General features: G+C 40.2%; 2 protein-coding genes across 3 annotated transcripts; both read right to left on the reverse strand.

The window, feature by feature from the left end:
• Positions 1 to 85,754: 85,754 nt before the first annotated feature.
• On the reverse strand, positions 85,755 to 180,563 carry LOC137156871 (chloride channel protein C-like). Its single transcript, XM_067553877.1, has 16 exons — positions 180,316 to 180,563; positions 177,261 to 177,390; positions 174,740 to 174,820; positions 173,607 to 173,782; positions 168,807 to 168,899; positions 165,547 to 165,790; positions 159,247 to 159,441; positions 152,483 to 152,580; positions 148,482 to 148,585; positions 147,806 to 147,977; positions 144,758 to 144,929; positions 124,783 to 124,949; positions 108,387 to 108,566; positions 92,988 to 93,084; positions 92,361 to 92,456; positions 85,755 to 85,985 (listed from the first exon to the last, which is right to left on the reverse strand). Exons 1-16 carry the CDS (start codon positions 180,561 to 180,563, stop codon positions 85,755 to 85,757), a joined length of 2,484 nt encoding a protein of 827 aa, XP_067409978.1.
• Positions 180,564 to 201,611: 21,048 nt separating this feature from the next.
• UBE2V2 (ubiquitin conjugating enzyme E2 V2) lies at positions 201,612 to 240,188 on the reverse strand. Of its 2 annotated transcripts, none has more exons than XM_067553794.1 (4): positions 240,076 to 240,188; positions 223,794 to 223,939; positions 214,608 to 214,733; positions 201,612 to 202,481 (listed from the first exon to the last, which is right to left on the reverse strand). In XM_067553794.1, exons 1-4 carry the CDS (start codon positions 240,089 to 240,091, stop codon positions 202,335 to 202,337), a joined length of 435 nt encoding a protein of 144 aa, XP_067409895.1. In that variant the 5' UTR covers positions 240,092 to 240,188; the 3' UTR covers positions 201,612 to 202,334. The 2 variants fall into 2 exon arrangements, with proteins under 2 accessions (XP_067409895.1, XP_067409896.1); XM_067553795.1 differs by having other exon boundaries at positions 214,595 to 214,733.
• Positions 240,189 to 243,793: the final 3,605 nt, after the last annotated feature.

Raw genomic sequence — 243,793 nt, forward strand, 5'->3', positions numbered from 1 at the left:
CAATATTAAATTGTACTAGGATTACCTTAAATAGTTTTTCAGTGAGGATTTAATACTGTAAACCCCATTAAAATCAGTATGACAAAAGCGTGGTTTTAGTGTCACACAGAAGCTAAAGTCACTAAATCTCTAAGAGTGAGTAGTGTGATTTGTTTGAGTTGATTATATACATTCTCATAGCAGTGAGAAATTCCTTTGGGCACAAATGTGTTTTTTGTTTTGATTGAATTTTTCCTTAAGCAAAAAGGAGTGGGACCTATTCTTAAGGTGTGTGAGACTTTGTAGGTCTGGTTTTACAATACAACTTTTTGTCTTCGGGGAGACTTATTAAACACTGAAAGAAAAGTCACACGCTGAATGAATGACGCCACCCTAAGATTGATTCCCAAGGGAAAAAAAAAAAAAGACTCAGTGCTGCATTAGAATCATTAAGGTGACCGACAACACCTTTTAGCAGGTGATAGTGTACAAGACCTTGGCAGGTTGCATAATAACATAAACCTTACGATCTAATTATTCACCCCTAATATGAAGGGCAGGGTTCCATGGGAAATACATATCCAGAGCAGGGCTGGGAAATAGCCTCAACAAATAGATTTCACAATACAAAGGGAAGAACAGTGTCAAGATTCTAACATGGGAAAGTTCACTGATGAAGCAGTTTAACATAGTTTGAACTGGAGTCCTATACATTACTAAAATTCTGTGAGTCTAATTCTGAATAATAAATTCACATGCCTTATAAAAGAAAGAGGTTTAAGCACTGAATTTGCTATCTTGAATCCCTTGTTGTAACCATTAATATTATCTTCATTTGTGGAAGGAGGGTGATTTTTAATTTTAAATTTAAAAAAACAGTGAAATCTCTTTCATGGAAATATGTGCAGTTGGAATTAAAAATAACACATTGCTGACCCCTGGACAACAGTGAGACTTACAAGGGCTGGAGCAATATCTCCTGTTCAATCCAATGAGAAATGCCACAGGAGTCATCATGAGATCTTGTTCTAAGCTAATGCTCATATTTAATGGCCAATTCTTTATGTCTTACCTCCTAGACTTTAGCATTTTACATGTACCAAAACCATACAGAAAATATTTAATATATAAGGGGACAAATTTCCAAAGAAGCCTCTAAAACTGCATGCATAATATTTGCAAGTGCATTCATTCTCGTTCATTCAAAGCCCCATATTTGTTTGCAAAAAAACCAACTGTGCATGCAAAATGAGTAACTGTTGCATAATTATCCACCTGCTCATGCAAATACAGATTTTTGTGCAAGTGCATTTTTACATGTGCACTTCAAAATGTGGCAAATTTGAGTATGGTCTGTAGTAGCTAACTGAGCTACTGCAGTCTACTGGGAAAGTAGATATTAGAACAAGTTGTAAAATAATCTCTTCCAAAAAGCCATTAAAAACAAAACGACAAACCCTGAGCCTGATCCTCAGTTGATATAAATTGGTGTAGCCTGATTGATTTCACAGCTGAAGATCCAGCTTCCTGTGTGCAAAGTTTCATTGCCAAGAGGAATTCTACAGTGAAACTACAAATTACTAAAAAATAGGGTTCAAAGAACAAACAATGGTATTGCTACAGATTGATGGATATACCAGGCCAAACATTCAGCTGGTGGAAATAATACCTAGGTCTTATTTAGAAATTTTTATTGGTAGATCTCAAAGTCCTTTACAGCAGTATCACTATCCCCATTTTACATATGGCAAAACGGAGGCACAGGGAGGTGAAGTGACTTAACCAAGGTCCCCCAGCAAGCCACTGGCAGTGCTGGGTATAGAATCCAGGTATGTTCAAGCCCAACCAAGTGCTCTATTCACTGGGCATACATAGCTCCATTGATGGAGAGACTCCACTGTACACTAGTTAAGGATCTGGTCCTTTTATTATTAAAAGCAGTAATTAAATGCATACATCCTACCAATTGCTGCACCCATTTTTGTAGTCTTTTAATTTTTCAAGAATGTGTGTATGTGAGATATAGTCACTCAAAACACTCTTTAAAAACTTACTCTGTATAATAAACTATGACTTTTTTATAATAATGGTCTTAATCTCTGTAGTAACCACTTGTCAAATATAGGGAAACCCCCAAACTTTCAGCTCTATTGTATAATTTATACAATATGTTCAACATTTTCCCACATACTAAATGTGGGAATCCCATAGAACCAATCCAAGGTCTAAGGCTTATTTTTTATGAATCATGTTTGCTTGCATCCCAGCTCTACCACACCCACAACTAGAGTACTACTCCTAGAAGCCAAAGAGTTTCTGCAATCAGCACTGAAAGGAAGTGCAGTGTGAAAAAGCAATATTTACAGTAAAAACTGAGAGACAAAGTATGCTAATCTTATCTCAGAGGTTGTCAGGGAAGCACTCCTAAGATAGAAGTGCTCTAGGCCTATTGAAAGGTAACTTTGGAACACAATGATGCTTCAGTAAAAAGGAACAGATCAATGAATACAATGATATATTCTCATTCAAAAATTTGGTTCCTGCTATGACAAAATCTTTTTCTTAACCCTTAGCTAGGTTCTGTTTGTCTAAGATGCTATTCATTAGAGCTGGTTGGGAAAAAAAAAGAGGCTCTTTCATTGTACCTGTTACTTAATTTGCACAGTCTATTGCAACAAAGGAAGAGTGCCATGTTAGAACATGTACAGAGAAATCCCATTGTCTTGTCTTTAGAAAAGACATATAAGATTCTTCAGATAAAGTTCACACACATTTAGCCTCCTTGGCTAGCAGTTTACTGGCTGTCTGGCAGTAGTTTTCCTATGAGAAAAAAACCAAAGTGCTCCATTACCTGCTTCTAAGTTGATGGTTTTATTTAGCACACCAAAACTGATTAGTAGGCTCTGATTTATGTTTTCAGCACAGGAGATCTAACAAGAAGGATGAGTATATTCTTAAGTCAGGTGTACTTACTATATGTTTATACTTCTTTCTCTAAGTCTATAAAATCTTTAGGTGCCATTATTTAAGGCCTTCACAGGAGTATAAATGTATAGTAAAAAAATCATTTGAATAACAATGAGAACATGTCAAGGTTATTTTTCTGTCATACCTAGTAAACCGTCTTATATATTGTTCCAAGCAAGAGAAACCTATCCCTAACTTTTGAAACTAGAGGGCAAGGGTTTATCCACATTGATTTTAATTAAATCATTAGGAATCGTACATCTAATCCTCTGTGAACACTCTACTTTGAAAAGGAAAAAAGGGGTGGAACGGCTCCAATGCATTCATAAAATATGGCTTTTACAGTGTTCCTACTCTACAAGGCTGTATTTGAAACTAGGAATTGCAAGTGCGCTGCTGGCTCGGTGTGACTCTAGGGGTCTTCCCACATGAAGCCACTGCAGCCTCAGAGACCTAGTGGGAATTAGTGCTTAGAGCGTGGAACTAGAGTTGAGCTTCCTGAATTTGGTTCTTTGTGTGACATCAAACAAGTCAATTAAGTGGTGTAAAACAGGCACAATAAAATTTCCCACATCAAAGCAGTGTTGTTAAGCTTACTTAATTCATGTTTATATACTCGAATATAAATATTATAACATAAATGGGGGTTGGTCATAGATTCCAGTAGAGTTGGCAGACATAGTGCCTTAGCAATCAATCAACATTATTACTGTGCCTCCCTGAACGACAAACTAAGTATCTCAGCATACACAAAAGTTACAAAATTGTTTCCCAGGTCACAGATTCATAGGTTACAAGGCCAGAAGGGATCATTGTGATCATCTAGTCTGATCTCCCATATAGAACTTCCTTGGAAAAAATTCCTAAAGCATATCTCTTAGAAAAACAGCCATTCTTGATTTAAAAATTGCCAGGGCTGAAGAATCTACCACAACCTTTAGTAAATCATTTCAATGGCTAATTACCCTCACTGTTAAAATTTATGCCTTATTTCCCAACTGAATTTGTCTAGCTTCAACTTCCAGCCATTGGATTGTACTATACTTTTCACTGCTGAACTGAAGAGCCCATTATCAAATATTTGTTCCCCATGTAGGTACTTATATACTATAATACTATAAGTCACCCCTTAACCTTCTCTTTGTTTAGCTAAATAGATTGAGTTCCGTGAGTCTATCACTATAAGGCTTGTTTTCTAATCCTTTACTCATTCTCTTGGCTCTTCTCAGAACTATCTCCAATTTATCAACATCCTTCTTGAATTGTGGACACCAGAACTGAGCTCAGTATTTCAGCAGCAGCTGCACCAGTGCCAAATATGGAGGCAAAATAGCATCTCTACTCCTACTCAAGATTCTGTCCTTTAGGTATCCAAAAATCACATTAGCACTTTTGGCCATAGCATCACACTGGGACCTCATCTTCAGCAGATTACCATCCATGACCCACAAATCTTTCTTTAGAGTCACTGCTTCCCATAGATAGAGCCCCACATCTTGTAAGTATGTTCCTTTGGTCCTAGGTGTATAAATTTACATTTAGCTGTATTAAAATGCATATTGTTTTCTTGCACCCAGCACACCAAGAGATCCATATCTTTCTGTGTCAGTTACCTGGCTTCTTCATTATTTACCACTCCCCAGTTTTGTGTCATCTGCAAACTTTATCAGTGATCATTTTATGTTTTCTTCCAGGTCATTGATAAAATTGTTAAATATCATAGGGCCAAGAACTGACCTTTGGAGAATGCCAGTAGAAACACACCCTGCCCAATGATGATTTCTCATTTACAATTATATTTTGAGACCCAGAATGGGCCAGCCCTTAGATGAGCACCCTGCTGCAACATGCTGGGGTATTCCACAATATATGCATAACCCAAATGCCCGATGACAGCTCTTTTTGTCAGCAGAGAGAAGGAGATGGATTCACTCAACTTGTACCAGTTCAGGGTCTGGTAGGCCAACTGGGGCCAAGGAAAACAGAGGAGTTCTGGATAACAGTGTGATGTCTTTCTTAAGCTGCTCCATTAGCTTGTCATCAATTCTAATGCAAAGATCAATTAAAGCTTCCAGTCGTCTTTGATAGAGTCATTGATCCCCTACCTAAAGTGGTGTCACTGCACAACCTCATTCCAGTGGATATCTGCGATCAGACATAAAAATTCAGCTGCATACTTAGCGATGGTCTGGGGACCACGGTGGAGAGCAACTTCAAAGTTCTTGAAGTTTTCAAGGAGAGGGCAGGACTCCTCCAAGAGTGAGGACACCCAATTCAGAAAGAAAGAAAGAAAGAAAGAAAGATGACTACAATAAAAGCATAAATTTGAAGTCAATGGAGCTATGCTAACTTATGGCAGCTGAAAATCTGTACCATTATTTTGAAATCCAACAATTATACATTACTTACCCATAAGTATGTAAAAATGCATTATAAAAAAGTCAATTTTCAAAAAAGTCATAAAATTCAGCAGTGTCCCAATTATTTATTTAAATTGGGGTAGTGTTGAATTTATATATTTTATATGTATATAACCCTTCTGCCAGGCAGCATCAAGGGCTGGGTTCAATATCTAGGGGTTCCTCTTAACAATATAAAACAGAAGCGGCTCTAGTCCCCATCCAGTAATCTGAGAAAATTTAACAGCATCCCTGAGCACCTCTAAAAGGTAATACTTCCGTACTTGCAAGCACTGAGTCTGTGTATAACAAAAGAAGATTTTTACTAAAAGGGAAAGGGAAATCGACATTAATTTGGGAAAATACTACAACCACACTGAAAAGCATGTAACCATAAACAAACACCCACCCCACTGTAGGTTGGGCAGTGTCCTTTGCCTCAGTTTCCCTCCTTGCCATGTGAAAGTCCAACAAACAAATGTCCCTTTAACATGCCACTCCTTTTTCATTCCGCCACACCCCACTCATAGTTGGTTATCTTTAGTCAGTGAAGACCCAGAGTTCAGAAGTGCATTCACATGGATCCACCTCCCATCCCGAAAGGGGAAGAGTGACGTCAAGCAATGCTAATACTAATGCTAATGCTAATGCCGTGGCCCTCCCCCACTCATTTTCGGGGGACCCCTACCCCCTGCTTAGCAAGTGAGTTTCAATTTAGATTGAAACCCTCAATCAGAGCATGCTAAGTACAATTGTGCTGCCCTTTACTTACACAGTGAGGATAACAACATTTCATTACCTCTGCATTCAAATTTAAAAATTTGATTAAAGCTAATGTTAAAATGATCGAATACAGAGTTTAAAGAAAGAGTTTTATACATCTGGGTATAAAGCATAGGTTTAAAAGTCATAGAATACAAAGAGTACATAATCTGCAATATCCCAAATTAAGGGTAATATAGCAATACAGTTGAAATATTAGCATCCAAATATTCAGGTACATCACTCATACAAAAATTATACTAAGAGCAGTTTTTGGAAAGCAAATATATTAACCAGCCAAAATTGATCACTTTGCAAAGCAGGTCTATATCTGCCAAACACATGGGTAAAATAGTTGTGTCTATGCAAATATGGTCTCCTCGAAGCTTGTCTCTTTCACCAACAGAAGTTGGTCCAATAAATGATATTACCTCATCCACCTTGTCTCTCTCTTTACACCCCCCATTTACCCATATGTTTTGTAAATACACTTCCTGTGGCATATAACTCATTTCCAGTGCTCTGATGGAAGACAGCTATGTTTTTGAACTCTTAAATCTGTGTACATAAGAATAGAAGAATGGCCATACTAGGTTAGACTAGCCCAGTCCATCTAGCCCAGTCTCCTGTCTTCCATCAGTGGCCAATGCCTGGTGCTTTAGAGGGGATGAACAGAACAGGTAATCATCGAGTGATCAATGTAAGATGATGCAATTGGTTGTAGACCATCCCTATCATCAAAGGACTTTAGAAACATCCAGAGATGTTCTCACAGTGCACTCCTTATCTTCTCTATTTCCTTGCCTTTCTTTAGTATTATGAGCTTTGAACCCTGACAGTGTATTAATCACCTGATAGGAATACCACAGATTGCAGAGATCTGCTGGGAAATAGATTGTTGAATGACTTCACACTGGTCAGAAGTTCATAACGTCTATGATTTATTGACTGCAGTGAGTTTCTCATTGCTTTTGGGAATTTAAACTACTTCAACTGCTCTGAGTGATGAGACGTGGAAGGAGAGTCAGTGCAAGGCCACAGCAATGTCTATGAAGCCCAAGTTTGGAAAAAGACTTGTTCAGAGTGCACTGAGAAATGATGCGTTTAGTCTTCAAGTAAAGATGAGAAGCGGACTCTTCAGCTGCTTCAACATTTCTTCCTGGGGGTGCCATAAAGCACTACATATATCAGAAGAATAAAAGACCCTTTGCTTTCCCTAGGCCAAATCCTGAAGCTCTTCTTCAGTTTTTATTCAGTCCTTACACAGGCAAACTAGCATAACAGCCACATACTTCTGTGTAGGAAAAGTGAGAGAGCCACACATGTTTATGACCTTGTGTGTCTGGATCTAGAAGAAAAATATCAGGCCCTGGGTAAAGATCTCAAGATTTGAGCCCTGAAAATGACTTGAGAGACTGACAGTGGGAAAGCCCAAAGGCTCACTATGGAGCAAAGGATAGAGTTTGTGTAGTTTGGCGAACATACTTCACAATTACCAACTCACTTTTAAAGCAATTTTTGTTGTTAATATTTTCTCCATCATAGAGCTTTGTTCTTTACAGTTAAACGTTTTTCAGCCTTGTCACTTCAAAATTCTAAAGATGTCATTAGTATTTTCTCCCTTTTTCGTGCATGATTAGAAGTAGTGTTTATTCATAGAAAACTATTGCATATGATTTTACCTACATAACCTTTTGCAGTCTCTAAATAAACCTCACAAAATCACACTGCCTTCAGAATAGAAACTGACCCAAAGCATCTTTAAAAGACTGTTTTCACTCATACGTGTTATAAAAAAGGGATACAAATATTAATGACTGTCCGTAGGTTTCAAGTGATTATTAAAAAAAAGTCCAGATCCCCAGAAAGATTTTCATTTTTAAAAGCTAATATATTCCTTGAGTTCCAGAGGGGTAGCCGTGTTAGGCTGTTTTTAGCAAACAGCGAGAGTTCTGTGGCACCTTAAAAACGAACAAATGTATTTGAGCATAAGCTTTTGTGGGCAGAAACTCACTTCGTCAGATGTCGAAATAAATTTCTTGTTATTGCATAGAAGTTTGAGCATACAAAAAAACCCAAAGGACTGATTCTCTACTGCCTTGCAGCTTGTTTTGTCATTCGCAAAGTAGGTATCAAATATTACTATTCCTGTTAGGCACAAGTGTAAATCACTAGACAAAGTACATGGTAGTGGAGAATCAGGCCATCTGTATCCAATCCACACTGATAGTAAACAAAATCAGTGAGTCAAATCATTATCTTTTCATAACCATCATTATACAGCTATAAGCCTCATCAAATTAGGGACATAGCAAAAAGATCTATCACTTAATTGTCATGAGAAGAGAAACCATACAGGGAAGGAAGGCACTGGTGCTGAATGGGAACCATCATCCAGGTAAGAAATTCTTCCTGATATTATTCCCCTCCTAACCCTGATGTCTCTGCCCTCCATTTTAGGAAGCTATGCTGTCCCCATAGCTTGCTACCATAATCTGCCATTATACCCACCTCCCTGATGATCAGTTGGCAAGAGCAAAGGGGCCAAATGCCAAGTTTTACCAAAAAAAAAAAAAAATCAGAACACCTGGGACAGGGCTTAAAAAGGGGACTACCCCTGCCAAAACGAGATGTATGGTCACCCTAATTTTTGAGTGAATGGCAAAGAAGAAAGACAGAAAACCTCAAAATGAACTGGGAAGAAATACTGATTTTTCAAATCTTTCTCGAGGGACAGTTACGTGACATTTTTCTAATTGTTTCCTTTAAATGTGTCCAGTAAATGCCTCTTGTGTCCAGTAAATGCCTCTTTCAACCTAAGTACTTGTTGGCATGTTAATCAAAAGCAGACCTTCCCACCAAGTGCAGTCATCCTGACTGAAAAAAAGTCCCATCTTTTCCTTTGCCTTCTTTTCCTAGAGCTTTGTTATTGCTCTCTAAGGATTTACTTAAAAACTCTACAGAGAGTAAGAGTGTAAGTCCAGAAGGGACCACCAGATCATCTAGTCTGGCCTCCTGGATACCACAGCCCAGTCAGCCTCGCACACTAAACCCAACAACCAATATTAGACCAAAGTATTACAGCCCACAGGAGACTAGACTATTATGTGCCACAGCCAGAGAATAGAAGGGACTGAGGTGCAGCAGTGCCTGGGGCCCCTGAAATGGCAGGGAAATGATTAACTCCAGAGCAGGGTTGGAATGAGGCCAGAGTGAGCAAGGCTGGAGCAGGACTAGGAACAGGGCAAAGGCAGGCTAAGGCTTGTGGAGTCTGTTGCCACTATCAGGCAGGGGAGTGTTCCAACATTGCCCTAAAGTGATGTTGAGCAGATCAAGCTTCTGTTCCTCCTATGAGGCTTATACCCCTGCCCTGAGAGTCACCAGACTGGTTCCTGGCTTCTGGATTGGCTGAACCTAGCACAGTAATGACTCATCAATGCATGTGGCTTAATCAGGCTCTAGTTCAGGGATGACTCATCACCTTACAACATATGGTGATCAGTTAGACCCTGAGCATGTGGGCAAGAACCAGCCAGCCAAGACAGTCTGACAGAAAAAATGCTGGGTGCCCCCTCAGATCACCCTCCACCCCATCCAATGTCCCATCTCCAGCTATGGCCATCCTTGATGCTTCAGAGGAAGCAGCTAAAAAAGCCAGACCATTTGGCAAGGAATGGAGAATCCTGCCTGACTGCCACCCCTGGCTAGCTGGAGCCTTGGAGCATGAGCTTGGGGAATTTAGGACATAAACTGGAAGTCAGCTCCAGGGCTGTTGAGCCCTACCCCTCACCATCATAAACTATCCGATCATACAATTGGACTCATACATTTGTCCAGCTCTCTTAAAACTAATTAAGTTGGTTGCCCCCACAATTCCTATTGGATGGCTGTTCCAGGTCCTCATCCCTCCAAAAATGTCTTCTAATTTCCAGCCTGAATTTGTTCGTGGCCAGTTTATATCCATTTGGTTGTCTGCCAACACTGTCTTTTAGCTTATATAGCTCTTCACCCCCCTGATATTTAATTGTCCCCCAATGTATTTATAAGGAGCAATCATATCCCTTCTCAGCCTTCTTTTTCCTAAACTAAACAAGCCAAGCTCTTCCCATCTCCTCTCATAAGGCAGGTCCTCCATTCCCCTGATCATCCTAATAGCTCTTCTCTGCACCTGTTGCAGTTTACATTCACCTTTCTTGAACATGGGTGACCAGAATTGTACACAATATTCCAGATGAGAGCTTAAAATGTTTTCAGCAATTCAAAATCCAATTGGGACGGAAGTAACAATGGTTTCCTTTCAGCCTGTCTGTTATTCTTTACAAGTATGGTGTGGCCTTTGCAATTCACTGATCAACGGAATTGAGAGCTTGAGATTCAGTAAATGCTACTGATGATGAGCTATTTCAGTAATTGGGCTCTGTTATGTATTATCACCAGAGAAGACAAGAGGTGATCATCAGAAAGATAATTATCCCATGATCTCATTAATTTGTTCTGTCACAGGCTCATTCAAAATACTTTTGAAGTTGCATGGACATCAATATAATCAATGAAATGTATTAGCTGCTACGTATGAACTAGCATTTAGACCTTGTCTGACTATCATTTTCAATCAGGCTGTAGCCTGGCATCTCTTCCCAATATCTGCAATCTGCAAGGGCTTTGCAGTTTCTCTTTATTTCTTGTTCATTAGCAAAGAACATCTGGATTTAGATACCAAGGGGCAGATCCTCAGCTGGTGTAAATTGTCATAACTCCATTAACTCTACTGTGCTATGACAGATTTCCACTGGCTGAGGATCTGTCCCCAAGTCAGCAGATGTGAGCAAAGGATACAGTTAGGTTACAGCGTGTACTGCAGCAATAGTGATTCAGTCACTGACACACCCAGCTCATTTGAGAATTCCCAACCACAGCCTACAAGTAAGTGGGAGTTTTTACATCTTGAGTCATCACACATGGTTTTCTTCTTTCACTCTCTCCCTTTTTTGGTCATCTCAGTGCATAGCAACAGCCCTAGCGGTTGAAAGCTGCACTGATCATAGTCATGTGGTCCATGCTGAGAGACACATGAAGGATATCAACATCAATTGCATTGAAAGGGGTCTCTAACATACTCTTCTATAATTAACCCATGGTACAAAAACCCAAATAGGGCCATTTGAATCAAGAAATAATTTGTCATTAAATATTCAACTAAATATTTAATAGATTTAAAGACAGATTAATATAAACCTAAACAACCACTAGGTAAGAACAACACCCCATTACTCTAAAGAGTTCCTTAATATTACATTCTTCTGACTTAAGCCTAGCTCAGTAATAGCCTATTGCTACTGATGTGCAGGATGTCTGGATATGCCAAGGGGAAACCCAGGCATGTTAAGCCCCTAGAAACTGAGGTCATGCTGAATTGACTGAGATTTAGATTTCAATGTGGGTGCCTAAAGTCAGGCACTCAAATCCATAGTTAGACACCTCAATAAGGAGCTTGGTTTTTGAGGGGAAGCTTTCAATAAGTGTTGATGATGCTCAGTATTTCTGAAAACCAGGCCACTTATTTAGGTGCCGAAATATGGATCTAAATGCCTAACTTTAGACGCCCACGTCTGAAAACATTGGCCTCAGTGCTTGAGCGTCTGGACATACTCACAAGTAGGAGGAACAAAATGAATTTTAAACATTTTAAAATATGTTATTGGCAATAATTGGCTATAAAAAGGATATGCTGCACAGTGAAAACTACTACAATAAAAATGATAAACTCAAAGGCAACATCCCAGCCAATGGCCAGGGCCATTCTTAAAGACAAAACAACACACTTTTTTACCACCTTGTCTCAGGCAAACAAAATGATAGTGTTAGTTTTGTGATGGAGGAGATAAGTATTGCAAAACTTCACCTGGTGAAGCAATTCATGGAGTACCACTGATAATGAAGAGGTATCAGGACTTTCTTTTACTCCCCGCTCCATCCTTTCTTCAGAAGCAACATAATGCCATACAAGTCTAAAAGGCCCCAGTGCAGCAAAGCACATAAGCACATGTGTAACTTTAAGCATGTGAGCAGTGGGTGAAGAAATGAAATAGGTGAAGAAAAGAAAGAGGGAGAGAGAAGAAAAGTGTCCCTTAAAAATTGGGCTTGAAAAGATTGCCTAAAAAACGAGGCTCATTAACAGCTCATTTTGCCATTGACTTCAGTGGGGCCAGGATTTCATTCTACTTGTTTTGCCAAATACAAATACTCCTTTGCTGGTGTAAGTGGTTTCGCAGGGTGTCAGCCATAGAAGACAGATGCAAATAGGCTCCAGTATGCCCACCTAAAACACTAGAATGTAACTAGAGCCTCCAAACCCCACGCTGGCAAGGGACTCACGCCTCTTAGCAGCAACAGTGAGTAAAGATTACATTGTGATGCATCAACCCCATCTCCCCTGCTGCTGTGGAAGCACTGGTGTCCTCTGGAAATGTTACTTATTTCCTCAGCAGCCCTCAAGGCCTGTGGTGGGTCGGCTCCACTGATCAGCTGGAGATTTTGTTTAGAAGGCTTCTTCATGCTGTTTATGTTGCTGTCAAGCCCAGCTCACCACAGACCTAACACTGCCACCTCATTGTTTACATACCTCCATTCCAAGACATTCCCATTCTCATCTACTAAGGCTGCTCAGTGTGTGAGAGAGCAGTTTCTCTCGCTCCATTTTTTTTTAATAAGGTTTGTTAATTACAGTGCTGTAAGATATGCATTGAAATTCCACCCAAAGAGATCTCTTGCTGTCAATGTTTAATTATGCCCGCATTCCTATGTAAATAGAGTTTTAGCCAAAATAGAGCTCTCCTTTTATGGAAGATAAGGGCAGGACAGAGCATCTTTACAAGAGAAGGAAGCCTTGGGAGTTTCTGTGCTTTTGACAAGAGTACCTTTTTTAATGCAAAAAAAATGTATAAACTGGAGCGGGTCTGCTAAACACAGATCAGTCTTCAGAGTAGCTGTTACGCTTTGTGCTGTGCATCTTCCTCATCTGATGGGAAGTTTTATAAGACATATTTAAAATGCCAGCGGATATTTATCATGCATATTTAGCTTGTGTCGCTAAGACTAAACGGTCTTTTCATATTTTCCATGAAAAAAAAGGCAGTCTAGAGAACATCCCTTTTTAAAGGATCCACAGCTGAGGAGAGATTTCTCCAGGATAACCACTGCTTTTCCCCCCAAGCTGAGTATCATGCATTTTACCAGAATCTTCACTATTCAGTTACTGTATGTAAAAACATCTGCAGAAACACTATGTTGTGTCTCAGTTTAGCCACGGGACAAATATATATTAAAAAACTATAATAATCCTTATATACATCTTCAAATATTGAAAGCTCACAAACTCACATTAATCTCCGGTCTTCTTGGTGCTGGTGATATATCCCTTCACATAAGAATTCTAGCCCACAATACCTTTGGATTTGGAGAAATTGTGCCAAGCTATTTGTGACTGTCCCTCACAGATGTGGACCTCAACACAGTTATCCATATCTTTTTAACTTACAAGCTAAATTACTGTAAAGGGTTGTACAGACCTGATGCAGAATGTTGTGACCCCATCTATTGAGTACACTCGGTCACTAAGGCTAAAATCCCGAGACCGCACCTATCGTGAATAGCCACACTGAATCCTGGGAAGGTACGTAAGGGGCATGCAGGTGGAATCCTGTAGTACAGCTGAAAAACTATTCCACAGATGGGAGATAGTAAAGTTAAGCACATCTGTAAGTGTTTGCAGGATCAGGGCCTATGTGAGGATAGGGTTTCAGCTATTGCACAGGTCAAACTCTCATTGAGTTCACGAGGAGTTAGAACTGGAGGACTGGACTCTGCATCAGTTGATGTGAGCAGTCATCACTTTATATGAAACTAACATCTTGCTGCACTTGAAACCTATAATCATGCCAGCAAAATACATCCAAGATCTCATTGCAGAGTACAAAAATCCTGAACCTGGGATTCAGCAAAGCTGTTACTCATTGGTAATACATTAATTTGAATTATTAGAGACACATTTGGGAACTCACCATAATTTCTAGCCATATGTTTTGATTTCTTTAGTCCAGTTCAGGGTTGAGGTTATGGAAATGAGAGTTAGAATCATTTTTGCTGTGCAACCTTATAACAGCACATATTTAAGTGTACAGAATGGACAAAATTCTGCTCTTAGCTGCAACACTGCAACCTCAGAGCACAATCTGGCAGGATAGCTATTGCCAGTTTTGCTTACAGATCCCCTAGATGCCCTAGAAACTGACCCCAGTTGGATAGTTTCAATGAAGCCTTTGTAATTCATTACTTTCAATGCTGAGTACCATCCAGGTGGTGTAATATTTGTCTAGGTATTTTGACCTAAGGTTAACAGTAGAGTGCTTTTGTTTAGAATTCTTTGTGTGAAATTGATTTTATGTTTATATGTAATTTTTTTTTTACACTTTTTTAATAGTGAGTCATGGAGTATGTTAACTAACACACATGGGGGCTATGAGGAACATCTCACAACTGTTGTTATCAAAGTTAGGGCATGTCTGCTGTACTGCCCTGCAGTTTGGACTAAGGAGGTGTGAATAACAGTGCTATGTTGTAATTTCCCTGTGTGGACACTCTGGGCACAAACTTAAAAGTCCTGATTCCACACACACAGGAGTTACAGTGCAGCACTCTGGTGTGCACTGCTATTCACACACCCCTCCCCCCCCAGGCCAAACTGCATGGCAGTAGAGACATGCTCTAACTTTGATAGCTACAGTTGTGAGATGTTCCTCACAGTCCCCATCTGTGTTACTTAACATATCCCATGACTCTCTATTAAAAAGAGCAAAAACAAAATTCACATATAAACTTTAAATCAATTTCATTCAGAGAACTCTAAATAAATGCACTCTGCTGTGCTCATTAAAACAAAAGGCATTTTATTTGGTTGCAAATGATTTGATAAACAAAAGATCTTATCGACTGTGATACTGACATGCCCTAATGAATTTGTACTGTTTTTGGTTGTATTACTGGATCATTTTACAAAAAAGCTGAAGACACAGAAGCATGGTGTTTCTTCTACCGGCCCACATAAGAAATCCTGTAGAAGGAGGCCAGAAAATGTGAGGCTTTCAAAACAGGGCTTTGAAAAAGAACCCAGAAAAAAGTTTAAAGAAAAGTATTTTGTTCTGGATTTTTAGAGTTGAATTATTGTCATTGACTTTAAAACCTATATTGCTGGTTCCTAAAACTGATTGTGCCTCTTTGGTTTTTTATTTCATTGCTAGTATGATACATGGGTCTATGATTTACTGGCAAGAGGTAGGAACTGCTCAGCTTTGAAGACAAATTAAAGGTCATAGATTAGCGATGATGTAGGAGTACATTCTCCTATTAATATGTGCATGATTTTCCCTTTAAAGCTAATGGGAGTAATACAAGAGCTTCAAGAGCAGTTATACCTCATATATTATTGTTACAGTGTTGACCCACAGACTATGCAGAAGGAAATTTTATTCAGGGATCCCACATTAACAAAGAATTAAAAGGAACAGAGACTTAGCCAGTCACAAGAAATGAGTATGCTCTCCACCACAGAAATGAAGATGTTGAGATGGTCAACTGGTTGAACACACCATGGTAGAAAACAAAATGAGGTTGTGAGGAACCAAATGCAGGTTGCTGCAATTGAAGACAAGTGAGGGAGGTTAGGCTATGTTGGTATGGACATGTCCACTGGAGACTTGAGAGTTATATTGGTAGGATGGCCCTTGCAATGATCTTGTATGGAAGACAACCACTGGGAGACCAAAGAAAGACTTAGTACTTGGACCAATTATCAGCAAATCTTAGAAAGGCCAATTTGCATGGCAGCCAAGCATCCGTCATGACTTTTGGAAAAAGGCTATAAAAGTTGCCAGCACTGAATAGGGAAGTGGCAAGAATGAAGAAGAAGATTGAGAGAGTCAAATCTTAGAAAATATCTACAGTTTCTTCGCATAGTAATTCTTTAGTATTAGCAGTATGATATCTGTTGTAGGTTTAAATCTCATACCAAGTGCTGAGTAACATGTCTTGGAACTTAAAGCACAATACATTGTTATATACACATCAATTATTCCATTTTTTCATTGGCAGATGCCAAGTTAAGGATTCCTTAGCAACCTGACAGTTATACTTTGAAAAGGTTTCTGGTTTGCCTTGAGGTCTCCTTTGCTGGAAAATCTAAATGTTATCATCACCACAAAGCAATGAATGGAGCTGGCTCAGGGCATAGTGGTAAAACAGAGCATAATCACAGAAATTAGCCACATTCAGAAGGAGCCACAAGAGTGTGATACAGTGGGTGCTAATGCATGATGGAGTTGATATGCCACCACTCCACTCAATAGGCTTCTTCTTCTGGCTGATTGACAGAGCAGTATTAATACTGGCCAGGAAGCCAAGTCACTTGCCCAACTTCCTAATGAGAGAATGGGTTTAGAAATAGAAGGGGGACTTCATTGCAGACAAAGACATGGTGCACACAGGTGAGCAGTTGGGGGATCCTTCACATGTTGGCTTTCAACCGCGTGCCAGGGATTGTGAAAAAGGACACATGTTCAGATGTCCTGATCTTTACTTTAAAAATTACAGACTGCAGAGGGTCTCCTTTCACCGGAACACAGTTAGGATTGTTTCACTGTTTACCTCGTTATCCCCCACATTTCTTTTATCCACCTGTTGTTGTCCTGTGCTTGATTATAAATTGAAAATAGCCCCCAAGCCACAGCCTGTGATTTTTAAACCGAAGTGTTTGAATAAGGCCCATCAGTACAGGAAGGATATAGGGGTGCCATAATTCCCCAGCTGCCTACCATCTCTTCCTGTGCAGCCCCAGGAGTAGCTCTGGTGTGAGCTGTGGGAGCGCTAAACAGTTGCTGCCCCTTCCTTGTTTCAGCTGCTGAGCAGCTTTCCTGCTAGCTGCCTGCTGCATCACAAGGAACAGAGAAGCGAGTCCTTCTGGCTGTTTTATTTCTTGCTTCCCTGCTGGGTTATAGGAGCCCCAGGAGGAACAGGGTCGGACTATGATTAGTTCTGTCTGAATCTGGCGGCGCACAAGCAAAAGCTAGCTCCCCTCCTCCACAAAGCCACCCACAAGTCCAGGATAGCTGTGCACAGGAAATGGGACTACATAAGGAAAAGCTGAGAAGCAATAGCCAGTTATAGCTCCCTGATTCTCTGCTCCAGTCCTAATGCTGTTTAAGGCAGCCTGATTGACGGCACTGCTCTTAACTTCAGAGATCCTGTTATAGTCCCCAAGGAGCCATACACTGGTTCCCCACCTGCAACATGCTTCCTGTGGCAAGGGCTGCAGGCATAGGAGTGGGATATGCTGGCACTACACATATTTGGGACTTTCCCATACTAGAGAAATTCCCAGCAGTGGTTTCTGGGGTGACTTCCACTCCCTTGGCACTGCCTGAAATAGTATGTTGAGCTCTTAGGCTATAGAGGTTGGCCACCATTGTTCTAAACGTATTCCTTGAGTACCCCTGAATGCTTCTTTACAGTCCAGGCCACATCGCTAAACTATCAAACCTGTCAGTGTGCGACACAAAACATCAACTACCTGCTAGAGAAGCAAAATATGTGTCCCTAAGTGTCAGTTTATAATGTCTTTTAAGTATAAAACCGCTTTCTAAGGAAGTTTTCTCACTTAAAATCAAATAAGCCATTCTTGCATTCTTTAATTGAATGGAGATGGAGGCTACTACAGATTGCAAATCGGTTTTATTTGATTTACATGGTGAGAAACTTCATGAAAACAGGTTTTATACTTAAAAATATTATAATCTGTCAGTCATGGCACACCACTCACTAACTGCAGGTGTTTCACATTTTGGTCAGGTGCAGAGTCTGCTGGGGAGGATGACAGGGAGGTGGTGAAGACTGAAGAAAATGTTTACTTGGACTTTGTAGGCAGCACCATTGGGTGAGGAAATAAGACAGGGAAGTGCTCTCTCTGCCCAGGCTACCCTCACCTTCAATTCATACAGCTCCACACATTTAATACCAACTGCCCACCCCCTCACAACAGAAACTTAATGCAGGCTTCCCCTTCTCTCCCCAGTAAATGCAGTGGTCTCTTCCCACCCCAATTAAAGAAGGCTACACTCTTTCTCCAAATTAATGCTGGCAGGGCATCCTGGTGCCTTACAAGGACTGCTGAGCACCCGTACTGTCTTCCCGGCACTCAGGGATGTCCAGTTATTTCCACACACACAACTGTTGCTTCTGCTCCGGCTCTTGTGGCAATGGCGCTGGGACCACGGTTCTGCTCCCCAGCCTACAGGGAGCAGAGGCCTGAGAAGCAAGGTTGGCAGAAGACCAGGGGATAACAGACGTTTTCACATGGGGTGGGGAGAAGATGCAGGAGGCAGAGTGGAACAATGCCATTTTCACAAGCAGGTGACAGACATGAGTGAATACATAGATTGAAAATGTAATTTTCAAATTTTGTAAAATTGCAGGATTTATCCAATCTGTGGTGCGAGCGCCAACAGTCATGAAATTCCACAATGAATGAATGAGCTTTGGGCAGAAAATTAAGTGGGAAGTACAAATAGACTGCAAAGCACCCTCTCCTCAGCCTATGCTCCCCAAATGATGCTTCCCAACCACAAGATCTGGATAAACCCATTGACACAGTCACAGAACCACCAAAACCATTGACAAGATCACAGAACCACCAAAAGGACATTTTGCAAAACTTTTTGCTTAGGTCTAACAACAGGGCACATCTCCTCAGAGAAGTGGCAACCTGCTAAAATAGGAGAGAAAATCCAAAGGGACTAATTCCAGATCAAACACCCATTAATGTCCAAGGAAGATTCCATTTAGAGCCAGGGTTCTCAAACTGGGGTCGTGACCTCTATGGGGGTGGAGGCGTTGCAAGCTGTCAGCCCCCAGGCATGCCGGTAATGATGGCATGGCATGGCGGGGGGTCATCACAGCCTGAAATATTTTCAAAGGGGGTCCCAGCAAAAAAAGTTTAAGAACCCCTGAGTAGAGTTCTGGACCAAGATTCTGGAACAAGCCAAACAGGATAGCAACCACGGTTGCCATCTTTCTAATTGCTAGTAACCGGACCCCCCCAAATCCCCGCCCTACCTTACCTTTTCCCAAGGCTACACTCCTGCTCCGCCTCTTCCCCCAAGACCCTGCCCCATTCTCCACCTCTTCCTCCGAGGCCCTGCCCTCATCGCTCACTCCTCTCCTTCTCTCCCCTGCTGGATTGTCTCCACCTCTCTTCTCCCACATCCTCTGCTCCAGGGCTGGGATGGGTGCTGCTGCAGCCTGACAAAGAGCCTGCCTGCAGGTAGGAGGTGGCCCTGGCTGAGCAGAGGCTGGCATGAGTTAGTGACCCAGCATCTCCACCCACCCCGTGGTAACCAGACTTTTGGTATTCGGTCAGTACTTTTGACCAGACACTGCCAGGTTCCCTTTTTGTCCAGACTTTCCAGTCGAAAACCAGGCACCTGGCAACCCTAAATGACACCTGGACACAGAAGCCAAAAACCGGACTGTACGTGGCAACCCTAATAGCAACTGAAGAATCTGTCCCTCATATTATACTGCATACTGAAACATGAGAGCTAATCTAAGTATACACATCCAATCAGGATGGACATGTTGATTAAAGATACTACGTCTTTACCTTGATACAGAGTATATCAAGGATCTCAATAACTTAGGACACACAACTCAGGACTGGCAAAAACAGGACAGAAATGGAGTCGTGGGAGTTGTACTTTTCCATCTGAAATCAGAATTGGGCTTCATATGTGATTCAGCAACATGGATTGAGAAAAACATCCAAATATTGAGAGGGTAGCTTCCTTCAACACCCATTTGATGGCTACATTTTAAGGTGAGGGCCAAATTTGGGTCCCTTAACTTAACTAGATCCTTAACTAATAATCTCTAATTACATAGTCCATGTTACCAAACACCAGTAGTGGATCTCCATGACAAGACCTCTTTAGCTGTCTTACAGGCCACTGAAGGAGTAAAATGACCTTTTTCTTTTTTTAAATGGGAAATTATGAAATCATGCTGAATAGACTTATAATTTTTAAGTGTTTTGAAAAGGAAAGCCTACTGCTATTGAAAATTCTGATATCATAATAGTGGAATGCCACATATTCATTACTCAAGCTTTTCCATACCACAGTATGTGTCATGCTATCCTCCAGCTGATCATCTTTCTTAACCTTCTGCTGTTTCCATGGCATCATGAAGAGATTGCTATATAACGATAGTTACTTTTCCCCATCTTATAAAAAGTATCACCCAAACCTTGCTGATTTAGGATTAGTTCATGGCTGGTTCCTTGCATGGGTTCTCAGGGGAAGGTTCAAGGAGTTCCTGCTCTCTCAAATGCACTGCCTATAGTTTTCTTTGCAGGTGGACTGCTCCCTACTAGTGCCTCATGGGAAGAAAGACAACCCAAAGAGGACAGGAAAGGTCAGAAAGGAGGTGGGGTGATGGCTTCCCCCATGTTGTACTAGCCAGCAAAGTTGGCTGACCAAAGAAGGGAGCATTCACTGCTTCCTACTAGGTATGCTCCCCCTGCACACGAGATAGCTTTACAAGGTTTGATGGCTCCTTGAAGAGCAATGCATTCTTTGCTCCTACTAACAGTGCAACGTTGCACCACCTCCAATACAAGCCTCCAATCTGCCACATATTGTTAACCAGGTAAATGGCTGAGCTAACTGCTATGGCCATTTTCACAGCATTACTGAATACCAAAGATAGACATCGTTGTACGTACTACATGCATGTGCTCTTGATTACATAGAGGTATATTCTCCTCCTTGTGCTTTCTCAGAACAATTGTGAATGATGATATGAGGTTCCAGGTTGTTTCAATAGGGGTGAAAACTCTAATCCCTGGGGAAGAGAGGAAAGCTCCAAGTAGTCTAGTTTCACCAAAAATAAGACTTAGAAAAAGATACCAGAAGCATATCAATCTTGCTTCCAACAGCTGACTGGGGGGCTTCTGGCCAAATGATTTTGTTGTTTATTTGTTAGTTTATTTTCACTATATTGTCAGAAAGGGTGAGTGTCTAGAAGAGCTCATAGACTCTTAGGTCAGAAGGGACCATTATGATCATCTAGTCTGGATAAATTCGTCAACTTTGGTGGCTCCACTTTCACCAAGTGAAATTCATGTCACACACTTATTTTCAGAAATTGAAAGATACAATTTGCATTTCTTCAGATCTTGAAACATCAGCTGTGTGGCAGAGTATGCTTTGAGATATACACATCTCACTTTCCAGAATCCAGCCCTGTGCATATAACAGCATATCTTGTGTACTGTTTCCATTTTGCAAGAAAACTCCAGGAACATATGCCTTCCATATTGTATGTCAGAACAGAGGTGTCATAAAACTGCCAAAGCCGCATGTGGCGCTTTTTGACTTGTAAGAAGAAAATTTGGTGTTAATGGATATTATGTGCATTACAGCTTCTGTGCTTGGCAATCTGTTCTCTTATCCTACAATCTCTGCCTTTGAAATAGAATTAAAATGCAGAAATATAGTCTAAGAAAAGACTGAAACAGAGTGTAGAACCTGAAAGTGGAAAACTCCTGCCATCCTTTGAATGTGTCAGACTCTAAAAAGAAAATGGAAACTTTCCATTAGCTTTCCATTTATTGAAGACAAATAAGAAAAAAGACAGAGGATATTAATGACCTCTGAGACAATTGGTAATTGGATAAAATAAGTAAAGCAACAAATACAATTCAGGAAGGTTCAAAGAGACAATTACTTTTCTGAACGTTATTGACTACGCTGGACTCCTGACTTGATTTTGATAATGAGAAATTCCAATAATCAAAGAGCCTTTAGCTCTTATTTTCTGACCATTAAAAATCAATCCTATATTGACAAAGTGTTCTGTTGGGTAGAAGCAATTACCAGATGTTGGAGGGATTACAAACAGATTACATAGGCTTTAAACACACATATTTCCTTGTCAGTATGGCAACTCAGTTTAAAATGTAATTTTTATTCCAAGTGCTTTCTCATTTCTGTTGGGATTTGAGCTGAAGGTTTCAACTCTTTCAAATACGTCCCAGTTTTTACAGCTTCCTCTTCTTTTTTAAGGTGGGTGAGGAAGGAAGAAAGAGTGGTGTGGGGAACAGCACTTGCTTTCCCTTCGTGTTTCTCTTAGTGCACAACATACTGCTCATCGCATTAAAGCTGGGCGAGCTCTTAAGAAGCTTGAAGGAATGCAAGAAGCAGCTAGGGGAAACATGCAGGGGAGATCCATACCTAGCATTGGAGATTCTTCTTATAACATCCAGGGTATTTTTCTTTATTTGGTATAGTTGCTTTAGAAAGTTTGGCCCCAGTTTCCTGGAGTGTTAGGGTTGCTCCAGTGACAGAAAGAAGCCCAAATACCACTTTAGGATCCCACCCATGTAGTAGAATCCTTCAGTGGAGTAGAGCAGCCATAGTTGCTTCTCAGCCACTTCCCAGCTCCCAGTGTAAAAGGGAAAAGTGGGCAACATAGTGGTAAAACCCCCTGAATTGTGCCTACCTTTTTGTCTACTGAATTGTCTACCCTTCAACCCCCAACAGTGCCACCAATGGCAGAGTGGTAGCAATTGGGAATTACAGATCTAAAAAATGGTAGGGCAGATAAAGCTTCACACTCTCTCCCCCTTCTTCCTCTTCAAGAATATAATCATCAAGATTGTATATGAGAAGGATGCTGTGCAAATTAGAGAATGGGATTTGTTGCTTGGCTGTTTGAACTCACTATCTGAGCTATTTGAAAAATGGGGCTTTTTGACTTTTCAAAGATGTTCATATTTTTCAAAAGTTTGACTTTTCATCAAAAAACTGAAAAACTCAAAAATTGGGAAAAAATGCCAGTTCAGTTGCACACCAAAATTTTTTCAGTTTATGGCTGTTTAGGTGTTGGAGTTTTGCCTTTCTGACAAAAAACATTGAAAATTTCCAAGGAAAGCAAATACTTTCTGCAAAAATTTTTTGTTTGGTTGAAAACCCTATTTTCTGTTAAAAGAAGTTTCAATGGAAAATTTTCAAAGAACCCTATTTGCTATTCTATTCTGAAAGCTAACGGAGGTGGCTAAAAGTAAAATGACCACCACAATTTTCCCACACATTAGATTTTCACACACTGAAAATGGATTTCTTTTAAGAGCTGACTAACAAGGCAAGTTACTGTGCATTCTGAATTGCCAAACGTTTAGTTTTCTGTGTAGTCAGTAATGGTGTCATACATACTCACGAAACAAGTCTGAAATGTTCCTGTAAGTTTCCAGTCCATTAAGAGAAGACAAAGGGTAGTGCTATTTCTGCCTTACAGTATAATTTCATTTTGAGAAGCATTAATGTCAGAACTGTCATTCGTTCACATTCAGTTCAGCAGTATGTTAGGTTTTAGTATGTCTAGTGGTTTAACTCAGTGATTTGCATTGTTAAAAGCAAGACCTGGATGAAGAGAAGACCATGTAACCCTGTGACAGTGGATCGTAACAGAAATGAAGGATTTGTTCCCTTCCTATTTGGTATGGGTGCTGCTGGGCACAGTTTTCCCACAGTTTTGCCCCCACTCCCCTGCCATATGTGAGTCACATAAGCCATCTCTGATGTGAAATACATCATCAAAGCAACACTAGGGACAGAACTGGAAAAGAAGTATCAAATAATATTGTAGCCAATTGACATTGGATGGAGATCCAAGCAGATGGAATATAAGTTACCTGAGCTGGAATGGGCCAGGACACTGACACCCCTTCTCTAACGACTCAGAGAGCGTAGTAGTCAGGGCCATATAAATATATTAGGCAGATTAGATATATATAGAGAGAGATACTTTTATGAGAAGCTGATTGAGATCTTGCATGACCACAGATGGTTGGAATCTTGGTTTGAATCAAACCAAACCAATGGTGTCATTAAGAAATATAGATCTGTTGTTTCGGTGAATCTGGCTTTATTCAGCCACCAGAACTGCAGAGCCCTGCTCTCTGCAAAATTTTGTAATACCCCTTCTGACAATTCAGTCCTATATACAGGACTGAGTGAAAACTGACTTTTGCTTCATATTGATCGCATTCATGTTCCCAGAAGTCACTGGATCATTCAGCAGGCTCTCCAGAAACATGAAGCCCATGAGTAAATCCACTCTCATTATCTCTTCTCAAACATCACATTCATCCTTTATCAGTGAAAAAAAAGAAACAAAACATCAACAAATCAAGCCCCATTACCTCTTAGAGCAGATTACATGGGAATTCAAGTGTCCTTGTAAAATTCACAGAATCCTAAGTTCACAGGAACAGCAGCAGAAGAGGAAAACTGCTCCACATCCTGCAGACAGGAAATGAAAGGTATCAGAGAGAGAAGAATGTGCTGTGTGGTGCGAAAACTCTATTTTGATCCCTGATGCTGAACATCTGCCACATTTTTGTGTGGAATCACCCAACTGAATGGGAGAATATAGCATCTTCAGGCTCAAACGAAGGCTATTCCAGACTCAAGCTGTCTAAACTGGCAGCTGTGGGAACACCCATAGGAAGCATGGGACCCTGTAAGAAAGTGTGGGAGTACATCCTGTGGGGACAGATAAAAAGTCAGAGCAGGGCTATGGGAACCTCTTCAGAACAAGCATGCAAATATAGTTTCACAAATCAAAGTCCCAACGGTTTGTTTAGGGATTTTTGTTATTTTTTGCTTTTATTCGGCTTTAACTGAATTCCTATAAATGTATCTCAGTAAAAGATGAATGCAATCAAAACCACAAAGCATTTCTCAATTCTTCTCTTCACTGTGAGTTCAACTGACCACACAAAATGCCCATACCTTTCTTTTTTTCCACACTTCAGGATCGAGGAATTGGCACAGGGCACAGACCATTGGCACATCAATTCTGATATCCTATTTTCAGGCAGGGCCAGTTCAAGTCATGTTAGAGCAGAGGTGCCCACATGTTTTCATAGTGTGAAACACACCTTAATAGAGGGATTGCCGATGGGGGTTGGTAGGTGGAGGAGTGGTGACCATGAGACAATCACACAATTATCCCGGTAGCAACTACAGCAATTGCTTACATGGAAAAGTAACATGGGGAAAGGATTTCATATATTTTAGTTGTCTTTAAAATGATTTAGGAGATAGAAACAAGTAGAAGGAGCCAGTATCATGCAAACTGCCCATTCTCCACCCACTCTCCACAGAATGCCAGCAAATGCTCCCTGAGCTCTTCTGCTGTAAAGAAAGGCACACGCCCCCTCAATGTATCTAGTTTTATACTATTATGCATTGGGGAAGTTTCTTCCTTATCTCAGTTATATACCTGAAATATGAGGCTTGGTGGGCCTTAGGACACCATGGTTCAATTTCCTCCTCCACCACAGAATTCCTGTGTGACTTTGGGCAAGTCACTTAGCTTCTCTGTGCCTCAGTTCTACATCTGTAAAATAGGGATGACAGTATCAGATCTCTGCCTCACCAACGTGCTGTGAGGACAAATACATTACAAATATTGTGAAGTACTTTGAGATCTACTGATGAAAAGTGCTAAAAGCTAAGTCCTATTATCAGTATAATGTTATCCTATCCAATGTAATTGCAGATAATGTTTTTAGTTATTATAAGTGTCTGATAGTTTTTTGAGTCTATTTGCTGGCTATCTATTTTTGAACTAATATCCTATGGAAATAGGCCCCATATGTTAATTTTATATTGGGTCAATTATTATTTCTTTATATTTTTGAGTGTCTTATTGTATTACAGAGGGAAAGGGTAGATAGGAGTTCTCAATAGGTCCTCTCTCAACTATCAGATATAGCACCTCTCTTATATCATCTCTTGTGGTCAAAATGAAGCCATATCATCATAAATGTAATATACATATATAATATTTTCCTTGTTATCCTTTATCCCCTTTTAAATGTACCTAACACATTATATACTTTATATACTTTTTTATACTTTATACATTATATACAGACATGCATTCAGCTGCCCATGATGACTCCTAGATCCTAGAAAAGGTTCAGAGAAGGGCCACGAGAATGATTAAGGATTGGAAAACATGCCTTATGGTGATAGACACAAGGAGCTTGGTTTATTTAGCTTACCAAAGGAAAGGTTATGGGGTGACTTGTTCACAATTTAAAAGTATCTACATGGGGAATAATAATTAGACAGTGGGCTCATCAATCTAGCAGAAAGGGGTATAATACGAGCAAAAGGCTGGAAGTTGAAGTTAGGCAAATTCAGACTGGAAATAAAGTGCACATTTTTAACACTGATGGTAACTAATCCCTAGAACAATTTACCAAGAGCTGTGGTGGATTCATCACTGGCAATTTTTAAATCAAGACAATGTTTTTTTAAAAGATGTTTTCTTAGTTCAAACAGGAATTAATTCCTGGTGTGTTTGATACAGGCGGTCAAACCAGGTGATCACAGTGCTCTCTTCTGGCCTTATGCTCTAAGAATCCCTGAATCTTTTTTCCCCAGAGGTATTACTAATTCAGAACCTCTTCACATGAAAGAGTAATTTAAAGTAACTGTTCAATGTGCATTACCATGTCCTTCTGATGTTACTCTCTCTTCAAAAGAAAAATACACCATGAGTATCATAGTAGTTTAAAGAAGCAAGCTTTCTACAAGTTATAATGCAGTGTGGAGAATTAGTGACGATCTCTAAAAGCATCTTTTGATTCCCCAAATGCTCATGGGAAATATTCTGAAGGCATAAATAGTATGCAGATGTTGGAGAATGCATTTTAGAATTCTGCTGAACATATTACCCTACTGGGAGGCTGCTTTTAATCTCCAGGGACATTCCTTAGAGAGCTCAGCTGATTGTCTTATATTGAAACAACGTGTCCAAGATACATTCCAACTGAATGAAAATAGAACAGGGGTACTCTGACCAAATATAAATCAGAAGGCTAAAGGGCAGTTTATCTTCCTTCTTTCTACCCTTCCTTTTCGCCCCCAAAAAATAGTTCCCCAAGAGAAACAGAGCACAGGGTAAGCAACTGCCAAACATGATGACTCAGGCACTAGGCATTGTCCCCAAGTGCTTCCCAGATGGCTGCTGGAATGGAAGTTCACAGCTTTCAGCACTACAGACCTCACTTTGTTAACTTCAGTGCCACATTACTTCTGATCTCCTGTCAAGTCCTTACAACATCATTGTGCCCCAGAGAATTATGATTTTGACCTTATAATAAATAATGCCATGGGCAAATAAAAAAAAGGTAAGAGAGAAGTCAGAGCCAAGCTAAGAGAGAGTGGAGAGGGCTAAAGCTAAAACAAACACATTGCTTAAAAGATTATCTTATGTCCAATGAAAAAACTACTAACATATATTTAAAGGGACAAGGTGATGTTCCAAAAGATGATCCAAGAACTGAAATTACTTGGCAGAGTAATATATGAATACATGGTCTGAAAACAAATGTGCTCTGCAGAGTTTATTGGTTTGTTTCTTTTTATAACATCCTTTTTCTTTCAGTTTGGTTTATGTTCCCAAAAGTTTGACAATCCCCGGGATGCACATCTGGACATGGGCAAATCTGCTGGGAATGGCATACAGTATATGCTTCTCTCGTACTGTATGTTTACACTCAACACTGGAAAAGTCCTCTGTTAAAAAAACAGATAATTTTTCCCCCATGTAGGCAAACTCAGGAAAAGCCATGTAGAGGTCTGCAGATCATGCACTAAGAATTAAGCCATCACAACTGTAAACAAAACATATCATGGGAAATGTGAACTAGCTCTTCCTCACACACACACGAAGATACAAACCCAGCTGTAGGGGATAAAACAGGAGGGATAACAAATTGAGAAGAAACAGGTCCAGAGTATTTTTTTTCTTTTAGGATTCATCAGCAGTTTTATCCATAGTGGTTACATAGTGGTGAAAAATATCTATTTCAGCTGTCTTAAAGTGGAGAGGAACAGTTCAAGAGAAATGGGTGTAACTGCTTGTTTTTATGGTTCTATTACGTTTCAAAGGCATACCATGCCACATAACAATACATTAGAATCTGGCTCTGATCCTTCCCTGATTTACATTAGTGCAAATTAGTAGTAATTCCACTCAAATCAATGGAGTCACCCTGACATTAAACTGTGTCAGAGGAAAATCAGACTTTTTTGCCTCCAAATCCACAGTTAAGAGTCACAAAATGATGAAAACTACCACCAAAGCAGCCAACCCAGTTCCCTTTTTTCCTCCATTTCTCTGTTGTTCAGTAGATAACTACTGGTGACAAAGGTAGGACTTAAGAAAAGGAGATCACACTGAGTTCAAGGTTTTGTGATCATCATGAACCATTGCAGTATTTGTTAATCTAGCTTGAGTTTGGGAACCTATTTCTATCATTTGAAACTTTGTTTTTCTAGGATGACTCAGGTTTTTTTTAATTGTTCCCACTTAAGGCAGGCCTATCCTATGTGTTAGTTATAGAAACACCCTTACCATATAGGTGGCATATATATTATATAAAAAGGAAGAATATCTATATTTTGCATTAAATTTTTTCCTCCTTCCCCCTCCCCTACCTGCTCCTTTTTCCCCCCACAGCCACTCTCTCTTTATGCTTTTCCACTAGAACTGCTCTGAGCTCCATATTTCACTTTATTTTCCACAGATTGTTTTCTTTCTTTCTCTCTTCCCTCCACCCGCTGGTCCATTTTTTACTCTCTCTTCAGAACACAAACTAAATGACATCCAAGTCCAAGTCAAAATTCTGACCCCATGATGTCTAAGTGGGATCAAATTTAAGCAAAACAAGTTTGCTCATCCCTACTACTTACTATAGTAAGATAGGATTTATCATAGTACCTCAGACCATTGGTATAGCAAGTCTGCTGTCTTGCCCCCAGTTTTGGCCAATACAAACGCTTTAGAGAAGGTGAATTTCCACTTCTGCCCACTAGTATACACCAAGCTTGTTCTGCCTTGCTGTAGGAAAGGGGTGAAAATTACTTTCTGATGCCTGTGACAGTCCACTCATGCTCTACAGCAGTGTTTCTCAACAACCAATCAATGGACCAGCACTGGTCTCTGAGATCTCCCTGACACAGTAGAGAAGCCAGTCCCTGGGATCAAAAACGTTGAGAAACACTGATTTGGTTATCTTTATTTTAGCATGTGGTCATAAAATGATCCGGTAATTATACTGCAGCTATGGCTTGTTAATGGTACCAAGTCACGCTTTCCAATTTCCCCTCAACTTGTGGTGTGGAAATTCCATCCCTCTGGCAGTAAATGCTAGTCTAGGGGGTCAGAAGCAGAAGATCCTGTATATATGTATATGCCCTTTAGATGGTTAATTTAGCCTAAGTATAATAAAATAAATATATACATAATTCTAGGCACTTAGATACCACTTTTCATTCAGAAGTCCCAAAGTGCTTTTGTTCTGTGCTATCTAGATACTTATATGGCCTTCGTCACTATAGTCTCTAATCAGCTCCCAGTCACTAATGAAGTTGATCCTCACAATACTAATGGAGATGATCCTCACAACACAGTAAGGAAAGGATTATCCCCATTTCACAAGGGAAACATAACTCAGTCACATGGGAAACTGACAAAGGTAGATTAAGTGACTTGCCCAAGGTTATACAGTAAATCTGTAGCCAAGCTGGGAACCGAGCTCAGGTCTTCTGTATCATAGTCCAGGGCCCTATCAACTAGACAATCCATCCTCCTTGACCTGGGTAGAGAAAGGTAATTCTCTTTCATCGCGAATTTCATTATTTGGTTTCATTCCAGTTCATAATCCAACATTTTGAAATTCACCTTGAGCAGGGATGGAGGGAGGATGGAGCCACAGTGCTGGGGCAGTCCATCTGGCAGGCAGTCCTGGAGCCGCCACCACCACTGAGAGCCGTTTGGTCTGTTGTAATAACTGGGCTTACAAATTTGCCTTAATTGAGAGCTCAGCTGTAAGGAATAAGTGAAAGTTCATGGAATATCACAATAACCTATAATAACAAATGTTAATGGGAAAATGTTCAGAAGCAAGACAGACAGACTGAATTAGTATAAACGAAAAGGCCTGCTGATATAAATTCAAAGACTGTGTTAAGATTATTACTGGTAAATAAGAGAAGCAGAGAACCAGAAATAAATGAACCAAAATTGGTATGCTAGAAGTTTAGGCCTAATTAGTGGACAAAATAATGAAGGTGTGGGCTCCTCCACCCATCAGCCCTTTTTGGGGTCCTTAAAGAAAGAGACTGGGGGAGAAAAACTGGCTACTGGAACAAGCTTCACTCTCATGGCTGCCACCCCCACCATTTCCTGGGATCTCAGGCCTTAATCATCCTGATTCTGAATATGCTGGACAGACCATGCCAGAGAGAGGAACCAGCAAGACACCATCAGCACACCATGAGAACTTTTCTTCCACCACCTCCCCCCCATGTGTCCTTTTCCTTTTCTACCTTAGTTCTTCACTTTCCTATCCCTTTCCTTTTTCTCTTTGTCTAATCAGAGTTTGGCTTAGCTAGCCAGGACTGCATATTTTGCAACACTGCTGTGAGTCTGGATCAGACAAGCAATTAACAGCAACATCCTAAACAGTATATATTTGCCAGGTCTCAGAGTGGTTGATAGGATGGTGTCTGTTCCTGTGTTTTTCCAGCATCGAGGCTTCACTCCTCCCCATTACCAAGGGGAAGCAACCCAGGGCTTCTCGCCCCTGAGTGGGGTCCAGCTTCCCCAGCTTCTCACACACACCCCCCATGCCCCACCTGGAGCCAGACTCCATCCACCCCCGGCTTCCACCCAGTCCTTGCTGCCGAGCTCCAGCTGCTCGTGGCTTCTCCCCTCCCCAGCTCTGCAAGCCAGGCTCCATCGGCCCACAGCTTCCCTGGTCCTGGCTCAGCTCGCAGCCAGGAGGAGGGCTCCAACGGCTGGCGGCTTCCCCAATCCCAGCTCACAGCTGGGAGGCAAGTTTCAGTCACCTGGGCTTGCAGCTGGCCAGGCTTCTCGCCCCACTCCGGGAACCAGCTGCCCCGTGCTTGGGCTTTCTTGTCAACTTCACCGCTCCACCACGGACGTAAAGGGACGCAGTGTCTACACTGACGCTGCATCACTTGCCAACAAAAACCCTACACCTCTTGTCGAGGTGGTTTTATTTTGTTGAAAAAACAGGGCAGTTTTGTTGGGGGGGAAGAGGGGGTGATTGCAGTGTGTACATCAGCAGTGTTTTGTCGACAAAAGCTGACTTTGGTTGAAAAACTCTCTAGCGTAGACCAGGCCTAAAAGGGATAGGGAACTCTATCCTGGGAAGCAGTGTCTCTGAAAAAGATTTTGGGGAGTATGATGGCTAATCTGCTGAAGATGAGCTCCCATTGTGATGCTGTGACCAAAAGGCAAAATGCAATCCTTGGATGCTGTGACAGAGTGGAGGGAGCGAACATCTATTGAGTTGCGATAACTGCTTGTGTCCATCCACAGCTAACGGCCCCTCTCCCAGCCCCAGGGGAGGAACTACTGACCTGGGGGGTTCAAATAATTACAGGGGACAACAAATGAAAAACAGGGACAGCCGTGAGGTTACAGGGATCAGAACAAAATCAGGGATCCAGAAGAGATCTCACCGAGTAAAGAACCCCAGACAGCACCCACTTTTCCTCAAAGGTGTCTAGGGAGCCAGCAGACATGGCCCAAAGGAACTCTGCCCAGATACATGAACAAAGGGAGGAATAGAAACAGGCCCCACAGTCACAGAGCATCTCCCCATGCAGGAAGCAAACAGATGAGCCCACATTCTGCTCACTCAGATGTCAATTAGTTCCCCTTGAGAAAACTGACAGAGGTAATTAGACAATCAGGCTGGTTGGCTGGATGGGATAAAGAGCCAATTAGCTCCTCAGTCCAAGGCTGATAAGGAGGCAGGAAGGAAGTTCCAGGTGGGAGAGAGAAAGAGGGTTAGAGTGAGTCCAGTTATACAGCGGTCTTAAAGGAGAAAGACTTCTGTTCCCCTTGGGTCCTAGGGAGAGGGCTAAAAAACCACTACTGGGGCTGTAAATAGACTGTTGTGGAAATGGTGGAGGGAACTTAAAATAAAAGGGTATAGTGAAGGCCCAGCAACTGGTGTCCATTCAGTTTCTACAGGGAAGAAGGTGGGAGAGAAGCCACTCCCCATAACAGGTACATAACCAAGGAAATCTTGTGTTGGAGTAAAGAGGTTATTTTACCTTTGTATTTGGCACTGGTGTGACTGCTGTGTAATACTGTGTCCATTTATGAGTCTGCAGTTCAAGAAGGATGTTGATAAACTGGAGAGGATTCAGAGAACAGCCATAAGAATGACTGAAGGATTAGAAAACATACCTTACAGTGATAGACTCAAATAGCTCAATCTATTTATTTTAACAAAGAGAAGGTTAAGGGGTGATTTGATTACAGTCTATAGGTACCTACATGGGGAACAAATATTTAATAATGGGCTCTTCATTCTAGCAAAAAAAAGTATAATGGTAGCCAATATCTGGAAGTTAAACTAGAGAAATGCAGATTGGAAATAAGGTGCAAATTTTAACAGTGTGGGTAATTAACCATTGGACCAATTTACAAAAGGTCATCCTAGATTTTTCCATCACTGACCATTTTTAAATCAAGATTGGATGTTTTTCTAAAATATTTGCTCTAGGGATTATTTTGGGGGTGTTCTATGGCTTGTGCTGTACAGGAGATCAGACTAGATGATCACAATGGTCCCTCTGGCCTAGAAATCTATGAATCTACAAATGTGTAATACTACCTAAGAAACTGTCAAACAAGGGGTTTCTTCCTTCTGAGATGACAAGACATTCCCATATTAGGGATTTTGTCATAAACATACAATTATACCTATCCCATCTCCCTCCCCCTCCCTCCCCCTTGGGAAAAAAAAGTGACATGGTTTTTTACACTGGCTATCTGGACACCCTACTTCCTTTTAAAATATTTTCTGCAGCTAAAAGGAAAAAGTTGTTAAAATAAAAGCTTTATTTAATACTTGCATGCAGTATAGTTGTAGCCGTGTCGGTCCCAGGATATTTGAGGAACAAGGTGGGTGAAATAATATCTTTTATTGGACCAACTTCTATTGGTGAGAGAGACAAGTTTTCAAGCCACTTCTTCAGGTCAGAGAGTACCTTTCCCAGACCTAAAGAACAGCTCCATGTGGCTTGAAAGCTTCTCTCCCTTAAACAGAAGCTGGTCGGTCCAATGAAGGATATTACTTTACCTACCTTGTCTCTTTTTATTTAATAATTTATATTTTAGATGCTTTAACAATCTTTCCTCCTCTTCTGTATCTTTAGAAAGTTCGAAAGGATTTTTCATGGCGTATAAGCAGGCTGAGGTCCCTGTATACCAAAGCCTTCTCTAAAACTGTTTAATGTTGGAAAGTGACTGAGTTATATTAACACCTTTGGGACCACATACTGTAGCTAAATTAATACATGTACCCAGCCTCAGGGCAGTCCACATAATATACTGTTCTATTCCTCAGCAGAGTGCCAGATGAGCTCCTGAGGAGCTGCGCAGGCAAGCTCATTCCAACCCGGTCTCATTTCCAGAGGAAAGTTATGAAAACTGACCCATCTCTGCAGATAGTTTCCATTTCCACCAGTTGGAAAATTCCAGAGAGAACCTGTTCAGTCAGAATTTGTCTGACTAGCTCTACTTCCTCCCTTTACCAGCCACATTTATTCATGCTAAAGGCTTTCCTCCATGCTCCAAAGTGCTATAGTAAGATGAGTAAAGTATCATTATCCCCATTTTGGGAAACTGAAACCCAGAGAAGCTACATGGCTTGCCCGTGGTTAAACAGTGAAGCAGTAGCAGCATTGAAAATACTTCCTAGGTCTCCTGACTCCTAGCCCTCTCCACAATCCACCAGACTGTAGCTGCTTCCCAGTAATATATATCTATATGGTTAGGTTTGCTGTGAATGTCTCAATATCATGAACGCCCATCTAGGGGGTGTGTGTGTGTGTGTGTGTGTGTGTGTGTGTGTAAAATGGGGTGGAGGCTGGAAAAGAAAAGGCCAGAATTATATTCAGAGGTTTCCATCCTGGGCTGGCAAAAACAATGCGCTATGCTGAGACAAGGTGTTATTGTTTGCCTTTAAGTGCACCCTCCCTTTTAAGTCTTTTCTTTCTTAATAAAGTATCTGAGGTCATACTATTGTCAGTAGAGCTTGGCAAGTGCTCAGCATCTGTCACCGTGGCAGCAGGAGTGTGCCTGGTGCCAGTCCCCGTTGTCACGACAGCTGCAGCAGTGTAAGGAGAAGGGCCTTGCAGGATGCAGGACAATACTGGGAAGGAAAAGGAGGGAATCCTCGACCTTGGGCCAGGACCTGGTGGCAGACTATTGAACCCTGCGTGTCTCGACAACCCACAAGGAGTAAAAATTCTTGGAAGCTGCAAAGGTTGCAAGTGAAAACAAAAGATTCTATCGTGTAGGAAATAGAACAAAATGCCGAGCAATTTGTTTTATTTTCAGAGATAAAACAAGCAGAGAGCATTCTACTAGGGTCAGGAGCACTTTGTGTCCTTCGTCTTGAACTGACAGCAGAGAAGTGGATGGAAAAGCAGGCATGGATTTGATTGCAGGTGGCAAATTGCTCCACAAAGAAATGGCTTTTTTAAACCATAAATTGTAGCTTTAGGGGAAGAATTTCTATATAAAAAAAGAACAATTAAGTCTTTTATCAGAATCTACACAAATAACCTTTGTCTACATAAAATTCTGATGCTGTAACGTGATAGAGCAACCACCTTTGAACCAGCTGAGCTACCAGCTAGAAGCAAATGACCCAGAACTACTTAGCTTTGCCAAGTGGATGGCTACTGCAGTCCAGGCTGAAATAAAAATCACCTGTTTTCTTACACCCCTTTGATTTCATTACTTGAGCCTTGTCTACATGGAGCTTTTTCTTAAAATCTCCCACTGCTCCAATATTACCAGTAAGGGCAGTAACAGAAATGCTAATGTAGACTGCAGCAGGAGTTTTGTCACTAGATCATCTAGACCTGTCTGAGCTGGAACAAGTATGAAATGTTAAGGAGAAAATGCAGTGTAGACAAATTTTCCATTGACTTAAACAGAGCAGGATCAAGCCCCTGGGATCAACTTTATCCTTAATGTAACTCTTTTGAATTCAATGAGCTTAGAAAGAAATGAATTTGATCCATATTTTAAGTGAAATTAAGTCAGTAGCGCCTCAATCATGCTAGAAACTAATATGTATTTAGGCCTGACCCAGCAAATTCTTACTCACGAGTGTATAGTCCTTACTCACATGGATAGTGAGAGCAAGGTCTGCTCCAATTTGGGACCACAGCAGCAGGAGCTAAGTATGTTGTCATTTGCCTGTATTCCCTGGAATAGACTTACCAATTTAATAAATTGCCTACACTGTAGACAATTTTTTTTCTTTACCTTTGTTTGTTTCAATGCGGTTCAAGAAAATGGTCTGGATTATAAATTGCCTGGCTATTTCTTTCTCTGCACTGCATAACCTTTCACTTTTTGACTACTGGTTATGACTGCAATAATAAATAATAATAAAATAATAATTAATAGATCTTTTATATAGTGCCCTTCATTCCAAACAATCCCAAAGTACTTTCTTAACTATATGCAGTAGGAATCATTTTAATCACCTTGTGGGTGTTCCTTTAGGACAGGAAGTGGAGGAATATATCATATCCAAGTGAAACTATAAATGGAATTTTGGGTAGACAGAATCCAAAAGGGAATTTGGCTATAACACCAAGCTTAACACCTTTACCATTTTGAAAAAGTTCTTTGGAATTTGTAACGATCTCAAGTGGCCAGAACCACAATTTTATGTCTTATCCAATTGAAAGGCACCTCCAGCAACACATGACCACTGATGGTGGAGATCTGGAGGGTGCCATACGCTGAATCCCTAACATCACATCTGAGATTTTTTTTGGAGGCTTCCCATAGAAAGCCTGATTGTGCTGACAGTATCTAACAAAATCATTGGCCAACGTGATATTACCACAATCTGTTTTTAGTACTTTTTTATGCTAAACCCTTTCTCTAAGTAAAAAAATTAAACTCCTTTGAAAAGTGAAGGTTTTTTTCATTTGCTTACTCTGGTTTTGGGGTCACAAAGCTCTAAATCGCTGTCTCCATTACTAATAGAGGCAGGGCAAAGGAGTTGGGTGCTTTTGTGACACAAGAGACTCACTTTTCAATAGAAGGTTCTGAACATTTAATTTTTTTGTCAACAACTTGGGCTGTGTAATTCTTTGAGCAGATAGCACAACCTGCAGGTTTTTTTTTAAATTTTACAGCCACCAGCCTCCTATGAAGTTTTCTTTCCCCCCATCTTCCCTTTTCTGCTACTCATCCTCCACCCCTTGGCCCCACTGACAAAAGATTCTCTTATCTTTAAAGCAGAGATGTGAATAGTAACAGACTAAGACTGCCTGAACCTTCATTCACCTTTTACCAGGTCCTTCATCTTGGACTCAGGCCTTCCCTTTTTTTCATAACTGTCTGATACAGCTTGTGTATAATCTGAAGGGAGGACAGCTGGGCAAGGAGTTCCCCCTACTTTCTACAGTACTGTATAGTCAGTCTTCAGGAATGACTAACAGCCCAGTTTCTACAGTCAGGAAATGAGAGGGGCAATCACAGTATTCTCTGATTGCAGAGGCTGTGATCTCCTGAGCTATTTCCAACACTGAGTAGGGTGGCCTTCAGGTAGACTGTCCCTCTCTGATTATGATATTCCTATCTGGAATGTTACAGGACATCCAAAGCTCGGAGACACATTCCTGATGGAGCTCAAAAACACAGAAAAATGACATTGATGAGGGAATAAACAGAATTCAGTCTAGAGCCAGTCTACTGTAGGACATAGGACAGCAAATGATAAAAGGTTAAAAATGAAACAGGGTGGAAGGTCCACTCCCCCCAAAAAATGATCTGGTCATCTCTACAATCTACATCACAGACAGAGCACAGGGAAAGACAGGGATAATTTTATTCAGTTCTAATATAGAATAGGTACAGTGGAATTGTAAATGACTTAGGGAATGTCTGTGTGGCATGTGTTTTTCCAGCCATGCCAGCAGCAAAGGGATTCACATGGCACACACAAATCTGCCTTCTCAGTCCCTTGTATCCTCTTGAATCTCATTTATACATGTGGTATAGTCTAGTTTATACCTTCCTGGTAATAAAACAGAAACAATTCATTTTTCTGGCTGCTCATAAAATTTTCTACAAATTTATTCTAGAGAAGAAAAGGAAGGAGTGGGGGAATGAATGTGGCATTGGCTTTGTGACCATGGTTTTTATTTCCATAAACCTTAGAGCACAAGAATGCATGAGATATTTACACAAATCTTTCCACAATTCCTGTGGCCTTTGGGAGCATTGCATTTGCATGACTTCACCTCTGTGGCTGGGTTGTGCTTTCTCAGCAACATTGCCTGCAACAGAGAGCAATCCTGGCCATTCCTAGTGGTTCTCCCTCTCATATCCAGTCTCAACATTGCACATCTGACACAAACTACCAGGAGTTCTGTTCTGCTGGCTGCTCAAATTCCCAGAGGTGGTATGGAGTGTGTCCTATAGTTCTTCCCAGTTATTTCTTTTGGAGGTGCAAAAGTTGAAAATTTGTTTCAAGCAAGAAGACAAGCTGCTTGTTCATACATACGTTCATAAAAGCATATCATTAGGGGAAAAATGATGCTTTTAAAGTTTACCAAAATGACATGAGGATATACTTGCCAAAAACATAATGAAAAATGGAACAGTCTTGTCAAATTATGCATCAGCAACTCACATTACCCAGTTATGTCCCATGTTCTTGCAGCTCAGATTGATGTGGATGAAGAACATGATGGAAGCAGCATATCCAAGTGGATAGACCATTGTTCTGGGACTCAAGAGATCTGGGTCCTATTCCTAGGCCAAATTTTGGCCAAGCTCTGTGCTTGTTTCTCCACCTGTAAAATGGGGCTAATGATGCTTACCATCCTTTAAGTGCTTTGAAATCTATGGATGCTATGAAAGAGCTGGGCTTTGTTATCCCCTGAATGAGTATTTTAAGTCACTCAGCAGGTACTCTGCTTGCCAGTAAAGGAACTAAAGTTATAATTTCCAAAAGTGAATAAAGAGTCTTTCACATTCTTCCTATTATTCCAGTTGTAATCTTTTGGCTGTTTTACCCGAGTATGGAAGCCTTGAATTATTCAGTACCAGTTTGGAACATCTTTTCCAAGTAGATACAAAGAGCGCACTTAACCATTGTGAAAGGTTAAGATGGCAATTGTGCACTCTACAGTACAGCCAACTTTCTTGAAGTTGTGTTAAAAAAATACTGCATGTCTCTTATCCACTCTGAATATGCCAGTGCAAGATCCAGCCCAGAGGCAGGAGTGATAGCAGATTAATTTGCAGGAATTAAAAACTTGGTATCACAACCATGTGGCTTAGAAAATCTGTGTCATCTCTCTAGTACAATGTTTTTACCCACCATTAGGACTCAATTCTGCTCCTGTTTTAGTCAATGAGTTTTTCTATTTACATCAGGCCTTTACTTTGTTTTTCTTTATTATAAATAATCTTAAACTATTTGTTGTCCAAAGGATATTTTAAACCATTATTTTCCAGGGGAAAAGCAGACAGTGGCGTGCTCAGAAGGGAACAGGAAGTTATATTATGGTTCAGCCTGAGACACTCTGGTGACTCTTAAAAAGTGTTGAAATTACAGGATTTATGGCATACGAAGTGTTGAAATACCATATTACTGCAATACTTGGTACAATATACACTTGTAATTTCAACACTTTTTAGGTCTTTCATAAACACCAAACTTGACCAGAATGAACGTAACTATGAACATTAGGACGTTCTATCAAAATGTACTAGACAATAGTGCAGAATGGGGACCCCATTTATTTCCTAGTGTATGGAATAATACAGGACATGGACCACTCATGGTCCCACTTTACTCTGCTACCCACAAGTTAGGTTGTCATTCTCAAAGCAAGTTTTATTTTGTTCAAATTGATATGATTCAACAGGAATGGCTGGAACAATAAAAGTGAAGGAGGAATGGCACATTTTGGTCACAGATTTTTTAATAAATACACTCTAATAGGAATAGGACAAATTGTTCATTGAATCAGAGAAAGAAGAGATGTAAAAGATTTGCCAAGTCATCTAGTCTATCCCCCTAACAATACAGAAAAGCAGAATAAGTGTTATGTCCAAACAGGCTTTGCATCCTCAAAAGGAGTACTTGTTCATATACCTGTGTGATTGTGTGCCTCACTTGTACACTGTGCTGTTGTAGTTGTCTTGGTCCCAGGATATTAGCGAGACAAGGTGGGTGAGGTCATATCTTTTATTGGACCAGCTTCTGTTGGTGAGAGAGCCAAACTTTCGAGCTTACGCGGAGTTCTTCTTCAAGTCACACACACATTTCTGTCTGCACACACAGCTCCTTGGAGGTACAACCAATGTGTGTGCAATGTTATGGGAACAGAGCACCCATTACATCCTTCTTTGACATTTTGGCTCTTACAAATTACCTTTTGAAGACACTGGTTTCTTATTTTGCATTAGTGCTTTTGTTCTATGAAATAAATGTATGGGGTTTCTTGCACCTGCCTCTAAAGTATCTGGCACTGGCCACTGGACTAGATGGACTGGACTAGATGGACCATTGATCTGATCAAATTTGGTAATTCCTATGTCCCCTTATTTTATAAATTATCTCTTTAATTGGTGTCACATACATAGCAGAATTGCTATAACCAAGTGGTATTCATGGCAAAGCCACCGGCAAGTGCTTGTTTCATCCTATGCCAAGGATGCTCCAAAGACAAATCATTACTCAACCCAGCTCCAAAACATGACACCATTGATTCCAATGGTGACTACTAAAATCCAAATGGTAAATATAAGGAGAAAAAGTTGTCATTTTTTAAACTACCATTTAAAAGCATAATGGAGTTAACCATTTAAAAACACACCATAGCATTATTCCAAAGCTCTGTTTATGATAATCAGTGACAAGAAATACAGGGTTTATGTGGGATTTACATAGGGTATAAAATGTGTGCTGGCTCTCTTCCTGAGGCTGGAGTTCACCTACTATGCTTAGCTCAGGCTGTTGTATTTGCAAGATTGGAAGGAGACTAGTTTTCATTTTGGGGAGCTGAGCTGCCCAGCAGTAGCTTTATGGCCCCAGTCCTGCAAGCTGCTCCATGAGTGGCTCTCAGCATTCTGTCACAACTAGACAGGAGGATTATGCCACTGTTCGCTAATTCCACCACCTGAACAAACCTAGAAAAACCGACAGGGTAAAATTCAGCTATATGCTGAGAACCCACACAAGGTCTATGCATCACTTAGCGATTAAGTGGGACTTAAACCATCCATAGGCCTCGTGGGGACTCTGCCCAGGGTTGAATTTCAGCTATTATATATAAGCTTTAAGACCCTTCAACAACTAAGCCAGACACTGTGAAATAAGGCTGGATATGGTATCGGCGTTTTAGTAATATATTTTCTTAATGCCTTTGCCTATTTGCTAATTTAGTACTTTGGGGAAAGTGAGGGTGGGAAAGTAAGCATGTGTTGGGGCTGTAAATACATAAATACCTAGCCACACACATACATGCTGGCTTGGTTTGCATCAGTCAAAGCTGGAATAACAGCAACATCAGCAGTTTTAGTGTAATATACAAATAAAGCTTATTTATTTTCAGAGAACATAGTTTCTTAGGATAGTGAATTGCTTACTTGGGAAAGCAGGATAAATTATAATAAGCTCTCCTCTCTATAGCTTCTTACAGAAACTTTTTTTTTTTTTTTTTTTGGACTGTTACAGCATGCTGCATCTTAGGAAGAAGGTACTGACAATAGGATTTATTTGTAGCTAGAGCCAAAATATATGTTGCCTTAGATGGGAAGCAGTATTAACCCAGAGAACCACACAGACTAGGTATAGTGATACTGGACCTGGTGTCAGCTTTTAGCATGGTGAATTACCAGATGGGGGTGAGCTGGATCAGAAATGTGCTGTGTAACAAGATTTCACTGTCACGCTAGCAGTTGATAGTGTAGCTGCAACACCAAACATTAAATAAATAAATTCCATACGTAACAAGGCACAGCAAAACTTTTCAGGAAAGCGCCTTGGAGCTCCATAGCCTGCCTCTATAAATCTCCATTAAATCAATTTGAGTGGGGTGAGTGTTAGAGACAGAGCTGCCAGAAATAGCTCTTTTCCTGCAAGATGTAGAAAAGATTACAACTGAAATTGAGGCAGCAGGGGGGAGGGGGAGGAAAAGGAGTTGAGCTGGAGGAGGCAGGGGAGCTGTGAAAGGCATCTCATAAAAGTCCCATTTGTTGGAAGGCTGGAGGAAGTGGAGGCAGCTTTGGCACACGTGTCCATGGTGCTAAATTAACTGTTAACACAAATAATCAAAGTGCAAGGCCCATCAAGCCGCTGGCGCCAGCAAAATGAGGGAGCGGCCAGGTCAACCCTGCTTCAAGAGCCAGCCAGCTAGCAGGTGGAGACCAACCAGGGACTTGACAGGATGGAAGTGCTTACAGAACACATTGACCCACTGACAGAGGAAAACACCACTGCACTCCCACTTTCCAGCTATTGTGTGCACAGAGCGTTTGGTGTGTATTTTTTTTTTCAGTAAGTCACTTCAGTCAAGCGCTTGAACACTACAGGATAAGTTATAGTACGACTAAGCCCTTATTTGGCAGTGGTGGTGGCGAAACAGCTGAGCAAAACAAGGAAGAACGTTATCAAAGGTTGTGAAAGATCCAGTCAATCCGACAGCTGCCCTTTGGAAGAACAAATGCTTTGCAGAAATAGGATCTGCAAAACAATACACGCTGGGGCTCAAGGGCCTGTCTACCTGTTCCTTTCAATGCCTTTCTGGAAAGAAAAAAGGCTCCATCCTGCACTAGATATGCAGCACACATTGTTGTGTGTCTTGGAAAAGGAGTAACCACGGTGCCTGTTTGCCAAGACACACTAATGCTTGCAGAGCAGATATAGAGACTGTACGGCATATTGTTGAATGGAAGCCCACGTTCACTGTGAAGCACATACTCACTTTAGTAGTCCCAGTGAGTGAGATTACTCATGTGAGTAAGTGGAGAAGAACTGGTGCTACAGAGAATTTGGATACAGGGAAGTTCAATGGAAGTCTCTAATGATCTCACTGCATTGTAATGAGAAAATAGCAATTATTCCAGCTATAGCCATTCTCCGTTTGCAGTGAAGCTGTTCTGTGAAAAGAGGGTCCCACTGCCTGAAAAATTAATAATCTTGTGCCAGATTTTCTGGTACACTCTGGCTGTTTACTCCATTCCATGACACAGAGCAGCTGTAAACCCAGTTTAACTGGCCAGTTAAACCAGGTTAAGATTTACTTTGTATCATGGGAGAAGGGCAAATCAACCAGAATGCACTGGTAAATCTGTCCCCTAAATTATGATGATCGTCTTTTCCTTTCCCAGGCAACTAGAATACTGTTCGCTCATACTAATAAGCATTTATACCCAAACAAAAATGCTAAAATGGAGTTAAGTTTGAGAGTACGTGTCAATAATTTAAAGTAAATTACATAAAATACATCCCAAAATTAAGCATTATAAACTGAAGAAAATCACAGTTAAAATTAAACTTAAAAGAAATCCAGACATGTTAAAGTCTGGAAACACAGTTAGGGCACCCAAAAATCCTTAACTCTACCCAGTGGCAATGCTAGGAGGGGGAAAATTGAAAAAAAATTAATGTATCTTTAAAAATCTATTTAATCTAATCTTTGTCGACAAACACTAGAATGCCTTATAAAATTCTATGGTTTGGATATGATGTCACCACAGGACAGAGTTAAAGTTTCTGCTGAAGGATAAGCTGTCAGTTAAGAAGAATCATCAAGGAAATTACTGTTAATTATAAAAATTAAAATTAAAATGTATCACATACACAAGATTTCAGTGAGTTTTTAACTGTTTGGAAAGTTTGAAGAGTTTGTGACAAGGTGGAGTTTGTTTGAGTGTCCTAAGTGTCCATTTCCATACCTGAACTCATTTGGATTTCTTTTCAATTTAACTGTGAATTTTTTGGGTTTATAATACCTTGTTCTGCAATTATTACAACATCCTGTAATGAATATACCCTAAATTACTGATATTTTATAGGGAGGCAGGGTGTTAAAAATATCTTGCCCGCTATCACATAGCAAGTTTGTGGCAGAGCCAAAGATAGAGCATTGCTCCACCAGGTCCCAGTCCGTTGTCTTAAATACAAGAAAACATCCTGTCTCTTTCTTGTAATCCTTTGCCTCATTCATTGTCCATCCTGTACACTGAATGAGGTTGGGGTCCTGTAGGAAAAATAGCATGTGATCATGAACTTAAAAAGCATATCATAATCCATACCCAATAGATCTGCAGCACAGACCTCTACCACATGAGCTAAAGGAGTACCTGGTAGGAAAGTATGCTGTTATCCTTTATGTGGCTAAGCCACTAGAGGGGTCCATGACACACACATTTTGTCAGTGACTTACACAACTATTTGCTAGACAGCAGAGTAATGTGGGCAATCAGGAATCTGTTTCTGGAGAGGAGGGTAATATAGTGGTTACACACAGCACATCCAAGCACGTAGACTGGCACATTCATTTTGAAAGGCAGTATGACCAAGTGGACAAAACCTGCTACATTAGAGACCTGGGTGATATTTCCAGATCTTAGAGAGGTGAAACCTCTCATGTACCTTATTTGTCAAAGGGGCAAATGATACTTTCCTGCCTGTTGATGTAAGGGTATGAGGCCTTTCTCAAACAAGACTGTGAAGTGCTCAGAATAAACCCAGTCAGTGGAAGAATTGTAATTAAAACTCATGGTCTCCTACTGGCCCCCAACCAGCTGCACATTTTCCTAAATGAAAGGGGTGAGGAGTAGTTTCTGTAGCTATGTCCCCCTGTCTGGAGCTCTAATTCTATGCCTGGCATGCAGAGAGTCAGTGAGGGGTTGAGTTGGCATCAAGAACGTTCTGTGAAGCTGCAGCATGTTCACTGTAGGTGAATGACCAAAGCATGCTCGATTTTATTAACAACCCTCTACCAAGCCCTATAGTGATTTTCAGATGCTCAAGTCAGCCAAATCTGGGCGAATTTTCATAGGGACAGGAAAAGGCACCTCTCACCCTACCAAATTTAAAGCTCCTGCTTAAACCATGTGGGTGCTAGAGATCTTCACGGGAACAGTTGAGGGAGTAAAATTAACATTGGCCAAAACTACTTATTACTACCACTAGCCTCATGTTTCGTAATGGCATCATCAATTTCACAAAAACTTTCCAAACAAATTCAGCTGAAGTAGAGAGCAAGTATGAAATATTTCTACCTGAACAGTTAAAGTTTGGCAACGTTATTGACTTTTATTTAGATACTGGTGGTAACCAAATATCATCCCAATAGTAGAAACCCCCATCTTCCAATACACAAATATCACACAAATCCTGATATCAGTTTGTTTGCCCATGCCTAGTGAGAACCAATCTGTCTATAATAACAGCATTAATAAAAACTATGACAGATATACTGATTTCCTGCAATACCACAGACAAATCTTACTGAATTAATTTAAACCTCATTAAATTAAGTTTAAGTATCGTAGGTGTTCATTGTATTAAAAATGCAAATGTTTATGTGTTATTGTGGGATTGTGAGTAACGTCTCCTCACTAGAGATATGATTAAGAAATGCCCTGGGAAGTGTTATGAGCTCCAAAGAACTATCTGAAACAATGTAAACTTTTAAAGTTAAGCGAGTTTCCCAGGAAATTTCTAGGAGAGAAGAGTATGCAAATGCACCCCTCTCTGGTTTTGCAAGAATTCAGCCTTTTGAAGCTTCGGCTTTAAGAGGGGACCTTTGTCTGCTGATCACCAATTACATGAGGACAAGAGCAGAGGTCCATGCTGTATAAAGGAGTCACTTACACATTCATGGGTGTGCTGGTTCAGAGCCAAGGTGGTGTGAACCTGTAACCACAGAAAAACCCCAGTGTGGGGTTTGAAGGACTGACTCCTACCAGAGCTCTTGTTGGAGTTGGGGGTGATCTCTGGTAAGCTTATTAACATGCGCTTAGGTTCTTTTATTGTTTTTAATATGTTTTCTCTGTAATGCTTTCACCTTAAGAATCAATGTGCTTGCCTAGAAAGAACTGTGTGATAACGGGCAATTACATTGTTTATAGCCTCTGAGGAAGGAATGCAAAGCAGGCCTGCTGAGGCAGTCTGATTTGCTGGGGAATTTACAGTGCAGTCTGGGAACTGTACAGCCTGGAAATATCCCAGTCAGGAGGGAGAGAGACACGTATGAGACCCTAAGAGTTGCACCCCAAAGCATCACATTGGCATAGTCAGCAGGATTACACACAGCCTGCCATTTTAGCTGAGGTTTACACTTTAAGCTAGAGTGAAATAGTTTTAAGTGATTATCAAGTGAAAAGGCTGGGGACAGTCAAAGAAGTGTTGCAGTTTTATTATTTTCTGTTTATTTCAGGTACAAGGAAATAAAACAAAGGAAAGCGTTAGGTAAATAGAACAGCAGCAAGGGCAAGATGAGCAAAGAAACACATGCCAAATGAACCAGAAAGCAGTTACAAGAATTGTGCTCAGATCGCTGCAAATTCTATACTGGAAAAAGGCCAGATGAGTTAAAAAATCTTCTCATGGAATATGACAAGATCCACAGAGGGCAGCTGGCTTCCCAGGATACATCTGAGGTTCCAGAGTCCACAGTAAAGAGAGGAGACAGACTCTCCAGCTTACAATTGAGAACAGAATGGATGCAGCTGGAAAGACAGAGACTGCAGCAGGAAATTCTTTGAATCCAACATGAACAGGAAGAGAATGAAAAGCAACGTCAACATGAAATCAAGATGTGGAGACTAAGGGTAGAAAATCCTCAAGCAATAGTCAATCCTACCCAAGGAACATCCAGCTGGGTTAAGTTGTGCCTTGCATACGAAGAAGCTGACTGTATTGAAGAATACCTTGCCATTTTTTAAATGCTGTGTGAGGTACATAAAGATCCAGAGGACAAGAAAGTGCCCATATTGGTTGCAAAGCTGTCTGATAAAGCATTGAATTCAATGAAATGTCAGCTAAACAGGCTTTGAAATATGATGAGTTTAAAAAGGCTGCTTTGCAAAGGTGTCAAATTACTCCTGAAGTGTATAGAGTAAAAATGTAGAGGTCTCAGAATGAATGACGAGATGAATCAATAAAAATATATGTATAAATTGTATGATTTGATAAGAAAATGGGCCAAGGGGAAGGAGACAGAGAATTATGAGCAGTTGTTCAATCTTTTCGCTCAGGAACAGTCCCTGAGCATATGTTCTGAAGAGATCAAACATGCTATATGGAATAAACCCGGGGATTCTGTCCTTAAAGAATGCCTATGTGCAAGCTAGGATACCCAGTGAGCACAAAACCCAAACGGAGAGACAGAAGCCTGTTGTAAAGCCTGTTTTACCCCGGGGAAAAAAGGAGGTGGTTGAAAGCCCAGGTACTCACCTACCCAGAATCAACCCCCTCTTAGCAATCACACTCACAGACCTCCTGTACAGGAGAACAGTCTAAGTATGTGTCACCTGTGAGACTCCCCTGAGCACATGAGAATAATTGCCCTAAACTAAAAAAATCCAAGCCCCCATTCCATCCAACCCAGGTGAATGCATCTATGTGGAAGGGGCCCCTGTTTAATTTTGTGAGGTCTGACCCAGTGGACATGGACATGGAATTTATTAAAGTTGCCAAGGTGAATGGCAAAGAATGCCTAGGGTGGAGAGATAATGGTACCAGATTTCTCTGATCAGGGAAAACATTGTTAAAGAGACTGACATGTTACCTGGCCAGGAAGCAGAACTCCTGGCACTGGGAAAATATAAAATTCCTGTGTCCTTGGCTATGGCACATAAGGAGTGAGAAAATTTAGATGGTACCTTAAAAGTTGAGGCACTGGTTTGTATTTCAGGGGAAATGATGGTCAGAAATGACAATTTATCTATGACTAAGACTGTTAATATTGTAACCTGTAGTAAAAAGGAATATTGTTCTGTAATCTCAGAAGGAAAAGGGAAAGATACAAAAACTGTTGGAGGGGTGGGGGTGATGGGAGGTGACAATACTTCTAGCTCCAGCTCCACAGAAGAAAGCTAAGTGCTTTCAGGTGTGGGAGGGCTCATTACAAACTCCTGATTAACCCTCAGGGCTACTGGAGAGGAATTAACCCCTGTAACTGAAGAAGCTGTCCCAGTTGTCAACTGCCAGCATTTTGCAGATGAACAAAGAGCAGACCCTACTCTAACTAGCACACAGAGATATATCCTAGCAGGAACCCCAATGAGGAGAAACAGGGAAAGGTTTTTTCAAGAGGAAGGAAAGTTGTACATGGAAGCTCCCAAGAGGAAGGACAAAAGCCCTGGGAAACCTTACAAGCAACTAGTTGTTGCTACTAAGCAACATGGGGAGTAAATATTGTTAGCCCAAGACTGCCTTTTTGCTGTTCACAAGGAGCACAGAGAACCTATGACAGGTTAAAAAAGGGTTTTTACTGACCAGGGATACAGAATGATGTGAGAGAATATTGCAGATCCTGTGATTTATGTCAGAAGGGAAAGGCCTGCAAGACCCCCAAAAGTTCCTCTAAACCCCTAGTCTATGATAGAGGATTTTGATAATCAATCAAGAAGATCTTATCAGAAAAGCCGGTTCTGGCTTGTCCAGATTTTGACAAAATATTTGAATTCTGCACAGATGCATCAGACATTGGTTTAGATGCTGTACTAATGCAGTCAGGGAAAAGAAACAAAAACCAGCCCATTGTTTCCTTAAGCAAAAAACAGACACCCACTGAACAAAATTATTCTGTCAGAGAAAAATAACATTATGCCATAACATGGGTAATCAGGCAGCTCAGCCCCTAGCTCTTTAGCGAGAAATTCAGGGTCCTGCCTGTCCACTCTACATTGGTTTGGTTCCACAAAACCAAGGTCTCCAGTTCCAAACTGCTCTGATGGAGAGGATACGACATGGTAATTGTACATCTAAGGAGGAAAGAAAACATGGTGGCAGATGCCCTGTCCAGGAAAATGTGTTCTGAACCTGCTGCGCTGCCTACAGATGGGCCAGCGGCTAATCATCATGCAGTTTCGCAAGGGAGAGCAGGTTTGACCTCCAATGCCAGTTGACATACTGTTGTCGTGATATATGCCCAAAAGGTGGCATGTACTAGATCACTGGAAAACTAATAACTCACTGATCATTAATATTCTTGTATATACAGTAAACCCACAAGGGATTTACAGATACGAGTTGGAAATATGTTCTTAAAATATATTTGGCAAGCAGTGCCTAAGCCAGGCCGGATCCACTCGAAGGAATGGGGTTCCATCTGCTTTAATATGTTTCCAATGTAAATTAAGCAATGTGGGACCAAAGACAAAGAAAAGTTCATTTACATGCCAGGTACACAAAGCCATCAGGAGAGCAAGTGGGGAAAGCTACCCCTTAACAGTCTCGATGGAGGATGGAGACTGCACCCTCAAGAAGCCTTGCTGTCTCTTGAAGCAGAGTCAGTGAACTTTGGGAAGATATAAGGAGCAAGAAAAGGCCATTTTGGTATCCTTTATCTAAAGAGACAAAGATACTGAGCACTTTGAGTCTCAGTGTGCATTCTTTGTGCAAAGTCCTGTTCTGAAACCCTGGTCAGTCATGCTGGAAAAGAAACTTGGTGAGAAATCTTCTTTGAATAAGAGACTCCTGTGTGTTAAATCAGGTTTATGTCTTAGAAGTGTATTTTTACTTTTGTTTGCTTGTAATCCTTTCCATCTTTATTCCTTATACTTGGAGTCACTTAAACCTATGTCTTTTCATTGAATACATCTGTTTTACTTTTCAGTTCTGTGCTTTGATTAAAATAGAGTGTTTTAACGCCACCTGAGGTAATAAGCTGCTGAGTGCTGTCTGAGGTAGCAGTGAACTTAATAACTTCTGTAAGTATTCAGTGAGGGGACTGGGCACTGCTTGTAGGGCAGACAGTTTGGGAGAAATTCGGGACTGGGAGTTGTTGGGGTCACCCTGCCAGGAGTAACCGAGGCTGACAGAAGCCAGGGTGAGACTATTGTGCTGAGAGCCTGCTGCTGGTATCAGGGCCCTGAACCCAGGCTGCACACCACAGAGACACCCAGGATTACAGGACAGGGTAGCAGCCTTACTGGTCCGGGCTGACGCCCAACACATCACAACATGTCTCCACCCAAGAGAGGGGACAGCTGGGGAATTGGGAGGCCATGTCTACACCACAGAGCTTACAGCGGCACAGCTGTAGGATCACTTGTGTAGCCACTCTATGCTGATGGGCGAGCGCACTCCCATCAGTATAATAAAACCACCTCCATGACTGTCCACTCCAGCACGTCTGTCAGTGTAAATTATGTCACTCAGTCCAGGCGACGCCTGTAATCCACCCAAATGAAAGATGGAAGCTACGTCGATGAGAGAACGTCTTCCATCGACAGAGAGTTGTGAAGACATCCCGGGGAAAGGAAGGGAGGGGGAATGGCAACTGGGGCTAGGGGGATTGTTAGTGGATTATAGATTGTTGCAATAAATCAGAAAGACACTGAATTTATGGCTTATTACAGCAATCTATTACCCAGTCACAAACAGCCCCCCAGCTGCTGTCCCCCCATGACTGGAGAGATATTAACAGGCCACTTCACCTTAAATGGTCCCTTGAAATATGTGTTAACTACTTATATTAAACTATCTGTTCCACCACGTGCTTAGCTGTGACACTCTGAGTACCTTTCCCAGAAGAAAAAGAAGCTCTGTGTAAGCTCGAAAGCTTGTCTCTCTCACCAACAGGAGTTAGTCCAATAAATGATGCTATCTCACCCACCTTATGTCTCTAATATCCTGGGACCAACATGGCTACAACACCACGGCATACATCCTCTAACATAGCACACATGAGCATGAACCTCATTACCTAAGGTGCAAAATGTAAAACTCACTTCTTCAACTCAGATTTCCCACAAAAAAAGCGGAAATAAAACCCCACTAACAACAAGGAGAGGGAGGAAGAGAAACAGAGGTTTTTATCAGTGTAACTTCAAGGGGCATGTCTGCACAGATGCAGCTGCACTGCTGTAGCACTTTAATAACGACACTCTAAGCTAACTGGAGAGAGCTCTGTCATCGGTGTAGTTAATCCGCCTCCCCGCGAGTCGGTAGCTATGTCAGCGGGAGAAGCTCTCCCACCGTCATAGCATTGTCATAGCGAGGGTTAGGTTGGCATAACTATGTCACTCAGGGGTGTGAACTGTTTATTTTTTGTTTATCTTGCACCCTGTTGGTAAACCTTATCACTTTAAAATGTCTCAATTATTGCTAAAGTTTAGAGACAACATGCTGCATTAAAGGTAAAAAAAATACAACTTTTAAAAACTACATCCTGGTATATAATATATATATTTAAATATATATATTTAAAAGGCCATAATACATTCAAATACATTCAAATGCATATTGGATTATTCCCAATTAGGAATCTCATCAGTGAGAGCCTGCACCATCTGGGGCTATTTCCATATACAGCTGATTTTGGCTCCATTTTTATCTAAGCTTCATAGTCCCAAAAATATATTCCCAACCTCATCACCAGTGCCTAACTTCCCAATGCTCACATAGCAAGCAAGGGATTCCTTTGATGCCTGTCTAGTTTTGAGGTAACACTGGCATTGAGAAAAACCTGTCATTCAATAATGTTTCTAATCATTTGTACTGATTACATAACATTTCAATCTTGTATCTCTTTTTCTTCTTCCTGTAAGTGTATGCTTTAAAATCAAAACAAACATTTAATAAAAGAAAAAGTAAGAAAGAAAGAAAGAAAGAAAGAAAGAAAGAAAAAGAAAATCAGTCTTGTACTTTATGCTTGTTTAGGGTTGGAAGGGGTCTTTCTTTTTTAATTTGTTTTTTGTAGTTTTGCATCCAAGATTATTTTCCCCCTCCAAAAATAGCCTGTTATCATGAGTCCAAGAAACTATAACCAAAAATCTCTCAATGTTCTAAAAGGGAAACGGCACCCTTTATCTTATCTGTTCTACACATATTTTTAATTCTGTGTCTGACATCATCACTGGCAAAATCTTCAGAGTTAACAGAAAGCTAACAAGTTAAGTGCAGTAATGAGCTTCAAAAAGCAAGTTTACAGATTCTCTCTGTTTCCAGATGTTAATATGGGGAAGTCTGAAAATTCTAAAGTTTTATCTGATACTTTTCAGAATAGTAACTTCTAGTTTATCCACTTCCTGGTGCTTTATTGTGTTTGTTAGCTTTGGAGACAGAATATGAGTATTCCACACTAAAACAGCCAGACTTACTTTGCAGAGACTTTGGAACACAAATTTAGTTCAAACCAAAGTAACTGATTTCAAATTATTTTAATCTTGAGGTACATTATTGATTAAAATAAATCATTAAACATCCCCACCACCACTCTCATCCTCTGGGATTGCAGGTTTACATTTTTCAATTCAGCGCTTCTATTCAAAGGAAACTCAAGGGAGATTCCAGCATGTATTTTAAGGAGCTTTGTACATTATAGCATTGCCAGAAAGAACGGAACAGCAACAGAAGATCTGGCTGTGCCAGTGCTACTAAAAAGACTACAGTCCCTCTTGTTAATTACCTTTTCAGTTTTAAATTAGTTTTAGTGTTCTTTCTTTGAAGTCTGATATTTAGAAATAATTGTTTCCACTAGAAAAAAATGTAAGTCTATTTTTATAATTTTCAGTGCCTTGAGCCAGATTCAAATGGAGCTCAACAGGATTTACACTGATTTAACTAAGAGAAGAATATGGCCCATTATGCACAGGGATACTCTGATCATCAGATCTGTTTTTCTTTGCATATGTTAACTCGCACAGAAGCACAGTTGAAATGGTTTTTAACATGTCTGTATTTATACAACAGGAGCCAAATGCAGAAGACTTTAAGTGCACTTATAACCTTCAAAACTTTTGGCCAGAATTTTCAAACCCGAGTGTCTGTTAGACATCTAAATCCGTATTTAAAGACATAAGTAAGTGCTCTGATTATCAGAGGTGCTAGTATCACAATGGTTTAACTCATGCTCCCCATTTGTGCTGCAACACCACCCTGGATGCTCCTTTCAGTGTTAGGCAAAGTAGAAGCACTGTATAATAGCTTGGAGAGACAGACATAACAACAGCCACAAGATTAGTGTGTATAGCGATAAAGTGGCAATTGTTGAGTTCCTCCTCTTCTTCCCCTTGAAACAAAACTGCAATTCTCTTTCTTTCTTTTTTTTTTTCTTTTAAATTATTCTCCCTCCCTCCTGGATTATTTTCAGGGGATGCAAGAGCCACTTACAGGTTTGTGAGTGCTCCCATTGTACAGCTGCAAGATTTTTGTGGGGAAAGGATCAAATGGGAGAGAGCTGCTTAGTGGTTGGAGGAAAATACCCATAAGATCCACTGGGGAGCAAGGGTAAGAACCATTTGGGGGTGGTTGCTGGTAGCATCAGCACGAGAGATACCTGTTAACTCTGCCCTTCCAGGCCATTGTACAAGCACTCCTGCTCTGTCTAAGCACTGTAACCTTCCCTGAACATTACCTGGGGTTGTTTTGTTAGATCTGGGATTAGTCATGCCACATATTTGATATTAGACTCTCTCTAGTTTTTGTAAAATATTTGATCCCTTGGGGATTGTGATGCTGGATCAACTAATGATTCACACAATGGCATTAATGTCATTCATGGATGAAACCACATTTCCTTCTCTACAGGGTGAGGACTGGATGCTAACACTGTGGCTAGCAGTGGGAAAGGAATTGGGTCAGAAACAAGAATTGAAATGTGCTGGCCAAAAACAGCAGGATGCTTAAATAAAAATCCATGATTTCTGATCATTTTGGGGGCAGGAAAGTTAACACAGGAGACCTCATCAAAAAAACAGACAATAATAAATCAGCACCCAACTGAGCAATTTAAAACCCCCCTTTGTGAAAACAATTATTAAAAATAAGTTGGCAAAACAGTTGGACCTTTCCATAGCAATATATCATGAATTCACAGAAATGGAAGCCATAGATTTAGCAAAGGGTGCTTTGTAGAGTATACATTCAGTTGCCCTATTGTCTAAAACTATGTATCCCACAATACTGTCTAAGGGCTGGGGCAATATAGTTTAGAGGCACAGGCAAGGGATTTCTTTTTTTTACTTCCACACTGTTGCTAACTGGTTGCTTGCATATGAATCCCTCAAGCCCACCTGCAATTCAGAAAAGATGTTCTTAAAACCCGAGTATCAAAAATGTATTAGGTTGAAAGTAGGACCTGGAATTTTTTTCTTAATGCACAAGCAAATCTTGCACAAATACCTTATACATCGATTGCTGTGGGTTCTTGCACTGATAGTTATTGGGAATACGATAATATATAACAACGTACAAGTATTTAGGAAATAATCATTCAAGAGCGGGATTAATTGGAGAAGGCTGAGGATGGCATGGAGCAGTAGCCTGTATCTAAAACAAAAACAAATAAATAAACTAGACATGAGAAAAATCTCTAACTAGGCATTTAAATGATCTACCTTGGATAGCTAGGGTACCATCACTAGAGGTGCTTATGAGCAAGATAGCTAAATAAGCAAGGAACATTTCTAGAAAAAGTTTCTGCTCCATGCATGAGACTGATCTAGATGACCCAGAGGATCTTTCCAATTCTGTGATGGCTGAAAGAAAGGAGAAATTTTTCCTATTCCTCCCAGGCAGAGAAAAACACTAGGATTTAGTCATTTAGATATGTCTACTAACTAAGGTGCACTTTTCAGCAGTCTTGAAGATGTCCATTCAATGTAACTGACAGAGAGAGAATATACTGCCAGCTGATTAAACAAAACAGAACAATTTACAGGACATTGAACTGAATTTCGATATATGCATAATACACAGATTTCCAGCACTAGCTTCATTTTTTGTGGGCACCATTTAAGGATTCAATCTTAGAGGCAGTGACTCATCTGAACAGTAATTTCCCACTGGAGTCCCTTTTGTACCCACAAATCAAGTGCTTAAATACTGTACCGGTATAATTTTTGCCCTCGATTAGCTGTTAAAAAATGCTGGTGCAACTAATTGCCCATGAAAAATTATGCCCCAAATAGAAGGCCAGGTCAAAGGCCTTTTAAAAATCAAATCCTATACGGTTCAACTGTGCTTAGCTGCTACATGGGTGTATTACGTGAGGGTGCCTGAGGAGTCTTCCAATATAAGCCACACATCACTCCAAACACAGGGCTGAGCTAATAGGTACCTTACACTTATAGACAGACCAGGATAGGCAGGCAGGCCGATTTTATACAAGGCAGAAGGAGAAGGAGATGGATGAAGAGGCCAGGTATAAAACAAGTAATAGGCAGGCAGCCCTTACTCAGCTTACCCCTTCTATTCACTGCTCTGAAATGTGGAAGAATCTTAGGAAGAAATAAGACACATGGCTGTGGGTAAAGTGGGGGAGGAATTAGAAGCTGTAATTCAATCTAATATTTGAGGCTTGGCAAGTGTACCTAGGGGATTTCATGAAAACCCCCGAATCTTTTTCATTTTGGAGCAATTAACCAGATCTCAGCATCACTGGCTCCAGTGAGCCGCTTAGCTCTCTGTTTTATTACCCATTTCCTTTCTCGCTTGCCAGCACTAGCTCCCATCGTTGCACTTGGGGGCGGGGGAGAACCCATGCTGTTACAGTGCCACAAAGGGGCCACCACAAACAAGTGCCAGGCAGTGCATTTCAGAGCGAACGCAGAGCACACATAAAATGAGGCTCACATTTGGATTAAAATGCTGTTGTGCTCAGTCATTTATGTGTGGCATAATTAAAAACATCCAGCTGTAATTTAATAGTTCCCACCAAGCACAGACATAAAGTCTAGCAATTTTTCCCTCTGCATATTTAACCCTTAGAAAGAGAGAGAGGGGAAGAGGAGACTGGGGCTAGGAAGTTGGAGGGAGAGAGAGAGAGAGAACATTCTTTTGAACTAATTATTTTTCTTCCTTTGTGCTACCCTGTCTTGTTTTGGTTTTTTAATTTCCCTGATCTTTTGGCTTCTACAAAGAGAAGGCAAATACCTTTTGGAGACTGATATAAATAGGAATCACATTTAAATGGCATTGCTTTAGCCCAACAGCAGCACGGCTGGATAAGGAATCTTCAGTTTGTACAGTCCAACATCTGTGGCTAAATAGATAGATTCATGTACTGTGAAGCTGCCAGATTTTTTCAGCATTAAAAATTAACTGCTAAAAAAGGACTTACTATATATGAACTAGATTTTGCCACCATTACTCACACAGGGTAGTGCCTGACTACTTAGAAAGTCCCTGTCAAATCAAAGGCACCACTCACAGATTAAGATACTGCTTAGGGTGAGTAGGGGAAGAATTGTCCAGTGCTTAGGGCACTAGCTGAGACCTAGGACACTATCCTAGGTTCAAATCCCTGCTCTGCCACAGATTTCCTGTGTGACCTTGAGCAAGTCACTTAAGGCCAGATGTTTTAAGGTATTTAGGTGCCTGAAGATGCAGATAGGAGCCTAGTGGGATTTTCAAAAGCACCACAATGGGAATTAGGCATCTAGGCACCCACTAGATACCTATCTGCATCTTTAGGTACCAAAATACTTTTTAAAATCTGTCCTTTAGCCTCTCTGGGTATGTCTACACTGGAGCTGGGAGGTGTGATTCCTAGCATGGGTAGTCAGACTCACTCTATTTCAGCTTCAGCTAGCACACTAAAAATAGCAGTGTGGACACTGCAGCTTTGTCTAGCTGCCCAGGTCTAAGCCCACCCAACTCCCTAAATCCAAGCTTGGGTGACTAGGATTGACTTCAATTGAAGACTGCCTGCGTGAGGAATGGAGAATCAGGCCCCATATTCCAGAGAGGGAAAAACTGAAGAGACATTTTATATATATTTAAAGAATAAAATAAAGTAACTTATTGTCATGGTCAGTTGGGACCTGATCATTCCGTAGTTGTATGTATTACTCCCCCGCCAGCAGGATTACCTGCCAGCATAGGAACCTGCAGAAAATATTTCCTTTCACTACTTGCTGAGCGTCAATGTTGCGCATATTGTTGCCTGATGGTGCCCATCCCCTTTTTTTCACAGTCCCACCATAAAGCACTTATAAATGCATGAAAGACAGAGCCAAGAAAATAATGATTTTTTGAATTTTTAAATGAATTCATCCTGCCCAAGTCCATGCCACCACTTTTGCGTTTGCTTCTCACATATATTTGAACAGTCAAGTTTTACTGGTGTGAACGTTTATAGAAAGTGCTTGAATAGTCACAGAAACTGAATTTCACATTCACACATACAGTTATTTGTGCCAGAAGTGCTGTGTGTTCATCCAATCAGGGAACAGAAATAATATCATATAACTTATCTGACCAATCGCAATTAACCACCATAGCTCACAGAGTGAGTAGTCAGTACTCACAGTGAGTTGTTTGTGTTTAATCCAGAGTTAAAATATTGCAAAATACAATTGTTAAAATATTGTGAATAATGAAAAAATTAGAGAAGATTGTGATCTGCTCTTAGCTCTTTGGCAAAGAAAAAAGAGGCTAAATTTGTCAGCTTTATTATGAATTAATTCCTCAGCTCCACATCTAGATGACCATGACAATGGGTATGTCTTCTCAAGCTGGAAATCACACTTTCCAGCTCTGGTGTGTAGACATGCTAAATAGCCATGCTGTCAGTGTTTCTTTTGTCCTCTGTAGTAGCAGTGTACAATATATTCAGTGTATTCAAATTACCCTAAGGGTGGTAAGGGAGGGAGCTTTGTAATGGGGAGTAGGTAAATAAGTTCCAAACAAAAACCTACTAGCTGCATCTCAGGACTACATAAGTGTTGCTTTTGATTGCCATTTTATTACTGCACTTGAATGGATTGTGGAGAGGATGACATCCTAAAACAGGAGATTGAGGTCCCCTTGCCTGGTGAAATTGTGGTTATGTTCCAACTAACAATCCTAACCATGATTTCTTTTATGTAAATAAAAATCAAAGTATGTCTTGTACTGTAACCATTTCTGACAATGTCATTATAAAAGAGCGCTGTGCCACAAACCTCCATGCAAATGAAAACAATCCTTTCTCCCATAGAATCAGGAAAAGCAGTAGAGGGTGATGATGAAATGAAGCTGGAACAGGGTGATATGGTCCACCAGCACTTCATGAGATCTGTTATCTATGTAACAACACTTACCAGTGTGACAAAGGGAACTTCATTATGGCCTAAATGTTGTGAAATCACAGCAGAGGACCAGCTAGCAGTGTTCACCAACAGTATTTCTATTAATTAATTAACTATTATTATTATTACCGTTTTAAACAGTGGTGTGTCCTCCATGTTTTACCTCAGAATGCGGACTGATGAAAAGGAGCAACTTGACTGATAACAAAAGGTTCCAATCTGCCACTCCTGGTGATGCTGTATCAGAATGTGTTTACATCATAAAAAATTTCCTAGGGAAAAAAAGATAGAAAAAGCTGTAAGAATTGTAGAGTGAACAGATACCTTGCTTTAGTGGTTCAGGCCTGGTGTTCTAACCAATTCAACCAGATCAGGGTTTTGCCTTGTAATAAATTGCCTAGCGAGGTTGTGGAATCTCCGTCATTGGAGGTTTTTAAGAGCAGATTAGACAAACACCTCTCAGGGATGGTCTGGATAATACTTAATCCTGCCTTGAGTGCAGGGGACTGGACTAGAAGACCTCTCAAGGTCCCTTCCCATCCTACACTTCTATGATTCTATGGTTCAGTAGCATGGATGAGATGGCACGCTGACATCTTCGTCCCACCTCTGCTCTGCCCCACCCCACCTGCCACCCCCTCTCATCTCTTTGATCTATACATTCCCATGCCTTCCTTCCCATATACTGCTGAACTGGACCTGATGTGCCAACTCTGCACTGAACTCTGCTATGTTATAGCATCAAAGGATGGTGCTTGATCTGCATGAAGAATTGCAGGGTGGGGCTGGCGAACCACAAGTGGGGTATTTCCTAGTCATATATCCCTAGTGATATGTGCTCCTCCACCCCAACCAGTCTACCTTCCAAATCTCAGTGGCATCTACTCCATCCTACTTTCCTCCCCATCCCAATGAGCCCCAAACAAACATGACTCCAGTCTGCAAAAACCTTCCTGAGTACTGAATTATCTTATGACAATCATCCTAAGTTGTCACAGCATTCCTGCATTTTCTCTTCTGTGACAAAGGGACTCAGGTGTTTGGCTTCATAATTCTGGTTACCCTACACAGGAGAGGCCGAAGCCACTCTCAGCAGGAAACAATAGGATGGTCATGTGACCCATTATGTTTAGTAACCCAGCGTGGCCTGGAGGAATGAGTGCAAGGTTCGGAGACAAGGTGGGTGAGGTGATATCTTTATTGGACCAACTTATGTGGGTGAAAGAGACTCACTTTCAAGCTCACAAAGAGCTTCTTCAGGTTTGGGAAAAATACTCAGAGCACCACAGCTAAATACAAGATGGAACAGATTGTTAAGCATAAAGAGTTAACACATGTTGCAGGAGACCATTCAAGTCAGACAAAGGAGGGTTAGTGGGTTACAGACTCTTGTAGTGAGTCATAAATCCACTGTCTTTATTGAGTTCTAACCAAGTTATAAATTTGAGCTTCCCGGGCAGCTAGCTAGTCTTTTGAAAGTGTTGTGCAGGTTTCCTTTGAGGATGAGGACTGAGACATCAGAAATAGAGTGATTGTGTTTGTTTGCCTATGAGTGAGAGGGTGTTGTCTTTTATAATTTTTCTGCGTGAGTTCAATCAGGAGTGTAGTGATTGTCTGTTTTCTTCCACATAGTTGTAAGTGGGGAATTTTAGTGCACTGGGTCATGTGTTGTGATAGGCATGTGTAGGACCCAGGGAATCTTGAAAGGTGTGTTGGGGATATAAATATTTACCCACTCCCCCCATGTAGAGGTGTTGTGAAGATCCATCAATTAATATCTGTTCAGTGCATTGGATTATATCTAGTGCTATAAAAATGCCAACTATCATTATTATTATTGTTAAAAATAGAAACAAGCAATCATGTCCTCACTATACATATTACATAACCATATCACATTCTTACAATGTAAAAATAGGAAACAGTTAGCATGTGAGAAATGTCAGAGGACTAAACTTAGCCTAACGATATCAATAACAACACTCCATTATATAGTACCTCTCATGCTGCAAAACCCCAAAAAAGCTTCATAAAATACACCACCGTCGAAATGCAGCCACTTCTGGATTGGAGAATAGCAGACAGCTGGCTCACATCTCTCTGCACAACACTTGCCGGAGATTGGATTATGGTCAGAGAACACTGGAACAAACCACTACTTTTATGAAAACCAACATGGGATCTTTAATGTCCACAGAAAGTAGACAGGAACTTGGAGTTCAGCCCTGCAAACAGGACTAAGCATACTCCTAAATATGTAAGAAGTGCCAGTAAAGTCCACTGGCAAACTCAGGGTAGTAAGTATTCCACTTGGTAGTTAGGAACCTGATTCTCACTTACGCTAAAGATGTTTTTATCCCCCACTGGCAGTTTGAAGTGGTTTTAGTGTAAATGAGAATCAGTGGGTGTAATTGCAGTTTTCACCCACTTTGAGGCCTCTTCACATTGCCATAATGGGGCGAAGAGGCCTAAGTATGAATGAGAATCAAGGCCTCGGTGTTTATAGGACCAAGCCCTAGGTTTTTAAGATTCCCTTACGATTTAGCAATGTGTTTTGCATGCTAGTCAGAATTCACTTTGTTGTGAACTGCATCAAATGAGTAATGTTTAGAATCACTGCTGAAATTAGCACATCCCAGTGATTAAAACCCAGGCAACAAAAATAAACACATCAGCAGGATATGCTGCACAATACTGCTTTGGGACTTTTTTTATGACTTTCTTCAATGTCAAATATTGTGTAAGAAAAATGTTGCTCAAAGTGAACCATCTGTGTTTGGTTTATTTTTGAGTGCATTACAATCAGCTTAAGCCTAAAATCAGTAAACTTGGTTGTGCTTGTAGGGCACTAATTGTTGTAGTAAAAAGTGGCTTATGCAGCAATAAGTTTTGTTTTACTGCATTTATTAGCATCTTCTTGTTATTACACTGGGCTATTCCATGAAGTACTGCAGTGCTATGTGCTCGGCTGTGTGGAAAACTTTTATCCCTTTCCATGAAAAGTTTCAAGATATTAAAACATTTTCCCTGCCTGAATCAGGAAAAAAAGTCAAAATCCTGAAAACTTTTATGAACCAAAATTCCCCCAAAAAATTTGGTTCAGGTCAATTGAAACATTTCATTTAGCTTTTGACCTATTATTAATGTTTTTAAACTATAAATAATTTAAATTTTTCCAAAAAAAAAAAAAAAAAAAAGTCATTTTGAACTGGAAAATGGAGTGGTTCATTTAAAAATTGCTGAAACAAAAGATTTTCACAGTTCACAGTTTTTATTTTTCAAAATTTTAAGTTTCACTTTCAACAAATCAGCATTTTCCAGCACAAAAATGTTTGATTATAAATTTCCCAATTTGCCTTACTTATGTACAGATGAAGTGGAGGTCAGTGCCACAGTACCAAGCCACATTAGCAATCTCTCATAGAGCCCATGGGATACAGGAGGACATTTTTCCTCACATTCACAAGGGATCACTCCTGCCATCACACTGTACATGCAACTTCTTAATATCTGATATCATAGTATCTGGCCTGACTATGTTGAGGTTCTTGATTCACATTGCAAGGGTGATACAACCACTTCCTCCTCACCAGCCCTCCATCCCAAGCAGCCTGTTTCTCACACTTTCTCCAGCACTCCAGGCAGTGCATTTCTAGGGATTATAGTGCTTCTCGAGTGGTTAAAGTCATTCAACCTTTGGCGTTGGGCCTTATAACTCCAACCAAGCCATGCTGTAATTGCCCAGAAATGCACCACTCATATTGTTAAAGTACAAACTAACATGATGTTATTGACATGTCTGCTTCTTGAGTTGGTTACCTGCTTTTTCTTTGTGACCCCACAAGCAAGTGTGTGAGCATGCATATTCAGCAACCATTGTCATGGGCAGTTCTTAATTTGTAATGGAGGAGGTGCCAGTGCTCCAGGAATTAGGTGCCAGGGCTCAAGCAATTTTTATACATTCAGAACTGATGCAGCAAGCCCAGAATTGCCATGGCTATGAACTACCAAGCCTAGAGGTGCCAGGGCTGAGCCCTGGCACAAATTAAGCACGTGTCATGGGTCTGCTGCCCAGACACTGTATTCATTGTACTAATGCTGGCCTTGCTCATGCCACTGAATGGAAATGTGATGTGTTGCTTATCTGGATGTTGGCAGTGAAGCATGAACGTTTAATATCTCAGAAGGGATGAACTCATCATGTTTCATCAGGTACTCTTGGATTCCAAATGATCACTTATTTTACTTTACAGCTTTTATGAATTTCCTTTAGTAAGAAAGAATGAATAAGTGAGATCAAAACAGCAGTTTGCTTATTATGGCTAAGGGACATTCATCATATCATGTTGGTCTTTCTTTTTCATTTTTCTCAGGCTTTTTAATATTACAAGAAGTAACATTAATGGACCCTGAGGGGATGGATGGTAATCACAACAAAGGTCCTTAAGATGTTAAAAATTAAAAAAAAATAGCTCTGAGATCTGCTCAGAAATTACTAGAAATTGGTCCAACTAAGTCTGGGAAAGTTCAAATTTGACTCCATAATACAGTGTTGTTTGGATGCAGGAGTAGTGAAACAGCTGCAGTGATGCTCTGAAGCCTGGGTCTTATTGAGCATGCATAGAGCTCCATGGGAAGACAGGGCTGCAAACTTGGATTGTTCGTGAGCATAATTACTTCCATAACTAGAACATGGACTGAATCCTGAGATAATTACTCAAAGAAATTTCCATGGAATTTAGTTGTGAAGGCTAAAGATTTCCCCCAAATATCTGATAGAATTGTAATAGTTATGGTAAGTTATAAAACATCCCCAAAGATGGAGTAACTATTCTCTGGAATTACTCTGTTTTTATCAGTGATTCTGGTCTGATTTTTATCTTTTTCATTTTATTTTATTTCATGCTGATCAGTTGTAACACATCAACTTTATCTCATTGGGAATTCCTTTATAATAGGAGTTATACGTTGAAAACTTTGTTAAGTATTTATTAAGATACCACAAACACTCGTTGTTAGCACAAACACATTCCTTGCCTTCATTTGAGGGATTTGCTTTCTTTTCATTTTCCCTTTCTGAGCCGGAGAGACTTGCTTTCTGGAGCCAGCAATGCCTTTTCATTGCCCAGTTCTACTTCCTTTTTGATCAGCAGTCCCCAAAATGCAAAGCTGCTCTGTTTAGAAGTTGCACTTTAGGGACTGGGAGTTCAAAATAACAGAATTCTCTCATTTTGGCATAGAGCACATTTCAGTTTGGAAGTTTTCAGCCAGAGTCTGATGTCATGTACAGCAGTGTACATGTGTACATCCAAAGTAAGAACACGGAGCAAACAGTGGCCCGGATCCTTAAAAAGTGCTATGGCATTGCTCCGCTCAGCATTGCAACAGCCAACCCATTGGTAGCCTGCCACCCAGTGGAATTTTCAGCCCTGAACTAGATGCCCAGGCTCCCAGTACAACACATGGGGAGCATCAGGCACCTAAGGAAGGGTTTTCAGAAGCCAGCAGCTGAGCGGGGAGAGGCCCAAACTCGCCAGGATTGAAATGCCAAAGAGAGAGGTGGGAAGAGGAGATGGCCTTAGGTAATAAGCGGCTGATCTGGTGCACCTGACTGACAGGCCAGAGGTAGGCACCTGCCTCCACGTGGGGTCTTCAGATGTGAACACCCACCTGGAGTTAGGCACCGAAGGCTAATCAGACAGGTAGGTATCCCATGCAGCCCGAGCAGCTGAAACACTCTCTCTCACTCCCTCCCTCTCTCTCTTTCTGTCTCCTGCTCTCAACTCAACACACCTTTCACACACACCCTACCTTCCTCTGTGCTCCCAGCTGTCTTTTGTACAGGTGCTGTGCTGCCCCTCCACCTGTCGGTGGCTCCTGCTGCAGCCTCTGACAGGTGCTCAGAGCATGCCTGTGGGCTTGAGCCTTGCTGGTGAGATAGGTGTTCCCCGCCTACTTTCAGAATCCTGCTTCAGGCCTTCAGAGCTTTCATTTGAGTTAGGGCTCCAAAGCAGCTGTGGGCCAGCATCAGCACTCAGGTAGCTTTAGAAGTGCTGACCACTGGAAATTTAGGGCTGAAGAGGTGATGCAGCGGTGATTCTGTAACTGCTAGAATAGGAGCTTTAACCTTTAAGGAAAATTGACAAAGCTTAGCTGTTGTATTTAAACTTGATCAAACATATTTGGCATAGAGCATATTTAAACTTGATAGAAGAGTAGGTAGGTCTGCGACAGAGGAAAGGATTATTGTCCCCACCATAGTCATTTCCATCAGAATCTAATGCTTACTTTTTTAAAAAATGTTTAGTCCTTATGGTTGAAATAAAACACTTCTGATTGTGAACCAAGTACCAAACCATCCAAATGGTAACCAGTGCACTGTTTGAATCTGCAGGGAGAAAACCTGAAACAATAGCTAGTGCAATCCTTCCTATTTATCTAAGTGAAGTATTAATTGAAAAGGCTGTCTCCGGACATTTTAAATGCCCACACTGTTAACTTTATTTCACAGAGAGCAGAGGGGAGACATACGCCTGTCTTCAAATCCTAGAAAGTGCAAAGCTAATGTAAATATTAATAAAAACATAGCTTGTTTGCATACTTATTTGCATAGTGATATATATTTTCCTCCCTTATTCCTCCCTTGCAAAAACTGCATATCCACTATTGAGAGAATATTTTGGCTTTCGCTCTCCTACTCTACTACCTGTTCTCTAATACATAATATAAAAATATCCAGTCTTTAAACTGAGATTTTTGTACATCAATTTTCAATGAAGAATGAAAGATTACACCTAGTTTATAGCCCCAGAAAATAAGTGGTTATTAAAAAGTGTATCTTCACAAACATTGATACATGATAAATATCTAAGATTTTTGTCTCCAACTAATGAGCTACGAAACATGTATGTATTGAGAGATATTGACACAAGCAGAAATACTGCAGGTTACCCATTAGATTTTTTTTTCCTACAAGTTTTGTATGTTTTCTTGGTAGTTATGGTAGGATAAATCAATCATGAAATTTTTCAAGCACAGCTAGCCTTATGTACCCATAAATCCCATAGAAGGAGAGGAGTGGACAGCTGATCTGTATAAAGGGCTTTTAAATTACACAATTGATTTTTCCTGGAAAAAGTTTCAACTAAATGTTTTGATGCTATTATTGATTTCTGAGCCTGCTTTTTAATTAACTGGTTTCATGGGAAGAAGAAACAATGATGGACTAGATGAGTGGTTATCAAACTGGTTTGTTACAATGTAAAACGTTCATCAAAGCTTCATGCAGTGCAAGCTAGTACTATCTGTGGCCTAGTCCAGGGATCTTTTAGGTCTTCCAGCGATATTTTCTGACCAAACAAATTTTTAAAAAGCCAAGCACTGCCAATAAAAATAGGTGCCCTGTTGTTAATGTAATGATATTTTTACTTGCAGTTTATTACTCAGCCATGAGAAGTCTCTGCATGAATACCATACCCAGACTGGGTATGGTAAACAAGGGAGACAAAGCTAGAAATCAAGCTGTAGAATCATAGAATCATAGAATCATAGAATATTAGAGTTGGAAGGGACCTCAGGAGGTCATCTAGTCCACCCCCTGCTCAAAGCAGGATTACCTCTGCTATATCATCCCAACCAGGGCTTTGTCAAGCAGCTTAAAAACCTCTAAGGATGGAGTAGGTAACCCATTCCTGTTAGTAAAAAACTTTTTTAATGTCCAACCTAGACCTCCCTCCCTGCAACTTGAGACCGTTGCTCCTTGTTCTGTCATCTTAGCCCCATCCTCCCTAGAACCCCCTTTCAGGTAGTTAAAGCTATCAAATCCCCCTACTCTTCTCTTTTGCAGACTAAACAAGCCCACTCAGCCTCTCCCATAAGTCCTGTGCTCCAGCCCCCTAATCATTTTTGTTGCCCTCCGCTGGACTCTCTCCAACTTGTCCACATCCTTTTTGTATTGGGGGGCCCAAAACGATATTCTAAATGCGGCCTCACCAATGCCGAATAGAGGGGAATAATCACTTCCCGTGACCTGCTAGCAATGCCCCTCCTAATGCAGCCCAATATGCCATTGGCCTTCTTGACAACCAGGGCACACTGCTGACTCATATCCAGCTTTTTATCCACTGTTACCCCCAGATCCTTTTCTGCAGAGCTGCTGCCCAGCTCGTCGGTCCCCAGTCTATAGCTGTGCATGGGATTCTTTCTTCCTAAGTGGAGGACTCTGCACTTTTCTTTGTTGAACCTCATTAGATTTCTTTTGGCCCAATCCTCCAGTTTGTTTAGGTCACTCTGTATCCTATCCCTACCTTGCAGGGTATCTACCACTCCCCCCAGCTTAGTGTGCAATCTACCCCATCCTCCAGATCATTAATAAAGATGTTGAACAAAACCGGCCCCAGGACCGACCCCTGGGGAACTCCGCTTGTGACCGGTTGCCAGCTAGACATGGAGCCATTGATCACTACATGGACATGGAGCCATTGATCATCCACATTGTGTGGAAGCCTATTTATTTGCGTGTGTGGCTGTTTTCATTATCACTTCCTATTTAAGAAAAACTGACAACTAATATCAGGACAACTGCTAAATATTAATCTAATGTGCATATAAAATGTCCACATTAATATCAGTGCTAGGCCTCTGAGCATGTGTAGCACAAACCAGATGCTTCCGGAAGCCTGAGCAAGTTCAGACTAAGATGGGTACTTTTGCGGTTAAAACAAGTGCTGTGACTTCTTTCCAACCAGCCTGGATCCTGAAAGTTATGTAAACATTAAAGGTCTCTGCACAGATCAAATTCCAAATGTTTTAACAGTTAAAACATTTCACATAAAAATGGTCTTGTTTTCACTGAAATCAATACAACTTTTAATTTAAGCATGGGATTATCACAACAAAAAAATTAAAAATTGCTCAAATTTTAAACATTTTACATTTTTGCCAATATTTAACCTGCCTCCAATAATGAGAACATATTTGAGAGAGGGGAAAGGCTACAAAACATTAATGGCCCAGAGAAATGAGTGACAAGTTCCTTCTTTCTTAGAGCTCTCTTTTGCAGTACAAACAATCTGTCCATAGATTTGTAAACTTTAAAACCCCTGAGAGTCCATTATGATCATCTAATTTGACCTCCTGCAACTCAGGTAATAACTTCTGGCTGAATTAGAGCATATATTTTTAGAAAGACAGCCATCTTAATTTAAAGACTTCAAATGATGAAAAATCTACCACTTCGTTAATTTTGTCCAATTGTTAATTAACTTCACTTAAAAATATGCACCTTATTTCCTGTTTGAATTTGTCTAGATTCAACTTTGCATTACATCTTGTAACATCTTCATCTGCAAGATTAAAGAACCCTCTGGTATCAGATATCTTCTCCTCATGTAGGTATTTATGCAGGATGATCAAGTCACCTCTTAACCTTCGCTTGGTCAACCAAAATAAATTGAGTTTCTTAAGTCTCTCAGTGTGGTCATGTTGGAGAAAAGGCAGAGGAGGTTGATGAGAACTGGAGCAGAAGAAACAGAGAGAGTAAAGAGAGCAGTGGTGATGCCATTGCTGATTTCTCTCACTGAGGCGACTCCCACCTCAGTGTCCCATTCTGCAATGAGAGGTGGCACACACCCAAATCCTGCAGCAGCATCAATAAGTCCTCCAGGTATCAAAGCCAAAAACGACATCATGGGTATGGCTGTTTTATTAACAACGATTCAGCTTGATCACAGAAAAGTAGTCTGTTGCTTGTGTCGGCAGAAGATTAGCAAAAGTCCTGAGTCTAAATCAAAGCCATAAGGATACCTCCATTTTATTATTAGCTATTGTTATTATTAATCATTTATAGGGTACTGTAAATGTACGCTGCACTTTTTCATAACAAAGTAAGGCACAATCCTTGTGCTGAAGAGCTGCTTTAGCCAAACAGCTGCAAAACAGACAAACTGCTGCATTCAAGGAACACCAGCATGGAACTCAAACTTTTAAAGAGCAGAAGCATGCCAGAGCCCAGCCTTCAATCTTATTTTCATATATATATAAACACACACACACACACCCCTCATGTATGCATAGAGAGGACATCTCCCAGTTGATTCTGTCAGGGTAAAGAGGGCATCTCTCAGCCAGCAGTGCAACAGCACAAGCCACAGATTAGATGTACCCTTTTGGTCCCATGCCTCAACTGAGACAGACACCTCAGTAGATTCTTCCTGGGGATCTGAAGAAAAGTGGGATTTCCCTTGTCAGCCCCCTGATTAATGGAGGGTGGAACCAGCCTGATCATCACCCAAAATTATTGGGAGAGGAGGCCCCTAGAATAAAACCAAATTCAAGGAGACCTGTTGGGTGGAAAGGGGGCCAGTGAAAAGGGTGATCCTGGTTTAAGATTTTGGATCAAGACCTGGAGAAGGAACTCAGTGCTTTTAGCTGACCTCCTCATACCAAGAGAGCCATGGGCCAAATCATGGAGGTCTCACTTAAATCTCCTATGGACGTTAGTAGTGCTTTTGCCTGAGGAAGGGTTGAGTAAAAGCTAGAGGACTTTTTCTACATGCGCAGGAGGAAGATGTACTTACGTTTATAAGAACTGGGAATTGCAAAATTCCTGAGTGGTGGAGGATATCAGGAACTGCAAGACAAAGGAAAAGCAATGAAAAAACACACACTTTTCCATTCTAAATGGAATCCTCTCACACCTATTCTTAATAGCAAATACAAAACACCTTTACTTTTTGTAGAGGCCATGCACCAATAATTAATTTAAAACCAAAGTTGGAAAGATTCATCTGGGATCTGTGCTGATTTATTTCTTTGACTTTTTATTTATCAAAAAAGCTCATTCACAAATAAACCCAAACCAAGTCCATGAACTCAGTTCAACAGGAGGGCAGGATGTAAGACTGAAAGATCATCAGATGTTAGTCCCCGTGATCCAGGTGGCCTTGAGCTCCTGACCTGCTTCAGAACGTTCATGCTACCAACAGTGACCAAAATAGAATTAATAGCCCTGCAATGTTAATAGTGGTCCAGACCATTTTACATAAAGAAATGGTAAAGGTCAGAAAATATTTCCCATTGCATTTAAACAAAAGAAGTTGCCATGAGAAATTGTAGGTGTATTGAGAAGACAGAGGACGCTAGACAGCATATTGCTGTCTTCAAAATCTCTATATTGGATAATATATTAATATAAGGTAATGGACATGTAAGGTAAGTAATAAAAATTTATAAATGGAGCTCCTGAAAAAGTATTTTAAGACAAATATCTTATCTGCAGAGCACAATGATAGTACCGCTAATAAGAAGAGTTGAATTCTGCTATACTTCAGCATGTGTTATTCCCATGAATGACAATGGGGAGCTAAGTGCATATATCGAGAGAATAGTCACTATAATAAATAAAATGCTGACACAATTGTTCTGTTTTCTAGCTATTTTTCACTCGAGATATTACATTTTAAAGTTTATGAGATTATCTTAAATTGCCTGGATTCTTTCTTGGATATATAGCAGATTTTTAGGACTGTAAAAATACAAAACCAAGGAAATTAAATTCTGAACACAAACAATGCATGCCAAGATTGTAAGAGTGATATAAAAGATAATGGTTTTACAGCAATACTTTTTAGTATTGCCATAACTATGTCCCCATTTTCTTTCTAGGTATATACCTTTTTCTACAAAACCATGCAAGTTCTGCTGACACAGCAATGGGTGCTTTGTTATGGGCAATATGTGACCCTTAATCAATAACTTTTGCCAGGCTAAAATTCAATATAAGAGGAATTTATTTTCAGTCGCTGCATTGCTGGGTCTAAAATTATGTACACTGACTTTTTAGGACAAAGGCTATTGAAATTACGCCTCAGATTCTTGTTACCTTCACCTAAAAGCAGAACTGCTTGCTCTAGTTAGTACAGATTTTTGTTTATGCAGTTAGGATTCAGGGCTTTCCATTAGCATCAATGCAAGTTGCACTTGCACATTATTAGAAAATTTACCTTCAGGGTTTTATAAGATTCACTTTTTAAGACAGAGGAAAGCCAAAACAAATAAAGAGTATTTGATTAAATCCCCAACCTTTTAGATTATATAATTGCTCAGTGTTTTCTCACAGGCCTTTTTTAATTAAATGTGGGTTGGGGAGAAATAGGTCAAAGAACTGGTAATCTGACAAATCTCTCTCTCCTTTTGGTCACTAGCTCAAAATCAAGCACAGATCAGTACTGAATGACTGAAAGTCATTATGTTCATATCTTTCAATGACTGTTCAAAAGTCAGTATTAGTTGTCCAAGCATGTAATGCATTCACTACTATCATGTGTTCAAAAGTAATTAGCTAGTTACTATGGGATAGGTGTTTCAGATATCCAAAAGTGACTGGGTGAAATAAATGGATGTAAGTTGTGTTCTGCATGGATACACCAGTTTTCGCAAATAATATTGCTGTACTACACTACATTAAACTGCTGCAAGGACAAACAGGGCAACCAACCACTTCATGCAATCAATGTCCATGCAGCAATGTCCTTGATGATAACCCAGTCAGACCAAAGCTGACTCACAGAAGTAGTCTTTACTCATGTGAGTTGTCCCAATGGAGTCACGGACTCTAAATGACTACAGGGTCTTTGTGTGAATGGGAAGATACCCACTCCCAATGAAACTGACAGGGCAAGGATGTTTCTTTCAGCCTTCAGTGGAAGTAAAGGGACAGTGGAGAAATATAAACTGGGCTCTGTAGGACTCTTCCAGCCCCACTGCTACAGAGTTACCGTCATTACCATCGAGAGGCCTCACAAATTAGTTGACGGCCTCTACCCAGTTCTTAGAGGGTAAAGGTCATCATGAAAGTGTCAGCACAACAAGCCTTAAATTTGTTGCAAGGTGAAATTTCACCATTGTCCTCAGATAAACTACTGTATGCCACAGAAACAGCACTTTTTCACCTGTGCCCTGCCTGTTGTTCATCTGACAGCCAGAAATATTGAGAATAGAATGTACAAAATGTTCTGTGTTTGATTTTTCACCAGAGGTGAGAACAGGTATTAAAAAGGAATCATTTATTTGGTGTTGGTATCTATGTATGATTATGGTAGCCACGTTGGCTAATTTGTACAAATGCACTGAGCTCTACAGTTATCTTGACCTCCCGCCTCCTTCGCCTCCCCCATTTGTTTGTTTTGTCACCTTTTGCATATTGTCTAGATACTAGATCATAAGCTTTCTCAGGCATGGACTGCCTTTGTGTTATTTGTTCAATCAATTATTCCAATTACCATTCTCTATCCCCTAGTGAGTCATTTTTCCTCACTAATTTAGGCCCAGTTCCAGTAAAGCCCTTCAGTACATGCGTAAGTCCACCCCTATTTAGCAAAGCAGGTAAGAACGTGCCTTAATGAGAAACAGGAGAACAAAATGTTTATGAAATGTTTAAAATTTCAAAACGCTTAAAATTAATAAAGTACAGAAAACTAACATTCAGAGCTACATGCTAAAATCATTTCTAAAAAAGTTTGCACCTGCCTTTTCATCCACAAAATCTTGCATTTTGCATTTAAATAGTTATTTGTGCATGCAAATACCAATATGCATGTTCAGTTACCTGATTTTTTAGCACAAATGAGGATGTACGTATTGTTGGCTTGTTTTGGGGAGGGAGGTGGAGGTTATGTAACTCCAGTTTTTGAACATGTGGCCTTGTGAGTCTGAAATGTGACCCTTAAATCACTCTGAGCCTAGGTAATTTAGGTGTCTCAAAAAAGTTCTCTTATGATCATCAGTGGTGTGTACTACTTATGCACAATGGGGTGGACTAAGAACAAATGGAGTTTCATCTTTAACTCAAGCATTCCTACATTTATGGGATCAGAGCAAAGTCAACACACTGAAGTTACTTTAATAATTGATGATGTTACTTACCACTGGCCTGAAAGTATTTATGATTTTTTGCCCTTCTCTAGTGACTTTCATCTTAGAATACTTGTCTTATCATACTCCACATATCATTTCATGGCAACAACAAAACATGGAATCAGCAAATACTGTAAGCCGTCGCTCTCTGTCTGCAAACAGATGTGTGCCAACTACAGTGTGTAAGATAATGAAACACTTCACGTATTATTGATAAAGTATATGAGCTGTTAAAAAGGAACCTCACAATCTTATAGCCAAACACCTGGCAGAGTTCAAATGAATTCTGCGGCTTTGGTAAAAGCTCATTCTTCTTCACTTATTTAATGTCTGCTCAGAGGAATTTTGCATGTATAATAAAAAGGCTTTACAATGTAGCGTCCTGGGAAGGGAATCCTCCTCATCTCCCTAAAAATGAAAAACAGGAACCCCTCAATCTTTTCGCCAAATTAAACCCAACTTTTTTTCAAAGTTTAAATAGTTTGGTAAACTCACCCTCACCATTTTTAACCCTGAACTTCCTGATACCAAATATGGAATTAACAGAATGACACAAAAAAGGCTATGCTTGAGATATTTCATGTTCTTCCAGAAGTGGGAAGTACTGGTAATCTTGAAAGCCAGCTTGTTCTCACGATTCTTCCAGACTAATCTTCTGATGAGCATCCCAACTCCTTACTGAACCCAAATTCATAACCTTTCAAGACCTGCCCAGCATCATTTTTACAGGTTTCCTTCTTTAACTTTAAACAAGTACTACAATGTTTTCTCTTATATGCTGTATAGGCCTGATCTTTCAAGGAGCCAAACACATTCAAACTCGCATTGACTTCAGTTGGTCTGGCAATTGCTCAGCACAGTTCTTGTTTGCTAAATCCATATTAAAACATGAAAAGCACTTTTCAAACAAAATGTTTCAAATCCTTAGTATATTTTTCTGTAGCTGGAGAGAGGCAACATCAACAGCCCAGCAATCTTGAATGACGCTACAGTTGCAAAGCTATGTCTGGACCCACGCACTGCAGGAAAAATCATTTTGGGGATCTAAACTCTGCTGATACTACAGTCACTCACAATTTTATCTGCTGAATCCTCTTTTCACAGGCTGCTGGTTTTAGGACACAACCTGGTACAGCAAGTGTCCTGTCAAGCTAGGCTAATAACAAAACCTCTTGGCAATGAGATGATCAAAATTCTTTTGTATGGATCCTTTGTGATCTAACAATAACTAAGAATTGCATCAGAAAAACGTGATGAACTCAGTGCTCCAGTGCAATTACTTGACCTACATGGCCAGTACACTGTTGGGGGTTGTTTAGAAGCCTACTAAGAGACTGAAAACTCAGAGCAGACAAGGATCCAGTCCAAAACAAGCAAGTCATACAAGAGGCACTGGATGACTCAAGGCTTGATAAAGACTTACAGACCCTTTCACATCTAGGCACTGATTCAGATCTGTAATAACGAAGATATTCCCATCTGACAAATGTTCAGTGGCCTATACAAAATGAAATAATGGTTTCTGTGCAGTTGATCATTGGACAGATGTTTACATTATGGCTGGAACTCGGTGGCAGTCTCATCAGAGGAGCCAAGCAATTTCTGCAGGTTAATACTCCAAAGATAAGAGGAGAAAGTTTCCAAGTTGTAAGCTAACCCCCACCTTTCATTTATGGGGGTCAGGCCGGGTCATAGCTAAGGCATATTGTTGGGAAAGCTTGCACTACTGATACCCATTTTGTGTGCAAATAAAGGATTCCAGCCAATACAGCATGTCACACAAATGCTAAATTCATTAATTAGATGCGTGCTTGCATTCATTTATTTTAAGCTATGTAAAACTTTTTTTTAAATGACTTTTTCTCTGTTTATATTCCTGCCATTCTTGAGTAATTTTATTTTGCATGACTGGGTTAGAAGTATGGATAACCCAAAGTCTCAGTGTCCCTAGCAGCCTTGAGAGGCAATCTGCACCTATGGATTAACTGCTCTTGAATATTTTCTCCAGTATAATCTACACAGCCATCCACATACCAGTGTGCTTTGGAGGATTTTGTTACTGAATACCATGCAACCAATGCATCTGTTGTTCTGAAGAGAAGACTGCAAGGAGGAAAAGAAGAAGAACATCCTTCAAAAGGGCAGCACAGAGCTTTGCTATTGCAATTTAATATCAAAGTGATTTGCTTCAATGAGTTCATGGGTTCTCTCATATATATATATATATATATATGAGGTCCCATTTGAAGTGCCTTTCACTAAAGTGCCTTATTCACTTACATTAAATACACACAAAGTTTTAGTCACCAACATCTTTGCAATATCTAATCTATCAATTTGCCTTTGATATTTATAATGCAACCACCATTGTAGTAACTATGTGCCGATGTAACGCAAATGGCCGATGGAAACATCTCTTTGGTTTAGCCTTGCTGCTCAGTGCTTAGAAGTGTTTAGAGGATTCTTCATAGAAATGAAATAACAACTTGCTGCTTCAGGAAAATAGCATAAAGGTAAACAAGCTCTTTCAACAGTGATTTTAAAAGAAAAAAAATGTTTGAAGAGTTAAGCAATGAGAGACTTTGAGACTCATACCCCGGGATGTTTAGCCCTTTTTGATTCGTCTTTTAGCCTTCCTTTTTCGCTTGGCACAAAACCACTGAAAATGGTCCAAAAACTATAAACTTCTACTGAGGTCATTTTTGCAATACTGTGGTGCTACAGTTCTGTTCAAACACGGCAGGCTGTGTGTGACTCACTCAGTTCATTAGTAAGACCTGTCTACCCTGTGAACATATTGGAAAGAGTGGCATCTAGTGGTTCCTATTAGCAGCCGATTTGCAAGTGTCAAATCGAAACTTTTGTTAATGAAAAGGTTATAGAGGTGAAATAAAACAGAAGATAAAGGGACAATTATAACGTGGCTCTTCGAAAAACAAACTATAAATTAAGAATAATAATGCTGAAGAGAAAGCTTAGCCAGAAAATTTCACTTGTTTGTGTGGGCAATTGCTTTTGTTAGGCTTTTTCATCTAGCTAAACTACGAGCCAGAATTGCTTTGCCGGAGGCAGCAAACCTTACGCTGAAGCAGGTGGGTGTATCCTGATGAGCTGATTTTCAGGGTGAGACTCACTGTGCAGGAATGAGATGTGGCATGTCAGAAACAATCAGACAGGAAGGAATTTGCCATGGATAAAGAAGAATATGACTGGAGAACGATCATCAAGTTCTGTCAGCTTACAAAGTTTTTACTAAATGTTCTCTCTGTGTTGATTGGCATTTTCACTCTTGATGTGGTATGATCAAAAAGGGGGCATAGATAAGAATGGGACATAATTTCAGCCCGCATAAGGAGATTGCTGTATTGAAGGAAAACTGCTGCAAAATCTGCAGACGTATCTCTACCACTACAATGATCAACACCCACCACAACTCACCATTCAAGATCTATGGATTCAACATGTACCTATCACAACATGTGGTATACCTCATCCAGTGCACTAAATGCCCCAACAACAACTATGTGGGTGAAACCAGACAATCACTAATCTCTCTAATGAACTCACACAAGAAAATGATAGAAGACAAAAACACCATATCACTTGTCAGTAAACACTTTTCACAAAGTGATCGCTCTAGATCTGACCTTTCAATCCTCATCATCAAAGGAAACCTGCACAACACTTTCAAAAGACAAATCTGGGAGCTTAACTTCATAACTCTGCTAGACACTAAAACTCATGGACTGAATACAGATACTGGCTTTATGGCCTACTACAATAACTTGTAACCCATAACCGCCCCTCCTTTTTTGTCCTATGACTGCAAAGGTGTTAACAGGTCACTCCACCTTGAACGGTCTTTTAGAATATCTGCAAACTACCTATGCAAAACAATCTGTGCTACCTTGTATTTAGCTGTGATGCTCGGAGTACCTTTGGAAGAAGAGCTCTGTGTAGCTCAAAAGCTTGTTTCACTCACCAACAGAAGTTGGTCCAATAAAAGTTATTATCTCACCCACCTTGTCTCTCAAAGGCAAATACACAGATACAAATGTAACAAATGCCTTTTCTAAATTGGAATCTGAATTGGTGCATAAAAATCCATGTATGAGGGTTGCCAAAATCTAGTTATTTAGTTAATGTATGGACAGTCCTTTGAATAGGTAAAGCCCCATGTAATTACTAAAAAAAATAAGAACCATAAATAGACCCTTTGCAGTGTGGTGATGCTCATATTATAAATATAATTAGAGAAGAAAAGTGAAAGATATGCTATCTAGAGTAATAGCTTACATTTATTTAACAACTTTGCAGAGCGTTTTTGATTGAATTGTATGCAGAAAGAAGAATCATTTCATCTACCACTGAAATGCAGCCACCTCAAGGCGATCATAGTTTAACAGGACACAGCAATGTGACAAAAGTTTAGAATAGAATATGAAGGGTACTGTGTTCGGCTGAAACTGCAAGAAAAATTAGGTTGCACAATGTAACTAACTCAACTGGAACTTAGCCAGGATGCAGGCTTCAAAGTCCTTACTTACACAAAAAAATATGACTTTCAGTGACCTCAAGTGGTTCTGACTTCAGTGTCCAAGCCTGATTGAAAGATAGCACCGCCAACAACACAGTTCTCCCTAGCATCTCACTGGGGCATGTGTCCAATGATGAGTCTGAGGGAAGACTCCCATCAGTGAATCACCAACACCACTTCCTGTGGCCTGGGTTTTCCATGCAAGTCTCCCATGCAGTTTCCTGGCTTCTGGAATTATATTGCTTATCGTGTGAAGTGTGATGAAACCACAGCCCCCCTCAGACTACGTCTGTACACATTCTCCTTCCTCCAGCTTTTTCGTCTGGAAATTCATTGCTCATATTTTTCATGAAATTTTTCTCACAAAAAACATCTGATACAATTATTCATACAATGAATCAGGGTTGCTAGTAATTGTATGTACAAGAAGTGTTTTTTCATCTGCTGTGTTCATCTAGATGCTGTGATGTCAAGAAAAGGCTCCCCATCAAGTTTTGTCAATGGCTGCTGAAAACCATCAGTTAATGCTCCCCCACCCCATCAAAACTTCAAGTCGGGTGAACCCAACCCTGAAATACTTTCCTCATGAAGAACTCCCATTAAAATCAATGGGACTGGGAAAGGGTTCCTACTCCTAGTGGTAGACCAAAAGAATATTCAGTGTCTTGTGCCATCTCAACCAAGCAGTCTATACTCTTATCTGCTGCAGAGCACTTGAGGAACAAACATAATTCACTCCTATATGAGTACAGAGGGGACATGACAGTAGGGGATCGAGATTCTGTATTCAGCGAGATTCTTAGTTTTGCACTCTTTGAAGCAGGCCTCAACTACAATGAAACAACTCCAAACCCCAAAACTCAAAACACAAAATCTATAGCTAAGTTAATATTGCAAATGGGGGTGAGCGGGAGGGGAACAATAAACAACAACTAAACCACCACAACTCTCTACAGAGAATTTTCACACTGGAAAGCTACTGCAAGTCACTAAAATGTGCAAAACAAAAACTACGGTGGCATCTCAATATATTCAGGATCATGTATCATGATTCCACTCCTATGTACCTTGTTGAATAATATGCACCAGTTCAGAGTGAGTGGGCATAAAAACTGCCTTTCTGATTTAGTAGTCTTTTATACCCACTGTGAACAGGTGTAAATGGTTACACACAAAGGCAGGGCCATGAGAAATCAGAGCATTGATCTTAAATTAGAAATGGAAATGGGGATACACAAAGCACAGCACAAGCCTGGAGAACAATCACTGCACAACTAGTGTCAGAGAAGAAGGATGGTTAGAGGACTAGCCGAGGCTAGGGAGACCAGGGTTCAATTCCACCTCTGCCACAAACATCCTGTGTGACCCTGGGCAAGTCATTAAGTTTCTCTGTGCCTCATTTGCCCATCTGTAAAATGGGGATAATAGCACTTCCCTACCTCATAGGGGAAAAATACATTAAAGATACTACAGTGATGGGGGCCATCTAAGTACCATAGAGAGATTGAAACAGTGAGTCATTTTCTCTGCCAATGCCCAGGCTACGAGGGAGCATGAAAAAGACATTTCCTGAAATTAGCCCAAACAATAAAATAATTTCCATTAAAAAGTAATGAGGAAGATGCTAACTCCACCAAGGATGGAGAAATAAATGCAAAAGAATGTAAAGAAGACCATAATATGGGCAGGAAATGACACAATGAGATTCAACTTGTAAAAATGGAGCTAATTCACATGCGAAACCCAGATATCCAATGGGAGATAGAAATCTGAAATGCTCAAAGAGACTTAAGGGTGGACAGTAAATCCAATATGATCTCACAGGGCAATACGTCAACCAAAAATGCCATTTCAAGTCCATACCCTATCCTTGCCGGGGATAGATGGCAGTCCCTCTGTATGGAGTTTGGGGAAGATCTCACCTGGAAAAACACATTCAGTTCAGGACATCTGAAAGGAATAGAAAAAGGAGTGAGGTCAGGGCAAACTATCAAAACAGACCATGGAATTGACAGAAGTCCTTTATGAAGAAAACAAAAGAGCTAAAGGTCTCCAGCTCAGTTCCGAAGCAACTAAAAGGAGATATAACCCCCTAAGGCTGTAAATGGGGGAGCCCTGTAGTCTATTTTCCAGAGCAGATATCCTACAGGTGTAATCAGAAACAACCAATGGGCCTGCTCTCGCCTGTGGCATTTCTCCTTCAAAGCTGTCCCTTCCACTCCTTCCTTCCTTCTTCCAGTTCCCAACTTGGGATGCTCTTCCTTCTTTCCCTCAATCCTGCTCTTTCTTCTCTCCCACCCAAATTACTGGGAGGTTCCCTGTGCTCTCTCTTTTCCTCATTCACTATAGGATTCCCCCTTACTCTCTCGACTCCCAGCATTGTCACCACCACCAAGGAAGCTAGTGCTTCTCCCCTCCTCTCTACCAGCAGCACCACTACACACTGCATGGCTTTCCTATCCCACACTGGGTGGGGGACTGAGCTGAAGCAGCCCCTTTCCTCAGCCTTTTGCCTAAAGAAAGCAACAGAGGGGAGGAGTCAACAGCAGCTGCAAAATGAGGTTCTATGACTGTTCAGCATCTCTCAGAGGAGCAGCCTCTGCTGTCCAGAGGAAAGAACTGCAACCAGCAAAAAAAATTCTAGATTAGGACAGGGACTTGAACCTCTCACCCACATCACAGCTGAATTCCCTGACTGCTGGACTATGCGGTCCGTCTCTCCCTGGCCCAAGGAATGTTTGTTTATACAAAGTGGAACATTTCCAAGAGGCGGACTTGAGAAAGGGACTCCATAGCTTGGTGATTAGGACATTCACATGGGATGTGAGAAAGCTGGCTTTAAATCCTCGCTCCAAATCAAGCACAGCAGGGATTTGTACCTAGATCTTCCATATCCCAGACGTATGCCGTAACCCCTGGGCTACTGGCTATTTTGGGCACTCTCATGCCAGTGTGGAGCTGAGACACCCTACCCGAGTTCATTGACCCAAGTATGTTCCCACAAAATGTTTCAGTTTGATGAATCAGCACTTTCAGCACTTTCTGATGAAAAGATGGTTTGATGCAAAATTCCAGACCAGCTCTAGCCAGAATGTCAAACACACTTTTTTCCAAAAAATCAATGTTCTTTTTGCTGTTTGTAGTCCTGCAGGCTCCTTTCTCACTGGCCAGTATTTTAAACAGGGACAAGTATCATTATTTCTCATAGGAGAAGTAAGTAATGCGAGGTGGGCAGAGAAACTTATCCTCATTCTCATCTGGAAAGAATGGGGTAACCAACTGAACAGGGCAGCCATGAATATGTAATACCCATTTAACAGCAGAAGTGTTCAGTCATAAATTCCCCATCTGCAAGTAGCTAACACTGGAATGAAGTCACACAGATCAACAGAACAAAAGGAAAAAAAAATCTTCTGGGGAAAGAGATACTTTTGAAGCATCAGATCGTGTGTCTACTTCCCCACTGCCTCCTCAACCTCCAGTTATAAACCAGATGATTTTGGTTGTTAGGAGAAGTTTGAAAACAGTATCATACCAAAACAAAATCAGTCATTAAAATATAACAATAAGTGAAGCTATGCAAAGTTAATAAAGGGTTTAAATTACCTTTGCCCTCTTTCAAATATGACCTTAAACATAGTTATATCATACTAGAGGGCTTATTCATAATGGCGATAATGCTGCGTTTGGCTGCCCACAATCCCTCAGTGTTGAGTGGCAGTATTCTCAGGGCTAGCCAGATGGCTTGAACATTATATTTAACCATGCTCCTCGTAACTGAGATGATTTGATGCACACTAGTACCGTGGCTTCCTGTGTTAAGCAACATCACTCCTCCACACATCCATTGTGAGGCTGTTGTAGCCAGAATGCTTAAGAAGATCAGGACAAACAAACCCAAGCCTGCCAAAATTCATAGACCTTGACAACCACTCCAGAGCAAGTTTGACATCTTCGAGGAAGCTGTTGTGTGCCTGCTTGCCCTGCCCAGAATTCTCCGTGAAATCGATGTGGCATGAAGAATGGACTGCAGCTGATGTCAGTAACCAGATTCTTATAACTGATCCACCCACCCATGTACCTGGCTTCCCCACGCCATCAATTTTGAATGGGCCACGCTCAAGGTGTAGCCAGCTTTCACACCTGGAACCAGCAAGAGGATCCCACATGCAGCTGTGGCCAAGGACAGATGGACGGTGTCTCTCATCAGTGATGACTGCCCTCTGACCAGGTTTGATGGTGGTCTGTGGGTTCTGCATTTCATTGATGAGGCTGCCACAGATTAGCTTGGCGAGCTCCACATCCAATATGAAGATTCATAATGTGGACTGCATTTTAATAGATAAATTGTCTTATGGCTCACCTCTCCGCTTAGTCAGTGTCAAATGAATTACTTCGCCACCACATAACTGCCTTGCGGCAACAACAGCAATTGCTTACATGGAAAAGTAATATTAGGAACATATTTAATGCATTTAGAGCTTCTTTTAATGCCGTTTAGCAGCTAGCAACAAGGCGGAGGAGCCAGCACCATGTGACCAGCTAGCTGTCTGTGACTGGGACAGCTAGTGCCGCATTTTGAGAATCACTGGTATAAGATAATCTCCATAAAGTTATGTTTTTAGGGATTGACATCTTTCAGAGTTCCCAGTGAATATAGTAATATGACGCAAAAATAATCTAAGTAGATATAAAGTACAATGAGGTCATCAAAACATGGCACTATTGGTAATTATTGAGAGAACCAATACGAAAATCAGTTTAGGGAAAAGAAAGTTCCAGTGGGATACCTTGTACATAGTTATAGATTTTCCTTAGAAAGATTTTCTTGCTACAAAAAAAAATCAAAAATCGTTTATCTTCATTTGGGTGGATTTTGTGTTACTTTAGGAAAGTGCTGTAAATAATTACCATAACTGTAATCAGACTACCCACTCAAGAACAGGAGAAGATTAGGCACTGTAAATAAAGATTAAGTAAATTTTGAAATCTATTTTATGAGGTTAGTCTATCCATTGTAATGGCTGTAATAAATAGAACTTTTTGTTGGCTTTTGCATAGTTGACTTTTAGATATAATTACTATTATAATAATGAACCCATTTAGAAACCAAGGAAATTAAAAAAAGATTTTGCATTATGATGAGTTACACTTTACGCACTAAACAGCTAATTCCAAGGTACCTACTGGATAAGAGTAGTGTGACAGGAACACTAACGTGATGAATAGTGGAATAAGGACCTAAGTACATGTGGGTCATATGACCCACATAAGGTATATAATAAAGTGGTATAATATTCTCCCATGAGACATGTGGCAGAAAGTGACTTCCCTCAATAATGGCCCATTTTAAGATTTTGTGCGTGTGTATACGGATTTGTAATAGCTACTCATTTCACCTATATTAGGTTACGTTTACACTGATGGCAGCAAAATCGCCACCGCTAGATCGATCTTTCAGGATCGATTGAGCGGTCAGTGAGACCCGCTCAATCGATCAGGAAGTCGACTGAGTAAGTCCACCCCCTCAAGTAGCATAGCGCTGAGTCGACAGGCTCAGCGCAGTGTGAACAGCGCGCAGAAGGGAAGCTGAGCAGTCGACGTCAGTTATGCAAACTACTCTGTGTAGTTTGCATAACTCCCGTCAACTGCCGCCGAATCGCGCGGTTGGTGTGAGCCAGCCCTCTGACACAATGTTGCTAAAAAGAAGCCTTTTTTCCAAACCAAAGGGGGCATTTTGCCTCAATATACCTTATTTTGGATCTTTCTGTCCCCAATCTGGACAAAACAAAGGCCATATCACTTGCTAAATGGATTTCATTTTGGGGTACAAATAAATGGTGGGAAACAACCATCATAAAGGTGGAGTCAGTGGGAAGATGTATGACTGTACACACAGACCAAAAATAATGGCCAAGGACTTGAAGTGGACCATCCGTGGAGGACCTCTCCCCCTCCTTCACAGGGATTTGTGTTGGCAAATTGTGAAAATCCATAATTTAAATACTCCTGCAAAACTATAAGACAATTTATCTCTGTTTCTCAAACCAATATGCCCAAGTATCAAAAGATTCACCTCTCAACATAACAACACTCAACAACAAAGAAGAGTAGTGGGCATTATCCCTTGGAAAAACACATTTTACTGAAGAGCCTGGTTTGTTTGCCACTGTCATTCATTAGAAAACTGTTGGATGTGGGGATCGTAAGCCAATGTGTTGATGAAGTATCACGAAGAGTAGATGGCAGAATGCCATTTCTTTTCATCATTTTGTACATATTGTGTCATGAGTGTTGTCAGAGTCTCTTAAAGTGTTACACCTTTGACTGTGGGGCCCATAATACATCTCTTCCTTTGAGTCATATTTTCATGTCTCTTGGGAAATATTGAAAGGAATTCTATTTGTGGTCTGTTCATGGAAATCTTACCGTTGTATCCTGTATGATTTTGCAGTTTTAGGCCCCATCCGTTGGTGATATTGGGAATAACATGAGGCGGAATGCAATCCCCATGATACATGATAACAGGGCATTTAGATGATGTATGGTAAATCGGATGAGTGCTTCCTGAGAGATATCACATTGTCATGATGGCATTGTTTTATCAATGCTATGAGATAAATAATTATAATTTAGCATTAATACTTTGTATGTATGTAGCACTTGTCATATGTAGCTCACAGAGCCCTTTACAAAGGTGGAGCACCATTATTCTCTCCATTTTTCAGATGGAGTAACTGAGGCACAGGATATTAAGTGACTTGCTCAAGGTCATGTAATGAGGCAGGGCCGGGATTTGACTCCATGAATCTGACTCCCTGAGTCTAAGATTTATGTTCTGTTCAGTAGAACACAGCTAAAGAAAATAGTTGATACGTGATACTAAGATAATTAGCCTGAGATGTAATTAGTGGAAAGATGAAGGAGCCTTACACTGCATGGGTGGGCACATGGCTGAATACTAGTAGCATAGCATTGTTTGTACACTCAAGGAATCAAGGAGCTCATTTAACAGCTGGAGCACTGGGCCCTGAACCAAGAGCATATGTTTACAGCAAGCATACTCCATATATAGGATTAGCTATTGGTTACCAGAGGGAGGGGATTCAAAGCCAAATTCACAACACCAGCTTTTTAGGTGAATTCGCAAGAGGATTCCAGATTAGATCTATTGGCCTGCTGGTGCTCAGAGATGCACAAATTTTAGAAGGCTCCAGATTCCATCCCCACATCCATAAAGGAGGTGAAGTCAATGTCAGTAATGAGAGTTACCCAGCCAATATGCTAATTGTTATAATATTATTGGCTTGAAAGGAGTATAGTTAAAAGCCCACCTGTTCCCCACTGCCTACCAGCTAGATGATCCACAAGACATTCTTAGTTCTTTATCTCTCTTGTACCTAATTGTGGCTTTGGACTACAACCTCTTTACATTTGATTCTCTGTCCTTTGTCTTTTATATTTCATAAGCTTTAATGCATCCTGTACCCTCTGCAGTGCTAAAAAACATTACTAAATGACGAGATTTACCACAAGGAAGTCCCATAAATCTCTGATGAATAGGAGGCTAAAAAAGTGGCATAATTCAAATACCAGAAATCTACTTTCAGAAAATCTGGCAACTTTTTTTATAACCAGTAAACAATTACTAATTTTCCTTGGTACGCATTATAACATTAATCATGGTGGACTCTTGGTACAAAAGTGTGGTTTTAATATGCCTGACTGTGTGAAATCCTTTATTATTTAGCAGAACAAAAATAACAATAAATTATGATGTCAGAGAGGAAATCTACCAGTCTCTTATCCAAAAGATTTGTCACATTCATTTTTCAATGTTTAATGATGTTTCCATGGACGCATAGCATGTTTGAAACCAAAAATCCCAAAGAATGGGACCTTGTATACTATGTTCTGGGTGCCTGGTTTCCAAATATGCTATAATGTAAATAATAACTACATCCAAACTTTACCAAACTGTTTGCAATGTTGAGTGAATTTACCCCATGTCTCTGATTTTCGTAGAGTCATAGATTAAAATGCCAGAAGGGACAATTGTGATCTAATCTGTGTGTGACAGTCACTACATATTAAATTACACCAGGTGGGTGTACAGAAAGAGAGACTGTTCTAAGAGCTGCAAACATGAAAGGAAATGTAATCGAGAGCATATGTACTCAAACTTTGCACCGCTGTGGGCCACATTAGCAGTTTGCCCTGGGGTCCCAGGACTGGGCCTTGCCTGGCATACTCATTGAGGCTAAGATTTTAAAATACATCTCGAGCAATTATGATGCCCAATTCCCATTCATTTTAATTGGGTGTCCAACTCCCTCAGGTGGTGTTTAAAATCTCAACCTAAATGTACATGCTTTTAAAATAAAAAAGAAAAGTGCGTACAGTACATTTTTAAAAAGCTTCTAAGTCCCTTGAAAGCCTAGGTCCTATTTTTAAAAGTGATTTAGACACTTAGGAGCCTGAGCTCCAATCTGCCCTCAAAGTTTTATTGGCATAACTATGTAGGTAAATGGTGTGGTTTTTTTACTGACATAAATGTGTCAGTAAAAGCCCTAGTGTAGATACAGTTATACTGATAAGTTGTTTTATATTGGTATAAGTTATTTTGCTTCACCTAACCAGAATAAGTTGTGCCAGTATAAGCACTTTTATACCAGTATAATTACATCTGTGCTAAGGCATTTTTGCATCTTAATATGTGTGACGGTGTGCTTGCCCCGCACTGGCCAGGAAAGGGTTAAAAGGGCCTAGGCAGTTGCTGCGTGGCAGCCAATCAGGGGCCCAGGAGTCCAGGATATAAGGAGTGACAAAGCAGAGCAAGGACAGTGCCTCCCAGGAGCTCAAAGGGGAAAGATTGGTAGTATACTGGACAGAGCAGTGGCTGGCTGCTGGGAATCAGTGGTGCCAAAGGCCCTGATGCAATGGCGGAGAAGGTACTGGGGCTGTGGGGAAGCGGCCCAGCGAAAGCTATGGAAGAGTTGGGGGAGACACAGTGAAAGGCTGCTGCATCTAGTACTGGGCGGGCCCGGGTCTCTCCCCCCGCCCCTGATTGCCATAGCACTGGTGGCAGGACTGCAGTGGCCATCAAGGGAAGTGGCCTAGAACGGACTGCAGAATCCCTCAGAAGAGGGGAGCACAGACTGTGACTCAAGCGGAGGCCGAGTCGCGAGAGCGAGGGTTGAACAGAGACAGACACAAGACACTGCAGAAAGAAGCATCTGCCCAGCTAAGGGCTGATTCCCCAGATATCCAGGAGGTACCACAGTGGGGAGTCACACCATGCTACACTATGCCAGTGTAGTTATAGTTATACAACTTTATGTGTTGACAAAGCCTAAGTTTCAATGAAAGTCAGCACAACTTAGGCTGCTAAGTGACTATATCACTTCTGAAAATAAATGCTTTTGAATATTTTACCCTCAACCTTCATATCCGCTTGTACTTCTGTCTTTAGTGGTAGATGAATAGAAAATTCCTGATTTAGTTCACAAGCCTTAAAAATCTACAAGGGAGCTACTGATCGGCTCCATTTCAGGACCCATGTAGGATAGATACCTTTTGAGCTTCCCTGCTTCAAAGGAATCTAACAACAGTCACATCCATTTTTCCCCCCTCTACCTAAGAAGAATGCAGGCTTATAAAAAAATTGAAGTGACAAAGTTTAAGAAACAAAACATTCACAGTTCTGTTCTCTTTTCCTATTCTAGGAGGTGTTCATCTGAGTCAAGTTTTTGTGATGCCATCTGGCACTCCAGCCTCTCCTCCAGCTGGAAAGACATCAGATCTTTCCTGGTTATTATCCCAACAACTCGGTTCTGTAAGTCAACAACTGTCAGGTGGCGAAGCCCCAAGGTCCGAAAGATGATGTATGTGCGTTGCAGAGAGAAATGAGCCTGAACTGATACCGCTGATTTGTTTATGTACGGCTCCTGCAAGACAAAGAGAGAGAGAAGGTGGAGAGTGGAGAAAATAAGTGTGTAGCCGTTCCTGTTACAGCAGCTGCCTGAACTGGTGGGTAAGATTACTGCACTTTTTTTATTTCAATTTTATACCCAAATCAGTATAAAGTACACAGTAATGAACCCTTTCTTTTCTGCCAAAAGATCAGGTTCACATTAAGATGTTATGACTGGAATATACCCAAATCTCACAGGCTGGACAGCTAAGCTGAGCTCCATTGATATTGTCTGAATTCCTGTTTGGAAATAGTAAATGACACAGTATTTATTAAGTCTAAGAGATGTTTAATACTGCTCTCTCATTATACAACCCATTTATGACGTCCTGTAATATTCTTCTTCAGTTAATGTTAGTAAAAATCAGCAATCAGAAATATATACTGCATGGGAGAGAACAAAAAGAAGTACTGTGAGGTCTGCTGTGAAATACTCTGTGAGGTGCTCAGTGCTGATCATTGAATCCTACCTTAGACATAAATGTTTCTAGACATGATGACAGTTAAAGCCAATTTGATTGGTTACCCAAGCAAATATTGTCATTTTAAGTAGGTGTTCACCAAGTTTCTACATTTTACCTATCCATACAGAATCCTACTCATAAGTTGGGTCAAATTCTGTCCTCAAGTGCATATGGGTGCTTCCCACTGAAGTGCCTGGGAAATCAAAGCTCTCCACACCCATCTGAGAATAAAGTGTCTTCCTAGTCTCTCCAGAAATATTTTTGGGTATGGGGTATATTGGAACCAGAGGGGAGAGAGCACTCCGATTTCTTTTTTTTTTTAAAAAGGAATAATGAAGGGGCAAGGTCCACTCAGAAAGTGCCAGGAGGTACAAATTGGACCTTACTGCAACAGAGAAGCCTTCAGCAGGATTCATTCCTGTAGGTCAGCTTGAGTTCTGACCAGGAGCTCTTATAGGAGCCTGCCATCAAAACCCATCTAGAGGCTGCTGCTGTTAATCAATGCATCTCTCACTCCCCCTCACCCCAGCCATTTCTGACCTCTAGGCCACCTGGCAAAGTGAGGTAATAGCCATTTTTGTCCTTTACAAACTCCTCCATAGTAGACTTTCCACCAACAGAGATTGTGCATTGGTTTAGGTCTAATTTAAGATTGGATTTGGCCCAATAAGGCCTAAACAGAAACACTATAATTATGTTCTCAAGCACCTTCTGCAGGCATTTTTCTCCCCTGTCAGCCCTGCTTTTGTGGCTATTTGCCAGAGTTTCTTTTTCTGGTATTCTGAAGCAGATTTCCGTGTTTCCTATTGTCAAATTTTTGACATCCCTTGATGCAAAACTGACTAAACTGGTATGAAGCAGACAAGATGTGGCATAAAAAATGCAAAAACACCTGGTAGTAGGTGAAATCAGCAAGTGTTTGAAAGCATTTGAGATTAGAGCTCCATGACTACCGCAGTGTTCAGTTTGTTGGGAATTTCAAAAAGTTGGGGGGAAAGTTGTTCAATGTAAAACAATGTTAATTTCAACAACAATCAAAACATATTGTTTCAGTTTCAACTTTTTTTTAAAGCATTTTGCAATTTTTAAAAAACATTAAAGGAAATTTTGAAAAAGTTATTTCAGATAACTAGCAACATTTCATTTAAAAAATGTCAAAGTAAAATGCTTCCTTTTTTTCAGAATTTTGAAGTTTGGGGTTTGTTTTTTAATTAATAATTCAGTGAAACTGAAACAAATTCATGAAATGTTTTGGTGCCCCTGAATCTGCATTTTTTGCAAAAGAAAAAAGCTTTGGCCAAAAAATTTTGCCCAGCTCTAGTTGCAGCCTGTTTATCCTCATAGATGAAGTATCTTCCTTAAATCATCAAACAAATATGCACACTTTCCCCTGAAGGACTATTTTAGGGTTATCAACTTTTGTAGTAAAAATTTCCAATTCAGCTGTTGATTCAGGAAAAAAGAACGGCAAATCTGTTGAAAAATGGAAGTCTTAAATATCCTTCTTGCCAAGTTGAGTCTTCAGATGTACTTCATATTAAATGTTTTCCATTCTCCATTTCATCCATAGAGAGAATAATTATACTGTGGTTGAATAATAATATACTCCTTAGTTTTCCTTTCAGTCTGGTCCGCAGTCGCACCACCTCAAGCTGTAATCCAGTCAAATCTCACAAACTAAATAGGGCCAATATTGGTTGCTATTTGGATGTGAGACTAGCATGGAAAACCCAGAGGCTGCAGAAAATTAAATTCAATATCACCAAAAATCCCAAGCAAAATCTTGGACATAATATTTTCGTTGACTGTCGGTCTAATCAGCTGTAGGCAAATTGCTAACTGATTAATCCCCATTGAAGAAATGAACAACTATTTTTACCTTCACGTTTCTCTAACATTTTGAAGAGCAAATAACTAAACATGTAAAAACAAACATGACATTATTTAAATATTTCAGAAGCAGAAAGCCCACAAAAGAACCAGTGAGTTTGCTGGAACACCAGTGAATGAAGAGAGCAATTAAATAAGATAAGGACACTGAGATACTACAGGGTTTCTTTGTATCAGTCTTCACTGCTAAGAATGCCAGGAAATACCTACCAGATTTGTTCTTTTCTAGTAACAAAAATGAGGTATTCTTAGAGATTGAGGTGTCAGAAGTAATAGTGCTGGAGCAAAGTGATCATTTAAAAAGCAACAAGTCAGCAGACCCACATTGTTCTGAAAGACCTTAAGTATGAAGTTAAAACAATATGCAAGCACATAAAAAAACAGCCATTCTTCCAGGGAACTGGAGGGTAGCAAATCCTGTACCTACATTTAAAAAGAGGTTCTACAGATGGTCTAGTAAAACCAGTAAGCTTTATATCAAATGATAATTAATAACAGAATATCAAGAACAGCTGGAAGATCATGATATGATGAGTCTAAAAAGGATAGTTTCTGCAAAGGAAAATTCTCTTTCAGAATTCTTAGAATGTGTCAGTAAAGTAATGGATAAAGGAGAACCAGTTGACGTAATTTATTTAGATTTCCAACTGACCTTTCACAAGGTCCCACACAAGAGGCTACTAAAGAAGCTAAGTAGGCATGGGGTAAGAATTAAACTACTGTCATGAATCAAAAGGATGCACTCCTGGAAAAATCAGAAAGAAAGCAAAGACTAGGATTAAATGCTCAATTTTCTTCATGGCAAAAGGTTAATAGCAGAGCTCCTCAAGGTTCTGTATTAGGTCCCTTGGTTAATATATTTATTAATCATCTGGAAAGGGAGGGAAGATGTTAGGTAACAAAATAATAATTTACATTAGTTAGGACCAAAAAGGACTGTGAGGAATTACAGAGACACCTGAACAAGCTGGGTATGGGCAAACGATGGCAACTGAAATTCAATGAAGATAAATGCAAAGTAATGTATATTAGAGCAAATAAAATTAAATTATACATACATATTACAGGTAGTAAATTAACTGTATCAATTCAAAAAAAGGACTTGGGCTTCCCTGTAGACAGCTCGATGAAGACATCTGCTTAATATGCAGCTGTGGTTTTTAAAAAAAAATGTTAGAATGCTTAAGGAATGGGCTAAGGAATAATACAAAAAATATTATAATGCTTTTATATAAATCAGTGGTACGGCCTCATCTGGACTATGTGCAATGCTGGTCAACCTGTCTCAAAAGAATACTGCAAAACTAAAGGGATGGATCTGGTCAAAGAAGAACAGTGAAATGATCAAGGGCCTGGAGAAACTCTCAAATGAAAAGAAATTAAAAAGACAGATTGTTTTGTTATACTTTCTCGGGACACCCAAAAATATAGGTTACCATTCCCTTACCTCAGCAATAGAGAGATTTGCTGGTGCTAAACTGGGTGAAACTCCCTATTAGCCCAGTCTGCTAGCCATCCCAGACAAACTTCTCAGAACTTTGACAGCCCTTGCTTTGCTTTGCAGGTAATACTTCATGTACTCCAGTTTCCAAGCCCCCAGATGAGCATCCAGCCCCTATCACTGGACACTCACAAAAATTACCAAGTGCATAGATTCAAAGGCCAGAAGAGACTATTGTGATCATCTAGTCTGACCTCCTGGCCACAGAACTTCGCAAAAAAAGTTCGCTATCTCCAAAGAAACAGTGTACACACCAGCTTGTTTGATTCAACTAATTCACATTTTGCTTAAAATTACTGCACAGATCTACTCATAAAACAAAGAAGTTTATTAACAAAGATAGAGATTTAAGTGATATAAAGCAAGGCTAATGGAAACAGAATTAGTTACAAATGAAACAAATGTATAACACAGTTCTAAGAGATTAAACATAACTTTAGCAAGCTATGATCCTTTGGCTAAGGCAGTGTTCTTACCTTCAGAGTTTTTCTCTAGAGCTTGCTGGTTTTCAATCAAATCTGGATTCAGATTTTCATGATTTCCCCTACTCCCTACTAGGAGTCTTCTCAGTAAAGGGTAACAAAATATCCTTTTGCTTCTCCTTATATTTCCCAAATTTCATAGGGAGTTTATTTACAGAGAAAGGGTAAGCCCCTGAGGTTCAGATTCCAGTGTCTTCCCATGCTGAGTTCACCACCTGCCTCCTGTCAACCTGGCTTTTCCTGTTGACTTCCACGCAAATACATCTCCCATCTCCCACCAGGCTCAATTTACGTTAGAGACAGGGAGATAACTACCTTCCCTCCTATCTAGGAAAAACCTGTTTCTTCTTTTGTCCGGTTACAGACTTTAAAGTATAATATCAACGAGTATCCATAATTCCTTATATAGTCTTAATACATATATTTCACAATGATATTAATGACCATAGTGTTACCGGCTTTTATCCGATACCTCTTTATAGATAAATACATGTAGTGAGTTTGTCAGGCCTGTTAAGAGTTGCTTTTACATGATAATGAACCCTTTGCCCGTTGACATTCAGGGGCTCTTAAAGTCACTTGTTTACTTTGGAAATGAGAAAAAGGGGAGACAGGATAAGATAATGAAAGGTATCAAGAAGGTAGATCGGGAACTTGTGTTCTCCCAGTCCTATAGTACAAAAACAAGGGAACATTTAATGACAGAAAGAAAAGAGATTCAAAACCAATAAAAGGAAATATGTTCGCACCCAACGTGTGATTAAACTGTGGAACTCACTGTCAGAGGAAGTCACTGAGGCCAAGAATTTAAGAATCAAAAAGAGATGAGACATTTATATGGACACCAAGACCAATATCAGAGTTATCATAATTAATAACAAAATTTAGAAGGGCTATTAAACCTCATGTTTCAGAGTTTAAAACGATCTCTAGCTATTAGAGATAAGGATGAGATGCATATAAGGAGCAGATTATCCCAGAAGGGTAGCAAGGTTTTTACACCTTCCTCTGAAGCACTTGTTTCTGGCCAATGTCAGAGACAGGATACCAGCCTAGATGGCCTCGGGTCTCACCCAGTATAGCTATTCCTGTGTTCATTAGGATCACTCCAGTGAACTCAAGCAGAGTTCATAATATTTTTCTTTAACTAAAAACCCGCCTAGTCAGTCCCAACTCTGGATTTCCCGGAGTGCCACATTTTATTTTTGTTTACTCTGTGTATTGTAAACTCACTGAGACCAAGACAGACTTTATTTATTTAATTTTCTTAAGGCCTTGTGTAACCTATGCCTTCTTGATGTGGCACTCTGTCCCCCTCTAGTGGCACATAGCCCAGCTAGCGATTGATGAGTCTGTTACAGCCTTACTTGAGTGGTATGTAGCTTTTAGCTCATGCAGTAACAGTTCACACATTAAGCATCAGAGGTCTCAAGTTCAGTCCTGCTCACCCGTCACCATTACACTTGTACGGCACACCAAAAACTATAATTTGCTTGGGCCCAGTATTCTGATACAGTATTTAGGAAATAAACATGGAAATGTCACAGCAGGGAGGAAAAAAGGAGAGGAGAAAGAAATTTAGCTTTATTTATACATTAATATACAGACACTGCACCATTACTGAGAGTGAAAACTCTAGAGCATTGCTTTATGTTTGCTTTATAGTGCTATAGGAGCCAAATAACGACAGTTAAATGATCTATTCCATTAACGTGGTATCATTTTGTCAATCTGGAATGTATTTAATCAAAAGCCCCCTTGAAATAGACTCCTTTGTTGTATTTTCTTGTTGGCTCATTTTATCAACATCTGTTATGTTTATACAATATGAATTAAAACTTTGGAATGCTCTTTGTACTGAGCTACTTTTGTTGAGAGTGTAACGTCCCAGGATTGGCAGTGTTTATGTAAATCAGTGCGGCTGACACAGCCATCATAAACAAATGAGAAAATATAACAAACACATTGTTCATGAAGGAAATGTTTGTTTTTAGAGTTGGCTTCACTCTTACCAGATTGATGAAGAGTTGCTGATACCGAGGATCTGTACTGTAGCGATTCAGCAGCACGGTCATCTGGGGAGGATCAGGCAACTTCTCCACGGTTATCTGGAATAAGCAAGATTCTATTTCTCTTCCCAAACCTTTCTAATTTGACTCTAAAACATCTACATCTACTAATTTATTTTTACCAATCTTGTATTTCAGATTTTTTAAATCCTTTCTTCATTGTGATAAATTAACATACTTAGCTCCTCTATTGTTCTTTTCACTGTCATCATGCTTTATCAACATTAGTTAAACCTCATCATTTGCAAAGGTGAGTACGCTCACAAAGCTAAGTATTATCATCCCCATTTTACAGACAGGAAACTGAGAGAGAGAGGATTGGAGTAGCTGATTTAAGGCCAGTATCAGAGTCAAGATTAGTACACAAAAATTCCTCCCAGAATTCAGGCTGCTCCAGCAGCTCCTGTAACTTACTACAGTTTTATCTGGCTGTTTATGGACTGCCCTTTTATTTAGTTTATCATTTTAGTACTTATTTAACAACTGATTAATCATTATTTTAACTCCTATCCCTGGACATATCAAATATGCATCAATTAACAAAAGGGAGAAATAACGGAAAGTGATTACCTTCTGGTAAAGAAGAAGAGGACAGTAGGAAAGAGAATCATGGTTTGTCTCTGTTTCAAAGATGAGTTCATGTTCCAGCAGCATACATAGTTCTAACCTAGTTTGAACAAGGAATACATTCACCATCAAAGCCACATAAAAAAATAGGTCTGAAATAATGGATTATGATCTCCAGAAACCAGTGCCTGATGATCCTAAAATATACAGATATGATGAGTTTAATATTAGTGGGCAATACATTATTTATACAAAGCAAGTTTTGCTTTCCTAGATTTCCAGCAAAAATGTTCTGTGTGTCTTCTGGTTTCAGTTTGGTTAACTGGGTGCAGAGCTCCTCCAAACCCACATTTTTTTTAAAATGGATTTATCCCCTCTATTTTTTTATTTTTGATCTGAATTAATGTGATTGGCAAGAACTGCTTGTGCACTCTGTCTAGTTTGTTACAATCAAGTCATAATTGCAGTTAAAAGGGGGGTGGGTCAGGTTTGTCATCTTTGTTTGTATCGATTTTTTCAGTTCCACCTTAAGTAAAGTAATGTTCACATTAAAGCATGAGACCCGTGTTTGCAAAATTCTTTGAGATTTATTATGTTTTAATAAGAGGTGAAATCCTGGCCCCCCAATTACTTCAGTGGGACCAGGATTTCACCCAAGATCTGTGTGACACACACATCTTTGCAGTTTGATTCAAATTCAAATGGCCATCTTTATCCATTTATGTAAAATTTGTGGCCACTGAGATCCACATGAGACCCAGGGAACAGCTGTCACACAACCTTTAATTAGCAGTTTAGGGGGGAAGGGATTGAGATACAAGGTGACTTTTTGAATGGGGAATGAAGAATTAGGGTCAAAAGTCCAGTTCACAAATTATTGTTCTATCTCTCATCAAGGTTCTCAGAGTTCAGAGTCTAATGGGAGTGTAATATGCTCCCATACAGAGGGTTCAAAATGGAAACCCAACCTCAGATCCCTCACTTCCGGACAGAAAACAATAGGAATGTTATCACTGCTCTCTTGTGAATCTTCTGGATGACACAAGATGAGGCAGTGACTGGATTCCAGAGGGAGAAACATCCAGCCTTCCTAAGCCAGAAGATGTCCTAGCAAGTCCCCTGGCTGATATAAGGGAAGGCTATAACAGACTCCAGTGGGAGGTACATCCATCTCGCCCCAGCCAGGAGGGTCACAGCAACACATGTTTGGTGCAAGTGATGGCAACTAATGGAGGGGAACCCACTTAGAGGGCGAAATGATGACAAAAATTTCCAGCATACATACCAGTGCATGGTTCAATGTGTACAACTGTAGATGACAGGAGAATTTTAATTAAAGGGGGACTATTGGGAAATTATCAAAAATATTTCATGAATCTGAAAATGAATAATATATATACAATATAGTGTTTTTCCCTCTGATAACCAGGACTTTTTATAAACTGGGGGGGAAATGCATGTTGCCCACAGTGGCTAGGGACGTGACCAACTCACCAGTTTTGGTTACCTGGAAGTAAGTTAAAAAGGGATTAATGCTGTAGATGAATATATAGTAACTATAGATTTGCTGATCCAGTTTTACTTTGATTAGAGCTGTTCTGGGTGCACTGAAGGTAATCTCCAGGAGAGCATGTTTTTTCAGTTTTGTATCATGACGTAATATTTTGGGGGTATATCAAGAACTTAAAATATTGCAAAAGAAAAAAAATCTTATTTCATTCAAGTCTGAAAGAATATATGCATTGACAAAGAACACATTAGAATCACTTTCCTGCACATTTTCTCAATTAGCTACAGTATAATTTATTTCTTCTCTTTTATTCAGTGTTTTGTACAACTTTTCATCAACCTTTCTGAAATTTGAAAAAAGATATTTTGCCCTTCATCCAGGGCTCTCAAAATGCTTTAGAATTATTAAGCATTCCTGTAACTGGGAGATATATATGCCCTTTTCACCGATGTGGTACAAAGAGATTAAATGACTTGCCCAAGGTCACAGAGGAAATCAGTGGCAGAGCCAGGAAGCAATCCCAGGAGCTCTGAGTCCCAGTCAGCTGCTCCAGCTATTAAATACACTTTCCCCTCCCAAGAAAAATCAGTAAATAAATAAACATAGTTCATAATAACTATTATAACAAAATTATTCACTCCACATCCCCCCAACCTTTTTGGCATTGACATTTTTAAAAATCACTTTTACATTATTAATGAGAGCAAAGCACTGAGGCAGCCCACAGTCTGTACATAACTACTACAGGTATAACTCTTGAGAGACAGTTGTTTCTAAAGAGCAGCCAAGTACTCTTCCTCACGGCAGGATGGCAGGTATCACTCCTGACATGCTCACTACAGCAGGGAACATGGACAAGATGTAAATCTAGTAGTGGAGAAAGTCTTGCCTTTAATGTATTATGCCCTCTGCTTGCAAAGATTGCCTGCTCACTGTTATACTTATTGGTTCACGTTATGTAACATTTTTCACAAGCCTCCAATCCCATTAAGTAACTGTGAACTATTCACTTGCAACTCCTATCGGATCATTTCATTCACCACTGAAATGCAGCCACTTTCAAGGAGCAAAACTGCATGCCTTATCTTTGGGCCAGAAGTATATTTGTGGCTTTAAATAACACATTTCTATACAAACTAAAGATGAGCCCCAAGTGCAAAGTTCTAACCCATATTGGTACTTCTCTGAAGTCTGGATGGGTTCAGATCCAGAATATGGTTTAGGCCTGTCCATGATACAAACCGTTTTCTTTTCCACTTTAACCATGTCTGCCTGGAGGAAAAAGCAGGCTACATTTACCATGAGCTTAAAGAGCAGAAACGTTTGCTCATCACCAGTGGTTTATTGGCTGGTTTTGGCAACTTGCAATTTGCTCAACACTGTTCTTAACTAAACTCAATGTGGAGTCACTTGGCAGAGCTTTGGGAAGTGAGAGAAATTTGGCTAGTCAAAAAAGGCACACAGAAACACAATGAAGGAAATTGTTGGAACATTTCTGATAAGAAGCCAATCCTATTAAAACCTGCCATATTCAAGAGAAAAATGAGTATACCTTATTTCATTTGGACCTCCAGAAGTCATGCTTTGGAGGCATAACAACATCACTCTTTGATATTACATACAACATCCTTCCTATCACATCATCAAACCTTAGAAAGAGCAGACCAAACAAGTTTCTTGCACTATTTTTTGGGCTTACCAGGAAGTGCTAGGATTCAAACTTGGACTCAGCAATTGTTCGTTTATGCTTTGTTTACTTAAGAAGGAAGAAAACCCTTAAATAATTAATCTCATTTCAAAGATACCCTGGCAAAGGCACTGTTGTAGTTTTATATACTATATCTGTTACAAAACATGCATCATGAGGACACACATAATTAAGATAACACTTTATTATCACAATATCCATGTATCACATTCAGCATGATACTCAGGAATTAAAAGTATCTGACAGCTTAGAATGTCAACCTTTTTTTTGGTCAGAAAACCCCATTTATCAGTGGAAACTGCAAATTCCGTGCATGGGGCGAGTGACAATAAGAAAAGCAAAAGCTCAAAAATAGTTACAAATACAAAGACAGTGGATTAAATAATCATATCTCTGGCAAAACCATTCAGGGCATGACTGTTTCACAATGAATGCAAAGGATGGCCATGAATTTTACTGAGAAAATTAGAGAACCTTAAGTATTTGTTTCAGTTTGTTTACTGAAGTTTGAAACCCATTTTTTCAGCATTAATCCACCAAAGATACCTGCACTGCTTCTTGCATGTGTATTTTGCTTCTCAATTTTATTGTCTACATGTGGATTGATATGGACTGGGAACAAACGTGCTGTGTATGGAGCAGTGCACAATGAAAGAACTTAATTATAATTATCCCTCCATGTGCAAAAAGAACTGTTTCTCTGTTGCATCTTCATTAAGGCATCTGAAGTCCAGTGATAAATCTTGATTTCAACAGGCTTTGGACCATGCTCTAAATCCTAGATATGCTTTGTAAAGCAAAGGCGATAAGTTTCAAAATGAAATGATACAGAAGCCTCTTCATGGTCTCTAATAATCCTGATTCTGCAGGGTACTGATTGCCTCATCCAATGCACCAGCAGGCAGATCCTTAGCTAGCGTGGCCAGGGTCCAAGCATAATTTTTTCAGGCCTAATACAAACTTGTAACACAGGTCCCTTCCCACAATCCCTCATCCTATACTTACAATCTCATGAGCCATGAACATTTTTTTCCTTATGGTAATAGGGGTTGCAGCCTGGGCCGGGCCCCCCAGGGCCTCCGGGCCTCGTAAAGTGTACCCTTTTTCCCAACCCATGTGAGGACCCTGAGGGTGGCCAAGCCTCCAGGATTGTTCTGGGGTCTCCAGGAATTAAAGATTAATCTTTAATTAAAGATTACATCATGGGATGAATCCTCCAGGAATACGTCCAATCAAAATTGGCTAACCTATCCTCAGCTGCTGTAACTTATCAAAGCTTCATTGAAATCAATGGCGTTATGACAGTTTACTGCAGCTGAAGATCTGCCACCATATACATTCAACTTTTTACAGAAGTCAACAGGAATTGTGGGCGCTGAGCACCCTACAGGAAGCCCCCAGCAGGACTGGATCATGACTGTAAAACTAGAGCACTTGTTCTAACACTCACCATAATGTGGCCTTCACAAGATATTACAATGGGAGAGACTTTATGTATAAAACTATAAGAGGGATAACCTATTTGAGGCAAACAGGCCTACTTCCCTGGATTATTTATATGCTTTGCATTAACATAGTTCCTGTTAAAGTAGAAAAGATGATTTTCAAGTGTTTCTTTAAATTGTGCAAAATGTGACATTTTGGTAAAAAGGGAAAACGATGTATTTAATTTGGAGAGGATTAGAGAGGGGATGAGGATTGAATCCCTTGGTGCAGGGCACAGCTACAGAGCTCAGAATCTTCATTTATGACAGGAAAAGTCTCAGAATGGTTAGAGGGTCAGTTTAGGTTAAGCAACCAAAATTGCCAGTGTTTATCCATACCACTTGAGCCTGCAAACTTGGGCTAGAAACTTGTGAGACCAGTCTTTCATGATATTTTGGCACTCCCACTTCCAAAGTGATGGTCTTGTGGTTGATGCACTGGACTGGGCTCCTCCAGTTCTGGGATCCAGTCCTGTCTATGCCATAAACTTCTCATGTGACCTTGGGTAAGAAATTTAATCTCAGTGCCTCCATTTCCCATTCTGTAAAATGAGGATAGTTTTTCCCATCTCAACGGCATGTTATGAGGTCAAATATTTAAAGGTTGTGAAGTTCTCAGATACATATTTATTAGGATCCCGTCAATTTAGCAACTGAATGAGTAGACAGATAGTCCTAGTCTCAATGTGAAAACGCAGAGGTCACTTCAAAAATGAAAAACAAATTGCAAACTTAATATTTCTGAATCTTCAAAGGATGCATTTGGTTTGATTCTAGAAATGGACAAAAGCCCAGAATTGGATTTGTATTTGTTCCCCCCAATCTGGTTTGCTACCATCCACATTTTCAATTTCAGAAGAACCCATCACTCATTTAAACTACAGGACAAAACATGTGATCAGTCTTTCCATACACACACACACCAGTTTTCTCCATGCCCATATTTTATTTTGACATTTAACAACAGTCTGCACTTACTTAAAAGCCACCCACATGCTGCAGTGTGGCTGTATACATTTTTAGTTTGGCTTTTTGAGTTAAGCGCATACACCCTGTAGCACTCTGGCTTTTGCTCCAAAAGGCTGTGTAGCAGACTCTTGCAACATCTGCACAATTATTTGGGTAATGAAACAGGCCCACTAATTTTGAAAGTATTAAATAATGTTGTTCTTTGTAAGAAATTTCACACTTAAGATCCAAAATAAAAATGTGTGTCAAACTCCAAAACCTTCTTCCATCTGTTCTGTTCATTACCCATGAGCTACAGTGTCCTTGGATTCTGACAATATATGATGAGGACTGGAATGTCAAAGGACTTCCTTGAAAGTTTTGGATTCAATTTATTTTAACGGGCAACCCAAATCAGCAATAGGTTGCTCTCAGTGAGTTGTTCTAATTTAAGTGTCCAGTTACTGTATACTGTATCATTTTGGTGGGTTGGGTTTTTTTAAATCTCACATTTAAACTAACTGGGCCAGCTTTTCAAACTCAGGAGTCTGTGTCATTGTACAAGCAAACAACATGACCTCAGATCCCACATTTGTACACAAATAAATGCAAAAGCACCTTTATATGCAGTCAACTACCCAATTGCACACACAAAATAAGTTTTCATGTATGTAATGTGCAGTTTTTTTGTTGGCTCAACTTAAATTCAGCATTTTAAAGTGTAGTCCACATTATCTACCTCATTTGTGTCACTAATCAGAGCTGGAAGGATCACCAGTATGAAGAAAGAATGGTGGAAAGACCATGCGTGAGCTTCTAGAAGAAAAGGAAATATTTATGCAATACATTTATCTCCCCATATATTGCATGAACTTTGCATCCTTCTGTATCTATTAGAATAACTTTGCATTCTTGGGATCTAAACTTAGTATCCTCTCAACAAAGTGCCAGAAGGAAAAGGCTCTTCAACTTGCAAAATGACAAATTATTTCAGAGGGTGCCAGCAGAGAGATACGAAGGTAAATCTTTCCAGTTACACTCAAGAATTACTTCACACATTAAGTGTTTTGGGAATCATGAATGTTAAGATCTTACACCTTCCATTCACTCCGAAGCTGTTGTACTGCATTGTTTTTTCCAAACGCAAGTGCTTCTCTGAATACAAAAAACAGGGACAATGGCTTATTAAAAGGGTATATGAGAGACAGTGTGTGTGCCTGTCTGTCGGGAAGGATATCATATTATCCCCCATTTGGTGAAGTGGATGGAAGTAAAGTAGAAGAAACTGTTCCCTGTTATGGATGCGTTCAGGTCATAGAAGCATTTCTATGCTTCTATGACTTGAACACATCCGTAACGTTTCACAGTGCCATATCCCATTCCCAGCAGCACATATCAGCATTCTGTGTCTTTTCTGTTGAAATGTTTGCCACAAAACATTCTTAACTCACAATAGTTTTTGTTCACTTTGCTGACCAGAGACAAATCATACCTAATAAACTGCCATGAAATATATATATATATATATATATATACACACACAGTACTTTGGATCAATTATTTCCCTGTTAAAGGATGTTACTGTGTAATACAGCTTTAAGTTTTCAACTTTGTCATATTTTCTAAACTATGATCTCTTCAATTTACTTTGTTATGTGACATTCCCCTTTAGTGGAGTGAAAGCATGCATTAGCTAAACAATGTGGTTTGGATTTAGTGTTCCCATGCATCATCATGAAAATGTTTGTCTCAGCAATAGTGTCATTATTGTTACTTGGAACAGCTGCTCTACCATCTCTTTACATTGTGGAAAACAAAGCAACCCCTTTCCTTACTAGTTTACAAGCAGGGAATTTAAAACAAGACTATCCAATAGAGGGTTATGAGTATGTAGTGTTCTGTACCTGGTTTCCTCCTAACACAAAGGAAGCCGAATGTCCAGCATAGCAACGAATAATAATGTTGCAAATATAGATACATTTTGGCTCCCTCTGTAGGTAGCACTTTTTCCTCTCAGATAGACAGTTATCAGAAGTTCTTCAAGTCCCACACTAAAGCTTGCACTCCTATCTGGTGCAGAACTGGACTTTTAAGGTCTCCTCTGAATGAGAAGTCAAACAGAATTTTCTAGTGGCTGTTCAGTTAAATTAAATATCTCAATGCACATCCTGCAATTAATAAGAGATAACCCTGGGTATCCTGGTCAACATTACCCATGTAGCTAAAATAAGAACTAACATCCTCCAGTGCTGTGTAGGAGCTTGTCCTGAGAGCATAACAGTAGCTCTGTTTGTCAATGTGGTAACTACTGGTATCCTTTTCTCCAAGGGCCCAAACTTTCAACCTTCATTCAGAAAAGCGGTCTTACTCATACAAATAATACCAGAGTTTTATTGAAAGTTCTGACATGAATAAAAACTATTCACATGATTAGGGTACCAGTAAGGAGGATCAAATCCTAATTCAGCTTTTACACCAAGATTTTCAAAAGCCATTAAAGGTTTTGGGTGTCTCTCTCATGTTTGGGTACCCAGAAGTTTCACTTTAAAGGAGCCTGACTTTCAAACAATCCCAAGCACCAACTCTGAAAAAAACAGACCCCTGTAAGATATCTCAAGATGGGCACCCATGATTTGAGGCATTTAGAGTCATCAGCCACTTTTGAAATCTTAACTTCAGTTTGCATCTTTTCAATTAGAGGAAAGGTAAAAATGAACTAAGGTTCCTAAGTGACTGTGGAACCAAAGACCCATTTTCCAAAGGAACTTAGATTCCCAACTTAGTTTGGAAAATGGGACTTGGGCACCTAAATCACTCTGATACTTTTGAAGATTTTACCTGAAAGTTTTTAAGCTGAGGTAGTTTGATCTGAGGGAAGCAATTACACAGGACACAGTCACTCCTGGTTCCATGTAGCATATCCAAAACTGTGTTAAAATAGCTGCAACCAAAGTGAAACTGATACTTTTTTGGCTTTGTCACGGTCATTTTGGATGTAATATTTTTTTTTAATTTTTTGTCTGAAGTATAATAATTTCCATCAATAAAAAATGCTGATGTCTCAGTGAACATCATGGATGGGAGGAGACAGGGTTTCCTAGGTGAAAAAAGTACACACACACAAAATGTGGGCAAGATGCCAGAAGTTTCCCACACAGTGCGTAACTGGCAATAAGCCAGGATTTGACCAGTTTCTCATTAGATATGACATATTTTGTACAGTCCTGCTTAGACTCTACGACATTGTGGTTTCTGTGTAATTACCTTCTCCTGATCAAACTAAATCAACCTAAAAAAATTCCTTCAATTAAAATGGGGAATAATGGATAACAGGTGTGAAGGTAATGATGCAAAGGCAAAAATAGAGAAATATGCCCGTCCCTTCCAGCAGAGAAACTGTGTGACACACAAACCTTTCAGGATTAGGCATAAGGAAAATGGCCTGTTTTGTGTATACCCATACCCAAATAGGCTATTCAATGGCCACTTTGTAGCCAGTAGTATCTCAATGATACAGCTGTAGCACGGGGTACTCAGTGCCCTGTTTGAGCACCGTTTAAAGCTGCAGCAATTAGGACAGGGTAGGCAGAACTCAGGCTATGAAAAATCCTTCCTGCACCCCTCAGCTTCACTCATCAAAAAGAAAGTGGAGGAAACAGATTCTGCCACGAGAAGCCATCCAGCCACCTGTTTTTCCTCGATGAATGAGGATCTGACTGAAGAAATACCCATTTCTTCACTTTCATAGACAATGAGGAATTTAGTCTTCAGAGGCTACTCCTGGTTTTGGAGGAAACACTGTGTGAAAGGTACTATTCCCTCACAGCTCAAAGAGGAAGGGAGAGCAAGATGGAGAGGACTGCTTGCATGGGTGTGGAGAGGGCAAGTGTCTTGGGACGCACAAATGTTAGACATGCTAGGTACCATGAAGGATGGTGCCCACATGAGGGATGTAAGTGTCTGGTGGAGGAGGAGACCATGTCTGAGTGGTTCATGTGTCTGACAGAGAAGTGCATGTGGAAGGAACTTCTAAGAAGGAAGTAGTCATGTATCATAGTGACAGCACATTTTTCAGGGAAGTAGGCATGAAGGAGATGAATATGCACGGGATAGTAGGTCCCTCAAGAAGGTCACCTTTTGTCTCTACTATGGGGCAGTAGAGGAGGGAGAACTGCAAATTGCAGACAATAAGATCCATCAGTTTCCCTCCAACAATATTCCAGCTGTGCCCAGAGCCAGAGGAAGGAAACCAGCTACCAGCAGCCTTCCTTCAGACTCATCTCCAGTGTATTCTGCTTTTACTGTGGTTTATATTGTATGGTGAGGTGTGGTGCAGTGCAAAGTCATCTGTCAAGTAACAACCTCTAAGTGTCTCCATTACACTACATGAGGCTTACAATGAGGGCACGCTACCTACGTCCCACAGGTGTTGGGTGAAATAGTTCTACTTTACACTTTGGGTCTCATAAAAGTGAACTCAGAACCCCAGCAACTCCTACTCCCCCAGGAGGACCTGGAGACAGCCACAGCAGCTGAGACAGTGGGAGCACCTCCCAAGCAGCTTCTGCTGAAAGGACTCCTATTGATCACCAGCAAGGGTTTACAAATGCACCTTGTTTCACCTGCTGAACTCCCCAGGGGAGGGTAGCAGCAGTGCCTTTGGCCTCCCTCAAGGGCAAATCCCACCTTGGACACACTTACTTCCATAGGAGCACGGCAATGCAATTCACAACCCTTTGAACCCATGGGGGTGACTGACTTATACAGTGCTTTGCCTTTGCTGAGTTTGCTAAGCAACCTGTTTCAACTGCCCTAATAGAAAATAGCTTGCTTTATTTTGACGAGCTGGGATCAGCAGGGACTTTTTTAAAGCCAGACTCTAAATCCTCTATATTCAGCAACATAAATCTCCCATTCTTATCAATTCCATGAATCAAGTTCTCCAGTCACAGATTCCTCAATCTGAATTCTGTGTGGGTTTCCCTGACTACACTGTGTATTGTATGTGGCAAAAAGTCAAGATCCTTACTCTCAGGAGTTCTTTGCTTTGGAAGCTTGTGCTCCAGTTATAGTTCATTCATTTCTCTTTAATAGTTTTAGTCTCTGTTGCAAATATATTATTAGTTTCATATAGGACTTTCTCAGCCCAGGGAAAGTAAAGACTTCAGGCTTAGGTCACGCAAGCAAAAATAGCATAGTGATCTCATCTTAAGCCCCGTGGATATTTGTCCATATAACAAAACCTAACACAGAATTTGGCTCTACTAGGCAAGGCAAGAAGTCTGAACAAGGTTGGACTAGTAGAGTGTTTGTTACAAGACAGCACTGAAGTGCATTTGTACACCTGTGAGAGAAAGCTTTCAAAGTACCAACCAGCACTGTCTGGCTCTAGTCTTTGCTTTCATAAGAACTAAAGTTCACCAGCCTTTTCTTCTTGAAGAGGCAGAATAATTCACAATTATAATAAATAATACTTTGCCCTCATGTGGTACCTTTCATCTCCAGCATCTCAAAGTGTGGGAAATTTTGGTATATGCTTTTATTTATTTTCTCTGGGGCAGCCAGAGCTATTTCATGAGGAGAAATGGTAGAGAAACCCCAATGGCTGAAAATACTGAAATGAGAAATCTTAAAACTATGCACCAAATCTTTGTACATGAAGGTAGCCAGTTCAGCACGGACTTCATGGCTGAACTGTTTCTTTCCCCCCTCTTTGTTCCTCTTTCTGATTTATTTTTATCTATTACCATCTTTTTTGTGCTAGAAGAAACCAATTTGATAATGTAATAGCAATATCAACAAAGGTCCAGAGGAAAAAACATAGGGTCCTGTACATTTTTTAATGGAAAAATGGAGAATTTTTTTTTTTTTTGGCTGTAATTACACCACCTTGGCTTGTGATCTTGTCAGGTCTCACAACGTCAGCACAGTCAGGCAGCTTCAGTACTTGGATGAGAGACCTCTAAATGAAGCCAAGGGAACTACAGAGAATGGTGTTTTAGATTCAGTAAGCAACTCTCTTCCCTCTGAATCAGTTCTAAAGCATTTTTCATCATGTTCTTACAAGATACTGTGAGTATATCTACACTGCAATTAAAAACTCATGGCTGGCATGTCAGCTGACTTGGGTTCGGGCTAAGGGGCTGTTTAATTGCAGTGCAGATGTTCAGGCTTGGGCTGGAGCCCAGGCTATAGGACCCTGTGAAGTGGGAGAATCTCAGAGCTCAGACTTCAGCCCAGGCCTGAAAATCTACACCATAATTAAGCAGCCCCTTAGCCTGAGTCCCACAGCACCGAGTCAACTGGCACAGGCCAGCCACAGGTGTCTAATTGCAGTGTAGGAATAACCTGTGTAAGTCATAAAACCAAGTCCTAACTCTGTGTCAGTAACGATCCCATGACACTTCATAAATTCCATGGATAGATTCAGACAATGGCTACACAGAATTCTACCTCTGAGGCTGGAAGGCTGGCATAGCAATACAAGAAAGGCACTTCACCAAGGTACCTTGAGCTGGCCAGCAAAGCTTCAGCCATGATTGACACTGAAGAGAACAAGTCAGTCACTTGGGTCCTCAGGACACCAGGATTTAGCACATACCCTGAGCAGTCTTTGTCTGCGGGGCTCCACTGAAGTGACAAACTCTAAGACAATCAAAACAATCTGTCCTACTTCTTCTGGATGTAGCCTACAAGCATTTCCTCAGTCTTTTTCCAGACTGAGGCTCAGATAGGATTTGTGGCATAAATGAAATATTATCGAAAAATCATTTCCATTCATCCCTCTTTTTAATATGTTACTAATTCTTTTTGAAAGAAATTAATAATTGAAGAGCTTTTTGCAAGCTACTATCCTACCAGGATTACCTGGAACTGGTAACTTGAAATATTTTATAAAATTGGGTCTCTCTTTAAGACGTGGTGATGATGTCTCTTTTGTTCCCACACAGCTTCAACTATTGTTATTCCTACCGTAGTGCAAAGAATTAAGGTATGTATGTGAAGGTAGAATACTCATCGACAGCCTAGGATTTTCACTGTAAGCTAATATGTTGAGTTAAAGGAAACAATGAGACTGTAAATGAAATTTAAAAGGCACTTTGGCTGGATCAGTTGTTAGCACGAGTTCTCATTTTATTGCTGTGGACAGTTGGGAAATAAATTAATGTGTTAGTTTATGATATGCAACATCTTCGAACTGGCACACACTGCAGCTTATCAACCATCAGATTCGTGTTTCAATGGTTCATCACATCCCTTTTGAAGAAGATTAATGGGAGCAATAATACGAGGAAACAAGCAAATCGGTGGAATTCCATTTTATCGGTGCCTATATTCTGTTTGGAAAACTGAACAACAAGCAATCCCCAAAAGTGGATTATCTTGTACTAAGCAGTTGTTTCCCCTCCCTGTGGGAATCTCATACAGCATTGTTCCCCTCAGTGACGTATAGTCAGTTTTTATTGAAGCAAATCTTCACAAACCCTTTTTTTCCCCTTTAATTGTTCACCTAAACTTTATCTGACCATAAAGACATCTGGTAAGCCCAATAATGACCAAGTAAAAGGAATTTTGCCTGGACTTTCAAGAAGTTGCTAAGTATCAGTCTGTTTATTTGAAAATGGATCTCTAATAACAAAATTGTAAGCTCTGTGGGACAGGGACTATATTTGTGTTGTGTGTTTACATGGTACGAAGCAAAACAGGGCTCTGACTGGGGGCTCCCAGGTGCTACCTGTATACAGACAAATAATAAGTAGTACAAGGTTTAAAATCAAGTGCTCCCCTTTTTAGGGATTGAGGCTTTAATAACTGGAACGCCCAAAATACATGGACAGCCTGATACTGTTGAAAGCTCATCATTCTCAAGTTGCTGGAGCTAAAATGTTAAAACGGACCTTATGTACATGCAGAGTTACTTCCAAATTGCCCTCAGGAAAAACACATTAATGGTTAGGGCGTGGGAAGGACATTTTCTGGGCAGTAACAGAAAAAGATGTTATTTAAACGTTCCCAGGTTCTCTGCCCACCCGCAACGAATTCATACACGCCTCTTGATGTTAGTTTATCAGGGTAGGGCTAGAGGTGGTAATGTGAATCTTTCCAAAAACAGTTAATGCTGTGCCTCAAATTGAGTGTCATTTTGGGATAGTAATTTGGCTAGGAGATTTTGTGCAAGGATCTGTAGCAGACATCAGCATGGCCTACGAGGAACTGAGGCAAAGGTTCTTGGCTAGACCCTTTCAACAGAATGGAGAGATTATGATGCATGTCCCCCAAGTGGCCTTTCTAGACCTCTCACATGTCACTTTGGAGACAATTTTAGCTGTAACTTCCAGAGCCAAGGAAGTTACATTACAGACCTAAAACTATATAACTATGTCGCTCATGGGTGTGAAAAATCCACACCCTGAGCAACTTAGTTATACCAATCTAACCCTACATCGATGAAAGAACTTCTCCTGATGACATAGCTACCACCTCTCAGTGATGTGCATTAGCTACTCTGACGGGAGAAGCTCTCCCATTGGCGTAGTAGCGTCTTCACTAAGCCTGTACCAGTCCAGCTGCACCACTGTAGCTCCGTATGTGAAGACAAGCCCTTACTCTTGCTCCAGGGGTTAATTCAACCAGATGATAAATGCTCTCTCATTGACATGATCTGATTTGTTCATAAAGATCCTTCAGTACTTTTTCTAAGAATAAATCCTGGTCAAATTTCAACTGAAGACCCTTGCCTTCATTCTACCAGTTCAGTTAGATATAGTATTGTATCCTTGTGTTGTTATTAAACAGCTTCTGGCTTCCACCACAGTGGTAGTAGAATTCTAGAGTAGATGAAAGGACTTCTTTCTAAGGAAAAATTTTAAAGACTCAAAAGTTTTAGGAACTTTTGCATTGAAAAATACTACGTAGATACAAGAGTCAATAATATTATTATGAAACCAAGCTGCTGCATGTTTATGTTATAGTGATTATATGGATTAATATTTTATTGCTTTTTGATATGTGAATTCCTGTTTACTGACATTTTTGTGCTCAATTTTCCTTCTTTCCCCCTCCTTAATAAGCAAGATTGTGATTAAGATGCCATTTCTTCCACTCCTGACCCACCCTTCCCCAAGAAAGGAGGCTAATCTTAAAGACCATTCCTGCAGGGATGGAGTACACTTGTATTATTATGAAATGGAGTTCCAGCAATAGTTTCTTTATCAGGAGATTTTCTTTACTCTTTGATAGCCCTTATTATGGCAGAGTTTGCTTAGACTAACTCATGTTTATTGTAATCTGTCATTTGCGTTTCTGACTTTGTTGTTTTATCTTGACTGTGATAAGTTTTATCTTAATAGCTTTTAATTCCAGTAAAAGCACATATTTAAAAAAGGAAGATAATTGTGATTACTCAGAAGGTACCTTTCTTGTGACTTGTCTTATTTTTATGATTAGTTTGATCTCCTAATTCATTCTGTATTATAAATTCTTGTGAGTGTCCAAGGATTAGAGGTATTTCCCATTACCAGTGGACCACATAGGGGCACCTGTTTGGGGCTGTCCAAGCAATATCTGGTATGACATACATCAGGGTCCCAAATCTGCTTCAATCAAAGGGAGATTTGCTGTTGACTTCAATGAGAGCAGGACTGAGCCCTGTACTTATACCATATAATCTTAATAAACAGTGTGTGAAACGTTGCCTGAAAGATGGCCAGAAAGGCCACATAACATCAAGAAATAGGCTGATAATGTTTTACCTTGTAATAGTTCCTAGGAACACGTCTGCTTGGTCTGGCTTGGGTTTGTAAACCACTGGGAATCCACCATGGCTGGTGCTAGCCAGAAGCTGTGCCAGTGAGGCAACGTTTTCCCTTAAGTAGAGAACTCTGACACAAGGTTCCATGACATCTCTGGCAAAAAACAATTCCAGGTTTAACCTGAAAGACACAAAACAGACATCCAAAGGATTATTTAGTAAACAGGAAATGAGGCGTACTGTACCATGTTTGCATCTGACGAGTTTATAATATGTTAGTAAATTACTTCAAGCTGGAAATCAATCTGTTTTATTTGTGAATATAAAAAAAAGTAATTACCCAATAAAATTGCTTATCAAGACTGCCTCTCTGTGCGTTAAGATATGTGATAAATCCCAACCATATGCATGGAAGAATGTTATAAGAGCTATTCATCAACTTCCATGACTTTACTCACTAAAAACAAAATCTTAATCTGAACTAAAATCTTCTGGAAATTAGGCCCAGATTAGACAGTTTGAAGCAAAGAACTTTGGAAAAATTCAGGCTTCCACTCAGTTTTGCTGTAGTTTTCATGGTAGAGGTGGTGACTGAGGGTGAGCCTTTGAATATTTCTGACAAACCATACCATACCATTTTTAAATCTCTTGTACCAGCTTTAAGGTCCTGGGCAAGCTTTATGGGTTGAAGCTCTGCTGTACATTAACTGAAAATCATGTACATACACCTGGGGCGGGAGGGAGGGGGGTGAGGGGAGGGAAGGGGTTGTGGTGGAAAGGGATTTAAAATAAAGACATTTTCTGTAAAATTCTAAAATAACCTCCATAGACATATACTGGGATAGCTCCTGACCATTGAGGTTAATGGAACTACACCAATTTACACTATCTGTAGACGTGGCCCTGTTTTGTTTTATTATTCTATTGTCTTTCTTTTTAGATAATGTACTCATTGCTAAAGATGTTTACATGATAGACCAAAATCGTCTATATAACAGTAGGGTAAACCTACATCCGGATTTACCAATGTACCTTTCAACCCTGACCTGAAAACACCACCTTGAGGGGTACAAGAATGTATTACATGCTCTCAGTTGTTGTCCTCCCTATTGAGAATCACAACAAGGGTACCCAATAGTGCCAGCTGTGGTGGTAGTTTTGTGATGTGCCAGCTGTCTAGGAGGAATTGAACTGAGATTACAGATTCGCTTCCCATGTAGCATTAAAGAGCCATAAAACAATAATGAGTTTCAGCCATTATTAATCTGGACTGGATTTTTGAACAAGTCAGATACAGTTGCAAAGTCCTGTATTTCCTTTGCGACTCCCCCTTCACCACACAGTACTCTATTCCTACTGATACCGCACAGGCTTCAGGCAATAACAGACATGACGCGCCGTCCTCAATTCTTATGGCCAAATAAAAATCTAGTGGCCACGTTCTGTCAATCGTACTCACACTTACATTGCAAGGCAATGGAACTGCACTCAGAATTTAATGCTATTTGGTGCAATTAAGGCTGGTAGAACAAAGTCAGGTTCTTCTACCCTCACTCTCATTGAATAGCATCAATTCTTCCATTGTAACTAATGGACGTACTCACAAAGTAAAGGTGCTACTTTACATGAGATGGCTGGCAGAACTGTTGTTGGTAAATCACTGTACTTGGGTAATTTTTTTTAAAAATAATATCCCTGTTTCCCCAACATTAAAATAGACTAGATAAAATATCCTAAAAAACCTATACATTTCCATCTTAAGTTATATCTGCACAGACCATTAGTTATACTATTTCAAAATGTACTGCACATAGTGTACTAGATTTGAATGCAAATGTATGATTAATGATTTCCTGTATAACAAATTGCAAATGAAGGATGTATATAATTTGTAAATAAAATAAATATGGAAATCAATGTTAGTTGATTACAATGGAACAACAGCAACTTCTACAATTTTTTTATTGGTGAAAAATTGTTTCTTCACCACCAAAGAGTATCTCAGTTTCGCTCTCCCCCCCTTATTTAGCATGCAGGATGAATGTTTCAAATGATTGTAATATGCTCTGAAACGTTCTTAAGCTTTCTCAAATAAGTCATTAGTGTAGGAGAAACAGCTGGCTTGTTATATTGTTAACTATTCTTGGCTGTGCGTGGGATCACGAAGAGTCTATTACATCTATTGTAGCTGCAGAGCCTGAATTATCACAGATCAGCTTTTACAGATGTGCGACAACTCACTAAAGGGGAAAAAATGTCATCCCTTGGTGCTGACTTTCTGCTCAATGTCAGCAGCAATTTTTTCTTTTTTACTTGTCCATTATTCTAAGGGAGAACACTGTTTTAAGGACAAGCATGAAACAGTATTGTTTATAAAACAGAATTAAATGGCAAAGAGATATTTAAACATAATTGGCCAAATTCAGCCCTTTTCAATTTGGTGCTGTTTTGGAAGACAACAGGCCAAAGTGGAGTTATATCTTATGCAAAGTGTCCCTTGGCTTCACCAACCAGGCTGAATTCCTGAGCAACAACATTGAATTTGTCTCTCTTCAAAGTACCTTTAAATGGCTTAGAGTTGAAATGACAGATACTTAACTATGGATCCAGATCCCATAACCCTTTCTCAAGTGAGTAGTCAGTAAAGGAGAGATGCAGGACTGGGTTTGATAGTGGCATTACCTAAATACTGATATATTACTAAAATAGAGATGGCACAGGTCTTTATTTATTAAGATACACAAGAGAATTTTTTTCCAATGGGAATTACTAAGTATAACATAATGTACAATAGCACTGGGATATTTCAAATGACACCAAAGTTTCAGATTCTTTTTCACTAGAATATAGATGTCTTCCACATCTCCAATAAACAGTAACAAGAATTGCACACACGATTCTCGATGCAATACAGAACAAAAAATATCTGCCCCTTAATGAACAGGAACTCAGCAAGACACATTCATGTGATAAGAAATTAATATCCCAAGAGGTAGATTGTCTTAAAACTGTTAATGAAAATATAGGTTCTGGTCCTGTTATTCTCTAATGCAATGGACATTTTCCCATTAAAGTAAATTGCAAAAGGATCTAATTATAATATGAAGGGCTCCTTAGACAACAGCTCACTTAATTAAAGATGACAACATTTTGCCTCTTGAAATACAGTTCCCTCATAATTTTGAGTAAGTTTCAAATGACTAAAGGATTTAAAGTTATTTTAAAAAGAAATCCAAATCAGACCATTTTCTAAGGATTGAGTTGCATGAGAACATAGGTAGTTCTGCTTTTTTGGATTTATTTGCCTTCCTCTTTTTAGAAGTCATTCCAATCCCTCACTTTATTTGGTGAGAATGTTTACCTACTGACTAGCTACAGGCCATCTTGCACAGAATGGCATTGGATTTTATTTGGGCTTCTTGTAAACCATTGTTTTATTACCCTATCTGATTATTGGGTCTTATATAAATAGTTCTCAAGAGTTTGTTGTTGAATTTGCTTTATGTTTGTGATGGTTGCCAAGAGCATTTAGAGAGAACAATTCAAACTCCTAATAATTGAGAGTTCAGAGTAATTAGCTTAAAGGGACACTGTCTAAATAGAAATTATAAAAAATACTTACCTATATTATTAACACCACTGATCATCAAAACTGTTCAATTGTTTAAATCTAATTAATGTTCATCATTTATGCTTTTTAAAAAATACATTCAGCGTGGACAGTGAAACTAGACTGATTTGTTTCATTACTTCCATTCAAGTACAGCACCCATTCCTATCATTTCTGGGGCCTCTGGGCTCTCTTGCATTAATGTTCACTTTCTGGTTCTCAAGCAACAATATAAGAATCCTGTTGTGCTTGGGTTCACAGCATTGCAGGGTTACATTTACATGCTTACATTTAAAATCCATTTTCTTTTCTTTTTAAGCTTATGAAAAATGTTTCAAGGCATATTAGATATTTATTAACCCTTTTTCTTCTACACAAATGTTTAGCTTAAAGTAGACAAAAACTCATTAATAAAAGTCCACCTATGAAAGTATCCTAATCATAAATCTTGCATTCCAAAATTGATCTGGTCATATTTTGGAGTCAGGATAATAATGTATACATAATATATACTGTCCTTAGATCCCAATCCTGTACCACTGAAGGCAATCAGAGCTTTGACATTGATTTCACAGGGAGAATTAGGTCTTTAAATATGAATGTGGAACTCCCACTGATGTCAATATATGCAAGTCAAGAGTAGTATAAGGCCTTGTCTATGCTAGAAAAATCACACTGGTTTAACTAAATTTATTTTAAAACTGATCTAGTTAAATCCATGTAAGTGCCTAAGATATAGGTATTTAAATCTATTAAAAATGACCATATTAAACTAAACCAATTAAAGCAGGGTTTAAACCTATTGAAGTGTTTCTACATTAGGGGTATGCACTGTTTGAACTAGAGCTATTTAAAAATCAATTTTAGATAAACTTTCTAATACAGGTATGGCCTAAGACTCTATGCCAGAGGTAGCCAAACTTACTGACCCTCCAAGACCCCACCTTCTTGCTGGGCAGAATCCTCTAGCCCCACCACCCTGCCCACAGGGCAGAAGCTCTGAGCTCCCCACCCCAGTCTGATAGGCAGAGAATTGGGGAGGAGGACATAGGGGGCTCCATGAGCCGCACTTTAACTGTAAAAGAGCCGCATGTGGCTCCTGAGCCACAGTGTGGCCACCCCCGCTCTATGCCATCTACTCATTAGCTGAGCACTAACTGAGAGAGCCTTCTAGTTAAATCAGGAGGCAAAGGTTTGGCAGACTCCAATCTCAGTTCAATAACAGCTACAAGTATATATGTTGATCTCAAAAAGGCAAGCTTCCCAGCATCCTCGGGTCCCAGCTTTCCCAAGCTGTTCAAATGAGAGGAGATTTGGCTGTTCAGGCTAGAAGTCATTTAGATAGTACAGTACTTAGTTTGAAATGTGTTGTTTAGGTTAGCTGCATGTCTCTGTCACTTGTTTCCCAGAGAGGATTTAAAAGTTCTGTTTAGCAACTACTGTACGCTAATGACAAATGGATTTCCACATGGTCTCAGATGTCTGTTGGGAAACAGTACCCCTCTACAATGTGAGAACATGCAGAGCAAAAGGAGGAAAAAAGGGAATGGATGAAAATTGTTTATGGCTTCTGGAAAGGAGACATTCTGCCGCCTAGGTTTTTTTTGCAGAAAATGACACAACATTTTTTAAAAACACACAAGTCCTAATGCTTTGTTGCTGTTCCCCTTGCAAAGTCTTTTACATCAGTGCAAAATGGATAGACTATGATACCTATTGAGACCAGTAGCAGTTTACACCCAGTTTGCAGCTGTACAAATGATGGCACAAGGAACAGGCCAGCAGAAAATCAGGCCCATTGTCTGTTAAATTCAAAATTAATTAGATTATATATGATTCAACCCACCCAGGTAGGTAAAATACTGTCTGAGCCATTTGTTAGCAGGGTCATGTTCTGGAGGTGTCCTAGTGGCTGCTTAACCTCCTCATGCCTCAACACACTCAAAACTGAGTTGCTATGGTCTGGGAACAATAAAAAATACGGTTCTTGACACCATTTCCACTGGCATGGTGCAAATATGAGAATAACCTCAGAAATTGTGAGTCCCTTTACCCTTTCTACTCTGCCAGTAATACCAGCCACAGCCCTCCCATATATCTGCTTCTCCTAGAATCTTTGTGTTCTCTTCTACGCTGCCATTTACATATGGAAAGCCCTCTTTGAACTAGTTCACAAAGCCACTCTCCTCTCTTGCTTCAGTTCCTTTTACAAGACCATCTCCTACTGCCTCTGGGAAACTAACCAAAGACACACTTAAAGATCACTGATACAATCATTTTATTTTCCATGTATGTTTTCAGTATAATGTATCCTTTCCCTTCACCCTCAGTTCTGCTGCTTCTTGTCTTAGATTGGAAACTCTTCCGTGAAGGAACTGGGCCTTGTATGCATGTAGAGTGCCTAGAATATTGTGAGCACTAACAAAAAACAAATAGTAATGAAACAAATGGCTCCTAAATATTGAAATATAACCACATACATGATTCTCTGTGCCTCTCTAATCGAATCATAATAATGCATGACAACATGAGATGAACTCAAGCCATCCCATTCTGACCTGAACCTACACTTGGGTAGGCAGTTTGGATTCCGCAGTCTAGGGAAACTGAATTCCAGGGCTGCAGCTCATGGCTCTTATTGGCATAATTCAAAACAGGAAAAACTACTTGATACAAACCTGTTACAAAAATGGATTTGAAATCCATTCATTCTAATTGGACTGCACCAGTGAAGTATTTAGCCCTATTGTAGTTTATTATTCAGTGAACACTTATAGCACACTTACAGTATGAAAAGTAGAAGGAGCCATTCTACACCCTGTGGAGCTTACAGTCCAAGGACCTGTTCCTGAGAAGCTCTGAACACCCATAACACAACCCAGACACTGACTTCACACTTAGCACTTCCAAACATCAGGCTCTACACAGGGAAGCAAAACAATACACACCACTGTGTGCTGAACTGAAGGCGATGGGTGGGTAGGGTGGATGCATGGAAATATATAATGCATGTAAATAATGCATAAGTGAACAAAGAATGAGAGAGATAACTATGTTTGTATATATGTAGCAACTAACTTAGATGGGTTAACACTGGCAGACTCAGGGTATGTCTACACTGCAATAAAAGACCTATGGCACAGGCCTGGCTGACTTGGGTCAGATGACTCAGGCTCTCAAGTCTCAGGCTGTAGGGCCATAAAATTGCAGAGTAGACATTCAGGCTCAGGCTGGAACCCAGCTCCTGAGGTCCAGCCCAAGCCCAAACGTCTACACTGCTGTTTTTAGCCCAGCAGTGCAAGCCCCATGAGCCTCAGTCAACTGACACAAACGCTGAGATTTGGTGCTGCGGGATTTTTATTGCAGTGTGTACATACCCTGCTTTATTTCAGAGTTGTATGGTAATACTTCAGCTACCCCTGCATTCTCCAGACCATTACAAGAGTCTGCAAAAATGTTCACTTAAAAAGCGAGGCCTGTCCAAAATCCAGCTGTTCTGGCAGTATAACCAATCAGCTTCAGAGAAAGTTATTTCCCAAAATGCAAGTTATTTAAATTCAAACAAATGTTCCAGACAAACTTTCAGAGGCATAAAGAGAAAAACCTGTAATATTGTATGCTCAAATAAATACCTCATAATCAAATAAATGAGGAAATAAACATTTTCTGGGTAGAACATTTCAGAGCACCTTCCATGGGAAATTTGCAAAATACTAAACTGGCTTTTGTAGTTCAGATGCAATAATCTGATGAGTTTCTTGCAGTCCTGTGCCAGTAAAACGATTCCAAAACTGGAGAGAAGAGAGGAGGGCTCCTGTAGGACCATTTTTATGAAAACCTCATGCAAGGTCTCCACCATCATATACTGTACCAGCCACCTTAACATTTCCATTCTGGCTGATGCACAAAATCACTGACTAAAATTAGGAACACTGACAAAAAGACTATTTGGATAGGGCAGAATGATGACAACATGTGTTTTAATGTTCAGGTAGAATTTATTAGATGACTTTTCAGACAAACTGAAGTTTGGAGATCTGGGACTTAGGGAGACCATAAAAGTGGAGATTGTAATCACCAAGATGAGGGAATATAAAGTCATGGACTTGAGGGCCCTTTATGTCAGAAAAGGCTGGTCTTGTGGCTAAAGCATAGCAGTGGGAGTTAGAAGATAGGGGGTGAAATCCTGGCCCCAGTAAATCCAGTGGGAGTTTTGCCATTGATTTCAATGGGGCTAGGATTTCACCCATGGACTTTTTTCCCATCTATGCTACAAACATCCTGTGTGACCATAGAAAAGTTGCTTCACCCTTCAAGCCTCAGTGTTCCAGAGTGTAAAATGAGGATGATACCAAATCCTCCTTCACAAAGATGCATCTGAGGGTGCTGAGAGAGCTGGCTGATGTGATTGCAGAGCAGTTAACTTTGAAAACTTGTGACAATCGGGGGAAGTCCCAGGCGATTTGAAAAAGGCAAACATAGTGCCTATCTTTTTTTTTTTTAAAAAAAGGATGTGGGGAGAAGGAGGATCCAGGGAACTACAGACCAGTCAGCCTCTCCTCAGTCCCCTGAAAAATCATGGAGCAGGTCCTCAAGGAATCCATTTTGAAGCACTTGGAGGAGAGGAAGATGATCAGGATCAGCATGGATTCACCAAGGGCAAGTCATGCCCGACCAACCTGATTGCTTTCTATGATGAGTAATTGGCTCTGTGGATGTGAGGAAAGTGGTGAATGTGATATACCTTGACTTTAGCAAAACTTTTGATACAGTCTCCCACAGTATTCTTGCTGCAAGTTAAAGAAGTATGGATTGAATGAATGGACTATAAAATAGATGACAGAAAAGGAGCAATGGTCTCAAGTTTCAGTGGGAAAGGTCTGGGTTGGATATTAGAAAAAACTTTTTCACTAGGAGGGTGGTGAAGCACTGGAAGGGGTTACCTAAGGAGGTGGTGGAATCTCCATCCTTAAAGATTTGTAAGGCCTGCCTTGACAAAGCTCTGGCTGGGATGATTTAGTTGGGGTTGGTCCTGCTTTTAGCAGGGGGTTGGGCTAGATGACCTCCTGAGGTCCCTTCCAACCCTAATCTTCTATGATTCTATGAAAGTTGTTGCCAGGTTTCATTTACTATTATTTGTACAAGCCCAGAGATTTTCAAAAGAAAGGCACTATATAAATTGTCAAACATCATTGTTATTAGAGATATCCCCTTATCCAAAAACCTAGATCTATACCCTAGATTCTGATATTTGAATATCAGCAGCAACAAACATTATAATAATTTCAGCTTGAGATTAATTTGGAAAGGTTTCCAAGTAGGATAATGAAGATATCACTGTACCTTGATAGCATTAAAACATTTATAATGAATATATTTATTCTGATACCTAATAACATAGATGTACATTTTCCCTCATGTACAAGGGCATGATCCAAAACTCCCTGAAGTCAATACAAAGACTCCCAAATGATTTCAGTGGGCTTTGGTTCAGACTATTTATTCTGCTGCACAACTGTTTGAATTCAAATAACTTATAATGACCTCATAAGGAAAATGGGCTTGTCTGACTGGCTTCTGTGCAGGCATAGTTGGCATTCTGGTGGGTTTGATTGTTATTAAGTGGAAATTGTTGGTAACTTGTCGTACCTGTCAAGTGGTGGCCAAACACTAGAACAGGCTTAACCAATTAGTGGAATATCCCATCCAGTGGCTGGACTCGCTGTATGTTCCACCTGCATATTACCACATCTGAAACTGAACTGGGACCCTTCTGATCCACAGGCAGCAAGTTGCACCAGGTGAACCAAAAAGAAGTCTCTCTCTAGCTGAGTCAGGAGAAACCGTACCAAGCTTCCCCCAGCTGGAAGTGACTCAATGCATGTTTTACATAATAGCCAACAGGAGGCTGGAATGGCTCATGCACTACCACTAAATAAAAGTTATTCATTCCATGTGCTGCTGTAGTGCATTTCTTTTTGTGGAAAGTGTGTACAAGTCACTCCTTTTAGTTTTGAGGGACTCTCAGAAATGGAAACATATCAAGAATCAGTGTGACTTTGACATTCTCTCTCAACATAAAATGAGTTATTCTGGTAACTAAGACGTTTTTGAAAAGAGTTCTGCAGGACCTAAAAAGCTTCTTTGATGAGTTGTTTAATGCTGCTACCTAGTAAGGTAGAGGGGCTGACTCTTTTCTCACTAACATCAGTTTTATATTGGTGTAGAACCACTGGTTTAAGTAATGTTACTTCTAATCTATACCAGTGTAAATGTCTGATTCTACTGGCTCTCAAGTCAATGTTGAAACACCCATTGACTTCAGTAGTGCAAGATCAGATCTTAAATGAAATACAATAAGTCTACAAGGTCAAATGCACAATAGGATACACATTGTGAGCCAAATTCTGTGCTCACACCAGTATAAATCCAGCGTGACTCTACTGAATTAAAACTGATTTAAACCAAGAGTAACTCTACTGACTTCATTATACTGCCCTTCTGGTTTGTAAATTGCTTGTCTTAAGACCTCCGCTCCAGATGGGATCAAGTTCCCATGTATTTCACCAAGACAAAATTTGATGATTTATGCAATAAAGACTAACCCAAAGGCTTACATACACAGAGCCAAAATCTAGTCTCAATTAAAGTTTTTCAATATTTACAGCAGTATAACTGAGACCAGAATTTGACTCTGTGTATCTGGATTAGTCTTTATTGTGTAAATTATCACTCAGAAAAATTCTGTCTTGATTAAAGACCAGCTGACCTGATCCTGTCCAGACAGGAGGACCTAAAATATGCATGTTATAAACCAGAATGTCCCCATAATCAGACAAATTACACAGCCAATGATCCATGGTAAGATCCAAAGGACAAGGTACGAAGCAAAAATGTCAAGAAGAAATAGTGCAGGTAGGTTCAAAGATGTAAACTCTGATAAGGAGAAACTGATATCAGAAACATCAAAGATTTATGGTAAAGAAAGAAATGCTCCTGGTATGTGGTCTCATGTGATATCTTATCTCAACCATACCTTGCTCACCAAAACCAGGTCTCACCCTACAGCATCTAGGTTCACGAAGGGGTATCTTTTTTCACCTCAGAGCCCACCATTTTAGGCCCCATTTATACTATCATTACAACCAATCAAGGGACTCATTTTCAAGATAGTTGTCATCTGACCCTTTAATAATGTATGGCACAAACAGGTGCTTAGCTGGTTTAAGTTTTGGGCATGTTAGGACACGAGCATACTAACTGGTTGTGGAACCCCTCAGCATCCAGCATCCAACTTTGTAGAGGCACAAGTGGCACAGCCTGCAAACTAAGACTGACTGGCAACAACTCTGTGATGGCCTCATATGTCTAGACTTTACATTCAGTGCACTGACTGGTTCCATGTGTGTCCACTCTGTGTCAACAGGAGCAGGTAAGACAGAGAACACCATTCATGATGAAGATTGAAGTACAAATCACTAAGTCCCTATATTTTGTATAGGCGTGTCCGGTGCTTAAGCCAGCTTTGACAACATGGTTAAAGTTCCATCCACATGACAAATTGAAACCATCTTGTAAATGGATCAGAGGACAACTTGATTTATTAATTATATTATATTAATATATTAAGAAATCCATTAAATTTATCTAGGAGAAAACGTCATATTTTACAGTGACTTTAAACTATCAAAGACAGATTCCCCACTTTGCAATGATATATAACATTGTGACCACCATCATAACAAACAGTGTGTATGTGTGTGCGCACACAATTTATTTATTTATGCCATAAGAGAAAAAGTCTGTCTTTCTAAACATCAGTCTTGCTAGAGATCTAGAACAATCAACATAAGAATATAATATATATTATTGCAAAGTGGAGAAAGAATGAGAGCAAGGATAGACAGACAGATCAGATCAGATCCCATAAAAAGAAAAATGCTAAATAGCCCTGCCTAGGGTTACCTGCCAGTTAGAAAAAACTCATAAAAAATTTGGACATTCAGGTGAACACACAGTAGTAAGACTATATCTGGCAATAATTTCAGCATCTCATTCATGTTCACATAAAACAACATTTCTGATTCAGACTTACAAACCTACAAAGTCATGATCTTTCATAAATAGTTCTTGAGAGTTCAGAACCATACATAACCTGGAGGTTTGTTCACAGGTAAGTGGGCTGATCAAAACCCCTTTCTCAACTAACAGAACATATAAATGGAGGCTGGTTGTATGTTAGTAAGTATCTTTGCTATTAGGCTGTAGATACTGTATATGGCTACATACAGTCGTTTCCCAAGTAACTGAAGAGCTGAAAGGGAGAGAGACGGGTCAAAGATGGCTTTATGCCACTTTTACAGTCCCCTAACACTGTAATAACTTAGAACACACTCACCCATCTCATCTCCTACACCACTTGTATGCCATTCAGGGTTTTCCCCACACCAGGGAACCCTCCCTCAGCAGTTCCACTAGGAAAGCTCTCCTTTTATGCTGCCAATGCAGGGACCAGGATCTGCCCTGAATTCTCTATAACAGATGGGACATGTGCCCTCTAATGTACAAATATTCCTCCCTCCCTCTCTCTTTTGTTTTGCTATAATGCCCATCAGGATGTAAAAACTGATTATGCATGAAATGAATTGGCTTTGAACAAAGGTTTAACGGGATGTGCTGCGTGTGTCTTGGAAAGCTGCCTTTGAATTAACACTTGCATCAGCAAAATAAGTAAGGAATCTTTTAGTTTGGTTGTTACCAAAACCCCAAGGCTGATCACCCCCCAAAGCCTAAGGATTTTCAAAATCCAAAACCACATCTGAGATTCACTAATTGCCCCTATCTTTATAATGAGCCAAACCAAGACCTTGGATCCGAAACAATCCTCAAACTTTGGTTAGTTTGATATCTGAATCTGAAGTCTGCAGCATGAGCTCAGGGAAAAGTAGACAGGGAAGGAAAATCTCATCCTTATTCCTTGGATCTTTAACATAAGACCACTTCTGATATACTTTTAAAAAAAGAAACATATAAATGAGCCCACTATAATATATTCTGCAGCCAGAATTCTTGGCTCCCAAAAACATCTTTATTTGGTATGTAATACAGAAACACCCAGGAGACTATATAAGAACTTTGACAAGGCTAATATTAAGCTAGAACAAAACAGAACTACTGGCACCAGATCCACTCAACTCTTAAGTAAACTTGTCCCATTAAAAAGTAGCCGCTAAGATACTTTCTCTCTGAAGTGTATAGTAGCTTATAAAAAGCAGGAAGAGTTGCCAAGTCATAGATGTGTGCAAGTACTCTTTACCCTCATTAAAGAGCATTCCCTGGCAGCTAGCAGCTTTGAGTGTTCCAGGGAACTAGATTTTATAAAGAGGGTGTTTATAGTGGTGTGCAGAGTAGCAGGAAGTGATGGTGCTCTGGAGCAGCCATGTATTAGATACAGCTGTATTGGGAGCCTCATCATCCAGGGCGCAGAATGTAACAGACTGTAAGATCAATGAGGTTCAGAAATGTAAGTACTTGCAGAAAAAAGTGAAAACAACTTGAGTTCTGTAGCACTTTAAAGACTAACAATTTTAATTTCAGTAGGCATAAGCTTTCGTGAGCCTTAGCTCACTTCCTCAGATGCAGTTGGTAGAAATGATAGAGCAAAATAGGAAACATAGAAAATATATAGAAGGCAACATTTACATATCCAAGTGAGCCTCTCTTCCCCATAGCAAGAAAGGCAACAAAAGAATTGGGCCTAATTGTTCACCTGTTTGTCAATGGATAGTTTGTTTGCCTCAGTTTAATATTTGACACATCTTCTAGCTGGGAACTGATTATATCCGGCCTTGGGAGGAAGCTGGGATTGGACAACAAGGGATGGATCACTCGATAAATTCCCCTGTTCTGTTCACTCCCTCTGAAGCATCTGGCACCAACCACTCTCAGAAGACAGGATCCTGGGCTAGATGGACCATTGGTCTGACTGAGTATGACCATTCTTATGTTCTTAAAGGACTAGATGATCTAATACAATAGGTCTTGTCCATCTCTAAGATCTATGATGTACTGGGAAAGGGAAGACCCAAGCTGGGCCTCCTTAGCTCTGGGTTCTGAAAGCCTAAAATTTAGGACCTCTCTCTTTCCCTCCTTTCCACTCCATTATCAATTAATTATTTATTATATCATAACATAACAATGGCCATAATGGGTCAGACCAATGGTAGCCCAGTATCCTGTTTTCTGACAGTGGCCAATGCCAGGTGCTTCAAAGGGAACAAACAGAACAGGGAATCATCGAGTGATCCATCCCCTGTTGTCCACTCCCAGCTTCTGGCAAACAGCAGTTAGGGACACTCAGAGCATGGTGTTGATTCCCTGACCATCCTGACTAATAGACATTGATGGACCTATTCTCCATGAACTTATCTAATTCTTTTTTGAACCCTGTTATATTTTGACCTTCACAACGTCCCCTGGCAATGAGTTCCACAGGTTGACTGTGCGTTGTATGAAGAAGTACTTCCTTTTGTTTGTTTTAAACCTACCACCTATTAGTTTCTTTGGGTCCCTTGATCCCTAATTCTGGTGTTATGTGAAGGAGTAAATAATATTTCCTAATTCACTTTCTTCACACCCATCAAGATTTTATAGACCTCGATCATATCTCCTCTTAGTCGTCTCTTTTCCAAGCTGAAAAGTCCCAGTCTTTTTAATCTCTCTTCATATAAAAGCTGTTCCATACTCCTAATCATTTTTGTTGTCTTTCTCTATATCTTTTCCATTTCTAATACATCTTTTTTGAGATGGGGTGACCAGATCTGCATGCGGATAGTCCCAGTTCTTTCCAGTTTTATCTGAAGGAGCCCAGTGGAATTTATTATGGCTTTTGAGAAAGCAATTCCAGATATGTCTTCATTTTGTATGTGTGTGTACATGTGTAGATAACGCAGCTATGCAATTTATCAGTTGTTTTCAAGGATAAGTTCATCACTAGTTTCTGTATTACTGACCTTGCTATCTTTTCTGTCTTATTTAAAAGAACATTAATCTGCAGAGCAACTGAGCCATTTCAAAAAGCTCTTTGGGGAAAAAAATGGTCCTGGGAGGGGACCTGAAGGGAGAGAACAGAGTGGGAGTGAAATGATTGAAATGATATATTTTTCTGTGTCTGTGCCTTCAAATATATGGGACCTCATTCTGAACCAAGGAAATTAGCTGTAATTCTTTCCATGGCCATGTCATCTGACTGGAATACCAAGGGAGACTTTATCTCCTTCCTGCTCTAGTTTATCTGCCATATTACATACATAGGACATCCATAATTTTGCGGATTGTTTTTATTTCCACCTACCACATTGCTAGCGCTCTCTTGCATCAAATGCAGTTAGCATCCCCTGTGCCTGATAGAAACTTTTTCCCAAATGTAGTGATAGCCAAAAGCGACATAGCGTGGACAGCAAGAATCACTGATACTTCTGATTATTACTGAAGGTTCCTCTGAGGATACAAGATTGTCCAGTGTACCATAATACTGGAGGAAATAGATAATATAGCAGTAGCCATCTATGAATAGCTATTGAACCTGACTAAATATTATTCAAATGAGTCTGTTAAACAGAAAGAACTTTTGGGTATGTCTACACTTTGAGCTGGAAGTGTAATTTCCAGATCCAGTAGACAATACCTGCATTAACTTAGATCAAGCTCGTGCACTAAAAACAGACGTGTAGCCACCATGACTGGAGGTACTAGCTATCCCAGGTGCAATCCCATCTGAGATCCTAGACATGTACTTGGGGCGTTTAGCGCCTCCTCCCCTCCCCCTCCCGCCCCCACCCATTGCTAGCACTGCTGCGGATACACTTCTATTTTTAGTGCTCTAATTTGATCACAGCTAGCATAGGTATGTCTCCTCAAGCAGGGAATTACACCTCCAGCTCAGAATGTAGACATACTCTCACAGTCAGTCAGAACTCAGGTCAATAAATAAATAGTTTCACTTTTTCCCCTCATAGTTCCCTCGAGATTGTTCTACTGTACCCCGGCTTATCAAATATTATGTGGAGCAAGGATTAAGGCTGTTTAGTTTACAGAAAAGAAAAATAATGAATGGTAAAAGAAGGCAAATCAGATGCTCCACTTTACCTTCTCTCATAGTAAGAGCAAAGGGACATCTAATTAAACTGAAATGTATATGGATAATGAGGAAATACACAGTCACATGAGATAACATAAAAACATAAGGGCTATAAAACCTCAAGCTTTGCAACTCCAGCCAACCTGTAACTTCCTGATTTAGGAAGTAACTTCCCCCTACGTGTTGAATATTACATAATTGTCCACTACAGTGATGAGGTTTTTGGTACTGGCTGCTATCAGTGACAGACTAATGCACTGGCCCAAATACTAGTCTGATCTGGCATAGCAATTCCTATGCTCCAGGACAAGAATCACATTAGCCAATAAGCAAGCCAGAAAAATTACTATGATTCCCTCACAAGTCTCACAGAATCTCTGTTAGACCAATCACACTTTTCTTTTAAATACTGCCTACCTCACTAGCTTAGGTATTGCTAGAGCATGTATCACTGTCAGATATGAGTCCTGAACACAATCATTTAATTTGCATGGCATCGTCCATGGTATTTGCATGGCACAAGCTCTGCCTTTGGTCTCTTATTCAACACTTCAGAGCATCAGGTCTTATATAACAAAAATCACCCACATATCTGAGAGCAGAATTTGGCCCGTAATCTTTTAACACCAGAAAAATTAGTAAACTCACCGTTTTTTCCTGTGGCTAGCAAGAGGTTCAGAGTCTAAGTAGGGAATGGATTTCAATTTCAGTAAGGAGCTATACAGAGACATGTTAAACCAGTCACCGATCATCTTGGCTACCATGACAGCCAGCATCACAAGTAGCAAGGACTGTACATCATTTGTGATCTCTACCTGAAAAGGAGAACAAGGAACTTTCCGTTACTTAACTGACGTATTTGGAGACAACAGTCGTGGTGATGGCTGTGATACATATCCAGTGGGAATTGGAACAAGACCACCAACTCCTTGACGAAATATGGGGGTTAAAGTTAGAGGAAGCGGGGAGGCGGCACTGCTCTCTTTCTCTGCTGAAAGTAGAAGTTAAGTCCCCCAGTCCTCCTCTCTGAGGAATTAGAGCTTCTCCCCAGAGCAACCTCTCCTCCATGGCTGGTGCAGTGTCAGTTCCCCCTCCCGATACAAGCTGCACGTATATTTAGAATACATCCAACTCCTAGAATTCAGGTGGCTCATGACACTCGCTCTCTGTCTTTGGGCCAGAGTATGGAGAGATGGAGCCACCAGATTTTTAATGCCTTGCCACTGTGACAAATACTTTAAAAAAAAACAAATCAAATTATTAAGTTTCCTTTCTTGCTGCGTTCACGATAGATTAGGCAGATAGACAGTTTTCCCACAATCCTCCTCCCTGCCTCCTGATAGCGCAAGCTCCTTGTACAGGCTGATCATCATCCTAGAGGATGCTGGAGAAGGAAACAAGAAGCCCCAGCAGACTCCCAGTTCGAGACACACAAAACCTGAGGGGGAGGCAAACTAGCGTGTGACACTATCACTGCTACAGATATTGAATTGGATTCCCCATTATTAAGCTTGCTTGCCTGGACATTATTTCCTAGTATTGCACATGGCAAAAGCACCCCTTCCCTCACTCTCCACAACCCAGGGCTGACAACTGCAGTCCAGACTGTAGATGTGCCATGTATGTGTGTATGATGCGTTATCACAAAAATAGTCTAAAAATGTAATAAGAATAAACAAAGTAATCTCTCTCCCTTTCTTTCTAAACACAAACTACAGTTCACTATGACCAATACAATACTACACGCTTGGTTACAGGACCTCCATACAGTGCCATATAATTAAAGTAAAAAGTGATATGGATGAAACCAATATGATTTACGCCTGGCTGACTACTGAGCCGTTAACAAATATTTAAGCTGGCTAAGATAATTGTTCAGCATTATTCCATTGCAAATTTTCTTTTTAAAACATTTGCCTCTACCAGTAATTTTTATCCAAATTCTCCGTATTCTCCAACTGCCCATTATTTCCCCTACACTTTCACCCTAAAGATATGTTTTACATTTCCTTTCCTCTGGCAGTTATCCTGGGAACTGATATTCAAACTTCCTTCTCAGTGTCCTGAGAGAGACACATACACATAAAACTCTTACTCCACTCTTTAGATAAAGTGACTTATAGCATAATAATGTCTGTTAAACTGCAATATCAGCTAGAGTATAATAATAAAGACTTAAAAAATCTATGTACAAAGACTGTCAATAAGCCTGCCTGATAAACTTGGTAGCCTTAGCACATTTGCCCGATGATTACACTCTCACCCCTATCCTGCCCTTGTTTCTATGTTCCAAATCATAACATCAAGGGTGATTTAAAGACCACGAAAAGGGTTTTGTGTGGTATGTGTGACCTTGTATGACAGAGTCATGTGACTGTCCTCTCTGTTTGGATACAGTTAATATGACATCTAATAACTTTGCAGCATTCCTTGACTGTCTTTATAAATCTAGAATCCAACTGCTTTATTTTAAAAACACCAGCAAAATGTCATTTAAAAGAAAAACATCAACTGGGGATTTTTAAAATTGCTTCATCGTATGTGCTACAACTCACTCATTTGGAAGGAGACTCCATTGTGGATTCCTTTTAAGGCTATTTAAAAAGCATCCTGCTATTCTCCCTTATTGAAAAGTTTTTATACAACATAATAGGCATTAAACCAATAGGATCTATAGAAACTACTCTAAAAAGCAATACAAAATGATATTGTTCCTATAGAATTCTTTAGTCACTACATAGAATTAAATAGAGCACTATATTATAGCTTTCTCTACATTAAGTATATAATCTATAGAAAGATCATTATTTCTGCTAAATTCTAAAGGATTTCTCATTAAGGACAGATGAAGAATTTTGTTAAGTGTTTCAGTGACGCATTTATAATCTTTACAAAATTTTAACCTGCAATGGTCATGGACAATCTTGTCTGTCCTACCTGTTACCATGTTTGCAGTTCTTGCCATCATCTGAACTCACATTTATTTATCCTCCCTACAGTGTTTGCTGAATCCTCATATATCAACATCAACATGAGATTCCATCATTTCTAATCTTCTTCAGAATATGTTGAGATCACATTAATTAAATTGCCTAGATCTTAACTAAGGTTTCTATGTTCACTAGTTTTTTAATCCTTTCATCAGATCTATATCAATCCCTGTGCTTCCTTCCTCCTTTCTTTCAGTTGCAGACTGCAGACTATTCTACATACAGCAAATTAGATATGTACTGAAATAGGCAAACGTAATATGCAATAACGGGGCCATAGCTGCAAAATATAGAGGCAGATCTGAAATCTCCCAAAGTTCCAGGGTCTTGGGATTCAGGTCCTTCTCTATAATGGGGCATTTAATATTTGCAATGCACCATCCATAGTAAGGAATGATACACACAATGGCTAACATCAGCTACAGGAGTCAGTGAATTCTAACTACTGTTATGCAACAAAGATATTAATTTTGATAAGACAGGCCTATATCAGATGGCTGGGGCCAATTAATAAAGACAGGTCAGTAACCAGCACTCTTGCATGTCACACCTTTATTACATGGGGTCAGAAGTAAACTAAATCTCTGGCAAAAATAAAGCAAATAAAGTTCCTCTGAATCTTCAGGAACTGAAGGAGATGATTATAGTGCTTTGAAATTTTCCTGGAAGCAAGTGATACTGAAGCTAAAATGAAGAGAGAGAAAAACATCAGAGACCTTCAACAATACATTCAAAGTGGAAATATTAAGGTGAGAGAAAACTGCTAAACAAAATAATTTTAAAATTTCAAGAAAACTTTGATCTGTGCAAGAATGTCCCTTGATATAGGCACTTTTTCTTTTTTAACAACCAGATGCCAGATAAAATTATCGGTCCTTACCTTAAAAACCTGTGTACTAAAACTACTCATATGAATTTGCATAGTTGACATATAGACAATACAAGTACAAATTGTTTTGGTTATTGGTGTAACTAATAACCAGCTTAAAGTACGGTTATCATGAAAAATAGTCTTGACTTTGCAGGATTCGTGAGGACTGAGCTTCCCGTATGATATTGTTAGCAAGCAGTGAAAGACTTGAAGTGCATCTCATTAAGAATGCATACAAAGGCATACAAAATACAAGGATAAAACATACAGAGTTCCAATTTGATTGCAATTCACGGGGAGGGAATCACAACACACAAGGAGTACAGTGTTACGAATACAATGAAAGCAACAATTCTTTAAAAATGTTACTCTTAGCACCACTGCAAAGAAATGCAACAGCAAAAACCATTAAAAAACATACAAGCTGACAGACAAAGTTCTGGGGATGATGCAGAAACAAAATGCTTTTTTGGGGTCTCTCAGTAAGATTTAAAATGCAAAGAATTTGATTTGTAAAAGCTCTGGTGGATTCAAGTGATCCAATATTTAACATACAGCACCCCTAACAATGCTTTATTAGCATCCTCAGCTCAGAGAAGCATCCTCTGCTCCATGCTCCTGAGAGCTCAAAGTATAGAGCAGAGGTGGCCGGCCAAACTGTGGCTTGGGAGCCACATGCGGCTCTTTTACAATTAAAGTGCGGCTGGCAGAGCCCTCTACGCCCCCGCCCCATATTCCGCCTACCAGACTGGGGTGGGGAGTTCGGGGCTTCTGCCTTGCAGTGGCGTGATAGAGCTAGAGGCTTCTGCCCAACAGAAAGGCACCTGCCGGGACTCAGGGCTTCTGCCCCATGGAGCATGCCTGCTGGGGCTTCAGCCCTGCAGGGAGAGGGGTCTTGGGGCTTTTGCCCTGTGGGAGGCACCTGCTGGGCTTGGGGCTTCAGCAGGCATGCCCCATGAGACGGAAGCCCCGAGTCCCGCTACCCCACCACAAGGCTGAAGCCCCGAGGCCCAGCAGGCACGCCCTGGCTCTCAAACATCTGAAGATTGTTGTGTGCGGCTCAGAGGATCAGTAAGTTTGGCCTTTAGAGCTTTAAAAGGTGCACAACAGCAGCAACCTAGTCCAGCCCTGGCCTTGGCCTCGCACCAAAAGGAGCTTTGGCCCAGGCTGGAGGATCATTAGATCTGTCCAGACCCAGAGAGAAGAATCTTCAGGCCAGTCACGGTACAGGAAGAGACACGGAGCATGGAGGGGAACATAATAGGTGTGGAGGGAGACAGAGAAAGGCAAGTGAGAGATGGAACAAGATATAGACATGGAAGCAAAGGAAAGATAAAAGCTAATGAAAACACTCACATGTTCATTCTAACCAGCATTTTAGGGGCAGCTCTCTAAGATGTAGATTAGTTTTATATACATATATATATTCAAAGTGGGAGCACATATTTTTATATATAGCCAACCTTCTTTTTCTTTTGATCTCCTGAGCACAGCAGTCCATGCCAAAAAATGCTTTGCCCAAAGCCAGTAGCACTAATAGAGTGTGGAAGTACTCTAGGTTGGCCCTTCATAGATCAGCGAGCAAGTAAGGTTCACTTTGCTTTTTCTATGTAATTAGTTTACAAGCAAAATGTTTCAAACATTAATATCTCTTTTTGTTACCCAGATCACTTTTCAGCAAGCTTCATGGCCCTGAGTTTCCCAGGCCTCCACGTCATTATAATCCATTAGCAACATTCATGTGAGTTCTGTTCTATTGCATACCACATATTTATATTTTATTAACAGCATCACCAGGCATGACACATCAAAGAGAGGAGGGCAGATGCTCAGGAAATTCAAAAAGATGCAGTTTACTTAAAACAGGCTGTTAAAAACCTCCTCCAGTTTTCAATCAAACTATGATTAACATATTTCTAGGTTTTATTTTAGATTTGTGAACACAGTCACAACAGAATTTCATTAGACTCCAGGCTGCTGATACAGGAAACACTTCCCCAAATATTTTTTATTTCCCATTCATGAAAAAGTAATACCCAGTTACAAGGAATGAATCACCTTCCTCTAGTGAATAGTCATTTGGCAAGAGAGCTCTCGTTACAAATGCATAAAGGGTGTAGTTCACAATTACGTTCATGAACAGGAAAGATGCATGTGATTGCAACACATATGACTGTTCTTTCAAACATATACGCTGCCTTCCTCATGGAACAGAAACTACTCCCTCCCCATAACTCCCCCAGATATACAGAATGTTGTCCATGGCAGACAGGAATCCTCTGTAAAAATACATCATTATTCTTTACATGTATGATATCCACCTGCTGGAAGGTTTAGAATTTGGGAAGATGCTGAACAAGCAGCCACTCACAAGCATAAGACAATTTAGTACCTGAGGGGAAAATTAAGCAATGGGCATTCTAGTCCTGATATATCTTTAAATGCCATGGTTTCCATGTAAAGATTGGCACTGGGCATGCAATACTGGCACTTGGCATGGCCTTCGCACTACAAAGTTTTATAGAACAGGAGATGTAAACACACTTCCCAAGGAAAGCATCTCTTTTCTGACAAGTGGAAGGAAAGCTGTTCCACTTTAAGCTTATGCTGGCATGAGCTGAATGCAGCCAAAAAACACTTATGGGCTTCAGCAGATGTTTCAGTTATCTGTAGTCAACAGAAACCTTTTGATCATTTCTCTTATTTCCCAGGAGGAAATGCCAACAAGACTGTGATATGATCACTTAACATAGGAAAATATATATACACACACACACACACACACACACACATACCCTATCCAGAAGCTGCAGTGGGGCAACTGACAGTGCAGCTTCCTTTAGGGCAGGGGTTTTACAACAATACAGGTTGTATCTATGCCACCCCAGTCTAAAGGCATTTGCAGTGTCGGTACCAGCCCATGGTGTACAGAAATTTGCATCAAAAGTTTCTAGTAATTAAGCTTGTTGATCTATATATAGGATATGATCAGGTGGGCCTTCATCTTCTTTCCCCCATAATAATATACTGACAAAGCTTCTGACTATTGGTTGGATTATCAAACTCACCCTGTTTTAATTTGAGATCAGGCCCTGTGGAAGGCCTTCTCAGCATAGGAACATCCTCTGTATAACCAAGTAAGTCTGTCTAAGCAAGTCCTCTGTCTAAGCAAGTCTGCTAGACTCTCTGCATACTCATTTTCAAGACTTGGGGGGAAAAAAACACTTGTTCAGGACAGTTCATCTGTAAAGAAAATTACCCTGTCTAGGACCATGTCCATTAACAGGAATCTCTTTTCTGTTACCATTCATCTGCAAAATGAGTCTCTCTCTCCTACCCAGACCTGTATGTTTGTTACTTTATCCTTAAACACTGGTTAAAAAAAATGTTCATTCTCTAAGTCAGTGGTTCCCAACCCATGGCCCTTTCAAACTGGCCCACCACTCCCCGCCTGCTTGCCTAAGGACACAGGCAGAGTGCGTTGCCGTGGAGCTACAAAATCGATGCAGGCACCTTGCTGTAGCCAAGGGGATGGGAGATCGGCGCTCCCCTCCCCCTGGCTGTAGCAGGGAGCATGGCAAAGTGCTCTGCCTGGGTCCATAGGCTCTGGGAACCCTGCTGGAGCCAGAGGGATGGGAGATCAGCACGCCTCTCCCACGGCTCCACCAGAGATCAAAGCGCTCTGCCTGAGTCCCTAGGTGCTGGGGTCCTTGCTGAAGCCAGAGGGAGGGAAGCACTGATCTCCTGTCCCCTTGGCTGCAGAAGGGAGCCACTGCCTAGAGACCCAGGTGGAGTGCACGGGGCTACAGAACACGTGAGGTTTCCATGCTGCAGCCAGGGGGATGGGAGATCAGCAAGGAGGCAGCCTCTGCACTGAACTCCTTCCGTCTGGCTGCAGTGGGGCGAGGCAGGGTGGATCAGCCAGGACCCACCATGCTTAAGGAGGGGCAGGACTCTAAAAATCTGTGCCTTCCAGTTTGGTCTTCACTTAGCAGGCCACCCACCATGACTTAGCTGCCAGGCTATGTGCTTCAGTGTGTAGTGACAGTCACTCATCTACACTAGTGCTTTGTCTGTGAGTGTGAGACATACCGTGAGTAATCTGTAGGTTTTACTTTGTAACTATTTTTAACAGTTTAATTTTTTTTTATTTGCTTTGCACTAAATGTTTACTTTAAATACGTAGTGATTTGTAGTCCTCAATGATGTATATGTCAATACATTTTTTATGAGTTGATAGACTGGTGGCCCTTCAGAGTTGTAAAAATTATATTTGTGACCCTCGAGCCTAAAAGGTTGGGAACCACTGCTTTAAGTGGTTCAGGAAGCATAAGCTGATTTTCTAACAGATGAAACTCTGGTTCATTAAGAATTGTAAAGTCAGCCACTTCACTAATAAAGCATCTCTGCTGGAAGTAGCTGTAGAAATGGGATGCTGGGATACAGTATGCAAGAGTAATAAATCCCTTCAAAAGACTTGTCACATCAGTCCTGAAAAATTACGATTTCCAGCTCTTCGCATTGCTGAAAAAGATTACTTCTTAAAGCACTCACATATGGAAATTGTGCATCAGATTCCACAAAGGCAACACACCCTGAGTAGATTTACAGTTTGTAAGGACTTTATGCCAAATTACAAATGCCATGAGAATTGCACAATTAGCAAGATTCTTCTATTCAGAGCTCACTGGGCCTCAGCAATTCCTGGACTGTGGAGAAGAATGAGAAGTCTCTAGCATCCTAGAGACAAGTAATCTCCAGGAACCACAAATGTGTAGTCCAAATAGCTAAACACAGGGTCTGACATAGGTCATTTCTCTAAAAGAAGAGTGGCTCCAGCCTCACCATAGCAATCTTACTCCAAATGAACCAACTGACAAAGGTGTCATTTGTATCATCTGAAATATTGTTTTTCCCAGGCCCCTAAACTTCGACTAGCTGCTCAGGTAGAAAAGGGACAACACTCCAGTTCTGATTTCATACTGGTTTTACCTTATTGGCTTCAGTGGAATTACTTCTGCTTTACATCAAGGTGAGACTAAGCCCCATGTCTCTGAGATTTAATACTTTCAAAGGTTTTCTGATATATATAAATTAGTACAGGAATTGTTTGAGCCTTAGATTTCTTCAAGAACTGCATTAGGAACCTGTCAGGAGCTGGACCCTTTTTCCCTTCCCATGAAAATGTAGTTTTTCTAATTTCACTTTCCAGCCAGGCTATCCCTAAAATCACAGGCAGCTCTCTTGTTATTTGGAGTAAGGCTATGTCTACACTGATGGTGGCAACTCTGCTGCCGTCAGATCGACTTATCTGGATCAACTGAGCAGTCAGTGAAGACCCGCTCAGTCAATCCAGAAGTAAACGCCATTAATCCACCCCCACAAGTGGTGTAGCACTGCGTCGATGCAGTGCAGCGAAGACGGCGTGCAGAAGAGAATCACAGCAGTTGACGGGAGTTATGCAAGTTTTCTGCGTAGTTTGCATAACTCCCGTCGACTGCCGCCGAATCGCCGGGGTAAGTGTAGACCAAGCCTAAGTTAAATTAGGAGAGGTAGAACGTAATATACTTGAGGTTTTGTGATTATCCTGATATATAAAGATCAGAAATTGCATTTCTGAAGCAGGGATAATTTGAATAAAAATGGAGTTAATTCAATTTAAAGATTTTAAGATTCTAAAGCCAGAAGGGACCATTGTGATCATCTCGTTTGACTTCCTGCATAATACCAGCTTTAGAACTTCCCCAAAATAATTCTAGAGCACAAATTTGGGGCATAAACACTAGCATGTGTCATCCTTTCTTTATAAAAAGTGCTCTACTTCATAATCTCAGAGGTTCTGATGCTGCTTTTTGGTACCAAATGAACAATAGGAGCTCCTCTTGACAGCAAAAAGACGACAGAGTGAAACAATTGTCCTACCATGAATGTCTGAAGGTCAAAACATTTTTAGATAATAGGTCTAAGCAGTTTAGTATAGTTTAAATTCCCATAGTTTAAAATCAGACAACTAAGTGACAGAAAACCAGACCCTATCAGCACAATTTTTGTGAAGCATCTTAGGTGTTGGGGTAAAGTGTTAATTGGGCCCTAGAGTATTTTAGTGAGACTGGCTGGTTCATTAGACATTCTAGTCCTGAGAAGAACTTGCTGGGTGAGTTTCCAAATAATTAAGCACTTCCTCTGGGTCAGCAAAGAGAAGGTGCTGCCTTTCAAAAATCCCCTCTCAGTTTTGAAGGAAAAATATGGTGTAGTCAAGATTTCTTTCACTAAGCTTTCCTTTGCTCCTACAAAAGACTTACACTTTTTAAAAACTTTTCCACCAAAACTAGGAGGTTTTCCCACCAAAACAACAGTGTGGAGCCCTAATAGGTAGTTTTGCCAAAATAACTGGCTGCTTGAAAAACCCTATGAGCCAAATTTGGCCGTGAATTACACTACTGTAAACATGGAGTAAGTCCACCAAAGTAAAAAAAAAAAGTATCTCGACATTCACACTGGTGTAGCTGAGAGCAGAATTTGATCTTGACTTAGGAATGGATGCATGTCTGCTCTTGCTAGCCAAAAAGCAGCCTCTGGGTGAGGTCCCTATAGTATGTGCCTTATCAATGACTAGTGGTGCAGGAAATGCTTCATGCTCCAGAGATTTAGCTAGCAAATCCTGCAGAAAATCCTCTACGGTGCCTGTGTCTGAGCCCTCAGGTAGTTCCAGCAGCCTGCTATTATTTCTATGTGACCTGTTTTCCAGGTCATCTGATATCTATTTATACCAGAACAGTTTTTTCTTAATAGCGGGAGTGTCTTTCCTACTGCTTTCTCTCAAGATTGTTGATGCAAGTTTCTTCAGCTGAGATGCACTTGTCCAGTCAGTTTGATTTCCCTTTCAGGCCCTTTGCCAAGTCAGAAAGAGGTATGTGGTGTTGTGGCTGTTGTTGTTTTTCATCACACACACAGGCACACACACACTGCCAAATCTGTGTTGCCATCAGGACAGTGAGGAGAACCTTTTATAGCCCTCTCTCTCTCATTGCCTGCTTCCTCCTCAGAATTGGGTGCAGCATTCCTAGGCAAGGAGAAGGAAGGGAAAACGAGCCCTATGAGTAAATGTTCTCTTCTCTTACCCTTTTGTTTTGGGGCTTAGTGTTAGGTTTGGCAGAAAGAGCTGCATCTAGAAGCTTTTAAATTGTATTGCCTGACATTTTACAAAACATTTTTGAGGAGGCTGTTGTGAGGTTAAAACTGGGCTAGGAGGACAGAAAGGCAGTACAAGTCTTTCAACAAGCTTGACTTTCAACTAAAATTTTTAAAAGACATTTTTTGTTGATACCTTCTTCTAACACTCATTTATAAGGTTCTCTTATGTTTTTCCACGAGGGATGTTGCTATATATCAATCTATGGATTAGGGGATCTTTTCCTACCCACCCCTATTTTAAAAAAAACACAACTAGTTCTACTGAGCTTCCCTCTCTGGCTTTGCACCTCTTCCTAGACAGGGTAGCTCTTGTGAATGCAGAGTTGAGGTCCCTTGTGTTTGCAATCCTGCTCAATGCTCTTTTGTACTTACACGTGTAATTATTGTGATTCCCCATCCTCTCTGAAAAATTTAGATGAAAATGAAACATTTTTTCCTTTTTGTCAAAAATATTCGAGTTTAAGACAAAACGAAATATTTTCCTTTTTGTAGTCAAAAAACAGCAAAAACATGAATAATTTTGTAGAAAACAAAAAAATTTAAAACCTTCATTTTTGACAAAATCCCATTTTTTATGAAAAACTTTTATTGAAAACATTTTGACTAACTCTAGAGTTCAGCTGACTGAGCTCTGCCCATTTGCAATACTGTAGAGTGTGCCAGTATATGTATTATAAATCCCTGATTTCAGGGCTTTTTAATTCAGATGATGATAAATACTCAACACTGAAAGCAACATACTGTAGAAGATTTTGTCCCAGAAATAATTATTTTCTCAAAATTTGGGAAAAAATGTGGCTGTATTCTGGTTACATAAATTAAAAACAAAACATAGCTTAATGGTTTCAGATACTTTTTGTGACAGTGTAACTTCAAAATGGCTTTAATTTGGAAATAAATTAAATTTGGCCAGGATTTCATCTGTAGCACAAACTAATTATTTTTTGTAATTTGAAAAAAATTAAAGACAGAAAATATTGTGAATTAAAAATAACTTCTGCACAGTAAATTCTCATGAATTTTCATTAGTATTTGTACTACATGTCCCAAATGTATAATTATATAATGTAATACACTAGATCATTTTATAAATAACCTTTACAACTACTGTAAGTTATGGTCAGAAAAGTGACTTTATAGAAATGGTATCTTCTTACACTACAGTTCTGATTTTGATGTATAATTACAGCAGAGACAAATCTGAGGGGCAAAATTCAGATCTACGTCTGAACTTTCCCACAGTACAAGAGTTTTTAAATCTGAAGTTTTGATTTGGGTCTATATCTAATTCAGAATCATGTCTGCTTATTTTACTAATAAAAAGAAATTTTACTTCATTTTATTTCAGGTACCTGAGCGTGTACCGCTATTGAAAACAAAAACCTGGATTTTCTTCTGGCTTGCAATATCTATACAACCTTTAATTAAATTCTACTCTAGTTGAAAGAGGTTTTTCTTTACTGGTGATTATGCATGAGCCAAAAAGAGCCTAGTTTGATTTTAAAGTCACAGGCTGAGTTTTCAAGCCAAGATGGGGGCCTGTACATTTATTTTATGGTACCAGGATTAGAGCTGGTCAACATATCAGCTGTTTTCCTTGTAGAAAACTTTGATTTTTTTGTCAAAAAATTGAAAATAGAAAATTTTGATTTGGAAATGCTGTCGCAGTCACTGATGTGAAGTTTCAGGCTCCCATTTTCCTCAGGTTGAGATCCCTGGCCAGACTACATCTACCATGATGGACCACAGTTTTCTCCCTTACTATGCCTCCGTGCTACATCACAGAAATCTCTATCATGGGAGATGTCATCTGGCTGGAGAGCCCAGTCAATAAAGTAAAATGAGACAACCAAACTGTGACTCTGATGAGACACTGTGGCAGCATTTCCAAATCAAATGTTTGGGTCTTGAGGTCTTCAGTTTCTTAAGAAACAGTCAAAATTTCCCGTGGAAAGCAGAGACACTTCTTGCAAAATAATATGTTTAGTCAAAAACCCAATTTTCTGTCAAAAATTAGTTTTGACATAAAATGTTCAATCCACTCTAACCTGTTTGACTCTATAAACATGGATTTCTGCAATGCCATTTTTGTAGTTACTTTTCAGTGTGGAAGGATACACTGAAGAGAGTACCAGTATTTGTGTTTAACAGCAGGCCGGCTCAGGTCTACCCTAAACAGAAAGCTCATTTCTTTTAAAACAGTGTGTAATTGTCATACTGCTCTCACCATATCAGAGACCCCGCCAAGGTCAATTCTCAGCCGAGACTCTTGCTCAGTTGGCCAACAAGGTCTGCTGGTGCAATAAAAGTAGAATACACAGCTAGCTTCTGAGGGAAGTGTTTGTAATCAGGCATCACATGTTAACCATGAACCTTATTGCTTTTTAAAGGAGTGACAAGCTCTGAAAGGAATCCCATCCGGTCCCACCAGCAGGCCACCGCTTCTCATTTTGGGAGAGTGTTCTGAAGACAAGATTATAGATTTTAAGGCTAGAGGGAACCATTAGGTCATCTAGTCTGACCTCCTGGATAACAACCATCCTGTACTGAGCCTCGTAACTTGTGTTTGACTCACGCGTATCTTCCAGAAAGGCATCCAGTCTGGATCTGAAGACTTGAAGAGAGAAAGAATCTACACTCACCTTGGTAGTTTCTTAACCTTTGCACCATCCTCACTAAACCATTCACACTGGCTAATGCCAACTCCAAGAGGGAAAGTTAAGGCTGCACTGTGGGGATGGGCACCCCAACCCCACATCTTCTGCTCTTCAGAGGTCCACACCCCACCACTCCAACTCCTTACCTCCTAATTCTCAAAAGTTCAAATTCAGCCACTTCCCACACTCTAGAAGGGCATGAGGCACCACTGGGCAATTTGAACTCTGGACCGATTCAGTTTTGGGGCACTTGAGAATATATTTAACAACCAGTAACGTAAAATAAAGAAAACTATGTAACCAAAAAGAAACACCTGCAGTGGGGCGTTCGTGGATGTTTTAAAGTCAAGAGATAGTTTGCTTAAAAAGGAGGGTATGGGAAGAATAGGATTAATTACTACTATCCCTCCCTTACAATAAATCACTAGAGCCAGGGAACAGGTCATTTGGAAGGAGGAGCAGATGAATGAGTCTCTCCTCCACATACGCAAATCACACACCCTTCATCCCCCAAGTCCTTCTTAGCCATTCAACTGTGGGGGTGGGGAGAAGAACCCCTCTTCCAACACCCTCCCAAGTAACACCCAACCCCTTTTCTAGGTTTCCTCTCCCCATGAATGAGAAAACTCTCACAAAACTACAAACTAGGGGGGACCATCTAGGCAGAAAACTATGAGACTGAGTAAGTATATAGCTCTTCTAGGCTATTGTTCTGCTACCCTACTTTCTCCTCCCTCTGCCAAAAAGATGCTGCCTATAAATTAGAGCCTCCAGGAGGAGAAGCAAAAGAGCATATTAAAGAGGCAGATGCCATGGTTATTAGCACAGTATAAAACATAATACAGTAGACGGAGTGCAACAGTTGGTGCAACTGACAGTGTGGGGGAACCATTTGAGTTGGACACTGAACGCCCCAGGAAAACAAAGCTGCTTGTTTACCACTCTTTCTCATCAGAGGACAGAATATTTATGAGTTTTAAAAAGTTATATTACCTACTTTCAAGAACTTGAAACAAAATCAACACACTAATAGATGTAGTGAATGATAAGCAACAAAAATCCTTCAGAAAAAGCACAGAATTAGTGACACACAAGCTCCCAGAGAAAATTCACATAAATGCTACAAGGTAAGACTGTGAAGCTTGTGAACAAACCGCAACTGCTGGCAATCTAATCTGTGGGTCTTGGGTATCCCAGAGGAGGAGGCTGAAGTGGAGAATACACAATCCAGCTACTCACAGTCTGATACAAGGCACATCTATAGTGGCATTTTTCTTGCATCTCATCAGCTAGAAAGTACACTCTGGTGTTTACAGGCCAAGCTTAATATGAGTGCAGTACGTTCCATGATTTTATTGCCTAGCTAATGCACAAACTAGCCATTTTCACTTACTATATTTTCACCTGTTAAACAGGAGATCTGGGGGCCATTATATCAACCCTGCTGCTATAGTGCAGAATTGATTTGCCTACAATGACGACAATGCTTCCCTTTTCCCAAAATAGTCTCTTTACAGATGGCATAGACAACCAAAGTCCCTGCCATCATTGACTATTAGATTCTATTTTCATCATATTGCCTCAGGTCACCATCTGTAATGTATTGCCAGACTGAGACCTTCACTCAGTAAAGGAGGATTTAGTATTTCTGGTCAGTGATTTTAGTGTTTTCAAAGCTAGATTATTGCAAGTATTTCTTGTTTTTAGGAGCTCCAGTTTTTACCATGTCTCCCATAGGATGCAGCTCATTCAAAATGCAGCTGCTTGTATCCTAATAAACACTTAATTTTCTGAGCACATGCCTCCTATTTTAAAATCTTTCCACTGGCTTCCTGTCAACTTCACATTGATTTTAAAATCCTTATACTTATATTTTCAGCTTTAAATAGCTGTGGCCCATCTTCCATAACCAGTGTGCTGTGCCTACACATCCTCAGGCATTCAGTTGGATCTAAATTGTGGATCATTTGCTTTGTCTGTGCTATAATCTTGTGTCTATTTAAGCATTTCTAAGATGTCCATCACTTGTCGGTACCAGCTTTTGATACGTTACCAGAATCTCCTGTAAACACTCAAAGGACACGCAAGCCTGTTGCAAACACCTCTCAATACATTGACTTGTACGTCATAGTGCTCTGTGTAACATTGCTTTGAAGGATGCCATATAACATGTATTATCAAAATCTTTGTTTTCGCACAGTATTGGCTACATGATCTAGATTTCGCAATAGTGCCATAGCATGATGGGGAGTAAGGAGACAATGGATAAACTCTGTGTAGTTACCATCACCTAAGATTTAACAGCTGGGTTTCAGTACCTGACCAAAGCTGAAATGGAAGTGCCAGAATTTGGCATGTGTAATATTAAAATAGCTTATACACTTTAGACTAAAAGTTAAGCTTTTGAAAAAGTACTGTACTAACAGAAGTAAAGGAATAGAAGAAGCTGATAATCTGTAGGCAAAGCTATTTTTAAAAGAGAAAAAAAGGTATGCTAAGGGTATAATTTGAGTGCCCCTTCCACATTTGGGTAGGGCTGGTTGGAAATTTTCCAAAAGAAAAAAAGTGCTGAGGATCTCCAGTTCATGGAAAATTTCAAAATGTCCAAATTTCCCAAGAACTGGAAATTTAGTTTGGCCAGCTGTACATTTAGATGCTCATACATCAATAGGAAGTACAGGACATGAAAAAACAATGAGAGTCCTGTAGCACCTTAAAGACTAACAAATTTCTGCAGGCATAAGCTTTCGTGGGCTGCAACCCATTTCTTCAGACCACGAAAGCTTATGCCCGCAGAAATTTGTTAGTCTTTAAGGTGCTACAGGACTCTTGTTGTTTTTGCTGTATACAGACTAACACGACTACCCCTCTGGAACATAGTACATGAAAAGAATACAGATACAACTGTTTCCAAAGTACAGAACAAGAGATTCATATGCAGTGTTCTTTGGTTGACTACAAGCAACGTGGCCCTACCTATGTGCCACAGTCTTGATCTGGGCACCTATGGGATTAAGTCTCCATTCCCCATCCATCTTTGGATTCTCTGCTAAACTAGTATCAAGTGACAGTGCCATCTGTGGTTTCTGTGATATGAACACGTGTTCATTAGGAAATGGACTGAGACCAACAATTGCACATAGTCCACTGAACAACCATCAGATGATTAGCAATTTTAATTCACTACTAGGGTCCCCCTACCACTCCCAAGCCACACACTTACAAAGCCATGTTCCCTGCTGGCAGGCCTAGAGTAAGAGGGCAGAAAGGTGGGAGAGGGAACAATTCAAATGCTAAATTTGAGGTCTTGCAGTTGTTCATTCTGAACACACAAAAAAATGTACTGAATATTTCTCATTATGGTCTAGAGTCAGATTCAGACTGGTGCTCCGAAGTTAAATGCTCTGTATCCTATTACCAGGCCACTGACCTATCCAACCCTCTGAGGATATTTTTCCTTTCATTTTGCTTTATGTAAAACTATGCTTGCCCTTCTTTCCTGAACATGAGGGAAATCTTCTGAGCTCCAAAGATATCCCAGATTTTCTCCTTTTCATCACCCTTCCTACAAAGGCTTGGTGTCAAACAGACCCTCCCTCCAGTGATGGAGCATTGGGTATAGCCCCATCTAAATGCCAGCACTCCATTCCCCATCTCCACCAGAGGAGGGTGCCCTTAAATTAGGGCAACCCCTAGTTTGGGTATCAGTATAATGATGCCTTTTACCAGTATAACTTATTCCCTTTAAGGGAGGAAGCTATTTTAGTATAACTGCATCCACATTAGCAGAGGTTGTAGCACTGTACCAGTATAGTTAAAGAGATATCATTGTGATCTGTAGACAAGCCCTCAGTACAGGACTTGAACTCTAATCCCACACCAGACCAGTGCCATCCTCCATTTTTAACACCGGGGAAGCAATGCAAGTCAGATTCAGGTTTTCAAGCATCTAATTGGGACAAAGTTTGGTCACAAACAAAAAGTTACTGAGACAACTCTATTTCAATAAAATGAACTCCCACCCCCAGACCATCCTCTTGCCAATGAACTCAGGACAATTATGCAGCCTCAAGAGACAGGAGGATGTGGGGACAGAGGTCTTGCACTTCTTGTACTATCCAAGGGAAACATCGCCACTTGCCACAAAGGGCAGACAATGAAGGTCAAGTGTCAACACGGGGTAGAAAGAGGCAGCCAAGAAAGAAAAGGTGGCCAGATTCCTGTGGGGTCTGTCACAAAAAGAAAAGAAAGCATTTTACAAACCTGTTCACTACAAGCTCCACATTCATAACTGTTTCCAAATGGAAAGCTGTGCCGAAAGCCAAAGCAAACATTCCCAATTCTTTTTTAAACTATCAGACTATATAGGAAAATATGTGCATTTTATGGTTTGGGGGCACAACCTTTTAACTATGTTTTTGCATTGTCATGTCCAAGTCCTTTTTTCCCCCGTCAAAAATTAATATTTCCTCAAGCAATACAGCTATTTATTTTGGACGAACTTGAACTGAAGCACAATCTCCCTTTGCAAAACAACAAGGCACAGAGGAGTTAGAACATGACACCTAGGGGATTTCAGAGCACATTGCAGTGCAACTATAATTTTTCTGGTGCCTTTTCAATTGATTCTTGTGCTGCTGTCTTAGCAGTTAAGTGCTAATTTTGTGTGCTCTTAGTTGGCAGTCAGAAAAGCAGGAGTCTGGGAAGTGGAGCTGAAAATAACAAAATTTACAGTGTCTGCCTCTTTATTAGAATTGTATTAAGCACAATTCTGGTTTCATCATGCAAGACTGGTAAGTGTTCTGGCAAGAAATAATTTTGCACTTCCCTGCTGTGAACCACAGCCTTTCGGGCACCAAGCTAAGGAAGACGTCAATCATCTGCCTTCCCACTGAGGCGCTAGATCAGCAACAAGAGCCTCAAGTGACAGGATACAAATGATATTTAAATTGGATTTTCATAAAGTTAGTGCATGCAAATCCAGGCTCCCCTGGCAAAGGCATTAGGTTAGTGCCATCTTGTAGCTTTCATAAAACTTAAAGCAGCTCCTTAGGGAATGACTCTCCTAGTTCCAGTTCCTCCAGATTTCACAGCCTGTCACAATCAACCCTGAATTTTCAGTACCCTACCTTCAAAAAAGATGTAAACATCTATAATCTGATAATCAGCAGGAGAGAACTTTAGTGCATACACACTGAAAAGGGAAAGAAGTGTTAAAATAGCAAGGGGGCATGGGAAATAGAGATAGGGTTGCCAACCCTCCAGGATTGTCCTGGAGTCTCCAGGAATTAAAGATAACTTTTTTAATTAAAGATTATGTCATGTGATGAAACCCCCAGGAATATGTCCAAACAAAATTGGCAACCCTAAAGAGCTTCAGTAAAACAATAACATCTGTAAATCATTTATAGTAAAGTAAAAATATTTTATATATACATAACACTTTTCATCCTGAAGGATTAAAAAATGCTTTACAAACAATAAACATAAAATATTACTGACATGTAGCCACCTCTGGGTGAATGGTAACAACTAGATCTGGTTGGAGAAATTTCAACTGAACTATAAAACTGTCAAAACACACAGTTCCATCAAAAACAAAACGCTCTGTGAAACTGTGGATTTCCCCCCCAAAAAAAGATTCAGAAGAAAATTGGTGGGGGAGGGTTCTGACTGTATCAAAATGTCCTGTTTCAACATATCTTGAACTAAGCATTTTTTATTTTTCATTTTGAAACTACTTTTAATTTTATTTTATATATTATATTATAATCAAATTTTTAAAAATAAGAATAAAAACAAAACACTTTTTTCAAAACTAAATGTTTTGCTTGACCTGAAGTGGTTTTCTTTTTTTTTAAGTATTTAATTCATGGAGAATTTTATTTTTATTTTTTTTTTTTTTGTTCCCTTTCAGAATGAACCCAAATTTTGAAATCTCAAAATCTTTTATTAATTGGAACTTTCATCCTATGCACAGCTCTAATGACAACTAGCCAGATCACAAAAGACTGCACAATAGTGTGCTGGGAATGAAAACCTTGACCTGGACCCAGGGTAAACTCCTACCCTTAAAATTATGAGATCTTTAAGGCAAATCAAGCAGGACAGACAGGGGCTTGGTTTAATGTCTCATCTAAATGTTTTTCTTGCACGAGCACACGCACACATGCACACCAATATCCATGGAACATGATTGATGTACCTTGGGAGAATGAAATGTTGAGTTTTTCCTGACAGAATCTGAACCTGTGGCATCCACATCACTTATTTTGTCTGGTGTGAGTTTCAGTCAACTCAGTCTCATCTGTCCCTCCCATTCTCAGCACAACTAAAGCCCAACCCTTAAGCATAGGCGCTGAAACCAGGATAGGCTAAAATCCCTCTAAATGTAATACTTTTCCATTTAACCTTTAACTTTCCCCCAATGTAAAGAGTCCCAGTGCATTCTACTCAAACTAGAGGCACACAAAAACTAGTGGGGCACCCAGTTGTAAAGGAATCTCAAAGGTACACTTACAAAAGACACACTGTGCAAGATCTCCCTCCACACAAAAGTCACCACTCACCTCAGGTGTCAGTCATTTAAATGTCATACTCCATGTTTTAAAAAACAGAGGTCCTAGATTCTGCTTCCCTTGGCAATAAATTATTGACACCTCTGTTACTATTGCAATGAGAAATGGATTCTCTTCTCCAGAATTAAAGAGCCAATTCCAAACATATTTTACTAATGAAAATCCTTCCAAAAAAAACCCCAAGCAAACCAAAAATAAACAATTAACCCAACAGGACTCCTATTTATGACCCCATGGGGCACCAGTGAGGGGCTCACTTAGTTGTGGCAGAAGAAGTTCTAGGACAACCCAGCCTGCAAGATAGCCAAATATCTGAGAACTTAACACATTTACCATGATAACTGTGAGGGAGATGGTTAGTCTTGACACACCACTGAAAAAAGAAGCTGCTCCAACTGCAGCAAAGAGTCCCGGATCAATCCATGCCTCTTGTTCATTAGTCTGAACACCAAAAATGGACACAAGAATCAGGCCAACTATCCTGCCATATAAAGCTCCTGTGTACCTGAATGTGAAAAGAACAAAATGAGAACATTACTTTTGCAAGATACGCTATTTTCCAGGGTTTTTTCCTTCTTCTCTGCTAACCCAGCATTTCATTCTGTCAGCTCTACTTTTGTAATACAACCCTGTTCGAGCAGCACCAGGTTCCTTTAAATTATGGGGACCCAACCAGCTGGGCAGTCAGGGTAGAACAGGACCTGCTGGCCTCACAGGGTGGGGAGAGAGTCAGATGGGGGGCCCTCCAGCTGGGGTGACCCCAGGCCTGAGCAGTCAGCAAGGATGTGTGGAGAAGGCATGGGAGAATCACAGTGCCAGGGGATGTGCAGGGGACCTCTAGAGAAGGGAGACATGGCCCCCACTCAGAGGCAGAACACAAGGTAAAAGCATGGGCCACTTTGCATGGGGCAGGAAAATAGGGCAGGGGAAAGACTGGCAATGGTTGGGGGCAGAGGGAGCTGAAAGAGGCAGTTGAGAGCTGGGGGTGGGGAAACAGGACTGGAGCAGAACTTGAGGCATCTGAAGCAGCGTTGGAGGGATGTGGGTTGGAGTAAAGCTAGAGAGGACCAAGGTGGGGAGCTGAGAGAGGGCAACTCCAGGAAGCGGGCAGAAGGGGAGCTAAACAGGGCCTGGATGGTGATTGGATCAGGGCTAGGGGAGCGGAGGATTGAATTGAAAGAGACTGAAGCAGGGTTCAGGGAGAGTAGGGGGGGGCAGGATCAGAACGGGAGGGGAGCAAGGGAAGCTCATGGGGCAATCTGGGGATTTGTAGGGGAGTCATGAAGGGGCTGAGGGAAGCTAGGCAGGAGTTAGGGGAGGGGAGGGCTAGGTTGAGACTGTGGTAGAGCTAGGCAGAAGCTGGGAGTATATAGGCAGCAGCTGGGGGTCAGAAGGGCTGGACAGGGGCAGGGGGCTAAAGGATGAGTGGGATGGAATAGGACTGTACGGGAGCTCAAGGGGGGCCAATTCTGGAACTGGGAATGGGGCCCCAATCTATTTTTACCCAGGGTCCTCTGGGATCTTGTAACGTCACTGATTTAGTGGCAGTCATTATCACCTCTAGGCACAAAACTGACATACCTACCAAGTTCCCCTCACTTTGTTTGAAGAAGCTAATATATCAACTGCTTTTAAAAAAGAACAAGTATAGTATGATGCAATATTTCAGGCTCTCCAGTGTTCACTGACATTGCAGTTGAGAGGCATACACTAAGGCCTGGTCAACGCTAGAAAATGTGGTCAATCTAACTACATCACGCTGGGGAGTGAAAAGTCCACACCCCTAAACAACACAGTTAAACCGCCCTAATCCCCAGCGTAGACAGCATTAGACCAATGGGAGAATTCTCCTAGCGATTTAGCTAATGCCTCTCGGGGAGGTGCAATACATACACAGATGGGAGGAAACCCCCTTCCCCCCAGATTGGCACAGGTAATGTCATCACCGACATGCTACATCTGTGCATCTGTGCTGCTGCAGAATTTTAAATGTAAACAACCCCTGATATGGCAAGGGTTTGGGGTACATCATTCAGTCCAATCCAAACAACAACAATCTGCATTTCTATAGCTCCAGCCTAGAATTTCCAAATAGTTTTGAACATGTTAAATATACCTCACAACAACCCTATGAAGTAGGCATGGACAGTATTGTTATATCCACTTTACACATGGATAAACTAAAGTGAAGAAAGGTAACTTGCCCCAAGTCACACGGTGAATCATTGATGAAGCCAGGAATAGAACCCAGGAGTCCTGAGTCCCAGTCCCCTGCATTCAACAAAAGGCACAAGAATTTTCAGTACAGACAGCCTTGCAGTAATGGCAAAATCATTGGCTTAAGTCATAGTTTTTCATTTCTTGGAAAAAGAATTTAATTTACAAAGATATGAATTCAAGCCCTGAATAAAGTCTTGGGTTTGTACAACTATTCCCCTGTCAGAAGAGGTATTGCATTGCCTGAAGTTGGAAGGATTTGGAGAGTATCGTATCTCACTATTACTCAATTTTTTTTCATTTACTTGTGTAACTGATACATTTTATTGATGTATGTTGTCCAGGTATATTGGGCTGCAGATGTCAGGTTACCAGTTCACAGACACAGGAATTGGCTGCTAGATGCATATCCTGCCCAATATCTACTTAGCAAATGCTTGCCAGCCTTTTAGCAACTACTTTCTAATGAACAATGATTTAGATATCAACTCTCAGAAAAAAAGAGTGCTGTTCAAAGAAAACCCAGATTTCATATAACAAAACTATCTCAAACTTTGGAGTTCCTTCAGCACCTAAGTGATATTATTTTGGTTATCCATTCTCCAGTCATCAGCAATTCATCCATTAAAGGTTGACCACATCAGTGTTCACACTACACCCTCCTACCATTACTGCAAGGATTCAGCACTAGTGCACAGCAACCTACTCACTGAAGACATTGGTCTGAACCACAAAGTCGAGACCTAGATGCAAACTGCCCCAACATTTAGAGGCATTCAGGTCCAGGACTTAGATTCAGTCCATTATGGAAATAGGATCCAAATGCCAAGTCTGAATCTAAATCCAACTACTGTTATAGAGATGAAGCCAGCTTAAATGCTTGTTTTAGGTCCCTGAGCTACTCCAAATATCAGGGGTTTCCAGGTTTAGGGTTTTGGTTATGGCCCATCCACAGCTACATGGGGATGTTTTTTCCATCATTTCCCTTCTGCAATTTTACCCCTTCTACCTAACTACTGCCGAGTCACCCTGTTCCAGCAAGGTAACCCACTGAAAGCAATGACGGCATTGCTATTGCCAGCCTTTCATTTTCAACCCAGATTACTGCCTTACCAACACAGACCTTTACTATCTAAACTATGACTTTAGATATGCAATACTCACAGCATGGGTATAACCAGGCCACTAGCAATAGCAGAACCCGCAGTCCAGCAGGAGAGAAGGAAATAAAATACCAGAGCTGTAAAGAGAGAGGTGTATCCAAACTCTTCATGAGTCCCACGTTTGAACAGGTACATGATTCCTCGCTTTCCACTCTCTGCAAGGAGTGCAGCAGCTTGGAGAGAGAAAAAAGAAAAAATGAGGGATACAGAAAATTAAATAGATCCTTTAAAAGATGCCCACTAACAGTTCTTTTATCTTTCAACCTTCACTATGGTTAAATAAAGCTTATATTCAGTAGGCTGAGCTTACTGAGAAAATGAGAACCATTTATATTTACAGTCTGCAGTCTGTGGCTTTATTCTTTTAGATGACCTAAATGGGGAGAAACCATAGCCATTTAGCCAGGAAAAAGGAACTTCTTGGCTTCTCCCTTTATTAGTGTCTCTGATAGACTTTTTTTCCTCCTATATAAACCTCAGAAGTGCTATAATTCACAAACTTCCCAACTCACACATTTTAAATGGGGGATTCAGTTCTCCTGACATGTCTCTGGAGAGGGGAAAATTAAATCCACTATAAAGAAAACCTACATTGCAGCTAAACATATTTGGAGACCAAGTGCAAATTACACAAACACCATTTTTTCCTAGCAACCATTCAGCACACTTCTCCTTACCTTCATTAAAGGTTTGATTGGAATATTTGACCCCATCTGGCCCTATCCACGATGTGCCTGGTGGACAACTATATTCCGAAATTTCTCTCTCATATGGGCATATGCTGAAAAATTAAAAAGAAAAAAATGATAATATAAATGGATTAATATAATGTACAGCATCTGAACAGAATATATTTATTGGACACCTCTGATAGATATTACCCAGAAAGAGCTCCCTTCTCTAGCAGCCTCTAGCCCTTTACTCCCTTAAAGTTGGCCCTAGTTTATTAGTAGTCATGTTCCACTAGATATTTCCTGCCACGGAAAAGCTAAAGTTTCCAAAATTAAGGAGTCATGGTTTCACTCTACAATTCTGGAGGAAAAAGAAGTCTATTTTAAAAATCCCATGCCCAATCTGGTAATGTCTCCTTACCAGGTGAGTATTATTGTAACATTGTACATTGTCATCAGCAAACCAAATTGTTCCTTATATGTATTTCTGTGTGTAAATCCAAATCACAGTGACCTCAAGACCAGAGTGGAGTTAGCAATTTGGATTGTTTTTGCAAGGGAGACAAAAGAGCCATGTGCACATATTGATACCAGGTATTTCGCTTCATAAAAACTTGTAACCAACGAGATGTGCCTGTCAGCATCCTGATTGCCTTCTTCATACATAGCATTACTTTCCTCACATTCCTTCCCTGTCTCTCTGTCCTTTTAGGCTATATGCGGGTAAGGGCAGGGTTTATATCTTTCTCTGGGTTTGGAAACTACCCACCACATTTTGACCATTACCACAAACAACATGAATCCCATTTGTTCCACCAACAGCAGGAAATCAGTGGTGACTGGCCCACCTGATCCCTGTTCAGAACTCCAGAGAAAAGTGAAAACACATCAAGATTCTAACCAATATCCAGTGCAAGAAAATTTCTTCCAGACCCCAAATTGGCAACCAAAGGAACACAGGATTCATCCCAATTTTTTATTTGCCTTCTTACATCAGTCTCACCCACACAAAAAAAGATGAATCTGCAATTTTTAAAAATATGACACACACAATAGCCAATGAAAAAACAACCTTCTTATCCCCATCTTGGTTCAGAAATTGTATAATTGGTCCTCCATCACTCCATATTGCAAGAATGCCCTAACCCCAGGACAATAGGATAGTCTTGAGAAGGTCTCTCTCAATCTGTCCTGCTGAAGCTAATCCACTTTGTATAAAATATTTGATTAGTAATTGGGTCAGAGAGAGAGAATCATTAGGGCACTAACCTAAGATGTGGAAAACCCAAATTCAAGTCCCTGCTGATTGGCTATTTAATCATATATAAAAAGAGGAACAGCTTCAAGAGGATTGCAAACTGCCCCCCATACTATCCCAGTGATTAACATACTCACCTGCACTGTGGAAGACCCAAGTTCAAATCCCTTCTCCACATCACGCCGAGGGGGGAACTGAACCTGAGTTTCCCACATCCTGGGTGAGTGTCCTGATCATTTTGTGAATTTAGCCCTTCTTTTTAAAAATGCCTGGAAATAAAATATTTCATTTGACTGAAACTAATTTTTGTCGACTTTTTCAATTCACCAACATTTTGCAGAATTTTCGGTTTCAGTTTGACCCAACCCCAATTGTTTGTTGTTGTTGTTGTTTTGGGATGGTTAATTTGTGTTTTTTCAAACTGCCAGTGAACTGAGGAATCAGCCCAGCTCTAGTGTAGGCCAGGCCTATGCATGTCACGATATGATATGTTCTACGAAACGTAGAGTTAGGGAAATAATTTTTGCTATATTTGTGGAGTCACTGAGGTTTATAAATCTTCCTCTGGAGCACTGAGTGAGGGGTCATATTATGTTGGAATAGGTATATCCCAGATGATCTGTACTGACTTCCTATGAGTGCAAGGATCAATGAGTATCAGTCATACACTGTCTGCATCTTTGTTTCTAGGGGAATCATGAACAAAGCTTTAACTCCACGTTCATTCTTGTAGTTTATTACAGTCTCACCAGGACTACCACCACCACCATCTCCAGACTATGTATAGCTCATGACAACCTAATGTTTACTTCTCTTTAGGTCTATCCAGGATGGAGTCTTTATAACTGGGTCTATCTAAGCTGCATCAGACTAAAGTTAGCACTAAGACTGTTAGCCTCTAATATGGATCAGCTGGGCAGTTTTTGATTCAAGGGCAGGCAAAAAGACAAAATTCTTGTGATTTTAGATTAATTTTATGAACAACTTTAGAGCAAAACCAGCTTTGTTTTGAAAAATAATATTTTGTAAGTCGTTAGCCCTTAAAATATAAACAGGATGTTGGGGTCAGGGAAAAGGCTTTTCCCTATAAAGATCCAAAGAGCTGTGATAGGTTTGCCAAATCCTGATATTAAGGACATGACACGTTTTTTTTTTTTTGTTTGTTTGTTTGTTTGTTTTGTTTTTTCAAAAGAAAATACAAACCTTTACTACAGCATACAGTACTTATTCATGGTACTTATTCAGAGATCAAATGATTCTCTGAAACAGGTGTATACAAAGTAATATATGTCTGCATTTTTATTTTACTTTTTTAAGGCATTCAGATTCCATTGTCATGGGTGGCAAATACATCTTCATATAAAATTAATGCAATTATAATACAATGTGTTGCCATCTTTTCTGATGGCATAATTGTACCATATTCACCCTTGTAAACTGGTGAAAATTCAGAGAGCGAACTGTCACTTAATTTAAAATCTGAACAGTTTTTTTTGTCTAAATCCCCTAGATTCTTCACAGATACTAGCTAGAAAAAGATATATACTTGGCTGCAAGATCAAAATCAAATCTGAGGCTCTCATCCTCTATATAACATACCTATAAAATTTACATATATTTAATTGTATTACTCTCACCTACCTTCCACATGACACTTGTCATCTTAGGCCCCTACCTGTAATCTGTTCCTTCAACCATGCAAAGGCCTGTTGAAGTCAACTGAGAGTCATATAGGTACAGAGACTGCTTGCATGGAAAAAGCTGAAGGTTCAGTCCACTATGGTGTAATCCAAAGCCTACCAGAGTCTGTGGGGTCTTTCCATTGACTTCTATGGGCTTTGAATCAGACCCTCAAAGTGTATGTTATCTGAGGTAGGGACCTCCTATATCTTTGCACTATATATAGTACAATGAGGACCCAGGCCTGATTGGGTGCTCTGGCTGCTACCACAATACTAACTTAATCCAATTACTTTTGCTCTCTTAGTGGATCAGATGTGGATAAGTAAAGTGCACTCCATTCCAGAGGATTGGTGGAGGGCCCTCCATCCCTATAAACTCCAAGTAAGCTCTTAAAAGTAGGTCTTCTGTGTGGCTTAATGCATGGGCCCTCTGCCTTGCACGGAGTTCCATCCCAAGCATTTTGTGCATAGTCAGGGCTGTTAGGTATCTTCTTCTACTTTGATTTAGATAGTTTCTAGTTTCTAACTAACTTATTTGTTCTCTTTTGTGTTATGTATTTTGTCACAATTAATGGTAGGCTTTTGTGGTTGCTTTTTACAATTAGTGACAAAGCAATGCAAGGGAAGTTTAAAAGACAACAAAGAAAATTATTGTCTAAGTTCACAATCAAATATGCCCCTCAGTAAATGAATTTGTAAGAAACTGAGAGCAAAAGTGTTTTTCTTTAATTCTGAGTTCCTCGGACATAGATATTTATCATCTGTAAACTTTAAAGCAAAATTCTGACCCTAAGTTGTAAATGCACTTGTAGTCTCAAATATACGGCCATATTCCTGACCCACTTGTTTATTATTGCATTTGTCTTTTAGTGTGCCCTGGTTGTTGCATGCCCAATACCACCTGCTGGAAAAGTTCATGTGCACAGATACAATTATCCATTTTGAACATGCAATGCTGATGTATCTATGCGAATTTTTATCCCTGGGATGTTCATAGAAACTACTAGAAACAGTGTGGTAATAATTAGCATTCACACAAAGATGCTTGTGCCACTCTCACCACTTACATTTCTGAACTGCTGTTCAGCTGGAAAGTTCTCGGACTGACGACCGGAGTGCAAGGAAAGAAATATGGCAAATAGACTGTCACAGTGACGGTACACACCTGCAGGTGTAAAAAATCAAAAACATCAGGATGTGAGGTAGAAACACAGAAGAAGAAAAAGTGAATGATTTAGAATCACCAACAGCTATCACAATGAAATTGTTCTGTGGGACGTGCCCAACATATTTTGAGAGATCAACCTTGTTCAACTTCAGTCATTTAAATCTCAATCCTGAAACATTCCCCACACAATCAGATCACTGTATCCACATCAAGCCCCAGTGAAGTGAATTGGGGTCCACCTGCGATAGCCACCACCTTGGCCAACACAGAGGGATTGAACTTGGGACCTCCAGAGCTAAAAGTATGAGCTGAGTTTCTACAGCTTGAGTTAAAGAACCAAGGTTTTGTAGCTGGGGGCTGAATCAACTCCTGTCCTCTGTGGGTCGGCATAGAGAGAGACCTGTAAAACACACACACCAGTGGGTTACACCCCCAAATGGAGCTCCTTGCAGGATAGAGGTTTTAGACTGAAAACTGAAACTGTGTGAACTGTGTTCCATGTATCTTTTGGGAAGAACCTAGCACACTTTTGGACACTTTAAAGTTATCTGTGCTCTAAAAAAGCCCCAGCCCCACCCTCCTAAAATAGAAGCAGCTAAACTTCATGGGTTTAACTATTACTTAGTTGTAAACATGTTTACAGCACTCATCATTATAGTATGTGGTTACTTATTTCTGCCTTGTAGCCTCATTGCTTAACCAATCCACTCAGAAAAGGCTTCTGAAAAGAGTATCGTTCCAGTGCTCAGTGTCAGAAAGTTCTTAGACACTATAGCAGTGATGACACCTTACAAATCCTGAAATAAATTAGATAAAATATTGTACAGAGACAAGTAGAGATTAGCCATGCACTGTAATCCTTCATAAAGGAGAGGCCTCACCATCAGTGTTCTTTCTGCTAGTTCTATATACCATTTGAAAGAGGATATTAAAAAAATAAAACTACTGAGGGTTTTTTCCTGGTTGTTTTGTTCTTATTTAAAAGCACCTGAGGTGTGTAAATGAGAAGTCTGAATGTATTCCAGCAACAGACAGGACCAAGCCACAATACTGAGATCTTGATCCCAGCTGCCCCAAGCCTCAAAGCTGGTTGGACCTTGAACTATGGTTTAGAGTTCCATCTATAGTTCTACGGAAGGTAAAATTACTGTAAGTAAAGGAAGAATATTTTTTTAAATAGATCTGCCCTGAAACTAAGTAGGTGTCTATGAGGAAACTGTTGAAACACACTGGGCCATTATAAAAGTGCCCTATTTTAGGCATGAGTGAGACATTTATACACACTCTGGAATTTAAGGTGCTACACTTAAGGAATTAAAAACAAATGCACAAATATAGAATTGGGGATAACTGGTTTGGCAGCAACACTGCTGAGAAGGATCCGGGTGTTGAGGTGGATCACAACCTCAATGTGAGTCAGCAGTGTGATGGTAAAAAAGCAAATGCAATTTTAGGTTGTATTAACAGAGGCATATCATGCAAGTCACGTGAGGTAATAGTACCACTCTACTCAGCACTGGTTAGGTCTCAGCTGCAGTTGTGTATCCAGTTTTGGTCTCCAAAATATAGAAAGGATGTAGAGAAACTGGAAAGGATCCAGAGACAAGCGACAAAAGATGATCAAAGGGATGGGATGCAAGCCATATGAGCAAAGGCTAAAGAAACTGGGTATGTTTAGTTTGGAAAAGAGGAGATTGAGTGGGGACATAATAGCGGTCTTCAAATAGTTGAAAGGCTGCCATAAAAAAGATGGAGCATGTTGTTCTCTCTTGCCACAGAGGGCAGGACAAGAGGCTCTGTGTTCAAACTACAGCATAGCAGATTTAGATTAAATCTCAGGAAAAACTTCCTAACTGTAAGAACAGTAGAACAATGGAACAGATTGCCTATGGAGGTTGTGGAAACTCCTTTGCTGAAGGTTTTCAAAAAGAAGCTGAACAGCCATCTGGTTAGACACAACAAATCCTGCATCTTGTGAGAGGGTTAGACTAGATGACCCTTGCAGTCTCTTCTAACCCTATGGTTCTATGGTTATTACGACACATTAGGTAGTACTTTTACAGAAACCAAGGAGCTGAGACACCACTGTATCTGCAATTGTAACTGCTTATCATACAACTGAATCTCAAGTCTTTGTTTCTCTATATCTTAAACATAAAAAGCTTCTGGGCACAGCCTTTCTAAAACAGAGACAGCCTGCACTGGCCATGGTCTGGGATTACAAAACCTAGGTAGGTTTTGTTTTTGCAAAAATCAAAATCAGGGATGGTTCAGACCCAGCTCAAACTTTATTCAAAGCCCCCAACATTTGAAGGTGGGTGTGAGGCAGGTGATTGGCTAGAGGATTCCAGTTATGGCTGGTTTTCATTGCTAAATCAAGAGGGGAAAAATTATCTCAAGTAACTTTGAAAAGTTTTGGTAATTTTAAAAAATGTACCATGAAACTGTTCGCTCAACTCAGAGAAACTCTGAGCTTTTGGAACTTAACAAATTAGTCATCATGATAAAAATACACAGAAAAGGAAAGATATGTTTCCTATATTCTTGGCAGAACACTGTCCACATTGTGATTTCCTTTTTGTAGGGAAAGGTGATGAATTATGGAGAAGCAAATGGCCACAGGTCAGGAGGGCACTTTATAAAGAGAACCGCCCCTATTCTATAGGCTGGAGATTAGGAATTCAATTCCCATTAAGGGAAAGTGCTCAGGGTTATTTTGTGGGAGTGGGAGATACCACTATGATTTCTTTCCAAGTTTAAATGCAGACCTGTTTACATAAGATTATTCTTGGGTAATTAAAGTCACAGTGACATAGTTTCTTTTAGTTGCCTGACTCTATATCATTTTTTAAAATGCATCATATAGTTTCTTGTTAGATCAAACCACTACTGCCCTGCCTTGCTTAGACCAAGACATGATAAGACAAGAATTGTAACCTGAGAAGGACCTTCTAAAGTCAGTGAAAAGGAAAGAATCTGAATAGGAGTTCACTTCATTGCTTACATTAACTTTGGTGAAGAATTTACATAAAATGTTTATTTTAAAAAGTAAAGGGGGAAGGAATGAAATACTTAAACCATGGGGAAAATGAAACTTTAAGCAAAGCTATTTTTAACAGCTAAAACATTTGGGCTATTATGATGACTTCAGCAAGATGCTGAATGCTCTCAACTCCCATTGACTCAAACTGAGGACTAGCAATATTATTTTTATGAATACCATGCATGCCTCTGTGTGTTTATTCTGGGTTACTCGCTATGGAGTGAGATCCAAAGGGGATTTAGAGGAACTAAACAGGAAAGGCAAAACAATGTCTGAGATAAGAAGCATCCCAGCAAATACAACAGCAAGGTTAATTAGCTGTAAAGAAGCTGGTGCCAGCAAAGTTGCACAGTGCTAAGATATCAAAAGAAAGATCAAAAAACACCAGCCAGTTAATAGATTAATTGCAGAAATGGAGGGGTAAAAAGGGCTGTCCGCAGATTGAGGCTAAACACAGGCTGACAGACAAACTCAGGCTATGTCCACAATTGGAACAGGGAATGCAATTCCCATGTTGCACAGACATACTAGTGCTAGCTCTCATCAAGCTAGTGCACTAAAAATAGTAGTGTAGCTGCAGTAGCATAGCTGCCCTGAGTACGAACCTGCCTGGATCCTGTAGGTATGTGCATGGGGCAACTAGCCTTCCACTCTTGCCACCACCTGTGCTACCATGACTGCACTACTATTTTTAGTGCACTAGCTCGATGTCTGCTCAAGCTGGGAATCACAGCCCCCACTCCAAGTCTAGACATAGCCACAGAAGGAGGAAGAAGCTGCAACAACACAGTCTGCTTCTCGCAGCCAGAGATGGGAGAACTGGGCTGAAGGAAATTTACCAAAGCCTGCAAGAAAAGATTAAGATGTAAATAAGACCCATGTGCTTATAGGCTATTCATTGTTTTATCCTTTGCGCTGCATGCTATGCATCTTTGGGTGAATAAATGATGTTTTGTTTTTGAAGAAACTGTTTGAGTCTCTTTAATCAGCTGTCATAGGCACCCAGAGTGAAAGGACTTATGGGTCCTCTTGCGTTAATGTATTTGGTCAAAGATGGGGCGGCTGTAGCCCAGAGGTCCAGTCTAAGAGTGGTTGGACTGTATGGTTTCACACAGAGTGAGGTGCAGGACAAGTCAGCTCTGTCACCCAAGGTGTGCCGTCAAGACTGACTTAGAGGTGTCTAAAGCGCAGCTCGTCTGGTAACTGCGTCACTCCCTGAGTCCTGCAGGTGCTCAGTATCACGTAGGATTGGGTCTTCAATGGTGTAAAACAAACATTTTATGACATCTTGTTTTCTCTTTATATCTGACCCTAGATCACAGCTAGCTGGTCCTAAATTGAAATCCCGTACTGTGTCCTGATAAAGCTGGTAGTGTTTCTTCAGAGAAGTAATAAAGAATAGTCTGTTTTCATACACGTAGGGAGTTCATGTAAGGGGTTTGTAATGTATTCATGAGAAGGCAACCAACAGGTCCAGCTATAGAGGGAGGAAAGAAAGAGAGGTTTCCATAACTCAGATAATCTTCAAATGATAAATGAGAAGTTGTAATTCATGACCTTACACAGCAGGGAAAAATAATGAAGCTTTCTGGATACAGAAAAGCCCATCGTTGTTATTAGGCCTCAACTGTGCAAATCTGTTTTGAGTCTGCACACATGGCACCATTTCCAAATGAGCTTTGATCAAAGAATCCTTTATTCCTGGAAGACAGCAATTCTTAGGTTTTAGAACAAAAACGCCATCATACTTTTGGCTCTTCTAAATAAGATAAATAAGTGAAGGAATACAAGATATTCTGAAGTAAAACCTCATAGACTGATAAGAGACGGAATTTTCAAGGGGTTTATGGCAATCAGTTTTTGTACACATGGTTTAATGCCTCATTTAATTAACTCTTTTCTACATTATCATAACAGTTACTAGCATCCCCTTGGGGCACTCAGCTACAATAGGGTTGTAACCCAACCAAGTTCTGAAACTGTTGGGTTTTGCTCAGGGCCCACAATATGGCTCTTTTTATATATATTTATTATAATTATATATATTATGTTACATATAATGTTATAACAGAGCTGGATGCTGCCTATACCAATGGGGTACAACTGTTATTAGGTCCTGCTTACAACACAATTATGTCAGTATATCTCAAAAAGCACAGAAGAATTAAACCAGTAACTATTGTTCTTCTGTGACACTGATCTTTCTGCTGTCTCAGATCAGAGCTTGGCTGATAGGGTCATTTGGATGGCCAGGCAGGCAGGAGAGGCTCTGCATGGGTGGGCTCACTGCCCTTTAATAACTTTTCCTCTTCAAGAGGGAGCTTGAACTCAGTAAATATACTGGCAGGTCTGCCTAAGAGATATCAGCAGCATGAAGTTTTGGTTTTCACTCGTTTCTCTGAAGAAAACATTCAGGCACTTTAAAATATCTGAAAACTCAGCAAACTTCTGCAAAGAATGGAGAAAGGAAAATCATGGCAAGTGGATGTTCAGAAGGTAAAACTAGCGGAGAAATCCAACTCAAAGCAATCTCCATAAAGTACAGAAGAATGCTCAAAACATGTCACCCTCTCCACCCTCCAAAGCCCCTTTCCATGTCTTCCACTGTATTTTTGAATTTGAAAATGATGGAAACACACACACAAACATAGAAACATTTTAGGCTTGCTTTACTTTTCTAGTTCTGATGGCAAAATCCTCCCCACAAACTAAAAACTGTACTCAGTGGAAGACTAGATAGCTCCAAGGACTGGAAATAGGATAGCTCCTTTCACAGGGCCCAATCCAGCTATGAAGCAACATCTTAAAAAGTTCTCAAAATCAATCCAAAGCTCTGAAGTTCTCTCCAACCCTGATACCTCATGCATCTATCCTTCCCCCAACAAACAGAGATCTCTCTTCACGGTGTGTCATGTTACTTGGATATTTCACAATCCAAATGGTGTACACTCCTAATTGCCTTTTATGTTTTAAAGGTGCAGATGTAGCAGAGGGATCTAAATTGGTTCTATTGCACCAAAGCAGGGGAACAGACTGATGCTCACAAGAGGATTAGAGGGGAAACAGGCCCATCAGATTGCCACCTGAAGAAACCAAAGGCCAGGGAGGAAAACACATCACCTCTTGATGAGGACAGAAAGGATAGAGAGGGGAAGCAGGTAACCAGGCTTCTCCCAAATGCCAAGGTAGTCTGTCATTGCTGAGGAAGAATGAAGGGAAAGGAAATGGTTGGAACCTACTGGTGGCAACCATCCAAACACCAAAAATGAATGTGACAGCTATCAATCCAGCAAAACAGTTCTCCATACCACTAAATAAATGTAGTATCATGAAAATGAAGGCGTGGCTGGGGGCAGCACAGATGGTAACGTGGTAATTGCTATAAAAATAATAAATAATGAATAATAATAATGATAATAAACACCTGAAAATCTCTATATGACATTTTGGGTCCCAGTTGCCTATTGCATACCAATTGTGCTAAATCATGCACCAGCAAGTCATTTTCCCTGTCATCTGCTGTTACCTCCAGCCACCTTGTGACTGGCCTTCAATTTTACCTGAACCATTGTAAACATGACTTCAATCTTTAACTTGAGAAACACATACTATTTACTTACAAGAACCAGCACAGATTCCAAGAGCTTGCTTGTTTTTCTGAGGGATGTATTTTGAATTGAGCTAAAGAAACGCTCGCGTACTTTATTAATTTTTATATTTAGGCAAACAAAGAGAGCTCCGAAAAGGCCTCCAAGTATTCCAAGGAAAATGGTCGGAACAAAGGCCAAGACACTCATATCCAGCAGGTTCTTAACCTGAATTGAAGGAAAAAAGAAAGACAGTATGTTCTGAGAATTCTGCCAGTGATTTGAAATACAGCAGCTACTCTGCTAAGTGAAACATGATATAACAATGCAACAAATAAGCAAAAATTACTTTATAAGAAACAGATCTTTCCTTGATGCTTAAGGAGCACAGTTATCAAATTTAGGGCTGTTCCCAGGAGGAGCCAAGAGCCTTCTCCTCAGAACCTTGCCAGATCAGGACCAGAAAGTACAAACACAGTCACATAGCTCAACCAGCTAGTTGTTTTAATTTTTAAAAAGATTGGAAGGGACTTGATCAAATCAGACCCAAGAATCAGTACTGCAGCTCCTGTTTGGGCCCTCTTTCCCTGAACAGAAGCAGTCAGTCAGGCAGAAATCTTTGTGATGCATCTGCTTATTACTGAGAGCTCTCAGAACTTCAGGGTATATGCAGACACTTGCCTTGACTTCAGCGGGGTCAGGATATCACTCACTGTACCTTAAATCACCTGATCATTCATAATCATTAAGAATCAATCCTGAGCTATTAAGTTACATATATGCTACTTCCTTGCTGCAGACCAAAGCCTCAAGTGACATAGATGTGTATAGACTTAACAGTTTTAAAATCTTTTGTCTTATGCTTTGTTCCTACTGTTAAGATTAAACAATGCTTAGTTTTAAGAAAGCTGCCTGATCACTGAATTAACCACTGGGCACAGCCCCTGGAGAGAAAACTTACAGGGCCGAACCCACCTGGGACTGCTAAGTACTCATTGTTGATACCCGGGATGCTGTAGCCCTGGGACATCTAAGAGTAGGACAATTATAGGATTCCAACTCAGAAAAGATGAAGGCAAGAGCCCTGACACCTGATGAGGTGCACTTAGAAAGACCATGGAGGGGACAAAGTGCAGCTAGCCTTGTAACTGGGACAAAAACCTTCTCCAAACATTTGCACGTGCACGCGCGCGCGCACACACACACACACACACACACACACAGAGAATACTGTCAGAGTTTTAACAATGCCATCTGACAATGATGTACAGCCCTGGCATTATTTTCACCAATTGCTATAACAAAATCATCCTGTTTATAACAATGATCTGTCTACACAGATCTCACTGTTAAAATAGCCACTATCAAAATAATTTAAATGTAGAGGGCAGTTGCTAAATCTGAAATATCAAGAATTCTATTCTGTTCAGTTTCACACCTTCCTCAGGACTCTAATATCTGCGTGCCTTCCAGAATTGCATTAAGTTATGTGACTAACAACAGTCATGTATGGTTCTTTCTGCCTCCCTTCTGAGGGAGAAATCGCAAGAGGACTATTGTTTTAATATATTAGATGTACACTGTGCTTTGTGTTAGCAAAGGCAAGGTCAGTTAAGTAGGCCTTCCATTTGGAACAAAAAGTAGCAACGTGTATTGGTGGATCTTAGTTCATGACCGTTCTAACTGCAATATGAGACCAGCCCCCAAGAGAGATCTGTCACCTGTCCCAATAAGCTTCATCCTTATAAATAACCCAATGGTCCAAGTGACAATGAATAAAGTTAAGCTTCCTAAAAATCTTGAGTGCTGCAGAATCACAGGGAGTTGCCATGTAATACATTCTTCTTGTAACATTATTCTGGGTGAGTGAAACTGAAGAAAATAAATATTTTTCTTGAGAAACATAACCCACAAGCTTTCAATTCAGAATTTATTCACTATAAACTGTGTTGGTTAGTGCCACAAACACGAAAGAAGTGAAATTTCCCCAGCCCCAAACTAACTGAAGTGAAAATATTTCTGGGTATCTGTACCATCTGGACTGCCAAAACCTATCAAACTCCAGCAGAAGTCATGTTGGTGATAATTCTATCCGGTTTTTCCTCTGGGGACACTAAAAGAAGATGGAAAGGGCCAGAATTCACTGCCTTTTTCTGAAGATGTCCTAATAGGAGCTTGTAAAGGGCTACAAATATTAAAAGCAGCAGTTATTCTCATATTTGACGCTCATGTGTTTTTTGTTACAGAAAGGTGTGCTCCTTTTGTGTTGGGTCAACCTCCACTTTGTTTTCATAATTGCTACGTATATTTATATACTGTTGCGATACTTTATGGCAGATGAGACGTTTTCCACTATGGTTCATGACAACTAGTTTGTGTGGGCTATTGAATTCACAGAATACAATAGTACAAATATGTTACAATTCAGGACAGAAAATTTAAATGAATTAAAAGATATAGAGTGGTATTCACAGCTGTGCAGAGGACCCACACAAGGTGGAGGTATCAAAATGTGTCAAGTGTGAAAGTGAGAAATTCTAAGACACCCTAACTAAAAACTAGGAGATTACAGAAACTCTGCAAAAAAAATAATTCAAAAACAGGGAGTGGCTATAGTGATTACATGAGGAACAGCTAAAAGATGTGAGGTTTTTAAAAAAAAAAAAAAAAAAAGTTACCAGAAATGCTAAAGGAGGTTGATAACTAAACAAGCATGCTGAGTTAATAAAAGCCTGCTGAGATAAGGGATAACAGAGCATAGCAAGTTAGATGTGAGTCTGTAATGTGACATGGAAGCAGAAGCACCCAGTACAATTTTGCACAGAATATGCAGAGTCAGCATAGCATGGAGCATGCGAATAATGATTCCTATCTACACAGCCGGAAATATTGCCTCAGTTTTGAGCACTAAGTTACCAGAAAGACAGACAAGCTGGGGTGAGTTAGAGAAAAGCAATGAAAAATTATCCAGAGCCAGTGAAATCTGCTTATGAGAAATGCACTAAGGCGTGGACAATCGTCTGGAACTCAGGAGAGCTAGATTCTAGTCCCTACTCTGCTATGGGGCTGTTGTGTGAACTTGGGCAGGTTATTTCATCTCTCCCTGAGTAAACTTCCTCGTCTATAAAATAAGGATGACGATACTTACCTCTGTTATAAAGTGTTTTATGATCTACTGATGAAAAGCAGTATATCACGATTGGGTAATATTTTTATAGATTAAGACATAATATTAATCTAAAAGATTTTAAAGTGCTCACTCGCCAAAGAGAGTTAGAATACATGAAGACAGAGTAGCAGGAAGAAATTAAGAAAGGGAGAATATAGACTGACTATTAAGAACACCTTCCTGACAGTGAAATTCTGAGAAGTCCCCACACAAAGAAGATAGCATGTACACGTAACAATGTGTAGCTAGGGGAAGTGGTGCAGATTTCCTGGTAGCTAAACGGAGTGAGAGAGAGATGGTTTCTGGTCTTTCTGCTGCTCTATTCTCCCAAATCTGATTTTGCATGAATAGCATGCAGTTGCTTCCCTCCATACCATGGTACAGAAAAAAAGCACATGGGTTGGTATTAATGCAATGTGTAATTAACCTACAGAAGTATCGGTCAAAAATATTATTGAAGCAAAAAGCTTAATAAAATTCAAAATAGAGTGAGACATATGTGAATAAGAAGAATAGTCAGTGCTATAATGGACAGAATAAAAATTCAGAAGGAATATCAAAAATCCTCATGCTTCAGGACATTAGCCAATCATCAACTACTTAGGGTTAGGAAAAAACTTCCCCAAAGGAAAAATTATTGCCTTATTGTCCATTTAGAGCAGTGGTGCCCAAACTTTTCCTGTCGGACCCCCCCTTTCCAGTAATGGAATTTGTCTGTGCTCCCCCTACGTTACTGCACAGTTGCCTCAGCAGAGGAGATTGGGCTGATGGCAGAGCTGGAGGCAGAACTGGGGCTGGAGGAGGAGCTGGGGATGGGGGAGGAGAGGGAATGAGAGCAGAGCTGGGGCTGGGGTCGGAGCTGGTGCTGGGACTGGAGCAGGGCTGAGTGCCATTCCTTCCCTGCCCCCTGTGGGGGCTGGCTCGGGGCCCCACCATGCACTCCCCAGACGTTCTTCCATGCCCCCCTAGGGATGCATGCCCCACAGTTTGGGGACCACTGACTTAGTGGGTTTTACAACCCCCTCAGAAACAAAGAGTAGTATTTTTGCAGTAACATTTGCAAAGAGTCTTCTTCTAGGATGGGGGACAATTGTTCACGATGAAGAAGACACATTGCTAAGCACTGTGTAGAGGCAAGCGAAATTGTTCTGTGCAAACTTCCTCACACAGAGTGTCCAGTGGATCTGAAATCTGGCCAACACCATGCAGTTCTATGGGGTTTTGAGTGCTCTTATCTCTGCTTGAAGGCATTGGGAACTCACTCAGCATTTTGCAGAATAGAGACCCAAATCCTCAACTGTACTTGAGCAAAGATTGACAGCTATTTTTTTTATACATGCTGCTTTTGATAAACAAAGGAAATGACAGAGTTTCATGTCTGTGGCTGTATATTTTTTCTAAGATCAAACAAAATTTGTGGAGGTGGGAAATTTGTTTGATCATATTTTTTTGGAATGTCATAACCTGGCATGTTCAACAATATCTTTCAGCATGTAAATCAATATTTGTGGCTTCCAAGTATTATTTATTTTTCTTTGTATTTGTACCCGTTTACAGGCAACAAAATGAAACATCCTGGTAAACAGCAACAAAGAGAGCTTTCCAGGAAGCCATTCAAGACTTAGGTGAGCCAAGTGTTAACCCACCACCAAAATATCCCTGTCTATTGTTCTCTAAATACTCTGCTATTTTTCCAATGTATCCTATGTTTTGAATGTCATCCAATTTAAAAAACAAAATATCACAGATTTTGGCCCCAGCAGGTTGACAATGATGGACATTAATATCAATGTTATGCAAAAAGGTATCTTTGCCCCCAACATCTCACATTTCTCTGATATGTTTCCTGTATATCCCAGGGCACCTCATATTGTTCTCTGGTAACAGCTGAGGCCGGGATTTGCAAAGAAGCCTAATAAAAGGAGCTATATGCCCAATTCCTAGTTTAGTGGAAATTGGGCAGCTAACTCCCTGGGCGCCTTTGAAAGTCCCAGCCAAAACACTGCAAGCTGTTGGCCAACTAATAACCTCAGCTCTGTGCAAGCATCCCCAGGGGGAAGAAAAAGGGCTTTGGAACTAATTGTTCTGTTATATTAAGAGCTAAACATTTTCTATTAATTACCAGGAATGCAGTTCCCACTCTGACTCTGAGCTCTTAAGGGGAAACCACATGCAGAAATCAACAAGGTTGCCCTTGGCATTGTTTCACTCTAATGCCAGCTCAGCAAATATTGTAACAGTTCAATTAACTAGAGTCAAATCTATCTAAGCTTCCACTCATGCAGATAGCAAAATTCAGCTGCCTAAAAGAGTTTGCTCTTTAACTTATGGTTGAACAAAATTATGTTGGATAGGTGGGAGGAGACTTTAAGAAGTTGCTTATGAAAAAAAAACTGCATACAGAAAATGGTCCTGAAAGAAAGTTTAGCTATATGGGTCACAGTCACATCAAGGAAAGTTGGAAATTGCAATCCCCCCCACACACACACCTGCCCAGAGGTGTCACTGCACAGGGATGAAAATTTACCTCTAAGATAAGGTGACAACAGGGAAGTGCAGCTTAAAATGTAGTGCATCTCCTGGCTGGGCTGGTCCCTCCCCCTTCTTTGTCAACCTCACTCACTTTGGAGATTTCATTGGCTAGCACCAGCATCAGGGTGGAGCCTAGGGTTTACTATGACTTGTCAATAGAGTTAAAACTACAAACTGCTTCATCGTCACTAAGGATTTACCTTAGTTACCACTTGTTATGAACACATGGTAAGAACACACACCTCTTTTCCCAGTTCAGACAAAGCCTAAGACTGTATCACTATGTGCTTCATCAGAAAGGATAATGTTGCCAGAGATAGTCATTTAATGTGCATATGTGAGCCTTTGCAGTTAACTGGTACAGGGTGTGGCAGGGCAGGAGAAGAGGTCCCCCATCAATGTCAATTGCTGTTAGACTCCCAAAGATTTAAAAGCAGACCATAAAGCTATTTTTAATCTTCACAGGCTAATTTCCCATTTATGCTTTTCAAGATCCCTCCCAGGGAAAACAGGGCCAAACATTATCTTTTCCCAGATTCTCTCACAGGCCCAAAAAGATATGGGTATTTGCCATATAAATAATAAATCCATGAGCTATATTTTTATTCAAAAATAGTCTATTTGGTACATACCCAAAATAAAATTCTTTTCTCTGCTTTGAAAAACCCAAAGTGACCTCTGTAAACAAACCCAGAAAGAGATGAAGAGAGTAAATCTGTAGTGAAGGCAGCCATCAAGCAGCAGAAGAAAGTTTGCCAGGCCAGTCTGATGTCCCAGAAAGAGGCCACCTCTTCCAGGGTGAACAAGAGTCCACCCACCGGAGCACGGAATACCGAGGCTATTCCTGCTCCTGCTCCAGCTGTAATGAAATTCCTCCTACAACATGGAGAAAAATTATTCATCAGGAAACTGTGGGGCACAACAAGACATGCTTTAAGACTTGTATGTTTAGAAAACTCGAGCAACGGTAAAAAAAACTTTGCCTATTTATTGTTAAAACAAATAGATTTTAAAAGACTGAAGATAGGGGAACTGGATGGTTCAGGGCATTGTTTTTGGGCTATAGAGATTTTCACTTCCAGGTTCTAAATTCAAACCTCATGCACAACAACAGTAATAACTAGTGGCTGTTTGGCAGCTTAGGAGAAGTGAACAGATTTCAATCCACCGCCAAGCACTCAAAGGTCCATGTCAAACTTGGATGCCAAAAGAGGGGTCAAGTGAGCCCAAAGATAAGCATAACTCAGAGCTGTTAACTGCGCATCCATATGCTAGTAACTCTACGAGGGTCATACTCTAAGGCCTCAGGGGCCTCAGAATTGGGCAGCAGGGGATGTGTTGATGGTTAACTGATTGATTTTTCTATTAACTTTTCTCTTTTTTGATCCTGTCCCCAGTGAACTTCTCTCTCCTAGTGCACTGCATTAGAAACTCAGATGGTTTGAATGCTGACTGATTTCTTGATTCCTCAGAGCACTGCCTGTATTATAGATAGTGACACCTATAGTTAAGTTTGCTCAACACTGAAAGACCCTGTTTTTATTTGCTTATAGCTTTATTGAACTTCTGGGATGAAATTTCCCATGTTGGGTATCTGGTCAGGCTGAAATTTTCTATATATTTTCAATTGAAACGGTTCAGCTGTTTCTCAGAACAAGGTTGAAATGTAATGGCCAGATAGATACAGGAGGTCAAACTAGATGATCTAATGGTCCCTTCTGGCCTTTCTGGCATGCAGTAAATAAGGCCGGGGACCACATAAACAAGGAGAAAACAAAATATTGAATTGCTCCTCATTCAGTGAGCACTGTCCATCCCGCACACTGAATGATGCAGAGGTCCGATGGAAAAAATAGTCTGTGACCACATCACTAAGGACCATATCATAATATATATGCACAAGGGGCTGAAATTAAGGCTCCACAGGCAACCTGAAGTCTGACATTTCCTAACTTTTGACTGCTTGACTTTGGAAACTTAGCCTTCTTTTACCATAGGTTTTTTTTTTTTGTTTTTTTTTTTTTGTGAATAACTGCATATTGAAATTGTTCTCAGAGGCAGAGTGACACCCATTCCATTTACATCTTCACAAGAGCTGCACTTGGACACCACTAATTACTCACATCCGATCCAGTTTCCGTAACACATACAATGCCACAGATCAGGTCAGTATCACCTTAATCTATGAACTCAGGCTTCTCAAGGTACATTTACACTGAAATAAAAAGCCTGCAACATGGCCGCAGCTGACCCAGTTCAGCCAGCTCAGGCTTGCGGGACTTGGGCTGCAGAACTAAATATCGCAGTGTAGACATTCTGGCTGGGGCTAAAGCCTGGGCACTGAAAATTTGCAAGGGGGAGAAGGTCTCACAGCTCAGGCTCCAGCCTGAGCAGAAATGTCTACACTGCAATTTTCAGCCTCACAACCCAAGCCCTGCAATCCCAAGTCAGCTGATCCAGGCTCTGAGACTCAGTGCTGAAGGCTTTTTTATTGCCATGTAGACATACTCTCATACACATCAACTAGTGCTGCCTAATGGAGTAAGGGTTACATGATGCTTGAATACTTACCCCACTGTTGCTACATCTGTGAAGCAATAACGTTACTTTAAAAGACTCTAGAGAGGGTAACAAACCTATTTACTGCTCCAAAAATACACCAGAGAGGAGTTAGCATGTTTCTCATCGCACATCCCAGAAAGACAACAACAAGGAAGAGGGAAGCTAAGCTGTGCTTGCTTGCTATTCAGTTAATCCTTTCTGTATAAACAGGATTTCTAGACAACATATTTCTCCCAGAAGTTTTCCTGCCTCTATAAGTCATTTATTCTCTAATTATCTTATATTGTATTATTACGAAACAAAATCAAAATATTTTGCTGCTCCTCTTACAACAATCACTAATTTCTTCCATGAGTAATAGTTTGCTTAACAGTCATGTCTCAGATTTATTTCACTAACTGAAGATGAAGGTTAAAGACAAAATATATCGCATATTTTACAAGCTGTACCGTCTGATTATCCTTTGAGCCACAGACAGTTCACAATGGCTTTTTCTTTTTATAAATGAGGGCTTTTTCCTGCTTCGCCCTTGCCTTGGAAACCAAAAAAAACCAGTACAGTATGGGGCTTTTTTTAATGTACTTTCATGAGCTAATGAGCAATATCCAGAAGATGGAGCCTGTCCCTGAAAATCCTTACTCATGCAAGTAATCCCATTGACTTCAGTGGGAGTATTTACAAAAGCAGGCTTGCAGAATCCAGCCCATAGGCATTCATTAGCAGAGAAGATTCAAATTAAAAAGAAATATGAACAGTCTATCATTTTACAGTGGAAAAAAGGAAACAAGCCTGTGTCTCCTATGCACATTGTGGAGCTTGAACTGAAGCTGTGGAATCTTCAGGATAGCCAAGAACAAAGAAAAAAGGTTTTAACTCAATATATAAGTATCTTAATGCTGTATTATTTTAGACAAATCTAAATTCAAAAGTCTAATATTTTAAACTCTCTTTGTAAAGATGTGAATGATAACATGAGGTGCAAGGCAATGAAGAATTAGGCCTTAATTATGGCTCTACATTTGCCAGAGCCCAGCACAGCTCAGCTATGGAAATCATGAAGGGAGGAAGAAATTACTTTCTGATGGAGCGGGTCAGGAATATCTCCTAGTCTCATTCACAGCCCCATACTCAGGGATTTACTTTCCATCTAAGAAATCACAAATATCAGAGATGACTAGAATCTTATTAGATCAACCACTCCATCTCTGTGCAAGATTCTATTAGTCCCTAAATTTTTTATTAACCCCTCAATCCATCTGGTTTGAGAGTCAGCACATGGTAACAGTGTCTTAGAAGACTTTTTGACAATTACATTTTATCAATTACATACTTATCAGCTGAGTTCCAAAACCTGGTGAAGAAGGGCAGATGAATTCCCAGCGTGTCTGACGTGAACTGGGTCAGGCCACACCCTATTATTGCCCTAAAATAATGATATAAAAGTTAGTGTTATTTTTAATGTGTTATTCACATATAATTGATGGACTTCCACAAGTGTAACATGGGACTGCAGAACACATTAGCTTTTCAATATGCAAAGTCCTGCGGACACAAGGAAGGAGGCTATTAAAGGCTTCTAAATTAATAATTCAGAGATTAAAAAGGCATGTCACAATGTGCAATGTGAAGAAAGACTCTAAAGCAGAGGTTCCCAAACTTCTTTGGTCACACACCCTCCCACCCTGGGAACAGCAGTTGGGAGACAGGGCTGGGAGCCAGGGGCTGCACTCAGGGTGGGGGCCATGGTTGGGGCCAGAGCTGGAGGGGCCTGGGCTGGAGCCAGAGTGGGGCTGGGTAGCACTCTCTCTTGCCCCCTGTGGGGACTGGTCTAGGCTCCGCCGGGCTCCTTGAACGTTCCTCTGTGCTCCCCTAGGTGGGCATGCCCCCCAGTTTGGGACCACTGCTTTAAAGGCTCCTTAGATAAACTGCATGTTAACATCTGCCCAAGAGTACTGACATGATGGACTATAGAGAGAGACAAGGTGGGTGAGGTAATATCTTTTATTGGACCAATTTCTGTTGGTGAAAGAGAGAAGTTTTTGAGCTACACAGTGCTCTTCTTCAGGTCTCCAGAGTAAAGATTACTTCAGATCTGAAGAAGAGCTCTGTGTGGTTCAAAGGGCTTATCTCTAATATCCTGAGACTGACACGACTACAACTACACTACATACGACGGATTATAAGTCCATCATTTCAATCATCCATTTTCAGTTTAATGACCATTGAGATCAACACAGACCCACTCCCAGTGGAAGATGCATAGTGTTTTCATTTACTACACCATATCTCAGACAATGCTTCAGGGTTACATTTAAATCCAAGGAAACAGTCTTCACTGAAATGTATTCAAAATCATGAAAACATTTATATTCTTTGTACAGTTTTGTAAGACTAACAAAATTGTGTGTGTTGATGTACAATAAAAATTGGATTTAAAAAAAATAAATTCAATTAAATTAGTGCTTAATTCCACTATTTTAAGGCACTAAGTTAATACTGTGCTGACTTTCTTTATGGAAATGTTATTACTTTTTTTGGATCATGCATCACTATTACAAAACTAAACACAGACGGGGGAAGGGAATCACAGCTGGAGTCACTGAGCGCCTGGAGACAAAAGTCTGAAAGTAAAGCAAACAAAAAAAACCTAAAGGGAGAGCTAGGTCTTGGTAATCATTGTCTGAAATGTTGTGGTTGTCTCTGACTAGACCTGGCTCTCTTATTTTTGAAAACCTGAATCATCCTTGAGGGCTGCTGCACCTACATGCAAGTAAAAGAATAAGGAGTGGAGGAAAGGGGTATGGTGGAGATAACAGAATCAAAGGGCTGGAAGGGACCTCGAGAGGTCATCTAGTCCAGTCCCCTGCACTCATGGCAGGACTAAGTAATATTTAGACCATCCCTGACAGGTGTTTGTCTAACCTGCTCTTAAAAATCTACAGTGATGGAGATTCCACAACCTTCTTAGGTAATTTATTCCAGTGATTAACCACCCTGACAGTTAGGAATTTTTTCCTAATGTCCAAACTAAACCTCCCTTGCTACAGTTTAAGCCCATTGCTTCTTGTCCTGTCCTCAGAGGCCAAGAAGAACAATTTTTCTCCCTCCTCCTTGTAACAAACTTTTATGTACTTGAAAGCTATCATGTCCCCTCTCAGTCTTCTCTTCTCCAGGCTAAACAAACCCAATTCTTTCAGTCTTGCCTCATAGGTCATGTTTGCTAGACCTTTAATCATTTTTGTTGCTCTTCTCTGGACTTTATCCAATTTGTCCACATCTTTCCTGAAATGTGGTGCCCAGAACTGGACACAATACTCCAGCTGAGGCCTAATCAGCACGGAGTAGAGCAGAAGAATTTCTACTCGTGTCTTACTTAAAACACTCCTGCTAATACATCCCAGAATCGTGTTCGCTTTTTTTGCAACAGCATTACACTGTTGACTGATATTTAGCTTGTGGTCCACTATGTCCCCCAGATTCCTTTCTGCAGTACTCCTTCCTAGGCAGTCATTTCCCATTTTGTACATGTGCAACTGATTGTTCCTTCCTACATGGAGTACTTTGCATTTGTCCTTATTGAATTTCATCCTATTTACTTCAGACCAATTCTCTAGTTTGTCCAGATCATTCTGAATTATAATCCTATCCTCCAAAGCACTTGCAACCCCTCCCAGCTTCTGCAAACTTAATAAATGTACTCTCTATGCCATTATCTAAATCATTGATGAAAATATTGAACAGAATCGGACCCAGAACTGATCCCTGAGGAACCCCACTCATTATGCCCTTCCAGTATGACTGTGAACCATTGATAACTACTCTCTGGGAATGGTTTTCCAACCAGTTTTGCACCCACCTTATAGTAGTTCCATCTAGGTTGTATTTCCCTAGTTTGTTTAAGAGAAGGTCATGTGGGACAGTATCAAAAGCCTTACTAAAGTCAAGATATACCACTTTTACCACCTCCCCCACATCCACAAGGCTTGTTACCCTGTCAAAGAAAGCTATCAAGTTGGTTTGACATGATTTGTTCTTGACAAATCCATGCTGACTGTTACTTATTACCTTATTATCTTCCAGATGTTTGCAAATTGATTGCTTAATTATTTGCTTCATTATCTTTCTGGGTACAGAAGTTAAGCTACTAGTCTGTAATTCCCTGGGTTGTCCTTATTTCCCTTTTTGTAGACGGGCACTATATTTGCCCTTTTCCAGTCTTCTAGAATCTCTCTGTCTTCCAAGACTTTTCAAAGATAATCACTAATGGCTCAGATATCTCCTCATCAGGCCCTGGTGACTTGAAGACATCTAACTTGTCTAAGTAATTTTTAACTTGTTCTTTCCCTATGTTAGCTTCTGATCCTGTCTCATTTTCACTGGCATTCACTATGTTAGACGTCCAATTGCCACCAACCTTCTTGGTGAAAACCGACACAAAGAAGTTGTTTACCACCCCTGCCATTTTCGCATTTTCTGTTATTGTTTTTCCCCCCTCATTGAGTAATGGGCCTACCCTGTCCTTGGTCTTCCTCTTGCTTCTAATGCATTTGTGGAATGTTTTCTTGTTACCCTTTATGTCTCTAGCTAGTTTAATCTCGTTTTGTGAGTTGGCCTTTCTAATTTTGTCCCTACATACTTGTGTTATTTGTTTATATTCATCCTTTATTCTTTGACCTAGTTTCCACTTTTTGTAGGACTCTTTTTTGACTTTTAGATCACTTATGATCTCCTGGTTAAGCCAGGATGGTCTCTTGCCATACTTCCTATCTTACTTAGCAATGGGACAATTTGCTCTTGTGCCCTTAATAATGTCTCTTTGAAAAACTGCCAACTATCTTCAATTGGTTTTCCTCTTAGATTCGCTTCCCATGGGATCTTACCTACCAACTCCCTGTGTTTGCTAAAGTCTGCCTTCTTGAAATCCATTGTCTTTCTTTTGCTGTTTTCCCTCCTACCATTCCTTAGAATCATGAACTCTATCATTTTGTGATTGCTTTCACCCAAACTGCCTTCCACTTTCAAATTCTTAACCAGTTCCTTCCCATTTGTCAAAATCAAATCTAGAATAGCCTCTCCCCTAGTAGCTTTCTCCACTTTCTGAAATAAAAAATTGTCTCCAATGCATTCCAAGAACTTGTTGGATAGTCTGTGCCTTGCTATGTTATTCCCAACACATATCTGAGTAGTTGAAGTCTCCCATCACCACCAAGTCCTGTGCTTTGGATGATTTTGTTAGTTGTTTAAAAAAAAGCCTCATCCACCTCTTTTTCCTTGTTTGGTGGTCTGTATTAGACCCCTACCATGACATTACCCTCATTTTTTATCCTTTTTATCCTTACACAGAGACTTTCAACAAGTCTGTCTCCTATTTCCATCTTAACCTCAGTCCTAGTGTATACATTTTTAATATATAAGGCAACACCCCCTCCCTTTTTTCCCCACCTGAGATGAGGAGAGCAAACCTTCAGGATAAATATTTGACAAGAAAAAATAAAATAAAACAATAAGTCAGCCAAAAAAAGAAATGTACTACATAAGCAGAAAAAGCCTGATTTTATCACCTCTACTCATGAAACTGCTAAGTGAGTGTGGCAGGCTCTGGCCCAAAAAGAGGAAATAAAAGGAGAGGATTCCTCTCCCACGGACCCAGCTAAAGGACTAGGAGGATTTTTGTTTGTTTGTTTTTATTTAATTAGGAAAAAAAATAAACCGAATATTTCTTTCAGCAAGAGTATATTCTGATATTATTTTTCCAAATATAAAGATGACACCACATTGGGATTTCACTAAAGTGCAGCTCCATTCCTACTTGCAATCTACTATCCTATGGGGATTGCAAAGAGAAGCAGTTCTGACCAATTCTGTGATTACTGTTGACTATAACAGGCAGTGTTGTCTTCTTTGTAATCTAGGGAATATGAGTATCCTTATTTTTCCACTCTTTTGCACCTTGCACAGTTATTTACATCTGTGCGAAGTGGGTGTAAAACAACACCACCACTCGTGGGAGAGAACAATTCCGATTTGAGTGTTTTACACCCACTTTGCACAGGTGTAAATGCTTATACAAGATGTAAAGCAATGGACAATCAGGCCCTGACAGTTTAAACTCTTGCATGGTGTTTCTTACCCCAAATGAATCATAGGGCCTTCCGGTCCACAGAAGAGCCCAGAAGCTACAGCCAGCACACAAGAGATAAACGTCCCCAAAAAAGTCTTGATATTAAAAATGTGTCGAATAGAAGCACCATTCAGAAACCCAATGACTTCTGGAAGCCCATACGGTGCACCTGCTGGACAAAAGAACTGTAAAAAGAAAGAGTCAAAGATGATTTCCAAATACATGAATTCAGATCCACCTGCAGCTAATAATTGCAGCTTACATTGCTACACTCAAGAACAGTTCATAACTTCTCTCAGAACTTAGTTACTTGTTCTGTCAAGTCATCCATTCTTTCAGTTCCTCCTCCGACATAGCTCAAGACTTCTGTATTAAGTGAATAGATATGTAACATCAAACATATACCCTCTCCTTAGCTTTTTGGAAAGTTCAATTAAATGTTGATTTTTCTCCCTCCCCTCTCGCCCCCCATTAGACAAATAACTGCTTTCTCATGATTAAATTGAACCCAGTAAAATGGTAGATGGGAGACAGGCATTCTGCATTGGCTTTGCAGTCTGGTAGAGGAGCTGGAGCCTCAAAGAAGAACTGGAAATGTAAATTACACCCATTTTACACAGAGATCTGATCCAAACCCCATTTGAAGTCAATGTGAGTCTTTATATTAGGATCAGGCCCCTATTAAATGCCCCAAATCTGTGCAAGTTACTCTAATTTGCTACTTGTATCCGTTTTATGACCAACATACTTCTGAAGTGTAACTTACATAACCATTTACACCACCACTTAATTTGCCTGAGACTTCCATAGGTATTGAATGTGCTCACAGGGGCTAAATTTGTTTCTCAGACTGGATATCAATCTCAGGACTACCCTACGTAGCCTGTAAAACAAAAATCATGGGAAATGGTGACAACCTTAATTACAGTAGACTTGAAAGCACTACCACAAAAAAAATGCAAACAAAGCAAGGGATTTTTCTGATCTCAGCATTATAGACCTGTGTTGGCCACAGCCTGTTTCCCAGTGAGGACTACACAGTGTATAAGCTCTAAAACTCCTTTCCTATAATTAAGCCAACCACCTCCATCTCTCAGAACTCCATTGATATTTTACAGTAGTTGAGGAAAAGACATACTTACCACCACAAGCCCTGAAGATACAATAATCATGGCCAGTCCTGACCCAAGTATGCAAATCCAGGTCATGTGGAAGTTGCCGTTCTGCCAGTTTTACAAATAATTTATTAGCATCAGCAATGATATAGAACACAATTATATGTACTGCCAACATCAGATAATGATATAGATTTAGAGATACAAATGCTGTTTTTGTCTAAGTTGACATTGGTGTATCATCCACCCAAGCCTCAGAAAAATGACCATGTGGTCAGTCTCTGAATTTTTCTTCTTACTTACAACCTATGGAACTACTGCATATTTCTGTTCATTTGTCCATTCTATTACATAACCAGCTGTACCAAGTCCTGCAATTTACAGCACACAAGAATGAAAATCAGAAAGAAAGAAACAAGTGTTGCAGACTCTTCAAAAATATGGAGTTGAGTCTGGGTTTTAGATAAGGGCAAAGGTTCAAAGTGGCTCTTAGTTTTCCAAACCAATTTGCCCATACCCATACAAAGTAGTAAAGTGTATTTTAGTGTTCACTGAAGGCCCGAAATCAGGACAGAACTTGAGGAATGGAGTCAATGGGACTCGAGTATGTACTTACACGATATACTGGATGGAGACACTTTCTTGAATTGGGACCTGAATCCATTACCGTAATTAACTCTTTATATTTTACCCAGTAATGCTAGCCGTACATTCATCTAGATAGCTCCCTCTTATACTCATGTTTCAGTCAGCCAAGGTTTTTTGGTTTGTTTGTGTTTGGATTAACCACGGTCAAGCTTTCTCCAGAACTCCAAACAAACACATCAACGCCCACGTACTTTATAAAATTCCAGACTGCTGGGCTTTGATTCACTGTGCATGCAAGTCAAAGTTGTCCCCTTTGTTTCCAAAACCATAGTGGTGCAGCAGGCCACCTCAGTCTTCCTGTCTGCACCTCATGTCGGGTCTTTTGTCTACTGTACTGTACAGAGCAGCAAAACAGGAAGGCAAGATACACAGAACTGAATCAGCTGCTCTGTAATTGGAGGACGAATTTAGGTTGTGAGGTCTTTATTGCAGGAACCCTCTCAATACTTGTTTGTACTGCAACCAGCACAAAATCCTCCTGATCTTATTGTGGTCTCTGGCACTACTGTAATACAACACCACCTACACCACAAGGATAGTGGGCTGAGTTCTGCCTACTGCTTTGCATCAGTGACACACACATTGGAAATTTTGTGGTCCACTACTATAACTGTTGTAATGCCTTAGGGACAAACTGTGGTTTCTTGGCAGACTAGCACTCTGAGCATCATATAGGTCATACTACTGGAACCAATTTCTAATTGTTCTTATATCTCAGAAGTACACTGACCATCTCATCCCCCATTTCCTGCAGATATCAAGTCCACCTCTGCATTCTTCTGAAGTGCTTAAGACTCCCTTCACCTGAGAAGGCTTTAGAAGCATTATTCCAAAGTCCTGACTTCTCATGAGACATCCAACAAACAAGTTACGTATTCATACCATGCTCATCACTGATAACTGAACACCCATCCATACCTATGGTCATTGTGCTCAGATATCTGAGTCCAGCCTAGAATGTCTACCTTTTTCTACTCAAGCTGGCAAAGCTCCTTTCCTATTATGAACCTCTGAACTGTGGGCCTGCCAAGTTCTCACAACCAGCTTCCTTCTTTTCTCAGCCATCAGGTAAACTCCTCACCACCTTCTCCCCCCCAAAAAAGGATACAATAAACTGCAAGGTACTAAATTCATCTACCTTAGAAAGACTGAGCCTGAGTTAACTCTACCAGGATTGGTACGTGGTTCCAAAGTGTTGAACCTGTATAAACCTGAAGCATAGGCATCCAAGGCCCCCTTCTAGCTTCTTTTGTATTATTAGTCATGCAGGTGAATTTTAGGTCCATCTTCTACCAAAGACATGTACATATTTAGTTCCAATTTCAAGACACAATGTATTAAAATTTGGATGCAAATCTGACTCTCAAATCAGCTATCCTTACTCATGCAATAAATCACATTGGCAGTGTGATTACTCATGTGAGTGGGTGCCATAATTTGTAGAATGGGGCCCATAATTTGATACAGGGGCATATAGTAACTGACATGAAGTGTTACATTTTCATAACATGTAGGAAAATCTTTTAATTTTTTTTGGTTAATAGAAAATAGACGTCTTTTGGGATATTGATTGATGGAAACCACTTTCTAGAAAAACTGGGCTTCATTCTCTTTTCAGTTGTGCAAGATCAGTCCAGTAGAGTTTGTTATGATCGTATTTGCTGTATATGCCGAAACCTTGCAAAGCCAACTGCTTATCATGTACTGAATGTCAGCTATTGTATTTCCCAATGAGTCAGCAGACACTTCATTCAAGCCTTTAGGAAGAAATTCTTCAGCAAAAGAATCACTGACCGAAGATGGCAGTAGAGTAGGTGGGTAAAAACTTCATGTCTGTGGTGTTTTACTACCAATCAGAACAAAGTAAAAGGAGGGGCCAATTTATTTTTCTTATGCTCACCTGCAGGTATTTTTCCACCACTTCCCATTTCAGTTTGATGAGATAGTCAATTATCTGATGTGTCAGGAATCCCAGCATTCCTACTCCTATTCCAATTAGTCCCATTAACAGCCATCGATCCCAGTCAGCTCTATAGATGGAAAAGTAACATTAGTCCTTTTGCAGTGATCTCAAGCTGGTTTGTCAAATTGCCTCTAGCAAACAGGTATGCTTCACTGTGTGTTGTTTTGATTATTATCTATGACTGCAAGAGAGGCCAAAACACACAAACCTAGTATATTAAGCAGGAGATTACAAATACTCACAGAGAACCACCTGCCATTCGGAATCAGTTCCATTTGGCTAAGGAGCTAGATAGTCCTACTTCAAATATATATATTAGAATATATGCAACACACACACGGGTGCACCAAAATATAGTATTTCTGTATTGGAGCACCAAAAATATGCAAGGTGCTTTCCCCCCTCTCTAATGAATTTAGTACTCAGGGAGGTGGCCAGACTGAAAACCCTGGCGGCTGAAGTCTTCTGTTTCCCACCACCATGCTACAGCTGTTCTATTGGCATTGGTCATATCCCCACCCTGCCCCATCCCTGACTTGAAGGACGGGCAGTCTTTTCATGTCTATGTAGTACTTGGTCTCTGCAGAGAGACGCAGGGACTGTTGGAAGCCCAGTGCAATTTGAGTTGCCTGACCACTGTCCTACAGGCCTAGCACAGCTTCAGTTGCTTGCTTGGCTTTTTTGACTCCTGTAGCATGACATCTTCCAGCTGGCAGAGATGAATAGGACTATTGAGTAACCTTGCAAATATCTCAGTTTCTGCATACCACGGCACATAATCAGACGAAACACACAACATGTATGCTTGCAGCTGCACATAGATAATGATGATGGGAACCACAAGTTATCCTAAACGTGTGGGGGCATATTTTTACACTGCCCTCCTATCACCAGATATTGTTTTGACGATCCCATTATCATGGTGAGAATGGAATGTAGTCAATGGTGAAAACCCAATGTAGGTAATTAGCATATATGAAAATGAATAGAGAGGTAATTGGGTGAAAGCTGATTATGGAAGGGTATAAGAAGTTACCACCAAGACAAAGGAGTGACTCTGCAGGAGGTGCTGCTGGTCAGACCAGAAGATCTACTGATTCCTTGGTGGGGCCCCTGAAGAAAGCCGTTCTTGTATACAGCCTTCTGAGTAACTGCTTATTCAACTAGTATATCTATAGAAAAACCTTGCACATTAAACCTTACTGATCTGCAAATTCGGCGTACCGTGTTTCACTGGTATTCACACTGATCACTAAGTGTCCAGTATCAACAGGGACTGACAATAAGCATCAACTGTAGTGAAAATTTTTGCAGTGGATTTGATCTGAGATCACCAACTCATTTCAGAGCAGTCACCTAAGAGGCATCACATAGTAAAATCAACTTTAGGACACTACCACCTTGAGCAAGATTTTTACCAATAACTTAGTGGGAAAAGGTGCTTATATCTCACAGATACACAACCATAGGGGTCTGCTGGCACTATAATCTCCCTCCAGGAGGAAGGCCCAGGCAGAGCCCGACACTAAATAAGGTTTGCTGAAATCCTGCAATTTAGTTATTTGAGAGCTAATAAGGCAGATATTACTCAGCCATCAGTCCCATGTTCATCTGAGTTAATGTTTGCTCTCAGAAGAAGCAAAGTGCTATAGAAGGGTATCAATTAGTAGTATGTATTGAATGGCAGCTGTGGCTCTCTCTGTCTATCATAATGGCCTTAAAAGTTTTACTGTTTTTTCGCCAGTTTTAAATAATGTATTGACACAGAGCATAAATGATATAAAATTATGCCTTTGCCTCCACTTTATATATCCCTTAAGTACAAAGCACATCCATTGCTATATAAATAATTCCTGGTTAGAATAAGGCAACATTTACCACTAAACCATCCTGACAGCTATTACTTATTTCTTGGGCTCATAAAACATTTCTAGAGAGGACACTTTTGGCTTTAGAATATACCAAGATCAGATATTTGCAAGCAATTTCCCCTGAGGATACCCCCAAATCCCTTGGAAAGTCTTTAACACACTTTTTCCTTCCAAATTGTACAAATTGAACAATTGGTTATACTATCTGTATGCTCAGTCAATTTGTCAGGATCAAAGATATAAGCATTTCCAGGAAATGACATTAAATAAAAAGTTAGTTGCCCAGTTGCCTCCCTCTTGGCTATGATTATGTGAAAACATTTTCTTAAATAATGAAATAAATGAATAGCCACTAATTTCTTTACCCCTTCTTTTTGTGAGCATCTTTCACAAGCACTAAATTCACTGTATTGATTTTTAAATAATGCTTTGCAGTTCAGTAGCACTTTCCATCTTATTAGCTCAGTGCACTTTGTGAACATTAGTGAACTCAGTCTCTGAGAACCCCTGGGAGATAGAATATGTAGACTCCCGCCATCTTATGGGCTAGAGAAAAAGGCATAAGAAATTGTTTTAGGACAGATGCACAAGGGAATGGGGTATGTCTATACAGCTAGAACTAAAACAAAATTCGGGTTTTCTGATGTCCAGTCCAAGGCATGAGCCACAAGACCACTCTGCCTCCCCAACTCCACAAATAAAAGAACTTTCTATCTGATGATTCTAGTATCTACTTAACTTATTGACCCCTATCCTTCTAGGCAGCTTTCCCAAGGGGCAAGCTTAAACTTCTTGTGTGACCTTAGATAAGTAATTTACTTTGTGCCTCAGACCCCAGCTGTAAAATGGGGATAATACTTTTCTCTCTCTCTCTGGAGTGTGTTACAAAGATGAATTCATCAGTATTTGTGGGGCACTCAGAAACTACAATGAGAAGGTGCACACATCAGTAAAGAGACTTCCCTCTCACCCCAATTTCCACAATTGAACAAACTTACTCTCTAAGAAGACCTACACACTTCAATTTAGTTGTTTCCCTATAGTTTGGTGCTAATCAGAGTTAAACCAAGTTGCCTGTGATCTAGAAGAAATAGGACAGTACATATTTGGGATGTTGTTACCTGTATGTTTTCTCCTGTAGCCACTTTTTGTAAACTCTGCTGTGTGAAGGTAAATAATCCAAACTCTCGTGGGTTGCTTGACATTCTCTCTCCTCCTTTCTGCAGTTATAGTTTGCTGAGCCATCTCGCTTACTGCTGCAATACCTCCTAGCATCCACAGAATGAATCAAATCTTGCCTCTCTTCTACCAGCAGCATCTGCTCTTCACTATTATCCACGCATCTCTTACAGGAAAGAAGGGATGACATTTCCAAAACCCCAAGGAGTGTTGACAAGAACTATTTGAAACTGAACACATCAGTCACTTTCCTTCCCAGTGAAGGGTAACGATGGAAAAATACATCAGAGTGGTGTACTCTACCTGTGCAGCAAAGACTGGCTGACTATGTTATGGATTTGGTTTGTTGTGGCAGTACATAGATTTGGCTTGTTTGTGTCACTGAGAACTTGTATGAACTAGATCTTATTGGTAAGAATTCATTCTGAGTAGAGAGATTTAGTTATGGGTTAGTAAATCAGAAATAACTCTAGCTTTTCCTCAATGAATGTACAAGTGAAGAAGGAAAAAAAGGGGCATTTTTTTTAAATGTCAATTGAACATATGTTGGGTTCTTCAGAAGTCTTGGTCAACTCAGAAAAAAACATATAATAAAAAACTAGAATGCTGAAGCATTTGAAACAGTACACTGAACCCTCAGTACTGTATATACATTTTCCATAAAAAAGTTGCTTCTGATATAAGCATAGTCAGATCCACGCTACAGAATTCAGCTTCTGATCCAAACATGACTAAACATTAGGGGTGTCTAGCTCAGGCACATGCTTAATTATAAACTACTGAACTATCTCTCTCATTTCACTTAAATTCATCACCAACACTTGCCTACATACTTAATCACAAATCATGTACAATTTTGAGAATAGGGTACAATGAATGTTAAAGATCTTTGAGACCCCTAAAATGGGCCTTGAAATGAATTGGAATGCTTTCTGGTTTTTAACATTTGAAAATTATATGGAGCATTTTTTTATAAATGAGTTGTGTCACAAGTAAAGAGGGTTGAAAATTTTAATTCTTGAACAAATTAACTCTACAACACAAATTCATAAAATTCTTTGCTTCTTTAAATATACAGTAAATAAGATATGGATTATGCTCACTCAGAAACAAAGGTATCTCTTGGTTTTCTATTTACATTTAATTCTCTGCATTCTTCTTTTTCTATTAAAGAACACTCAATTGAGACACTCCTTAAATACTGACATTTATTTTCTACTCTCACAGACAAGTCTGAGGCAAACTTAATAGAAAGGAGAAAAGACCATCAGAAATTAGCAAAGCACAGCCACTCTATAGTGGCATTTTTTCAGTGCACCATTGTCAGATGAGGCCAGAACAATCTGCATCTACTTCAGTAGATCAGAAATATTTACTGTAAACAGAAAATATGTAACAATACAGTGTGTTTGCCTCCTGTGGTATAGGCGTTTGGTAACTCAAAACAGGACAGAGGAGGATATATCTGCTACATTCCAGCTGCTTTATGCCATTGGCTCTGCAATGCAACAATACGGAAAAGTTACAGCAAATTTGTTCAGATTTAGCATGAATGCTTCCTGGTCATGCTGCAACTGATGAGTGTTAAATGGCTGGGGTAAAAAGAATCACAATGTGTTACTGCTGGTTAACTGGAAGAAATGCATGAAAATCAGACAGACATCTTATATTTGATTGTCTGCATTATCTATCCACCTAGGTTCTTATACCATGCCCACTGCTGTGGTATCTGAGTGTTATACTGGTCCTTGTCTTCCAGGACTTTCAAAAGCACTTTATAGATAACAAATAATTGTGACCTTCCTGAAACCCCGAGAAAAAGGAGAATAGTCAGAGAGGTGGAGAATAAGGTCCCATTAGGAAAAAAGTTAGTTCTATCCTTAATTTGTGTATTTGGCGCTGAAATACTACAGCAACGGATGCATTAGGAATACATGATGTACTCTTGACAGAGATGCAATAACAAGGAGTCAGTTCATCAACACTATTGAAATACAGCCATATCCAGAGAAACCCAGCAGTTATTAGCAGCACACAGAAACACTATGCAACAGTGATAAAGTGTATGTTGTAATTAAGTACTAAATGTTGTGTGCTGGCTTTTGCTTGGATTTATAGTTCTACTCCAAACTTAAAATAGGGAGGAGGGATATAAGAGAGTGTGTAAAGAGAAGGAAAACTACCCATTGATGTCAGTGGAGAGAAGATTTCATCTTGTATACAGAAGAGTGTGTGTGTGTATATATATATTTAATTTTATACAGTATATAGTAATTTTGGATTATATGTGTGTGCCGCTATGGCCCTATATACATTATATCAGGGGTTTTCAACCTTTTTTAGAAACTGTACTCCTAGGGTCTCAAGGTTTCACCTGAAGTGCCTCTTCATGGTTTTCACTCTACCAGATGTTACTATGGTTGCAGTAAAAGGCATAATGGCCTTGTCTTTAATGTATTATTATACATTATACCATTTTCTATTATTTTTTATTTATTTATTTACTTTTTGCACTTCTGAGTCTTCTTGCGCAGGGCCGTCCCTAGGGGGGTGTGGGCCCCTAGCCCAAACTCCAGTGGCATACCTTGGGTCTCCCGCACCCAGGGGCCAAACTTGCATTTGGGAACCCCCCCGTTTCACATGCCCCGCCCCCCCGTGCAGAGTAGGAGGGACCCCCGGCTCGCACAAGACGGCGCCACCTCCCAGCTGCCGGGGGAAGGGGGGTCTGTACCTACTGGGTGGGGGGAACATGCCTTTTACCTCCTCCAGTGCAGAGCAGCAGAGCGGCTTTGGCTGGGCTCCGAAGCCCCCTCCTGCGCTTACCCGCCACCCCTCCCCGCACTTACCCGCCGTGTGGCACCAGACCCTGCCCCTGCACTTACCTGCCCCCCCAACCCCGCACGATACCTGGCTCTGGCCAGGCTCCACCACCCGCTACCCCCGCACTTACACACCGAGCCCCTTGCACTTACCTGCCGCCCCCTGCATTTACCGCCATCGTCCCCGTACACTTACCCAACGCCTCCCCCCCTCGCATTTACCCACCGGGCTCCACCGTCCCCCAGCTCTGGCCAGGCTCCGCCGTACCTCACCTCCACACTTACCCGTGCCCCCACCCTCGCCACTTCCCTGCTGTGCGGCGCCCGGCTCTCCAGCTCCAGACCCGCAGGCTGACGCCAGCTTGGACAGGGCGGCCTCACCCGCGCAGCCTGGGGGCGCCCAGCTGGCCCTTCATGATGTACAGCAGGGACAGGAGGCACAGGATGCTCCCAGCTGCATGTTGTAACCCAGTACCCCTGCGCAGGCCAGAACCTGGGGGCCCCCGCGGTAGGCGACTGCATGCCTCCTGCCCAAACCAGCACACTGTACTTGTGTGGCAGAGCTGGACTCTTTGCTTCTTAGCTGCCAGATGCTTTAGGCTTACAACCAAAAAGACTCCCTTTTTCCTGTTAGACTTAATTCTAGTGTGTAACATAACCCCTCCAAAAGCTGGTGAACTGTGCGGCAAATGGTGCGGCAAATAGTGGTGCAGTGCAGACGTAAAAATTGTAATGCAACAGTTCACAATTTCAACAGGTCACAAGGGCTTGTCTACCCACTACAGCCTCTGGGTTGGCCAATGTTTTTATGTCCCTTTTCTGAAGCTCAGATTCTCTGCTCAGTTCCTTCAGAGTAGATAGGCATTTCTTTGTGGGCTGGTTAGGCCCTTTCATGGGCTCCCACATGAGCCTTTGAAAATTTTTAATTAAGAAACTTCCTTCTGGTGGACCAAAGTCACTGAGAAATTTAAATTCCTCCTCAGAGAAAGAACTCAGTGCCACCACTTTTCAGAAGAATACTTGCCCTATGCATTCCCGCATAGCCATTTCACTAGACTGCATTCTGTGAACCCTTCCACACAGGAAACTGCATGGAACTCAGTTTGATCTCCATTGGGAGGATGAAGGGATTTTTCATCCATGTCAGAACTCAAGCTTGTGGTCTCGAAGAGTCTAGATGTTTCAAACCTCATGATTAGACAACTAAACCATCCACTGTGCTTCCTCTTACAAGGGTGTGCGTGAATTTTCCCTTTTATTGAGTAGGTCCTTTTAAGGTACACATCTTTGTCTTGCATAGTATGAATGAGGAAGAAGAGCTCTACTGTGTTCTATGACAGATTCTTTCTTCTCTAAAATCCATGCTGAGAATTCTCTTTGTGGTCTGCAGCCTTCTTCCAAATCAGAATCCTCCACTGAACTCTGCAAGGTGGTGACTGGTGAATTCTACCATCATTGCCTCCACAATATTAGATGCTGAAATTGTTCACAATAGAGCAGAGAAGAGATTTCTGGCATGAGAATGAAGACTTGCTTGTGTAACCTTAAGGCCAGAATCCCCAGAAGGAAAAAGTGCTGCCACAGAGAATTTCATTTGCATATGGTACTTACCCATAATTCTTTGAGGGACACTTGTAGTTTTATGGTGACACCATGAACTTGGATTTTGGGCATTACTGTGCTCCCAGAGAAAGGAATGAGCTCATTTCCAAGAACCCAAGATCCTAAGTGCTCTTGCCTTACCTTCATATAGCGACTCTGCAGCAAGAGAGATAATGCAGACTGAGATCTCCTTGTTGAGAAGAAGCACAGAGGATAGACAGCTGAGAAGGCTCTGGTGAGGCTCTGCCCACTCATCACCTTAACAAAGCTGAATTGCTAAGCTGGGTCAGGTGATTTTTGCCTTCAGGAAAAACACCTCCCTTAGGACTGGAGGCAGATCTGCAGAGGCACTTGGACTACTGCTACTCACTGATCCAAAACATGAGTGGGGTGTGGTGGATGGGTGACTTAATATGGCCAAGTGACTGTGAACAGTCTTACTGGCTGGTGAGAAAAGGAAGTTGATGAACTATTGCTAAAGTTAGGCTGTGTGTGTGTGTGGAGGGAGCATTTCACTCTTAATTTGCATATATGTTCTGTTGCCATGATTTCCCAGGTTCATGACGGTGTTCCCTTTCTCCGAATAAAGATTTATTCGGCTACGCATAGTCTCTCCAGTGGTGAAGTTCTGCCTGTTAAGGGTATCCAAAAAAGGTGTGTTTAATTTCCACAGGTTTCTGGGTGGGCGTTCAAGCCAATTTAATTATTTTAGTTAGACATCTTGAACTCAGCCTTTTTGGTGCCATTAACAATCTGGCAGAAGGGTTAAACCTGTGTCTTCTCTTCTTCCATAGAGCATCAGTAAGTCTGCGCCATCTGCAGAGTAGAATGGTGTCTGGAAAAATTCCCTGCTTTCATGTGCAGATGTCAGTGTTTCTGTTGCAAGGCATGGAGGAAATGGGGAGACGTTCCAGCATCTTATTAGTACATCTGCTTCTCTGTCACACAAAGGAACTCTCATGAATATAGATTATTGGAAGTAAACAGGGATTGGTAGGGCGGAACATTGTAGAGTGTCACTGCTCCAGAATAATTGCCTTTTTTAAATCTAAGCTGCACAACTGCAACCGGTGAAACAATTCTAGTCAATCTAAAGCACATGAGAATGTTATGTAAATGCGGTGTCATTATAAACAATACTAAATTACAAACCATGGCAACTAAGAACTATGCACCAAACAACTATAGCCATCAGAAATCTTGAACACCATCAAGACTTTTACCTCTTCCCATTTGAAAATATAGAAATAAAACAGGTTCCAGACATTAAACAAAAAGATTAATTACATATTATCACCCCCAATTACTAGGCTATAATTCTAACTTTTGATTTAGGTAATATTGAACCACTCGAACTTCACTCTCATGTTTCTGATGTCACACCAACAGCTATCGGTGTGAAGTGCCCAATTGCCATTTTATGTAGGTGACTCTTCTGTGGAATTTCAGTTTTCTGTACCAGAAGGTGTACAGACATCAAACACATGCTCAGTTGCTTGGCACCCCAGTTCAAGTCAGGCATAAATGAGAAGTTTTCTAAGAAGCATATAGTGTACATATAAAAACAGTATATATTTAATTGTATCCATCTCCCTCACTCTCCATATGTCACTTATCTTCTTAGATTATAAGAATTTGGGAGGCAAGGATCATGCTTTTATGTCTAGCACAAGAGGGCATAGTCTCCCTTGGGCACTATTGTAATACAGATAATAGTAATTCTGCATCATTATACCTATACATTATAGAATCATAAATCTCAAAAGTAATGTGGAAATCATTTCTAAATACAATGGCACACTGGAGATTGATATGTAGCTTTGTTATGTCATTTGTATAACAAGGAAATTTCAATCATATTAAAGGGGAGAATCCAGTATGTTGTTTAAAAATACAATACAGTTGAACTGCTGGGAAGCTATGTTAATTACTGTCAGTCAGTAGCACTCAGAGCTTATATTACTCTGTCTGACAGATTGAAAGCAAAACAGTCTAATGGAGATCTTGAATTTAATATTCTATCTATTCAAGATGTCACTAAAAATCTAACCTGTTGCATTACCAATCAGGTTTATATTATTATTATTATTAAAAATAATAAACCAATGTTAAATGCCAACATTCTGAGTGACAGTTTAAAAGAAAAATATAAATATCAATAATAGTGACAAAAACATCTCATTGTCTAGAAACATCTACAAACATTACAATAGCATGAAAATCTGCAACCATGTTGTCCCAGTATTTAAAATGGCAAACCATATTATTTTGAGGAAGGAAAAAAAATCAAATAAAAAAATTTTGCATCTGTGGTAAAAATTCTCATTCTGCAGAATGTGTGGAGTCACACACAGGATACTGAATTTTATACAAATACATGATTAAATTAACACTTTTGGTATGAGCATGAAGTTTAAATACTGCAAATAAGATGTACTGCTTCAGGACAATACTGCAAGGCAGGAGATCAGAGATGTTTCTGGTTTAGTAGAAAATACTTTCGTTTTGACAGACATGCTAAGAGATAATCCTATGTGTAGGGAAAGTAAAGAAACAATGTTTAGAAATCAAAATTAAATTAACTGTAAAATGCTTGTAAACCAGACAGATTCCATTCAATCTGGGAACACAATTCCTTCACGCAAGAGGTTCTATCTTATTTCATAAAGAAGATTTGTCACATCTGGGAAGGCCTCAGGGCCACTGAGGGGAACGAGCCAGCCACAGAACCCTCCTCTCCCGATTTCAGCCCAGTCATGCAAATAGTAGCTATGGAAACACTCATTCTAATCAGAGCCACCACCTGTGACACTTGCCTTTCCAGGATCGTAAAAGACAGCAGAGAACTCATGCGGCCCCTAGTAACAAGGGGAATCTGTCATCCATGTAAAAACATACAGTAGTCTACCCAGTGCTAAAGAAGCCATGACTTCCAACCACTTAATGTCTAGCCTCCCTTTTTTAACCAAGTTCATCAAGAATCTAGCAAAAATACAATTGCCTGTCAATATCCCAGTTTCTTCTCCTTCAGGCTTTAGACTAGGACACAGAGAGCACTTGTTGCTGTCAGGGGGTGACTTTCTCCTGTCCACAGCCAAGGGCAAGGTACCCAAACTCATCTTGCTGGACCTCACTGCAGATTTAATAATGTTGAACACTAAATATTCCTGTCCTACCTCCAAAAGGTGGACAAGATGAATGGAAAATGGGTCCATCCTCTTAGATTGAACTCAGAGGGTTGTTACGGACAAATGATAGTTTACCTCCAAATCCTGCCTCACAGAGTCTCCGACTCAATCCTCTCCCCCATGTTATTCAATATCTACATAGTGTCATGGTAAGAGTTTCAAGATGATACTGCCTGAAGTACTGGCAGCACAAAGACATCCAGTTCTATATCGACTTCATGTCATACATAAACAGCACTACTATTAAATTTGTATTATCGTAGCACATAGGAACCATAGTCATAGACAAGGACTCCATTGTGCTAGACACTGTACAAACAGTGACCTAAAAGAGTCCCTGCCCCAATAGGGTGACTAGACAGCAAGTGTGAAGAATCAGGACAGGGATGGGTGGTAATAGGCACCTATATAAAACAAAACCCTGAATATCGGGACTGTCCTTTTAAAATCAGGACATCTGGTCACCCTATGCTCCAAGAGCTTCTATTTTTCTCAATGTTTTACTGAAAACAGCACATGGAGCAGCTGGCTAATCGTAATTCTGAATCTAGGATTAAGAGAAAGGTGATACTACTAGGAAGAGTGAAGTCCCTTGAAGAATTTGGATACTCACTAGCACTTCCCACCACTAAAGGCAACTGTCCTCAGATTGTTAAATTAATCTAGCAGCCTTGGGCTCCTTTTGGATGCTTAAATAGCTAAACACCTACTTGTGACTGGCCAAAAGATTGTCCTATCATGCACAGATTTGGCCACAATGATCTACATTTTCATGAGCTCCAGTCTGGATTATTATAATTCATATTCAAAACTATGATTGAACCCACAGGCTATGAAAAAGCTGCAAACTGTCCAAATGCACCAACACATCTGTTTAGCTGTTACCATGAGCTCATAATCTGGTGCTCTATTCTCTGCACTGCCTCTGAATTAGATACAGAGTCAAATTCAGTTAATTGAAGTCAGCAGGAGCTGTGGATGCGCACCACTTCTAAAAATCATACCACTTTAGACATTCACATTTCAAGTTTATCATCTCCAGTATTGCTAATTGCTTCATTACAAATTGTCAGAAAAACACAATATGGCTAAAATTATGCTTTGATCTTTATAGAAGGTATTGAAAATCACTTAATATAATCTGATTTGTTTTAGACTATTTGCCTGATGTATCTGCAGTCTGAATAATTAATTACACATAGGAAAGCCTATTGCTGTGATGCCTAGAAACTATTTTGTACAATTTTAAACTGAATTGAAGCTATTTTTATACCTTTAGGCGTGATCCAATGTTCATTAAGTCAATAGCATTCTTCCCATCAATGTCAGAGGGCACCCAAAACCTCTCAACATGTTGTTGAGTAGATGTGCTCCCCAGCCTATTAGGCAGGCATCCATGATGACTGTCATTGTTGGAGTCCTTTGTAGAAAAGGAACTCCTGTACAGACGTTCTTTGGTCGTGTCTTCCATTTTAGAGGATCCTTTACCTTGTGTGACATTGTGAGGCATCAGTTGAGACTGCACCTGTGTGGCACGTAGACTATTCATAGCTATACCAGCAGACATCTCATGTGAAGTCTGGCATGCTTGACAGCAAATGTTGTTGCTGACACATGTCCTAGTAGTTGTAGGCATGTTCTGGCTGATGTTTGAGGGCTGTCTGTAACCAATCGACGTTAAGCTGACGAGCGTGGTGAAGTGTTGTTGAGGTAACGAGGCTGTAGCTTTTGGGAAGTTGAGATAAACCCAGATGAATTCTAGTTTCTGGACTGGCAGTGGCATACCAACAGGGGTAAGGGGGCTGCTGGCCCATCCAAAAATGTGACTAAAACAAGCCCAATTTGTTTTCCAGAACAAAGATGGCGGATTTTGCACTTCCGGTTCCAGCATCCCGAACAAAGATGCCGGTGCCCCTGAAAAAAGATGGCGGATTTTGCATTTCCAGTTCCAGTGCCCTGAACAAAGATGGTGGATTTTGCATTTCTAGTTCTAATGTGGTGCCGGAAGCCGAAAGTTCACGAACGTGATTGGCCCAAAAACAAGCGAAAATGGCAGTAACTTGCCTTGGCCAAACTGCTGCCGACACTTGGAACAAGCCCAAAAAAGCAACCCACGATTCTCTACGGAAGGGGAGGCATGATGTGGGAGGATGAGGTGGGGGATGGACACAAATGCAAGCATTGGCCCCTGGGTGCCATAGACCCATGGTATGCTACTGTGGACTGGTATCAGTGGCAATTTTTGTTTGTTTATTTCTAACCCTAGGTTCGTGAAGAGGGTTATTGTGCTTTGATTGGCCTCTGTTACTTTGCATTCTGTTGGTGCCCTTATCAGACAGTCATCCAGATCTGGGAATATCATGATCCCATATCTGCATTGATGTGCTCCCACCACTGCTAAGATTTTTGAGAAAACCCTTGGGGCGGTCGACAGTCTGAAGGGAAATACTTTGTATTGGAAGTGTTGTTCTCCTAATGTGAACCTTAGGAACCTTCTGTGTGATGGGTGGATCTATGTTTTATGGAAATATGTGTCCTGGAGGTAGACAGCAGAGAGCCAATCCCCCCTTTCTGATGCTGGAATTATAGTTGCTTATGTCACCATTCTGAAACATTGGGTTTTGACAAATCTGTTGAGTTGAGTTTTCTTAGGTTTAGGATGGGCCCGTCATTTTCTGTGTTAGAAAGTAATGCATGTAAAAACCTTTCCCTCTGTACTGTGGTTGTATTGGTTTTACTGTACATAGATGTATAAGGTGGTTTACTTTCTGTTGCAGTAGGCACTCGTGAGAGGGGTCCCTGAAGAGGGATGGGAAGGGAGGGTGAGTAGGTGGGATAGAGATAAAAGGGATGGAATAACCAGTCTCAATATTTTTAAAAACCCTGCTGTGATGTTCTGCCAGACTCAATAAAAAGATGAGAATCAATCTCAATGGTGGTTGGGAGATGACATGTGCTTCCAGTATTAGAAATTGTGAATGTCTCGTGCTCTTGACCACACCTTCAAAATTGCTATCTCGAGGTAGATTGTTGAGATGTTGAAGGTTGGTTTGTTGTTTGTCGTTGTCAGGTTTGTCTCTGTTTACAACATTGGTCTTATTGTCTGTGTGGCTATGTGTAAAGTGGGCGGAATCTCTGTATGTAATACTTCCCGTTTCTTTTTATTTGCAGATGTATAAATGCCCAGCGACTTCCAAGTGGCCTTGAAACCTTCAAAGTATTAAGGGCCTTGTCAGTTTTGGCTGTGGTGCAAATAGTTTTGGGCCTTCAAATGGCAGGTCCTCTACCATCGGCAGCAACTCTCTGGGGAACCCTGAAAGATGTAGCCATGACTATTGATGTAGCTATAGAGCATGCTGCTGTGTCTGCAGCGTCTAGTGAGGCCTTGCAGTGCTGTCCTGGCAATGAGGTGATCTTCAGTGATGTTGACCCTGAACTTTTTTATCATCTGGCAAAACTATCAAAAATGCCATTTTAGAAAACATTGTGTGTGTATATATTTTATTAAAAGGGCTTTGTAATTTGCTATCTGGAACTGTAATGTCCCAGATGAGTATGCCTTTTGCCCAAAGAGATCCAGCCTCTTCCAGCCGTTGTCATAGATGGTTGTACTGTTATGATGTTGCTTTCCCCTTTCGTTTACCACATCCATCAATAAAAAAATTTGGTGGGGGTGCATGAATAAGAATTCGCTTCCTTTGGAGGGGACGTAATATTTTTTGTCTGACCTTTTGAACAATGGTGATGCTGTTGCTGGTGTTTGGTAGGTTCCATGACAGCATTGTTGATTGGCAGTGCTATCTTTGCTGAGGTAGATGTTTGGAGTATGTCCAGCAGTTTATGTTGAGACTCTCATACCAGTTCCAAAGCTATGTCTAGGGACTCTGCTACTCTTTTGAAGAGTTCCTGAAATTGTTTGAAATTATCCCCTATGGTGGGGGCATTATTGTTTCATCTGGAAAAGATGATGATAGATTTGGCAGTGGTGAAGCTTCCTGATCAGAAGCGTCATCCATCTCCTCAGTTGCCTCGTCTTGGGATTCTGAGGGTCCTGGTATGGTTGATGCTGGAAATCATGGTGCCCTTGATCTTGTTGGGCTGGATAGCTTGAGATGATGTGCCCTGTATACAGCCCACGGGTCCCAGTGGGTCACTGTGGTGGAAATGGAATGCGGCACGCAAGGGTGCCCATACCAGCTGGGTGCTTCTGAGCTTGAGTGATGGCCTGACTGGTGGGATGGTCCTGGTCTGGGTGAGTGAGCAGGTGAGGAATGATAGGGTGAACATATTTGCCCTTCCTCTTCCTTCCTTATCTTCACTGGGGCATGGGGGGGGGGGGGGGCAGACTTGGGTGGAATGGTCAGAAGACTCTGTACCAAGTGGGCTGGAGTAACATTGTTACTGAAGAGTGAAGATTCTGGAGTAGATGAGACCAATAGATCTCTCTGTCTCAGGAATTGCTGCAGCAGTAGAAGGGATGGTTCTGATGTCCATGTAACTGACTGTACTGACGTATGAGTTGTCACTGGTGCCGAAGATCTTGTGCTATGCACCATAGATACTGTAGGTGGCGACATTGACTGCCACAAGGTTGAGTGGCTGGGTGCTGAGTGTCTTTTCAGCTCTATAAGTACCGAGTCTGAGGGTTTTGCTTTGCCCTTTGAGCCTTTATCGGTCTTGCCCATTTAAGATATTTAGCTCTCTGGATAATGGCGGTACTGGATGGTCCTGGAGTTTCTGACTCCGACACACTTGGTTCTGATAGCATCAATGAGGTTTCAGTGGCTGAGGAGCACTTTTTCTTAACAGGCTCTCTTGGTAGTGAAGTTTGAGAGCGCTTTCTTGTAGACTTTTTAGGCCAGGGCTCCTTAGTAGGAGCTCTTGTGGCAGGACCTCTGTTAGAGGCTGCTGATGACAACCATTGGCCAGGGGGGTCCTCGGCTCAGGGTCTGAGGCTGGTTGCAAGGATTTCTTCATCATGAGGAGTTTGAGCTGGAGGTCCCTTGCCTTCCTTGCTCTAGCCTTTAGATTATGGCAATGCAACCACTTTTGTGGGATACATGACTCGCCGAGGCAGTGGGGACACCGTGTGCATCCATCTGAAAGAGGTATTGGCAGCCTGCATGTCAGGCAGTGCTTGAATCCTGGAAAGCTGGGCATGCCAGATAATTTCCTGTCCTGAACTGAGGGAAGAGGGACGAGGAAAACTATACGAATAGGGGAAACAAAAAACTGAAGCTTATTTTTCTAATGAGAATTTTTTTTTAAAGAAAAGAAAAAAAGTTAAGGTGAACAGGAAGGGTAGGATTAACTATCTAACTGCCAACTAAATAACTATCAGGTATCTATGTACTAAGTAGAGGGAAGAGGCGCTGCTGATGTGTCTGACTCAAGCCAAAGGCGATAGAGAAAGAACGGTTGGTCATACAGCGGTATGTAACTACCTGAGGTGGCGCGAGGGTGGTGACAATGCATGTGTGACCCAACTAAGCACTGCTACCATAAATCTCCAATTACAAGCGCAGGGTGCACAGACACCTAAAGTGGAGCACCCCCAGGGGCACTCCTTGAAGAAGCACTACTTCTGTGGTACATCAGAATGAGGGAATTCAAATACCCATATTGTCACAGTCTAGAGCCGCAGAACAACTTATTTAGCAGACTTTTAATCCAATACTGAGAATCGCTTTACTTTTTCCTTTGGAACACACTCCAATAGACTATATCATAGGCAGCAAAGTTCCCCTTAAAGGCAGTCCACCACCAATGACCTTTACTCTAGACACCTGCAGCCCCCAATGTCAGGCTCTTCCTGAAATACTTACCAGCGTATCTCTACATAAGACAAAAAATAAAAACCCTCAAGAAATAGGTATCTTACAGAAAAGAATCTTCATTAATGTTTGAGGAATGTGCATGCATGCACCTCTTAACTAGCACAGTTCCATGTAATTTAAAAAACATCGTCTTTAAAAAGGGACAAATACTATTTTTTAGGCCCAGTATGAGAGGGTAATGACATTAAGTTTTGAACAGACATTTTTATTTCAACAGAAACACTTGGAATATTCCAATCTCCATTCCCCATTATGAACCCTAATAATATTTAGCATTTCTATCACTTTCCTCCCCTAAACACTATACTATTAACTAACATGGTGGTAAGGGCATGATAATTTAAAGGTGAAATTGACCAGGCTGTTCAAGCTGGGGTGTCATTCATAAAACAAGTCAGAAAAATAAAAACGTAATTTAATAATTTATGGTCAGAAATTTGTTTGATGGTGTCAATTTAAAGGATAAACAACAAAACAGTTCAAAGTGGACAATTAATAAAATCTGTCAATGTCTATATCCAGTGTAAAAAGTTAATGTGTTGGCTATGATATCTCTGACCAAAGACAATTCAAACTTCCTCTATGATTTCAACTTTCCTGATAACCAGTTAATTTTCCCATGTCCTTAGCCACCCTGAAAAACATTTTCCTCGACAACCCATTCTTAAAGGGGCGTTGTCAGGTTTTTAAACAACACAAATTTCCTTACGTGTGTTAATAGTAACTCTCAAGTTTATTAATACTGAATTTTAAAAATCTAAATTTAAAATTTACTTTTCACCAGTTTTACTGTATGCATTTTTTTCACTCCATTTGGATGATGACATTTCAGTTTCACTCTGCTTTTCATGTACAATCACAATATAGCTTTGTGAATATTTCTTTCCAAAAATACTTTATAAAATTTTTAAAAATACTTTTTAAATGTGTGTGACCATTTTTATTTTAAACAGTTTTGCTTTTTAAAATGTAATTGTTTTAGCAAGAGCTAGATTCTGTAGTTAGATTACCTGAAAATGTTCCTTTAAATATGGCTGAATAATGAACTGCTGCCAAAAATATCCATCTTAGAGTTGACTCAATTTCAGCAAAAAACCCCATATCTTATTTGTCAAAGCTAGTGGTATAGTTTGGATAATACCCACAAGTTACCCTTTGTGATCATTTTGTCTTATGATTTTGCTACTTTCAAGATATTGATTCTTTACTGCGAGGTTATTAGACCAATCTTGCAAATTGTGTGTTGGAGTTTTGCTTCCTAATCAACCTTCTGGCTTCCACAAGAAATGCAAGGCCTTCAGAGGCCTATGGGCACCATATTTCTTAAAAAACTAAAGGGATGCCACCTCATATGATTGCATTCTCTTGGCCAAAAGCTGAAAAGTTCCATAATTCTACTTTTTCAGCTGCTCATCCTAGTTACAGAGTATTTAGTTCTTCTTAATCTTTGATGCCAGAGACTGAATTTACCATGAGATTCAACACGATGTCTTCTCAATAGAGACTGCCAAGGCAGTAACAGCTGCCTTTACAGCCACTAGACTCACTTCCTAGAGCTTTCTTATCCAGCTGAAACTAGAGGGAACCAGTCTATATTTTAATTTCTTCGATTTGTGCATTGTTTTTAGAAGTTACATATCCTCTGAATGACTCTACTGCATAATGAAAACACCCAACATACTAAATGTCTTAATTATAAATCCATAACTTAAGGATCACTGAAGAGAAAAAATACACATAGAATGCAGCTGATGAAAACATCTTCCTTGGTTATGTCTACATAACCCCTCCTTAGGAGTATTTAGGGGTAAATATGATATACAACATGCATTTTTATCTGTGATGTACAATATATATATACACACTACAAATCATGTTTATATTTTATATATACTGTATATATTAAAAGCAGGAGGTTGGGTTGTTCCCATAAGAAATGATGGAAAGTCATAAATTAGCATAGAAAAAATGCATTAGCATGTATCAGAAAATCCCAAATAATGGTTAATCATGCATTATCTCACCATCATCCATTAGGTTATCTGTTTATAGAATTTGACATCAACATAAATAATAAAAATGATCTTGCTTTACATTTCATCATTTTTAAAATGCTAACAAAATTAAAAAATTATCAATGAAATTACTTAAACAGGAGGATGATACTTAAAGAGTATATATGACATACTTATTAATCCTAGAATGAAATTAACTTTATATTAATTTGTAACAGCTTAGCATTATAGTTGAACGGTACAGACATGTTAAGTATGTTGTATATTTTTTAAATAAATAATGGTATCATCACCAAAAAAAAAAGTTGCTGATTTTAATCACTGAACAAGTACCACAGTAATTCTTACAGAAAGAGTAATATTAGTGTATCAAAAAAGATAAAAATAGAAATGCAAAATATCTTTAGAGAAGCATGGTTGAATACTAACTAATAAAACGTATAGTCTTTTCTTGGCCATATGTAATCCTTTTCTGTATTTTTTCCCAACTTGGAAGAATAAACACATTACTATTATATTTTCAACATTGGATGTTATATATGCCTTGAGTCACTTCAGCCTGAAGCCAATCGGGACTGCAAAGAAAAGGAAAGTCTGAAAGGTACAACAAACTGTTCAGCAGACATGCCATGGAGCATCTTGTGACACAAAACATCAAGCATCATGTTTGAGAGAATAAAAGCGATCACCAAAGCAGGTTAGGAAGAAGTTTGCCCGGTGTCTGTCTCATGCTATTGAACATGCAGGAGTGAAATCAGGAAGGCCAAAGCACAGTTGGAGTTGCAGCTAGCACAGGATGTGAAGGGTAACAAGAAGGGTTTCTACAGGTATGTTACCAACAAGAGGAAGATTAGGGAAAGTGTGGGAGATTAGGGAAAGATTACAGAGTGGGGGAGGCAACCTAGTGACAGATGATGTGGAAAAAGCTGAAGTACTCAATGTGTTTTTTGCCCCTGTCTTCACAGACAAGGTCAGCTCCCGACTACTGCACTGGGCAGCACAGAATGAGGAGGTGGTGAGCAGCTCTCAGTGCCGAAAGAACAGGTTCAGGACTATTTAGAAAGGTTGGACATAAACAAGTCCATGGGGACGGATGCAATGCATCCAAGGGTGCTGAGGGAGTTGGCTGATGTGATTGCAGAGCCATTGGCCATTATCTTTGAAAACTTGTAGCAATTAGGGGAGGTCCCAGATGATTGGAAAAAGGCAAATATAGTGCCCATCTTCAAAAACGGGAAGGAGGAGGATCCAGGGAACTACAGACAGGTCAGTCTCACCTCAATCCCTGGAAAAATCATGGAGCAGGTTCCCAAGGAATCCATTTTGAAGCACTTGGAAGAGAGGAAGGTGATCAAGAACAGTCAGCATGAATTCACCAAAAGCAAGTCATGCTTGCCCAACCTGATTGCCTTCTATGATATGATGACTGGCTCTGTGGATGTGGGGAAAGCAGTGGACGTGATGTACCTTGACTTTAGCAAAGCTTTTGATGCTGTCTCCCACAGTACTGTTATCAGCAATAAAAAAATATGGGTTGGATGACTAGACTATAAGATGGATAGAAAGCTGGCTAGATCAACGGCCCGCTGTCTAGTTGGCAGCCAGTAACAAGCGGAGTGCTCCAGGGGTCGGTGCTGGGGCCAGTTTTCTTCAACATCTTCATTAATGATCTGGAGGATGGGGTGGATTGCACCCTCAGCAAGTTTGCAGATGACACTAAGCTGTGGAGAGTGGTAGATACCCTGGAGGGTAGGGACAATATACAGAATGATATAGACAAATTGGAGGATTGGGCCATAAAAAGTCTGATGAGGTTCATCAAGGACAAGTGCATAGTCCTCTCATGCACTTCTACAGACTGGGGCTGACTTTCTAGGCAGCAATTCTGCAGAAAAGGACCTGGTGGTTAAAGTGGACAAGAAGCTGGATGAGTCAACAGTGTGCCCTTATTGCCAAGGCTGACGGAATATTGGGCTGCATTAGTAAGAGCATTGCTAGCAGCTCGAGGGAAGTGGTTATTCCCCTCTATTCAGCACTGGTGAGGCCACATTTGGAGTATTGTGTCCAGTTTTGAGCCCCCCCCACTACAGAAAGGAGTTGGACAAACTGGAGAGTCCAGCTGGAGCACATGACTTATGAGGAGAGGCTGAGGGAACGAAGCTTGTTTAGTTTGCAGAAGAGAAAAATGAGGGGATTGGATAGCCTGAAAGGGAGTTACAGGGAGGATGGAACTAAGCTGTTCTCAGTGGTAGTATATGGCAGAACTAGGAGCAATGGTCTCAAGTTGCAGGGGGGAGGGAGGAGGGGAGGTCTAGATTGGATGTTAGGAAATACTTTTTCACTAGGGGGGGGTGAAACACTAGAATGGGTTACCTAGGGAGGTGGTGGAATCTCCATCCTTGGAGGTTTTTAAGGTGCAGCTTGACAAAGCCCTGCTGGGATGATTTAGTTGGGGTTGGTCCTGCTTTGAGCAGGGGGTTGGACTAGATGACCTCTGAGGTCCCTTCCATCCCTAATCTTATATGATTATATGATTTCAGGGGCTTTAAAAATCCTTCTGAAGCATCTATTACTATTGGTGAGGACTAAAATGGACCACTGCCTCCTTTTATTATCACAAGTGCTAAATTCCTGGAATATTTTGAAAACATTCTTTGGAGGAAATTTCTTATAAATACTTTATCAAAATATTATGGCCCTTCATAGGTCTGACTGGAATGCCCTTTGTGCAGGATCTGAACAAATGGAGGAAAGATAGGCCAAAGCTAGCTTTAAGCAACCTTTGCAACTGAGATTAGCCAGAGCGTAGACCCACTTCAACCATACTTCCTACATGAGGAGCTGCGAGAGGCTAGTGTAGAACTTCTAAACTGCCTCTATATTGGTGGACTTCTCAGGCCAGTTTTACAGTTCTCTACATCAGTGTTTAAGCAGAGAATCAGGTCCCAGATATTTGCTGTATTGTTCTAATTATTTAAATTCTCACAGAGGCTGGTGCAGTGGGAAAATACATTTCCACAAAGCAAATCAAAGCCCCATACATTTAAAAATATTCAATTAATAATCCAAATACATATATATATATCACTGCAGATATTACAGTATGGATTTAAGGCGAAATGCATTACTTGCATTGCAATGGTTGGCTGGCTATAACCCACCCAGTCCGTTAATTAATTTTTACATGTATTCATAGTAACAATGAAAGTTTAAGAGTGGCTGGGAATCCACATCCCTATTTTACAATGGTTTTGGCCCAACCCTGCCAGAGGCTACATGTCCTCAACTATCATTGACTTTAAGGGGATTTGAATGCATAAGGCATGTTGCCAGATCAGGCCTTATATCAATACTTTGCACTTTCTTGCAAAATGTAAAAGAATACAGCACATTAGAAATAGCACAGGTACTAGAAATAAAGAATAGCTCATTAAATTTTAAACAATAAGTCATTACAATACATGAAATTTATACAAGGTATGTACATTTGCTTTCCTGTAATGCATTTACTCGGCAGAATTTTGTTTAGTAGGTATAAATTCCAGTTAAAGACCACTTCCATAATACCAATTCTCCAATATAATTTGAAAATATGCTACATGTGGAGCTTATGAATTTTATTCCCCATGTGGTTTGGTTTAAATTGGTGCTCTATTTACCCTAGTATTGTACTTACAAAAAGCACAAATAGAGTTAATTCCAAAGAATATTTTTTTAAATGACAAACCACTAACCATTGGAAACCCATGTTTATAAATCCTATATCATAATACTAATGTGGTAATACATTTAAAAAAAAAAAACTGGTTTAAAGAGTTACCCAAAAAACACAAGTTTCCAGGCAAAATACAAAAAAAAAAAAAAAAAAATTGGACACTTATCAACTGGAGGACAAGCATTTATGTTTTGGAATCCTTTATTAGTAGATCATCCTTAAGAGTCTCACCTATTGAACTATGTACAATAATCTATGGCCCTTTAAAGAGTTTATTTAATGAAAAACTATACACTCCTACTACTCTGTCCTTTTTTCAATATGGAAAAAGGGAAATTGCTTCAAAATTGCTCTGCTTAGATTTCATTATGAGTGGTTTTGTAGCTGCCCCCACCCCTTTGTACAACCAGTGGGGCTACTTGAAAAGCAAGTGCAGCTTGTTTGCAACATGCGAAATGGATCTTGTTCTCGAAACTGTAACTGGCATGCAGACTTCAACAGAGTTTCATAATCAAAGAACAGACAAGGAGGAATAGACATACCACAGTCAACTCGGACAACATGTAACCAACACTTTTCTATAGTCAGTGAAGAGTGAGACAGTTTCTCAAAGGGCTCCACATTCACATGAGTCCAGTCTGTCAATCCCATCACCAACCACATGACAGTCTGGCAATGTATCTCAGTCTCTTCCAGTTGTTTAATCTAAAGAGAGATTCCTGAAAGTTAACATTTATTTCTCAAATAGAGCTGAACAGTTCCATTTCTATTTTAATCGATTACATATAGACTAACAGTGCTAGCATAATGAAAGTTTATTTAGTGGAATCCAAAACATCTAAATTAATTTAAAATTAGGGAATATGGATACATAGTGGTAAATCAGTCAAATTTTCTGTCACATACTATGATGTGTTATGGAACATGGACATGAGGCAGCTGACATTTCACTGAGTGAACTCTGGAAATGTGTCAAATGTATTTAAGGATTCTCAGACACAGCCTTCCTAAACTGACAATCACCACCTAAAGCTTTTTATTAAAAAATAAAGCTTAGTTTATTGCTTTTCTTACAATTCTTCCTTCACATTAGGGACAGGCAATAAGGATATCAAACTTGAAAGTTCTCTGGCTGTTGATGGCTTGTGATTAAATTCCCTTTTTCAACAGAATTACTGATGAAGTTTTGAATGACAAGTCTCTGACCTATTCCCAAGATTACAATTCCTCTAGTAAACTGAACAAATCTTTGCATTTTCCACACAAGAGATTGGAGTGTCTCATTTCCAGTAAGATAACATGAACAACACTCTTATGAGAAACCTATAGCAGAACTAAAACCATGTATGTCACCAACTATAAATAAAGTGAGACAGAAACAAGGAAAAATGGACTGTGTTGAAGGGACAGAATTCATTCTAACCAAGGAGATTGCTCCATTGGCACTTGAGGCATGGAATGCAGATGGATAAATATGGCATGTCCACACAGTTGCTAACAATAGTATAAACTGTTTTAATAAAGACCATAAGGCCTGAAATCTCTCACTTATGTGTACTTAGGTAAGCAGAAAGTGAGGATAGCAAAAGGGAAACTAGTTTGAATATAAAGAAAACAGTTAAAGAAAGTGTAGGGGATAAAAGGAAACATGGAAATACCAAGGTAGCAGCTGCAGAAGATGGTTAAAAGGGTGAAAAGACAGAAAAAAAGCTCAGCAGTGGGAGAGAATTCAGCAACTGATTCTGGAAATTGCTCTGGAGTTGCTTAGATCAAGTGGCCTAGTTAACCTCATTTCTAGAATGAACACTGAAAATAAAATAAAATAAAAAAGTGATTTGAACAGTGCAAGTTTGACCAACCGTTACTGAAGATAATGGAATTTGCTCCTCTGCAATAATCGCAATACCTTTAGTTATCAAGTAAAATAAGCACATAGAAATAGTGGTAAGAATAAAAAGTGCATGTAGCCCAACTCCTATATGGTGTTTCACTTTTTGCTACCGCTGAAAGGTACTATACATATATTACATCATTATTATAGAAATGGCACAGCCTCAGAGGACACTTTCCACATTTTATTTACATTTTAAGACTAACTTTAATCTCAATCACATATCCATACACCTATTTCCTTTGTTTCACTAAAACTTAAATGCATTGTTTATTAGAACAAAGACTGTAAACAAATATTTGCCATGTCCATTACATGTAACACACAGGAGCCGCTTAACAGAATCCATCCCCCTTTTATAAATACAGGTATCAAAACAATTCTGAACATACTTTGTGACACTAATAGTAGTCGGCACCCACACCTTTGCAAGAATTAAACAATATGAGCAACGGTATTCACGGTACCTGCTACTTTAAAACAATTTTAACTGCAGCTCTTTTACTAAGCCAGATGGATAAAGCATGCCATTTATATTTTTCCTTCTTGAGAGATTAATTTTCTGAAACATATATTATTCCACAGCAATCTGACACTTTCTGTCATGCTTTCATCTTGTAAAACCTGAATTTCAATTTTAGGCGACTTCAGGTTTATGCTTAAATGACAGTGATAAGAGAAAAAAATAAATTGTGCTGCCTTTTTTTCCTCCCATAGTGCCTGAAAACATATTGGGCATACATATATTATATATATTCTTACAAATGTCCAGGTCATGTATACCAGCTGAAATTCTTTTAATGTGTGGGTGGTTTGCATCGTGAGATTTAATCAAGACATTAATACGAGTAGAAGGTTGTTGATTTAAGACAGAAGTTTGAGAATCGGCTAAAATTAATTGCTGTAAGTTTGTCCTTCTGGAGGTTGTGGAAGCTTCATATTTTCTTTGGACATCATTAGACGTCTTAGCTCTTGAAGTACAACTTTAATGCTATAAGAATTTTGCCATTTTGCTAACACTGGTATGCTCCGTGCATCCACCTGCAAAGAAAATAGCACAAGTTAAATAAGATGTGTTTTTGTACCATAAAACACAAAACCCCTGCACAATTAGATTTAGTTTACTTAATAACTTAAGAAATTATAGCATATGTTACAATCTCTTCAGTACTTCCCAACTACTACAAATTCATAAAACATTTACCATGAATGCTTAGCACATAGTTACACACAAATTCAGATCCTGCAGTGCAACCCACGTAGCTGGGCCCCTGCATATCATATTCAACAACATCAACTTCAATTATAGGGGAGAAGGTATGCAAAGAGAGGGTCAATCTATGTGGCACTCATTGCAAAATTGGGGCCATAAACTAGGGAGATTTTCCACCATAATAAAAATTCTTTACTCATGTATTGCAACAGAACATTTAATTTAAACAGAACAATCATATGGAAGTATTACTTGATTACTGTACCAATATGCAATACATGGTTTTATCAAAGTTGGCTTTCAATTCTTTTTTAAGCAATTTGCTACACAATATTCTATGCTAAATCTGTATAAAGGAAAATTTACCTACTATAAATAACTTTTATCTGCGATTTGTTTTGAATACTTATTGTTACATGGCCCTTCTGATGCCCTTTACTTGTCCCAGTATATCTGACCATACAGTTGAATATAGGAACAGGACATTTCTCAATTCTGCTTTGCTTACACTGTTTTGCTTCTTAGGATAAATATTCTTATGGACCTCTTAAGGCAAAGACTTTATTGCATATCACTTGATAGTGTAAAGGTGAACTGCAAAGAAAAACATGTGCGCCCTTTTCTGCTTCTTTGTAGTATGTACAGCATAAAACATATTTGGAGGTATTTTATTTAATATAAAAATATAAAATACACACACACACACACACACACACACACACACACACACACACACTATAAAAATAAAAAAGAAATTTAAGTTCTAGCCATAAGAACCTTACCTCCAGATGACACCTAGATCGCTTAACTTCAAGCTACCTTTTTTCAGAACACAGAAGATAATGCTGTTTATATTTGCAGGAGGCAATGGGAAAGTAAGATTACCAATGATTACCTTTAACATTAAGAAACTAAACACTGAAGGAAAATGGTGTCAAAAGGAAAGCTATAAAATCAGTTATTTATGCAGTGATTCTTGCACCAATTAAGAAACACCCCTTTCCCCCCCCCCTTTTTTTTTTTTTTTTTTTTTAATAAAGAAAGGATAATCTTTTATAGCAAGGTTTGAAAGTTGCATTGGTCAGATGACAACCATTATAATTACTAGAGCATTTTTTTAAAAAGGATTCGATCTAATGTGCCATAGAAATTTAGAAGTGTAATTTTGGAGGGTGAGGGGAGAGCCTATGTGACTACAAAACCCAGCTTTCACCCATGTTAACATTTGTACACACTCCCTCCTTCCAGCCTCCTGGGCTAGGCTGAAGAGCTAAAGAAAGGCCTTCCCTGACTGCTATTAGGCAGTAGAGGAGCAATATGCCACTCAGGCCCTGGAGCCCAGTAACATCACCCCGTCATTTCAAAATCTGAACTCTGTACATGTTACTGATTGAACCCACTCTCCATATCCCACACAGTGCAGAGTAGGATCCAGGACGCGACCCTTCCCAAACAAGAATCCCAGAGTGGAAGGAAACTTGCACAGTTGAGACACCTGGCTGCTGGAGGGAAGTGTGCTGAGTACAGAAATGAAACTCAGGCTTTTATGGACATACATTTTGGTTGGGAAGGAGATCAGGAGGAAGAGAAAGGTAGATTTTAAGGAAGCATATAAGTTGTGGTTTTACTATATAGGGAATTTTTATAAACAGTAATTAAAAATGAGTTGCAACAGATGACTGTCAAATGCTGGGGGTGACTGTTGCAGTGGAAGGAGAAAGATTCACAATAAAGAGGCAGGAGGACAAGAAGCTAGGTTTGCTAATTTAAGGGAGGTCGGATGGTAAGCATGGATAAGGAGGCAGTTTAAATTGGATTACAGTGGGTTTGAAAAATAATTCTTCCTGTAATTGTGAGACTGGGTGAGGGTTAGATTGGAAATTACAAAATGGCTGGAGAGGCAGTTGCAGACTGTTTCTATCTAAAACAAACAGAAAAACTATGGAACTAACAAGATTAGTGCCCATCTTCATCTTGACCATTTTGATTGCATACTATATCCCTCTTTCCCACACTTCATCTGTTTATCTTCTTTTTTCATATCATCTGTAGACTGAGGTTGGCCTCATTTACAACTATCAGTGGCTAGCAAACATGGCAGCTACACCAGCACACCTATAATATAGTCAGGCAAAGTCATTATTTCCACTGCTGGAGTTTATTACAGTTTTAAGCAAAGCTAGTTCCACCAGTGCAAATATTGGCTCTCTTATCTTCAATAGGGATTTGCAGCTAGAAGGTCACAGCCTAACATCTTCAAGGCAGGTCTGTCTCTTCCTGCACAGTGCCTAGCATATTTTGAGCGCTATCACACTACCACTAAAATGACATAAAAATATTTATTTTAACTCAAGCCACTTTATTTTCTGCAACTTTTGTTGCACAAAACAGTTTTAGTCACTGCATTGCAGGCCCTATTTTACATGGAAAGAGATTACAGTCAGTCTACTTATGATATTCTCCTTTATAAAGTAATCTGAAAAGAGAAGGCAACATCTCATTGGCTCCAATGATGTTGCTAGGACCCTCAAAATCAGATACCCAGGAGTACCCACTTCATAGTAAAATTGTATTCAAGTATAAGGAAGCAGCATTTCAGAGTAGTCTGAAGGCTAGTGAAGCTGAAAACTGAGGACAAAAACTATTTTTATTCTATCTGCATATCCAATATAAATCTTAAAATGACAATAGCAGCAACATTACACGATCCAAGAATAACCAAGGAATTCTTCTATGCTATTTAAACACAGAATAAATTATGGAAGAATGCTGCAAAATGTTCAGTGTTTATAATACTTCCAATAGCTTAACTTAAAAAAGTAGCAAACTGCTTAGTCCACTGTAAACAGATTCAAAATGATGACTGGACAACAAGAGTTTATAGAATTATAGTTGATAAAATCCCAAGCCTTTAAAAAGAAGAAACAAACACTTCCAGCTGTATATGGTATTTAAATAAACAAAAGTGATTGCAAATCCTGTGAGATACCACCAGATTGTTGAAGAATACTCCCCCCCCCCCCAAAAAAAAAATTCAGACTTACTCAAAAACCATGGGAAAATAAATAGTGTGTCAGAATGCAACCTGTGTTTTATCAATCTATGATACACAATAGGCTAAGAGGAGAGACCTCACAGCATTAAAAATTAAAATTTACATTTATGTTACAGCAGTGACATCCTCTACAGAAAATAAGTTGTTTTGCCTAGTTCTAACTCATATAATTGGGCCTGGTTTTCAAAACTAGATTCCTAAATTGTGTGTACAAATCCAGCAGTTGCATTGTGAATGGATCACTATGAGAGTAAGTACTCATACACATATTAGTGTAGGTGACCACCTTTTTAGAAGAGCCCACACTGAATTGGAAATGTAACTGGAATGAATTTTTGCTAACTCTGCTTTTTTATATTTCAAGAGAGGGTCAAGTTGGATAAGTGATCAATCTTGGTCTTTTAAAAAAATGTATTATAAAAATATATTTGAAGATCCCCCAAAGAAAGCTCCCTCTGCTTCACTCCATTCAGTCCCACCAGGAATCTCACAACCTGCTGGATTGCTACTGCAACCTTTGGATCCCTGCACTGACTAAAAAAGCCTTTATTACATTTCTGGAAGAGGACCTTCCTTGCTAGGAAGCCTCACACAGACAAAACAATCTGGCTATATGACAACAACAGGGGGCGTGGGCTGGGGCAGCAGAGGTTGCCTGATGATAAAACAGAGTAGGCTGATCCCCCAACTTCTCCAAAGAATTTGACAGACTGGAAAAACCAGATGGGGCAGGAGAAGAGAGCTAATCTATGAAACAGGCAGTCAGGAGGTTGGGCAGGAGAATGTCATGAGAGAGAACATTTCACAAAGAAGGGAACATCACAACGAGGAAAGTGGCAACAGGGCATATTCGTGAGAAGCTATGAGAGACTTAAATGGAATGGAACCTTAGGTCAAAAAGTAGAGAGAAAAGACATCCTGTGGGATCTTGGGCAAGTCACTTAAATCTTTCATTCCTTAGTTTTCCATTGGCAAAATCTCCATAATAATATGCCTTTTGTCTGTTTTATCTATCTTGCTCATAAGCTCTTCAGGACAGAAACAGTCTCAATTCATCTACTGCATGTATAGACCTAATATAATGAAGCCCTGATTTAGATCAATGCCTCTAGGAACTACTGTAATACAAATAGTTAATAAATTAGTAGCACATTATATGTACCCAGGAAAAAGTGTTTCTTAACCCAAAACTAAAATACTATTACATTAAATACTATTATGCTATATTTGAAGCATGCTAAGCATATCAGAGAGTCCTAGATTCAAGATTACTTCATTAAGTGCAACTCTTTGTGGGATGCATCCACCAGCACAGAAGGGATTAAGGAGAGCCTTTAGACCCAGCTAGTTCTGCCCTGTTATACCTGCAGCCAATGCCAGGCTTGGAGGGGGGAGAAAAGAAGGGAGCCTGACTCAGTTCAGGACTAACTGGTGAAGAGGCAGGAGCTAGCCATCTCCCTGCCAAAAGGGATGGAGCAAGCACTGGCTCCCCAGTCAAGGGGACACTGCAAAGGAACCCCCAGTACTGGAGGTAATTGACTGAGTGGACCCCAGAGACATTGTGGAGTTCACCATCACCAGCTTGCGACTGTCCCACCTGAAGAAAACTGGGACTGCAGCAAGGAATCTATGGGAAGCAAGCCACCTGGTAGAATGGACTAGAGGAGCCATACCCCAAACTGAGCAGACTGGTAGGAAGTAGCCTAGAGCAAAGACTCTGACTCCCCACAGGGAGGGACGTATCCCCCATTCAGGGGTTGACATACACAGGGTCCTAGGCTGGGACCTGGTGGAGAGGGAGGGCCTGGGTTCTCCTACTCATCCCTGGCTCTAAGGACCCAGCCACACAAGATCCTCTTACACTCTATTTAAAGAAGTAATGCATAGACACACTCCATTTTTAGATAAAAGGAGGGATGAATTTTATCTTTCAAAGATGACTGCTGCTAGTAATTGGAATCCCTAGAAAATACAAACAACGAATTAATCTAATCTAGCTAACCTTCTCGGTAATTATAATGTGCATATAATACAAATGCATACTGTTAAAATAATGAGAGTCCTATAGCACCTTAAAGACTAACGAATTTCTGCAGGCATAAGCTTTCGTGGGCTGCAACCCACTTGTCAGATGCATCAGATGCTACAGGACTCTTGTTGTTTTTGCTGTATACAGACTAACACGGCTACCCCTCTGGAACTTTTCATCTGTTAAAATAATCTGCATCAGGTGTATTCTCTCTCAGGACGAACATTTAATAAGCTAGTGATTCTAAAACTCGCCTTAGATGTCTTTAAAAAACTTTTAACCAAAAAAATGTAAACACTAAATACATATATGTACTTCTACAGCCCACGTAACTTGGGGATTCACAAGGATTTTACAAACATTAGCTCATACCCCTATGATATTATCCCCATTTTACAGATTGGAAACTGACACAGAGAGTTTACTAACTCATCCACTGCCAAAATTTGAGTCAGAGGCAAAGCCAGTCACAGAATTCAGGTCACCATCAGACTCCCAGTCCTGTGCTCTAATCTCCAGACCATGCTCTCACCTTAAAAAGCTGAAATGGAGCACTTCTGGTTGGGTTGTGCCATAAATCAGACAGCAAGATACCAAGTTGATTGGTATACTAAAAACTTGACAAATTACATAAAGAACAGTAGTAGTTCAGAACTGAATCACTTTTGTTGTTTTGGTTGATAATTCAACCTAATACCACTTGAGGCCTGCATTTGGTGAGTTTAAAACCAAAGCATTTCTACACTGAAGCCCTTATAAGTGATTACTTTATAGAGCGGGTTGGAAAAATACCAACAAAATATCAGAATTTGTCAATTTGTTGAAATTGAAATGTTCTGATAGTTCTGTTTCAGCAAAATTCCTCAGGAAACTGAGCAGGGTTTTGACAGGAGCCTGCCTGGTTTCCTACCGGATTGACTTGGGACCCTGGGATTTCAGGGGTTATGGCTACGGACATCCAGCCAGGTACTGCCTCTGAGTAGAAGGCCCTAGAGTTTTCAAGATCAGTGTCTCTTGTGGCAGCAACCAAGTGGACTGCCTTGGAATTCTGGACCCAAGAACATAGGGTCCAAGGCTCAAGGGGCCCCAATACTTAGGGTCCAAGCCTTCCTTTTGCAGAGCATTTCAAAACTTTTGAGTTTTATTCTGAATTGGAATGAAACCAAATTTCAAAATAGCTAAATCCTTCAAGAAACGAAATTACCTTTCTGCACCAAACTCTATTATTTTATTTAGATTGGATAATCTAACTTAATTTTGTTACAAACCATATGAAACTAAGATATATATTCCTCAGACAAACACAGGAAAGGTACTGTTCTGTACTACAGAGAAAAGAAGCTTATTACTTATTTTAACTATGGGGAGGATTTTAAAACAACTTTGTAAACATCATACAGTAAGCTCTTCCAAGTGGCACCTTCCATTTGGCGCTTCCCATACCAACATTTATTTATATACATGCTTATTATGCACCACACCATAAGCTGTGAAAAAGGCAATATATCTGGGTTGCAAAGACTGGCTTTTATAGGATAGAAAGGCAGAATACAGCAAAACTGTTTGCTACACAAAGGATTGCTTTCAAGGACTCATTTTGAAGGATTTCTGATATTTTACTCATAGTTCTGAGGCTTAGCAATTAACACATCATGCTGCTTGATAAAAGAGCTCAAGTGGATCCAGTGCTAGCCTAAGAATTTCAGAATATAAGTGTCTACATGTTTCCACTGGAAAAGGTGCTCTGCCTTCCAGCTCCTCTCAATTGTTATTTTACAGTAATGTTACAGCTTTGCAGAAGACTTCTCTATTTTAAATACCCACAATTTACACATAAGGATGAGTAAAGGAAAAAACGAAAACAAAAAAAACCAGTGGTCCTGGATAAAGTCTAAATACTAAGATGAGTGAATGTGAATGTCTGGTATGAAATGAGGATATAGATATAATAGGCACCACTGCAACTTAATGGACGATGATAATCAATGGGACACAGTAATACCAGGGTATAAAATATACAGGAATGACAGAGTAGGTCATGCCAGTGGGGGAGTGGCATTATACGTGAAAGAAAGCATAGAGTTAAATATAGTCAAAATCTTAAATGAATCAAATTGTACCACAGAATCTCTATGGATAGAAATTCCATGTTTGAATAAGAGTATAGCAGTAGGAATATTCTACTGACCACCTGACCAGCATAGTGATGAACATTATGAAATGCTCAGTGAGATTGGAGAGGCCACAAAAACAGAAAACTCAGTAATAATGGGGAATTTCAACTATCCCCATATTGACTGGGTAGCATGTCACCTCAGGATGCAGAGACAAAATTTTTAGATACAGCTGCTTTTTTGGAAGAGCTAGTCCTGGAACCCACAAGCATATAGGCAATCTTTTATTTACTCCTAAATAGCATACAAGGTCTTTTCCAAGAGATGAATATACCTGAACTGCTGGGTAACAACGACCCTAATGTAATTAAATTTTACATCGGGGTGGGGTGGGGGTAGAGAAAGGAAAAATACCAAAGAAGCCCACCAGAGTAGTATTTAACTTTAAAATGGGGAGCTACACAAAAATGAGGAAGCCATTTAAATGAAAATTAAAAGGAACAGTCAAAAGAGTTTTAAAACACTATCCCAGAGGCACAATTTAAATGTATAGTGCATATAAAACCAGTAAGAGGATTGAAAAAATGCCACCCTGGCTAAACAACAAAAAGGCAGTTAGATGCAAAAAGCATCCTTTAAAAATTTGAAGTCACCTCCTTCTGAAAAAAATAGAAAGGGTCAAACTCTGGGAAGTCAAGTGTAATAATGCAAGCCAAAAAAGAATTTGAAGAGCAACTAGCAAAAGACACAAAAACTAACAGCAACATTTAAAAAAAAAAAAAAAATCAGAAGCAGGAAGCCTGCCAAACAACTCATGGGGCCACTGGATGATCGAGGTGCTAAAGGAGCACTAAAGGAAGACAAGGCCATTGTGGAGAAGCTAAATGAATTTTTCCATCGGTCTTCACTACAGAGGATGTGAGGGAGATTCCCACACCTGAGTCATTCTTTTTAGGTTAGAAATCTGAGGAACCGTTCGAGGTTGATATGTCAATAGAAGAGATTTGAGAACAAAATCGATAAAATTAAACAATAATTAATCACCAAGACTAGAAGATATTCACCTAGGAGATTTGCAGGAACCTAGCTCTGTAGATGACTGGAGGATAGCTAATATAATGCCAATGTTTAAAAAAAGCTCCAGAGGCTATCCTGCCCAGTAAGCCTAACTTCAGTATCAGGAAATTGAAACTATAGTAAAGAACAAAATTATCAGACACAGATGAACATGATATGTAGGGGAAAAGTCAACATGACTTCTATAAAGGGAAATCATGCCACACCAATCTATTAGAATATTTTGTGGGGGTCAACAAACGTGGACAAGGGTGATCCAGTGGATAGAGAGTGTACCTGGACTTTCAGAAAGCCTTTGACAAGGTCCCTCATCAAAGGTTCTTAAGCAAAGTAAGGATTATGGAATAAGATGGAAGGTCCTTTCATGGATCAGTAACTGGTGAAAAGATAGGAAAATATGATCAGTTTTCACAGTAGAGAATGATAAATAGCGTGGTCCCCCAAAGGATATATATTAGGACCATGTTGTTCAACATATTCCTACATAATTAAAAAAAGGAGTAAACAGTGAGGTGGCAAAGTTTTCAGACTGAAGTCTTTAAACCACAATTTGAGGACTTCAGTAACAGCCGGAGATTATGGGTTTATTATAGAAATGGGTGGGTGAGGTTCTGTGACCTGCAATGTGCAGATCAGACTAGATCATCATGATGGTCCCTTCTGATCTTAAAGTCTATGAGTGTGTGATACAAAATTACCCAAGATAGTTAAATCCAGAGTAGACTGTAAAGAGTTGCAAAGGGATTTCACAAAACTGGGTGACTGGGCAACAAAATGGCAAATGAAATTCAAAGCTGATAAATGCAAAGTAATGCACATTGGAAAACATAATCCCAACTATAAATACAAAATGATGGGGTCTAAATAAGTTGTTACCACCTAAGAAAGATCTTGGAGCCACTGTGGATAGTCCTCTGAAACCATCTGCTCAAGATGTAGTGGCAGCCAAAAAAAGCTAACAGAATGTTAGGAACCATTAAGAAATGGGAAAAATAAGACAGTAAATATCATAATGCCACTATATTAATCCATGGTATACTCACACTTTGAATACTGCACGCAGTTCTGGTCACTCCCGCTCAAAAGAGATATTAGAATTGGAAAAGATACAGGCAAGGGCAATAAAAATGACTAGGAGTATGGGACAGCTTCCATATAAGGAGAAATTAAAAAGACTGGGGCTGTTCATCTTAGAAAAGAGATGACTAAGTGGAGCTATGAGGGAGGTCTATAAAATCATGAATAGTGTGGAGAAAGTGAATAAGGAAGTGTTATTTACTCCTTCACATAACACAAGAACTGGGGGTCACCCAATGAAATTAATAGGCAGCAAACAAATGGAAGTACACTTCTTCACACAACATGCAGTCAGTCAGTCGATCTGTGGAACTCACTGCCCGGGGATGTTGGGAACTCCAGAAGTATAACTGAGTTCAAAAAAGCATTAGATAAATCTATCAATGGCTAAGGTCAAGGATGCAACCCCATTCTCTGGGTGTCCCTAGGCTCTGACTGCCAGAAGCTGGGATTGGACAATAGGGGATGGATAATTCAATAATTGCCATGTTCTGTTCATTCCCTCTGAAGCATCTGGCAGTGGCCACTGTTAAAAGATAGGATACATTAGAGGGACCACTGGTCTGACCCAGTATGGCCATTCTTATGTAAGGGAAAATCTATAGTACCCAAACAGACTATTAGAGATGAGTTACTACACTTGAAAAAGTGACAATCAGGCAGGGCAACTCTCAAACATGCTAGTGGGTTCTGTAGTCTACCATTTACTGTCCCATATAGGCCTTCCATCAATTTTGCAGATCACCAAGACGACCTCTGAATTTTGTTTTTGTTTGTAATTTTGTGCAACAAAAACAGCTGAATTTACTAAATGCAACTCCTATTTAGGCGTTGGCCTTACACAGGCAGTGTCACATGAACATCAGTGGCTTCTACAATAGTATTGGGAACTATCAGTCCTAATACATAGAGCCCTGTGCGGATACAAATACGTCCATCCGCAACCAATCGGCATCCGCAGCAATAAACTTTCATCTGACCACAATCAGCCCTCCCTCTTTTAGACTTATCTGCATCCACATCTGCCATCAGCTGAGCCCCTGCCATCCCAAACAGCTGATCAGCCCTCCCACCTAACATCTGATCAGCCCCGCCCTTCTGCCTAACAGCTGATGAGCCCTGTCAGCTGCCCCTCCCGCCTAACAGTTGATCCTCAGTTGAGCCCTGCTAGCAGCCTAACATCTGATCAGCTGTTCGCTGCACCCCTGGCTGGCAGCTGCTTCAGCCCTGCCCCAGAAGTCACAAATGTCCCGACTTCTGTGATGATCCCACCACGATCCGCAAAAAAATGGTCCGCAGATATCCGCGGATTTGCAGGGCTCTACTAATTCAGTTGTAGGACTGTTTCAATGTCCCTTCTGGATTATCAGTTTGTCAACAAGACTGTGTTGGTCTTTCACACACCTACAGAATAGAGAAATAAAAACCACCCAGGAAAACATGATTGTACAAATACAGAAATTCAAAGAGGGATTCAAGGGCAGATGTAGTACCTGAAACTATATTTAATTCATTGTTTAAAACTGTTCCGTTTTCAAGTTGATAGTGTTCCTCTGCATAACATCTTAAACTCTAAGTTTAATATTGTTTTCAAACTGCTCCCTTTTCAGTTTAGGCAGGAGTTTACGTAGTGCATTTCTACTTGGTTTGGTGACTACATAAAAACAGCATTTTGTTACTCAGACCTTCTTCCTCTCTGTATTTGGTACATTTGTTTATTTTACATTAAATAAGTAAGTTTGAATAAGTAAATTTGAATGTCATTAAAGTCTTAACTTGTCTTGAAGAACCTTTTAGTGATGTTGTGAGAGAAGTACAGAACTTAGTTAGACTCTCAGAACCCAGACTGAGTTTTTAGGGCTCCCAGTTAGAAAAAGCCATCACTTCACTTGTAAACCAAGCATACTGGATATAGAAATCGTTGAGGCCCTCAATTTTCAAAATAGAACTGCACCTTAACAAGTTAGTTTGGAACTTCATCTGTCGTCTCTTGGCTAGCAGAAAACACATTTAAAGGCTACAATTTCATTCTCAGTACTCCCTAAATTTAAAATGTCAAGTGTAAAAGTCATTTGTAGTTAGTGACTTTCATTAGCTGAAAGCACTAGCCAAAATTGTTCAGAGATTTAAATGATCCTTAGTGGTTAAGTAAGGTAGATGTCAAAAGTCTTGAGCAGTACAGCATTCCATGTTCCAAGGTAAACACAAGCGTCTTTGAAGACGAATATTATAAAATTGCTGCACACGCACTGCTTAAAACAAAAAGCTGTGTTACTCAACTTAAAAAGAACAGTTTCAATTTATACTTTTTAAAAAACAAACAAAACACTCTTTGACTATTGCAGCTTATGTTTATTAGGTTTTAGTGACAAGCTACTAACGGGTTTACTTTGCAACAACCACCTCCAGATTTAGAGGAATGCTGTATGCAAGCATAATAATCACACATTAAAATATTTGTTTAAACTAATGATTATTTATAACATATAATTTAAATATGAAAGCTCTTTCCCACCTATCCATAACACTCAATGGAATTTTTACTATAAATAATTGTAGAGTACGGATTAACAAAGTGGTTGGTCTCACCATTTGAACTTACCATTCCATTGGAATTATTTATTCCATTCATATTAATTTTAGTTACGAATCTAACCGTTGGAGGTGCTTCTGGATATTTAGGTCCACACTCTACTTTCAGACTGTATATTCTGTTTTCATAGTTTGTCTAAAAAGAAAAAACAAAAAGATTAACATATCTTACCGAAATTTGAGTATCTAAAAAGTAACTTAGAAATACACAAACACAACTAAGCTGCGTTAGGAAGAGGGAATATGTAAAGGGATGATTTAAACTCTGTTTTTATTATTTTACAGTTGATGCCTTTGATTACTTTTTGACATGTCCCTGCCTCAGTTATCTTGATTAGCTGATCATGTTATACTTTTTTTTAAACAAAGACTTAACTATGTTAATATAACCATTGCATAAAGAGGCACTTGTTATAGAAAGCACCACATAAAAAAACCAACAAACAACGTGTAAAAAAAAATTGATAGAGAAAAAGATAACTAACCTATTTGCATAGCTAAGCCACACATACACCTTTATCCCCCACCCCGAACTCTAGCACAAGGGCAAATCAAAACCATCAGGCAAACCACCCCACCAACAAAAGGTAAATCCTCTAACGCTGCAAAGATCAGGAAAGGGGAAGAGGTAGATGAAAATAAGGGAAAGGGCGAAGAGCCCAGAAACAGTCAAGACAAAGACCAAAATAAACGGAACCTGCAAAAATTCCTCTAGAAGCAGTTAACAAGTAACTATGACAGAACAACTCCAGGAACAAATTCCACTAGCTATGGCTCATGAGCAAGAAAGGTCTGCCTGAATATAGAGACAAAGAAAACCAATTAACTGCTAAAGGGGACACGCTCAAGTACTCAGGGCTAGATTATCATAGTATATAAATCTTTTCATATTCAGTTGCACTGCACACTGGGAACCAACTTTCCCTTTCTCCTCTACAGAGGAGAAACCATGGAAGCAGCTGCCTTCTGTAAAATATGGTTACCTATCTTCCTAGAATAGTTGCTCTTCAAGATGTGCTGCACATGTCCATTCCACCATAGGAGCGTGCGTGCCTCATGCGCAGTTGACAGAGAACTTTTTCCTCTCAGTGGTTCCCGTTGCGGTACCTCAAGCACTCTCTGTTGCCACATGTCACTGCATGCTGGTATATGGGTTACCTAGGAAGGTGTTGGAATCTGCATCTTTATAGGTTTATAAAGGCCCAGCTTGACAAAGCGTTGGCTGGGATGATTTAGTTGGGGTTAGTACTGTTTTGAACAGGAGGTTGGACTAGATGACCTCCTGAGGTCCCTTCCAACTCTAATATTCTATGATTCTATACTGCAAGATGGAAGTAAGCATCCTTTAAGTCCAGGGCAGTGCATCAGTCTCCCTGTTCCAGGGAGGGAATAATCGAGGGCTAGGGTAACCATGCAGAATTTTATTTTCTTCAGGAATTTGATCAACTCTCCTAGATCTACAATAGGCCTGAAACCTCCTTTTGCTTTGGGGATCAGAAAGCAGTGGGAATAGAAACCTCTCTCCCTGAGGCACAATAGGACTTCCTATATGGCCCCTGCCCAAAGATGTGATCGGACAATTCCACGAGAGTTTTTCCTGAAAAGGGATGGGGAAAAAGGGATGGGGAGGAGGGGTTAAATGAACCGGAGGGTCTCTCTCAGTTCCACCATACTTAAGACCTACCGATACAATGTTAAGTGCTTGGGCCCACACAGGAAGTGGAAAAAGCGATCTGTAAACAAAAGATGGGAAACAGATGGAACTACGGTAACTGGTACATTAGTTTTAACTAACATTAAAATGTCTTTTTGGACGAGGTTGTTGGATAAAATGAGCCCACTGATGGTGAAGAGGAGGATAACGGATGTCATCCCCTATAACTCCTGCTCTTTCTCCTCAGTGGATCTTAGAACCAGAGAGGAAAATTATGGTGTCTGCCTGGATGTTGAGGATGGAACTGGGTCCTCATTGTCACCAGAGTACAGATTCCAACAGATTTTAATGTCATCCTGGAATCTTTTAGGCTATGGAGCCTATTGTCTGTCTTATCTGAAAACAAAGAGGGACCTTCGAAAGGGAGGTCTTAGATGGTCTGCTGGACTTCTTGTGGGACCCAGATTACTGTACCACAAACATATTCACATAGAAGCAACTGATGCCATGGTTCAAGCTGCCACACCTGTGCCATCCAGACTGTCCTGGAAAGCAGTTCTGGCAACCAGCTTGCTCTCATCCACCATGACTGCAAACTCCTGCCTACAATCTTCTGGTAGCTTGTCTTTAAACTGTACAAAGTTCTTCCAGAAGATAAAGTCATAGCAGCTCAGGAGTGCCTGTTGCTTTGCAATCCTGAGCTGCAGACTCCCAGTAGAATAAAGTTTGCATCCAAACAAGTTTTGCCTCTTCGCTTTTCAGCTTTGATGCTCGGTGTCCTTGTCTCTCCAGTTCGTTAGCAACCACCACCACAAAGGAAGCTTAGAGTACAAATACTCAGATCCCTTAGAGGGGATGTAGTACTGTACCTCCTTTCAGCTTGCTTTGCTATGGGAGATAAGGAAGATGGTGTCTGCCACAGCACCTTGACCAGTTCCAAAATGGCTGTTAATCAGCAGAGGCCGCCAATACCTAAATGTCTCCCAACTTCTGGGAGCTTTCACACATCTCCTCTGCCTGAATGTCAAGGACGGAGGCCACCTCGCTCAACAGATTTTGATGAGCCCTGTGGCCCTCTGGCAGTGGTGAATCCTATGCTGCCTCAACAGCCTCATCTGGCGACAATGAATAGGACACCACGGGATTCTCAGGTGGTAGCTGCTCTGTGACTTGTGGTGATGAAACTGTTTGAGTGACATCTGGTTGCTCAGTACAGATCTTAGTACTGGATACCAGAGAATGATGCTCTCGGTGCTAATGCCCCCAGAATAGTCTCAATGACAAAGAACAAGATGGCTGCAGGGACAGCCTAGCAGGAAGAGGGATGTCCCAATGGTGTCCAAAATGACCACTGAAATGGGCCTCGGATCCAACCTTAACCAGGCCATTGCCCCCTTAAGATGAGATGGCTAGTCCTGTGACTGTTACCTGACCCTCAGTCCCCAAGTCTCTGCTGGAGGGTATGCCTGCTATCTTGGATGGGACACAGATGAATGCAGCTCTGAGTCCAAAGAGGAAGAATCTAAAACATCTGTGACAGCCATATATTCGCATCCTATACACTATTGTAATAATCTTTGTACAAAGCATGCCTTATAAGGTATTATTTGAAGATTCATAATTTGCTGGTCCTGGTTACATGTATGGCAACACTGTGATAAGATATCCCTATAGGATGTTATTAACACAGTTTCCAAACCACACAGCCCTGCCCATACTAAGGTTGGCAAAAAAGTCTGTCCTAAGCAAAGGAATGTGTGCTCTGCTTTCATTTGCATTTAAACAGTAAACAGAATCATCAAGCAGAAAAGGAAACAAAGCAAGCTCAAACAGGTGAGAAAAAAATCAGCAGGAAACATCCTTCCATATAAACTCTGTCTCCTGGTGCCCAGCTGGAAATGTTTTCTCAAGAGAGAGGCTGAAACTATAAAAAGGATGGATACCACTGAACAAAAAATTTTTCTGACAACTATGCAAGAGACATGCACACACCTGCAATGGAATGAACATGTGCAAGCACTCAAAGAAGAACTGCTGTAGACTCTAACAATTTAAAGATAAGTCCATTCTGAAGTTTATTAAATAGTCCACAATGAGGCCAATTAAAAAGACATACAGTGAGGATTATAGCAACGATACCACAATCCATATTATCATATGATCTCCCCTGAGAGAGCTCTATGTACACATAGAAGCAAAAGGGACAGAACGAAACACTGGGGAAGATCTTTAGCTGAATACAAGACAGTGCTCATAACCACCCTCTAATTCCTTCCTTTTACGAATAGGTACAGTCATCCAAGGGCATACAGATCCCTTCTTAGGGACCACAACTTTATCACCAGCACCTGACAGTTAATAGCATGAAAGACTGCGAAAAGATCTGAGTGTCATCAGGGACAATTCTTTATTATTCAATGCTAGGAGGAGATCATCAATTGCATTAACAAGGGCTGTCTTGATATGTAGACATCTAAAAATTCCATTAAGCCAAGATATGCTTGAAGCTGCACAGTTACTATTTTTTCCCAATATTCTTCTGTAAAGAGGGAGTTCTAAACAGATTCAACACCACAGAAATTGATTAGTGGTTTTGTCTTATGGCTATAATTCATAAAATTTAGGACAATCTGGTATTATTTATAGAGAAAGACATATCCTGGAAAAGCTGAGGGACTAATGAAATGAAGCATGTGACTGCTAAATATTTAAGTTGAATCAGCCACCACTGTAATAAAAAAGGCACACAGAACAGAAAAATATAAAATTAGCTGTTTACAAAGACAGCTCAACCCATCATCCCATTGGAAACTGGGATCAGCAACAGTATAGATGGGACAAAGCTTATTTATAATTGTATAGAACCAGAGGATATGCATGGAATCTTGTTCTCAGCTCTGAAGCATCTGAGGACTTCCTTGTGAAATGACTATTCCTCCATGCCCCTATTCACCAGTCAACAACCTGGTATCCTGATTTGCTCACTGGCCATACTGCCATTGTATGTCTGCCATCCTCAGTCTACAGCTACATGGTACCTTCATCTTCAAAGCAGGTAGAAGCCAGATATATGAAACTCTGAATGCTCTGGCAGCATTAACAATTTCTTCCGTTTTCTGCCAGAAGCTACACATTGCCTTCAGTAGCTTCTCTGATTCTATCACCTCCAGCTGTCTGTACCCCCTGCCTTTTTACATGGAGTTGATTGTGCTAATGTGTTGCAGCTGACATGAGTGTCACGTGAAGCATGATATATGTATAGCTGCTTTCCACACTCCACAGCGCATCTGGCTGCTATTTGTGCATGTGTCTCCCTGTACTGGACATCACAGGAAGGCACAGCACCATTTTGATGTAAAATAAGAATGCTTATTTTAGTTTCACACAATTGGGAAGTACATAGATTTAATCATTTCTAAGGGTGTTCTGCATACTTTAAATATTTTTTGAAAAGCACTATCTTTAAGAGTGTGGGACTAATACCAATGGCTTGGGCCAAACAGTGCAGAAAAATGCTGTGTGGGGAAACTGGTACAATTCTGACAATCACCTCAATCACGATCTGTAGTAGTTTTGCTATTACTGTCTCTATTTAATAGAGACTGCCAATCATACAAAAGTTTTTAATATAGAATAAGCTAATACTAACTGGATGTTCACTTGTGGCCCAAGTTATCAATAGTTCATTTTTGGGGCCATGATATTAACCTCAGCACTAGAATCATAGCTTTGAAAAGCTGGTTCTCAGTCTTCCCCAGTTCACGTGGATATGGGGCAATGAAATGTGATATACTTCCTCCCGCAACTTTCCTTTTGCTCCCAGTTGCTACTCACCTTCACTACCTATTCACACTCATTCCAAGCCCATCTCTAACTACTAGCTTGGGGAATTGATACCCCTCCCGCCACTGCTCCCAACCCCCTGAGCTCACTTGGTCCACCACCTCCCTTTGCCTATGCCCCCTATCTAAATAATAAAATGTGGATGGAAAAGAAAACCATACAGATTTAAACTAACCAGAATTTGAATTTGAATCCCAGCCCACATGGTCTCTCCAACATTCTAACCAGCAACATCAAAAGGTTGGCTGGTTATCTACCCTAGGGCTCAAATTGAAGCAAATCATACTAGCTTGGTGACCTGGTACCTCTCCCCCACAAGGCTGTCATTTTGTTCTCCAGAATATCAGTATTTATTTAAATAAACAGAGATATTGCTAGCCCTTATGATATGGAAGAAAACCTTCAAAATGTGAACCAAGCACAAGACACACAGTGATATCTACCTAATTCCACACACAGCTTGAAACAATAGCTCAAAGGTGTTAATAACTTCATTAAATCAGATGCCCAATGATGATAGTTTGCCATGTTGACATTTAAATTATTTCACTATTGATCAAAGCATGTAAGGCAAGGGGTACCGAGACCCATCAAGGGGGAACCAATCCTGCAGAGCCAAGTGGGGCATCTGACCCCCTACCATGACCAGGCCTGCCGATCCCCTCAGAGCAACAAGCGTCTAGACTGCTCTAGTGGCGAGAATGGGTCCAGGAAAGCACTCTCCTGAACTCTACGAGCTGCTGCTTCTCCCACTGCTGGAAGCTTTCTGCAGAACCTGGCAGATACCACTGTATTTCAAGATTTTTCTTTACAACCAGGAGGGATTTTTTGTTTTGTTTTTTAAATAAAAGCTTAGATTCTGACATCACGCAGCCCTGGAAACCAGGGTCCAAGGCATGTAACTATTGTGCCTATGCATTATCTGCCCTTGGCATATCCAAACTTCAGGAGCCCAGCAGAACAGGGGTGATGATATTTTGAACCTCTGCACAATCTACTGCAAGTGCCAATTCTTTCTGGTTTCCCAAGTAGGCTGAGTTAGGAGTGTTGGTGGAATGTGGAAAAGTACCATCATTATACCTCCAACTATCAATATGAGCCTTAGTCTACTTCTTCCAATAAAACCTGTGGCAGGGAGGGACTTACTGTGCAAAATCACACTGCTATAATGGTCATTTCATGCTACCAGTAAAAGAAACTTAGTAGCACAATGCCGCCCATTTTTAAAGTCCCTATTTTTATGTACAACTGTTTTGTACTCTACTATCATTAAAGCTACTTGTCAGCCGATCTCTTTAGTACAAAATACCCCTTTCCAAGATTTGTTCATTTACTCTTATGATGCTGATATAAAAAGAAAGAACTAAGGATTACTAATTCTTCCGTTGGGTGTTTCACTGTAAAATATATTTTAAAGAAATTCAAGTTCAGCTGGACTTAAATCTTTGTTAATGCTAGTTTGTCCCATTAAAGGTAACTAAAAATTGTCTGGTCTTAGAAGGATTGATGGATTTTTACACATGAGCTACATTCATACACTGTGCGGTGAATTATGCGATATAGCTGAAAATACTAAATACCCTCTCTCTTAAATTCTGTAAATTTCTCATGCTATAGATGTCTATTTTTAATTATATTGCTTTACGACAGAAATAAATCTACTAGAAACATATGATAAACATCACCTCACATGTAGCAAAAAGGTGGTTGAACACTCCAACAACAGTTCTGTAGAGGATTACTTTGCTATCATAGCTGCATATTAATGATGGAAATGTAGCTTTAACTTATGCCTATATTACAGGCAACAATGTCAAAGCACAACCCTTTCACACAGATTACTCAATAGACATACAAATATCTGTAGAGATGTGGATACACACAGGCTATAGCTTTGCTGAAGATATAAATATGTGCCTACACCATGTGAACCTTAGGCCTGTGCAATGTTCCTGTGCAACTCTTTCTAGCCTTTCTACAGATTTTAAGGAAATCCAAATAGATGTGGATAATTCCCCAGTGCTGACTATAGGCTTGCTGGAACATATTTGCGTGTACTGGAATGTAGCTCCTCATATTTAACTGAAGTCAATTCATCAGGCTGTGACTAGTCATAAATAGAAGGCAGATTGTGACAGAACAGTTGTAAACTAAACTATCACTGCAACTGTTCATTTTTTATTTTAAACATTTTTAAGACATAAAAACAGCCATACTGGATCAGACCAATGGTCCATCTAGCCCAGTATCCTGTCTTCTGACAGTGGCCAATGCCAGGTGCTTCAGAGGGAATGAACAGAACTGTTGAATAGAACTGACTGATCCATCCCATCAGCCATTTCCAGCCGCTGGCAAACAGCAATCCCTGCTCATCCTGGCTTATAGCCATTCATGGACCTATTCTCCATGAATGGCTATCTAGTACTTTTTTGAACCCCGTTATAGTCCTGGCCTTCACAAAATCTTCTGGCAAGGAGTTGCACAGGTTGACTGTGCGTTGTTTGAAGAAATACTTCCTTTTGTTTGTTTTAAACCTGCTGCCGATTAGTTTCATTTGGTGACTCCTAGTTTTATGTTATCAGAAGGAGTAAATAACACTTCCTTTTTTACTTTCTCCACACCAGTCATGATTTGATAGAGGCCTATCATGTCCTCCCCACCCCCCTTTGTCATCTCTTTTCCAAGCTGAAAAGTCCCAGTCTTATTAATCTCTCCTCATATGGAAGCTTTTCCACACCCCTAATCATTTTAGCTACCTCTTTTCTGTACCATTTACAATTCCAATATATCTTTTTGAGATGGGGCAAACAGATCTTCATGCAGTATTCAAGATGTTGGCTTACCATGGATTTATAAAGAGGCAATACGATATTTTCTGTCTTATTATCTATCCCTTTCCTAATGATTCCCAACATCCTGTTAGCTTTTTTGACTGCTGCTGCACATTGAATGGATGTTTTCAGAGAAGTATCCACAATGACTCCAAGATCTCTTTCTTGAGTGCTAACAGTTAATTTAGACACCATCATTTTATATGTATAGTTGGATTATGTTTTCCAGTGTGCATTACTTTCTATTTATCAACATTGAATTTCATCTGCCAGTTTGTTGCCGTCATTCAGTTTTGTGTGACCCCTTTGTAACTCTTCACAGTCTGCTTTGGACTTAACTAGCTTGAGGAGTTTTGTATCATCTGCAAATTTTGCGACCTCACTGTTTACCCCTTTTTCCAGATCGTTTATGAATATATTGAACAGTACTGGTCCCAGTACAGAGCCCTGGGAGACACCACTATTTACCTCTTTCCATTCTGAAAACTGACCATTTATTCCTACCCTTTGTTTCCTATCTTTTAACCAGTTGCTGATCCGGGAGAGGACCTTTCCTCTTATCCCGTGGCCGCTTACTCTTCTTAAGAGCCTTTGGTGAGGGACCTTGTCAAAGGCTTTCTAAAAATCTAAGTACACTATATCACCCTTGTCCACATGCTTGTTGACCCCAAAGAATTCTAGTACATTGGTGAGGGATGATTTCCCTTTACAAAAACCCCCAACTCTTCCCCAGCAAAACATATTAATCTATGTGTCTGATAATTCTGTTATTTACTATAGGTGTCCTTCTCTAAAATGTAATCTTAATACAGGATTTTATACCGCCTACCAACATAAAAAAATAGATGTTTTTACTTGCTGTACTGACCCTTGGTGGTCCAATAATCATGCCTGTCCACCTTGTAAGTGTCATATCTTCGTCGTCTTCAAGGCCCCAGCTTACTGTACCATCGCCTACTCCTTTTTGACCTTCTTCAAGTTCTTCCAACAAGCGAAAATTACGAGGGACTTTAACTATTTAAAGAAAGTGGAGTAATGTTAATAGCAATGTTCACAATGAGAAAACCTAAGTCAATGATTATTAAATTTATAGTCTGTATGACATCTTAAATATTACAATTTAATATTATTTCAGTCATTAAAAACCTCTCATAAAGCATATTTTGATTATCTTAATATAAAATATTTTCAGGCACCCAGTTTGATATTAAGTAATTATGTTACAAGTCCGGATGTGCTCAATTAATGAAGTACTATACAGAAGCAATACATCAAATAAAGTAACCTGCTGTGTTAAATGCCACGGCAAATGTGTTTAAGGAAACGTAACTTTGGGTCTAAGCGTACAGTCAGTTACATTCATAAGCCTAAATAACCACACACTAATAGATTTCTCACTGCTGCTTTCGGCCATCGTGTCACAAAGACATTGAAATTCAGATTACATAATTTTCTGCACTGCTAACAATAGGTTTGTACTTAAATTGGGAAGTACCAAGTCCCATTGTTCCGTACTGGTGAAGTAGAGAAGTTATCCAATGATTATAGCAGCAGTGTTTGGACCATACACATTGGACAGCATGGTAAATGGAGTGCTAAGTGATTCCAGCACCTAATAGATCTCCATTACAATGCAATTATAATACATATATATTTATATTCTGCAACAACATTCCAATCATAGTGATCTAATTATACGTAACCAAATGCACACACTCACATCACTGGCATTTTGATTACAACAGGGCTTCAAAAATTATCCTGATAATAAAAGAAAAAAGTGGGCCAAAAGTGATGTCCAGAGGCCACAACCTCAGTCTGATCTTGCTCATTGGTATCCCAAAAAGCTGAATAAACCTGATATGATTCTTGTCAGTTTCACTACTGCTCAGAGGATTCCTGACTGTAAAATGACAAGATACTGATCAGCTTCACTGAAACAATCTGCTGCTTGGCAAAGTCATAAACAGCAGGAGAAGCACTGAAGCTATCTTTGCAGATTCATGCAGACCAATTAAAAAAAAAATCACATCAGTTTAAATATGCTAAGTTTTCAGAACCATATATATGAAAGATCTAAATGGGACATCATTAAAAAGGCTCATTTTTCTCCACAAAAACTGCTGTTACAAGTAACACTTAAAAATAAATATAAGTGAAAGGAATTAGAGGGAAAAAATTATCTGGGCTAAATCAGCTGGTGCACAGTTCCACTAAAGTCAATGGATCCACTGATATACAAATGAAGACCTATCTTTTCAGTTTATTTATTCTATGCTTCTGACAACACCTTGTAAATAGATTTCAAGACCAGAAGAGACCATTGTGATCATCTAGTTTGACTTCCTATATAACATAGGCCATGGAATTATGTTGGGGCAATTCTAAGGGCATATTTTAGCATATCACAGTACTCTTATCAACAAGTAGTATGCTTATCAGCAAGGAAGTATGGGTTGGATGAATGGACTATAAGATATATAGAAAGCTGGCTAGATCATTGAGCTCAACAGGTAGAGATCAACGGCTCGATGTCTAGTTGGCAGCCGGTAACCAGCAGAGTGCTCCAAAGGTCAGTGCTTGGGTCAGTTTTGTTCAATATCTTCCTTAATGATCTGGACGATGGGGTTGATTGCACCCTCAGCAAGTTTGCAGATGACACTAAGCTGGGGAGTAGTAGATATGTTGGAGGGTAGGGATAGGATACAGAGTGACCTAGACAAATTGGAGGATCGGGTCAAAAAAAAATATCTGATGAGGTTCAACAAGGACAAGTGCAGAGTCCTGCACTTAGGATGGAAGTATCCCATGCACTGCTACAGATTGGGGACCAATTTGCTAGGCAGCAGTTCTGCAGAAAAGGACCTGGGGGGTCACAATGGACAAGAAGCTGGATATGAGTTAACAGTGTGCCCTTATTGCTGTGAAGGCTAACGGCATATTGGGCTGAATTAGTAAGAACACTGCCAGCAGATTGAGGGAAGTGATTATTCCCCTCAATTCGGCATTGGTGAGGCCTCATATGGAGTCCTGTGTCCAGTTCTGGGCCCCCCACTACAGAAAGGATGTGAATAAATTGGAAAGAGTCCAGCAGAGGGCAATGAAAAAGATTACGGGGCTGGAGTACATGACTTATGAGGAGAGGCTGAGGGAACTAGGCTTCTTTAGTCTGCCAAAGAGAAGAATGAGGGGGGATTTGCTAGTAATCTAACTACCTGAAAGGGGACTCCAGGGAGGATAGAACTAGGCTGTTCTCAGTGGTAATATAGGGCAGAACTAGAGCAATGATCTCAAGTTGTAGTGGGGAAGGTCTAGGTTGGATATTATGAAAAACTTTTTCACTAGGAGGGTGGTGAAGTACTGGAATGGGTTACCTGGGGAGGTAGTGGAATCTCCATCCTTAGAGACATTTAAGGTGCAGCTTGACAAAGCATTGGCTGAGATGGTTTAGTTAGGGTTGGTCCTGCTTTGAGCAGGGGGTTGGACTAGATCAGGGGTGGGGAACCTTTCTTCTGGCAAGGGCCTGATGGTGGCCCTGGCGGCGGGGGGGAATTCGGCGGGAATTCGACGGCGGCACGGTTTCACGGCGGCGGGGGGGGAATTTGACGGTGGTGCGGTTTCAAGGCGGCGGGGGGTTCCATGGGGGGAGCAGTGCCCACCGCCGAATTCCCCCTGCCGCCGAAAAAGGGCGAACAGCAGCAGGGTTTCGGCAGCGGGCACTGCATCCCCCCCCCCCCCCCCACGGAACCCCGCCGCCATGAAACCGCACGCGCCGCTGAATTACCGCCGAATTCCCCCCCCGCCGCCGAATTACCGCCGAATCCCCCCCTGCCGCCAGGGCCAGACGAAATGATTTTGCGGGCCTTATACAGCCCGCGGGCCGGACGTTCCCCACCCCTGGACTAGATGACCTCCTGAGGTCCTTTCCAACCCTAATCTTCTATGATTCTACGATCTTTTAGAAAAACATCTAATCTTGGTTTTAAAATGGCAGTGATGGAGACTCCACCACAACGCTTGTTAATTTTTTCCAATGGTTAATTACTCTCATTATTAAAAATGTAAGTCTTATTTCCAGTCTGGATTTGTCTAACTCAGAGATTCTCAAACTGAGGGGTGGTCCCCCCTGAGTGGATGCAGAATGTATTCACGGGATGGAAGGGGATGAGAAGCTTTAGGAAAAAATAATGCACACATTTTACCCATAGCAATGAAAAATTAGCAAAGCTGATTCCCCCAGACATATCAGGTTCTCAGATGACTGGAATCAAGTCACCCCACAACTGTTTCTTTGTTAAAATAAGTAGATTAAGTTTGAGTCTGTCCCTATAAGGCAGGTTTTCTAATCTTTCAGTCATTCTTGTGCCTCTTCTCTGAACCTTCTCCAATTTTTCAACATCCTCCTTGAATTGTGAGCATCAGAACCAGACATAAATCACGCCAATGCAACGTACAGAGGTAAAATAACCCCTCTATTCCTACTCAAGGTTACCTTGCTTATGAATCCAAAGATTGTTTTATCCCTTTTGGACACAGCCACTGGGAGTTCATGTTCAGCTGATTACTCACCACAACCTCCAAGTCAGCTTCACCGTTATCCTGTATAGCCAGTAAAGTTCATAATCTACAAACACTTAATTACACGTGTAAATTTCCTAATTTAAGGAATCCCACTGACTTCAGTGGAACTAATCTCTTGTGATTAAATTACATACATGCTTGCTGTTTGCAGGATCATGGAGTAAATCGGTTTCCAGTTTTGGTCTTTTACATTGCAACAGAAGGGGGGGAAAAAAAACACATTTTAAAATAGAAAAAAGTTACTTTAAAACCAAAAATTGGCAGATGTTCTGGGGCAGGTGTTATTCCCAAAACTACATTGAAATTATTCAGTTTTTAAAAAAAAGGATCCAATTCTGCAAAAATAATAGTTTAGATCCCTTCACTTGCTGGGAAATGCTTCCCAGTTACCAGTGGTAAGTAGATTTTTCAAGCCCTGATTTACAGTAAACAGGTTATGTAGCTCAATGTATTAATGTAAAAAACTATTCACTTTTTAAAACCAGCATTCAAAATCTAGCTTTAGGTCACATTTATCTGAACTGAAACAGTCATTTGTGGGGAAATTTACACAGCAATTAGCTTTGATATGTTTTAGTCAAACCACTTCAACCAAGCTAAATGTTATGAAATTAGTGTTCTATATTCCTGGGCAGTCTCTCTCCCATCTATTTACCTTAGGATGTATAAAAATGAAAAGAATATTTATGAACCCTAAATATGTATTTTTTTAAATGTTCCAACAGTTGAAGTCTCAATCTTTTACTGAGACACAATATCTACCCCTTGAGGGGGGGAGGGAAAGAAAAGATTTGTTAAGCACCTATATCACACACTACGTAAGGAAGTGATGTATTAAAAAAGAATGAAAATGCACACAGGCAGATTTTTTTAATTATCTGTATTTCACTATGCATATTCATAACAGATAAATTACTTAATGTTTACATTAACTTTAAAAAACAAGGGTAAATTCCAACAGAATATGGCCCACACATATACAAACTATGGAGGTAAAACCTGCATTAAAATGTACATTTAAAGCAGGACCAAATTCCCTCTTTTACACTTGATTCAATTTAGTTTCCAAATTTCATATAATAATTTTTCAGAGGAAAAATTATCTATATGGTTTTAGAACATTTTTTTTTTTTTTTTTTTTTTTTTTTTTGCAGAAAAAACATTTTCAAATGCTCCATTTTAATTTTGTTTTTGTCTTAACATTTTTTTGTTGGGTGGTGGAAGATTGGAATGGGGAATTAGTGAAACACCAGTTTCAGCCACAGGCCACTTTTGAACATCAAGAATTGGGAAAAGATGTTTGAAACAGGCAGGGTTGGGAGCAGACTTTGACTTCCTTGCCACTTGGGGTTAGGTCAGCCTAACTACAGTGTTCGGGGTGCAAAATTTTTCACAGACCTGAATGACATAGCTAGGCCAATCCAATTTTTAAGTGTAGAATAGATCTAATTTCATACCCCTCTATGCCCTATCCTCCACGCCCCTAAACTTCATTGCAAATAGAAAAGTTATTTTGTTTAAATAATAATTTATTTAGACCCACAGAACATAAAAAAAAAAAGGGGGGGGGGAAAGGAGGAAAAAAGGAAATTAAAAAAAAATGTTTATTAGGTATAGGGTTAGGGTAATGTTGTCAGGAGGGGAGAGGAGGAAGATACTTGCAAACATAAAACCTACAGAGGCAACACCCCATCTGATTGACATGGCTCCACCTTGTCTATTGTTTTTTAAAATCAAGCAATTTAAATAATCACTGACTGAAATGAAGCTGAAGCTTTGTGAAACTAATTTGAACGTTTATATTAATGTAACTTTTTATTCACATTATAATTAAACTAAATTTTAAATCCTGTTTTTAGGTCACTGTTGATAAATATCTTATTTGAATTTTACAGAACTTCTACAGGCAAAAACCAAAATATTGCAAACTAAGACCTGATCCTACAAACATTTAAGCAGGTACTAATTTTACTCACAAAAACACACCCCACTGACTTAAGTAGGACTATGCATCTGCTTAAAACTAAGCATGTACATAAGTGTTTGCAGCATCAAGCACTAAAATTGTATTTTTATTAAAATCTTTTCTTTGTGCCATAAAATCTTTATTACTTCAAAACAAAATTGCTTTCAGTGTTAACAATAAAAAGTTATTTAGAATTTTAATATGTAAACTAAGTTAGTGAAGTTAGGCACCTCTGAGTGGGATTTTCAAAAGCATCCACTGATGTAAACTGCAAACCTTGATGAGGGAACTTAATTTGGTTGAAGCATTTCTGCTTTCTTCACTTGTGAAAGTTCAATATATTAGAACATGGTGTTGATTGCAATAAAGCATGAGCTATTGCTTATCAATTTTGTGTTTGAGTTCATCATCAGTAAGTAAGGATGACGCCGACGCCCTGCACTTGTCTTTAGCATAGAGGCACACTTTAATTGTGAAACAACTTAGCAGACTTTCAGATTTCACAGAGATTTTTTTTCCTAACAATTCAGAAGCAATTAGGTTTGTTAGAGGGCAAAGTTACTTGTTGAGCAGAGCTGTTAACTCCACTACTCATACATCTTCAGCTGCAAGTATTCCCTCTCTTTTCTCCCTCTTACTAACAGCTATTGGAGAAATACGAGCCCTGAGGTCTAGAGCTAAAAATGTATTAGAAAAATTTCAGCTCTACTCTGGAGGCAACTTCTTTCTCTGGCAAAGATCCTACATTTCACCAGTAGGAAGTCCTGGACTGATGGACCTGAGCAAGACAAATTATAAACCTCCTCCCCTCTCCAGCTTGCCTCAGAAGGGGAAAAGCAGACCAGAGAACAACTTTGTTCTGATGAACCTCATGATTCATTGAAGCAGATATGCCCTCTGACAGGCCTCCCATGGTCTGCCAGAATTCTATACTGATGAATCAGAGGAAGGTTATTAGAACACGTTTCCACTTCACCCTTCTTCTCCGCTCCAAGACCCAAACCTCACTTACTACCCCATGCTCCAGCCCCTGAAACCAAACTCCCAACCATGTCCTTTTCTCCCTCACAATTATTTTATAAAAATGATAGTATGCAACAATGACACTACCTATAATGCTTAAAGGCTGAATGTGGCATGCTTGTACAGGAGCATGATATTGATTGTGGGTACATGGAGTTCAGGAGAAATAAGTTGCAGGTGAATGTGAGTATGCTGGTGATATGAAAGTACAGATACGAAGAACCATGGGAGACACTGGAGCACTGCAAGGGGGCTAATAAGGATCAATGCTTACAGTTATCCATATGAACATAACAGCACTGATCATTATACTTAAGTTCTATCTATATTGCATTTTTTTAAGCAGTGCAAACCCTCCGAGTATGAGCACTGGATTGGCATAAAACAGATTTAACCCACAGCAATATTGCTATATTAGGGGTCTGCATCAGTGAAGCTATTCTGATGTAGTTAAAAAAGGCAAAATGTTGGGAAATTCTCACACAAGAGACTTTCGCCTTGTCTCTCTATTGGTAAACATTCACTGGAGGAATTAAAATAAATCTAGCAACAATGGTGCAAACCCATAACATACAGGCAGTTAGATTGATTTAGTTTAATACTGTTTAAACACATCTATCTTACAGATCTGCACCAGTGGAACTAGACAGATTTTAAATGGCTCTCTTTACACAAAAGCAAGCTTTCTAATATAAATAAGGCTCTTGTTAACTTAGGGCTTGTCTACACTTGAGATGCTACAGTGGCACAGCTGCAGGGCTGCAGTTGCACAGCTGTAGCACGTCAGTGCAGACACTCACTACAGCAACAGGATGGTTCTTTCATCAGCATAGTTAATTCACCTCCCAAAGAGGTGGTAGCTTGATCCATAGAAGAATTCTTCCATCAACCTAGAACGGCCTACACTGAGGGGGTTAGGTCAATTTAACTACCTTACTCAGGGATGTGGATATTTCACATCTCTGAGCGATGTACCTGGGTTGCCTTAACTTTTTGCATGTAGACATGGCCTTAGAATTAAGTTGATATACTGCATGTTCTAGTAATGCAAATGGAAAAACCCACAAGGAAATAAGCAGGTAAGTCTTTAAATAGCTCTTCATTCAACACCTCCGGATTGTTTGGGATGAGGGTGGAGATACCTGATTTCCACAATTCTCAGCTCACATAACTGAGTTTGAGAGGAGGAACTAATGAATGGAGCACAGATGGGATGTTGAATAATTTCACCGATTATTTCCTTGCTTTTTAGTATTTGCATTACTGGTATATAAAATAGCATATTCTAGGATATGGCAAATTGCCAATTTCATTAGAAACTAGATTTTTGTACAGCAGAATGTGATGCAGGCAGCTGTAAACTAAGGCGTAGCCAAGGGCCCAGATTCCATCCAAATCGTTTAAAGGACACCATCAAATTAAATTTGTAACATTTTTTAAAATGTTTATAAAATTAAGAAATGTTTCCATTATATCTTTTTAGAGTTCAACAAAAAGAGTTATTTTAAAACAAATTCAACTCCAGCATTGCAAATCTAAAACTGAAATCAACTATAAAAAATTGTAAGTGACAATCTACTTTTCACTGTCCAACTAGAGAGAAATGAAAAAAGTAAGCAAGGAGCATAATGACAAGTAAATTAGAGTTTAAAACAATTCATTTGTAATAATCCAAGATGACATTCATTGCAGAAGTAAATAAATTTGTTTATTTTCAATTTATAGTTTTTAATCTGGCAATATCCCTTTAAGGTAAGGTGAAGCAAGGAGATTTCATGGGAAAAGGATGTCACTAGATCGTGGAAGCAGAAGTCAAAATCCCATATCCTGTCCCCTCATACAGATGCACACAACGGGAGTCCACTTATGCAGATAATATTACAGGGTCTTAGTCTGACAAACTAGTATAGTTGCCTAAATGAATTTAGGAATCACTGTAACAGCAAAAACAATAAGCCTCAATCTTGCATATGGAACCCTCCTAGACATGACTCAGTATTTATTATGGTATTTCCATATACATGGAATCCTAATATATGTTTGTAAAACAATCAATCACAGATCACAATATTAATCTAATATTTATACATCTGCATAATTGTAGGTATTGCCTTAAAATACTATAGCAGGCACCATGTACCACTCACCATATAGTCAAGACTGCAACACAATTGCTATTGTAATCTTATTTTCATATACTCATTTCTTTCTGAAAGTCACAGTTTGGCCTGATGTTTTCCATGTGTGGTCTTTGATCGAAGGTGTAATGATTTAATGTTTGCACAACCACTTCAGGCATTTTAGTTCAGCTAGGGATAAAAATAAACACTTTTCCTCTTAAAAAATTCTAACCAGTGTGAAAGAAGTTTGAAAGTTTAATCATGGCATTCACATAGTCCTCCATCAAGGGCATTGCTTTTGCTTAGACTGGAAAAAAATGGTTTTGATTTACTTAAGTTGTGAGCATTTGAAAGCTGCACACTGAGCATGCACAGTAATTTCCCCCCTCCCCCGCCCCCAATTATTTCTGCAACTTTTTTTTCTTGGCTGCAGTTAACATATTTCTAATACAATTATTTATGTTAAAAAGGGATATAGGGCCTAGGATATATGGCCTTGCAGTATTATCTGAATGCCTAGTTTTTATTTTATTTGTATGTTTAATTTCTCATTTATGAAGGGTCTAATTCAATAACGCAACTGATGAAAGAAATTAGTATTAATTGTATGTTACATTGAATTGAGCTCTGTAGTTGCAAGTTAGAGTTGAATGTTCCATTCTTTTCAAAATGCAACATAAAATTAAAGGATTTATAGCCATGCACTACAAATCTGTTTTTTTTTTTTTTTTTTTGGCAGCCTTTTAAAAAAGTGTGCACTCTTCAAAACTAGCTTAACCACTTTATCTTCATATTAATGCACTGATTTCCTTCAAAATATGGCTTGAATTAAATCTCCATAAGATCTAAAAAAAGGCAAGTTTAGAAAAAATGAGAGACTGAAGTAATTTTAGTTATTATTTTTAAAATTAGCAAAAGCATTCTGAAACAGGATGTGAACCAAGACTGTTCTGAATGTTGCTTCTTCAATGGCATGGTCTTGCCCCATGATTAGCCTCACTGCTGCCTCACAGATTATCTTCTTGCCATTTAATCAGGTGTAAACCACATAAACAGCTTAAATTGATTTACATTTTTATATTAGTTTACATTGCGTATGCAGTTTAAATACCTTGAGTCAGTCTGAAGTACAAAACAAATTTTAGAACATTTTTAAGGGGGGAAGGGAGGAGGAGCAATCAACAAAACAACTATTGTGCTGTATAGCTGGATGGGAGGCACTTATGTTGCTCTAAGGATATTTTTACACATGGAGATTTTCAAAGTCACAAAGGGCAGTTAAATATCCCAACACCCATTGAAAGCCAATGGGAGCTGGACACCTAACTTTCATTTGTGACTTTGAAAATCTCTCCCTCAGTGCTTAGAAAACCTACATCAGATTAGAGAATCATAATAGTCCCTTCTGATCTTAAAGTCTAGGAAACTGAGTCTTACGGTTATCTTATGGAGAGCCCCTCACCCCCCTTCCAAAAAAAAAAAGCTTCCTGAAATTTCAGATGGCACATCTTATCACAGTTTAGAGTTCTTCTGGAAAGTGTAGTAAGTCACAAAATTAGTTTTAAAGTAACATCCTATAAACATATGAACAAAAAGAGCTTAATTTTAGGCACATCTCCAAAAAGCCTTAGCATAGAACCCCCTAAATTTGGTTTGTTGGCCTAGCTGAGAAGTGTCTTAATTGTTTTTTTGGGCTGAGGAGTGTACATGTGTGGGAAGTAGAGGCAGTTGTGATACACCACAGTGAGGCAGGAAGGGGAAGCAGTTAACTAGCAGCTAAGGCAGGGTTATAAAAAGGAGTCAGCAGAACCTTAGAGGAAGGATCTTGAGGAAAACTAAAAAAAGCTCTTGCCCAGCCTGCTACAAGTGGGGAAGAACTGAAGGACTATATACAGCTTACAAGAGTCTTTTGTAACCTATGGACTATTAGTTTTCACCCGAGCTGAAGCACACAACTATTTTTTGCTTGCTGAATTTTACTCAACCAAACAAAAGATGGTACCAGTTCCAACTATCTGTGCATTAGGTTAGGGTGAAGAAATGTTCTGCCCAAAGACTGATGACTTAAAGTGAAGGACACAGTATTTTGCTTCTCCCTTTTGTTGTCTGTGGCTACAGCCAAGGCCATTCTTATACACTTCTTTTCCCAAATACAGAGAGCAAAGTTTAAAAAGATTGTAAAATGTTAATAAACACAAATTGACCTGCTACTGCAATGGTCCCCAAATTGTTTTGATCTGCACTTCCCCTTACTCAGTCTGCACCTGGCCAGTGCCATGGCTGGAGCCAGGAACAGGGCCACGAATGGGGGCCCCAGCCAGGAGCACAGCTGGGACCAGGAGCCGGGGGCCAAGGCTGGTGCCGGAACTGCAGCCGGGAGCAGGGCCAGGGCTGGAGCTGAGTGGTGCTCCCTTCCTGCCCCAAGTGGGGGCTGGCCCAGGCCCCACGGCTCACCCCCGCCCCAAACGTTCCTCCACACCCCCAAGGAAGGCATGCCCCACAGTTTGGAGAATACTGTACTAATGACTTCAGGAATGGATTCTCAGTAGACAGCTAAAAATGTGGAGGCTAGGAATCCAAAGGGGGAGTAGTGTCCTGGAAGAGGCATGGACTTCAGGTAGATGACTGCTACCTGACCTTAGAATGAAGAGCTGCAAGGGAGGAAGGAGGCAAGCATGGAGAATGGCAAGGCACAGGTTTAGAGAATGGAGGCACAGAGCATTGGGGAACAGGCATATAGAGGGACAGGAAAAATGAAGACTTATTCGTGTTTGTGTTTGAAATTTTCAATATAGTGTACCACCACCACTTCTCCTATAGACTTACTGAAGATGTGTCAGAGGCTAGGTCTATACTTGAAAGTTGTATCAGCATAGCTGCATCAGTCAGGGGTGTGAAAAACCACACCCCACTTAGTTATGCAGACATAATTTTCAGAGTAGACACCGCTATGAAAATCTACACTGACAGAAAAACTCTTGTCAGTGTAGGATACATCTACACTATGGGTCTATGCCGACAGAGCTGTGCTGACACTATAATCTCCACAGTGTAGAAATACCCTCAGCAAGGCACACTCCTGCTGTACAATACTTTACTCACTCATTCTCACCACACCCAGTTTACATATCCCACCCAGTTAACTATGTTCCCTAATTATTTTCTTTAAAAAAATACGCAAGAGGTAAAAACAAATTAGGCTATAATTGTATATTGATTTCTTGAGTGGGAAATGGACATGTCTGATCTTAATTTATTTTAATCTTTTCATATTTTTTCAAATTTGGGGGGGCAAAGAATTGTGTGTGGACAACGCAATTTAGGTGGGGCAAATGATGGACTATGTGGCACTGTGGAGTGCTGGATGCCTTAACAGTTCCTTTTGATACATTCTGATTTTTTTTAAAGTATAATATTGGTTTCAGATACTAGTTTGTTTGTGACTAAATACAGAGGCAAGACTTCAAATCTAAGATCATTTATTTTTGGCCAAAAGCTGCCAGATATAAGTCTACAAAGTTTAAAAAAAAAAAAAAAAAAAAAAAAAAAAAAAAAGTCCTGTAGCACTTTAAAGACTAAAAAATTTAATTTCTGCAGGCATAAGCTTTTGTGGGCTGTAACCCACTTTGTCAGATATAAGGAATAGAAAACACACACACACAAACACACACACACACACACACAACCCCCCCAAGGGTAAGGAACAACAATGGGGAAGTTAGGTATGAGCAAAATCCATTCAGTTAGAGTAGTTGAGACCTATTCACAACCATTGATTAGGAGGTGAGAATGTGTGAACAGTGACAATTACTTCTTGTAATGAGATAAACTGGATCTAAATAGGGACTTGGAATGGTTAATTGTGTCAAGTTTGCATATGAGTTCCAGTTCTGCAGTTTCTCTTTGAAATCTGTTTTTGAAGTTTTTTTGTAAAAAGTACAGCACCTTTCAAGACAGCTACAGAGTGTCCTGGAAGATTGAAGTGCTCTCCGACTGGTTTATGGATGTTACTATTTTTTATGTCTGATTTGTGTCCATTTATTCTTTTGCGTAGTGACAGTCCAGTTTGGCCAATGTACATGGCAGGGGGGCATTGCAAACACTTCAATCTCCCAGGACACTCTGTAGCTGACTTGAAAGTTGCTTCTCAGTTTTCTATTCCTTACATCTGACGAAGTGGGTTACAGCCCATGAAAGCTTATGTCTGCAGAAATTAAATTTGTTAGTCTTTAAAATGCTACAGGACTCTCATTGTTTTTGCTGTATACAGACTAACACGGCAACCCCTCTGGAATTTTTCATAATGGTTACCAGTTGACTTTTGCCATTTGGCACTTACTAACACTAACCTGATAACTTTCTACATCTCATTACCTTCACAAACAAAAACACAATGAATTAAAGACAAAACAATTGTTAAAGCTGTATATTTAAGCAAATAGGAATAAAATATGAGACAATTAAAGATAAATGCACCGCTTAAACCCTGATATCTCATACAGGTCTTATGATGTAGTTTAGTTATTTGATCATGGCTCTTAAATACATGTGCATCCAGAGTTGCATTATTTTTCAGATACATTTAATAACTATCCTAATGCATACATAACAGAAAACAGATTGTAGATTATAATTTCAGACTTCACTTTTGCATTTCCAGAATTTTGGTCACATTAACAGGTTTATATATTGTGTATTTTAGTTGGTTATAAAAATGACATTGTTTCCTCCCTTTCTTTCTCCAATTGTATAAAAGGCTCTCAATATTATTCTTTGATAATTTGTTTTCCTGTGGCTGGTAATTTTATGCCTTCCAAAAAAAAAAAAAAAAAAACGTACAATGTATTTCAAGGAAGTGAATGCAAGGAATCCCATCTAATCACCACAATATTTTAAGTACATTTTAACAACTGTCCTTTTCCTAAAAAAAATCTTGACCTAAGTTTTCAAAAACCTGTAATACTGCGAGCGCAACTGATGTAGGTGTCTGAAAGGGGCTAATTACAAGCAAAAAATAATTGCAGTATTGAAGGCCAGATTGAAGAGATGCTTAACTAACAGCTATAACATCGCACATGAAATAAACAGATGAGGGTGTTTTTAAAAGTAAGTAATTTGTTGCTTTTGGTGAGGATGCTCTCAAACAATAATATAACTGACCATGTTGAAGTATATATTTTCTTTAGGGCATGTTCAAGAACAGGTATTTTCAAAAAATGTTTCTTCTTGTTCTAAGACGTTGTGTAGTTTTCCTGTACACTCAGTTGATTAGTGGTTTAAGTCTCAGAAAAGAAATATATGGGGTGAAATCCTGGCCAAATTAAAGTCAATAGGACTTTTGCCGTTGACTTTGATGGGGCCAGGATTACACTCCTAGAATTTATCCAATCAAAAAATTCACATTCTGGCAGTTTCAGCTCTGACCTTCATCTTTCTGAAAAAAGGATGAAATTCAGCCATGATGTAAAGCAGGTAAAATCCCATTGATCTCACTGGAGTCACATCTGCTTATGCCTGTAGTGAGTTTTGTCCCAAGAAAGGACTGTGTAGTTTCCAAAGAAGGGGACGTGTTTGGATGAGACCTTAAAAACCCAAGATCCTGTCTGCTGTGAAATCCTGGCCAAACTTTCCCTCCTGTTGTGCAGTTCTCTGACTCTGCCTGGTGGCCCCCTCTACTGAAAAGATGGCTGACTTTCAGTGGCGTTATGGTATAGCATAACGCACTTCAGGATCTCTGAAGATGAGAAAGTATATATGTACAGTTATTAAACACCATGTTTTACCATAAAAGTAGCTGCATTTCAATAATGAGGAAAGTAATTCCTGTAAATATACATATGCACACATACCAGCTTTAAATGATAGAGGGTATCTTGCATTAATATGCAAAGAGCTCTGGGATAGAAAATGCAATGAGTTTTAGCAGCTTATTATTTCTACCTTACAGAACTGAATGTGTGCACAGCAGAAGTAGGATAATTTTCTGATTCAACAACATGAAATTTTAATAATGCTGGAATGAAACAATTGTTTTGAATGCAAAAAAGTTGCAAAATGCAAAAATTCACTAACAAGCCAAAACCAACTTTACTTCCTGTGTATTACAGGAAACTAGCAGATCTAGAACTCAGAAACAGGCAGGAGTGCAAAGAACCTGGGGACTCACTCTACACCAAAAGTACTTTTAAAAAAATCTGATTTTAACTCAAACATCACAAAACATTTCTACAAAGAGTAACAAAATAACAGTTCTCTGCAGCTAAGTAAGCACATAGTTCTTTCAATATACCCATTCTCATCACAAATGGGGTCCCACCTCAGTTCAGCCTAAATTGGGCAACGTAGGCTTTTCCATTGCCACCAAGTGCAGCACCACCAAGGTCTCTGCTGTGGGGGCTCCCCTCTCCCCTTTCTACAGGATCTGCCAGGCACATCCCATATCTCAAATCAGGCGCAGTGAAGGGAGTTTTTCTCTGTCAAGTTCTACCTAGTATTCTCTATTCCTCTTCCCCTGCACACTATCTGCATTGTACAGGGGTCAGTTCCACATCACAAGGCTCTGGTCTGCAGCCCTAGCTCTCCAAAAGCTCAATAGATGAGGCACTAGTCAAGTTAGTTTGACTCCCATGCTCCCTGAGAAGTCACTTCATTCCCCTGCCCCTCGGCTCTGCCCTTCCATTCATTGACATTAATTCCTTTGCCTCCTAAACCCTCTCTAAATCCTCAGTTGGGCATCACGGTGGCAACCCAGACTTAGACTCTGCCTCGGGCCCTATAATGCCTATATTGAGCAATAAGGGGGTCCCGCTGCCCACGCTCACCTATTCAGCTACCCCATCCCCAAGTATTGCCGTGCAGTCCGTCACCATCTGCAGCGGGCTAAGAGATGGCATCCGTCCCTCTTAGCTGTACCTGATGCCCCTCGGCATTGGACACTGCGGTGGGGTCGGTCCCGCCTACCCGGCTCTGCAATACAGCCACCCAAAGCCCTGCACTGGACCGGCCACTAAAACGGCATCTCCCCTTGGCTCTGCCCTACCGCTTGCCCCGCCACCGCGCGGAGACAGGCTCCGCTCCCCCAGGCTCTGCCAGGCAAGGAACCAGGGCCCGCCGCACAGGGCCCCGAGGCGGCTGCCTCCCAGTCCCGCCCCGCAGCCCTTACGCGCCGCACTAAGCACGGAGATGACACCTTCCCTGCGGCTCCTACTCCAGCCACTGAGGCGGGATGCGCGCTGCCCTCCAGCCCCCTGCATCGGGGCTGCGCCGGGGACTCCCCTCCCCCGGGTTCTGGCTGGGGCCGGGTTCCGCAGCCGCGGCTCAGCCCAGGCACCAGCTCCCCTGGTGTCTGGAGGGGAGGAGGGTGCAGCCTCTGGCCCTTCGAGGGGCAACCCCAGACCAGACCAGACCAGACACCCACCCCGCTCACCCGCCCCGGGGCCCATCGAGCCCCCTTCACAGACCTGTAGATCCAGCCATCTTGTTCAAACCCCTCCCACCGGTCCGGGCCTGCACGCCCGCGTCACTTCCGCCTTTTGCAACGCGTCATTTCCTGGAAACGGGAAGGAGGGAGGGAGACATGGAGGGAGAGGATGAAGAGCAGGCGCAGGGAGGAGCGTGACGGGGAGGGGCGTAACGCAGGGGAGAAGGAGCAGCCAGAGGAGTAATTGACTGGAGGAGTTAGGTGACGAGATAGCAAGTGTGAAAAAACAGGGAGATAGGAGATAATAAGCACCTGTATAAGACAGCCCCAAATAGCTCCAGGCTCTCATGGTGGCAAGGGCTAGCGCCACAGCAGGTAGCAGTAGCCTTGCCTTAAGCAGGGAAAGAGCAAGTTGTTGAAAGGGATGCTGGGACCCATAATCTGCATTATGAAACAAGCACCATTAAGCGGAAGAGTGGCTACACTTTCTGCCCATTAGGTAGAGCCCCTGATGTCAAGGTAAACTTGGTGATGACCCATCTCACTCTTCACCCCCTCTGCTGGGCCAGAGCTGGGGCAATTGGCATAGTATAATTCACTTCCTCATCAAAAGGTTATAACAGACCCATAGTGCAGTAACAGCAGCAGCCGCCTCCCAAACGACATGAACATGGGAATGTTACAACCATATCCATAGTCTGTCATCTGCAGAGTAGACTACCCTACCCATAGGAACCCTAACCCTAGCCCCAAGTCCCCTACCCATAGGAACCCTAACCCTAGCTCCAAGTCCCCTACCCATAGGAACCCTAACCCTAGGGCGGGGACCCCTACCCATAGGAACCCTAACCCTAGCTCCAAGTCTCCTACCCATAGTAACCCTAACCCTAGGGCGGGGACCCCTACCCATAGGAACCCTAACCCTAGCTCCAAGTCTCCTACCCATAGTAACCCTAACCCTAGCCCCAAATCCCCTACCCATAGGAACCCTAACCCTATCCTCAAGTCCCCTACCCATAGGAACCCTAACCCTAGGGTGGGGACCCCTACCCATAGGAACCCTAACCCTAGCTCTAAGTCTCCTACCCATAGAAACCCTAACCCTATCCTCAAGTCCCCTAACCGTAGGAACCCTAACCCTAGGGCGGGGACCACTACCCATAGGAACCCTAACCCTAGCCCCAAGTCCCCTACCCATAGGAAGCCTAACCCTAGTCCCAATTAGTCTACCCATAGGATCCCTAACACTAGCCTGAAGTCCCCTACTTATAAAATAATTTCCATCCCACCATCAACCTCAGCCTGGACTAGTCCACACAAGAAATCCACTTCCTGTACACTACAATACAAATAAATGATGGTCACATTAATACCACCCTATACCGAAAACCAACTGACCGCAATACATATCTTCATGCCTCTAGTTTCCACCCTGGACACATTACAAGATCCATTGTCTACAGCCAAGCCTTAAGATACAACCAGATTTGCTCATACAGAGCAGATACCTCAGTCAGAGACAAACACCTAGAGGATCTTCATAAAACATTCTTAAAACTACAATACCACCTGGAGAGGTGAAGAAACAAATTGACAGAGCCAGACAGGTACCCAGAAGTCACCTACTACAGGACAGACCCAACAAATAAAACAACAGAACACCACTGGCCATCACCCACAGCCCCCAACTAAAAACTCTCCAGCACATCATTAAAGATCTACAACCTATCCTAGCAGATGATCCCTCACTCGCTCAAGGTGTGGGAGGCAGACCTATTCTTGCTTACAGACAGCCCCCCAACCTGAAGCAAATATTCACCAGCAACAGTACATCACACAAGAAGAATTAAACGTTTTATTAGCGAAAATGTTTAAGCAAAAAACAAAAAAGCAACGGTGAGGGTTTAAAAGGCACAGTAATACAACATCCAGGGATGGTATGCAGTGGGGGGGTTGGGGGTGATCGGGGATCAGGGGGTGGAAGCAGCATGATGACCTGTGGCCCCGTAGGAGGGGCTGGAAGTGTGGGGCTTGAGGGTTGCAGGGGGGTATGTGGGGAGAGGGGGACACTATCCAGCGTGGGGGGAGGGTCCCTGGGAGGCATTTGCCAAGGAAGGCAAGTGAGTCCATGTGTGGGAGTCGGAGTGGAGGTCTGGGGAGGACTATGGTGTGCAGGGGGGTATGTGGGGACGGGGGGACGCTATCCAGAATGGAGGGAGGGTCCCTGGGAGGCATTTGCCAAGGAAGGCAAGTGAGTCCATGTGTGGGAGTGGAGGTCTGGGGAGGACTATGGTGTGCAGGGGGATATATGGGGAGGGAGGGGACGCTATCCATCATGTGGGGAGGATCCCTGGGAGGTATTTTACTAACCCAGGAACATACCCCTGCAACAAACCCCGTTGCCAGCTCTGCCCACACATCAACTCTAGTGACACCATTACAGGTCCTAACCACATCAGCCACACCATAAAGAGTTCATTCACCTGCACATCTACTAATGTAATATATGCCCTCATGTGCCAACGATGCCCCTCTGCCATGTACATTGGCCAAACCGGACTGTCACTATGCAAAAGAATAAATGGACACAAATCAGACATAAAAAATAGAAACATCCATAAACCAGTAGGAGAGCACTTCAATCTCCCAGGACACTCTGTAAATGACTTGAAAGTTGCCATACTGCTACAAAAAAACTTCAAAAACAGACTTCAAAGAGAAACTGCTGAGCTTGAACTGATCTGCAAACTTGACACAATCAAACTGGGTCTAAATAGGGACTTGGAATGGTTATCTCATTACAAGAAGTAATTGTCACTGTTCACATATTCTCACCTCCTTATCAATGGTTAAGAATAGGCCTCAACTACTTCCCCATTGTTGTTCTTCAGTCTTGGATATGTATATATATACCTGCTATTTGTTTTCTATTCCTTACATCTGATGAAGTGGTTTACAGCCCACAAAAGCTTATGCCTGCAGAAATTAAATCTGTTAGTCTTTAAAGTGCTACAGGACTCTTGTTGTTTTTACTTATAAAATGTTAACTGTAAAATGTGTCAAAACATTGTACTCTTACCTCTGAATTCCTGCATCTCTGGTGCCCTGATTGTAAACTACAATGGACTATAACTTTGAAATTTTGTAAATAACAATAATTAATTACATAGCCATGGCTTATGCTCTCTCTAGAACCTGGAGCCAATTAATTCATTTTATCATCCATTTATCATTATGTTGTTATGGTCAATTTATATGCTGTTTCATTTGCTATTCAATATATAATTCATATGCTACAGTACTTAATATATATTCAATGCATACTAAAAAGATTTAAATTATAGAATTATAAAAATATAAGACTGACAAATATTTAGGAGTGATGAATGTGTATTAGGTATACCTAACACCTGCACGCATATGCATGAAGGTGTCAGCCCTCTTCTTTATCTGTACTTCCACTCCCCATGAATATTGGGATGCCCTGTTTTGCAAAGGTTGCTTGTAGTTCCTCTTATTCTCCTTAGCACAACAAACCTAAAGCAAAGATTTTAAAAAGTGACTTAAAATTTGTAACACAATAGCACCTGGGAGCCCTAGTCAAAGAGCAAGGCCCCTTTGTTCTAGGTGCTGTACAGACAGAACAAAAAGATGGACTTTGCCCTGGAGAGTTTACAATTTAAGTACAAGACAAGATACAGCACAGGGCTACATCTAGGCAGAAAGGGGACTACTTATTGCTCAATACATTGGTCAGC

The sequence above is a fragment of the Emydura macquarii genome, unplaced genomic scaffold (assembly GCF_026122565.2).
Source record: "Emydura macquarii macquarii isolate MOO-44397 ecotype Brisbane River unplaced genomic scaffold, CSIRO-AGI_Emac_v2 contig_1477, whole genome shotgun sequence".
Classification (NCBI taxonomy): Eukaryota; Metazoa; Chordata; order Testudines; family Chelidae; genus Emydura; species Emydura macquarii.

Excerpts from the sequence above, each read along its gene's own strand:
- LOC137156871 (XM_067553877.1), bottom strand. The coding sequence starts at position 180,563 with ATGTCATCCCTTCTTTCCTGTAAGAGATGCGTGGATAATAGTGAAGAG. Across the intron at positions 152,581-159,246 it reads TGGAATCTGTGCTGGTTCTT|GTGTGTACCGTCACTGTGAC; the intron begins GTAAGTAAATAG and ends TTACACCTGCAG. Across the intron at positions 85,986-92,360 it reads AGCAACTCTTCATCAATCTG|GAGCCGTACATAAACAAATC; the intron begins GTAAGAGTGAAG and ends TTTGTCTTGCAG.
- UBE2V2 (XM_067553794.1), bottom strand. Across the intron at positions 214,734-223,793 it reads TGATTATTGGACCACCAAGG|ACAAACTATGAAAACAGAAT; the intron begins GTCAGTACAGCA and ends TTTTCTTTTTAG. Across the intron at positions 202,482-214,607 it reads TAAATAATTCCAATGGAATG|GTGGATGCACGGAGCATACC; the intron begins GTAAGTTCAAAT and ends TTTTCTTTGCAG.